This window comes from Dermacentor andersoni, chromosome 8 (genome assembly GCF_023375885.2).
Source record: "Dermacentor andersoni chromosome 8, qqDerAnde1_hic_scaffold, whole genome shotgun sequence".
Lineage (NCBI taxonomy): Eukaryota > Metazoa > Arthropoda > Arachnida > Ixodida > Ixodidae > Dermacentor > Dermacentor andersoni.
The window spans coordinates 137525901-137799016 of NC_092821.1; the positions used below are offsets into that span (position 1 = coordinate 137525901).

At 46.3% G+C, this 273116-nt stretch overlaps 2 protein-coding genes and 5 long non-coding RNA genes across 54 annotated transcripts; 3 read left to right on the forward strand and 4 right to left on the reverse strand.

Annotated features, from left to right (window-relative positions):
- Positions 1 to 29581: 29581 nt before the first annotated feature.
- LOC126525802 (uncharacterized) lies at positions 29582 to 36867 on the reverse strand. The gene is made up of 6 exons (XM_050173737.2): positions 36778 to 36867; positions 35439 to 35480; positions 34870 to 34911; positions 34764 to 34779; positions 32878 to 32978; positions 29582 to 30487 (listed from the first exon to the last, which is right to left on the reverse strand). Exons 1-6 carry the CDS (start codon positions 36779 to 36781, stop codon positions 29757 to 29759), a joined length of 936 nt encoding a protein of 311 aa, XP_050029694.2. The 5' UTR covers positions 36782 to 36867; the 3' UTR covers positions 29582 to 29756.
- A 2378-nt stretch (positions 36868 to 39245) lies between these two features.
- On the forward strand, positions 39246 to 48215 carry LOC129383361 (uncharacterized). Its single transcript, XR_008611271.2, has 3 exons — positions 39246 to 39405; positions 45672 to 45760; positions 46966 to 48215. It is a non-coding gene; the product is annotated as an uncharacterized lncRNA (long non-coding RNA).
- Positions 48216 to 57500: 9285 nt separating this feature from the next.
- Positions 57501 to 60715, forward strand: LOC129383362 (uncharacterized). The gene is made up of 3 exons (XR_008611272.2): positions 57501 to 58224; positions 59713 to 59823; positions 60384 to 60715. It is a non-coding gene; the product is annotated as an uncharacterized lncRNA (long non-coding RNA).
- A 1839-nt stretch (positions 60716 to 62554) lies between these two features.
- LOC126525796 (uncharacterized) lies at positions 62555 to 191850 on the reverse strand. 48 transcript variants are annotated; one of them, XM_072289953.1, is made up of 41 exons: positions 191718 to 191850; positions 179523 to 179667; positions 170901 to 171026; positions 170321 to 170440; positions 170103 to 170246; positions 164956 to 165052; positions 164319 to 164460; positions 162208 to 162393; positions 161149 to 161184; positions 159674 to 159886; positions 155459 to 155522; positions 150477 to 150575; positions 148140 to 148200; positions 146170 to 146241; positions 142019 to 142138; positions 134636 to 134712; positions 132992 to 133116; positions 130002 to 130099; positions 127822 to 127965; positions 122765 to 122796; positions 121422 to 121573; positions 111215 to 111323; positions 107702 to 107861; positions 104371 to 104462; positions 101058 to 101183; positions 97294 to 97370; positions 94369 to 94488; positions 91198 to 91322; positions 90627 to 90718; positions 82241 to 82296; positions 80879 to 81031; positions 77986 to 78060; positions 74423 to 74522; positions 73431 to 73486; positions 73262 to 73318; positions 72100 to 73121; positions 70065 to 70204; positions 69403 to 69500; positions 68070 to 68210; positions 66903 to 67026; positions 62555 to 62795 (listed from the first exon to the last, which is right to left on the reverse strand). In XM_072289953.1, the coding sequence occupies exons 1-7, from the start codon at positions 191840 to 191842 to the stop codon at positions 164321 to 164323; spliced, it is 897 nt and encodes a 298-aa protein (XP_072146054.1). In that variant the 5' UTR covers positions 191843 to 191850; the 3' UTR covers positions 62555 to 62795; positions 66903 to 67026; positions 68070 to 68210; positions 69403 to 69500; positions 70065 to 70204; positions 72100 to 73121; positions 73262 to 73318; positions 73431 to 73486; positions 74423 to 74522; positions 77986 to 78060; positions 80879 to 81031; positions 82241 to 82296; positions 90627 to 90718; positions 91198 to 91322; positions 94369 to 94488; positions 97294 to 97370; positions 101058 to 101183; positions 104371 to 104462; positions 107702 to 107861; positions 111215 to 111323; positions 121422 to 121573; positions 122765 to 122796; positions 127822 to 127965; positions 130002 to 130099; positions 132992 to 133116; positions 134636 to 134712; positions 142019 to 142138; positions 146170 to 146241; positions 148140 to 148200; positions 150477 to 150575; positions 155459 to 155522; positions 159674 to 159886; positions 161149 to 161184; positions 162208 to 162393; positions 164319 to 164320. The 48 variants fall into 48 exon arrangements, with proteins under 48 accessions (XP_072146054.1, XP_072146052.1, XP_072146031.1 ...); XM_072289951.1 differs by having other exon boundaries at positions 72100 to 73124; XM_072289930.1 differs by lacking the exon at positions 73262 to 73318 and adding an exon at positions 140039 to 140296 and having other exon boundaries at positions 72100 to 72253.
- On the forward strand, positions 121550 to 157431 carry LOC129383364 (uncharacterized). The gene is made up of 3 exons (XR_008611273.1): positions 121550 to 121637; positions 149701 to 149864; positions 157168 to 157431. It is a non-coding gene; the product is annotated as an uncharacterized lncRNA (long non-coding RNA).
- Positions 191851 to 201495: 9645 nt separating the features above from the next.
- LOC126525805 (uncharacterized) lies at positions 201496 to 205439 on the reverse strand. The gene is made up of 2 exons (XR_007598337.2): positions 205370 to 205439; positions 201496 to 201922 (listed from the first exon to the last, which is right to left on the reverse strand). It is a non-coding gene; the product is annotated as an uncharacterized lncRNA (long non-coding RNA).
- Positions 205440 to 211067: 5628 nt separating this feature from the next.
- On the reverse strand, positions 211068 to 216721 carry LOC140213020 (uncharacterized). Its single transcript, XR_011889958.1, has 2 exons — positions 216340 to 216721; positions 211068 to 211459 (listed from the first exon to the last, which is right to left on the reverse strand). It is a non-coding gene; the product is annotated as an uncharacterized lncRNA (long non-coding RNA).
- Positions 216722 to 273116: the final 56395 nt, after the last annotated feature.

Below are 273116 nucleotides of genomic sequence, written 5' to 3' on the forward strand. Positions count from 1 at the left end.
CATGTCGCGCGGCCAGTTCGCCCGTCCAGCTGAGCTATCGTTGCTGCCGCTGTGTTTCCGGCTATCACTCGACGACCCTAATAAACCTCGGCACGTCTGGTAAAGATGGCTCTCCGTCGACAAATGTTAGTATGCGGCGGTGCACACTTTACAGAGGTCAGCTCGAGGAAACTTTGCGGATGTGTTTGCTGCTGCTGTAAGGAAGAAGAACGGTACTAGACAGTTCCATCACCGTCACGTGTCTCGAAGCCGGAAGAAGATCGGCATACTACAGAGAGCCATCGCCATCACATGTCGCGCGGCCAGCTCGCCCGTTCAGGTGACCTATCGGTGCTGCCGCTGTGTTTCCGGCTATCACTCGACGACCCTAATAAACCTCAGCACGCCTAGTAAAGATGGCTCTGCTTCGGCAAATGTTAGTATGCGGTGGTGCACGCTTTACAGAGGTCAGCTCGAGGAAACTTTGCGGAGGTGTTTGCTGCAGCTGTAAGGAAGAAGAACGGTACTAGACAGTTCCATCACCGTCGCATGTCTCGAAGCCACAAGAAGATCGGCATACTACAGAGAGCCCTTGCCATCGCATGTCGCACGGCCAGTTCGACCGTCCAGCTGAGCTATCGGTGCTGCTGCTGTGTTTCCGGCTGTCACTCGACGACGCTAATAAACCTCGGCACGTCTGGTAAAGATGGCTCTGCCTCGACAAATGTTAGTATGCGGTGGTGCACGCTTTACAGAGGTCTGCACGAGGAAACGTTGCGGAGGTGTTTGCAGCAGCTGCAAGGAGGAAGAACGGTACTAGACAGTTCCATTGTCATCGCGTGTCTCGATTCCAGAAGAAGATCGGCATGCTACAGAAAGCTGTCGCCATCGCATGTCGTGCGGCCAGTTCGCCCGTCCAGCTGAGCTATTGGTGCTGCCGCTGTGTTTCCGGCTATCACTCGACAACCCTAATAAACTTCGGCACGTCTGGTAAAGATGGCTCTGCCTCGACAAATGTTAGTATGCGGCGGTGCACGCTTTACAGAGGTCAGCTCGAGGAAACGTTGCGGATGTGTTTGCAGCAGCTGTAAGGAAGAAGACGGTACTAGACGATTCCATCTTCATCGCGTGTCTCGGAGCCAGAAGCAAATAGGCATGCTACAAAGAGCCGTTGCCATCGCATGTCACGCGGCCAGTTCGCCCGTCCAGCTGAGCTATTGGTGCTGCCGCTGTGTTTCCGGCTATCACTCGACGGCCCTAATAAACTTCGGCACGTCTGGTAAAGATGGCTCTGCCTCGACAAATGTTAGTATGCGGTGGTGCACGCTTTACAGAGGTCTGCTCGAGGAAACTTAGCGGAGGTGTTTGCAGCAGCTGCAAGGAGGAAGAACGGTACTAGACAGTTCCATTGTCATCGCGTGTCTCGATTCCAGAAGAAGATCGGCATGCTACAGAAAGCTGTCGCCATCGCATGTCGTGCGGCCAGTTCGCCCATCCAGCTGAGCTACAGTTGATGCCGCTGTGTTTCTGGCTATCACTTGACGACCCTAATAAACCACGGCACGTCTATGCAACTAACGGAGCGATGTGTCTCGTCATGGCTCTGCCTCAGAAAACGTTAGTATGAGGTGGTACACGCTTAACAGTTGCCCGCTTGAGGAACCTTTTTGGGGAGGTGTTTGCAGCAGCTGCAAGGAAGAACGGTACTAGACGGTTCCATCGTCATCGCGTGTCTAGGAGACAGAAGAAGATCGGCATGCTACAAAGAGCCGTCGCCATCGCATGTCGCACGGCCAGTTCGCCCGTCCAGCTGAGCTATCGGTGCTGCCGCTGTGTTTCCGGCTATCACTCGACGACCCTAATAAACCTCGGCACGTCTGGTAAAGATGGCTCTCCCTCGACAAATGTTAGTATGCGGCGGTGCACGCTATACAGAGGTCAGCTCGAGGAAACTTTGCGGATGTGTTTGCTGCAGCTGTAAGGAAGAAGAACGGTACTAGACAGTTCCATCACCGTCGCATGTCTCGAAGCCACAAGAAGATCGGCATACTACAGAGAGCCCTCGCCATCGCATGTCGCACGGCCAGTTCGACCGTCCAGCTGAGCTATCGGTGCTGCTGCTGTGTTTCCGGCTGTCACTCGACGACGCTAATAAACCTCGGCACGTCTAGTGAAGACGCCTCTGCCTCGACAAATGTTAGTATACGGCGGTGCACGCTTTACAGAGGTCAGCTCGAGGAAACTTTGCGGAGGTGTTTGCAGCAGCTGCAAGGAGGAAGAACGGTACTAGACAGTTCCATTGTCATCGCGTGTCTCGATTCCAGAAGAAGATCGGCATGCTACAGAAAGCTGTCGCCATCGCATGTCGTGCGGCCAGTTCGCCCGTCCAGCTGAGCTATTGGTGCTGCCGCTGTGTTTCCGGCTATCACTCGACAACCCTAATAAACTTCGGCACGTCTGGTAAAGATGGCTCTGCCTCGACAAATGTTAGTATGCGGTGGTGCACGCTTTACAGAGGCCAGCTCGAGGAAACTTGTTTGCGTGGTGTTTGCAGCAGCTGTAAGGAAGAAGAACGGCTCTAGACGATTCCATCTTCATCGCGTGTCTCGGAGCCAGAAGTAAATAGGCATGCTACAAAGAGCCGTCGCCATCGCATGTCGCGCGGCCAGTTCGCCCGTCCAGCTGAGCTATTGGTGCTGCCGCTGTGTTTCCGGCTATCACTCGACAACCCTAATAAACTTCGGCACGTCTGGTAAAGATGGCTCTGCCTCGACAAATGTTAGTATGCGGCGGTGCACGCTTTACAGAGGTCAGCTCGAGGAAACGTTGCGGATGTGTTTGCAGCAGCTGTAAGGAAGAAGACGGTACTAGACGATTCCATCTTCATCGCGTGTCTCGGAGCCAGAAGTAAATAGGCATGCTACAAAGAGCCGTCGCCATCGAATGTCGTGCGGCCAGTTCGCCCGTCCAGTTGATCTATCGGTGCTGCCACTGTGTTTCCGGCTATGACTCGACGACCCTAATAAACCTCGGCACGTCTAGTAAAGATGGCTCTGCCTCGGCAAATGGTAGTATGCGGCGGTGCACGCTTTACAGAGGTCAGCTCGAGGAAACTTTGCGGAGGCGATCTGGCTCCAGCAGCTGTAAGGAGGAAGAACGCTACTAGACAGTTGCACTGTCATCGCGCGTCTCGAATCCAGAAGAAGATCGGCATGCTACATAGCGCCGCCGCCATCGCATGTCGCGCGGCCAGTTAGCCCGTCCAGTTGATCTATCGGTGCTGCCGCTCTGTTTCCGGCTATCACTCGACGACCCTAATAAACCTCGGCACGTCTAGTAAAGATGGCTCTGCCTCGGCAAATGTCAGTATGCGGTGGTGCACGCTTCACAGAGGTCAGCTCGAGGAAACATTGCGGAGGTGTTTGCAGCAGCTGTAAGGAGGAAGAACGGTACTAGACAGTTCCATTGTCATCGCGTGTCTCGATTCCAGAAGTAGATCGGCATGCTACAGAGAGCTGTCGCCATCGCATGTCGTGCGGCCAGTTCGCCCGTCCAGCTGAGCTATCGGTGCTGCCAATGTCTTTCCGGCTATCACTCGACGACCCTAATAAACATCGGCACGTCTAGTAAAGATGGCTCTGCCTAGACAAATGTTAGTATGCGACGGTGCACGCTTTACAGAAGTCAGCTCGAGGAAACTTTGCGATGTGTTTGCAGTAGCTATAAGAAAGAAGAACGGTACTAGATAGTTCCATCACCGTGGCGTGTCTCGAAGCCGGAAGAAGATCGGCATACTACAAAGAGCCCTCGCCATCGCATGTCGCGCGGCCAGCTCGCCCGTCCAGGTGAGCTATCGGTGCGGCCGCTGTGTTTCCGGCTATTACTCGATGACCCTAACAAACCTCGGCACGTCTAGTAAAGATGGCTCTCCCTCGACAAATGTTAGTATGCGGCGGTGCACGCTTTACAGAGGTCAGTTCGAGGAAACTGCGGATGTGTTTGCTGCAGCCGTAAGGAAGAAGAACGGCTCTAGACGATTCCATCTCCATCGCATGTCTCGAAGCCGGAAGAAGATCGGCATACTACAGAGAGCCCTCACCATTGCATGTCGCGCGGCCTGCTCGCCCGTCCAGGTGAGCTATCGGTGCTCCCGCTGTGTTTCCGGCTATTACTCGCCGACCCTAATAAACCTCGTCACGTCTAGTAAAGATGGCTCTGCTTCGGCAAATGTTAGTATGCGGTGGCGCACGCTTTACAGAGGTCAGCTCGAGGAAACCTTGCGGAGGTGTTTGCAGCAGCTGTAAAGGAGAAGAACAGAACTAGACAGTTCCATCACCGTAGCGTGTCTCGAAGCCACAGCAAGATCGCCATACTACAGAGAGCCCTCGCCATCGCATGTCGCGCGGCCAACTCGCCCGTCCAGGTGAGCTATCGGTGCTGCCGCTGTGTTTCCGGCTATCACTCGACGACCCTAATAAACCTCGGCGCGTTTAGTAAAGATGGCTCTCCCTCGACAAATGTTAGTATGCGGCGGTGCACGCTTTACAGAAGTCAGCTCGAGGAAACTTTGCGGAGGTGTTTGCAGCAGCTGTAAGGAAGAAGAACGGTACTAGACAGTTCCATCACCGTCGCGTGTCTCGAAGCCACAGGAAGATCGGCATACTACAGAGAGCCCTCGCCATCGCATGTCGCGCGGCCAGTTCCCCCGTCCAGCTGAGCTATCGGCGCTGCCGCTGTATTTCTGGCTATCACTTGACGACCCTAATAAACCTCGGCACGTCTATGCAACTAACGGAGCGATGTGTCTCGTCATGGCTCTGCCTCAGAAAACGTTAGTATGCGGTGGTGCACGCTTTACAGAGGTTCGCTCGAGGAACCTTTTTGGGGAGGTGTTTGCAGCAGCTGTAAGGAAGAAGAACGGTACTAGACAGTTCCATCAGCGTCGCGTGTCTCGAAGCCACAGGAAGATCGGCATACTACAGAGAGCCCTCGCCATCACATGTCGCGCGGCCAGTTCGCCCGTCCAGCTGAGCTATCGGTGCTGCCGCTGTGTTTCCGGCTGTCACTCGACGACCCTAATAAACCTTGGCACGTCTAGTAAAGATGGCTCTGCCTCGGCAAATGTTAGTATGCGGTGGTGCACGCTTTACAGAGGCCAGCTCGAGGAATCTTGTTTGCGTGGTGTTTGCAGCAGCTGTAAGGAAGAAGAACGGTACTAGACAATTCCATCATCATCGCGTGTCTCGAAGCCAGGATAAGATCGGCATGCTACAAAGAGCCGTCGCTATCGCATGTCGCGCGGCCAGTTCGCCCGTCCAGCTGAAGCATCGGTGCTGCCACTGTGTTTCCGGCTATCACTCGACGACCCTAATAAACCTCGGCACGTATATTAAAGATGGCTCTGCCTCGACAAATGTTAGTATGCGGCGGTGCACGCTTTACAGAGGTCAGCTCGAGGAAACTTTGCGGATGTGTTTGCTGCAGCTGTAAGGAAGAAGAACGGTACTAGACAGCTCCATCACCGTCGCATGTCTCGAAGCCGGAAGAAGGTCGGCATACTACAGAGCCGTCGCCATCGCATGTCGCGCGGCCAGCTCGCCCGTCCAGGTGAGCTATCGGTGCTGCTGCTGCGTTTCCGACTATCACTCGACGACCCTAATAAACCTCGGCACGTCTATGCAAATAACGGAGCGATGTGTCTTTGTCATGGCTCTGCCTCAGAAAATGTTAGTATGAGGTGGTACACGCTTAACAGTTGTCCGCTTGAGGAACCTTTTTGGGAAGTGTTTGCAGCAGCTGTAAGGAGGAAGAACGGTACTAGACAGTTCCACTGCCATCGCGTGTCTCGAAGCCACGATAAAATCGGCATGCTACAAAGTGCCGACGCCATCGCATGTCGCGCGGCCAGCTCGCCCGTCCAGGTGACCTATCGGTGCTGCCGCTGTGTTTCCGGCTATCACTCGACGACCCTAATAAACCTCAGCACGCCTAGTAAAGATGGCTCTGCTTCGGCAAATGTTAGTATGCGGTGGTGCACGCTTTACAGAGGTCAGCTCGAGGAAACTTTGCGGAGGTGTTTGCTGCAGCTGTAAGGAAGAAGAACGGTACTAGACAGTTCCATCACCGTCGCATGTCGGGAAGCCACAAGAAGATCGGCATACTACAGAGAGCCCTCGCCATCGCATGTCGCACGGCCAGTTCGACCGTCCAGCTGAGCTATCGGTGCTGCTGCTGTGTTTCCGGCTGTCACTCGACGACGCTAATAAACCTCGGCACGTCTGGTAAAGATGGCTCTGCCTCGACAAATGTTAGTATGCGGTGGTGCACGCTTTACAGAGGTCTGCTCGAGGAAACTTTGCGGAGGTGTTTGCAGCAGCTGCAAGGAGGAAGAACGGTACTAGACAGTTCCATTGTCATCGCGTGTCTCGATTCCAGAAGAAGATCGGCATGCTACAGAAAGCTGTCGCCATCGCATGTCAAGCGGCCAGTTCGCCCGTCCAGCTGAGCTATTGGTGCTGCCGCTGTGTTTCCGGCTATCACTCGACAACCCTAATAAACTTCGGCACGTCTGGTAAAGATGGCTCTGCCTCGACAAATGTTAGTATGCGGTGGTGCACGCTTTACAGAGGCCAGCTCGAGGAAACTTGTTTGCGTGGTGTTTGCAGCAGCTGTAAGGAAGAAGAACGGCTCTAGACGATTCCATCTTCATCGCGTGTCTCGGAGCCAGAAGTAAATAGGCATGCTACAAAGAGCCGTCGCCATCGCATGTCGCGCGGCCAGTTCGCCCGTCCAGCTGAGCTATTGGTGCTGCCGCTGTGTTTCCGGCTATCACTCGACAACCCTAATAAACTTCGGCACGTCTGGTAAAGATGGCTCTGCCTCGACAAATGTTAGTATGCGGCGGTGCACGCTTTACAGAGGTCAGCTCGAGGAAACGTTGCGGATGTGTTTGCAGCAGCTGTAAGGAAGAAGACGGTACTAGACGATTCCATCTTCATCGCGTGTCTCGGAGCCAGAAGTAAATAGGCATGCTACAAAGAGCCGTTGCCATCGCATGTCACGCGGCCAGTTCGCCCGTCCAGCTGAGCTATTGGTGCTGCCGCTGTGTTTCCGGCTATCACTCGACGGCCCTAATAAACTTCGGCACGTCTGGTAAAGATGGCTCTGCCTCGACAAATGTTAGTATGCGGTGGTGCACGCTTTACAGAGGTCTGCTCGAGGAAACTTAGCGGAGGTGTTTGCAGCAGCTGCAAGGAGGAAGAACGGTACTAGACAGTTCCATTGTCATCGCGTGTCTCGATTCCAGAAGAAGATCGGCATGCTACAGAAAGCTGTCGCCATCGCATGTCGTGCGGCCAGTTCGCCCATCCAGCTGAGCTACAGTTGATGCCGCTGTGTTTCTGGCTATCACTTGACGACCCTAATAAACCACGGCACGTCTATGCAACTAGCGGAGCGATGTGTCTCGTCATGGCTCTGCCTCAGAAAACGTTAGTATGAGGTGGTACACGCTTAACAGTTGCCCGCTTGAGGAACCTTTTTGGGGAGGTGTTTGCAGCAGCTGCAAGGAAGAACGGTACTAGACGGTTCCATCGTCATCGCGTGTCTAGGAGACAGAAGAAGATCGGCATGCTACAAAGAGCCGTCGCCATCGCATGTCGCACGGCCAGTTCGCCCGTCCAGCTGAGCTATCGGTGCTGCCGCTGTGTTTCCGGCTATCACTCGACGACCCTAATAAACCTCGGCACGTCTGGTAAAGATGGCTCTCCCTCGACAAATGTTAGTATGCGGCGGTGCACGCTATACAGAGGTCAGCTCGAGGAAACTTTGCGGATGTGTTTGCTGCAGCTGTAAGGAAGAAGAACGGTACTAGACAGTTCCATCACCGTCGCATGTCTCGAAGCCACAAGAAGATCGGCATACTACAGAGAGCCCTCGCCATCGCATGTCGCACGGCCAGTTCGACCGTCCAGCTGAGCTATCGGTGCTGCTGCTGTGTTTCCGGCTGTCACTCGACGACGCTAATAAACCTCGGCACGTCTAGTAAAGACGCCTCTGCCTCGACAAATGTTAGTATACGGCGGTGCACGCTTTACAGAAGTCAGCTCGAGGAAACTGCGGAGGTGTTTGCAGCAGCTGTAAAGAGGAAGAAAGGTACTAGACAGTTCCATTGTCATCGCGTGTCTCGATTCCAGAAGATCGGCATGCTACAGAGAGCTGTCGCCATCGCATGTCGTGCGGCCAGTTCGCCCATCCAGCTGAGCTACAATTGATGTCGCTGTGTTTCAGGCTATAGCTCGACGAACCTAATAAACCTCGGCGGTCTAGTAAAGATGGCTCTGCCTCGGCAAACGTTAGTATGCGGTGGTGCACGCATTAAAGAGGTCAGCTCGAGGAAACCTTGCGGAGGTGTTTGCAGCAGCTGTAAGGAGGAAGAACGGTACTAGACAGTTCCAATGTCATCGCGTGTCTCGATTCCAGAAGAAGATCGGCATGCTACAGAGAGCTGTCGCCATCGCATGTCGTGCGGCCAGTTCGCCCATCCAGCTGAGCTACAATTGATGTCGCTGTGTTTCTGGCTATCATTCGACGAAGCTAATAAACCTCGGCGCGTCCAGTAAAGATGGCTCTGCCTCGGCAAATGTTATTATGCGGTGGTGCACGCTTTAGAGAGGCCAGCTCGAGGAATCTTGTTTGCGTGGTGTTTGCAGCAGCTGTAAGGAAGAAGAACGGCTCTAGATGATTCAATCTCCATCGCGTGTCTCGGAGCCAGAAGTAAATCGGCATGCTACAAAGAGCCGTCGCCATCGCATGTCGCACGGCCAGTTCGCCCGTCCAGCTGAGCTATTGGCGCTGCGGCTGTGTTTCCGGCTATCACTCGACAACCCTAATAAACTTCGGCACGTCTGGTAAAGATGGCTCTGCCTCGACAAATGTTAGTATGCGGCGGTGCACGCTTTACAGAGGTCAGCTCGAGGAAACGTTGCGGATGTGTTTGCAGCAGCTGTAAGGAAGAAGAACGGTATTAGACGATTCCATCTTCATCGCGTGTCTCGGAGCCAGAAGTAAATAGGCATGCTACAAAGAGCCGTCGCCATCGCATGTCGCGCGGCCAGTTCGCCCGTCCAGCTGAGCTATTGGTGCTGCCGCTGTGTTTCCGGCTATCACTTGACGACCCTAATAAACTTCGGCACGTCTGGTAAAGATGGCTCTGCCTCGACAAATGTTAGTATGCGGTGGTGCACGCTTTACAGAGGTCAGCTCGAGGAAACTTTGCGGAGGTGTTTGCAGCAGCTGCAAGGAGGAAGAACGGTACTAGACAGTTCCATTGTCATCGCGTGTCTCGATTCCAGAAGAAGATCGGCATGCTACAGAAAGCTGTCGCCATCTCATGTCGTGCGGCCAGTTCGCCCATCCAGCTGAGCTACAGTTGATGCCGCTGTGTTTCTGGCTATCACTTGACGACCCTAATAAACCTCGGCACGTCTATGCAACTAACGGAGCGATGTGTCTCGTCATGGCTCTGCCTCAGAAAACGTTATTATGAGGTGGTACACGCTTAACAGTTGCCCGCTTGAGGCACCTTTTTGGGGAGGTGTTTGCAGCAGCTGCAAGGAAGAACGGTACTAGACGGTTCCATCGTCATCGCGTGTCTAGGAGCCAGAAGAAGATCGGCATGCTACAAAGAGCCGTCGCCATCGCATGTCGCGCGGCCAGTTCGCCCGTCCAGCTGAGCTATCGGTGCTGCCGCTGTGTTTCCGGCTATCACTCGACGACCCTAATAAACCTCGGCACGTCTGGTAAAGATGGCTCTGCCTCGACAAATGTTAGTATGCGGCGGTGCACGCTTTATAGAGGTCAGCTCGAGGAAACTTTGCGGATGTGTTTGCTGCAGCTGTAAGGAAGAAGAACGGTAGTAGACAGTTCCATCACCGTCGCGTGTCTCGAAGCCGGAAGAAGATCGGCATATTACAGAGAGCCATCGCCATCACATGTCGCGCGGCCAGCTCGCCCGTCCAGGTGAGCTATCGGTGCTGCCGCTGTGTTTCCGGCTATCACTCGACGACCCTAATAAACCTCGGCACGTCTAGTAAAGATGGCTCTGCTTCGGCAAATGTTAGTATGCGGTGGTGCACGCTTTACAGAGGTCAGCTCGAGGAAACTTTGCGGAGGTGTTTGCAGCCGCTGTAAGGAATAAGAACGGTACTTGACAGTTCCATCACCGTCGCATGTCTCGAAGCCACAAGAAGATCGGCATACTACAGAGAGCCCTCGCCATCGCATGTCGCACGGCCAGTTCGACCGTCCAGCTGAGCTATCGGTGCTGCCGCTGTGTTTCCGGCTGTCACTCGACGACGCTAATAAACCTCGGCGCGTTTAGTAAAGATGGCTCTCCCTCGACAAATGTTAGTATGCGGCGGTGCACGCTTTACAGAAGTCAGCTCGAGGAAACTTTGCGGAGGTGTTTGCAGCAGCTGTAAGGAAGAAGAACGGTACTAGACAGTTCCATCACCGTCGCGTGTCTCGAAGCCACAGGAAGATCGGCATACTACAGAGAGCCCTCGCCATCGCATGTCGCGCGGCCAGTTCCCCCGTCCAGCTGAGCGATCGGCGCTGCCGCTGTGTTTCTGGCTATCACTTGACGACCCTAATAAACCTCGGCACGTCTATGCAACTAACGGAGCGATGTGTCTCGTCATGGCTCTGCCTCAGAAAACGTTAGTATGCGGTGGTGCACGCTTTACAGAGATTCGCTCGAGGAACCTTTTTGGGGAGGTGTTTGCAGCAGCTGTAAGGAAGAAGAACGGTACTAGACAGTTCCATCACCGTCGCGTGTCTCGAAGCCACAGGAAGATCGGCATACTACAGAGAGCCCTCGCCATCACATGTCGCGCGGCCAGTTCGCCCGTCCAGCTGAGCTATCGGTGCTGCCGCTGTGTTTCCGGCTGTCACTCGACGACCCTAATAAACCTTGGCACGTCTAGTAAAGATGGCTCTGCCTCGGCAAATGTTAGTATGCGGTGGTGCACGCTTTACAGAGGCCAGCTCGAGGAATCTTGTTTGCGTGGTGTTTGCAGCAGCTGTAAGGAAGAAGAACGGTACTAGACAATTCCATCATCATCGCGTGTCTCGAAGCCAGGATAAGATCGGCATGCTACAAAGAGCCGTCGCTATCGCATGTCGCGCGGCCAGTTCGCCCGTCCAGCTGAAGCATCGGTGCTGCCACTGTGTTTCCGGCTATCACTCGACGACCCTAATAAACCTCGGCACGTATATTAAAGATGGCTCTGCCTCGACAAATGTTAGTATGCGGCGGTGCACGCTTTACAGAGGTCAGCTCGAGGAAACTTTGCGGATGTGTTTGCTGCAGCTGTAAGGAAGAAGAACGGTACTAGACAGCTCCATCACCGTCGCATGTCTCGAAGCCGGAAGAAGATCGGCATACTACAGAGCCGTCGCCATCGCATGTCGCGCGGCCAGCTCGCCCGTCCAGGTGAGCTATCGGTGCTGCCGCTGCGTTTCCGACTATCACTCGACGACCCTAATAAACCTCGGCACGTCTATGCAAATAACGGAGCGATGTGTCTTTGTCATGGCTCTGCCTCAGAAAATGTTAGTATGAGGTGGTACACGCTTAACAGTTGTCCGCTTGAGGAACCTTTTTGGGAAGTGTTTGCAGCAGCTGTAAGGAGGAAGAACGGTACTAGACAGTTCCACTGCCATCGCGTGTCTCGAAGCCACGATAAAATCGGCATGCTACAAAGCGCCGACGCCATCGCATGTCGCGCGGCCAGCTCGCCCGTCCAGGTGACCTATCGGTGCTGCCGCTGTGTTTCCGGCTATCACTCGACGACCCTAATAAACCTCAGCACGCCTAGTAAAGATGGCTCTGCTTCGGCAAATGTTAGTATGCGGTGGTGCACGCTTTACAGAGGTCAGCTCGAGGAAACTTTGCGGAGGTGTTTGCTGCAGCTGTAAGGAAGAAGAACGGTACTAGACAGTTCCATCACCGTCGCATGTCTCGAAGCCACAAGAAGATCGGCATACTACAGAGAGCCCTCGCCATCGCATGTCGCACGGCCAGTTCGACCGTCCAGCTGAGCTATCGGTGCTGCTGCTGTGTTTCCGGCTGTCACTCGACGACGCTAATAAACCTCGGCACGTCTGGTAAAGATGGCTCTGCCTCGACAAATGTTAGTATGCGGTGGTGCACGCTTTACAGAGGTCTGCTCGAGGAAACTTTGCGGAGGTGTTTGCAGCAGCTCCAAGGAGGAAGAACGGTACTAGACAGTTCCATTGTCATCGCGTGTCTCGATTCCAGAAGAAGATCGGCATGCTACAGAAAGCTGTCGCCATCGCATGTCAAGCGGCCAGTTCGCCCGTCCAGCTGAGCTATTGGTGCTGCCGCTGTGTTTCCGGCTATCACTCGACAACCCTAATAAACTTCGGCACGTCTGGTAAAGATGGCTCTGCCTCGACAAATGTTAGTATGCGGTGGTGCACGCTTTACAGAGGCCAGCTCGAGGAAACTTGTTTGCGTGGTGTTTGCAGCAGCTGTAAGGAAGAAGAACGGCTCTAGACGATTCCATCTTCATCGCGTGTCTCGGAGCCAGAAGTAAATAGGCATGCTACAAAGAGCCGTCGCCATCGCATGTCGCGCGGCCAGTTCGCCCGTCCAGCTGAGCTATTGGTGCTGCCGCTGTGTTTCCGGCTATCACTCGACAACCCTAATAAACTTCGGCACGTCTGGTAAAGATGGCTCTGCCTCGACAAATGTTAGTATGCGGCGGTGCACGCTTTACAGAGGTCAGCTCGAGGAAACGTTGCGGATGTGTTTGCAGCAGCTGTAAGGAAGAAGACGGTACTAGACGATTCCATCTTCATCGCGTGTCTCGGAGCCAGAAGTAAATAGGCATGCTACAAAGAGCCGTTGCCATCGCATGTCACGCGGCCAGTTCGCCCGTCCAGCTGAGCTATTGGTGCTGCCGCTGTGTTTCCGGCTATCACTCGACGGCCCTAATAAACTTCGGCACGTCTGGTAAAGATGGCTCTGCCTCGACAAATGTTAGTATGCGGTGGTGCACGCTTTACAGAGGTCTGCTCGAGGAAACTTAGCGGAGGTGTTTGCAGCAGCTGCAAGGAGGAAGAACGGTACTAGACAGTTCCATTGTCATCGCGTGTCTCGATTCCAGAAGAAGATCGGCATGCTACAGAAAGCTGTCGCCATCGCATGTCGTGCGGCCAGTTCGCCCATCCAGCTGAGCTACAGTTGATGCCGCTGTGTTTCTGGCTATCACTTGACGACCCTAATAAACCACGGCACGTCTATGCAACTAACGGAGCGATGTGTCTCGTCATGGCTCTGCCTCAGAAAACGTTAGTATGAGGTGGTACACGCTTAACAGTTGCCCGCTTGAGGAACCTTTTTGGGGAGGTGTTTGCAGCAGCTGCAAGGAAGAACGGTACTAGACGGTTCCATCGTCATCGCGTGTCTAGGAGACAGAAGAAGATCGGCATGCTACAAAGAGCCGTCGCCATCGCATGTCGCACGGCCAGTTCGCCCGTCCAGCTGAGCTATCGGTGCTGCCGCTGTGTTTCCGGCTATCACTCGACGACCCTAATAAACCTCGGCACGTCTGGTAAAGATGGCTCTCCCTCGACAAATGTTAGTATGCGGCGGTGCACGCTATACAGAGGTCAGCTCGAGGAAACTTTGCGGATGTGTTTGCTGCAGCTGTAAGGAAGAAGAACGGTACTAGACAGTTCCATCACCGTCGCATGTCTCGAAGCCACAAGAAGATCGGCATACTACAGAGAGCCCTCGCCATCGCATGTCGCACGGCCAGTTCGACCGTCCAACTGAGCTATCGGTGCTGCTGCTGTGTTTCCGGCTGTCACTCGACGACGCTAATAAACCTCGGCACGTCTAGTAAAGACGCCTCTGCCTCGACAAATGTTAGTATACGGCGGTGCACGCTTTACAGAAGTCAGCTCGAGGAAACTGCGGAGGTGTTTGCAGCAGCTGTAAAGAGGAAGAAAGGTACTAGACAGTTCCATTGTCATCGCGTGTCTCGATTCCAGAAGATCGGCATGCTACAGAGAGCTGTCGCCATCGCATGTCGTGCGGCCAGTTCGCCCATCCAGCTGAGCTACAATTGATGTCGCTGTGTTTCAGGCTATAGCTCGACGAACCTAATAAACCTCGGCGGTCTAGTAAAGATGGCTCTGCCTCGGCAAACGTTAGTATGCGGTGGTGCACGCATTAAAGAGGTCAGCTCGAGGAAACCTTGCGGAGGTGTTTGCAGCAGCTGTAAGGAGGAAGAACGGTACTAGACAGTTCCAATGTCATCGCGTGTCTCGATTCCAGAAGAAGATCGGCATGCTACAGAGAGCTGTCGCCATCGCATGTCGTGCGGCCAGTTCGCCCATCCAGCTGAGCTACAATTGATGTCGCTGTGTTTCTGGCTATCATTCGACGAACCTAATAAACCTCGGCGCGTCCAGTAAAGATGGCTCTGCCTCGGCAAATGTTATTATGCGGTGGTGCACGCTTTAGAGAGGCCAGCTCGAGGAATCTTGTTTGCGTGGTGTTTGCAGCAGCTGTAAGGAAGAAGAACGGCTCTAGATGATTCAATCTCCATCGCGTGTCTCGGAGCCAGAAGTAAATCGGCATGCTACAAAGAGCCGTCGCCATCGCATGTCGCACGGCCAGTTCGCCCGTCCAGCTGAGCTATTGGCGCTGCGGCTGTGTTTCCGGCTATCACTCGACAACCCTAATAAACTTCGGCACGTCTGGTAAAGATGGCTCTGCCTCGACAAATGTTAGTATGCGGCGGTGCACGCTTTACAGAGGTCAGCTCGAGGAAACGTTGCGGATGTGTTTGCAGCAGCTGTAAGGAAGAAGAACGGTATTAGACGATTCCATCTTCATCGCGTGTCTCGGAGCCAGACGTAAATAGGCATGCTACAAAGAGCCGTCGCCATCGCATGTCGCGCGGCCAGTTCGCCCGTCCAGCTGAGCTATTGGTGCTGCCGCTGTGTTTCCGGCTATCACTTGACGACCCTAATAAACTTCGGCACGTCTGGTAAAGATGGCTCTGCCTCGACAAATGTTAGTATGCGGTGGTGCACGCTTTACAGAGGTCAGCTCGAGGAAACTTTGCGGAGGTGTTTGCAGCAGCTGCAAGGAGGAAGAACGGTACTAGACAGTTCCATTGTCATCGCGTGTCTCGATTCCAGAAGAAGATCGGCATGCTACAGAAAGCTGTCGCCATCGCATGTCGTGCGGCCAGTTCGCCCATCCAGCTGAGCTACAGTTGATGCCGCTGTGTTTCTGGCTATCACTTGACGACCCTAATAAACCTCGGCACGTCTATGCAACTAACGGAGCGATGTGTCTCGTCATGGCTCTGCCTCAGAAAACGTTATTATGAGGTGGTACACGCTTAACAGTTGCCCGCTTGAGGCACCTTTTTGGGGAGGTGTTTGCAGCAGCTGCAAGGAAGAACGGTACTAGACGGTTCCATCGTCATCGCGTGTCTAGGAGCCAGAAGAAGATCGGCATGCTACAAAGAGCCGTCGCCATCGCATGTCGCGCGGCCAGTTCGCCCGTCCAGCTGAGCTATCGGTGCTGCCGCTGTGTTTCCGGCTATCACTCGACGACCCTAATAAACCTCGGCACGTCTGGTAAAGATGGCTCTGCCTCGACAAATGTTAGTATGCGGCGGTGCACGCTTTATAGAGGTCAGCTCGAGGAAACTTTGCGGATGTGTTTGCTGCAGCTATAAGGAAGAAGAACGGTAGTAGACAGTTCCATCACCGTCGCGTGTCTCGAAGCCGGAAGAAGATCGGCATATTACAGAGAGCCATCGCCATCACATGTCGCGCGGCCAGCTCGCCCGTCCAGGTGAGCTATCGGTGCTGCCGCTGTGTTTCCGGCTATCACTCGACGACCCTAATAAACCTCGGCACGTCTAGTAAAGATGGCTCTGCTTCGGCAAATGTTAGTATGCGGTGGTGCACGCTTTACAGAGGTCAGCTCGAGGAAACTTTGCGGAGGTGTTTGCAGCAGCTGTAAGGAAGAAGAACGGTACTTGACAGTTCCATCACCGTCGCATGTCTCGAAGCCACAAGAAGATCGGCATACTACAGAGAGCCCTCGCCATCGCATTTCGCACGGCCAGTCCGACCGTCCACCTGAGCTATCGGTGCGGCCGCTGTGTTTCCGGCTGTCACTCGACGACGCTAATAAACCTCGGCACGTCTAGTAAAGACGGCTCTGCCTCGACAAATGTTAGTATGCGGTGGTGCACGCTTTACAGAGGTCAGCTCGAGGAAACCTTGCGGAGGTGTTTGCAGCAGCTGTAATGAGGAAGAACGGTACTAGACAGTTCCATTGTCATCGCGTGTCTCGATTCCAGAAGAAGATCGGCATGCTACAGAGAGCTGTCGCCATCGCATGTTGTGCGGCCAGTTCGCCCATCCAGCTGAGCTACAATTGATGTCGCTGTGTTTCTGGCTATAACTGGACGAACCTAATAAACCTCGGTGCGTCTAGTAAAGATGGCTCTGCCGCGGCAAACGTTAGTATGCGGTTGTGCACGCTTTACAGAAGTCAGCTCGAGGAAACTTTGCGGAGGTGTTTGCAGCAGCTGTAAGGCAGAAGAACGGTACTAGACAGTTCCATCACCGTCGCGTGTCTCGAAGCAACAGGAAGATCGGCATACTACAGAGAGCCCTCGCCATCGCACGTCGCGCGGCCAGTTCGCCCGTCCAGCTGAGCTATCGGTGCTGCCGCTGTGTTTCCGGCTGTCACTCGACGACCCTAATAAACCTTGGCACGTCTAGTAAAGATGGCTCTGCCTCGGCAAATGTTAGTATGCGGTGGTGCACGCTTTACAGAGGCCAGCTCGAGGAATCTTGTTTGCGTGGTGTTTGCAGCAGCTGTAAGGAAGAAGAACGGTACTAGACAATTCCATCATCATCGCGTGTCTCCAAGCCAGGATAAGATTGGCATGCTACAAAGAGCCGTCGCTATCGCATGTCGCGCGGCCAGTTCGCCTGTCCAGGTGAGCTATCGGTGCTGCCGCTGCGTTTCCGACTATCACTCGACGACCCTAAGAAACCTCGGCACGTCTATGCAAATAACGGAGCGATGTGTCTCGTCATGCCTCTGCCTCAGAAAATTTTAGTATGAGGTGGTACACGCTTAACAGTTGTCCGCTTGAGGAAACTTTTTGGGAAGTGTTTGCAGCAGCTGTAAGGAAGAAGAACGGTACTAGACAGTTCCACTGTCTTCGCGTGTCTCGAAGCCACGAAAAAATCGGCATACTACAAAGCGCCGACGCCATCGCATGTCGCGCGGCCAGTTCGCCCGTCCAGCTGAGCTATCGGTGCTGCCGCTGTGTTTCCGGCTATCACTCGACGACCCTAATAAACCTCGGCACGGTAAAGATGGCTCTGCCTCGACAAGTGTTAGTATGCGGCGGTGCACGCTTTACAGAGGTCAGCTCGAGGAAACTTTGCGGATGTGTTTGCTGCAGCTGTAAGGAAGAAGAACGGTACTAGACAGTTCCATCACCGTCGCGTGTCTCGAAGCCGGAAGAAGATCGGCATACTACAGAGAGCCATCGCCATCACATGTCGCGCGGCCAGCTCGCCGGTCCAGGTGAGCTATCGGTGCTGCCGCTGTGTTTCCGGCTATCACTCGACGACCCTAATAAACCTCAGCACGTCTAGTAAAGATGGCTCTGCTTCGGCAAATGTTAGTATGCGGTGGTGCACGCTTTACAGAGGTCAGCTCGAGGAAACTTTGCGGAGGTGTTTGCAGCCGCTGTAAGGAATAAGAACGGTACTTGACAGTTCCATCACCGTCGCATGTCTCGAAGCCACAAGAAGATCGGCATACTACAGAGAGCCCTCGCCATCGCATGTCGCACGGCCAGTTCGACCGTCCAGCTGAGCTATCGGTGCTGCCGCTGTGTTTCCGGCTGTCACTCGACGACGCTAATAAACCTCGGCACGTCTAGTAAAGACGGCTCTGCCTCGACAAATGTTAGTAAGCGGCGGTGCACGCTTTACAGAAGTCAGCTCGAGGAAACTGCGGAGGTGTTTGCAGCAGCTGTAAGGAGGAATAACGGTAGTAGACAGTTCCATTGTCATCGCGTGTCTCGATTCCAAAAGAAGATCGGCATGCTACAGAGAGCTGTCGCCATCGCATGTCGTGCGGCCGGTTCGCCCATCCAGCTGAGCTACAATTGATGTCGTTGTGTTTCAGGCTATCACTCGACGAACCTAATAAACCTCGGCGCGTCTAGTAGAGATGGCTCTGCCTCGGCAAACGTTAGTATGCGGTGGTGCACGCATTAAAGAGGTCAGCTCGAGGAAACCTTGCGGAGGTGTTTGCAGCAGCTGTAAGGAGGAAGAACGGTACTAGACAGTTCCATTGTCATCGCGTGTCTCGATTCCAGAAGAAGATCGGCCTACTACAGAGAGCCCTCACCATCGCATGTCGCGCGGCCAGTTCGCCCGTCCAGCTGAGCTATCGGTGCTGCCGCTGTGTTTCCGGCTGTTACTCGACGACCCTAATAAACCTTGGCACGTCTAGTAAAGATGGCTCTGCCTTGGCAAATGTTAGTATGCGGTGGTGCACGCTTTACAGAGGCCAGCTCGAGGAATCTTGTTTGCGTGGTGTTTGCAGCAGCTGTAAGGAAGAAGAACGGTACTAGACAATTCCATCATCATCGCGTGTCTCGAAGCCAGGATAAGATCGGCATGCTACAAAGAGCCGTCGCTATCGCATGTCGCGCGGCCAGTTCGCCCGTCCAGCTGAAGTATCGGTGCTGCCACTGTGTTTCCGGCTATCACTCGACGACCCTAATAAACCTCGGCACGTCTATAAAAGATGGCTCTGCCTCGACAAATGTTAGTATGCGGCGGTGCACGCTTTACAGAAGTCAGCTCGAGGAAACTTTGCGGATGTGTTTGCTGCAGCTGTAAGGAAGAAGAACGGTACTAGAAAGTTCCATCACCGTCGCGTGTCTCGAAGCCGGAAGAAGTTCGGCATACTACAGAGCCGTCGCCATCGCATGTCGCGCGGCCAGCTCGCCCGTCCAGGTGAGCTATCGGTGTTGCCGCTGCGTTTCAGACTATCACTCGCCGACCCTAATAAACCTCGGCACGTCTATGCAAATAACGGAGCGATGTGTCTCGTCATGGCTCTGCCTCAGAAAATGTTAGTATGAGGTGGTACACGCTTAACAGTTGTCCGCTTGAGGAACCTTTTTGGGAAGTGTTTGCAGCAGCTGTAAGGAGGAAGAACGGTACTAGACAGTTCCACTGTCATCGCGTGTCTCGAAGCCACGATAAAATCGGCATGCTACAAAGCGCCGACGCCATCGCATGTCGTGTGGCCAGTTCGCCCGTCCAGTTGATCTATCGGTGCTGCCGCTGTGTTTCCGGCTATTACTCGACGACCCTAATAAACCTCGGCACGTCTAGTAAAGATGGCTCTGCTTCGTCAAATGTTAGTATGCAGTGGTGCACGCTTTACAGAAGTCAGCTCGAAGAAACTTTGCGGAGGTGTTTGCAGCAGCTGTAAGGAAGAACGGTACTAGACAGTTCCATCACCGTCGCGTGTCTCGAAGCCACAGGAAGATCGGCATACTACAGAGAGCCCTCGCCATCGCATGTCGCGCGGCCAGTTCGCCCGTCCAGCTGAGCTATCGGTGCTGCCGCTGTGTTTCCGGCTGTCACTCGACGACCCTAATAAACCTTGGCACGTCTAGTAAAGATGGCTCTGCCTCGGCAAATGTTACTATGCGGTGGTGCACGCATTACAGAGGCCAGCTGGAGGGATCTTGTTTGCGTGGTGTTTGCAGCAGCTGTAAGAAATGAGAACGGCTCTAGATAATTCCATCTCCATCGCGTGTCTTGGAGCCAAAAGTAAATCGGCATGCTACAAAGAGCCGTCGCCATCGCATGTCGCGCGGCCAGTTCGCCCGTCCAGCTGAGCTATCGGTGCTGCCGCTGTGTTTCCGGCTATCACTCGGCGAACCTAATAAACCTCGGCACGTCTAGTAAAGATGGCTCTGGCTAGGTAAACGTTAGTCTGCGGTGGTGCACGCTTTACAGAGGTTCGCTCGAGGAACCTTTTTGGGGAGGTGTTAGCAGCAGCTGTAAGGAAGAAGAACGGTACTTCACAGTTCCATCATTATCGCGTGTCTCGAAGCCAGGATAAGATCGGCATGCTACAAAGAGCCGTCGCCATCGCATGTCATGCGGCCAGTTCGCCCGTCCAGTTGATCTATCGGTGCTGCCGCTGTGTTTCCGGCTAACACTCGACGACCCTAATAAACCTCGGCACGTCTAGTAAAGATGGCTCTGCCTCGGCAAATGTTAGTATGCGGTGGTGCACGCTTTACAGAGGCCAGCTCGAGGAATCTTGTTTGCGTGGTGTTTGCAGCAGCTGTAAGGAAGAAGAACCGTACTAGACAATTCCATCATCATCGCGTGTCTCGAAGCCAGGATAAGATCGGCATGCTACAAAGAGCCGTCGCTATCGCATGTCGCGCGGCCAGCTCGCCCGTCCGGGTGAGCTATCGGTGCTGCCGCTGTGTTTCCGGCTGTCACTCGACGACCCTAATAAACCTTGGCACGTCTAGTAAAGATGGCTCTGCCTCAGCAAATGTTAGTATGCGGTGGTGCACGCTTTACAGAGGCCAGCTCGAGGAATCTTGTTTGCGTGGTGTTTGCAGCAGCTGTAAGGAAGAAGAACGGCTCTAGATGATTCCATCTCCATCGCGTGTCTCGGAGCCAGAAGTAAATCGGCATGCTACAAAGAGCCGTCGCCATCGCATGTCGCGCGGCCAGTTCGCCCGTCCAGCTGAGCTATCGGTGCTGCCGCTATGTTTCCGGCTATCACTCGGCGAACCTAATAAACCTCGGCACGTCTAGTAAAGATGGCTCTGGCTAGGTGAACGTTAGTCTGCGGTGGTGCACGCTTTACAGAGGTTCGCTGGAGGAACCTTTTTGGGGAGGTGTTAGCAGCAGCTGTAAGGAAGAAGAACGGTACTACACAGTTCCATCATCATCGCGTGTCTCGAAGCCAGGATAAGATCGGCATGCTACAAAGAGCCGTCGCCATCGCATGTCATGCGGCCAGTTCGCCCGTCCAGTTGATCTATCGGTGCTGCCGCTGTGTTTCCGGCTAACACTCGACGACCCTAATAAACCTCGGCACGTCTAGTAAAGATGGCTCTGCCTCGGCAAATGCTAGTATGCGGTGGTGCACGCTTTACAGAGGCCAGCTCGAGGAAACTTGTTTGCGTGGTGTTTGCAGCAGCTGTAAGGAAGAAGAACGGCTCTAGACGATTCCATCTTTATCGCGTGTCTCGGAGGCAGAAGTAAATCGGCAGGCTAGAAAGCGTCGTCACTGTCAGGAATTGTACAACGAGTTCGCCCGTATAGGTGAGCTATCGTTGCTTCCGCGGTGTTTTTGGCTATCGCTCGACGACTACAATAAACCTCGTCACAATATTGCTATAGCAATAGTCTAAGAAATATTGCTGCTTGTTACACGTAATTGAAAAGAGAAATAGGAGATCGCTCTGAACTGAAGCTTCCCTTTAAGTTTAGCAATAATGAAGAAAACGAATTTAGTGATGAGTGGTGACAAAAACAGATCTTCGATCGTAGAACGTGCCGAAGTTCAACCAGGTTATTTCGCGTTGAAAAGCGGAACCACCTTGGTGGCGCAGTGGATATGGCATTACGCTGTAAAGCCCGAGAGCGCGGGATTTTATTTCGGCAGTGGGGGCCGCATTATAAGCAGGCGAAATGCAAGAACACCCGTGTACCATGCATTGGGTGCATTTTAAGGAAACCCAGGCGATCGAAGTTAAACCAGAGTCCCCCATTATGGCGTGCCTCATGATCACATCGTGGTTTTGGTACACAAAACCACAGAATTTCATCCATTCATATATACCCTTAGGACTCGAAAACATTACGGATAGCAGTGGATTGAGCAGGAGAAACAGGCGAAATACAATGAGTAAAAGAAAGCTTGCTAATTATGCAATCCAGTTTGCGGTAGCAGCAAAAGCTGCAGACAGAACAGCGTAATAGATGAGCACCTGTCTAGTTTGCACTATTAGCCAATAGTAAAAAAATCAATGTGATCAGTATTTAGCGAATTTTGGCTACACAGTGTTAGTTAATATTGTACAAAAATAACGATTATGAGTAATAGTTACGATCTCAGTGGGTGGGCGGTTCCATTCAGTGGGTGTGCGAGGGAAAAAGGAGTCTAAAAACTAATTAACTGAAAAGCGGTTCGTAGGAATACACTCGGGGACTTCAGTTAGGTCAAAATGGTGCCGGCGTGGCCGATGGCTCCTGCACATTCCGGATTCGCCACTGCATCAGGGGTAAACACTCAGATCTCGCCATCTAGTAGCGGCACGCGGAAGTACGCAGCACGCGAAAATTCGCCGCCGGGTGTGCGTGGCATCGGGGCACCCAGCGCGATTGCTTCTCCGATAGACTTTTCCCCCCAAATTTTGTGCAGCTAATTTTGGGGAGCGGCCCTTGCATAGGTGCGGCCCTTACACGAATCTATACATTAATTGTTCCCCTTTGACGCTATTGAAGCACCGACGTGGTACATTTAGCTGTATATTTTTTGCGTTAAATGAAAGTCCTAGACCTCCAAACCCCTTAAAGAATACTGGCTAGCCTCATAACACCCCCATACTTTATTGCTATAGTTTTCTACAAGCAGTTTCGATTTTATTTTCCCAGCCAGTGACTGTGTCGTGACGTCGCGATGGCGAAGGTGGTCACGTGGGACTAGTACATGGCCACGTTTTGGTAATCGCTCCTGCTCCCTCGGTCGCTCCCCATGCGGCCACTCGTCGTGAATTTCGATGTAGCAGCACACAAGACGATCGAGCGGGCGGCATAAACGTAAAAACGTCGTGGTGGTCCTGCTCCCGTGGCACGTGACTGCCTTCTTCGGCATGCCGTCAGGAAACAGTCACCGCTAAGACAACGAAATCGAAACTACCCTTAGAAAACCATAATTTTTTTTGGGGGGGGGAGAGGTTCTGAGTTTTGATCGTATGTTTTGGGGTTTATAGGCACACATTATTATCACAAAACTTGAACAGTCGCGAAAAGCAGTACACTAAAAAATTCGCATAGCGCCAGTTATAGGAGATAGCTAAGAGGTTATATCTGAAGTAGTTATATCGATTAACAAGTAAACAAGTCATCTACAGATAATATAGGTATCTCCTGCAAAAAAAACAAAACTAATGCAAATTGAATTATGAAAAATTACTTCACCAGAATAAACTATCTTGGAGTTTATCCTGAGCGGCCAATTTGGAGGAAACTGCCATTGAGGGAGAGAAGGAAATGGCGATGCACTATATGTTTCATTGCCTGTAAAGCCCTCGTGTACGCTGCGACAAGGTTCCTGTCCAAACTGGAACTCTCCCTGATGCTGAGAATTCCAAAGTGGCAGATCCCGCGGTCCCACATTTCGTCGATGCCGAGTATGGCATCGGCCTCAAGGACGTCTGGGGAGCGTTGTAGAACATCCACAAAGCAGCCATCTTGCACGCTGCATAAAGGCATAAGATATGATTATCAGGAAACCGGCGCCCTCTTCTTGCTGGATGCTTTAGCGTGGAGAATAAAATTTTTCTACTTATTTGTTTTATTTGTTTTTCTTGCGATATCAAGTTATAAATGTTTCAATTTGTTTGTAAAGCCTGTTGTCTGAGTTGTCTTGTGAGCCATACGTGTCTCGAAATTACGTATTTTTTGCGCTATATAGCAAGCTTTTTTGATTTTGCACTTTGTGGTTTGGGTAATCTTGTCTGAAGCGTCTTGTGCGTCATATGTATGGGCATGAGAAACAGATAAAAGAGCGCGAAAAAGACTTAAACGTGTTCTCCGGAACTGATGTCATAACAGGGACGCCTCTTTATAACGGCAATACCAGTGCTTTTGGGACACGATGACCCCTGGACAAATTTGACTAGTTTATTTTATATTCGGAGATTCGCTGTTGTATTTAAGACGAAGGCTGTTACGGCGAGTTACCCCCACTTTTCCATATGGTGTATATGTGTTTCCAACTTTTTTTCGAGGGCCAATCCTGGACATATGCAGTTTAAATATTAGTGCTACTGGGGCCACCTGGTGACTATGATGACGACGACGAGGATTATGATAATGGTAATGATAATAACAAGGACAACAATAATAATAACAGCTGATGAAAAAAATTTGGAAGGCTACTTAACCTGTTGTTGAGGTCCATCATACGTGCCTCCAGCGTGACTCTTACATTACATTATACAGTTCATAGACCCCTCCCTCGCCCCCTCGCTCAGGAAGACTGTCTTTCCTTGACCTCAACTAGAAGTTGAAATGATTTCCAAATTTTCAATTTGCGTTCCTGCCATGTTATGTTGAATTCTGTTCGGTTTCATTTTTATAGGAACATATAGCAGTACAGTACCCTAGTTCAAGTAGGCCCAACGTGCGAACACATTAATTAGCTCGCATTGAGCAACGTTGGCACATCACAGGGCCATCATTGTTACAGTCAACACTGCTCATACCTAAACGCGTCCCTCGTTTTCTTACTGAATCAGCTTTTTCTATATGCCAGGGAAGTCGCAAAGTGATGGCGCTCGCAGCAGACGATAGTGTCAGCACCCTCGAAAAGCTAGATTTAATGTTCTTACATTGTAACGCTATATTCAGCTTCAATCTGCATTCTTCCTATTGACAAGAAAAAGTAGCATAATGTGTGCGCAATCACATAAGCCGCATGTTATCGTTCCCGTCCGGCGCTAGTTGCTTCCGTGACGAATGCAGGTGCGACCGCAGAGTTTTCTATACAATGATTGTATGAAACTGTACGGGTGCGACCCATATCTCGGAGGCAGAGGCACGTGATTTAGACTGCGAATTTCACCACAAGCGGTGCTCGATGCAGACTGTGGTGTAGAGGAGGACAGTGGATTGGCAGAAAGTTTGCAGCTCGCGCACCTGGAGGCGCCGTTTCAAAAGACGAGACCGCGCCGAGTTTTCTCCGCCGACGACAGCGCTCGCCATTCCCCTGCCGGACCAAGGCGAACTTTCACGGGTGTGCATGCCCGTCTGCTCGGCCTGTCGCTTCGCTAACTGCGCCCCGCTCTCGCGTTGCACGGGGCCGCTTCTTTATTTTCGATTCTCGTGAAAAGACCAACATTCGGTTGAAGAAGGGCGTGTCGTCACGATTATTTAGTTGCTTAATTGCCATATGAAAATATATTTTGCCTTAGAGACATTTAAAATCTGTTGCAGGAAGAAAAGAAAACGTGACAGAGACGGCGCAGTTCCTTCGCACAAGCATTTTTTTTTCATGGCTTGCTCCGTGCCGTAAGTGTAACGAAGTAGGGCTAAATGTGATATCACGACGTTTCAACGCCCACAATAACTGTTTCAGCTTGATCCAGATCAGATGGTGTACATGTCGTTCGATATGTACACCATGTAGCGGGCTGAAAATTTTGCTTTGACAGTGCAGCGAAATGGAGGAGGACCACGCGCTTTACACCCGGCCGTTGTAAATTTTCTGCTGTAGGTGGCGCCCGCAACTGGCGCCGCAGCGCCCCCGCGAGGCGCTGTGGCTGTCTGTCAGTGTCGTAGGGAGCCTGTACGCTAATCAGCGCTTGCACGTAGGCTTCTTAGAGCATTGCAGTGTTGCTGCATATGGAAGCCTACCGAACATTCTCGTGCAAGGTCCGCTCCCCCACTCTGGAGGGCAATATTTAAAGAAAGGTGAAAACGTGCCACAGGAAAGCGAAGTTAGGTCCTTTGCCGCTAGATGACACTGCTTTTCAGTCGACGCCACTCAGGCCACGCCATTATTTAATTTTGTGGTGCGTCGTCTCCGCTGTTTCCAGTCAGATCGGTGGCATTTCGTGCATAGAGAAGGGAGCCCTGTTTGGGTCAGCGCTGGTCAGGGACGATGGGCCGGCATCTGAGGTCGTTTACTGCAGCGTTACGTGATTTGCGCCCATCTTACCCTCCGCTACAGTTGTGGAAACAGTACGAACCTTTAAGCGGGCCGTCATCGGCCTGATTCGTGTCAGAGCCTCACCCAGCCAAGATTCTAGAAAACAAAAACAAAAAACAAAGTGAGGCCCTTACACGAGTATATATGGTACTCAGTGGGTCAAGAGTGTCGGCGCTTATAGTCGACCTTCTCATGTCCCGTCTGGTATTCTGCGACATTTTTCATGCGTAATGGAGTAACACCCACTCGAGGGACACGCCGATGCCGGTGGTGTTCATCATTCGGGGAAGAGCCAGGAATCGCTCAAAGCCTTCGTCGTAGGGACTACCCAGTTGGTTCCGGCCATCTCGGTAGAGGGAGTCATAGAAGAGTAAGTCGCACAGGCCGTCCGGCGGCACCTTACTCTGGCTGCCGAATTTGTTGCTCAGCGTGCAGAGGAAGGGGTAAGCATTGGTGGGCGGTGAGCCTGCGTGTATATATTTGTGAGCTTCAGCTCTAAACATAGCTGTATTCGGGGACCAGGTCAAGCAACCCTGAGAGCCGTTGACATTTTCGGAAGAGCGGAGAGCCGGGGTTTTCAGCCTTGTACAATGTGACAGTGCTTTGTAAATCTGCCAAATTAAACGTTTTCCACCCTTTCCACCCGATTCCCCGCTCACATATTAGCGCGTTGGAGAGGCGGCCGGAATTTTACCAGTCTAGATTAGTAGATTACCCCGCTATACAAACTCCGCGGAGCGTTTGCATTACGCCAACGAATAACATTATTTTCCTTCTCTTTACACCCGGCGGTCATTACTGCCCCTGTCAAATACGCTATGCGACGCTGATATGCGCATGCCGTTAACGATGAGGATGTACAGAGAACAGAAGGTATAAAAAAACATAAAAAAGGAAATACATTCAAAATATCGGCCGATTATTGCTGATGCACACGTGAAATCCTCAAGTGTGCATTTTTTTAAATGTTTACTTTAGAAAGGCTGTTCTTCAATGGGTCGGAGAGGCGAATGGGGAGATTAAACGATGATTTATTTTTCACTATTTTGAGCATTCCTTGTCTCTAAATTTAAAAAAAAATGGCAGTTTCACACGAAAAGGGAAGCATTGTAAGCCACAGCAAGGTAGTTTGCACTCGAATTACTCGCACGGTGTTTTGACAGTATGCTGGGGTTGATCTAGCTTAACGGATCGCACAACTGCTGCTGTGCAGCAGGAAGAAAATAAGCGTGCCACAACGCTAGCGCAAATGAGTGACTGGCGCCTGCAGCGATGCTAGAGAGAGAGACAGAGGAAAGGGGAGAGGCGGGGAGGTTAACCAGAGGGGAAGACCCGGTTTGCTACCCGACGCTGGGAAGAGAGGGGAGGGGAGGTAAAGTGATAACAATTGATAAAGCGATGCTACAGGCGTCGTACCTCGACGTATAAGGCGAAACAGACGGAAAAAGAAAAACTGTTGACGTTCGTCAGCGCCCATTAAAAGGGTTAGAAAGATTTCGCTTGACATCTACAATCCATTCAGCGCAGACCACTGTATGCATCAGCTTGCGGTAATGCACAGATTTACTCAGCAGGAATGCTAAAGTGGGGGCAGGGGGGCAGCAGAAGCTTAATTTGCCAAAGAAGGATTTTTAGAGTGCCGGAGGCAGCGTTTTTAAGCAGCCATGAGCTCGCGCACCTTTGCGGCTTTCTCAGCTCGGGAAATGACCTTGTCTTAGACAACAGGGCCGGTGCTGAGCAACATGCTCTCGCACTGTCCGTTGGCAGTCACTTCTCTTCTGTCCTCCTTGGGGCTTGCCCGGACGACATGGAACAGGTTTGTTGGTTTTTAGCAGATAACGTACAGTTTATAGCATATTCGCCTGGATAAATGTTGCGTAATATTGACGGATTAGGAAAAGTGCCAGCTTGCAGCCTCACCCAAGGTACTTCTAGTCATTTGCTTACGAATTTCCTTCCTACTGGTTACAGTGGACCGCGACAGTTTGTATGTTTGTAGGACGTAGTAGTAAAGCGAACGAGACCGTCCGTCCTTAACTCCTCCGGCAGCTGTCCTGTCGCTCGGCTAGTGAATCCTCAAGCTATGTATGTAGGCAGCTTCGTTGCCGGGCAGAGAGAGGTGAGTGGGCTGGTGTCCAGGTGAGTTGTGCCAGTTTAGGATTTTTCGGTCTCGCATATCGCGAGGTTACACAGAACTACACACGCCAGCGTCGGCTGTGCCAACCTTCGCCGGAGACTTTCACTTGAGAGGAGGCGGTCGCACATCGCCGAATGTAGACCCACACATTTCCCAATCTCCCCTTCCTGCACATCCTGTAACCCCCGCGCTACCGACGCTTGAGTAGGATGTGGCGTGTCACCCACCACCTTGCACGTTACGGTACAATGCACCGCTCCCTGCTTCCCATCCCTTCTCCGCATCCTTCTTGCAACCCGAACTACAGAGCAGTGGGAAGGCGCCCTTCGCGACGGCTGCTTCCGAGGTCCACTGGGCACTGATCCGACGGGCACGGGTCATCGCTGAAGACGTCACAGGAGCACCGGACTAGGGGCGCCTTCACAATTTCCATTACCTGTCAATAAAAGAATATTTCCATCATCGGTGTTGCTTAGGATATTGTTCGCTTGAAGGACGACTAAGCCTTGTGCAAAATTTCTGTTAGCCGCTTTAAAAGTGCGTGCGCACACCGATCGTATAGACCCGGCAGCAGGAGCTAAAACGCTTCCTTGGCTCCGGCTTGCACAGCGGCCGAACAAATCGAGCGGAGTGAAACGGCACGTCCACTTGGATTCGGCGTTTTGATTTGCCGTAGAGCTAGTATGCTTACTGCGGACAAGCGGCGAAAGCAATGCGCGTCTCTGGAGGTCGTTTAACCTTTCACGCATGTATCTCGCACGCGGCGTCGAATGCCGGGGAAGCGCGATGCGTGGTGTCGGTGCCGACGCAGCGAACGGGCCTTCGAGAGGTCAGAATTACAACCGCGATTCTTCCTGGGTGCCTTTCGTTAACGTTGCGGCATTTGCAGGTCACGAACCGCTTATACGCTTCAGTGAACGTGACATAACGTACTCGGCAGGAAAGTTGCGCATGCGCAGTGCGTTGACGAAGGGAATGCCCGCCTTGGCCCACAGCGTGATGACGACGTTCCGCAAGTTAATAGACTAACAAAATTACCTTTCGAAAGCTTGCGTTCACAAATGCTACCCTCCGACGGGATTCGAAGCAGCCTCATTTGAGTTTAGTGAGTGATGATCGTCTTTGCACTGAGGGTCGTAAGTATAGCGTGCATTACCAGTGCTCACGACGCCGCATAAGGTTGCGTTTATATTTGCGAACAACTTTCCGTGGCAATGAAGGCAAAAGTACGGAGGCAATGAGCGCGGAAGTAACAGCGCTCCTGGATATAGTTCCAAAGTGTAATTGCCGTTAGCTTAAGCTGGGCAACATAAAACCTAAACGTGTTATTTACTACAGTGTATATATAGAAAAAAATAAAGAAATATATGAAACACATTACGTAATTTTAATAGCGACTCATTTCGCTTTTATTTTCCAAGTTTGGGCAAATTCGAGACCACTGCACGTGGGAGCCACGCCGATCTCAGCATCTTCTCCAAGAAACCGAAAGCACTGTCCAAACTCCGGCGGACTACTTGGCGGAGTGACACAGGTGCAGGAGATCGGCCCTTGCAGTCACTGCCACGGGAAGTTGCCCTCGAGTGCAGTCAAATGTTTAGAGTGGAGAACGTGAGAACGATTACTTTTGGGGGGCATCGTCGAGGCAGTTGACGAAGGCTCTTCGAACGAGACCTTCCCAGCCATTGTCATGGCATGCGGCGGAGTTCCCGTTGCAGTCCCCTTTTCCTCTTCCGAAGCAGTTGCACTCATGGTTTCCTCTTCCGAAACCGATGCAGTGCGCACTTCCTCTTCCGAGACCGTTGCAGTCGCAGTTTTCTCTTTCGAAACCATTGAACTCATGGTTCCCTCTTCCGAAACCGATGCAGTACCCATTTCCTCTTCCGAGACCGTTGCATTCACAGTTTCCTTTTTCGAAGCCATTCTTCTCATGGTTGCCTCTTTCGAATCCGATGCAGTACCCATTTCCTCTCCCGAGACCATTGTAGTCACAGTTTCCTCTTTCGAAACCATTGCGCTCATGGTTTCCTCTTCCGAAACCGATGCAGTACCCATTCTCCTTTTGAAAACCGTTGCAGTCGTGGTTTCCTCTTCCGGAACCGATGCCGTCCACGTTTCGTCTTCCGAAACCGCTACAGTCATGGCTTTTTCTTCCGGAACCGATGCAGTAACAGGTTCTATTTCCGGCATTGGCGCTTTCGATGTTTTGCGCGGATTCTTTGTTGCGTGAAGCTTTATGTGCCTAGAGGGCGCCTCTTTTTTCTTAGCCGCAACTCTCTCCTGGCCACCTGAAGGGGAAAAAAAAGAAAAAAGAAAGACAAGCAATTTAGATTAGAGTTTATCTTTTCTGTGCTTTTTGTGGTCGCGTAGCATTTAAGGCAGGGACACATAGAGCGCTTCTTATGGCGGCAAGTCTGGGATTTTCGGCCGATGGCGCGCATTCGACGTCCAGCGTCGAGAAAAATGCCCGCTGCCGCGGCCGATCAGGACCCGCCAGATATTTGTCGCACGTCGTCGGACGCTGCCGGAAGCGGCCAGCAAGGGCAGCCAATCATGGCTCACTGGCCGACATCTCCGTCACTTCCGTCTCCATCGCTAGCACCTGCTTTTCGCGCGCGCGCTTCTCTGTTCGCGGGCTTGCCACTTTGTGTTGGCGATATGGCCATGACTTCGAAGGCAGCTCGCGTGGACATACACCTAGACAACCTATGGCGGCGAGGCATAGTGTGGAAATGTGTGGAGTTAGCATCCTAAAAGCCCTCCGCGACACTCAGTCTATAAGCCTGTCAGCAGACCTACAGAGCTGAGCCGCTTCCGCACAGGCTCGTCATTCCGCGGCCGCAAGGTCTTCCTGTGCCCGCAATTTCACCGGTGTAAAGATTTCACAGAGACGACCTATATAGCTCGAGTGGAATGTAACGATAAGCTTATCTGCGCGGTGCAGAAGCGTCACATATTGTGGGATAGTGGAAGGGTCGATTACAAAGATTATAAAGATTACAAAGACGGAGACACGTCTGTACGTCAATATTTACGGATTACGCACCAGCGTGGCCATACCGCTTATTTCAAACGCAATCTCTCCGCTAAACAGGCACAAAATGTACTGATACATTGGTAAAAGCAGCTAAATGAAGTTTAGACAAAGGCTTAAGGTTTTTCTTTTGCGGTTTGTTCTTGCAAAGAAAGAGCAAAGGTCTATAAACTTTATTTGTGCATTCCATGTTGACTAAAGCAGTTTCGCCTTGTCTGTCCACACTGAGGCGACATCCGCCGCTTTTTCGCTCCATGTATCCCCAGCCAGCGGAAGTTGGGCGTCACGCCGCCGCGGAGTTTTCTGCTGGGCGAGATTCGCCGAGAAAAACGCTCCACGTATCCCGGCTTTATAGCTAATATAGTAATTTATCTTTATTTGCGCTTACTGCGGCCAGCGAACTCCGCTGCCATTATGGAACCGCACATAAAAACCGAGTCAGTACATTACCTTCACGGTGGTTTGTGTGTCTTCAACAGCCGTTATTAAAATTAAATTATGGGGTTTAACGTGCCAAAATCACTTTCTGATTATGAGGTACGCCGTAGTGGAGGACTCCGGAAATTTCGACCACCTGGGGTTCTTTAACGTGCACCTAAATCTAAGTTACACGGGTGTTTTCGCATTTCGCCCCCATCGAAACCTGGCCACGGCGGCCGCATACCGATGGGGGCGAACGCTCTGAACGTTATCATCTCCCTTCTATGTATAATGTGCGTTACCATTTCCGCGCGATGTTATCAGTCGCGGCGGTCGCTCTGGTTATCATATTATGGACCATATTATGACGCGTGACCTTCATGGCCATATATAGAACGTGGGCTGGCGGCACTCGTTCGCTCCCATTGGAGGGTCGAAAAGCATAATAAAAAGCAATAGTGCACCCACCAATCGTCGACCTTAACGTCGACCTAATATAGCGCGCCCCGACGGCAAGTGGACCGTATCCTGCCTGTGGGAACGGTTTGGAACTGAGTGCTACACGGACGTCAATGTGCCAACCACGCGTCACCGGTCGTGTATAGCTTTAACCTCTGCCAGGAACGTGTCCAGCACAGCTGTACAACCGATCGCGGTGTACCACAGTGACCACAAGGGTATGATCACTGTGGTAACGAATGAGACAAAGGCGATAAAATCTACGAAGTTACGTCTGTGTGTCCTTATTCAATCTGTAAGGCAATAACCACGTAAATCAATATAGTTGTCAATATAGTCATCCCAATACAGCTTTGGTGGTTATCCTTCTTGACATAGTGTAAGGGCAACAAATTTTTTCTTCCGCTTTTTTTTTTTTTACAGCATGCTGCTTATATCGGCTGCGCAGCGACGTTTATATTCTCACTTGTACATCACGTGGTTTCAAGGCCCAACCAAGCTCAGCATAACGCCAGCGGCGTTCCGTCGTGCAACTTGCCACCACCGGCATCGCTCTAGAGCGACACGATTCCCCCCCCCCCCCAAATTTACTTGCTTTGTACGTGTACATTCCGCCATCGTTTATTGCAGCTTACTCGCACTGCATTTTGACCCCAGTGCGGCGGCGAGCTGTCACCAACGAATACTTCAAGCCGCGAAGCAAAAAAAAACAAAAAAAAAGAGCAGCGACTGCATTGTAATCGCGTGCAGTTGTGAATATCTTACTCGTTTTTAGGAGGCCCAGGCCGAACACTATGCCGGCGAGGAGGAGTAAGGCGATGATGGCGCAGCCCCCGTAGAACAACCACTTCCTCTGGCTCGGCTCTCTGTAACAGATTTAAGTGAGCTTCCCGTGGCTGGCACAGAAGGCAGGTTTCGCTTGGTGCATGTGCACATACAAAGAGAGTGACTACCGGCGACTCCTCTTGTCGGAGCAACCGACTGACTCATTTCTTTTTTCAGAGAGTCCCAGTACGAACAGCCCTTGTTGCACCCCATCCCCTACGTCTTCTTACAGGCACACTTCGGAGTACGTTGACCTCTGCATGGGCCACAGAGGTAAGGCAGTTATACAGAGACCACGGCATTTCCCTCTATGCTTTCTTTTCCCGACAAAAGTACTAAAATTAGGAAGGAACAGCGCCAACTAAGACGATCACAAGTGGGGAGAACGACACAGGACAAGCGGGCTTCTTCACAGGACTTCTTTCAAGTATGCACCATCTAGCCCAAATGAATGTTGTCCTGAAAAGTACTAAAACTACCGACAGTACTTACTGCTGTTAACTATACTGCTATAACTACTTATTCCTGCTACCGCTGCCACCAGCAACTACTACTACAACTAGCACTTTTGTATACTACATCTACAATTAATGGTGTTGCTGCTACTCCACTAGAGCTACTTCTACAACAATTACCACTTTTGTACACTACATCTACAATTAATGGTGTTGCTGCTACTACACTAGAGCTACTTCTACAACTTCTGCCAGCTAAGACTCCCTTTTTGTTCCACTGCTGGTGCTGCGGCTGCTACAACTACCCCTACCATTTTCGCTAACTACTATTACTATTACTACTACTACTACTACTACGATTATTGCGACTACAGGCCGTTGTTTCTGCTGCTAACTGCTGCTACTTCTTCCGCTACTGACGCTGCTGCTACTACTACAACTACGTTTACCACTTCCGTTGGCCTACACTGTACTATTCGCTTTATTTCCTCACTTATTTCATACTGCATTTAGCCTTCCCCAGTACAGAGTAGCAAACCGGTGGCATTCTCTAGTTAACCTCGCTGTCTTTCCTCTGCTGACTAGCATTATTACTACTATTTGCAACTACTGCTGCTCCCACTACTACCACAGCTACTACGACTGTACTACGTCTATTACGGCTGCAGGCTGCTGCTACTAGTATGCACCTTGTGGGAGAACGTGTATAGACGAGCTGGAGCGCCGAACAGGCGCACAAACGACGCTGCCAGCGGGGACCAGCTATGACCAGCTAGCCAAGGTTAGGACGCCGCAACTTCTCCATGAGTTTCAACTGCTACTGCTGCTGCTAATATTACCAACAGTACTGCGCTGACTGCGGGAATTCAAGTTCAAGCTCGGGTAAAATCCGTCAAATATTTACATAACAGCATTTGATGTAAAACTGTCTCTTGATATGTTCCCAATTTCCCAGATTTTTTTTTTCTTTTCTTCAACTGCTGCTTATTGATGCATCTTCTGCATTCAATTTTCGATAAAGACAGTGAATGTAACAATACTCTTGGCTTTGCTCTTTATATTTTACAGCCTCGAATATAATGCATTTGACGCCAAACAGATTCACACAACACGTAATATTCGAACGAAAACAAACGTGTACGAGGTAAACGCGCCGACTTGGCGCTTTAAAAATACTTGAGTTTATTCATACATGTATACAGTGCGCATAAAGGTGAATTTGAAGAGAATAACCATCTCTCCTTCCAGCTCTATTTCCGAAATGAACTTCTGATATTTATTTTATTTTCTCTATGTACTTGTATTATACAATCCGGAAATAACGCGAAGTTTTCGGACGCATTCTAATTACAGACGTATTTGTGTACTCACAATCTCGCTTGACCCCCTGAAAAAGATAATCGGAATAAAGAAAATTATTTCTTCAATGTTCAGCGAGAATTAAAGGAACAGCCCAATGGCAGTCGGCAATGCTTACTCTCGGAGTCAGACGAGCGCCGAGCTCCTTTCTCGGCCTGTTCTGTGGAGGTAAGCAGGTAGGGTAAGATTGAATTCTGCGCCTACTCCACTAGAGCTACTTCTACAACAACTACCACTTCTGTACACTACATCTACAATTAATGGTGTTGCTGCTACTACACTAGAGCTACTTCTACAACTTCTGCCAGCTAATACTCCCTTTTTGTTCCACTGCTGGTGCTGCGGCTGCTACAACTACCCCTACCAATTTCGCTAACTACTCCTACTACTATTACTACTACTACTACTACTACAACTACTACGATTATTGCGACTACAGGCCGTTGTTTCTGCTGCGAACTGCTGCTACTTCTTCCGCTACTGACGCTGCTGCTACTACTACAACTACGTTTACCACTTCTGTTGGCCTACACTGTACTATTCGCTTTATTTCCTCACGCGCGGACTTGGCGCTTTAAAAATACTTGAGTTTAGTCATACATGTATATAATCGGAATAAAGAAAATTATTTCTTCAATGTTCAGCGAGAATTAAAGGAACAGCCCAATGGCAGTCGGCAATGCTTACTCTCGGAGACAGACGAGTGTCGAGCTCCTTTCTCGGCCTGTTCTGTGGAGGTAAGCACGTAGGGCAAGATTGAATTGTGCGCCTCACAACTTCAAATCCTTAAAGGCAACTTTATCCAGAAACTATGCTATGGTGTCCCTCTTCATGTACACGGGCAATGAAGGAAAAAGCTCGTATCAGGCGACCGTGCAAACAAATGCAATGCTCTTATCCAACTATCTTACATAAAAACTAGGAAATTCTTATTTTTTTATTTACCTTCTGTACTTTACAATCTGCTTTCCTACGTTTTTCAGCTCTGGTTTGTGTCAAGTTCATGGCAATAAATAACACTAACGACAAACAAAGATGTCAACGTTATTCACCCGGTGGTTTGCATCGTAATCTAAAGCGTTAGCTTCAGTGACAGTTGCTGATGTCGAAATTCGTAGGACTCTTAGGGATGGAATGCGTCAGCCACAATATCAATAAAGAAAGAAAAAAAATCGCGCGCACAAGAATTTCTGAAAGACAAAATTGAAAGTGGTACCGTTAGAACCTACGCACAGACAGTAAGCTTGCGACAAAGTAGCTGTCGGATTTGGCTAAATAATTATAAGGCTGTTAACGTCTCCAACTAAAAAAAAAAACTTGTGCATAATATACGCGTAACTAGGGGCTAAGCAGCCTACTTGAAACACTGGCGCCTTTTCTTATATTATCAATATTTGCAGTAAACCTGTAGCACGCCGTCACCCGTCGTTTAAGCCTGGGGTGAGAGCCGTTCCCAATTCTTGACCAATGCCTCAGCCCGGGTATGTGCGACGTCTACATCAAAATGAAAGGCCGTGGTTGCGCAGTGGTCATTGCGCGCTGCTGAGCAGAATGCTATCCAAGCCGAACAACAAGAAAAACAACAACAAAAATGTTAAATACACGGTGCAAAATACAATTATTAATTAAAATTAAATTATGGGCTTTAACGTGCCAAAACGACTTTCTGATTATGAGGCACGCCGTAGTGGGGGACTCCGGACATTCCGACCACCTGGGGTTCCTTAATGTGCCCCTAAACCTAAGTACACGGGTGCTTTCGCATTTCGCCCCCATCGAAATGCGGCCGCCGTGACCGGGATTCGATCCCGCGACCTCGTGCTCAGCAGCCCAACACCATAGCCAAAAATACAATTACAAGACCTACGGTGCTTGTCTTCAGAGGTCTGACGACCGAACAATTACGCATGTCTTAGAATCGTGTCCTGCACCGCATTTAAAAATAAAATACATTTTGTCGTTGAACAGCTTGGCTAACGTTAGACCTGACGCCCAATAATATATGACCGTGAAAGCACAGGCTCACCCATGTCGAGAAGTTGTGTTGTTGACCCGGTAGCGAGACAACAACCGTTGCCAGTGACAAAACGGCTCGCCTAGGCCGTGCACGGCTGACCAGGATGAACGTGACGCGGTAATGATGATGATGATGACGACGATGACCTCAAATTATGGCACATACCCATTACGAACCAATTGGCCAAGAAGCGCGGGAATTGGACAGGAGGAGGAGGGAAAGAGATAAGCAGAAGGCAGGGAGGTTAACCAGCATAACGTCCGGTTGGCTACCCTACACCGGGGGAATGGAAAAGGGGGAAGACAAAGATAACAGGGAGAGAGAGGAGGGAAGGAAAGAAGGAAATTGCGGTGAGTTCACTGACGTATGTGGCCTTACAGAAATTGCATTAATAGTCACAGATGGTCGCACAAGCCCGTCGTCCTTAAGAAGCACAAAAGTGCATTCACCGCTTTATGGGCCGACCGGCGATAGGGGCGGTGTTCCAGCAGAACCTGCACAGAAAGCGGCCGATTGTCCAGTTTATGAAAAGCTTTGGCAAGTTCTTGTCTCTCAGGGGTGTATCGTGGACAGTGGCACAGCAGGTGGTCGATGTTTTCTTCCGTGCCACAGACCTCGCATGCTCCACTATCAGTCACTCCAATTAATGTAGAGTATGCCTTTGTGAAGGCAACTCCTAACCAAAGGCGACAGAGAAGCGTAGCTTCACGTCGAGGAAGTCCGAGTGGAGGTCGGAGTTGCAGGGAGGGGTTTAGTCGATGCAGGGAATTGGACAAAAAACAGTAGAACTAAAGGGCCGGAGTCGCCCTTTAGTTCTACTGGGAATAGGAGAAAAAAGAGTAGAACTAAAGGGCAACTCCGGCGATTTTTCGATGTCCACTGACATTTATAAAGTTTTCAATATATGTTCTCTTTTGCACTCTGATTATCGGTGCCAAACTATATGGCTGCAGGTCATTTAGTTTTCCTGAAAATTAATTTTAAAGATTGGTTGCGTTCTCGACTGACGACTTTCTACTGGCCACCATGTGTTTGTGACGTCAGAGACTACACCGCCACTGCCGCTGAAATCCTCGCTTACATCGCCGCTGTCTAGTTCGGAAACTCTGTGAAAGCTCATTGAGTCGTCAGCAGACATCATCAGCTTCGCTTATTCGGCGTTAGAGCCAAGTGTACTGCGTGCTTAGCACGCGTTCTGCGTGTTTACATTATCGTAATGTAGGGTATGACGTCATCGACTCATCGTGCCGTCACACGTATCAGCTAACCGTTTCGGTTTCGGTATCTCGCTTATTGGTTATTTTAAATTACTGATGCATTTCTAAGCAAAGTGAATCATCCTAACGGTGACAGGACCGGGAATGCCATTTGAAAGTGACAATATCCTGATATGGTTAAAAGAAAACGCCAGAGTTGCCCTTTAAGTAGACGTGTGGACCTCAGTAAATGAAAATGAAGAGCAGAAAGTTAGGACGTTTGTTGGCTCGTTCGTTTGTTCGCGCTGTTCGTTTACATTCATAATCGTCGTCAATGGATTCTCAATATCTTCAGTCTACGTAAGTCGTTCAGTTTGCGTACCGAAATGAAGGCTTATATCAGCTGATCAATGGAAGAAATTACAATGCACGGGTCTTCTTAATCAAAAAATTTTTTTTTTCAAAAACTGAAGTGAGAGGTCGCTCGCGTCAGTCCTGGAGGCTTCGAGAAAACAGTTTGAGGCAAGGAAAGATAAAACTGCTTCGATAAACCCTAGGATGCAATTCGCATTAAAATTCTGTACACACCTACAGACGGAGGCAAGGAACACGAGCCTACTATGTCGCGTTTCACAACTACATTTCTACACGCACAGATGTAGGGCGATGGTATCTTAACTACGTCTATTTTATTACAGAATTTATAAAAATAAAGATCACGGTAATATTTCCTGCGCTTCTCCTCCCTAAGGAAGACTGCGTTAAATATTACACTCCACCAGGTCGATAACCGCCCGCGAAGAATATAAAGCTGTTTAGTAAGACAAAAATTGCGAAGAAAACTTCTGTAGTGAACAAGTAATGCAAATTTACAATAGAATAAAAATAGGAGTAATATAACATAGTACAATAGCCAAGTGAATTATTATTACAATCACAAAAGTAAGTTGTTAGGATGAAGAGAGTTGCTGCATAAAATATTTCTTGACTTGGTATTAGGCATTTTAATGCTGATTAGGCATTTGTAATGTTGAGTTCTTGTTGCTCTCTCTTCTCTCACTACCTTGTTAGACACTATTTCTACTAACATATTTTCGGCTTATTTCACATCTTCGATTACTTTTTCCCCTTGTGTTTAAATATCGTACTACCACCCGGTTCGTGGCCTCTCCACCGGAGTGTTGTTGCCCCTAAATAAGGGATCATCATCATCACAAACTTTCTGCGGGTTATCGCCACGATTTTCTTCGGCTAATCCCAGTAGTGGGTAAGTGTCACAGGTTTGGAACAAGAAGACCACGTCTCCTCGCCGATGCAGCCGATTCATCACACGTCTCGGTCAGCGACCCACCTCTACGCGACGACATTCAAGAGGGATCCCGACACTGCAGCAACCGTTGGCGTCTCTGCGCTGGAGCAACAGCGCAACCTCTCAACATGGGTAAGCCTGCGCTTTTTCACGTTTGGAAACTAACCCCCGTATTCAGAAATGCGCCTCGAGAGGAAGCTTTAGCTCGGGCCCAACTCCGACGCGGCCTATTCAAATACATGTAAAAACGCAAAAACGTTTTTCTGAAATAACCCCTGGACCGATTTTAATGAACTTTGTTGCGTTTGAGAGAGAAAGTTAAATTCTAGTGACTGTTTGATTTAGGGCTTGAATTTTGTTAAAAGGATTTTCAAAAATTCAGACGTTTGAAAAAATAGAAGCACGAAGTTTACAAGCTAATAGCTCTGCATCAAGAACAGATATCGCGATTCTGTAAACAGCATCCATTAGACCATTCAAAGCGGACAAATTTGATATGTCAGTTTACATCTTACGTGAATTTGTTACGTTGTTTACGAAGGTTCTGCAAAAGTTGTAATTACCCATTACTCCATTTTTTGAGGTACATGTGTACCATATCAATTTTGTCCTCTTTAGATGTGCTATCAGGTACAATTCACAGAATTGCGACATCATTTTTTCTTGCTAAATTACGGAGTTGTAAACTTGATAGTTTCGTTTTCTGAAAATTTGCGATTTTTGCAAAATTTTTATAAAAATTTGACGACCTAAATCGAAAATTCGAAACCAACAGTGAGTAGATTTTAAGCTTTTCTTTTAAATGCAGCAAACCCCGTCAAATTTGGTGCAGTGGTTGCCGAGAAAAACGAATGCTCCTTTTACATGTATTTAGATAGGAGCACCCGAGCTAAAGCTTCCTCTTAATGAAGCTCATGCTTGACATTATATAGATGACGCCTTATGCGAACTCGCCCAAGACGCTCATTGCGTTTCTTTTGGTGCGTTCACGACAGGCGTCATTTCAGTCGAGTCAAGCCTGGGCTTCAACTTAAAGTGCATTTCTGAATAAGTGTCCACGGTGCAAGGACAGCTTGAATTTGGTCCTGCTGCCATTCCGACTGCCTTGGAGAGAACGTGAGAGAAGTCACGCGGTTGAACTTCGCAACGCGCACACTTGAAATAATTGAGCTTTCTGTGGTGAAGTAGCGCCGAGTTCGTGGCTGTTAGCGAACTGCGATTGGCTGAGGGCGTGCGTACATATACTGAATCCGAAGAGCGCATTTACTATCTAGATATGGTATCACGTGATTGCACGCTCTCCATCGTTCTGATTACTGCACTGTACTTTTCACGCAAGGGACAAAAAAAGTGAAACAGACAAACACGTGTCCCACATGTTTGTTCGTTTCGTTTATTTTTGTCCTTCGCGTTAAATGTACCGCGCAATTGGCAGAACGTTGCCGTACCAACTAGCTCAATTTAAGGCATCATTTAAAATTTCCACGCATTCCATTTGCCGCCTTCATACATGAGCCTCGAGAATGCTTTGTTTCCGTTATGGCCACTTTTATTCGAGTTTGGAATGGCATTGGATAAAATCGTACCCTGGCTTACAATTAAATGTAACCGAGGGTAGCCCGCAATGCATCCACAGTATTTGTTCTCATCTCTCTTGTCCTCCTCGTCGTCCTTGAACTTACTTGGGCTTCCAAAAGCTGCATCGTTGCAAATCAGCGAGACTTTAGTTGGGCCGAATGGCAATGCATGTGGCCACAGCAATCGCTGTTGGGTAGCCTAATCGCTTCGTTGAGGAAAACACGCACTTATTTTTGCCGTTCCGCGACCATCGTCGTGTTTGTGCGTGCATCTAGCATGGAACAGACCGTGTCATGGATCTCCGCGTAGCTCAGACAAAAGCACAACGAGCGCGCTAAATTTTTTCTTGATCGTCGCTTCTCACAGTGCCTTTAGCTCAGCCGTACCGGAATCTCGAACTTCTTCAGCAGGGCGTGACAGCGTTCCGGAGGTGAAGTAAATCGGTGTGCCAAAGCAGCGATGGGCCTAAACAAAAAAGAGCTACGTAAAAAGAAGTAACTACGATAATATATGTCTGTCTCTTTCAATTGCCCTGCCGAAGGTGTCGAGTATCCCTTGGTTGGAGCTCTAACTACCACTTTGGCAAAAGCACCGACGAAGCTCTCATACGTTCAGTTTTAAGAAACTGACGTCACTGCGTCTCCAAAGTTCGTTTCTTTCTTTTTCATGTCTTTACAAATCATTAGCTTGTGCACGCGTCCGTTCATATGCTATTCTGACGACCTTCGCCGCCATGTCACCATGAGGACTACGTCATAATAATTTTTCAGTGAACTGTAAAGATTGCACTATGAGCAAGGCACCACGCAAGACCAGAGAAGCCGTGCCGTTATTTGAACAATAAAGTCGTGCGCATGGTAAAATACCCATAACGTTAACTACCATCTCTGGGAATTTCACCATACGCTCGACTTTATTGGTTAAATGAAATTCCCGTAGAATTAGCAACTATTCCCGCAAATTCTTAACAACCCAGACCAGCGTATACGATACAGTAACGAGGTGGAATTACGATTTCAGCAAGATGGTAAAACGGGCTACAATTGGTTGGCGTTCATCTTGCGAACTTTTTTGAAGGGCAACGCAAAGACAAAATAAAGAGAAACGACAGGCATGCGCTGCTCCACATGTGCGATCACTTTTTTGCGTAATGTGTGAAGCCTGTTCCATAAGTGTCTCAATTGCGAACAAGCGCCTTGTCCTGTCGTTTCGCTTCAAAAAGTTCTCCAGATGAGCGATGATTTCGTCCCATCATAAGAGGACGACAGAGTGTCTCGAAATACGACAGAAATATTGGTTCCGAACTTGTCGTCTTTACACGGCAACAGTTCCCGTCTTCACGACAGCAATCGCGTCGTTGTGAGCAAAATACAGTATAAATTTTGTTAGACTTTACGCCAAGGACAGCAATATAGCCTATCTTGACAAAATTTTCAAGCGCTTCCTCATTTTATGTATGTATGTATGTATGTATGTATGTATGTATGTATGTATGTATGTATGTATGTATGTATGTATGTATGTATGTATGTATGTATGTATGTATGTATGTATGTATGTATGTATGTATGTATGTATGTATGTATGTATGTATAGTTAAGGCATTGGAGCGCAAACAAATCCACATATAACAGGACAAGAAAGGAAAAAATTGGCATCCACCCCAATTGTAACACGAAGCTACAAAGGAAACCCATACGGGCTTCTCAGAGAGAATACCTCGCAGTTGAAGAAAAATTCATCCTGCCCAGTACCCATACAGGTTGCTCAGAAACAAAACCTCGCCGCTGAAGAAAATTGGTCCTGGTCGGGACCAGGACGAATTTTCCTTCAACTGCAAGGTTTTCGTTCTGAGAAACCTGTACGGGTTTCATTCGTAGCTTCGTGCTACAATTCGGGTGGATGACAATCTTTCCCTTTCACGTGCTTTTCCCCACCTTGTGGGCTTCCGCAGAACGGATTTGCAAAGACAGCACAAGCGTTCATCCTGCACTGGTCTCTTCGTGTTCTTGTGCGCTCTTCAGTACCATGATTAAACACGACCAATGTAATCATTGTAACGTCTCAACTTTCTTTTGCAGACGAGGAGTCAAGTTTAACTCCCCAAGGTGATTCTGATCTTTCCTTTTTTTAAGACGCTGAAGCACATCGTGCTCAACTGCAATGCATTTGAAATCCCAGTTACGCCCAGTCCCTTTGAGCAATAATGCTTGTTAGATAAAGTACTAGAATACAAAAGTCGACCGACCGAAGCCAAACGAAGGCTCGATAGGCAGCCGCCGCCAGCTCGAAGCATGAAAACGCAGTCAATAAAAAGCTGACAAAATTGTGGTGCTAAACACAGTAAACGTCAAAATGTTGCTTTTCTTTCTCAGCTTACAGCCCATTTGAAAAGAACAACTCTGCAGGAAAATTAAAAAAGGACTGGAATGTAATAATCGCGAATATGACTCCAGTACATGGAAATGTTACCGTACACTTCCGCACCTGGTATTCCTTTCCCTGTTGAAATTTCAAACCTAATTCACACACTTTTATTCAATGCGCAAACCACGGACGTGCTAATATGCGCTTATTCCGATATAAAGATGTCTGACGGACATTTTTATCCGAGGTATCTGCTCGTTCGTGTTTATAAGGACACGACAGCGTCATTTCCATTTCGGTTCAACATTTGTTGTAAATAAAGCTCTGGATAGTTTTCCAATAACCGCTCAATTAAAACAAAAAAGGCATTCACGACATTTGAACTCACTCATAATAACATCACGATTCTGAAAACAGCACCAACACGTCTGTTGCAATATATATGACAGCCAAAATTCGTACATGTACTACACAAAATCTGAAACGCAAAGCTAATTTGTTACCGGGACTTTCGCGAGGCTCTCGAAAATAGTGTATCCTTTGTGCGCAAGCTCTAGAAACTAATGTACCACAGTTCTCCATTTTAAAACAATCTTCACAGCTATGTGTTTAAGAACTGCCGCATTTGTTGTGAGCATAGGTGGTTGATATGGAGCGCTACAGTTCGTGCTTCAATTTCTTTTTTCCTTCATTTATTATTTTACACAATTACTGTAAAAATATCGAGCATCTAACAAGCTGCACTCGCAACACTATGCGTATTTCAGCTTTCCCACTTGAGAGGAAGCATCATTTCAGGGTTAACTCGGGGTTCAGTATTGAAGTGCGTTTAGAACGCAGGAATAGTCACATGAGACAACCACTCAACTGGTCGTCAACATATGGGCAGTTTAAAGGCAGGGGTGAAAAAAGACTTGACAGGTGAGACGCTCACTTAGAACCGGTGTTTATTGGAAAGTTGTTAACGAAGGCAGTTGACAACTATTATGAACCACTCAACAGATTTGAATAAAGTTTGTTGCGTGTATGCGTTTACGAGACAAAATTGATTTCTATTGACCACGAAACCTTTCATTTAGGGCATCGAGTTTTTATGAAAATTGTCAAACATTGGCAATATAAACAAAATTTAACCACGAAGTTTAAAAATGCAGAACTCTGCACCAAGAACAGATACCACAGTTCTGTAAACTGCATCTGTTCGAATATCTGAAGTGGAAAAATGTAATACATAAGACAACAACTCCCGTGACATTGTTACAATGTTTACGAGAGTTAGCAAATTTCAACTCGCGCGTTACATAATGATACTCTTCAAGGTGGCTTGCATTACACCAACTTCGTCCGCTTTGAATGCACGAGTAGTTGGCGGTTGCAGAATTGTGACATTTGTCATCTACTGCTGAGTTGTGAACTTGATACTAGAGATTTTTTAATGTTTTCTAATTTTACAACATTTTCGTAAGTCAATCGACGGCGTCGATTAAATATTTACTTGGCACAGTCGGCAGGCCCTAACAATCTTTAATGCCATATATTTTATCGTATTTGGTGCACTGGAAGCCAAGCGAAACGGTTTCTTCAATGCCATGGGTTTAGATAGTCCGCGCGAGGAAGGGCTTCCTCTCAAATTCAACAAATTCCATTCAGATAGCTTCGACAGCTGACGCGGGAGAGCACTCATACCTTTGGCATGCATCTTAATGAAGAAATCGAAATCAATACCTGAAGTAGAAATCCATTTAAAAGGAATGTGGTAAAGCTTTTTTTTTTATATTCTGTACGTTATACCCACAGGAGTCCATCGTGGACCGCCGGACGTTGACTGTAAGGCAGGGCTGACCACGACTTCATTGTAACATTAGTCGGCGCTGCATTTCTTTAACTAATGCTATTTCTTTTCTTTTTTTTTTTTTCAGTGGTTAGGCCCAGGCGGTAAGGACACGTTGCCACTTGGGCGTTTCGAAAATAACCTCGATGGCTGCCCTTGTTACCTATGGGCTGTCTAATAAGTGCGCAATCTAAAAAAACAGAGAGAAGTAGCATATATTGAAGCATAACAATTTGAGAGCTTAAGCGGGAAATCTAAACAAAATAATTGACCACAACCGGGAAGCAGGCACGTTGGTGGTGAATCGTGCACGTTTGGCTTAGGGGGACAAGGCTAGACGTCGTACATACTCATATAGAACGGTAACGGCGATTGTTCGAGAATACACTGTAGGCATAACGACCAGTGAAGGTAACGCAACTCGCTCTTCTAAACTTAAAGCAAGACCGCGCGTTAGTGGTTTAAAGAAAACAAACTAAAGCAAACAGATTGTGCGGCGCTACGAAACGAAGAAAGTTAAAATAAACGCTAGAGGTGCGCACGCTAGAGAGATTGGGTTTTGTTCTAGGAAGTGCGAGAAGCAACTCTTTAAAACACGAACGCGCATTTCGAATTCGTGCAGTCACAGGGGCGGGCACCGCCTGCTGTACTACGCCGTCGTCGCTGTGGTTCTCCTGTGCTGCATAGTACTCACCTTGGCCCTGTTAACAGGTGAAAAACTCGGAGCGTTTTGCCGCGGAATGCCGAAGTAAACTAGGAGATGGAGACACGCCACGCGGGCAGCCTTTGGAGGCCATGCCTACGCGTGCAACCATAGCCCTTCGCGTTTTCTCTCGAAATACTCGGTACAACACGTGACCTTACGCTATACGCAGCATCGGCGCGGTGCGTTTGGTTGGCGGTAGGGTTTAATCGACGGGCACTTGTTCGGGCGCTTTGCTAAGCACTCGATGCACTTTTCGAGAGGTAAACTTGCGAAATTTCAGTATTTTCTTTCAATGCAGAGATACCGATTTTTTTTTTTTAAACGTATGTGACTGCGGCAGCCGCAAGTTGCTGTCGCACTCGTCTTTTCCGAAGAACGCGTGCCGAGATGGCTCAGACTGGCGGGAAACCCTAAAGCCTACGGTGACAAGATCACGCGTGGCGCTATTTTTCCTTTTTTGTCTTCAATGGCACCGCCGTCACGCCTCATATTAATTTCATTATGGGGTTTTACGTGCCAAAACCACTTTCTGATTATGAGGCACGCTGTAGTGCAGGACTCCGGAAATTTCTATCACCTCGGGTTCTTTAACGTGCACCTAAATCTAAGTAACGGGTGTTTTCGCATTTTGCCCCCATCGAAATGCGGCCGCCGTGGCCGGGATTCGATCCCGCGACCTCGTGCTCAGTAGCCCAACACCATAGCCACTGAGCAACCACGGCGGGTGCGCACGCCTCCTTCCAAGCTTTTCATCCTTCCATACATTCTCAGCGCATAAGGTCACGTGGTCCATTCTTTCCTCTTAACCAAAGCGTGCGCACGAGCGCGCATTTCTACATATAAGGTAGCGGAAGTGATCCCTAAAGTGGTGTAGAGAAACTTGGCCAAATTGGTGTACATTCACGCTCGAACAAACAACAGCGCTAACGCAGACTAGTACGAAGGAAACAAGGCAGGCTCGCAACACGGGAGCGCTCGTACTTGTTGTGAACCCTCCTACCTCGTGTCTTCGTCCTTGTCTCTGTTAGCGCTGGTGCTTGTCTAGTGGGAAGCAGTCACGTGACTTCATTCGTAGGGCATCCGCTGGGAACGCGACAGCTGCGCTGTTGTTCTTCCTTTCCCAGCACTATGTATATACTCTTAACAAGTACCAGTGATTTGTGTATTCGTGCGGAGAACCAATGGCTGAGCAGGCTGATCTTTAATTCAGGTGACAAGAAAGTAGCCCTGGCTAGACCAAAGCGTCAGAGCACACCGGACGACCACCAACCCCCTAATATCCCTGGCCATGCACCGACGTCCACGGACGGCTCAGGAGCGACAAATTCCGATACTTCGACAGCGACCACTGCCGACTCGGACTCTACAAGTGTTTAGACAAATCCTCACAAGTTCTAGCGTTCTTTAGTGCACGCCAGCACGCCGTTGTTAGTTGAGGAAGTATACGAGTGGCTTTCTACGCCACCCTTTATAAAAAAATAAGCATAAAATGAACATATTCTCTATAAAATTGGCGTAAAGTGTGCTCCTTGTAAAATCGGTGTATATGCCTCATAAAATCAGCATAAGTGTGCAAATCGGTGTAAGTGTGCAAAGTGCCTCATTATGCACTTCTTTTCGTGATATGTTGTCTGGAAAGGAAAATTGTCGTCCATCTGACTGTACCACAAAGTTAATAAAAAAACAAAAAAAAACACCGATACGGGTCTTCAAGAAACGAAGCTTTCCAGTTCAAAAAAAAAAAAAAAAATTCGAAACGGCAATTAATACACATGATCAACATCTCTTCCGAAGGGGTCTTTCTCACATCTGAGCTGGCAAAGAGGCAAACAGTTTACGGAACGAGCCGAAACAATCGGCAACTCTAAGCACAGGGACACTGGACATTACAAGTAAGTTCAAATGAGTTTTTCTCCAAATGCGAAACCTTCTGTGGAAGCGGCGTGGGTTTCCTGTGTAGCTTCCTGCTATAGTCGTGTGGGTGACCATTTTCCCTTTGATGAACCTTCGTCTAACTTGCGGGATTTCACAAAACTGATGTACTGTCCACGCGTATATGATGTGTATTGATGAAAAGCATGCAAATTTCATTATTTCGATTGACCTATTGCAACCTCCAGACTTGCAAGAAGGTTGAGAGTAGGTAGTTCGAAGAGAGAGAGAGAGAGAGTAAACTTTAATGAACACCAGCAGTTCTGTCGGCTGGGCCTAGGCCTCCCACGATGGGACGTCGAGGTCTTGCCTCTTCGCCGCTTCGTAGGCCTGCTGGGTCGCCCAGAGTTGGTCGTCGAGATGGGAGCTGCGCAGGGCGGCGTGCCATCTCGACGAGAGGGTCACGGGATTAAGCTCTTGGTATTGATCTTTGCACTCCCATAGCATGTGGGGGAGTGTTGCCGATTCAGTTTTACAGACCTTGCACGTCTGGCTCGGGTAGATGTCGGGGTATATAGTGTGATAGCGTGTGAGTAAATAATCATTAAAGCATGCAAGTCCATCGCTGATCGTGCTGTCTAGAGACATTATCTGAAATTCAAGAGAAAGAAAAAAAGCCCTGTGTTGACATTACTACGTGCAGTGCCTAAATAAGGTTTTGTGGAGGACCTTCGCAGCTGCTTGGGATTGGGCTCCGCCCACTTCGCGTAGTGTTGGCATTATAACGGATATTCCAATAGATTTGGTGGATTGTTGATTAGTGTCAGGAAGAAATATGTATACATATGTTTGACGCATGACATGCTTCTAGCTTAATTCGGCTGAAGTTTTCTTAGCTGATCTTTGGCGAAAAAAATATCTAAAAGAGCCATGGTGGCGAGCCTTCAAGGTCGCACGTATTTTGTCTCCACCCATTACCCCTTCTCTCGTCCTTTAATTGTGTTAACTATTTTTTTAGCTTAACAAACCTCCTCTAATATAGGTTTAAGGGTTAACCCGTTGGTTTTAAAGGAGTTTGGCTGTATTAGTAAGTTACGGTTCCGTACTAATAAAACAAGCCACCTTTACCGTTTAGAACAGAGCTTATCAGCCAAAAAACACGGCAATAACGCCGGGTGGATAACAACGCGACCACTATATTCCCCCACCGTCTCAACTTGACGTCCGGGATTTGGAAGGTGCTTAATCAGACTTCGTTAAACATGTCTAAAATGTGAACTACATTGTATTGTAAAGAAGCCCAATGACAGAACTTAGCAAGCTAATAAATAAATAAAAATAATAATAAACAAACTGATAAAATGAAAATGTTAGCTTTCTATTCAGTATATAAGGGCACGACCACCTTTTAAATGAATAAATACGAGAGCTTTATGAAGGAATTTCGTATCAGAGAGAATAAAATTTTGCGCTGAAATTGCCGCACTTCTATGGGCGCTGAAGTAACAGGAAGTACGGTGGAGGACGAGGCGGAGGAGGAAAAAAGAACTTTATTTAGGTCCCGTACAAGGTGTTCCCACTTGCCCGGCTAGTCCCACGTTGGGACCGGGAGGTCAAGCCTCCTAGCCCTATCACGGGCATACTGGACAGCCAGGACTTGAGAGATATGATCGTTGGGATTTATTCATTCCTTAAAGCCCATTCCGGGAAATGCCAGGGCCGAACGAGCCTAGGTACAAAGTACGTAGCGGTTGCGTTCCATTCCTTTGCATAGGGAATCTCCTGCGGCTTACGCTGCTCGCAATATAGACTTTTCTGAAACTGAGACGCGTTGCGGAACACTCGGGGTGCTTTCTGTCACAATGCACCTCAACGTTCACATAAGCATCGACGTCGTGACGTGGACGATAACGCTGGAAAAAAAAAAGCGCGCCTTGAGTAGTGCATATTCGAGACGGCGACTTGAAGCACTTCGCAGCATGGCCTGAGAGATGCGCGATATCGTGCGCGAAATAATTAACTAACGCTAGCAGTTTATGTTGCTGTACTTTGGAGAGCCGTCGAGCCGTCGAGATGCGATGCAGTCGCAGCGCATGACGGCCACCAAGGAACATTGGGAAGCCTTATGACATCCTTAAATAAACGTGAACGAAATTGCAGATGCCAACCAGCCGCGGTGGCTCAGAGGCTATTGTGTGGCGCTGCTATGCACGATAGCTCTATTCGATTCAGCCAAGTTTCTCTGCACCTTCTGCACCTATTCACGGTGCACTGCACCTAGACCCTCGATTCCCCAAGGTGCAGCAGTGCACCCTGCACCCCAGTGCTCGATTGAACGGGGTGCAATGCAAGGTGCCGCCGCGGTGCACTGCACCCTTGAACCTTGCAGCGGGTGGGTGCAGCCCGGCACCCCCTGCACTTTTTCGTTTGAGGTGCCGTGCACCTTTTTCTGAATCGAACAAACCTGATGTTGCCGGGATGAAATTCCGGTCGCGGCGCTCCCGCATTTCGACGGGGGTTGAAATGCAAAAACGCCGCATGTCCCGTGCCTTGGGGGCTCAGTAAAGATCCAAACTACTTCACAATTCGTAGATGAAATATGTGGCGTAAAGCGACTATAGAAAAAGTTAATTAGCCTAGTTACTTATGCTAATCATTCAATTAGGGATTTGGATTTCTCGCAGAAGTAATGGCTACCTTATCGATGTTTTTTTAGAACATGGGTTAGAATTGTGCTATCTACCATATGCAGTTCTTGAAGAAATCGGTGAAGCCAAAAAAAGAAAGTCACCTTGCATAATTCTGTACTGCCTGAAATAGAGATCAGTGGTTGGAACACATGATGCTCCGCATACAGGTACCACCACTGCGAGCAAAAAAAACGATTCGGCGGTGACATACGTTCCTCCTCGCCACAAAAGAGGCCAAGTTAATGAGTTTATCAACCGAGAAATACAATGAGTATCTATAAATAACGAAATAACTGGTCGAAGGTTGTATCATCGACTTGTCCAAAAGTCACTGAAGTGGGTATAGCCTGAGCCGTATACATTGGAGTTCGATAATCGTAGACGACGCATTTTCAGAAGCGATTGTTGTGGTTGTTGCCTCAAATCGCGGCCCGTACCCAGGAGGGGGATTGGCTACCTTGTTACCGCTTGGCTACGCTGATTCTCTATTTCTCTTTAATTATCCTCTACCTTAGCTCCACAACTATTTTATCCATTATAAAATATACAAAAATTAATATTTCACTACCAAATTTTAAAATTTTAGTTCAAAAAAGGCAGAGAGACAAGGGAAAGACTTACGCAAATTTCTGAGGTCCATTTTACCGTACTTCTTTCCTATCCGTCAATTTTTTTTTTACATTTCGTTTCATTTCTTCCTTGGCAAGACTGACTACTCTATTATGCATTCCTTCATCTCAATTGAGGACGAGTTATTTATTTTTATTTAACTTGTCCTTATCCTAATACTGCCCCATTCTAGGCCTATACCCCACAGTGGGTCTGTTCCACTTTCCTAGGCAATCATCGTCACCGTCACCAACATTAGGATCATCAAGAACAAGCAAGGCAGCAACCAACAACGCTTCCAAAACGATACATCGTGTTGATCCCAGTCAGTCATCCTCCTCCAACACGGCGACCGATTAAGAAAGGATCCATCCCAACACTGGCATGGATTAGTGGCTCGCCTCTGAGAAACGGGGTAACCTCTCAGTATGGGTAAGCCGGCGCTTTTAGTGTTGTAGTTATCATAGGCTCATTCCATTGTCAACATTCCGGGTTCATGGTACCAAGTTAACCAAATCAAGTTATTAATAGAGGTTTACGAAAAAGTGTCGCATAAAGCAAGGCACCACTGAAACCCAAACAAGTGCCTACTTTACTAAATTAGCATAAAGTGTAGCACTGCAATAAATGACCGGGAACACTAACGTGGACTGTATTAAGAAGACACTAAATAGTAGCAATATATCAGCTTATAGTGATAAAGTACTCTTTCAAAAAAGTATTTTCTATAAGTTTGCCTTAATATGTGGTCTACCGGAAGATAAAACAAAGGAGAGAATCTTCTCTTTAAAAAAAAATTCGCACGGGAACCACAGAGCCAGTGTGCCACTGTGACGAACGTCATGGATTTCAAACAAGATATGTATATATTTTCCGTATATGGGGGCCACAGCGGCCCAGTAAGAGTTCTCGGAACTTGCTACGTTCAGTCATTAATTTTTTTTTTTTTTTTTAGAATGCAATGTAGTCCATTTGTACCGACAAGACATTTACTAGGCCGGAGCCGTCACTAACATTACAGTATGCGGCCATCGAAATTAATTACGTTACGGTCAGCAGTTACGGGAACTTCAATGCGGTGCAGTCACCTGTCTCTCGATTTTTTTTTTTTTGCGTCCTTTTCTTTTCGTTCACCGTGCCTTTTTTCACAGTAAGAGTGGCTTCTTTGGTATTGCAGAAAGTTTACTTGCCAATACAGCTCAAACACTTTTTCCCTTTAGTACATCTAGACAAGCATCTGGATTGCGCAGGGAGCTATACAGCTGAGTACCTATAGTGCTGCAGAGACCGACACTCCATACGACAACTGCCATGCGAAGCTCACTCAGCAAGAAACTTTAGAGAATGTTTTTTTTTATATTTCTATCGGCCATCCACAACAAAATTCTGCTGTCGTATCGATGACGTCGCTCGTTAACCTGACTTGGTTTTGTTGGTGCTGTCCGTGATGACTGAAGCCTTCCAGTGAAAATTCACTGTGACAGCTACTAAAAAAGAAAGAGGCAAGACACTCCACTGTTGAGAACTCAAGACACTGTCCCAACAGAGGCGCTCGAGAAAGGATTGCCCCAGAGTTTGTACCGATGAAGCAAACGTAATGTACGGGCAAGATAACTTGCTTTTCAGTCGGGTCCTTGAAGATAACACATACATATTGAATGTTCACGCCGCAGCCTTGATCTCGTGGTATGTCGGTGGGTAATAATATTCCTTCTTCCATCAGCAATACAAGCCACACTCTGTGGCACCACCAAATCGTCGTATCGCTGATGAAAGAAGTAATAGCGTCAACTGACGTGAATGCCATGAGAACGAGGCTATGGCCCGAACATCTAGCCATTATGTGTTATGTTTTTAAATTTAAATATAAAAACATTGTGTGAGGTTTACTGCTTGGAGAGCTGGTTGAATACTAGGGACGTATGCTTCCTTCTTCTTAAATACTTTTTTCCTCGTCAGACTAATAGGCATACCAAAGAAATTCCTGCCACTATGAAAGTGACGTTAACCAAAAGATGCGACAGACGTCGTTTTCTTTAATAGGCCTCACGATAAGGAAAGGCTCCTCTGGCTGGCAGGCAACTTCGCGAGCCGTAGACAATACCGTTAAGGGTTTATTGTTACGGGCGTGATATGCAGGAGTTCGTAATATCAGACACAAGCGAACACGTGCCAATTAACCCTTTGTTCACCCGCTGCATCAAGAAGCACGTGTAAGCGTTCATTCGGCCGTCGTCGATGGAGTGTATTTATCCTGAATACTCCCCACGCCCATTCTGGCATTATACACGGTGGAGTGGGCTTTGGGATGAAATGACATTATTGTCACATTCACTGCCACAGAAGAGTTACACATTCACGCAATTCAAATAAACACACACTGGCCGATTACAGCCAGCACGTCTATACAAAACAAGACGGGATGACAAAACATTCGTCCCTATCAAAGACTGAAAAATGTAATGAATAAACGCAAGCACGCGTTTATTCTCACGGTAACGTATTTTTATTTTATTCTGCAGGCGAGCAGCCGAGCTCCGGACAGCCCGAAGGTAATTTGTTTTATTTCTTACTTTTGATTTGAAACGTCTTTAAAGAATGGACTAAGGGTGGTTCCTTGCTGAAACTAACGTAACAAAAGCTTCTTATATTATTATCGCTTATACCTTTGCAACCGTGCTACCTGCGCACCCTGCTTTGGAGCTGTTGTGTAGAGGAAAGAAGCCATATTGGCTGATCGTGAATGTGTCACGTGCGCAGAATGAGTCTTTGTGACGCCACGCATGACGTCCTTAGAGCTAAATCTAGCCTCGCGCGCCACGTTCCCATAGAGGCGTAGCTCGGCAGCACGCTTGTTCATCCGCGCAGGAATCACTGACTTTGAGAGAGCTCGCTATGCCATAGATACAGGTATGATTTATCAAATTGAAATTGGTGCTCATCAGGAGTTCTAAGGCTTACAACTGTGCAATATATTGCAAGAATTGCACGCTTTTGCACTATTTAAAAAAAGTGAAATCGGTTTTAACGATTGTTATGTACCAGAAACAAAAGTTCGGGAGATTTGGCGCTCCCGACGGGGTCGAGTCGAGCCTCCAAAGATTTGCTCAGAAGTAGCGACTGTTTGGCTAGATTTGGGGCTGTCGGCAACCCGTTACAGACCTCCGCCGCCGTGACTCCCATCTATATCGCCCCCTTTTCGACTTCCGTTCGCGCTGCGCGGCGCACTTACATGGAGAAGCTGTTCAGTCTTGAGCGCTGTGCGTTTCGTGGAAATCCCCGAGTTGATCGCGCTTCTTGCTGGCTACTTGCCCCCTGTGGGGCGTCATGCGTGGGACACGAAGGTTTCACGCTTGTGACTTCGTCTGTCTGTTTGGCTGAGTGACTCCTTCGAGAAAAATGCATGTTTTCTTATTTGTAATGCCTTAGCAGTAGGAGTGTTAAAGTGGGAAAAAAATGTGTACGTATGTGAAGTGTGTCATGTGATAGAGGTAGAAGGGGCTGCTGAGCTTAGAAGAGCATAAATATATTGGAACTGACGGTCGGCTGCTACGAACCGCCGTCTAATTGAACTTCTCTCCTCAAAAGAAGCAGGACGGATGTCGAATGATCTGCTGAACAACGCAGTGCAATATGTTAACCATATTGCACTGCGTTGTTCAGCAGATTCAGCGGCGGTTTAATCCGTGGATCCGGGACCTCAAAGAGGAGGGACACAATGAACTTCAAAAAGGGGGCACCAGCGAAACACAAAGGACGCGCACACAAGTAAAAGGCGTTAGACGTGGACGGACGCTGGACTTTCAACTTCACCGTGTCTAACACCTTCAACCTTTGGTATAAAGTTTGTAAACAGGGATAAGGTGCCTCAGAAAGGCTGGCCAACATTTCGATAGGAGGACCTATCTTCGTCAAGATAGGTCCTCCTATCGAAATGTAGGCCAACCTTTGTCAAGACAGGTCCTCCTATCGAAATGTTGGCCAGCCTTTCTGAGGCACCTTATCCCTGTTTACAAACTTTATGCCACAGTGTGCTATTCCATCTGTCAGCCCCTTTCTTGATTTTGGACCTTCAACCTTTAAACCTTTGTGTTTCGATGGTACCCCCTTTTTCAAGTTCATCATGCACCAACTGGCCCTAGGGCTTGCGCTATTGCGACATAATGCCCTCGCATTTTTCTCACATTTACCGCTAAATCGTACCAGAATTAAATTTTTTTTATTATTGTCAGCAGGATTCTCGCGACGCCGGAATCTAGTGAGGGCTTATCTGAAGTACGCACCACATTTCATAGAGAGCGTGCAAGCGCCTCTCTCATCTCCTGTAATTTTTGTTTCTCCGCAGAAGGCACCGAACGTAAGCAGGCTGACGGCCATTCTATTGTGCTTTTTTGTGCATTTTGTATGCATTTTGCATACGCCGAGCTAATATTTTCCTGTTTTCTTTTTTTCAGCGTATAGACCTGCGCGGTGAGTGGGCAGCGGCCAGTGAGACAGTTTATTTAATTTTTTTATTTGAAAAATACTGTCAGCCTTACACAGGCCGTTACAGGGAGTAGACGTGTAGGTACACACAGGAGTACAATTTACAATGAATCCAACTATACATCAGTAATGACAACCGATACAACAGCATCCGACACAACAGACAACAGTTGAACAGCAAACAGTTGAAGATAAATTCCTGTTACGTTCCGGCTGTCTTCGTGAAGCAACTGCCGCAACCACGTGTAGAAAACAGACAAGGAAGCCCGCAAAAGCACGGAGGAAATTAACTGTTACGCTTAAGTTAAATGTAGAAATAATAAGGCAGCGGGAAATGAAAGGGGACGAAAAGGCAACTTGCCGAGTGCGGAAGCCGAACCCACTACTTGGGCATTGTGTGCGAGGCGCTTAACCAATTCAGTTTCCGGAATTAACTTCCTCGAGTATCTTTGTATGTGCGCGAGGTTTGCGACGGGAGTGTTAGCCGCCGCTATTCGCAGGCTATGCCGGCGGAAACGTGACGCCGAAGTTGCCTTTCCGTCCCACTTCATTTCCCATTTCTTTTTCCTTGTGAATTCCTGGTGTAAATTAATTGTGGCAAATAATTTCCCCCTACGTTTCCTCTGGTTTCACTGTCTGTTTAATTCATGTGGTTGACAACCAACAAAAAATCGAGTCTCTCGGATATTCTAATTCTTCTTCATCTTGTAGGAATGGCGGTTACAATAGATATAGCCAACAATTGTTATATAGGCTAGTGCCAATATTCGAAACTTTCGAATAACGAACCGAACAGCGCCCTCTACGGCTTGGAGTACGAGTAGAATAGTCACTATTCGCAATTACGAACATATTTTCAGCGGTTCTCGAATATCTTAGAACGTCAACCGTATGTATATATGCGCAAACAAACGTAAAAAATTGTGGCAAAAATGCCCTACATTTTATCATCGCGGGCGTAAGTGCAGAGGCACAAAACACGTGCTTTACGTAGTGGAGCAGGCTGTACGTCGCTCAGGGAGCCACCCAACTATGCCGACTGTTTGCGCTCTCCGAAGAGTACTGTGTATGCGGACAAACTGCCTATTTGTCGCTAATGCTCAGTTTGTGCCTTTAAACAACGCCTCACAACGTACAATGTAATGAAAGAAACTTGTCAGCGTATGAATACTATAGGAGGTGACCATCTCTTTATAGCGATCGTGAAAACGACTGTTCACTATTCAAAAGCTATTGGAAAATGTATTCAAGATTAGATTTCGGTTTGATTCGCATATGGACAGCAGACACATAACATGTGAACGTGTGCGTGTGGCCATCTGTAATGTGGCCCTGGAGATGTGCAGATTGCCGGCTGTTTTCTCTACGCAATTACGCAACTAAACAACGAACGCTACTTAAATTTAATCAACTGAAACAAACGTATACATTCAAGCGGATCATATATTTAAACAGAATTTTTTTTTCTGCCATTTTAAAGCAAATTGCTTTATTTTGTTCTGTCGGCCGTTTTCGCACTCGAACGGGGCATGTTTGCCGCTGAAAGCCAACGAGTTAAACGAGCTCCTTGAGGCCCAAGTGCTTTGGTGCGGGAGCTTTGGTACATCGGACCGTTTAGGGTTGAGTTGATTAGACTTTGATTTTATTTGTTAAAACAAAAACAATGAGGCGCGGTTAGCTTACCAGCAGAGGGGTAGCATTGTTGCACATTTCAAAATAAAGAGAGATAAAGAGAGAGAGAGAGAGATTAAGAAGCACAGATAGGCGATATAAAAAATGGAGGGGATAGAAGGTAAGAGAAACGAGGCGTCAATCTTCATGGTTTGGTACCGTCACGTGACAGCCACCAAAAAAAATCGCAGCACTTGGCGAACTCCTGCTGAATTTAGAAACTCCAGGAGTACGCACTGTATACTGCAGCGTTGAGAAGGTTGAAACGCTGTGGTCGGTTGTGGGGCTGTGCGGCGTTATACATAACTCATAAATCGCACGTTATAATAAATTATAAGGGATGCTAACAAACAATAATAATCATAATCTTCATCAGGCGGTAAATATGACCTTGCCGTTTTATTCACGTCCTCGAAATGAACGGCCGCTTTCCTTAGTAATCCACATTTCAGTGCAATATACTTCCAAAACTATTTGTAACTTCTTTCACCGTTCTCATGGCAGGACACTCGTGCGGCTATAGCTCCTCCGGCAACTTATAGTTTCAGAAGTAAATTTTCCCTTAAATTTTTGCGTTCTGCCTTGGAATGGGGCCGCCGCTGCAGGGATTCGAACACGCGACCTCGTGCTCAGTCTATCCGCTAGTATATCGGCTGTGAAGCAATTAATTGAAAAGTTATTTAGCTAATTTTCTATAGTTTATTACGCCGTTCGATTTCTCGCTCAAGTATAATGTCCGCCTCTTCGACTATTCCAACTCAAGGACTATAATTGCGCTATCTGCCAAAGGCGTTTTAAAACCATTCTGCAAGATTTGAAGAAAACAAAAGAAAGAAAACGGCACCCCGCATTTACGCTTATATTTGCAATTCTCTGGATAACAGGTTACGTAGCCGGAGAAAGAAGGGGCAGATAAACCTAGGATGAATTATGCACTACATGCTGAAAATAACGTCAGAGCTGCGCTTAGAGCGTTACAAGTGCCCGCTCATACGAACTGCCGCTTGCACCTCCTTGAAACACACAAGCGCGCGTCTCAACTCCGTGCAGTCAAAGTAAATGGCGCCGTCTGCTGTACTACCTCGCCGTCGCTGCGGTTCTCGTGTACTGCGCAGTACTCATCGTGGCCAGAATCAGCACACGTAAGAAATTTGAATAGTTATTTCTCGGTGCGTGAACGAAAGAAAAAGACCCCTCTTGAGACATTGTGGTCTTGCATAAGACGTCGCACAATACACCCTTTCAACTGTATATCCGTCTGCTGCTTAGGTGGCGTTCCACATTTAACGCCACGGACGCGAGTGGCCTTGCCTAACACTACTCTTCGGTTCTCCATATTCTTTTCGTTCATGTCGTACGGTGCGTTCCGGTACTCGCCGTATAGATGAGAAAACAGACAGCAAAGTGGGGAGCAGCAATTTTGTAGTCTGCTTCCAATTCTGAGCAAACCGGCAGGTAAGAGAACTTCGTAAATATAGTGTCGAAGTCAAGTAAAAATCCAGTAACCTACACAAGTACCACGCCGGATAATGTGCAGCACAAACAAGGTTACGACTGATCAAGCTACCTTAAAAGCCTGCAGGGTGGTCGCTTGCACACCAGAAAAGACAGTAACAGTTTACTACGACTTGGCGTACAAGCCGCGTGTTTTTTCATAGGTACACGCCACGTGTTGAAATATGGTGACAATATCGTGAAACTTTTTTTATCGATACACATTGGCGTGATGTCCCAAAGGCGTCGTCCGAGTTTGTCGAAGTAGCTTCAATGCTAGGAAGAATCGGAAGACAACTGAAGTCAGCGACAAACCGAAGAAGACAGTGAAAAATAGACACCGCTGCCTAACTCCGAATCTGTGTGCATGCGCCAGCCAATAACGATTGCTCGATTCCGTGACTAGATCAAGGAGTCGAACCTCATTATGTACCCATGGCCGTTTCTCGATTTTTTTTTTTTTTTTTTTTTTTGCGCGGATTTTCGGGTGGGACCTGCGCTGAATCCTAAGGTTTCACATCATGCCCAGTCTTCCTGCGGAAAAAAAAAAAAGTTTTGTGCAACTATTTCGGCATAGCAAAGTCCCGACTATCTGTCGCAGGAGTGGGAAGTACAATATACTGACGTTGCGAAGATCAGAATAACATATAATGAAAAAAAAATTTACGACGAATGCAAGGAATTCAGCAGGCGATGAAGACTGGACATGGCCCGTTAAAGCGTTACGAGAAATTCCCGTCTATGATTGTAGTACAGGGTGTGAAATGCATATTTGTAACGTGGTTAACTAAACGCAGTCCAAAATGGCGTTGTCGGAGTGGGCAGACATTTCGGCTTACACACGGAAGGCTTCCGTGAAGAAGTCGAAGCGTGTATACCTTTTTCTGGCGACGCCATTTTGGTCAGCCTTCTGTTCCTCGTGTTCCTAATATGAATCTACTTCCCTACCAAAGAAGACGTCGTCTAATAATTTTATTCGATGCGAAGTGCGTTTTACCAGCGCTTTCCATTCGACGAGATTAACGGTACCTTCCCTTCCGCGCCTTGGTAACATTATTTTTTAGTTTTCTTTTTTCGCTGCGCTGCTCCCAACAAGCAAATAGAGGCAATGGCTGATTGGACTAATTTGAATGCAGGTGAAAGGAACGTAGCCACGGCCAGAAGAGAAACTACAATAACCATGGTTTCAACGGCTGCTCCTGCAGACACAGACTCGGCGACAAATGTTTCCACGAGAATCTTAACAAGTAACGTTCCATCGTTCTGTTGTGCACGTCAGCAGGGCGTTGTAAGCGGGGGAAAATACATGCGACTTCGGCCAATTCAGAGCAAGAGGATTGAGAGAACTTGAAAGAAAAAGAAAACAGTTTCGAATTTGATCAGCCAACTAAATGCACTTTGCATTGTGCTGAAGTAACTCGCGTGTAATATCATCACGACCACCATCATAATCGCAATAATCAAAATTTACCATAACCTCCGCCTTGCGACAGCTCACATCCTATGCCCGCAAATGTGCCGATTTCATTGCAGGCCTATCGTTTGCCGTCCATCAGCTCAACTACACGTTTTCTAGAGAAGGCGTGGGAGTCACGTAGAAAGGAACTTAATATTGCCGCTTACTGGCGGTGATTACATCTATCAAATGTGGGTCCAGGTTGCATCTGGTTACGTGGTATTCATCGCGATAATTCAAGCACTGCGAATGGTGACGCGTTCCTAGCTTGTATAGTTTCACTGTCCAGTGATGTAGGCTAAGCTCACAAAGGCCAACAATCGGTTTCCCTTCGCTTCTACCTCTGTCCAGGTTTGCAAAGCGATGATTCGACATTATCTTCGGCATCAGCGTCAAGACTTCGACAAGGACGAGGCGGAAAACGCGCCATTCAAGCTGCGTCTACTTCAACAGCTTCAAGACGCCGAAGTAGCAGCGCTACATCGAGCTTAACAAATTTATGAGTTCTCACCGTATATATATGGCGGCTGCTTGCGAGTGTCACAACAGGGAACTCGCGTGTGCCAATGCGGGACAGCCACTCAGGACGATTGACGGCGTCTCGCTCTCGTACATAAGTATAAAGAAACAGCAGCTGCTGATCTCTGCAATTAACGGCAGCCGTCTTGGACATCATACTTAATATCGCGCTTTAAATAAATTTTTATTGCAGTAGCAATTATTAAGGACTCAAATTTCTGCAGTCGTCGCCGTTATGTTCCGTGCGAAGTCCGAGGGCGATAACATCGTCACCACGTGCCATATGCTGCACGTGCGAGTGAGACCTTGCGAGGGTGAACAGACGATGGCGGCTCACCCTCGCACACGTTGTGCCGACCAACATGGGGACTTCGTTACAGTGTACTAGAATAGGTATGTAACTTCGTTACAATTAAGCTGCATGCGATCGTGTCGCAAGCCATGGCCTCCGAGATCCACCGCGACGCGCGCGGGGGTAAATCTCGGAGGCCATTAGCGCAACCGGGCTCGGGATTCGACGGCAGAGCGAGCTATGCCTGCCGACTCCTAGCCATCGGCGGCTGCCAACGGAACCGACACTACGAAGGCGACCTTGCGGAAACTAGCATATTGTCGTCGTTTGTTCAAAAGGAGATAGCCGAGCCTACATGCAGGGGCACCGGTTGCGGGCGGAGCTACGCGTCGCTCGCTCATTCGTACCGTGTCCCGAATAGTCGCATGCGGCAATACGGACCAGACATGCCGTACGACGAATGACATGCCAAATCTCACCATGGGCCCTATAACGCAAAATTATTCCAACACGTTTTTATTCCAATTTCGTGACGTCAATTTCCTGACGGCGGCATGCAACGGAAGCTTAAGAATGACGCTGAAACGGATCCTCAGCAAAAAAAAAAAAAAAGTTCGCAGAACGAGGTCGTAAACGTGTCGAAAGTGCACGAAAGCGTTACATGGCCACGCAAAAAAAATGTATTACACGCAAATAAACCCATGCTATCAAGCAGGTGCCACTAGCCAGTGCCTGAGCGATCGGCGGCAGCCATATTTTATTCCTTTCGGAGCGGGGCAGCCTGCGGGTATTCAGAAGAAAAGTCAGTTTTGTTCGGCATATTAATGTATCTTGATGTCACTTTGACGCGTTGAGTTTTCGCTGTTTGTGACGTCGCGTGAGGCAGGTGAAGTGGGTGCAGCCCGAAAACTTTTCACCAACAGCCGAGGGCCAATGGCGAAAAGGCGTCGAATCTATTTTTATTTTGTTCAGTCAAATCATGCATAATCAGTGTGTACACGTCAATATAAAATTTTGTAATAGTTTTACGTTATAACGCCCCATGTGTCTCTCGCTCTATGGCTGGTGGTTAAGGCCGAGAACGTCCGCAGCGAAACCACGCCGAGCGATGACATCGCGCGCACCGGCACTGCTTCGCCGTAGCCTTGCCTCACCGCGCCGTACCGGGGCCGCGCATGCGCATATGAGGATCCGAGCCGTGACGTAATAGGAATGCGTTGTCGATCAGTTTAGCTAGGTTAACATTTGTCCACTCAATAAAGCGGTCCGTATAACATCAAGCTTTACTAGTTTTTGCAAGCAATATAAAGAAAAGGACGACCTTTGCTAGGTGCGCGAAATACAGTGGTGCATGGCCTGAACGTATGCGAACAGCACCTTTCGGGTGTCGCCGTATACGTTACGAAGCGGTGACTGTACGCAGGCGAACAGGTGCGCTGATGGCATTCCGATCATTATAAGCCATTATCACTCTTCAGCGCTTTTTTCTTCCGCGTCGACCAGTTATGAACCGTGACCAAGTTTACTCGGGTGGCGGTACCGCCGCACGGACCGTACCTTGAAAGCGATCTGCGATGCCGACAAGAGTGCCGACTGCTGATAGCTTCGTGCGCTGCGTTCTCGCAGCTTACGGAGTCAACGGAGAGCGTCTGCTAGTTCAGCACCGTGTAGGGGGACCCAAGGTCGACAGAAAAGAGAGCGAACGCCGGCGAAGGAGAAGGAGATGGCGCTACTTTTATTTCATTTACAGATTTTACAGGCGTCCCCTTCTGGTTGGCTTGCAAAATATTGATGAGCTCAGCGGCGTCGATTCCAATCCTGATGAGTCACCGGGGTCATCAGCTCAACGGGGAATTTACCTACGATGAAGAATATCACAGTTCTTGCGGCAATCCTTTAATCCGTCTATGTGCTTGCCTAACTGTACGCCGAAGACGCTGTATCTCGGTTGCCTGTTAATAAAAGAGCGGAGGCATACTGTCAGTATTTTTTTCTTTTTTTAAGATTGGACTGGAACTAGCGCCTGCGGTTCTACCTTGAGTACACTGGCTGTAGGATAGCACATCTTCCTAAAGTTGCCCATTGGCTTGACACAAATGCCCATTTTTGCTTCTGCAGTACCCTGTCACTCTCTTCTTGCATGCTTCGTACAAAGACTCCCCTCTCACTAATTACACTTGTGCAGAAAGAACGTCCCTCAGCGTCGGCTCTACTTGAGGTGGTCATTCTTGCCACTGCTATACTCTAAACACTCACTTCATTCCTGTTACGTGAAACACCTTAATCGAACACTTTAATCTTGTCTCAAGTTCCACTAATTGCTAAATTTCAGTAGAAATGTTCCCATTAGTGGAAGTTCCGTGGAAAAGAGAATAAGCATGCAAATATTTTCGAATCTTCCTGCACTGCAGGGGCCGTAAACGCAGAATTGGCTAAGTTTATTGCTCCTATGTGAATTACCGCTGGTCGGTTATAGTGCGAGAAATAATAAACGAGGCTTTCTTTGCGAACACGTGACTGCTGGTGGGATGCCGCTGCTGTCTTACCGAACAGATGGCACAATTATTGAACAACATTGCCGCCACTTTGCTACCTTTATTCAACCAACCAAGGTGCAACCTGCTGGCCTCGTTCGATACGAAATTAGCAAAAAAAATTGTACCTGAATATCATCACTGCAAACAATATCACCTACAGCCAATTTCCCTCAGTAAAGCTAACCATTCTAACTTTTCTATGCCTAATTGCTTAACCAGTAGGCCACAATCGCGCGTGTACTGCCGTGTCAACGTCAGCTTCCCGTTTGCAATTACCGCGTATTGATGAGTGACGATTTCAACACTATTTGGGGTAGACTATTCGCAGTTTCGAAGGCGAATCACACTTTAGACACCAAAATCAGACACCGTATTTGGAAACACGCTATTCTGTAGTCTCGAATATTCGAAAACACTATTCTGTAGTCTCGAGTAAGGTTTTTCGTCATATTATCCTTGCAGCGGGCTCTTTTACGCGTCGCAAGGACGTACATTTCAGCACATTGCTTTCCCCCACCGCTTAATATTTTTTTTTTTCTGCAACCATTCTTGGAAGGCTTGTTCGCAGGCAGGCACTAAAGGTGTTGAGCGGCTATTATTGCAGGTTTGTGAATGACAGTTATTGAGTTATTTGCAAACTGAAGCATTAACCTTGATAATCAGCTGTCTTTCTTGCACCAGTCAGTGAAGGCGCAGTGCCTGAATACACCAAAATAAGTATTCCCGCTAAAATTATATGGCCTGCGTTTTACTATTCCATATTTCATAACTTTCCATTTGTATTCGAGTAGTGTTTCGAAAAAGTTGATATTCGTTGAAATTATGTGTGCCTGTGTCAGTTTACGCCAGAGAGGTAAGAATGAAACAGGAAAGCTTATAGCATTTAATTAACCGGCCCCTTCACGAAAGGTATGCTTCCCGTTGATTCCAAGATGTGCGTTCGATCTATGGCTCAGCTAAGACCCTCATCCTAATACGGCGCATGTCGCAATTGGAACAGTTTGCGATGGAAATAGTTTCTCGAGGAATAGGAGGTGGAGCATTAAACGGACGCGCTTGACCGGCAGACGAGATTTTTGACGTTCGCCGATTGTGTTCACCGCTGTCGTAAAATACCAATGGCGCAAATTAGCATTCCACCAATTCCGCAGGCATATTGAAACAGCACGGAGCACACCGATAGCAGCCTTCCATGACGGCATCGCTGACGAGCAGCAGATGACGTCCCTATCATGCGACACGTGGCAAGCGACTGAGAATCAATAAGTACTACTCGGCTACTTCACTATCTGACAGGATAGTGTTGGATTGTAATTTGACTATTCGAGAAAACAATTCTGATATGCGAAAACTCAAAAGAAACCCCTTTTCCAGCATTTCCACCACTCATAGACAAGCCACGGCATCCACCGTTTGCACGCGTTGGCACGTATCTCGGGGGCCCTGGAGCGGTACGCCCGGTTCCATGCAATACATCTAGATGGCGCTCGCCTCCACAGCATCGCGGCTCACGCAAGAGGCCGCGTTTCTATCAGAGAGCCTAGCGTTCGCGATGCATAGCGGCTCTTCTATTATAGAATTGCTAAAGTAACTAACAGGCACTACTTAAACATTCTCAATATAACAAACAGTATACACCTTCGATGTTGACAATGACATTTACATTGACAGTCATCGTCAATGGTCTCTGAACAATTTCGCTCACACCAAGTTTTAAATGAATCCAAGAATAATGCTGCTTTTTCATTTTGTGTGTGAATATTAATTGGACCACATGCACCGTGTCTTAACTCGGAACATCACAAGCAAGTAGTCTAAGTGACCCTATTAGAGAGACGAGTAAAACTATGACCGTGACGTTGCTTTTATTTAATTTCCCCGTTACTTCAGATGTCTTACCTACACGTACACTAGCTGCTGCCTGACAGGCGCTGTTGCCTAGTGAATCAACAGTGCGCATAATTTCCATATAGATTCTCTGCTTTTTGGGCTTATGTTAGGAATCACAATTACTGGACCGTTTCTCACATTTTCCTTGATGTTCACGAATTAGAACACGATGTCGGAAAGACGAGCAAAGCCACTTGGATTAAATGCTGTGTATAGCCACAATACGTGCTTTAATCTCTGAAAAATAAAAGCCACCCAGGCTGGAATTTGTCGTGTAGCCGTGCACCTTATTCAGCATTCCTTACCTGCTTATTAGCACTTTTTTTCGTTGACTAATCCATACAAAACTGTGTCGTCACTGTGATATAATCAGGCTGCTGGTACTAATGTTTGAAAACGAAAATACGACACTTGTTTGGGCAGCAATAATTTTGGGAGAGGACCTAAAGCTACCTAATGCGCTTGCGAGACTTCCGATAATACTGATGCATTATTTTTACCAGCCTGCAAAGTACTACATAGCGCTCGCTGAAATGTCAGAGCTGGTAAATGTGTTATGCAAGAGTAAATGTTTGTTCCCCTATTTGACTGGAGTTCTGACTCCTATCTTCGAGACAAAGGCCTTTCACGAGGACCACCTAACAAAACATAGGCCAGCCTTTCCGTGGCACCTTATCCCTGTTTATAGCCTTGATACCACAATGTGCTATTCCATCTGACGAGGACCACCTAACAAAACATAGGCCAGCCTTTCCGTGGCACCTTATCCCTGTTTATAGCCTTGATACCACAATGTGCTATTCCATCTGACGGCCCCTTCTTTATTTTGGACTATCATTTTCAACAGACATCTGAAACTTTGAAGCTGGCGAAGCTAAAAGAAACTGTCACCAGATGGACAATTTACGTTGTGCAGAAGTGCTGGTACGAATGTTTCCGAGCACGTTTTAACTGTTGACATTCCGCAACCACGGGTATTGATCTCCCTAGTCTGGTTTCCGGAGTTATCTCTGCCTTTGTGAAGCTCCTGTCACTGGCAGCCAGAAATTAAAGCGTTCGTCGCGACACTAGATGCCGCAGTATGAAGCGTTGTGATGTAGACACAGTGCGTAAAGACAACAGCACTAGTACAACACAACAGCATCAGAGCACTGGTACCGATGTTCAAGAACTGCACTCCGCTGAGCCTGTGAGAATTCTCGTATTGATATCTTAAAGATTGCGTAGATCCAGAACCTTGCACGCTATTTTACAGTCCTCTCTTCGTTCGGCAAATTTCTTTTAAATGCTGGCAACTTCTTTTGTTTGCGTGTGTGTGGACGCAATAGATAGTTCTCTGTGATCATTTCTCACGGTCTAGATAGGAGCACATTTACTTTTCTTTTGCTAGCCAGATTAGTAGAAGGAAGAGTGACGTATACACTTTTATTGATGCAAAACGCATCGGTTTTTCAAAAACACACAATGGCTGTCAAATGGGTCGTTGTGGGAAAAAAAATGGGATGTTAGTTTTACACCAACCACCACAAGAACAATTTCGGAAGGTACTCTGTAAAAGAAGCTGTTCCTGTGGTGGTTGGTGTCAAATATTGTTTTCATTCTTTGGGTGCCGATAAGTGTATGTTAGCTTACCTTTGCAAACTGAACGCAGGCCGCACACCGCTGAGCAAAAACCATCACATCTGGATGCAGGGAAGATACCATCTCTTCATCAAATTCAGAACAGCGCACACTCCTCAAGAACGTTGGTATCAGCCTGAAATGAAACCCAAGTGCAATAGAGTGCAATTGTTCAGTCTTAGATTTTAAATTAATTTTGTCATTCACCACGTAAAAACAGTGATGCATGCAACAGTCCTCGATTACAGGGTGTTTCAGCTAACTTTTGTATGTAGTGTGTGATGCTATCTTTTGTTTTTTGCTTAATAAGATAATTAATAACGATTAGTTAATCAACTTCTGAAGCAACGAAGCTAGGAAAAAAATTCCAAATAGAAAGTTGCATAGCAGTTTGCAAGACGTCTGAATAAACAGTTTGTCTTTCTGTCTATTAGGTGTTTTTCTGCTTACTGCACATGCCCGCAAAATAAGATACCACGTGACATGCCCAATTAAGTGTCGTGAATATTTGGAGGCGCTGCAAACAAACATAGCACGTAGCAGGGTGTGCTGCTGCTTAACAGGTGACAGGGCAGTGACGCAGGCATTGGCTGTGTGATTTACGCCACCCATGTGCTTCACTCGCCGCTATTAATGACGGCGATGAACAGATGCAGTGGCAGAACACCCAGGTAAAGGCTATGTTCGTTTGTGCGCTGAACGTCTGGCAACACACCCTTTTAGTGGAATGATAGTACAATGGAATGTAGTGCAGTGCAAACAATACTCAACGAGTTGTAACCACTGAAGATCGAGTTAGTCGATTTGCCATCTTCGAATACGAGAATATCGCAACCCATAAGCCACAAAGAGCGCTTTCATAATTAGGTCGTGTTGAAAAGGACACAATATGAGCTATGTAAGGCTCGCGGTATAAAATTGTTTCTGGGCCAGCCGATATTACACTAGTGTAGTAAAAACTCAAAGACAATAGATGTTAGGCTTCTTGCTGTGGCTTCTTGTAGCCGTTTCATTTGAGGCATAACATCGCCGTATTTGTTCATGGACTCCTGTGTGCTCCTTCGCGCGTTTCAACTAAAAATATTTTTTTTTGAAGTGCAGCATCTCTACTTGCCCCATCCCTGACAGTTCTGTCATTTTCTTCTCAACCACGCTCGCATCTCAGGGAATTATTTTTACCTCTATTTCATGGTAAGAGCCTGTGTGGACCCTCCTGGTTGATGTCCTCTAAAATGTCGATGAGCTCAAGGGCGCATTTCCAGTTTTGACGCGTGACTAGTGCGACTGCTTCGCCGCAGCATCCCGCTCGCCCAGTGCTTTCTACAATACACACAGACAAGTTTGTAAGGTCCAAGCAGTAATTCAGAAGACTTGCTTAAGCATTGCAAAATAGTTTTTGAGTTAGAAGACGCAGACAAAAAACAAAGGATACAGGACAGAAGAAGCGCCACTTACAACTCCTTTGTTTCGAAACACAACATGTGCGCTGTGTACAAGACATTGTATGGTATGCGCGCATTCAGAGTGCACTGTTCTGCAGTAAGCGATTTCTTTGTACGAAAACGAGAGGAAAGGCATGCTTGCATAATCGATATGGGTGGGTATACGAAATAATTTGCTGGCTATCAGGATCAATGGTTTGTCGACCCATGATATCACCATGTTTGTCCATCGACAGTTCTTCATATGTTGGCCTTCCTGGGTTCCTTAGCTAACTCTACAGTAGTTCATAAAAGCGGTTCCTATGGCGTGTTGTTGAAAACTTGTGTAGTTCAAATAAAAAATAAAGATTCAACTGAATAGTCCGAATGCCCAAATATGAATCAGCATTTTAACGCGAGAGCATTAAGGGCCCCCATGTCGCAGAAAATCCTGCGTCTGCGTTCATCGTAAGATACGTAGAAAAATCGTAAAGTAGGATTTATTGTATTGTAAATTAATTTATTTTATTATTGCAGGATTATATAGTATCGTATTGTACACAACGTATAGATAACATAGCGTCGGAATGTAGCTGGCACAAAAAAAACACAAGCCCCTTTTCTAGCATTTCTACCATTTATAGAGCGGCCATGGCCTCCCAGATTTCTCAAAGGCTATAAAGCAGCATCTCCACATGGCGCTCGCCTCCCCCGCATCGCGGCCCATGCGAGGGCCGCATTTCCACCAGCAAGGTCGCCTTCATGCAGAGCCTTCGCCGCCAGCGTTTCCCGGTAAACATTACGGTTGCATAGGCCGCCTTTGCCAGGAAGCGTGAGAAGCACTCAGTGATCTTTGAATGCTTTCGCGTTCCCTTTTTAAAGGTATAGCTTTAGCGTCATCCAAATTCTATTTCTTTATTTTGAACAAATGTCCAATTATTGGACCTTATGTCATGTTCCTACAAGAAAAGGAATTCCTTCCATTAAAAACACCCTCAACATAAAGACAGTGTTTCGACGAGGCTAGAATGCCCTCTAAAAGAGGGGTGTCGCGTTGTGCAAAATAGATGTTTGCTGTAGCAGACACTAACCGATGGTGACGACAGGGAAACAGCAATGAGTGCACAACCGATGCAGGTGAATAACTGCCACTGCTCTGGGAGTATGCCTGCTTCCACTGGTGTAGTGGCTGCACAAACAAATTTGGCGCTGGTTGTCTTTTTGCGATATGAGAGTTCAGATATGTGGCCCATATGTAATCACGAAATCTTAGTGTAGAAAAAACAAGAGAAAAAAAGACAGGAAAAGATACAAGCTAAGTTCGATAGGTTAGGCTGGTTTGCATTAGGCTAGCGGATTAAGCGGTTCGTAGGGAAGTTGTAAAGGCTTTTACTGCATTACAACGCGGCAGCGCAACACGTGTAATAAAAGAAGTTTGTCAGAAACTGACCTGAATATACAGGGCGCTTCAGGCACAGCGCGCCACCTATCGCACTGGCCATGCTTTTCTTCACATGACGGCACAACACGCAACTTTTCTGATCAATACATTCCATGCAATGTTGAATTACGTGACGCATAATCTTATACTTCTTTAATATCTGACGCACTAATTTTCGGTAGTGAATGCGAACAGCGAGAAAACCTATGTTCTCCAGAGTAAATACTTTTGCCCGAATTGTAAGCAATTTGAACGTCCTATATAAATTCCCATAGCCAGTCGAGCCAGTTAACATGCAGGAGGCCAACTTGCCGATAGTCGTCCGATGACAGGCAAAGCCGTGGTTGTAGAAGGCTCACCAATCTCCTTGACAGGTTTACAAGAAGCCTTAAAATTGCTGGTGGCAATGAACTTTCTGAAAATTTGCCTGCTTGACTTTTTACAGACGGTACCTGTAATGGATGTATAAAAACCATAGGTTTCCATAATAACAATTAAGCGAACCTACAACTGACACGAAGGCACTTAACCCCCCCCCCCCGAGTACTCCTGACAGCTTGATTGCAGTCAGCTTGCAAGATCAAAATGTACCACTGTGCCAGACTATGCATACGGCCCTATGTTTGACAGTAAGCATCATATTTCGAAGCTTTTACAATTTCAGCGCTTTTAATACAATCCCGTTAAACCATGGCCTATGTGCACGTCCCTCCACTACGACTGGACCACATTTTCCCTTCGCTTGTTCCCCCTCCCTCAACACACCGCACAAGGAGCAATCTTCTGCTGGAAGGTGTAGAAGAAGCAATTGTATGTTACAATATAAATTTTGGCAATCTGTTTCAGCCATTCCTGGTACTGAAGAAAGCCACACGAGGCAGCAGCTATCTTGTTGCTCTGGAAATTCATGAAACGAGCCTCAAGCACTTCCAGTCACCAAAAATCTACTGAACATTCTTTTGATAAACACTGTTGTACATCCATGAATAACTGCACTGCGTTCAGTGGTCGTGCTTCCAGTATACTTTCATAGGAACGTAATTATGATCAGATACTTCTCTCACACAGTTTAGTATTATTTTATCGAATTTTCCATTGCATTTTGTCAGTTAACAGGTGCCCTAGCTCATTTCCGAGTGCGGATGTGATGTTCAACTAAACAATTGTCACTGTCACTAAAAAAAGTGCACCTGACACCGTAATGCAAAGGGCTCTTCGTGGAGGACATCAGCAAACGGGTTTAGAGGCATCCAACCAATTGGAATGCATTGCGTATGTACGTTAGGACACGTAGAGTTACCGGCCTATACGTAAAGACTTTCCATGCAGACTAGCATGTCAGCGGTCGTACGGACGCCAGCGAAAACCTTTGGTTTGAAACTAAAGGGACACTAAAGCGAAATGATAAATCAGTTTAGACTAATAAAGCATTGTTTGAGAACCCTGCAGGCAGTCATTAGAAGTAATAGTTTCATTATCAGATGAGAAAATGAAGGTCGACGTACCAGTATTTGAATTTCACGCCAAAACCCCGACGCCAGTGCGTCCGCGTGCCGTCAGGGATTCCAAAGTATCTTTTTTTTTTTCTTTTTTTTGCAATGGGGCCGTGTTGGCCGAGTAAAGGTTCCCGGAACTTGTTATGTTTAATATTTGGTTCCTTTAGCAGCAGCATGCCAAATCATGCGGCGGCGCCTCCGACCAGCATTGTAGTCCATCTGTGGCACTATATATTGAGGTAGGCCCTAGAACATGCAATCAAAATCCATGACATCACAGTGACCAGGTGCCGAAAATTCAGGCAGGCGTCGCCACCTGTATTTTGTTCTAAAGCTTTTCCTGATTTACCACTTGTCTTATCGTGGAAAGTGGCGTTTTTGGTTTTGCAGAAAGGTAATAATTTACCGATGTAGAAATCATTTTTCTCTTTAGTGTCCCTTTAAGAAATCTCTCGTTTGAACGATTGAACATTTGAACGATTACTGGTGCAACGTCTCAAAACTATCAGCTTAAAGACGTCAATATTACCATTATCGTCAACATCAACAGTGTATATAGTTATGCTTAATGCAGAACCAATGTATCTCTCAGCCATCTCAGTTACTCTTGGCTTGGGCCACCTGACCTCACCTTACGCCTTCTGATCTCCCAGCTTCTCCGCACCAACCAGCTCACTGCCCTTCTCTTCACACATTCCTAATACCCCACCGCTCATACCACCAGCCCGCCCAACTTCTCCCTGTGTGTTCCTTGCATCTTCGACATTGCAGTGCATTACTAGTGAGAAGATTTTCTCCCAATGTTTCAGTATGACATTACTTGTATCATGCTTAGTGTGCTGTATACTAACCGTTGGTTGTCGCCAATAATGCGGAGACGACTGCAACCCTCGCTGACAAGCAGATGACTGCGCACCTTCGCAGCATGCGACTGACTGGACCACTTCCACCAACGTATACAATCCGTACAAGGACAGCAATGTCGGTGTTACCGAGAAACGCTGTCTGTGCACAGAATTCAGCGAAAAAAAGGGAAACATTGTCATCCACGCAAGTGTAGCACCAAGCTGTAATGCTTGGTGCTTTCAATGCTTATAAGAAAGAATGCAGCAGTTTCACAGCATGAGCAGTACTGAGAAATCGGGTGCTGGTTGCCTCGGTTCAGCTTAAAGCATGTCTGTTCAAGGAACATCGAAACAATGAGCACAGCAGATTATTTTTATAAACATTGTACTTATTGGCGATTTTGTCATATCGCCAAAAATGAACATCATGGAACGCATAAAAACCAAAAAGAAGGCCAAAAGAAGGTTTGGATGTCACAGAGCACTGCTTGTTGTTGTTCAAAAGCCACCAAAAGATAACTGAGACTGCAAATGACTCAGTGCAAAGTTGAGAAGCATGGAATTTCATGCTGTTTTTCTTGAAGTAAATTATCGAGATGGGGGTCTCATTCTTAAAAGAAAGACATCAACAAAAACCTGCAGCTTATAAAAAAGTTCTCTCCAGTTTAGAGGTGTTTCCTTTACGTACGAAATGAGAAGTACCAACAGTGCCGGGTGCCAGTTTTTTTCTGTGTAACTGCCCGGCTAATTCAATGGAGGCTGAGCACGAATAGGATTATGCCGACGGAGTGAATCAATTTTTATTTATTTAGCGAGAAGATTATTGTTGTACAAATGCATAAGGAAAATTAAATGAAACCTAGACATTCTTGAGCAACGGCTAGAATTTTATGCAGAGGTCACAACATTTTAAGGTATTTTCAAATGAACACGCCATTTTTATGCGACGAAACGACCAAGCTTTTCAGCTTGGTCCCTCCACTCCGACTGGACCGCCGGCCAAGAGTGACGGTATTGTAATACTGGTACTTCTGAAACAAAAGGATTTTTGCCGATTTAGGATTATCATGCATTAAGGCATCATGCATTTGCTTATCATGCATTAAGGCAAAAAAAAAGCGCATCAATGCACGCTGCTTTTGCTGCTTGCATTCTGAGCAACACCAACCCGAAAAAGATGTTCACATCCGTGCTTTTCCGACGGAACACACTGCGAGCTTGTCACCTATGTTGTAGCAACACAGTGTGCAAAGCAGAATTTCTGACTGAACCACATTTTGTGACGTGCAGCTTATATTCACAAACAAAAAAACTGTGTAAACTTGTTGCTACTTTACCGCCGAAGTCCCCAGAATAAAATACCGCCGGACATCCAAAGCTGCACAGTGACATCCTGCGAAGACGAGAGAAGTACGTTAGATGGCATGGAGAGTACAGGCAATAAGAATTTTGGCATACCACAGCATAGGAGATATCATTGAACGTTTTCGCAGATACCGTGGTTAGCCGGCATTAGACGCCTTTCGACAACGCAGCCATTCTCGCTGAAGCGGTACTGGTTTGAACCAAGAAACACTGTCAACGGGGGTGGTATTTCCTTTAATAAATCTGGCTTTAATTGAAAAAGGGTCACTGATAAGTTACGAGGTAGCGAAGCCAACGTAACACTCCATCAGACTGGCGAAGATTAAGCCCAGGAAAAGTCAGGACAAGGTCCGGCCTGCCTCCCAAACAATCCTATCTTCCTTCTTTGTTTGCCTGTCACTACGATCAAAACAAGCAGCTCGGTGGGGGAATATTCATAGCGGTCTGAGAACCATTTGACGTATTTGTAGTTTTTGTGCTTCCAGAGGCATGGACGAAGAATTAGGTAAAAAAAATTGCAGTTGTGGTCCAAAATTCTACGAAATACAAGAAGGGACATCATTTTTGGGAAACAAGCAGGTCGCTGACGTCAAGCTGCACCAGTTCTTCCTGCACGATATGTTGCGGGAACGTGTGGGTGCAGGTCAGCCAGAACATGGGGGTGCAGGTTCCTTGTCATGTCCGACCACTCCATCAGAATCGTCAGCCCACTGTGTTCGTGATTTTTCTGGCCAAATCTGCGCAGCGATCACGCGGACAGTCGTGCTTTCGGCCCCGTACGCTAAACACAAGTGCTGAGTCACGCACTTTTGAAATCCGTGCACTATAAAATGCCGTACTCCTCGTACAACAATGCACGCACGGGCACTTTGGTATTCTGATGAAAAGATTAATCCAATGTGTGTGCCCGGCTATTGGCGTCCAGCCTTCGCACTGCAGCATCGGTGACGAATGAAATACGCACCTTCCCACTAGCTCGCTGTCTAGGTCGTCTAGCGCTCTTTTTCTGTCCTCTTGTTCCAAGACGAGTTCACACGTCAGGTGGTCGACTATAGCCTTTGTGCCTAGAAAGACAATACGTGTATATTCAGGTTACATAAAGCAGGTCAATGAATACAAATTGATCAACCGGTAATAGCACAACCGGTAATAGTAGATCGCACTGCAGAATCTTTGGGCCACGATAAGAGCAAAAGAAAAAATGCATGAAATATTTAATGGCATGTTGGTGCGTGTGTACCAACATGCCATAAAGCTAAAGAAAATAAAATTTCGGGGTTTTACGTGATAAAACCACTTTCTGATTATGAGGCACGCCATAGTAGGAGATTTCGGAAATTCAGAACACCTGGGGATCTTTAACTTGCCCCTAAATCTAAGTACATGGGTGTTTTCGCATTTCATTCCCATCGAGATGTGGCCACCTTGGTGGGGGATTCGATCCCGCTACCTTGTGCTTAGCAGCTCAACACCATAGCCACAAAGCAACCACAGCGGGCGAAAGCAAAGATATCCCTTCTGAAACTCTGAATCACATTCTTAGGAATCGAGATATATGGGAACTGAATACTGGTATCAGATGATGTAATCTTGGAATTATAAGGAGACGTCGAAGAGGCAAGGAAGTATTAGAAGCCCCTGTTGTATCAGCAGTCATACCAAAAGAGTCTTTGCACAGTGTCAACAGCCGGATATTAATGAAATTCTCAACGCTAGGAGAAAGCAGTAGGAGGTGTAGTCAGGATGAAAACATTTGCCGATTCTAGGATTTTACCCTAACATGCAGCACCCTAATTACACATGCAGGTAGGATATGACAATGTCTTTCGGTGGTCTACAAAAACGTGCACAGCTAGTATGCCGAGCTGTTGATGCTTTTTGAAGTTACACGAAAGAAATCTCAAATGCTGTGCTGTCAACTTTATCATGCAGGAACAAATTTTACCCTAACATTTAGCTCACTTACAAAATCTGGCCAAATTTTCCATTTTCCCGTCTGAATGATTCTACATTTTTAAGGTTTATGCTCTTTCACCTGCCACTGCGATATTCATGCTAGTTTGGTTAGCCTGAGCTCGCTGAACAATGCTGCTCATATGCCATTGCGAAATCAGAGTCACATGTAAGCAAGACAAAGGAATAAGGCCAACTCAGCTTAGACAGTGGAATAAAGTGATCCGTAAACCATATTTATTTCTATTTATCTAATTTACCTCTATTTCATGCTGAAGAGCCTGTGTCTAGCCCCCTCCTCGGCTTCGTCTAAAATGTTGAACTCTATGATTGTTCAGTCTTGACAAGTCACTAGTGCGACTGCTTCGCCGTAGCATCTTACTCGGCCATTGCTTCCAAAAAAAACGCAAAAACAAATTTGTCAGGTGAAAGTGATGATTCGGGAGAGTTGGTTAAGCATTCCTATATAGATTTTCTTGCGCTAGAAAACACGGACAAAAAAAGGGCGGGGACACAGGACAAACGAAGCGCTACTTGTCACTTATTTTGAAAGAGAACATGTGCATTGTATATGACATAGAATGGTATGCGTATTTTAAGAGCGCACTATCGTCAGGTAAGAGATTTCTTTGTTGGAAAGCGAGAGGAAAGGCATGCTTGCCTAATTGAAACAGGGTGGTGCACCAAGTTAAACATCGTTCTCCCTTGCCGGCGATGATTATCGGAAGCCTGTTGTTCACTGATATGGTCATGTTTGTTCATCGACAGCTCCAAATAAGTAGGCCTTCCTGCGTTTCCTAACGTTACTTAGTTGATGAAAGCGGTACCTATGGGGTGTTTAGGAAATATGAAGTCAACTGATAGTCCCAATGCCCAAATATGAATCAACATTTTTTTTTTCTTTGAATTGTATCGCGTTCCACTCTTTAAAGACAAAGCTAACATTTAATTATGGGAAATTATGCCATGTTCCTACCAGAAAGAGGTTTCCAAGGTTCTAATGTCTAGTGCTAAAAACACCCTCGACACACAAACACACTGTCTCGACGAGGCTACAATAAAGAGTGTCGCGACGTGCAAATCTACTTTTGCTGTAGCAGATACTAACCTATAGTGAAAGCAAGGAAGTAGACCTAATCTCAGGTTTATTGGATTATTTGCCGAGAGAAGCAACAGCTAGGTTATGTTATACGGTAGCGGACGATTATGGTCCGTATGTTGTCATGGAACAAAGGTGTAGCACAAGTAGGACAAGAATATGGGACAAGTTCAGATGTGTGGCCCATATGTCATTACGAAATTTCAGTATCGTGCAAAAAGACAAAAATAGGAAAACAGTTCAAAAAAGCTTCGATCCAGAAGCTAAAGCGAGAAACGAGCTTACTTCAATAGCTTAGGTTAGTTTCTGTTATGCTTGCAAATGAAGTAGTTCATACGGGATTTCATAAAGGCTGCAACACACTAGCGGTAAGCAAACCGCAACTGCAATCTTGCCTTCGCGCTGGCCGCACGCTTTCTGCAGATGAGGGCACAAGACGCGACTCATGGCTACAGCAGGTGTACTAAGTGCGCTTCCGTCGTCTGCTCAAAGGCAAGTTAAGGCGAGCAGCTTGTGTACAGTAAGTAAGCACAACTTGCCAGTTGGTGCAGCATCGCATAGTTAAACAGCATTGACACGATAGTCGAACCTCGTTATGACGAAATGGTATAGAACAAACTAGTGGATATACCGAAGTAGCTGGTATTCCCTTGGAAGTTACCACCAATTACACCCACCTATTTTATGCCACCTTTCAATAAAGCAATAGTTTTGTAATAATGAACTTTCAGCAATTCCGCAAGCTTTCCTTGCCGAATGAAAGTGCAAAAGCGGGCCCGCTGCCGAACAGCCGACCAAGCCGGCACTCTCCAGATTCTGCTTCAATGCCATTGAATCTTGCACTAGCATAGAAATAAAGGAGAATGTTACCCTGAAAAAAAAAAAAAAAAACGGTACGGGAGATGTTTTTCGTTCGTGTAAAGCCTACTTCTTGTAAGCCTAGATACCATACAAGTGAAGCAAAATAAATAGACAATATGTCGACTACCAGCATTCTTTAAGTGAAGCAAAATAAATAGACAATATGTCGACTATCAGCTTTCACAGCTTACACAAAATGCAAGAACAGCAGATACTCATGCTGACAACGAATGCTGGAAGAAATTTGAGAAATGTTTAGAGAATGAAGAACGAATTCTTTTGCTGGAAGAAATTTGAGAAATGTTTAGAGAATGAAGAACGAATTCTTTTGCAAGAATTCAGTCGTCAGCTGCATGAACACCTGAGAGAGAGCTTGCCATTCAGCTCACAATGTGCAGATTCAGGCAAATCCGGAAACCAAGCAAATGGGTTGGGGCTGTGTGGGGGGGCAAGCTGGCAGCAGTAACCATGAGTTTGTTTTCGGGTGCAAATATGGCAACGTAGCACTGAAGCCACATCGCTATTGCCAACGTCTGCTCAAAGGCAAGTTAAGGTGAGCAGACTGCAAAACGAAGAAAAGTTCTTTAGATTTACGAATGATAGCGTGCCTTTACCTTCCTGTAAAAGCACTGGTGTTGCGCCTTGAAGCAAGGGTCATAGAAAAGCTCTGGTAAGGGCCACATCGTCTGCTTCAATATCCACGTATCACAGGTTTTCATGCGGAAAAAAAAAGTAATTCAGTGGAGATGTGCAGATGCTTTTGTAGTGTGTCAAGCACTTCATTTTCAAAGACGACTTATCTATGGTTGGTTTTTTTTTGTATTTTTGATATTTGCCCCTGCACAGTAAGCAGTCACTGTGTATAAACACATTATATGCCCCAATTTCTCGAAATCGCAGCTTTTGGGTGACATAAGGTACCAAGGGGGTCGTACACTGCAATCCGAAAATATTAATTTCCATATTTGGATATTAGGTCATATGTGCCTTGCTACACAAACATCAATTCCAATGCCAAGGACAAATATATCTAGCTGCTATTATAGAAGCACATCTTGCTCATGTGGAATTTTGTCGCGATGGGACCATGTGCTGTCGCTGTAGGCTGCTTGATTCTGGTAATGTGGAGTGCAGGTGTGTTGTACCAATGTTTTACCCAAAAATTCGACGGGGCAGCCAGATGCGGGACCTACGGCATGAGGCCTAATCAGCGCGGGCGCGGAGTACCGCAAAAAAAGAGCCAGACTGCTAAAGTCGGGTATAACTTTATTCCAGCGAGGGGAAACACAGCAGAGGCGCCCTGACGTAACAGATTTGAAATGGAAACTGAAAGCCGACACAGGATATTACAGTACCCACAAACATATCGGGGCATCTGCCCCTGGTGTGGCGACATACGCCCTACACTCTTTCAGATATCGTGGGGATGCGAGGACAAACCTCAACACTTATGTCATTTGAGCAGTGGGAGGTACACCTGACCCGATACCCAGGCGGGGCAAGAAGCTCTCCTCCAGCAAGTACGTCGAGCAGCCATGGCGAGTAGAGTCCTGGAATGAGGACACCACCCACTCGACTTCAAGAGCAACTACCTCGATGGTCCAAATAAATGTTTCTCCCCTTTCCCCCTTCCCTCATCGCCCCAACACAAGAAGCAATCATCCAGGTTGTACGTATAAAATGGCCCTGCTTCACCTCACTAATGCAGAAGGGTCAATTTTATAAATTTGAGGAATCTCCTACTGCCTGTATACACTTCCTGTATGCTTTCATAGCAACATATTTATGATCGTATACTTCTCTCATACAGCTGACTATTATCGTATCAAATTTCCCATTGCATTTCGTCGAGAAAGAGGTGCCGTAGTTCGTTCTGAAAGCATAATGCAAATAAAATGATCACTTGACTGTGCATACAGGGGAGCAAGAAGAGTAGGCGGTGAAAAAGTAGGAAAATACAAGGGCTCTTTGTGCAGGACTTCAGCAAATGGGTTAAGAGGCATCCGACCGATTGCAATACATTGCATATGTAAATTAGGCAACTCACTATCTCATAGTTTCCCTAATTTGCTTTCAGAATAGCATATAAGCGGTCGTATGGACGCTGTGAAAAAACTCTGCTTTGAAAAGGAAACACATATTTAACTCTCACAACAAACACCATGTCTCCTTGAGCTATAATTAGAGCAGAACACATAAATACACCGATGTGCCAAAAAAGAAACAATCGAAATTGGGCGAAAACACGCTCTTTGAACGATAATTGGTGCAACGTCACAAAATGATCAGCTCAATGTCGTCATTATCATCAACATTGTGTTTATGCCTAATGCATCTCTAATGCCTAATGACCAACGCATATCTCAGCCATCTTAGTTAGCCTTGGCTTGTGGCGGCCTCTGACCTCGCCTTATGCATGCTTTCCTAGGTTCCTATGCATACATTCCTATGCATTTCCAAGCTGCCCCAGGCTCCGATTCTGTTTGCACACATTCTGTAACTTCATTACACCACCGGTTATCCCCCAACACATCTTCTGGCCAACATTTTTACTCTTATTTTGGACGATATCTTACTAGTTACTCTTACACTCGGTAATTGGCAGGACTAGAAAAGCCGAATGCCCCTCGCGATGGTTAGAGCACACCGTGTCATCTTTTCAGCATCTGCTTGCCATCACGTCGATGCATGGTCCAAGGTAGCTGCATCGTCATAGCTAAGGCTCATTGTAAACCCTGAGCTGTGTTTACACGAATGCTACAACGGGGCTTCGCCTCATCTACATGCTTTGTTTTGCAGTTTCTTGCAGCCTTTCTAGTCGATAGTAAAGAGGAACATGCTTATATATGGTCATCCATGCCGCAGTGTCGGCTCTGTGCTTAATTGGCATTAGCTAGCCACCGTCATCACACATCGCAATAGAGAGGAGCAAGAAATTATTGCCGTAGCGAATTAGGCATTTATAGCGATCCGCGCTGTCGGCGTATCAATACTGCTAAAGCAGTGGCGCCATAATAAAACCACACCGACTCAGCAGCACCTCTGCAGTCCTACAGCAGCGTGAAAAAGAACAGCTGATAACAAAGACAAAATGCACGTGATTATTTGCCCTGTGGATGATAAGAGGCTAAGAGATTACGGATATTGCCAAGTATTTCTTGCGATCAAGTTGGAAAGTCGCTAAAAGGGGCGAATCGGGGTAAAAGCAGGTATACCAAGCTGTATTGGCACTGCCACATTGCTACGCACTTACAATTAGGCTGGCTCTTACGGTTGCTCACGGTAAGCGTCACAGTACTTTGCGGTATCCTGGCAATAATCAGACAGTGACACCCGTAGCTATGAGCAAGGATATTGCCCATGTGCGCCTAGTATCTTCGAAAGTGCTGCATGTTTCGTGTGGCATATTCGCTACCCCACTTGGCTTTCAAATCCACTACCATTATTTTCTCCAAATGATAAGGGTATGACATTACTCGTATCATGCTCAGTGTGCTTTATACTAACCATTGTTGTTTCCAGTGATGCAGCGACGACTGCAATCCTCGCTCACGTGCAAATGACTGCACACTTTTGCAGCACGCGACTGATTGGCCAGCTTCCACCGACGTATACAATCCGTACAAGGACGGCAACGTCGGTGTTACCGAGAAACGCTGTCTGCGCACAGAATTCAGTGAACAAAAGGAGAACATTGTCATCCACCCAAGTGTAGCACCAAGCTGTAAAGGTAAAGCAATCGAGTGCTAGTTGCCTTGGTTAAGCTTAAAAGTATGTCTGTTCAAGGAACATCGAAACAATGAGCACTGCGGGTTATTTTCGTAAACATTGTATTTATTTGCTATTACATCATATCACCAAAAACAAACACGATGAAACGCAGAAAAGCACAAGGACTGCTCGCAATTAAAAACCATGAGAAAATGTTACTGCATAAGCGATCTGAATGTGCCTTTAAGATTTTCTACATATTTGAGAAGCGCACAGTGAATGGAGCAGAAAATGCAAGGTAGGTGGGGGCAAAAGAAGGTTTTTATGTCAGAGAACACTGCTTGGTTTTGTTCAAGAGCCACAAAAAGATAACTGAGACTGCAACTAACTCAGTGCAAAGTTGAGGAGCATGCAATGCCATGCTGTCTTCGCTTGAAGTAAATTATCGAGACGTGGATCTCCATCTTCAAACGAAAACAAAAAATGTGCAGCTATCAAGATATCAAGAAGTTCTTTCCTGTTTAGAGGTGTTTCCTTTACATAAGAAATGAGAAGTACCCCCAGTGGCAACAAGTATTATTTCCTTTCTTTATAACTGCCCGGTTAATTCAATGGAGGCTGAGCACAAATGTCATTATGAGATTGCCCACATTGCTCACAGAGTAAATCAATTATAATTTATTTAGCAGGAAGATCAATTATTTGTAAGTAAAATTCAATGAAACCTCGACATCCTAGAGCAACACCTAGAACGTTATGCTGAGGTCAACATTTTAAGGTATTTTTAAATGAACACGCCACTTTTGTGCGCCGAAATGATCTGGAAATGTGAAGCCACGGGCACTTGTCAGTCTCGTGATGTTATGCACAGCTAACACCGAAACGTCTGACCAAGCTTTTCAGCTTGCATTTCTTCTTGCCTGCGAAGACTGATGTTATTGTAGTACTGGTGCATCTGAAACAAGTCTTTAAGATTATCACGCATTAAGGTATCTCCAGTACGACGCAAGGAAACCAAATCAATGCACGCTGCTTTTGCATTCTCACCAATGGCAACATGAAAAAGATGTTCACATCTGCGCTTTTTCGAGGGAACACACTGAGAGCTGAAGCTTATATTCACAAACAAAAAACTGCGTAAACGTGTTGCTACTTTACCACCGAAGTCCCCGGAATAAAATACCGTCGGACATCCAAGGCCGCACAGTGACTTCCTGCGAAGACAAGAGAAGTATGTTAGATGGCATAAAGTATGGCACAATGTTTTTGCAGATACCGTGATTCTGCATACATTAGACGTCATTCAACAACACTTATAAAGTAGTACTGGTTAGAACCATGAAACGGCGCCAGAGGGGGCCGTATTACTTTTAGAAAAAGGGTAACTGATAAGTTACAGGTGGACTCTTACAGAATACACCCCCAGGTCTGATCAAGTTTCATAACATTTCTGCGACCAGGTAGCAAAGCCAGTGCAACGTGCCGTCAGACTGGTGAAGATCAAGCCCAGGAAAATTAAGGACAAAGTCCGGCCTGCCTCGCAAAGAATCCTTTCCTCCTCCTTTCTTTGCGTGTCACTGCCGATCAAAACAAGCAGCTTGGTGGGACAATATAGCGGTCGGGGAACCATTTGACGTACCATATTTAGTCGCATAATGATCGCACTTCTTTGTCAAAAAAAAAAAAAATTGAAGCAAATTCAGGAGTGCGATCATCACGTGGGTTAAATTTCTCACAAAAAGAAACATTTTCTTTTTTCATCCCGCATTTGCTGCTGGATGACAAGCAGGCGGCTGCCACTGTCAGTGTGGGACACCAAAACAACAATGGCGGCTGGTGAAGCAGGCCGAATGCACCGAACGCGATTATTTTGCTTCTCGTGAGTACATTACGCGCATTGAAACAGTTTCTTCCGTATCAGTAATGAAAATATTATCAGCAAGTTCGTGACAATAACATAGCCACGTCCATATTGAGGGGACAGAAACAGATGGGCGCGCTTAGCTGCCAGTGACATAGAAACACATGGTGGGCATGCTGCGGAAACTGCGGCATTTGTCTTCACTGCTATCCTAGTAGTACGGCACATTTCTGCTAAGGGTGGGCGAGTATCTTAGCTGCGTTACAGGCGTTGGAGTACGAATAGGATACACCTCTAACATAGTGTAAACGTGGCCACTATCGTTGCCGATCGCAATTTGTTTGTGCCCATGAGTGCAGATGACAAGAATCCAAATGCGCCCTTTATGTTGTTGACCAAAACCATTATGAAGCCTACAAATAAAGCCGAGGCAAGTTTAGTGGTAGCTTTTTTTTTTTTTTGTAGGAATGAAATGGGGCATCTGTTCAAGAATGTTGGGTTTGCGTGCTGACCGCTTGATATGTTTTCAAGACGACAAAATTCAGGGGTGCGATCATTACGCGAGTGCGATCATTAGGGGAGTAAATACAGTATTTCAAAACAATCAGCTCGCTACAAATAACAAAGCCGAGGCAAGTATAGTGGTAGCTTTTTTTTTTTGTAGGAATGAAATGGGGCATCTGTTCAAGAATGTTGGGTGTGCGTGCTGACCGCTTGATATTGTCACGTGGTGGTGACGTTGAATAACACAGTAGCAATACTGTGAACGACAAAACAAACTTTTATTGGGCGAACCTGTGCCCACAAAACAGGCTACACTTATAGCACAACGATAGCGGCGAACACGCTCGGCGATCGTCGAAAATCTCATTAGCGGGTCAAGCGCGTCGGCTTTTATAGATCAGTCGTCGAATGTTCCAGATTAACTGATGGGACCCGCGTGTCTTCCACAAAGTTCGACACCATTCGTGTCACGCGATGAAATCTGATAACACAAGGTTCGGCGACAACAGACACGCGGATAGAAGTGTCGATAACTTTCCAGAAACGTCGGATACATGCAGGCGCGTCCCTCGCTGTGTGATTACAGTTAAGCGGCGAAACGTAGTTGCCCGATAAAGATAAGTACACGTGTCATTACCCCCCTCTTAAAAAGCATCGACCCGATGCTGCTAACAAACGAAAGTAACAAAGAAAAGCACTCGTAGCAAAGAAAACAAACTAAGGAAGTTCATCAGCGTCCGTAAAATGGCTTAAGGCGCACCACGTGGACCACTTCTGATCGTGCGCGGCGCCGCTGCGAGTGCGAAATGCCGTCTGGCACGACCTCATAGTCTAGTGCGCCAATACGTCGGATGACCTTGTAGGGTCCGAAATAGCGTCGCAGCAGCTTCTCACTGAGTCCTCGCCGGCGTATCGGGGTCCATACCCAAACACGGTCGCCGGGCTGGTACTCGACGAAGCGTCGTCGGAGGTTGTAGTGTCGGCTGTCGGTACGCTGCTGGGTCTTGATCCGTAGGCGGGCGAGCTGTCGGGCTTCTTCGGCGCGCTGGAGATAGGTAGCGATGTCAAGATTCTCCTCGTCAGTGACGTGCGGCAGCATGGCGTCGAGCGTCGTCGTCGGGTTCCTGCCGTAAACCAACTTGAATGGCGTGATCTGTGTTGTTTCTTGCACCGCCGTGTTGTAGGCGAAGGTGACATACGGCAGGACCGCGTCCCACGTCTTGTGCTCGACGTCGACGTACATTGCTAGCATGTCGGCGAGGGTCTTGTTCAGGCGCTCCGTGAGACCATTCGTTTGCGGATGGCAGGCAGTTGTCCTCCTGTGGCTCATCTGGCTGTACTGCAGAATGGCTTGGGTGAGCTCTGCTGTAAAAGCAGTTCCTCTGTCGGTGATGAGGACTTCTGGGGCACCATGTCGTAGCAGGATGTTCTCGACGAAAAATTTCGCCATTTCGGCTGCGCTGCCTTTTGGTAGAGCTTTAGTTTCAGCAAAGCGGGTGAGATAGTCCGTCGCCACGACGATCCACTTATTCCCGGATGTTGATATCGGAAACGGCCCCAACAAATCCATCCCAATCTGCTGGAATGGTCGGCGAGGAGGTTCGATCGGCTGTAGTAATCCTGCTGGCCTTGTCGGTGGTGTCTTGCGTCGTTGACAGTCTCGGCATGTCTTGACGTAACGGGCGACGTCGGCGGTCAGACGCGGCCAGTAATACCTTTCCTGTATTCTCGACAGCGTCCGGGAGAATCCGAGGTGCCCAGCGGTTGGATCGTCGTGTAGGGCGTGCAGTATTTCTGGACGCAGCGCTGACGGTACAACAAGAAGGTAGCTGGCGCGGACTGGTGAGAAGTTCTTCACGAGCAGGTTGTTTCGTAGCGTGAACGACGACAACCCGCGCTTAAATGCCCTAGGGACAACGTCGGTGTTTCCTTCCAAATACTCGACGAGGCCTTTTAGCTCCGGGTCTGCTCGTTGCTGTTTAGTGAAGTCTTCCGCGCTTATTATCCCAAGGAAGGCATCGTCGTCCTCGTCGTTTTGCGGCGGGGGATCGATGGGGGCGCGCGATAAGCAGTCGGCGTCGGAGTGTTTTCTTCCGGACTTGTATATTACCGTGACGTCATATTCTTGCAGTCTGAGGCTCCACCGCGCCAGCCGTCCTGAAGGGTCCTTTAATTTAGCTAGCCAACACAATGCATGATGGTCACTGACGACTTTGAATGGCCTGCCATAGAGGTAAGGGCGGAATTTAGCTATAGCCCAAATGATGGCGAGGCATTCCTTTTCCGTCGTAGAATAGTTGCTTTCCGCTTTTGACAGCGACCGGCTAGCATACGATATCACCCTTTCAAGTCCTTTCCTCTGGACTAGGACGGCACCGAGGCCTAGGCTACTGGCGTCAGTGTGGATTTCGGTATCGGCGTCCTCGTCGAAGTGTGCAAGTACCGGCGGCGACTGCATGCGTCGTTTGAGTTCTTGAAATGCCTTGGCCTGCGGCGTTTCCCATTTGAACGCGACATCACATTTGGTTAGATGTGTTAGCGGCTCCGCGATGCGTGAGAAGTCCTTGACAAAGCGCCTATAGTAGGCACACATGCCAAGGAACCTGCGCACTGCCTTCTTGTCGGTTGGCTGCGGGAACTTTGCGATGGCAGCTGTCTTCTGTGGGTCGGGGCGTACTCCTGATTTGCTGATCACGTGGCCTAGGAACAAAAGCTCATCGTAAGCGAAGCGGCACTTTTCCGGCTTCAGAGTGAGCCCTGATGACTTGATGGCTTCTAACACTGTCGCAAGCCGCCTAAGGTGATCGTCGAAATTTCCGGCGAAGACAACGACGTCATCCAGGTAAACAAGGCACGTCTGCCACTTCAGTCCGGCTAACACCGTGTCCATGACGCGCTGAAACGTTGCAGGCGCCGAGCACAGTCCGAATGGCATGACCTTGAACTCGTAGAGGCCGTCTGGCGTGATGAAGGCAGTCTTTTCGCGATCTCTCTCGTCGACTTCTATTTGCCAGTAGCCAGACTTGAGGTCCATCGACGAGAAGTATTTAGCGTTGCAGAGCCGATCCAATGCGTCGTCTATCCGTGGAAGGGGGTACACATCCTTCTTCGTGATCTTGTTCAGTCGACGATAATCGACGCAGAAACGTAGGGTTCCGTCCTTTTTCTTTACCAGGACTACAGGAGAGGCCCACGGGCTTTTCGACGGCTGGATGATGTCGTCGCGCAGCATTTTGTCGACTTGTTGCCTAATAGCTTCACGTTCTCGTGTCGAAACTCGGTAAGGGCTCTGGCGGAGTGGTCGAGCGCTCTCTTCGGTTATTATGCGATGCTTTGCAACTGGTGTTTGTCGAATCCTCGATGACGTCGAAAAGCAGTCTTTGTATCGTCGGAGAAGACTTCTGATCTGTTGCTGCTTACTCATAGGAAGACTTGGATTCACGTCGAAGTCTGGTTCGGGGACAATGCTCATCGGGGTAGATGCGGCTGAATCCGAGAGGACAAAGGCATTGCTGGTTTCCACAATTTCCTCGATGTATGCGATTGTCGTGCCCTTGTTGATGTGCTTGAACTCTTGGCTGAAGTTGGTTAGCATAACTTCCACTTGCCCTCCGTGGAGTCGAGCGATCCCTCTTGCGACGCAAATTTCACGGTCGAGCAGTAGATGCTGGTCGCCCTCGATGACGCCTTCTACGTCAGCGGGTGTTTCAGTGCCGACGGAAATAATAATGCTGGCGCGCGGCGGGATGCTCACTTGATCTTCGAGCACATTCAAGGCGTGGTGACTACGACAGCTCTCCGGCGGTATCGCTTGATCTTGTGACAGCGTTATCGATTTCGACTTCAGGTCGATGACTGCGCCATGTTGATTCAGGATGTCCATGCCGAGAATGACGTCTCGTGAACACTGTTGGAGGACAACGAAGGTGGCAGGGTAAGTCCGGTCGTGAACGGTAATTCTTGCCGTGCAGATCCCAGTCTGCGTAATCAGGTGTCCTCCAGCGGTGCGAATTTGAGGGCCTTCCCATGCAGTCTTAACTTTCCTCAACTGGGCGGCGATGGGTCCACTCATGACGGAGTAATCGGCTCCTGTGTCTACTAAGGCGGTGACTGCGTGGCCGTCGAGAAGCACGTCGAGGTCGGTGGTTCTCTTTCTTGCGTTACAGTTAGGTCTCTGCGTCGGATCACGGCTGCGTCGTGTTGAACTGAAGCTGGAACGTCGTGTCGTCAAGTAGTCTTTCGTCGGTGTAGTCTTGGCTTCCTGGCTTCGTCGGGACGGCGGCGTGTCGTCATTAGGTCGTCGAGATGGTTTGTTGGTCGTCTTCGTCGGCGGCGGAGGATCTTCGTCAGTTCGACGAACAGCAACCGCACCTCCATCGGTTGCTGCTTTTAGTTTTCCGGATACGGGCTCGCTGACCGGCCTCGGGCTGGGCCAGTGTATGGTCGGCGCTGCGGCGACACGTAGCGGCCTGGTGATGGCGAACGCGACGGTCGTCGAGAGCTCCACTGAGTAGCGGCGAGGTAGTCGGCGATATCGCGAGGGCGTTCACCTCGCTGCGGGCGCGGAGCATTGACGGCGAAACCTCGCAGTCCCATCTCCCGGTATGGGCATCGGCGATACACATGGCCGGCTTCTCCGCAGTGATAGAGCGGACGGTGGTCGGGGGCTCGCCAAATGTCAGTCTTCCTCGCGTAGGTGCGCTGGGCGACGAGTGGGCGTGCTGGCGGCGGCGGCGGCAGACGACGGAATTGCATCGTTGCAGGGCCCTGGCGTGGTCGCGGAGGGGGACCTTGACGGCGTGCGACGGCGGCGTAGGTCATCGCTTCTGGCTGGGGCTGCGGTAATTGAGGTTGCACCTCAGGAACCCCAAGCGATCGCTGAACCTCATCTTTCACGATGTCAGCGATCGAAGCTACTTGAGGCTGCGACGAAGGCAGGACCTTGCGCAGTTCTTCGCGCACAATGGCCCTGATGGTCTCTTGAAGGTCGTCCGAACCCAGTCCTTGGATGGCATACTGTGGCGTGTGCCCCTGGCGGTTATATTGCCGGGTGCGCATCTCCAGAGTTTTCTCGATCGTCGATGCCTCTGCAGAAAACTCAGCCACAGTCTTCGGTGGGTTGCGAATAAGTCCGGCGAAAAGGTCTTGCTTGACGCCGCGCATCAGGAAGCGAACTTTTTTCTCCTCCGACATTTCCGGGTCGGCGTGCCGGAAAAGACGGGCCATCTCCTCCGTGAAGATCGCGATCGTCTCGTTTGGCAGCTGCACTCTGGTTTCTAGTAGAGCTTGGGCTCGCTATTTTCGCACGACGCTTGTAAACGTGTGCAAGAAGCCGCTTCGGAAAAGGTCCCACGTCGTTAAGGTGGCTTCCCGATTCTCGAACCACGTCCTGGCGGCGTCTTCCAATGCGAAATAGACATGCCGCAGCTTGTCGTCGCTGTCCCAACTGTTAAACTTAGCGACCCTCTCATAAGTTTCGAGCCAGGTTTCCGGGTCCTCGAATGTTGATCCGCGGAACGTCGGAGGTTCCCTGGGCTGCTGCAGCACGATGGGGGACGCTGGCGCTTCCACAATCTTCTTGGTCTTCTCAGGTAGAAGTCCGTGCTCCGGGGGCAGCTGTTGAAGACGGCGGCTGGCTCGATGCTCCGGGACTACGTTGGTGTTCTCTTTGCGGTCCGGGCGTGGATCACGGCTTGTCGGGGGCGTCCGGTACATGAACGAAAAGCACCTCCACCAGATGTCACGTGGTGGTGACGTTGAATAACACAGTAGCAATACTGTGAACGACAAAACAAACTTTTATTGGGCGAACCTGTGCCCACAAAACAGGCTACACTTATAGCACAACGATAGCGGCGAACACGCTCGGCGATCGGCGAAAATCTCATTAGCGGGTCAAGCGCATCGGCTTTTATAGATCAGTCGTCGAATGTTCCAGATTAACTGATGGGACCCGCGTGTCTTCCACAAAGTTCGACACCATTCGTGTCACGCGATGAAATCTGATAACACAAGGTTCGGCGACAACAGACACGCGGATAGAAGCGTCGATAACTTTCCAGAAACGTTGGATACATGCAGGCGCGTCCCTCGCTGTGTGATTACAGTTAAGCGGCGAAACGTAGTTGCCCGATAAAGATAAGTACACGTGTCAATATGTCTTCAAGACGACAAAATTCAGGGGTGCGATCATTACACGAGTTCAATCATTAGGGGAGTAAATACAGTATTTCAAAACAATCAGCTCGGTGGGGGAATTTCATAGTGGTCGGGGAACCATTGGACGTATTCGTTTTTATGCATACAGAAGCGTGGTCCAAGAATTAGGTAAAATTGCAGTTGTGGTTTAAAATACAACGAAATACAATGAAGACAGGTGGGACATCCTTTTTAGGAAAAAAGCATGTGATTGACATCAAGCAAGCTCCACCGGTTCTTCCTGCATGATTGTGCGGGAACGAGTGGGTGCAGGTCAGCCAGACGTATTGAGGAAGGCGCAGAAACAAAATAAACATAAACGTGGCATCTGCCAGGCGGCTATATAAATATGTAGTGCCCTCGTGTCTTTAGCTTCAGTCGGCATTGCCTTGGACTCACATAGACGTGGTAACCTCAGGTACGGTGTACAGGTCAGGGCGAAGCGCAGTCCCAGCACTATTATAGCTCTATAGCATATGGCAATGGTAGCCGAGACACAGCCTGTGCTCAACAGCCGCAAGTCCAGCGACGACCGGAAGTGAACCGGTTCTTCTGCAGCAATTGCCAACACGAACAGGGATGCGAGATCAGAGGAAAGAACAAGCAAGGTTCATCAGCAGGACGGCAAGGATGAAGGAGAGTTCACCAGGATCGGGGCCGGTGAGGTCAGGGCGTGGCCCACCACTCGGACCCCGGCATTTCTTGCCCTGTCCAGCCGCTGTATCAGAGTCGTCAGCCCCGTCGCGTTCGTGATTTTGCAGGCCAAATCCGTGCAGCGACCATGCGGACAGTCGCGCTTTCGGTCCCGTACGATGAACACAAGCGCTGAGTCGCGCACTTTTGAAATCCGCGCACTATGAAATGCCGTACTTCTCATACAACAATGCACGCACGTGCGCTTTGTTATTCCGATGAAAAGATTAATCGAATGTGTGTGTCCCGCCATGGGCGTCCAGCAGCGGTGACGAATGAAATACGTACTTTCCCACTCTCCAGGTCGTCTATTGCTCTTTCTCTGTCCTCTTGTTCGAAGACGAGTTCACATGTCAGGCGGTCGACTATAGCCTTTGTGCCTAGAAAGACAATATATTCAGGTTACATAAAGCAGATCAATGAATACGATACAATGATACAATGAAAACCGATGACCGGAAGTGGTCCTGTTCTTGGGCATGAAATACCAGCACGAACAGGAGCGGCGAAATCGGCTGCGTGACCGGACATACGATAAAGAATACGAAGCCCAGTTATCCAGTATCAAGGCCAGTGATGTCAGGGGCGTGTCTCGCAGCTTCATCATAGTAGTCCGCCCCTTTCACTCGTGATTTTGCAGGCGAAACCCGCGCAGCAACCACCCGCACAAAGTGCCCCATACGCTCAACAGCGCCGAGTCGCGCACTTCTTAAATCCGTGCACTATGAAATGCCTTATTCCTGGTAGAACGATGCACACACGTACCGGTATTCCTATCAAAATACTAATCGAATGTGTGTGCCACACCCATGATGACCATGCTCCGCACTGTGGCATCGGTGACGAATAAGATACGCACCTTCCCGCTTGCTAGATCATTGAGCGCTCTCTCGCTGTCGCTTTGCTCCCGGTCGCCATGTATCGAGCGCCAGTTCATGCCAGAAAAAACGAGTCCACACATCAGGCAGTCTATGGCTTTCGTGCCTAGAAAGACAATATATTCAGGTTGCATAAAGTATATAAATGAATACGAAATGATCAGTTAGGAATACGAATTGACCGGTAATAGGTCATAAAGACAAATGTTTAAGGACATGTTTCTGCCTACCGAAAACGAAGCTATAGATGACTTTATCTTTGAATTATAAGGTGACATCGAAGACAAGGAAGAACTAGAAGCGGCACTCGTAGCCACAGTGATACCAAAGGGGTCTTTCTACAGTGTCAATGGCCGGATGTTAACATAAGCTCAACCCAGTGCAAAGGCAACATTGGATGCGTCATCTTTGTGGAGTGCTTTTCTGACGATGCAGAGTGCAACACAGCTGAATCGCCGCTACCAGAATCCTCATTATCATCATCAGCCTGGGGAGGAATTCTGTAAGAGTCCACCTAGTGGACTGTCCCATTTCGGCCGTTCCTGATTGGCTAGGGCCGCTCGTATACTGCTCGCTCGTACAACTGCATCCAATCAGAAGCGGTCGAAATGGACAGTCCACTAGGTGGACTCTTACAGAATACCCTCCCTGGTTACGCCCACTGCAGGGCAAAGGCCTCTCCCATACTTTTCCAACTACCCCAGTAATGCACTAATTGTGGCCATGTTGTCCCTGCAAACTATCCGCCCACGTAACATTCAGCTGCCCCCTGCTACGCTTCCCTTCCCTTGGAATCCAGTCCATAACCCTTAATGACCATTGGTTATCTTCCCTCCTCATTACATGTCCTGCCCATGCCCATTTCTTTTTCTTGATTTCAACTAAGATGTCATTAACTTGCGTTTGTTCCCTCACCCAATCTGCTCTTTTCTCTTAACGTTATACCCATCATTCTTCTTTCCAGAGCTCTTGTCGTCCTCAATTTAAGTAGTACCCTTTTCGTAAGCCTCCAGGTTTCTGCCCCATACGCGAGTATTGGTAAGACACAGCTATGCCTGCCAAATGCACTCCAGCCCATTCTTATTCTTCTGATTACTTAAAGTCTCATGATCCGGATTCTCCATTAACTCTAATCCCCAATCCTTCCCAATCCAGATCTCTGATTACCTCCTGTAAATACGCTGTGAATAGCATTGGAAAGATCTCCCTGCTTGACGCCTTTCTTTATTGGGATTTTGTTGCTTTCCTTATGGAGGACTACGGTGGCTGTGGAGCCGCTCGTGTACATCCAGATTCCGTAAAGGCTTTCTCGTAATCAATGAAAGCTATATATAAGGGTTGGTTATAATACGCACATTTCTCCGTGACCCAATTGATAGTGGGAATATGGTCTATTGTTGAGTAGCCTTTACGGAATCCTGCTCCTGCCTGGTCCTTTGGTTGACAGAAGTCTTAAGGTGTTCCTGATTCTATTAGCGATTACCTTAGTTAATAGAATCAGGGACACTTTATAGACTTCTGTCAACCAAGACAGTGCCTGGTGCTCACAGTTGAGCAATGTCAGTTGAGTTCTTTCCGCATGCAGACTACCGTTGGCCTTACTGAAAATATGGCACCACTGTTTTAAAAAAGACCAGGACGAAGGGCGCAGATTTCGGCACCCGGATACCAAGAGTCACCTCGTACATTTGAGCAACACTACCTGGTGTCGCCGGACTGTTTCCTCAGTGAATACAAAAGTAATTTTCAGCTTCGCACAACACGGACCTATTGAAGGATCCTATTGAAACAGCTAAGTTGACGTATCTGCGGTGCCTATAGTAACGCGACTTCAGAGAAGCCTGGAAAGCAGTGAGATGAGCGAAGGCAAACTTACGGGCCAAATTACTGCCATGGTAATTACTTCTCGGACATATGCGGCAAGAGAATGTCTACTATACGCGGAAGTACGGTGTCCGGGGGCAGGACAGAATCCTGGCAAAATAGTAAATAAAACAAAGAGCAGCTACCACTTCTCATGGTGGAATGGATTATAAGTAGGGTCCTTCGTTTCCGGGTTTTATGTATATTTTTTATTTGAGGGTATCTCAAAGAGAAATCGCGGCTTTCTTATCCAGTAGTTTTAAGCATTTACCAAAGGCTGTGCTTCGCTTTTGGACGCATCTGCAAATCCTCATTGCCGGGTATTAAAAAAAATTCATAGGAACCTCTTCAACAAAAAGAAATTTATAGAGTTTGGCGATCTATCATTTCTCTGCGCTTTTTTTTAAAGCCATGCTTCGCTGGTGATGTGATATCCTTGTTAGCGTACATTGAACACAGCAAGCATTTCTGTATCCATCCTAGACCTGTCGGGCTTTTCATGCTTGCCTGTTGTCCTGTTCTACTGAGTGCTAACTAGACAATTAAGTCCCTTTTTCCCCCCTAGACTAGTTAGGTACAACAAGGTACAAGCTTGTCCTTACATTCATTCTACATTTTGTTTATGCATTACATAAAATATTGAGTTCAGTACTTCAATCAGAAAAAAAAAAAAAATTGGAGTCACCTACAAAAAAGACCCAGTTTCCTCACGGTAGGGGAAGCGTTAACTCCGGCTGTGGCAGTAGCCGTCATCGAGGCGAGGGCAAAGTAGGCAAATGAATACAGGCAAGAGCGAGGCCCAGTCAAAACACTTTTACAGCTGTACTAAGTACATAGCAATGGTGGCCAGGGCGGAGCCCGTGCCCCGCAAGTCCACTGATGACCGGATGTGGTCCTGTTCTCGGGGATGAAATAGCAGCACGAACAGGAGTGGAGAGATCGGCTGCCTGACCGGACATACGATCAAGGATCACCGGCAGGAACGAAGCCCAGTTATCCAGGATCAAGACCAGTGATGTCGGGGGTGTGTCCCGCCGCTTCATCATAGTAGGCCGCCCCTTTGCACTCGTTTTGCAGGCGAAACCCGCGCAGCAACCACCCGCACAAAGGGCCCTATACGGCGCTGAGTCGCGCACTCTTTAAATCCGTGCACTATGAAATGCCGTATTCCTGGTACAACGATGTACACACGTACCGGTATTCCTATCAAAATACCAATCGAATGTGTGTGCCACACCCGTGATGACCATGCTCCGCACTGCGGCATCGGTGACGAATGAAATATGCACCTTCCTGCTTTCTAGATCATTGAGTGCTCTCTCGCTGTCCCTTTGCTCCCGGTCGCCATGTATCGAGTGCCAGTCCATGCCAGAAAAAACGAGTCCGCACGTCAGGCAGTGCCTTTGTGCCTAGAAAGACAATATATTCAGGTTGCATAAAGCATATAAATGAATGCGAAATGATCAGTTACGGACATGAATTGACCGGTAATAGGTCATAAAGAGAGAAATGTGTAACTGCACATTTGTGCCTACTGAAAACGAAGCTATCCCGTCTGAAAACCTGTAGGAACATTCTTAGAAATCAAGATATAGAACTGAATACTGCTAACAGGTGATGTAATCTTGAAATTATAAGGCGGCATCAAGACGAGAGAGAACTAGAAGCTGAGCTTGCAGCCATAGTGATGCTGAAAAAGTCTACAGCGTCAATGGCCAGATATTAACATGAGCTCAACACAGTGTGAAGGCAACATAGATGCGTCATCTATGTGGGGTGCTTTTCTGACGATGCAGAGTGTAACAGTGGAATCACCACTACCAGAATGACCTCGCATTGACCACGCTACACCAAGAGACAGTGTCTGGTGCTTAAAGTTGAGCAACGTCAGTTGACTGCTTTCCGCATGAAGACTACCATTGGCATTACTGAAAATATGGCAATGCTGCTTTAAAAAAGACCAGGACGAAGGGCGCAGATTTCCGCACCCGGATACCGAGAATCGCCTCGTACATTTGAGCAACACTACCTGTGAAAAGTTCCGTCCAAGTCAACTCGACCTCCTTGTTTGTGTGTGGTGTAACCAGACTGTCTTTCCTGAGTAGATAAAATAATTTTCAGCTTCGCACAACACGGACCTATTAAATAATCCTATTTAACCAGTTGACGTATCTGCGGTGCCTATAGTAATGCGACTTCAGAGAAGGCTGGAAAGCATTGAGGTGAGCGAAGGCACACTGATGGGCCTAATTACTGCCATGGTAATTACTTCTCGGGGGTAAGCGGCGAGGGAATGTGTACTAGACGGAAGTATGGTGTCCGGGGGCAGGACAGAATCCTGGCGAAATAGTAATAAAACAGCAGCCACCACTTCTCATGGTGGGATTCGTTTCCGGGTTTTATGTATACTCTTTATTCGAGGGTAAACGTTTGAGGCCATTTTGAAATAGAAATCACGGCTTTCCTTCCGGTAGTTTTAGGTTCCGAGTCTTAAAAGCAATTATTTATTAATTTATTCAAATTAATTAAAAGTAAAAGCAGTTAACAAAGGCTATGCTCTTCTTTTGGACACAGACATTCTATTTCAACAAGCTGAATTACAATCTTGTTATAATGGCAAAGTGAGCTCCTCGCAAATTATGTGACAAACGCATCTCTACAAACCCTCATTGCTGGGTATTAAAAAAATTGATAGGAACCCTTCAACAAAAAGAACAAATTGAGACAAGTTTGGCAATCTATTACATAGTCTTTGCACTTCTTTTTTTAAGCCATGCTTTGCAGGTGGTGCGATGAGTCTTTTTTTACTTAGAATATCCTTGTTCGTGTACACTGAACACAGCAAGCATTTCTGTATCCATCCTAGACCTGTCAGGCTTTTCATCCTTGCCTGTTGTCCTGTTCTACTGGGTGCTAACTAGGCAATCTGGACCTTTTCCACCTAGACTAGTTACCATGGTTTACATAATTGGAGGTAGGGTAAATGCGATTTAATGCGGGACTGTCGTATTGCATTCAAAAGCAGCTATTAAAAATCAACAAGATTTCTTTCATTTAGGCCCTGCTTGTGCTGAATATACTATATTCTCATATACACCAGTTTTTGCTCCAGTGTTAAGCACGAACGAGGTAGGCACCATTTACCATTTAAGTACAATTTAATATTATTTATTATATTTCTTTATTTTATTTTTTATTTTAGGCACCATTTAATATTGTTTACATAATACAATATGTTCAGGTTTTACAGGAAAACGCAGGGCCCTAATAGGTGAAGGTGCATCATAATGTCTCCAGTTTCTGTGTCTACAGAAATGTGCACAGCTAGCATGCTGAACTGCTGACATTCCGCGAGGTACCTCCCAGGGTTACATGAAAGCAATTTCAAATAAATGCTGTGCTGTCAACTTCATGCAGGAATAAATATTTCCAAGATAATGAACTTCCGATCTCACAATCTGGAATGTGTGCACACTTCCTAAATCAGGCCAAGTTTTCAACTTTCATTGTACATTTAAAGCTTTCCAATCCTAATGGTCTTTCACCTGCCCCTGCTATGTTCTGGCTAGTTAGGTTAGCATCAGTTCTCTGAACAATGCAGTCCATACGCCATCACGGAATGCGACTCATGTGTCAACAAGTCAAAGGCCATTTCAGCTTGGACAGTGGAATAAAGTGGCTCCTAATCCACCTTCGCATACTAACTTAAAAAGAGTGACAGCTGGCCAGAATGTGTTCTGAGACGATGGAAATGAAACGACTATGATTTATAGTGAGAAGAATCCAGCCTGCAGTTTGCAATTTCGGTGGCGAAACCTGGCGGTGCAATCTTGGTACTTCAGATGTATTCTACGAGATCACTGTATGTAAGTAATTATTGCCTAAAATTGCAGTTGGTATATTATTTGAGACACGAGTTATGTAAGGTTGTCGGAATAAAATGGACTATATGCCATCTGATATTATACTAGTGTAGTGCAAAGGCAAAGACAATAGATGTTAGACTTCTTGCTGTGGCTTCTTGTAACCATTAAGATTCATTTGTGGCATAACATAGCATTGTTGATGCAGTGGTGTTCCTGTGTGGCTCTTCAAGCTTCCCTATACAATGTTATAAAACATTGTTCGCGCTGAGGCATCTCAGCTACCACCACCCCTGACAGTTCAATCATTTTTATCTCAGCTATGTCGGCATCTCGGAGAATTATTTTTACCTCTGTTTCATGGTGAAGAGCCTGTGCGGACCCTCCTGGTTGGTATCCTCTAAAACGTCCTGCACGGCCAGTGCTTCCTACAAGACGCACAAACGAATTTGTCAGGTCAAAGTGGTGATTCAGGTGACTTGCAAAGCATTCAGAAATAGTTTTTGCGCTAGAAGACACCTAACGGATATATAAAAACCATAGGTTTCAAGAAATAACAATCAGGCAAACCTACAACTGACACGAAGGCACTTTGTACCGCTGTCCCTGAGTATGCATACGGCCCCGTGTGTTTGACAGTAAGCATGACCCATTCCCATTAAACCATAACCTATATGCACGTCCCTGCACTCCGAGTAGACCCCATTTTCCCTTCACTTGTTCCCCCTCCATCAACGCACTACAGAAGACATGCGTGTTGTATATAAGACATACTATGGTATGCACACTTTCCCAGCTCGCTGTTCACAGGTAGGCGATTGCTTCGTTGAAAAGCGAGAGGAAAGGCATGCTTGCATGATGGATAGGAGTGGCCACATGAAGGTAAACAATGTTCTCGCTTGCCGGCTATCATTATCAATAGTTTGTTGTTCCACGATAGAGCTATGTTTATTTATGAACAGCTCGTCATACGTGGGCTTTCCTGGGCGTCTTAGCTAACCTTACATTAGTTGATGAAAGTGGTTCCCGTGGCAAACACAGTGTCTGCAAGAGTCTAGAACACCCTCTAAAAGAGGGCCTGTCGCGACGTGCAAATCATGTTTGGTGTAGCAGATACCAACCGACGGTGACAGCAGGGATCTAGTGATGAGCGCGCAGCCGATACAGGTGAATAACTGCCACTGCTCAGGGAGTATGCCAACTTCTGATGGTATAGTACGATCATGTGGGTGGACTATGCGCAGTAAACAGCAGAGTTTCATAGCAAAAACGTGATGACTGTTGATGCAGCATGGACCGATAGGCACTGCTTCCACTTGCGTGATCTTCATGCGACTTACTTGAGGCCATGTGTAGGGCTATTATTGACACGTTAAGCTCATACCAAATCTCAATTTTGTTGTATTATTTGCTGTGAAAAGCAAAAGCTAGGTTTTGTTATGGTAGCGGACAATTATGGTCCGTATGTTGACACGGAAAAATGGTGTAGCACAAGTAAGACAAGAACATGGTACCGCGAATCAGACAAAAACAAGAGAAGAGTTAGAATACCTTCGATCCATGGGCCATCTTAGATTACAAGCATACCGCAAACACGATGGCTAGAAACGAGGTTAGGCTAGTTTCCGTTGGACTAGCGGATGAAGTGGTTCATACGGGATTTCCTAAAGGCTGTGGGACATACTAGTGGTAATCTTTCCGCAACAGAAATCTTATCTAACGCGCTGGCCACACCTTTCTTCACATGATCTGCACAAAGGCACAGGATGATGAGGTGATCGGCTCGCATATAGAATTGGTGTCCACAGTAATGGAAAAGAAGAAAATTTGCTAGTTGCCGCAGCATCGCAGAGTTAACAGCGATGACGACATAGTCAAACCTCCTTTGAGGGAACAGTATAAAACAAACTAGTGGATATAAAGAAATAACTCGTGCGGTGGTGCATGAATTCTAATGGTGCAGCATTTCCGCAGGCTTTGTATACCAAAACAATGCGTGAAAGCGGGCCTGCTGCCGAAACAGCCGGCCAAAGCCACACTCTCCATATACTGCTTCAATGCCACCGAATCTTGCACTATCGTAGGTGGAAACTGCTGTTTTATGCAGCACACGACACATTTAACCTTGGCATATCGTCGTGCACTCCTATACCGGAATGTAACGCGAATGGCTGAGTAGCATTCGGGCGAAAACTAGCACCTGGCTACAAATGCGATACACTGATGCGCGCACTGGTAAGACATTTTTACGCCTAAAAAAAGCATTTGTTTAAGGATTGATTTTAGGAGGAAGCTTTAGCTCGGGCCCAACTCTGATGCCGGCTTATTCAAATACATGTAAAAACGCAAAAACGTTTTTCTGAGATAACCCCTGGACCGATTTTAATGAAATTTGTTGCATTTGAGAGAGAAAGTTAAATTATAGTGACTGTTGGAAGCGGAATTTTGATTTAGGGCTTGAATTTTGTTAAAAGGATTTTCAAAAATTCAGACGTTCGAAAAAAATAGAAGCACGAAGTTTACAAGCTATTAGCTCTGCATCAAGAACAGATATCGCGATTCTGTAAACGGCATCCATTAGACCATTCAAAGCGGACAAATTTGATATGTCAGTTTACATCTTACGTGAATTTGTTACGTTGTTTACGAAGGTTCTGCAAAAGTTGTAATTACACATTACTCCATTTTTTGAGGTTCATGTGTAACATATTGCCACGGCCTCGACACAGCTGACAGCCACTCGGTGCGATTCGGTGCCACATGCTAGGCATGTTGGGTGGCTCGTGGTTAGCGAACCATGTTCGGGCAGAGTCCTCTAGGGCGAAGTAAACGTTCCTTAGCTTTTTCTGCTCGTCCCAATAATCGACGTCTGCCACACGATCGAAGTCATCGAGCCAGTCTTCCACGTCCTCAAAAGGCTCACCATAGAACGGCCGCGGCCAGCGTGGGGTGTGGAGAACCAGTGACGCAGGAGGCTGTCCCATACCATATGTCTCCTGTGTCTGGCTTGCGGTTGTGGTGGACATCCTCGGCAGATCTTGCGGGCCGTATTCCGGAGGCAGTTTTTGAAGCCGTTGGCTTTTGCGTAGGTTGTCCGCTTCCAGTTCCTGGGGGTCAGAGTACATAGACGCGTACCCCGCACCTCCACCAGTTTGGCACAGACAAAGCCACAAGAGACTTCGGTCGACGCTATAGATCTTTTTATATATCGCTGTCCTGGCACCTTCGTCGTTTTCTTCTGGGAGCCACCCAACATGCCTAGCATGTGGCACCGAATCACCGAGTGGCTGTCGGCTGTGTCGAGGCCGTGGCAATATCAATTTTGTCCGCTTTAGATGTGCTATCAGGTACAATTCACAGAATTGGGATATCATTTTTTCTTGCCAAGTTACAGAGTTGTTAACTTGATAGTTTCGTTTTCTGAAAATTTGTGATTTTTGCCAAATTTTTATAAAAATTTGACAACCTAAATCGAAAATTCGAAACCAACAGTCAGTAGATTTTAAGCTTTTCTTTTGAATGCAGCAAACCCCGTCAAATTTGGTGCAGTGGTTGCCGAGAAAAACGAATTCTCCTTTTACATGTATTTAGATAGGAGCACCCGAGCTAAAGCTTCCTCTTAACCCGCCTTGCTTGCTTAGTGGCTATGGTGTTGGGCTGCTAAGCACGAGGTCGCGGGATCAATCCCGGCAACGGCGGCCGCATTTCGATGGGCGCAAAATGGCAAAACACCACCTTTGGAAACTGAACTTGGGCAGGGGAAATGAGCAAGACAAAAAAAAAAGAAATTATGTTTCTGGTGTCCTTAATGTCCTGTACGTTTGCACTACACGAAAAGAGGTCCGAAAACAATGTATCAACTAGACCTTGATAAAATTACTTTCGATCACGTCATTCCGCTCATTTGGTGATTATTAGGTTATGATCTGCTATGATTTCTGAGATTCCTTAGTAATTCATTCCATGTAATGTTCAATTACATGATGCATACTCTTGCATTTCTTTCATATGTGATGCACAAATTTTGGGTAACAGCTAGGAAACCTACATTCTCCTGATTCCATGCTTTTGCCTGCGTATATAAATGCGCAATCAAAAAATTGTGAAAGAAGTACCATGCGGGAGGCCAACTTGCCGATAGTCGTCCTATGACAGCGAAAGCCGTGGTTGTAGAAGGCTCAGCAATCTCCTTGCCAGGTTTACAAGAAGCATTTCCCTGCTTGACTCTTGGCAGAGAGTACCTATAACGGTTTCCAGAAATAATCTGGCCAACCTACAACTGACACGAAGGCACTTTGTACTGCTGTCTCAGACTATGCATAAGGCCCTGTGTTTGACAGTAAGCATCACATGTCGAAACAAATTCCCATTAAACCATAACCTATGCGCACGTCCCTGCCGACTAGACCCTACTTTTCCTTCACTAGTTCCTCTCCGTCCACACACCACAAAAGAAGCAATCATCCACTGGCAGGTTGTAAACATGAGAAGGCCCTCCATCACATCAGTAATGTAGAAGCAATTGTATGTTATAAATTTTAGGAATCTGTTTCAGGCATTCCTAGTACTGAAGAATTGTATGTATTGTGTGTTGTAAATTCATGAATAACTGCACTGCGTTCAGTGGTCATGCTTCAAATATTCTTTCATAGAACGTAATTATGATCACATACGTCTCTCACATAGCTTAGCATTCTTTTATCGAATTTTCCATTCCATTCTGTCAATAAACGGGTGCCGTAGTTCATTTCCGAGTGCGGATGTGATGTTCAACTAAAGAATTGTCGCTGTCACTAAAGAATGTGCGCCTGACACCGTAATGCAAAGGGCTCTTCATGTAGATTAGGACACGTAAAGCTACCAGTTTGCACGGAAAGGCATCCAAAGCTTATCGTTTCCCCTTCCCTTGCAGAATAGATTGTCAGTGGTCGTATGGCTTTGAAGTAAGACTCATTTTCTCTCGCAACAAATGTATCTCCATGAGTCATTTATAGCAGGACCTGTAAATACACCGATCTACAAGTACGAACTCTATCCAGATTGGCGGAGACTACGCTCATTGAACGATTACTGGCGCAACGTCACCAGCTTGAAACCATCTCTCTGCCATCGCAGTTACCCTTCACTGAGCCGCGATGAGCAGCACTGAGCAGCCCACCTTGAAATCCTGGCACTATAATAACTAAATCCGGGCACTACAGTAATGCCACTTCAGCGAAGCCTGGAAAGCAGTGAGGTGAGCGAAGGCAATCTGACGGGCCTAATTACTGCCATGGTAATTTTCTCGGGTGCACGTAGCGAGGGAATGTGTACTACATGCAAGTATGGTAGAACAGAATCCTGGCGAAATAGTAAATAAAACAAGAACAGCCACCACTTCTCATGGTGAGATGGATTATAAGTAGGGTCCTTTGTTTCCGGGTTTTATGTATATTTTTCTATTAGAGGGTTAACATTTGAGGGCATTTTCCAAGTGAAATCATAAGAAAGCCACGATTTAAGTTCGGAGACTTCATAGTTAACTACTAAAATCATTTAACAAAGGCCATGCTCTTCTTTTGCACACAGACATTCCATTTCAACAAGCTAAATCACAATCTTGTAATAATCGCAAAGTGAGCTCCTCTCAAGTTATGTGACAAACGCATCTCTAAAAATCCTCATTGCCGAGTATTAAAAAAAATTGATAGGAACCTCTTTAACAAAAAGAAAAAATTGAGACTTGGCCATCTATTATTTACAGCCTTTGCGCTTTTTTAAGCCATGCTTCGCAGGTAGCATGATGCTACATTGAACAGAGCAAGCATTTCTGTATCCATCCTAGACGTGTCGGGCTTTTCATGCTTGCCTGTTGTCCTGTTCAACCTAGACTAGGTACCGCAGGTTTACGTGATGGGATATGCGGTAAATGCGATTTAATGCGCGATTGTCGTATCGCATTCGAAAGCGGCTGTTAAAAAGCGACGTTTATTTAGGCTCTGCTTGCGAATATACTATATCCTTATATACTTCAGTTTTCTATCCAGTCTTAAGCAAAAACAAGGTAGGCACCATTTTACTAGTTGTGTGACACCACTTAAATCGCGTTAAAACCCGAAAATGATGAATCGGGCTGGCGCCTATAGCCTTTGCACCTAGAAAGACAATATATTCAGGTTTTACCTGAAAACGCAGGGCCTTAATTATAGGTGAAGGTGATGTAATGTCTCCAGTTCCTGTTGTCTACATAAACAGCTAGCATGGCAAACTGCTTGATGTTCCGTGAGGTACGTCCCACGTTACATGAAAGCAATCTCAAATAAATGCTGTGCTGTCAACTTCACCATGCAGGAATAAACATTTCCGAGATAATGAACTGCAGATCTCACGATCTGGAATGTGCGCTCATTTACTAAATCAGGCCAAGTTTTCAATTTCCACGTCAGAATATTTGTACATTTAAAGCTTTCCAATCCTAATGGTCTTTCACCTGCCCATGCAACGCTCTGGCTAGTTAGGTTAGCATCGGTTCTCTGAACAATGTAGTCCATACGCCATCACGGAATGCAATTCAGCTTGGAACTGTCAGTGGATAAAGTGGTTGCTAATCCATATTCGTATACTAGTTGAAACGGACAGACAGCTGGCCAGAATGTGTTCTAAGACGATGGAAATGGAATTACTGTGATTTATGCAGTTAAAATCCAGCACGCAGTTTGCGATTTAAGTAGAAATTATGATTTTACAGTGGCAAAGAAAGTCTAAAAAAAAACAGTAAGTGGCAAGACCTGGCGGTGCAATCTTGATACTTCGGATGTATTCTACGAGATTACTGTGCGTAAGTAACTATTGCTTCAAAGGAGTCGTTTCAATTTTGACCCGATTTGTTTCCTTTTCACTGGTTCAATATCAAAGTAGTTCGACACGAAAACACGGAGTTGTTGCAGAAATCATTTTAACAATTCGGAAAAAATGAATCGCAGGAACGTCAACTTGATAAAAAAAAAATAATCTGCCTCTCAATAATTTCAGCGTATAATCGCTATCGCGCTCACCTATCACTATCTTGAGCACGCTTCTAGTGAACGATGACATCCTCACATGCAGATCGAAAAGCTGATAAATGTTCCACGGCGCTTTCGACAGCTCTAAAAAAATTTTTAAAAATGGGCACAATGAAAATTGGTTGACAGTCCCTTTCAAAGGTCAACCGCTGCAAAATCAGACTTTGGCTAAATGCGTTACGAGTAGTGTATATACCATTTGCAAGCCGCAGAGCTGGTAATTATTTTTTAACAGCTTTTACCTAACCTAAGCTCAAGATGCATGCACCTGTTGGTTTCCTTAGGACGTTAAGTTCCAACACGCCGCATTCAAGATTCTTTAGCATGCAGAAGGCAGCTGCGCTGAAAAAGCGTAGACTTGGCTATATGAAACTAGACTTCTTACACGGTAAGGGAAGTTGCGATCAGAGCACAGCCAATGCACATGAATAACTGCCACTGCAGAGGAAGTATGCCCGCTTCCGCCAACGCAGGAGTCTGCAGAGACAAGTGAGCGTTCATGTGAGTAGACTATATGCAGTAAGCAGCATAGCGAAAACGCGGTGATTGTACAGCCAGCATAGACCGATTGATAGACTGCTTCCATTTGCATGATCTTCATGCTATGTAAGTAGCATGTGTAGACCATGTGTGAAGACCATGTGTAGAGCTATTATTGACATGTTAAGCTCATACCCAATCTCAGGTTTGTTGGATTATTTGCTCAGATAAGCAACAGCTGGGTTATGTTATGGTACCAGATGATTATCGTCCATATCTTGATGTGGAAAAATGAAAATGGTGTACCACAAGCAAGTCAAGAACATGGGACGAGTTCAGATGTGTGGCCAATATGTAATTACAAAATCTAAGTGCAACGTGAATAAGACAAAAGCAAGAGAAGAGCTCAAATAGCGTCGATCCCTAAGCCATTTTCGATTACAAGCATACCTCAAACACGACGACTGGAAACAAGGTTAGGCTAGTTTCCGTTAGGTGAACGGATGAAGTGGTTATTACATGATTTCGTAAAGGCTGCGGGACACACTAGTGCTAATATTTTCGCAACAGCAATCTTGCCTAACGCGCTGGCTACACACTTCTTCGCATGACGGCGCAACATGTGACTGATGGCCAGAACAGATGCACTAAGTGCACTTCTGTCATCTGCACAAAGGCAGAGGATGATGAAGTGATCGGCTTGAGTGCAATATTGATGTGCACAGCATCGCATAGTTAACAGCGTTGGCGAGATAGTCGAACCTCGTTATGAATGAACAGTGTAGAACAAACTAGTGGATATAACGAAGTAACTGTTATTCCCTTAAAAATTACTAATTAAACTAACTTTACTTATGCCACTTTTCACATAAGCAATTTCAATTTTCACGTAAGCTGGCAATGAAGGTTCTCCAATCATTTCGCTGCACTTAAGAGAAAATTCGCCCGCTGCCGAACAGCCTTGGTGTATGGTCATGCACTCTTATAACGGAATGCAATGCGAATGGCCGAGTGGCATTAGGGCAAAAACTAGCGCCTGGCCACAACTGCGACACACTGACGCACGCGCACTGGTAAGACAGTCTACCAAAAAACATTAGTTTAAGGATTGATTTTAACCCGCCATGCTTGCTTAGTGGCTATGGTGTTGGGCTGCTAAGCATGAGATCGCGGGATCGAATGCCGGCAACGCCGGCTGCATTTCAATGGGCGCAAAATGCGAAAAGACACGTGTACTTAGATTTAGATGCACTATAAATCACCCCAGGTGGCCCAAATCCCCGGAGTCCCCCACTATGGTGTGCCTCATAATCAGAAAGTGGTTTTGGCACGTAAATTTTTGAGGATTGATTTTCCATTTATTTCCTTTAACCCTAAGTCATTCTTTTATGGGAAGCAGGCTTGCCACCTTTCGCATGGCAAAAGAGAACATTACCTCATCTGGTCACTTGCACCAAAGCAATGCCATTCATCACTATTCACTGTAGAAGTTGCTGTGGCAGAGGCAGTGATGTGATTCAACGCAGGCAACAGAAGAACATTACCTCGCAAAAAAAAAAGTGTCGCACATTTTTTTTATGTCCTTGTAAGGCTACTGCATGACACACCATACAATTCGAGCAAAATAAATTGGCAATACATTGGCTACCACCTTTCACAGCTTGCGAAAAACTCAACAACACCCAAGACTCATGCTGACAATTCTCTTGCAACAATTTAGTCCTCTGCTACATGAACACCCGAGAGACAGCTTGTGATTCAGCTAATAATGTGCAGGTTCAGGTAAATCCGGAAACCCAGCAGATGGGTTAGGGCTGTGTGGGGGCAAACCGGCAGCAGGAACCATGAGTTTTTTCGGGCGCAAATCGAGCCACGCACCAATGAAGCCACGCACTATTATCGACGAATGTTAAAACATCGAAAACAAAGTGCTTATACGACCTCTGCTCTTATTCAAGAAGTTCATCGGTAATTTGCGAAGGTGCAAGTGAATTGCTGCAAGCCTTTCATTTCGTGCAAGGCTCGTTTCAATTAGAAGCGTGCGCTCGTACATTGCGAATATTGCGACGAACATTGTTTGAAATCAGAAACTTGCTGCACTACTCCGGCATGCAGTGTGGCAGTGTGGCATTGTAGCAATGACAAAAATATATATTTTAGCTGCATTAGCGAAGACATGTATTAACTCTCGCAGTCAATAGGCAGTGGGATGCCATTATGGCTTGAGCTTCCGTTACCCAGTGGTAAGCGATTGCCACAGCCCTGTGCATATCTTCGGGAAATATTCGCCATGAAAGCCGACGATGTAACTGATATAACAAACTAGTCGCATATCATAACGAATAAACAGCCTTGTTTCTACAAGTAACCTTTTTTTTAATTATGGGGTTTAACGTGCCAAAACCACTTTCCGATTATGAGGCACACCGTAGTCGAGGACTCCTAGCCTGGGGTTCTTTAACGTTCACCTAAATCTAAGTACACGGGTCTACAAGTAATTGACTAGGTCAAAGCCTGACTTATTAACGGACAGTATCACTTTCTGCCTTGCCCTCTTGCGTCCAAAATGGCCCAGTGAATTGCTGCAAAATGAATAGAAGATCTGTGTGTCAACTGTTCACGCTAGAAAAGCGATTCAGTGGAGATGTGCCGATGCTTTTTGTTGTGTGTAAAACGTAAAGGTGACGTACGGAAGCAACGTGGTCCCCCGTACACTGTAATCCAAAAACAATTTTCATATATTGAGTTAGGGGTAAACATGGGTTCGATTAGCATGTATGAATATGTCTTGCCGCATTAATGGAAGCCCAAATTGCTCGTGCAGGATTTTATCCCGAATGGACCGTGTGCTGTCATGGATTTCGGCTGCTTGATTCGGGTAATGAGTGCAGGTGTGTCGTACCAGTGTTTTACACAAGCATGCCACCTCTGAGAGGAGTGCAGATGCTATCAAAATTGCCAAAAGGTGCGTGTCACCTTTGGAAACTCAACTTGGGCAGTGGAAATGAGCAAGACACAGAAAAAAAAACTTAAATTATGTTTCTGGTTCCTTTAATGTCCTGTAAATTTGCACTACTTGAAAAGAGGCCCAATAACAATGTATCAACTAGACCTTGAAAGAATTATTTTCGAACGCATCACTCCACTCATTTGATGATTACATGCTTTTGCTTGCGTTGTAATAAGGTTGAGTATCCTATATAAATTCACTATCAACAAATTTATGAAAGAAGTACCATGCAGGATACCAACTTGCCGATAGTCGTCCGATAACACGCAAAGCCGTGGTTGTAGAAGGCTCAGCAATCTCCTTGCCAGGTTTACAAGAAGCCTTAAAATTGCTGGTGGCAATAAACTTTCTGAAAATTTCCCTGCTTGACTTTTGGCAGACAGTACCTGTAACGGATATAAAGAAACCAGACTATGCATGCGGCCCTGTGTTTGACAGTAAGCACTTCAGCAATTTTAATAATATTCCCATTAAACCATAACCTATGCGCACCTATGTTTCAGGCATTCCTAGTACTGAAGAAAGGCACATGAGGCAGCAGCCATCTGGTTGCTCTGGAAATTTATGACTAGGCTCAAGCACTCACAAAAAATCTACTGAACGTTCTTTCGATAAACATTGTATGATGTACATTCGTGAATAACTGCACTGCGTTCAGTGGTCATGCTTTCAATATTTTTTCATAGGAACGTAATTTTGATCACATACTTCTCTCACACAGCCTAGTATTATTGTATCGCATTTTCCATTGCATTTTGTGAAGAAACAGGTGCTGTAGCTCATTTCAGAGTGCGGATGTGATGTTCAACTAAACAATTGTCACTGTCACTAAAGAAAGTGCACCTGACACCGTAATGCAAAGGGCTCTTTGTGGAGAACATCAGCAAATGGGTTTAGAGGCATCCGACCGATTGCAGTAGAACGGGTATGTAGATTAGGACACTTAAAGCTACCGCTACCCGTTTGCACAGAAAGGCATTCAAAGCTTATCCGTTTCCCCTTCTCTTGCAGAATAGCATGTCAGCGGTCGTACGGACGCCATGAAAAAACCTCCACTTTGAAGTAAGGAGACTCGTTTTCTCTCGCAAGGAACGTATCTCCACGAGTCATATTTAGAGCAGGACACGTAAATACAGCGATCTACAAGTACAAACACCATCCAGATTGGGGGAGAGTACGCTCGTCGAACGATTACAGGTGCAACGTCACCAAATTACCAGCTTAAAATGGTCATTTATTACCATTATCGTCAATGTATTTATGATTAATGCAGGACCAACGCATCTCAGCCATTGCAGCTACGCTTCGCTTGTGCCAGTGACCTTACCTTATGCCTTCCGATTTCCTAGCTTCACCGCACCACCTAATTCACTGCGGTCCCAGACTACACTTCTCTTCACACCCATTCTCTAACTGTAATGAATCGCGGGTTATCCCCCCGACGCATCTTCTGCACTTCATTTACTCTTTATTTTTTACAATACCGTGTTTTACCAGTTACTTGCTGCACTGAGCCGCAATGTGCAGGCACTAGGCAGCGCACCTTGAAATCCGGGCACAATCAAGTGCTGTCCTCTCACTACATATGCCACGCCATTCAATCTTTACACTGTTTTCTGCACTTTTGTGACAGAGGAAGAAATTACGAAAAGTACTGCGCAAGCCCTGCTTCGCAGGAGGTGCGATGCTTTTCTCGAACTTAATATACCCATGTTAGTGTACATCATGGACTGCGAGCATTTCTGTATCCATCCTGGAGCTGTCGCTCTCTTTGTCCTTGCCTACTTCTTTCTACAGGGTCCTGCTGCACTTTCTCGCAAAGAAATCAATAGAGCACTAACTCCACAACTTAGTTCAACTGGAGTAGTCTGATAAACCTAGTCTCAACGCCACAGATACCGTTCACAATGCATACCACCGCCAGTGCAGCAGTAATTTGTTTCCTTGTCGTATTAATTTGAACGTGGCTATTAATAAGCAAGGTTTCTTTCAATGACCGCCTGCTGGCACCCTATTATCGTCAAAACAAACACACAGAAAGGTTCGCTTACATTTGCACAGTGCGTGGCATCCTCATAACTTTTTCAAAGTGATACTGCTTGTGGCTAGGGTTTCGTGAATTTTCATGTGTACGAGCAAAAATTATCATCATCAGCAATGGCTATTGCCACTGCTCGCACATTCGTCTTCCACGGGTGGCTTCGTCGCCGCTCATGCCAACGTTCCCATACTGGCCTTCGCGCTTGTTTGACTGCTCGCAACTTTGTCTTCTTCCCCAACCGACTCCGATGGTGCTCATAATGCCAGTGTTGCCATACTTCCTCTCCTCTGCGATTTCATTGGCCCACTGCCAGTCGGTGCAGTGATTTCGGTCTCATTCTTTTCCTCAATATATTGATCGCGCCTTTGTCATAACCATCTTCTACAACTGGCTTCGATGCCACTCATCATGCTTGCATTCTCATACTGCCCCTCGATCCAGAAATGTGCTGACGGCATTGGCCCAATGCCAGTTAGTGCCGTTGCGGTGATTTTCACCTGAAGTGTTTTGACTTAGTATATCAGGAAAGGAAAACACGAATGCATGCAACGAATCTGTAACGAATGCATAATGTGAATGGACGTGAATGTATAAAAATAAATGTGTGCGCGTACTTTGACACGATGACCACCGATACAGACGTGTTGTACCTTTGTTCGAAGTACTGCACCACCTCTTTGTCGGGTGCTACAGAGCTTCGCTGGTGGCTCATTTTTTTCTCCTTCGGCACTGCCGTGTAGGTCACTCACTGGCGGAGCGCTTCATGCTTTCACTGTCACGCCTCGTGCCACCGTCGTGATGCTCGTGCAACCCCTTCAGCAATGAAATGGCGAGGGCCTGGTTCTGGATAATTGTACTCCCCCTGGGTGACAATGATTGTGGTATCTGGGAAATGTTGGCGAGGAGTGGCCGGGAGCACGGGATCTCGTGCTAAATTACCTGCGTTTTTCTGACCAGACAAGTTCCAGGTACGTGGTCTTCCCACGTAGGTGTCGCAGCCGTATTTGGTAGCCTCCAGAAATGCTGCGTAGTATGAAGGCTGTTCCACATTCAGACAGTTTTTGATGCTTGCTTCGACTGAGTCAGATTTTCCAGATCAGCAGGTTAAAGTAAACTCCATTGCCCTTCAGGTTGTGGTCAACCTTGTATACCTCGTTCATGTCAGAAATTACAGGAAGAGCGCGAACCCATCTTGAATATACGCCAGTAAGCGTATTATTTATCAACCCTGTAAACATTCCATGCCTGCTCCAAAGCAAGTGGGCCCACAATATGTCTCAACAGGTCACGAGGCTTCTTTCAAGCGTCCGAACTCTTGAGTCTCGTGCCAGACTTGTCTTGTACTTCGGAGGCAAAATGTGACATTCTCTAACCTCGCGTCCTAAGGCTGTCAAAACAGTACCCTTTTATTGGCATGAATATTTCCGGTGAAAGGACGTGAAGGGTTGCAGGCTTTAGCGCTCAGAACAGAAAATGTTTTCAATGTCACTCCTTAATTGTTGTTTGAGTTCGTAGCAGTCAGAGACTTGAAAATAGGCAAGTCAAAAGCGGTTCGACTCAAATGGCATCGTTACTGATCTTCCAGAGACAATTAGCCCCTGCAATAGCGCTCGTGGTAATATAGTGTTGTGCAGGACAAGAAACCTGCATATAGGGTGAGGTCAGTACTTTACGACGCTCCACTCATGGCCTACTCACCTTCTGCTGGCAGGAGGGAGGCTCTGAAGAATGGAACCATCGCTGACGAGGACGTAACGGCACCGCACGTGAACGATTCTCACAGAATTTTGGAAGTGGTCCTCCGCTGCTGTGCAAATGAAACTACAACATTCAAGTAGCTGCACACAGCTTTCAACAAATGTTGAGAGAGCAGTTTGGCACTGGTTGTCATTTTGAAAATGGGTGTCCTAACAGATGGTGTCTACAGCACTGTGGTATCAAAATGTGGTTGTTTTTCAAGACTATGAATATAGCAGTACTTACTTGAAAGTTGGCTCAACGCAAGAGTGGAATCAGGTTTCCCTCGTATGCAACAAACATTATGCCAATCGGTCTGTGGTGAGCTAGAAAGGCGGGATACTGGGGAAACGTATTTGGGCGGTCCTGACTGACCCCAACATCCAGAAAAGGGCTGACCTGCCTGACCACGGCATCCAGAAGGGGGCAGAAAGTTAGAAAACCCTACCAGCCTCATCGGACACGGATTGTATAAGCGACATCATATCCTGGAAATGTTGGCGAGGAGTGGCCGGGACCATAGGTTTGAGCTCGCGATAAGTTATGGTCCATCCTATCGGATGGACCAGAATCTGTTATGGCTATCAGGGCGCTGATGATACCCAATCTCAGTTTTGTTGCATTATTTCATTGTATTTATTGTGTTTTGTAACATGTTCTGTCATCATCGCCTAGTTTGTCTAATGTCTATTCCAAACAGCTGTTGAAAATATTTTATGTTTGCGGTATAATTTGGTCATTATGCCAGTTCCAAGCACCAATATAGTGGACCAAAAAGAAAAGCAGCATGCCGTCAAAAACGACAGCTAGGTTATGTTACGGAGGGGATGACTGATCCGTACGTTAAGGAACAATGGTGTAGCACAAGGCAAGAGCGCGAAGAAGACAAACACAGGAACAGAGTTGAAATAGCTTCGATTCATAAGGCACTTGACAAGTTAACCTAGTTAGGCTGGGACGCACTAGTGGTAAGCTACTCACAACAGCAATCTTGACTATCACGCTGGCCACACCCTTCTTCACATGACAGCGCAACACGCGATTGACAACTTACTTATTTTATGTCACTTTTCAATCAAGCAATAGTTTTGTAAAAATCTCTTTTCTAAGCTTGTAATGGGCTGTCTCCATTTCCCACCGATTATGGCAGAATTCTGGGCACACGATGGTGCACCAGTTCAACATATCCGTAAGCATTCTGTAACGAAAACTGGCAAAAGCGGTCCAGCTGCCAAATAGCCGGCCAAGCCCGCAATCTGCAGCTACTGCTTCAATGCCACTAAATCTTGCACTATCGCGGCCTGAGTTTTATGTAGCACATGGCGTGTTGCAACTTGGTGTATGCTCGTGCACTGTTATACCAGTGTGTAACACTAACGACAGAGCCACACTTGGGCGAAGCGCAGCACCTGGCCACAATTGCCATGAAGCGACAGCGTTAAAGACTCCGTGTCGCTCCGGCGTCACTGGAGCGTCGCTTTTGCAAAAAGAATTTCGAACCACGCATACCCAACCACACAGGCTCTCAGTATGGCGTAAGGAAGTTACTGAGCTGATTGAGTTTCTCAATGTAAAATACGTGTAAATATCGTAAACTATGACTTACGCACAACCTATAGACATGATGCATAGACCAGATACGGCGTCCGCAGAGCACTAGGGGATACAATAGGTACGAGATGCTCCGGGGTATGTGGAAAGTGTAATGGTTCCAGGACTTAGTTTTGTAAATGCGGTTGTTTGCTTGAAATCAAGGGTACAATCAAGACTCCAGAAGAGTAGGCATTTGGGCTGGTTGGTCCACGATTACAAGCAGTAAACAGCGTCAAACACACACCACAGTGCTGTGGTCCGTGTCCCTCTCCTCGTACTGTTGTTTAGTGCTGAAAGGTCAGTGGGACGCCTCGCATTGGGCACTCACGGGAAGGCTACAAATGAAGTTGTGCAGGGTGATATGGGCTGGACAAGCTTTTAAGTGAGCGAATTGACTATGAAGAACGATTGAAGAATATGGAAAAAAGTAAACGGGCCGGGAGACTAGGTACTTGTACAGGAAAAACTGATTCACAGTGGAGGAAAGGAACTAGGAACCTTACCAGCAAGTATGCAGCCTGTAGGGTGGGTAACACAGCAACAAAGAACATCTCATGGGTGCTGGCAATGGAAGAGAAACCTTCCATAAGTAACGAAATCAGGAAAGAAACTGATACCTCAAAGGGCAGCTCATTACTTCTTGAAGCGAGATCAGGATGCCTTAGAACATGCACTTATAAAGCGAGATATAAGGAAGAAGTACGTGCTTGCTGCAGTAAAAGTAGGGAAACGATGGAGCACATTGTATTAGAATGTGAAGATATAAGGAAGAAGTACGTGCTTGCTGCAGTAAAAGTAGGGAAACGATGGAGCACATTGTATTAGAATGTGAAGATATTTGGCAAGCGGTTGATTTGGAATTCAATCACTGGCCTCTTTGAAGCCCTTGGATTTAGTGAGAGCAAGGGGAAAGTAAACATGTCAACAAAAGAGATTATTAAGAGGCGATTGGAAGATTCGTGCAAGTAGGCAAACGACAAACAACGGAGGCGTACAAAAACAGAAACGTTGTGGGAATTAATCATGTTTTTTTTCCTGTTTTTACTATAGGTTGGGCATTAGGCAATAAAGTAAGAGCTTGGTGGTGAACCCCACCACCCCATTCAAAAGGGGATGCTCATAACATCCATCGATACATGCATCCATACATTCATCCATCCATCCATCTATCGCGGCCCATGCAAGAGGTCACGTTTCTACCAGAAAGCACACCTTCGTGCATAGCGTTTGCTACCTTTGTTTTCAGGTAAACATTACGGTTACGTACGCTGGAGTAAGCTTGGCACCTTTTGCATGGACAAAGAGAACATTCCCAAGAAATGCGCGAAATGCTTTTTATTCTTGTAAATCCTATTGTACGAGACGCCATAACACTGAAGCAAAATAAATTGGCAATACATAGAAGAACAACTTTCAGAGCTTGAGAAGAATACAACAACACCCAATACTCGTGCTGACAACGAACTACACGATGCTGCCTGAACACCGAAAAGACCGCTTGCGATTCAACTGATCCGTTTTTTTCTGGCTGAAGTACGGCCACGTACCGATGACACGCCACCATTACCGACAAAACACAGAAAACAACGTACGACATACGACCTCTGCTCTCGTGCTCTCGGCATTTAAGAAGTTCAGCCGGTGATTTGCGAACGTGCAGGTGATGCGCTGCAAGCCTTTGATTTCATGCACCACTCTTTGCCCAAGTGTAGCGTGAATAATTTTTTTACATGTTGGTTTGTTGTGTGCTACAATGTGCGGGCATCATAGCTGTTCACGCTCTAAAAGGAGGTCAATGCAATTCGTTTTTGAGCGTGAACAGCTATGATGCCCCCATATTGTAGCACACACCAAACCAATATGTAAAAAAATTATTCACGCATGAAATGAGAGGCTTGAAGCACATCACCTGCACGTTCGCAAATCACCGGCTTTTGAATGCCGTGAGCAGGAGAACAGAGGTCGTATGTCGTAGTACTTTGTTTTCTGTATTTTGTCGGTAATGGTAGCGTGGCTTCATTCAGGGTGTCTACCAAGTTTACATTTCCAAATTCCCTGAGTTTTCCAGGTTTTCCCCAAGTGCCATTGCGAAATTCCCTGAGTGATGCAGAACTACCGTATTTACTCGCATAATGATCGCACTTTTTTGTCAGAAAAATTGACGCAAATTCAGGGGTGCGATCATTACGCGGGTTAAATTTCCCGCGAGAAAAAAAAAATTTTTTTTCGTCCCGCGTTTGCTGCGGGATGCGGGTGCGGGGCACCAAAACAAAAATGGCGGCCGGCGGAGCAAGCCGAACGCGATCTTTTTTTTTTTTTCTCGTGAGTACATTACGTGCATTGAAACAGTTTCTTCCGTATCAGTGATGAATAATATCGTTAATATCGGCAAGTTTGCGGCAATAACGTAGCCATGTCCACTTTGAGGGGACAGAAACAGAGATGGGCATGCTTAGCTGCCAGTGACATAGAAACACATGGTCGGCGTGCTGCGGAAACTGCGGCATCTGTCTTCACTACTATCCTAACACGGCACGTTTCCGCTAAGGGTAGGCGAATATCTTAGCTGTGTTAAAAGCGTCGGCGTAAGAATAGGGTACACTTTTAACGTATCAGTGTAAACGTGGCTACTATCATTGCCGCGCGCGATTTGTTGCGTGCTCACGAGTGCAGATGAAAAGAATCGAGAGGCGCCTTTTTTGTTTTTGTTGACCACAACCATTATAAAGCCTACCCATAATAAAGGCAAGTTTGGTTGTACGTTTTTTTGCCATGGAAGTGCGGAAAGTGATGAAAGTAATGAAATGACGCATCTACTTAAGAATGTTTGGTGCGTGCAGACGAGTCGTTCGCGTAGCATTCGACAGATGGTAAGCACGATCATTATTAGCTAAACTTTGCACACGACATATCGCTGCGGCAAGTTCAGGGTGCGATCATTACACGGGAAATAAAAAAAATCGAATTTTGACGACAAAATTCAGGGGTGCGATCATTACGCGAGTGCGATCATTATGCGAGTAAATACGGTATGTTTTATGCCAAGACGGGCTGGAACCATATCGCCCGATGCTGTCACTCTTTAATAAGCACATGAAAATTTTCTTATTAAAAAGAACCAACTTAATCCAATTTGAATACTAAGGAGTAGTGTTTATGTTATTCAAGAAAGAAATAGAAGGGAGGGGTTAGTAAAATGCACAGCAAATAAAATGTCTTCGAAAGAAATTGCAAATCGAGTCAGACATTCTCAAATATGTACAAATAGAAAGGAGATGCATACAGAAGCAAATATATTTTAATTTGAGCTATCTATACCAACTGATAGCAAGCTCAGTGGTATGAGGCCCGAATTTGGTCACAGTTGAGAGCATCTCTCAACAGCTCGTAAGTCAACCTCAACTGTGCTGACATACTCTCAGCCCGCGCACGACGCCTCAGTGTTGCGTTTCACTGCTTTAAAGAGTTTATTTTGATTTTTATGAGGGACACCTGCATCTCGGCTTCAGCCAAGAGTTTTTTGAGCTCTAGCTCCTTCAAAGAAGCGCTCGCATACTTTCATTCCCTGTTCGTTCCTCAATGCGTTGGTCCTTTCTGTTCTCGTGCTCCTTTTGTCGCACGCTCGCACTACGGACCATTTGAAGCATACTCTTGGTCAGTTTACAGTCAACGTCCAATTTTTCGGACCCCCTAGGGGCCGCGAAAACTCAAATCGACACAGGCACGTCTGGAAAAGCTCTTAATGCCTGTTAGGCATAGCGGTGCTCCTACTGTGAAAGGAGAGGGCGGGTGCACGCGTGTAAAATTAAGGAATGCATACTGCGTCCCGTGACAATTGCCCCTTCCTACGCTTGTTAAGCTTCACTGCAATACTTTTGCTAGTGCTTTACCGCGTCACACATCTGTACTGACTTTCTCAAGAACCAGCATTATGGAATGCGCCGTGCTTTCCGAGCTTCTAAGCCAAAATTATTGCAGTCGTCGCTACGGCTGCCAGCGGATCTGCATGAGATAGCGCCGGTTCGAGGAGGCGAGGTAATCAAAATGGCAGCAGTGGTGGCTTTGATTATTGCCGTTACGGACCTGCGGTCATGCAGATCGTCCGGAAAGTTGGACGGCAAAGAGTTCTTGCGTCTGAAATTTCAGACGTTCTGATACATTGACTCTATGGGGTACGTGGTGGTGCCGCAAAGCCGTCCAAATTATTGGGCATCCGGAAATTCGGTCGTTGACTGTACACTGGCAACTCCTCCAGCCGACGACAGGGCGTCAAAGACGATTCGTTACGATTCCTGTCTGTTACTCGAGCCAGTATTACTGCGACTTTCGACCTTTTCAACAAAATTATTTTCAGACTACTAAATATCCCTGAGAATTCCCGGTTTTCCCGGTTGGTAGGCACCCTGTTGATTGCTACATGGCCGTACTACAGCCCGAAAAAACCGGATTCGCACTCGTGGTGCCTACTGCTGGTTCATGCTGCTACTTGGTGACTTGCTTTATCATGCAGAGGCAAATACCCTTCACTGCATGTCACCGTGCGTTAAGATTGAATACCAGCCAACCAAAAATAGCTATTTCTTCAATCTTCAAAGCTTAGCTAAGTGTATTTGAAGATAAGATAAGCACTTAATCTTCAAATACACTTAGCTATTTTTGGTTGGCCGGTATTCAATCTTAACGCACATTGACATGCAGTGAAGGTTATTCGCTCCTGCATGATAAAGCAAGTCACTGAGTCATCATCATCATCATCATCAGCCTAGTTACGCCCACTGCAGGGCAAAGGCCTCTCCTATACTTTAAAAACCCCGGTGAACTGATTCACTGAGTAGCAGCCCATTATATACCCCAATTTCTCGCAATCCCGCCTTTTAGGTGACATAACAAAACAACATGATCGTATGGTGCCGCCGATTAAGGCACAATTTTAGGAATGGCGATGGTGCATGAATTCTACTGGGGAGGTATTCTGCAAGAGTTCACATATAGTGGACATGTCCCTTTCGTCTCTTGAAGTGCAGATTGGCTGCGGCACCTGGTCGCTGCGGACGCAAAGCCGAGCCCAGCGAATCACAACTTCTTGCAGAATACCTTCTAAGGTGCGGCAGTTCAACATTTCCGCAAGTTTTGTACGCCCAAGCAATGCGAAAAAGCATAAACATCTACATACAAACATCGCTTGGATTGCCACGGACAAATAAGTCTTGCTGCAATAATACAAGCATAAATTGCTCTTGTAGAATTCTGTCACCAAGGGACCGTGTGCTCTCATGGAATTCAGCTAGTGAGGGTTCTGCCTGTGCGTACGCTGCTTGATGCGGGTAATGAGGAGTGCAGGAGTGTTGCACCGATGCTCTACACACTAATGCAACTTCTGAAGGGAATTCAGATGCTATTCAAATTACCAAAAGTTATCAATATGGGTGTCAGCTTTGAAAACTGAAGTATAAATGAGCAAGACATGGAAAAAATATGATATTTTTGGCTACTTTAATATTGTGTTCTTTTAAAATGCGTCAACGGTAAAGAATTTATAGAAGCATAACCAGTCGAGATAAGTACCATGCAGGATGTCACCTTGCCGATAGTCATCCGATGACAGGCAGATAGATCCATGGCTGTATCTGCTAAGCCTTAAAATTGCTGGGAGCAATGAACTTTGTGCAAATTTCCCTGCTTGACTTTGTGAAGATGGTACCTGTAACGGATATATAAAAACCATGGGTTTTGAGAAATAATCTGGTAAACCTACAGCTGACACGAAGGCACTTGAAAAAACCCGAGTTAGGTTGCAGTCAGCTTGCAATGTCAAAATGGAATGCTGTCCCGAACTATGCATACGGCCCTGTTTTTTACTGTAAAGCATCATGTTTCGAGAAACTTTTTACAACTTCAGCGCTTTTAATAAATATCTTGTTAAACCATAACCCTATGCGCACACCCCTCTACGCAGACTACACCCTATTGCAAGGAAGCGAGGAAAGTAGCAGGTGGAAGAGGGGGAAATGGCAAGCGCTTTGTGAAGGCCACCAGCGAAGGGGCTTAGAGACACCCGACCCTCGTCTTCCCTATTTAGAGCAGGACACGTAAATACATCGACCTGTCAAAATATTATGGGGACTAGGCAAGAACACTCTCCTTGAACGATTCCTGGTGCATAGTTATGCCTAACGCCGAACCAATGCATCTCTCAGCCATGTCGGCCACCCTTGGCTTGGGCCATCTGACCTCGCCTTACGCTTTCTAAGCTTCTCCGCACTGCCTAGCTCAATGCCGTCCTAACTATAGTACGCAACTGGATATCCCACCAACGCATCTTCTGGCTGACATCATTTACTTTTAACTAATTACCTTCTGCACTTTCTAATTTGCAGGATTCAATAGTAAATAGAAAAGCCGAATGCTCCTCGAGATGTTCACGCACGCCGTGTCGTCTCATGTCGATAGAAGGGCCATGGTTGGTAGATGACAGAACTAATGTTCAGGCCTTGTAGCCCTGAGCTGTGTTTACACGAATGCAACAACGGGGCTTCGCCACATCTACAATTTTTTTTTAGCAGTTCCTAGAACCCTTTCTGTTCAGTAGTAAAAGGGGGACGTGCTGATATATGTTGATCCGTGCCGCACTGTCGGCTCAGTGCCTAACTGGCATTAGCTAGAGCGGAGCAAGCAATTATTGACACAGTGAACAAAAAACTCAGTGCCCTTCCACTGCCTGAATAAAGATGCCCAGTGAAGCTGTGTATGTGGGCCCCTTAACGCCTGGTTCACCTCTGCCGCGGGTTGGCCCGGTATTGCACTATCTTCGGGATCAACCCACGTATTCGGGATCGGACCATGTATGGGGAGTGCTTAACGCCTGCTTCACCCCGCTGCGGGTCGGCTCGGTATTGCACTATCCTCGGGATCGGCCCACGTATTTGGGATCGGACGACGTATGGGGAGTGCTTAACGCCTGCTTCACATCTGCCGGGGGCCGGCCCAATGTTGCGCTATCTTCGGGATCGGCCAACGTATTCAGGATCGGACCATGTACGGGGAGTGCTTAACTCCGGCTTCACCTCCGCCGTGGGTTGGCCCGGTATTGCACTACCTTCAGGATTGGCCCATGTATTCAAGATCGGACCAGGAGTGCTTAACTCCTGTTTCCCCGCACTATCTTCGGTATCGGCCCATGTATTCGGGATCGGAGCATGTATGGGGAGCGCTTAACGCCTGCTTTTTCTTCAACTCTGAGGCTTTTGTTTCGAAGAACCCATATGGGTTTCCTTTGTAGCAAACGCTACGAACGTGTGGATGTCTGATTTTTCCTTTATTAATTCTTCGAGATCGCTCCACGTATGGGGAGTACTTAACGCCTGCTTCACCTCTGCCGTGGGTCGGCCAGGTACTTCGCATTTTTCGGGATCGGCCCACGTGCTTAACGCCTGCTTTACCTTCGCCGCAGGTGGGCCCGGCATTGCCCTATCTTTGGGAACAACAACAATGCGAAAATTTCCTATGGGTGGCAGAGGTACGCACGTTCGCTGTAATAGGCATTGATAGCGTTCCCTGCTGACACCACATGAACAGTGTTATGCTGTGGCGCCATCTGCTAACTGAAAATAAAGCCCCGTCTACAACTCAGTAGCACCTCTTTAGTCTTACTGCACGTCATTTCATTTGACCTGTGCATGAGATAGACTAAGTGATTACAGATTTTACCTGTTATTTCTTGCTGTCAAGGCATCTAAGTGGACAGTCTAAGCGGTATTGACACTGCCACATTACTACATAATCATGGTTAGGGTGGCACTTACGGAGGCTCGCGGTAATCACCACAGTAATTCACACTATACGATCTGCATGCACAAAGCCGTAAAGTATAAAGTATTGCCGTAAAGTGCATGCGCAAAGCCGTAAGTATGAAGTATCGCCGTAAAGTATAAACCCCATGCAAGCAATCTTGCATGCGACAGAGAGAAGCGACGCGATGGATATGGCTGTCGCGTTTGCTCGTCGCCTACAACTTGTACGCCATGCAAGCGACGACAAGTTGTACCCCATGCGAGCGACGACTTCATGCAGCAGCGCTGCTATGAGCGACGTCTCCACAGTGTTGCCAGTATGAGGGCACCAATATAGCCGCCGAAACTAGGGCGACGTGTGCTTTTAACTTGATGTATTAAGTTTATGTGCTTTACTGTAAAAAGCAAAATATAAAAATTAATTTGCTCGTTTCATGCGACAATCGGAAGCACTTCAGTTATGTACACCCAGTTCCATCTTCACGCTATTGGCTAGTCGCTCATAGCACTTCCGGGCAACGACCGGCGAAGCCGTCGCTCGTTGCTGTCGCGCACAAAATCGCGCTCATTGGGTTTAGCCTTAATCCGGCCAATAATGAAGTTAGTGATGTAACTACATAATGATACGCAAGGATATTGCCTGTATGCGGCTCATTTTCCACAGTGCTGCATGTTATTTGTGTTACTGGCTACCCCGCTTGGCTTTAAAATCCACACCCATTATTTTCTCCTATTCTTATAGGGTTTACATTACTCTTAGCATGCGCAGTTTGCAATATACTAACCAATAGTGTCATCAATGATGGGGCGATGATTGCAATCCTCGCTGACGTGCAAATGACTGCGCACTTTCGCAGCACGCGACTGACTGGCCCGCTTCCACCGATGTATACAATCCATAAAGGACGGCAACGTCGGTGTTACCGAGAAACGCTGTCTGCACACACAATTCAGCGAACAAAAGGAGAACATTGTCATCCACCAAAATGTAGCACCAAGCTGTAAGTAATTTACAATGCTTATAAGAAAGAATGCAGCAGAGTTTCACAGCATGAGCAGCACTGCGAAATCTGGTGCTAGTTGCCTCGGTTAAGCTTAAAAAGTCTGCTCAAGGAACACTGAAACAATGAGCATTGCGGGTTATTTTCGTAAACATTGTATTTATTTGCGATTTCGTCATGTCGCCAAAAACGAACATGATGAAACGCAGAAAAACACAAGGACTGCTTGTAATTAAGCGATCCAAACGTGCCATTAAAATTTTCTAAATATTTGAGAAGCGTACAGTGAATGGAGCAGAAAATGCAAGGTAGGTGGGGGCAAAAGGTTTTCATGTCAGAGAACACTACTTCGTGTTGTTCAAGAGCCACAAAAAGGTGACTGAAACTGCAACTCAGCGCAAAGTTGAGGAGCATGAAATTCCATGCTGTCATCGCTTGAAGTAAATTATCGAGATGCCGGTCTCCATTTTAAAACGAAAACTACAACAAAAAGTGTGCAGCAAACAGATATCAGAAGTTCTTTTCTGTTTAGATGTGTTTCCTTTACATAAGAAATGAGAAGTACCACCAGTGGCAACAAGCATTATTTCGTTTTTTTTTTATAACTGCCCGGTTAATTCAATCGAGGCTGAGCACGAATGGCATGTGGGCAATTTTAATTTATATGGCAGGAAGATCAATTATTAGTGCAGAAACGTCTAAGTAAAATTCAATGAAACCTCGACATCCTAGAGCAACACCTAGAACGTTATGCTGAGGTCATTTTAACGTATCTTCAAATGACCACGCCATTTTTGTGCACCGAAATGATCCGGAAATGTGAAGCCATGCGCACTAGTCAGTCTCGTGATGTTATGCACAGCTAACACCGAAACGTCTGACCAAGCTTTTCAGCTTGCATTTCTTCTTGTCTGCCAAGACTGACGTTATTGTAGTAACGATTTAAGATTATCACGTATCCAGTGCAACGCAAGGAAAGCGAATCAATGCACGCTGCTTTTGCTGCTTGCATTCTCACCAATGCCAACACGAAAAAAATGTTCACATCCGCGCTTTTTCGACAGAACACACTGAGCTAGCTGAAGCTTATATTCAAACAAAACTTCGTAAACTTGTCGCTACTTTACCTCGTAGACATCCAAAGCCGCACAGTGGCTTCCTGCAAAGACAAGAGAAGTATGTTAGATGGCATGGAGTACAGGCAATAAGAATTTCGGCATATCACAGCAGGTAGCTAAGCCAGTGCAACATCCTATCAGATTGGCGAAGATCAAGCCCAGGAAAGTTCAGGACAAGGTGCGGCCTGCCTCCCAAAGAATCCTTTCTTCTTTCTTAGCGCGTCACTGCCGATCAAAACAAGCAGCTTGGTGGGGCAATATTCATAGCTGTCGGGGAACCATTTGACGTACCGTATTTACTCGCATAATGATCGCACTTCTTTGTCAAAAAAAAAACTGAAGCAAATTCAGGGGTGTGATCATTACGCAAGTTAAATTTCCCACGAAAAGAAACATCCCGCATTTGCTGCGGGATGACAAGCAGGTGGCTGCCGCTGTCAGTGTGGGACACCAAAACAAAAATAGTGGCCAGTGAAGCAGGCAGAACGCTATTTTGCTTCTTGAGAGTACATTACGCGCATTGAAACAGTTTCTTCCATAGCAGTAATGAATAATATTGTTCTTATCGGCAAGTTTGCGACAATAACGTAGCCATGTCCATATTGAGGGGACAGAAACTGATGGGCGCGCTTAGCTGCCAGTGACATAGAAACACATGGCGGGCATGCTGCGGAAACTACGGCATTTGTCTTGACTGCTATCCTAATACAGCACGTTTCCGCTAAGGGTGGGTGAATATCTTAGCTGCGTTACCAGCGTCGGCGTATGAATAGGGTACACTTCTAACATATCAGTGTAAACGTGGCCACTATCGTTGCCGCTCACAATTTGTTGCGTGCCCATGAGTGCAGACGAGAAGAATCCAAAGGTGCCCTTTAAGTTGTTGACCAAAACCATTATGAAGACTACAAATAATAAAGCCAAGGCAAGTTTGGTTGTAGCTTTTTCTTCATGGAAGTACGGAAAGTGATGAAAGGAATGAAATGGTGCATCTGTTTAAGAATGTTGGGTGCGTGCAGACCACTTGGTATGTCTTCAAAGAGTCGTTCGCGTAGCATTCGACAGATGGTAAGCATAAACTTTTGGGAACTAAACTTGGGAATTTCATAGCGGTCGGGGATCCATTGGGCGTTATTTGTAGTTTTTGCGCTTCCAGAAGCATGGTCGAAGAATTGGCTAAAATTGCAGTTGTGGTTTAAAATTCAACGAAATACAATGGAGACAGGTGGGACATGATTTTTAGGAAAAAAGCAGGTGATTGACGTCGAGCAAGCTCCACTGGTTCTTCCCGCAAGATTGTGCGGGAACGTGTGGGTGCAGGTCAGCCAGACGTCTTGAGGAAGGCACAGAAACAAAATAAACATAAACGTGGCATCTGCCAAGAGAGTATATAATTAAGCAGTGCCCTCGTGTTTTTAGCTTCATTCGGCATCGCCTTCAACTCACAAAGACGTGGTAACCTCTGGTACGGCGAATAGGTCAGGCCGAAGCACACTAACAGGTATGCGAGATCAGAGGCATGAACCAACATACGAGTAAGGTTCATCGGCAGGAAGGCAAGGGCGAAGGCCAGTTCACCAGGATCGGGGCCGGTGAGGTCAGGGCGTGGCCCACCACTCGGACCCCGGCATTTCTTGCCCTGTCCGGCCGCTCTATCAGTCGTCAGCCCCATTGCGTTGAGATTTTGCAGGCCAAATCCGTGCAGCGAACGCGGACAGTCACGCTTTCGGTCCCGTATGCTGAACACAAGCTCCGAGTCACGCACTTTTGAAATCCGCGCACTATGAAATGCTGTACTCTTCGTGCAAGAAAGCACACACATGCACTTCGGTATTCTAATGAAAAGATTAATCGAATGTGTGTGTCCCGCTATTGGCGTCCAGCCTTCGCGCTGCAGCATCGATGACGAATGAAATATGCACCTTCCCACTCTCCAGGTCACCTAGCGCCCTTTCTCTATCCTCTTGTTCCAAGACGTCATGCGGTAGACTATAGCCTTTGTGCCTAGAAGGACAGTATATTCAGGTTATATAAAGCAGATAAGTGAATACAAATTGACCAGTTTAATAGTCAAGCGCTTTGAACGGCTGGATAAAGCATAACCGATAATAGTAGATCGTATTGCAGAATCTTTGGGCCACGAAAACAACCACAGAAAAAATGCCGTGGTTGCTTAGTGGCTATGGCATTTTACATGCCAAAACCACTTTGTGATTATGAGGCACGCCATAGCCACGCCATAGCCATGGCCACTAAGCAACCACGGCAGGTGAAAACAAAGCTATCCAGTCTGAAACCTGGAGTAACATTCTTAGGTATCAAGACAAAGGGGAACTAAATACTGCTATCAGACGATGTAATCTTGGAATGAAAAGGCGCCGCCGCATACAAGGAAGAATTGGAAGCACCTGTTGTATCCACAGTCATACGGAAGGACTTTGGACAGTGTGAAGACCCGCATAATTAACATAAGCTCAATGCAACGCGAAGGCAGCAGATATTTTTTCTAGGGTGCTATTTATACGTTCTGGTCGGATTGAAACATTTGGCGATTCTCTGGTTTTGCCCTAAAATGCATTGCCGTAACTATGTCTTCCGGTGGTCTACAAAAACATGCGCAGCTAGTATGCCGAGCTATTGATGCCCTTCTATTTGAATGGTTCTACATTTTAAGCTTTAATTCCAATCGCAATGCTCTTTCACCTGCCACTGCGATATTCATGCTAGTTAGGTTAGCCCGAGTTCTCTGAACAATGCAGTTCATGAGCCACTGCAAAATACGAGTCACATGTAAGCACGACAAAGCAACAAGGCCAACTCAGCTTGGACACTGGAAAAAATTGGTTCATATGCCATAATTTTATACTAGCTTAAAGGTGAACTCCTGCAAAATTTCACTTTGGCGAAATGTATCATGAGTAGTTTATACACCACGCAGCTAATCTTTGCAAAGGCGCAGGGCTGGTCATTCTTCTTTTAAATAGCACTAGAGCTGAAGACGCGTGCCCCGGTTGGTGCCCTCAGGACGTAAATCCCAGCCTACTGCATTTGATTTTTATCAGTATGCCGGAGTCAGCTACGCTGAAAAAGCCTTAAAGGGACACAAAGGTTACTAGGAAGTCAGGTTAAAGTGATAAAGCAATGCTTTAGAACGTCTAAGGCATCAATATAATCGTGAACAGAGCTTTAGTAACAGAAATTGAGGTAAATGCACGACACGATTTGAGACCCCCCAGCGACATTCCGGCACTAGCCCGATGACGAAAGCACTCCTCATCATAATTTGTCACTAGTACTCAACTACTCATATAAAAAGTTCATTTCATTAGATTATAAGACGGAAGAAAATGCTACTTGTCTACTTCTGTTCGATTCACTTTGACGTTACCTTTCAGTAGTACGAGATTCAGACGAGTGGGTGGTCGAAAGGTTTCGTTTTCGCTCGACTCTGCGCCGCGTGCACTTTGGAGTTTCAGTTGTTTCGTTATCACGTAGTATTGCGCTGGTTCTGCTGGCTTGTGAAACTTGCATTTGGAACAAGCAGCGAGAATGTCACGTCCATGTGATGTCGTGGGATGTGCAAACGGTCCGCGGAACTTGACCAAGGGCAATTGCAGCGGCGAATCCAACGTTATCACTGTGTGCCAACGAGTGAACCTCTCCGTTCGAAGTGGTTAAGTGCCGTACCTCTGCCACAGCACGTTGGCAAAGAGCCGAAAAATCGCATAGTGCGCTCGCTGCACTTTCGTGCAGAGGATTACGAGTTCAACGCGGACTTACTGAAGTCGTGTGCAGTGCTTTTCAAAGCAATGCTTTCCCGTAGCGTTGTTCTGTCGGTCTTGCCTGCATTTTCTGAAGTGCAAGAACTGTAGGTCGAAGACAGGGCGGTGAGTGCGACAGTTGATTTCCACGAAGGAAAAGCTAAAATGTGCGAATATGTACAGCCATGACATACAGTTGCCGTCGTAGTAGTATGCAACGACGCCGGCAGCGAGAGCCCTCAGCAGCAGCTCACGTTCATCAGTGCTTGAATCGCTGAAGTCGAGCCCAGCATCGCGAGCCAATGTGTCGTCAGGGTCATCCATTGGAACGAGCGTCAGGTGGCGTCGTAAAATAAACCAGCTTATCGTCACGCGCTTTCCCTTCCGATAGCCATCATAGTTCCGCTTTCGCGCTGCTGTCGGCTCTGTCTTGGCTTTGTTTCTGGCCGCGGTTTTGTGCAGAAAAAGCCGTAGCGCCGTCTGCGGCCGCCATTTTACTCACCGACGGCGCAACGTCACTATCAGGCCATGATGTCAGCACTCCTCGATTGGAAAGCGGGCGATTTGAACTGCGCTAGAGGTACGCGGGCGCTTCATAACGAATATTCTCTTAAAATAAGTATCTTCTTCGCATGAAACAAGTGTTTCGAGGTTTCTGGGATGGTATTTCAACAGTCCACGTAGACAAAATTAACCTTTAGTGTCCCTTTAACGTAAGCTTTCTTTATGACACTGGACTTCCAATGCGGTCCAAATTTTCGTAGCAGTTGGCCTTTAGGGTGAGCACGACGACAGACTACCTAACCTCGTTAGGATAGGTTAGCGATTGAATGCGGTTCGCATACACTTCTAGAGGAATATAGAATGGAATGTAGTGCAGTGCAAACAATACCGGACGAGTTGCAACCGTTGAAGATAGAGTTAGTCTATTTGCATTCTTAAAATATGAACCCACAAAGAGTGCCTTCCTAATCAGGTCATGTCAATTTAGCAATTTAAATGAACTGCAGATACGTCAAGGTCACGACACGAGCTATGTAAGGTTGGCGGAATAAACTATCCGTCGTTATTCTAGTTTATTGCTAACGCAATAGACAACATATGTCAGGCTTCTTGCTGTGGTTTAGCTGCTAAGCTTCCTTTATGGCATCACACTCTTCTGCATTAGTTTCGGGTCCAGTAAACACACATGCAGGCATATGCCTTGCTTGTTCACGGTCTGCGCTGCAACATCGCAGCTTCCGCCACTCGTGACAGGTTCAGTCACATTCTCAGCCAGCAGGCATCTTGCAGAATTGCTTTTACCTCTATTTCATGCTGAAGAGCCTGTGCGGATCCTTTTTCTCGGGTTCCTCTAAAGTGTTGCTGAACTCAATGGATTGTCCAGAGCCTCTTGCCGCGTCACTAGTGTGAATGCTTCGCTGCAGCATCTTGCTTGGCCGTTGCTTCCTACAAGACGCAAAAACAAATTTGTCAGGTAAAAGTGGTGATTCAGGCGAGTTGGTTAAGCATTCCTATATTCCTATATAAGCCGCGTCTACATGAATGCGACAGTGTTGCATCGTATCGCATTTCTAGCGCATCACATTCATGTAAACAGCAGTAATGCTCGAGGAAGGCGCATCGCATTAATGCGCCAGGCGAGGGTAGATTTACGAGTGCGAGTAGATTTACGGGTACGCGGAGCATGTAAACGCAGGATTGTCGCATTAAGAATTATGGGAAGGAATTAGCCACCAACATGGCGAGGGTCCCGGCTGCCCGCTTCGAATTGAATTTGGCGTTGCTTTTGTAAAATGCAGCACTTCGTTCGCAGCAAATGATTGTGTAAACGGCTTTCGCTTAGTCGAGATCGCTTCTCATTTCAAACGAGTCAAAGCCCAACGAAAGAAATGTTCGAGATGTCAGCGCTACCTATCGCTAGAGTCTGGTATTAGCCACAATGACGGCATATGGCCTCTGAGATCCGAAGATCTCGCTGGCCAACGAAAAAAAGTAAAAAAATGTGCGGTGCTTCGCATACGCCACACTATAGCGTATAGCATATGCTATAAGTTGGTTACACTAAACTAAAACTGTCTATTCCTCGGCACTCTGCCACCAACGTGCACTCGACCCACTACCGGAAACAAGTTACACCGGAAGTCGGCTGCACTTCCCTTATACGACACCATGTGGTGCTACGTTCTCGCGAGAGTTGGTGCGCTACATGTAAACGCGTCACATCGCCTTTCCCAAATGCGCTTGTAAATGCGATGCGCCACTGTCGCATTCATGTAAACGGGGCTATAGTTTCTCTCTTGCGCTAGAAAATGCGGACAAAACGGGGGGGGGGGGGGGGGTGCTAAGGACAAACGAAGCACTACTTTCAACTCGTTTATTTCGGAACAGAACTTGCGCATTGTTTACATCACATAGAATCGTATGCATATTTTTAGAGTGCACCATTCTTCACATAAGCAATTTCTTTGCTGGAAAGCAAGAGGAAAGGCATGCTTGCATAATCGATACAAGGGGTCGCACGCAGTTAAACGTTCTCTCTTGCCGGCTTTATCATTTAAAGTGTGTTGTTCCATGATACAGTCATGTTTATTCATCGACAGCTTTTCACATGTAGGCCTTCCTGGGATTCTTAACGTTACATTAGTTGATGAAAGCGGTTCCTATGATGTGTTGAAAAGCTTGTGCAGTACAAATAAGGAACTCTAATTCAACTGAATAGTCTGAATGCCCAAGTATGAATCGTCATTTTAACGCAACAGCATCAGCGGCCCAGTGTTACAGAAAATCTGGCACCGTCCATCGTCCCGCGTTGGACATCGCTTCGGCAAAAAATTCGAACCACGCACACCCAACAACGCCGGCCCTTCATGTGGCGCAAGGAAATAACTGGATTGATTAAATTTCTCAAAGTAACATACCTAGAAAAATCGTGAAGACTTGCACACAATCTACAGATGTGATAGCGTCTCATTGTAATTTGAATATGCGAGAAAACGATTATGTCACGCGAAAATTTTTTTAAATACCACGAACTACCATTCATAGAGCGGACATGACCTCGCAAATCTCCAGATGCTGCTCGCCTCCGCCACATCGCGGCCCATGCAAGATGCCGAGTTTCTACCAGAAAACTCGCTTTCGTGCATAGCGTTCGCCACCAGCATTTCCTTGTAAACATTACGGTTACATAAACTGCAGTTGCCGGGAAGCATGAGAAGCACTCGGGGATCTTTGAATATTATCGCGTACCACTTCTAAAAGCGAAGCTCAAGCATCCTCCATTTTTTTTTTTTTTTATTTTGAACAAACAACCATATTGGCACTTGCGCCGTGCTCCTGCAAGAAAAACATTTGCAATGTTCCGAGTCCTCGGGTTAAAAACCCCTCGACACGCAACACACCGTCTCGATGAGGCTAGAACGTCCTCCGACAAGACTGGTGCCGCGACGTGCACGTCGTCGTTCGCTGTAGCAGATACTAACCGATGGTGACAGCAGGGAGGTAGCAATCAGAGCGCAACCAATGCATGTGAATAACTGCCACTGCTCAGGGAGTAGGCCTGCTTCTGCCAATGTAGAATCTGCACAGACACGCCAGCGTTCATGTGGGTAGACTGTACACAGTAAATACCAAATTTTCATAACAAAAATGCGATGATTGTTGAGCCAGCATAGGCACTGCGTAAGGACGGATAGGCACTGCTTTCATTTGCATGATCTTCATGCTACTTACGTCGGACCACGTGTACTCATACCCAACCTCAGGTTTGCTGTATTTGCTGAGAAGCAACATCAAGGTTATGTTACGGTATCGGACGTGCCAGAATCACTTTCTGATTACGAGGCATGCCGTAGTGGGGGACTCCTGAAGTTTGCACCACCATTTTGCCCCCATCGAAATGCGACCGCCGTAGCCGGGACTCGATCCCGTGACCTCTGGCTTAGCAGCTTAACACCATAGACACTAAGCAACCACGGCGGGTCAAGGCAAGAACATGAGACGAGTTCAGATATGTGGCCCATATGGCGAATTACACAATCGCAGTGTTCCACGAAGAAGACAAAAACAGGAAAACAGTTGAAAAAGCTTCGATCCGGAAGCCATATTCGACTACAGGTAAACCACAAACGTTAAGGCTAGAAACGAGGTAACTTTGATAGCTTAGGCTAGTTTCCGTTAGGCTGCGAATGAAGTGGTTCATACGGGATTTCGTAAAGGCTGGAACACACTAGTGGTAAGCATCCCGCAACGGCAATCTTGCCTATCGCGCTGGCCACACCCCTTCAGATGAGGGCACAACATGCTACTCATGGCTACAGCAGATGCAATAGGTGCACTTCCGTCGTCTGCCCAAAGGCAACACTCAGGGGAGCGACTTGTGTACAATAAGCACAACTTACTAGTTGGTGCAGCATCGCATAGTTAACAGTGTTGACAGGATAGCCGAACTGCATTTAGAACAAACTAGTGGACATACCGAAGTAGCTGGCATTCCCTTGGAAATTACTAATTACACCCACCTATTTTATGCCACTTTTGAATGAAACAATAGTTTTGTAAGTAAGCAATTCCTAAAGCTTTCCATGCCGAATGAACACGCAAAAGCGCACTCTCCAAATTCTGCAGCAGCTTGGTGTATGGTCGTGCACTGTAATACAGGAATGTAACCCGAACGGCAGAGCGGCATTGGGGCAAGAACTAGCGCCTGGCCACAAGTGCGATAAACTGCTGCACGTGCACTAGTAAGACATTCCTTCCACTAATTTTGCGTTTCATTCCTTTCAGCTGAACCAAAGTCTACACAGCATTTAAATGGGTTGCGGGTGTGTGGGGGCAAGCCGGCAGCAGGAACCATGAGTTTTCTTGGGCGCAAATCCGGCCAGGCAGCAATGAACCTACGGCACCATTACTGACGAATGATAAACACTGAAAACTTGCTCTCGACATTCCATAAGTTCATCAGGGATTTACGAACATGCAGGTGATGTGCAGCACTCTTTGCCCAAGTCTCGCGTGAATATTTTTTATTACAGTTTTGTTGCTGTAGTTAGAAGAGGCCACTTGCAGTGAACATGGTTTTAAAATCAGAAACTTGTGCTGTGGCATTGCAGCGACAGCAAAATTTCGGCTGAATTAGCCAAGACATGTAATATCCTTCACAGTCAATCTGCATTACGATGCTATTTTTGCTTGAGCTTTGGCTACCCATGGTAAGTGATGGCCACAGCCCTGTGCGTCTTGGGGAAATATAGCCATGAAGGCTGACGATAGAACCAATATCACGAACTTGTTGCATATTATATAACGAATAAACAGCCTTCTTTCTATGCGTAACTGACCAGTTCGAAGTCTGAGCAGTTCTTTAGAATTACGAATAAGGGCCACTTGGTCTGTTTCAATATTCGCCTATCAGAGGTTTTCAAGCTCAATAAAAAGAAGCAATTCAGTGGAGATGTGCAATCTATTGCTTTTGTTTAATTTTTGGTATTCGCCCTTGCAGATTAAAGTGAAGTCACCACACATTATATGCACCAATTTCTCGTAATCATGGCTTTTACGTGTCGTGAGGAAACAACAGGGTCGTACACTGCAGTCCGAAAGTACACCTTTCCACATTTGGATATTAGGGCGTATGGACCTTCCCGTACAAAGATCAGTTCCAACACCAAGGACGAATACATCTTGCACCGCTAAAGTAAAAGCCCATATTGCCCATGTGGAATTTTGCCATGATGGGACCGTGTGCTGTCATGGAATTCGGCTATCCAGGGCTGTTCTTGTAGGCTGCTTGATTTTGGTAATATGGAGTGCAGGTGTCTTGTAAGAAAGTTTTACAAATAAATGCAACCTCTGAGAGGAATGCAGATGCCATCAAAAGGGCCAGAAGTTACCGAAGATGCCTGTTACTCTATATACTATACTTTGACATTTCTGGATAATACATTCCATGTAATGTTAAATTACATAACTTACATAACTACATACTTCCACCAGAAAAAAAAAATTGGCGTCACCTACAAAAAAGACCCAGTTTCCTCACGGTTTCCTCACACTTTCCTCACGATGACTGGAAGTGGCCCTGTTCACGGGCATGAAATACCAGCATGAACAGGAGCAGCGAGGTCGGCTGCATGACTGGACATACGATCAAGGATCACCAGCAGGAACGAAGGCCAGTTACCCAGAATCAGGGCCAGTCATGTCGGAGGCGTGACCCGCCGCTCCATCATAGTAGCCCGCCCCTTTGCACTCGGCGATTTCACAGGCAAAACCCACGCAGCAACCACCAGCACAAAGCGCTTCATACGCTGAACGGCACTTTTGAAATCTGCGCACTATGAAATGCCATATTCCTGGTACAACGATGCACACACGTACCGGTATCCCTATCAAAATACCAATCGAATGTGTGCGCCACACCCGTCATGACCGTGCTCCGCGCTGCGGCATCGGTGATGAATGAAATACGCACCATCCCGCTTTCTAGATCATTGAGTGCTCTCTCGCTGTCGCTTTGTCCCCAGTCACCATGTATCGAGTGCCAGTCCATGCCAGAAAAAACGAGTCCACACGTCAGGCAGTCTATGGCCTTTGTGCCTAGAAAGACAATACATTCAGGCTGCAAAAAGCATATAAATGAATACGAAATGATCAGTTACGAATACGAATGGACCGGTAATAGGTCAAAGACAGAAATGTTTAACTGCACGTTTGTGCCTACCGAAAACGAAACTATCCAGTCTGAAAACCTGGAGAAACATTCTTAGGAATCAAGATATAGGAGAACTGAATACTGCTATCAGATGACGTTATCTTGGAATTGTAGGGCGACGTCGAAGACAAGGAAGAACTAGAAGTGGCTCTTGTAGCCACAGTCATGCAGAAAGAGTCTACAGTGTCAATGCCCGGATGTAACATTAAGCTCAATGCAGTGCAAAGGCAACATAGGATGCGTCATCATTGTGGGGTGCTTTTCTGACGATGCAGAGTGTAACATAGCTGAATCACCACTACCAGAATGACCTCGCATTGACCACACTACACCAAGAGACAGTGCCTGGTGCGTAAAGTTGAGCAACATCAGTTGATTTCTTTCCGCATGAAGACTACTATTGGCCTTACTGGAAGTATGGCAACGCTGCTTTAAAAAAGACCAGGACAAAGGGCGCAGATTTCGGCACCCGGATACCGAGAATCAAATGCAAGGCCATTGTGGCAGAAATTTAACGTGAATCGCAGGAACGTCGACTTGATAAAAAAGACCATGTGCCTCTCAATAATGCCGGCGTATAAGCGTTATCACGCTCACCTATCACCGTCTTAAGTATGCTTCTAGTTTATGATTAAAAAATTTTCCACGCGCCATTTTCCGCTCTAGCATTTCACGATTACTCTCCAACAAGTAATCTGTCCATTGCACAAAAAAAAAAATGTGTTGTCAGTCTCTTTAAAGGCAAAGCTGGGAAGTGCTTTTTTAACAGGTTTTACGTAGCACCTAAGCTGAAGATACGTCCACCTGTCGGCATACCTAGGACATTAAAACATGCCACATTCAAGATATAGATTTTTTTTAGTGCACAGGAGGCATCTGCACTGAAAAAGGGTAAACAATGCTCGAGTTATATGAAACTAGACTTCTTACGCGGTAACAAATTGCCGATAACGATAGAATGAAAGCCGTGTAGCGCAAACAATAAGAAATTAGTATTAACTTTTGCAGGCAGGTCAAATTAGTCTACATGCCATCTTAGAATACTGGTATATCGCACACTCAGCCACAAAAAGCACAACCTTAATCAGGTTATGTTAATTTTGTAGATCAAGTGCACCGCAAATATGACAAGGGCATGACATAAGTTATGTAAGGTTGTCAGAATAAAACGGATTATATGCCATCTGCTATTCTACAAGTGTAGTACAAAGGCAACGACAATAGACGTTAGGCTTATTGCTTGCTGTGGCTTCTTGTAACCATTAACATTCATTTGTTGCATAACATAGCATTGTTTGTTGATGGAATGGTGTTCCTGTGTGGCTCTTCAAGCCTCTCTATACAATGTTATAATTTGACCATCTTTATCTCAGCTACGCCGGCATCTCGGAGGATTATTTTTACCTCTGTTTCATGGTGAAGAGCCTGTGCGGATCCTCCTGGGTGGTGTCCTCTAAAACGTCCTGCATGGCCAGTCCTTCCTACAAGACGCACAAACGAATTTGTCAGGTCAAAGTGGCGATTCAGGTGACTTGCAAAGCATTCAGAAATAGTTTTTGCGCTAGAAGACACCTAACGGATATATAGAAACCATAGGTTTCGAGAAATAACAATCGGGCAAACCTACAACTGACACGAAGGCACTTGTATATATATCCACGTCCCTGCACTCCGACAAGACCCTATTTTTCCTTCGCTTGTTCCCCCTCCATCAGCACACTACAGAAGAAGCAACACATGCGCGCTGTATAAAGATGTTATGGTATGCGCAGTTTCCCAGCTCGCTGTTCACAGGTGGCTCTTCATACGTGGGCTTTCCTGGGTGTCTGAGCTAACCTTACATTAGTTGATGAAAGTGGTTCCTAAGGCAAAACACCTCAGGAACCACTTTCATCAACTAATGTAAGGTTAGCTCAGACACTCAGGAAAGCCCACGTATGAAGAGCCACCTGTGAACAGCGAGCTGGGAAACTACGCATACCATAATATCTTATATACAGCGCGCATGTGTTGCTAGAATGCCCTCTAAAAGAGGGCGTGTCGCGAAGTGCAAATCAACATTTGCTGTAGCAGATACCGATGGTGACAGCAAGGGAACTAGTGATGAGCGCACAGCCTGTACAGGTGAATAACTGCCACTGCTCAGGGAGTATGCCAACTTTCGATGGTATAGTAGCTGCAAAAACGTTCATGTGGGTGGACTATACGCAGTAAACAGCAGTTTCATAGCAAAAACGCGATGACTGTAGATGCAGCTTGGACCGATAGGCACTGCTTCCACTTGCATGATCTTCGTGCGACTTACTTCAGGCCATGTGTAGGGCTATTATTGACACGTTAAGCTATTACCTAATCTCAATTTTGTTGTATTATTTGCTGTGAAAAGCGAAAGCTAGGTTCTGTTATGGTAGCGGACGATTATGGTCCGTATGCGGATTTGGAAAAATGGTGTAGCACAAGTAAGACAAGAACATGGTACCACGAATAAGACAAAAACAAGAGAGTTCAAGTATCTTCGATCCATGGGCCATTTAAATTACAAGCATACCGCAAACACGATGGCTAGAAACGAGGTTAGGCTAGTTTCCATTGGGCTAGCAGATGAAGTGGTTCATACGGGATTTCGTAAAGGTGATGAGGTGATCGGCTTGCATATACAATTGGTGTCCACAGCAATGGAAAAGAAGAAAACTTGCTAGTTGCCGAAGCATCGCATAGTTAACAGCGATGACGACATAGTCGAACCTCTTTCGAGGGAACAGTAAAAAAAACTAGTGGATATAGAGAAGTAACTGTTATTCCCTTAAAAATTACTAATTAAACCCACTTTATGCCACTTTTCAAGTAAGCGCTCCAATTTTTTTCGCTGCAATAAAGAGCAATTCTGTCGTGTGATGGTGCATGAATTTGGTGCTGCATTTCCGCAGGCTTTGTATACCGAAACAACGCGTGAAAGTGGGCCTGCTGCCGGAACAGCCGGCCAAGGCTGCACTCTCCATGTACTGCTTCAATGCCACCGAATCTTGCACTATCGCAGGCGGAAACTCCTGTGTTTTATGCAGCACACGACACGTTCAACCTTGGCATATCGTCGTGCACTCTTTTACCGGAATGTAACGCGAATGGCAGAGTGGCATTCGGGTGAAAACTAGCACCTGGCCACAAATGCGATGCACTGATGCACGCACTGGTAAAACATTTTTACGCCTACAAAACCGCCTTGCTTGCTTAGTCGCTGTGGTGTTGGGCTGCTAAGCACGAGGTCGTGGGATCAATCCCGGCCAACGGCAGCCGCATTTCGATGGGCGCAAAATGCGAAAACACCACCTTTGGAAACTGAACTTGGGCAGTGGAAATGAGCAAGACAAAAAAAAACTGAAATTATGTTTCTGATGTCCTTAATGTCCTGTAAATTTGCACTACACGAAAAGAGGTCCAATAACAATGTATCTACTATACCTTGAAAGAATTACTTTCAATCACGTCCTTCCGCTCATTTGGTGATTACTAGGTTATGATCTGCTATCATTTTTGAGATTCCTTAGTAATTCATTCCATGTATAGTTATTACATGATGCTTACTCTTGCATTTCTTTCATATGTGACGCACAAATTTTGGGTAGCAAACAAATTATGAAAAGTACCGTATAGTGTGGAATATACAAGGTTTTTTCAAAGAAGTATTACTAAAAGTTCACCCCTCGACTTATATACCGGCCCTTGGCACAACATGAATAGTCGTCTGGCAACATGTAGGAGCGCAGACCTTTCGGCATCCGCATCGTTATCGCCCCCTTTGTGACCGACACGGCCCAACTCGCGGGCGCCTCGCGGTTCTTTATTCTATGGCGCGGTGCACCCGGAACTCGAAGACAGGGTGGCGGATTTCGTCCGCGAGCATCGTGCCAGATCTTTGCCAGTGACAGCAGAACTCATCCGCATCAAAGCTATTGAGATCGCCCGAGAATCCGGACTGCCCAAGGAACAACACAAGGGCTCCATTTATTGGGTTCGCCGCTTCATGCGACGCAAGGGATTCGCACTTCGATGGCGCACATCAATCTGCCAGAAGCTGCCAGAGGCATAAGAGGACAAACTGGTCGAATTCCAGCGCTATGTTATCAGTCTCCGGCAGCAGCACGGCTAAATGTTGGGACAGATTGGCAACGCTGATGAAACGCCGGTGTGGTTCGACATGCCGAAGTCTTCTACGGGGAACAAGCATTCGCGCTTCACGGTGATGCTTGCGTGTACTGCAGACGGCAGAAAGCTGCCCCCATACATAATATTCAAGAGGAAGACGCTGCCGAAAGAGGCTTTCCTGCGGGATGTCGTTCGCGTGAATGAGAAGGGCTATATGGATGAGGCCCTCATGCTCAATTGGATTAAGACCGTCTGGAATCTGCGACCCGGCGCACTCCTGCGGTGTCCGAGCATGCTCGTCTTGGATGCTATTCGCGGGCACTTGACCGCAGGTATGAAGCAGGCACTCCGCGACGGGAGGACGGAACTCGCGTCATTCCGGGAGGCATGATGTCAACACTTCAGCCACTGGACGTCGTGCTCAACAAGCCCTTTAAAGACCATGTCAGTGAACAATATAATCAGTGGATGGCCGGCGACAACCCGACGACCCCAACCAGCCAGCTGCGCAGGCCGCCTCTCGCCACTGTGGCCACATGGGTGTCGCAGGCTTGGCGCTCGCTGCCCGACTCCTTGGACGGCACCGAGGATGACATGTGGGACGCAGCCAGTGAAAAGCAGTCGTCTTCGGACGAGAGTTCAGACAGCTGAAACGAATGCTTCAATGTAAGGGGGTCGACCTATATTCTGCCTCTACCTATATTCCGCATTATAAGGTACCATGCAGGAGGCCAACTTGCCGATAGTCATCCGATGACAGCAAAAGCCGTGGTTGTAGAAGGCTCAGCAATCTCCTTGCCAGGTTTACAAGAAGCCTTATAATTCCTGGTGGCAATAAACTTTCTGAAAATTTCCCTGCTTGACTTTTGGCAGACAGTACCTATAACGGATATATACAAACCATAGGTTTCCAGAAATAACAATCTGGCAAACCTACAACTGACACTAAGGCACTTTGTACCACTGTCCCAGACTATGCATATGGCCCTGTGTTTGACAGTAAGCATCACGTGTCGAAATTTTTATTAAAACTTCGGCGCTTTTAATAAAATTCTTATTAAACCATTACCTATGTGTCCCTGCACTCCAACTAAACCCTATACCCTATTTTTCCTTCGCTAGTTCCCCCTCCGTCAACACACCACAAAAGAAGCAATCCATTGGAAGGTTGTAAACATGAGAAGGCCCTCCGTCACATCACTAATGTAGAAGAAGCAATTGTATGTTATAATATAAATTTTAGGAATCTGTATCAGGCATTCCTAGTACTTAAGAATTGTATGTATTGTATGTTGTACATTCATGAATAACTGCACTGCGTTCAGTGGTCATGCTTCGAATATTCTTTCTTAGGAACGTAATTACGATCACATACTTCTCTCACATAGCTTAGCATTATTTTATCGAATTTTCCATTGCATTCTGTCAAGAAACGGGTGCCGTAGTTCATTTCCGAGTGCGGATGTGATGTTCAACTAAATTGTCACTGTCACTAAAGAAAGTGCACCTGATACCGTAATGCAAAGGGCTCTTCGTGGAGGACATCAGTAATTGGGTTTAGAGGCATCCGACTGATTGCAGTAGAACGCAGGACCAACGCATCTCGGCCATCGTGGCTACCCTTCACTGAGCTGCGATGAGCAGCACTGAGCAGCGCACCTTGAAATCCGGGCACTATCAAATGCAGTCCTCTCACTACAACAATGAACTCACGTACCGTTCAGTACTCCTGGGAAAATAATTGAATATATGTGTTACGCCCGCGACGTCCATCCTGAGCGCTGCGAACGTGGTGACGAATGAACTACGCACCTTCCCGCTCTGGAGGTGCACTATCGCTCTCTCGTGGTCACTTTGCTCCCGGCATAAAGGCAGAAATGTTTACTGACACGGTTCCTCTCAATGAAAACGAAACTATCCAGTCTGAAATCTGCAATAACGTTGCTAGGAATGAAGATACAGGGTAATTGAACACTGCTATCAGCTCTTGTAGCCACAGCGAGACCGAAAGAGTGTCACTGTGGTGACCAAGCTCAATGCATTGCAAAGGCAGTAGGAGGTGGTTTTAATTTGGTTCTTTTCTGGCGATGCAAATGAAGAGCGCAACATAGTTTTATTGCCACTACCAGAAGAATCCTGCATCGACCACAATTAATCAAGAAACAGTGCCTGGTACTGTCAGATGTCAGCAACGTCAGATGATTTCCTTTCACATGAAGAGTGCAATTGCGGTTACTGAAGAACGGCCACTCTCTTGACCAGCATGACGATTTCGGCACAATCAGATTCAGAGATAATTGTACCACACAGAGTTCTGTCTTATGTGTGGTGTCGCCAGACTGAGTTTTTAAGGTGTAATGGTGGTCTTTTACCCTGTTGTGCTAAGTTCGGGGTCTTTATGGTGAAGTTTTAAAAACAGTGACACAGGCTACGGTGTTCTCTGGGACACACACTCCAGGACACACACACCCCTCGATCCAGAAATGCACTGGCGGCATTGGCCCAATGGCAGTCAGTGCCGGTGCGGTTATTTTGACCTTGTTTTTTGCCTTAGTATATCATGAAAGGAAAGCACAAACGTACGAACGGATCGTAACGAATACATAACGTGAATGGACGCGAATGTATAAAAATAAATGTGTGTGCATCAAGACGTGTTCGTACCTTTGTTCGAAATACTGCACCACCTCTTTGTCACGTGCTACAGAGTTTCGCTGGTCATCCACCTTCACAGAGATGAATGGCTCACCATTTTTTTCTCCTTTGGCATTGCCGTGTAGGTCACACTCTGGCGGAGCGCTTCATGCTTCCCTGTCACGCCTTGCGCCACCGTAGCGGTGCTCGTGCACCCCCTTCACCCTTGAAATGGCAAGGGCCTGGTTCTGGACAATTGTACTCCCTCTGGGTGACAATGACGAGGGGCTGAGGCCATGAAAAGGAACAGATTGTCCTGTCGTCAGGTTAACTCCAGTCGGCCTGGTTACGACGTCTGTTTATTAAGGCAGGAAACTGGGGAAAAGTATTTGGGCAGTCCCGACTGACCACAGCATCCAAAATGGGGCAGAGAGTTGGATAGCCCAAGTTTGCCACTCCTCATCGGCCACGGATTGTATAAGTGACATGTATATGTGTTACGCCCGTGACGTCCATCCTGCGCGCTGCGAACCCGCTCTGGAGGTGCACTATCGTTCTCTCGTGGTCACTTTGCTCCCGGGCAGAAATGTTTACTGACAGTTCCTCTCAATGAAAATGAAACTATCCGGTCTGAAACCTGCAATAACGTTGCTAGGAATGAAGATACAGGGTAATTGAATACTGCTATCAGACAAGGAGTGGCCGGAAGCATGGCTTCCCGCTCGCGACGAATTACCCACATCAAATTTCGCTGACCAGACAGGCAAGTTCCAGGTGCCTTGTTCTCACACGAAGGTGTCGCGGCCGTATTTGGTAGCCTCCTGAAATGCTGTGTAGTATGAGGGCTGTTCCACATTCAGACAGTTTTCAGATATAGTTATATCTGTCAACATTCGATGCCCAGTCGAAAGTTCCTTTCGTGCAAGCTGACGCACAATTGTTCCAACAGGTCACGAGGTTACTTCCTGTGCTTCGGAGGTAAAATGTGACATTTCTAAAATTTGCATTGCATCCCGAGGATGTCAAAACAGTACCGTTTTGTAGGCATGAATGTTTCCAATGAAGGGTCATGAAGAATTGCCCCTTTGCGCTCATAACTGAAAATGCAGTCTTCACCACCACAGAAAAATTATTCAATAAGCAGTGCATTCCTTTCCATTTCTCACCGTTACTTTGAATGAGCACTGTTCACGCCAGCCGTTTCCCAGCAGGACATACTGACAATGCCTATCTGGAGACTGCAGAATTCCTGCCATATTGGCGGTTTGAGCCTATCAGGGAGGGCATGGCAGTTCTCCGAGCCAGTGTTCCGAAGATGGCGAATGTGGTGATTTATACCCTGTATCCCTATATAACCCTATATCTTTAGATGCTCTTCGATGACTCTGGCGACTATGAGCACAGCGGAAGGCCGAGTGGCAGAGTTAATTATTCCACGATATAGTTACCGCTTGTGAACTAACAAATAACCTGCCCCCTTACACTCCTTGCAGTCAACCTCAGCTCTACTTCCTCTCCAAATTCATCAACCCTGTCTGTCAACATTCGATGCCCAGTCGAAAGTTCCTTTCGTGCAAGCTGACGCACAATTGTTCCAACAGGTCACGAGGTTACTTCCTGTGCTTCGGAGGTAAAATGTGACATTCTTCTAAAATTTGCATTGCATCCTGAGGATGTCAAAACAGTACCGTTTTGTAGGCATGAATGTTTCCAATGAAGGGTCATGAAGAATTGCCCTCTTTGCGCTCATAACCGAAAATGCAGTCTTCAACGTCACTCGTTAATTGTATGCATTCGTAGCAGATTTATCGATGAGATTTGAAAATAGACAGACGCACAAAGAGGTAGTTGCAGATTGCATAGTTACTGCTCTTTCAGGGACAATTACTCCGTGCAAAAAAAGATTGTATAGCATCAAGCACTCTCATTTCGTGACTCGCAGGATGAGAATCCTTTACATAGGGTAAGGTTAGTATTTTACAATCGACACTCCACTCATGGCCTGCTCACCTTCCGCTTGCAGGAGGGAGGCTCTGAAGAATGGAACCATCGCTGGCGAGGATGTAACGGCACCGCACGAGAACGATTCTCGCAGTGAATTCTGAAAGTGGTCCTCCACTGCTGTGCAGTCTGCAGAGAAACGACAACATTCAAGTAGCTGTACACCGCTTTAAACAAATGTTTCATATAACCGGCACTAGAGGGCAGTTTGGCACTGGTTGTCTTTCTGCGAAATCAGTACTTCTGATCAGCCACCATTTAAATGTTTGGTCTCTTGATGGATCTGCATGACATTCATCCAACTAACCTAATTTATTAAATTTATTGCCCCCAAAATTCTATTTAGTTCGTTATGAGGAACGACGTATCGGATGGACCAGTATCTATTATGGCCATCGGGGCTTTATTTAACATGCACCTCAGGACTAAGTTGCTAGCTCCGAAAGACTGTGCGAATCACTATAAAAATTAGGACATTTCTACAACCAATTTTCTTCTATTGTGAAAAATCAGACGCACAATTAGTCGATACATTCCCGAAATCTTTCAACAAGAACAGTCCAACCCTGCGTGTCAAACGCATGCTTATGTTCATCGTTTGTTCAGTGCCGCCTGTGCATCTAAGAGTGAACTTTCTCATTCTGTAAATTGTACAACACTATGTAAGGATTGGAAAGTTCTTTCACTGATCGTCTTCATCAAAATGTTTCTTATAATACACACAAAGTCCTCCACACATACTGTCACCACCACAGAAAAATTATTCAATAAGCAGTGCATTCCTTTCCACTTCTCACCGTTACTTTGAATGAGCACTGTTCACGCCAGCCGTTTCCCAGCAGGACATACTGACAATGCCTATCTGGAGACTGCAGAATTCCTGCCATATTGGCGGTTTGAGCCTATCAGGGAGGGCATGGCCGTTCTCCGAGCCAGTGTTCCGAAGATGGCGAATGTGGTGATTTATACCCTGTATCCCTATATAACCCTATATCTTTAGATGCTCTTCGATGACTCTGGCGACTATGAGCACAGCGGAAGGCAGAGTGGCCGAGTTACAAATAACCTGCCCCCTTACACTCCTTGCAGTCACCCTCAGCTCTACTTCCTCTCCAAATTGTTGTACGAAGATTGAATTCAATGTCACACCCTCACTCACTCAGTTCTCACTGCTGTGTTGAGCAAACTTTCAAGTAAGTACTGCTAAAATTCGTTATCTTGAAAAACGACAACCACATTTTGACGCAATGTTTAGAAAACAGAACTCTACACCAAGGGAGCATACCACAGTGCTGTAAACATTTATCTGTTAGGGCACCCTTTAAGACGTCAACTAAGTCTGCTGATCGAAAACTAACTTTCACCACATTTAACCAATATTCAGAATCAAAAAGCGTACAGCTGCAGAATAGCTTAATTTTACATGCTTTAGTGAGTAGTTATACCATGAGGTGTAAGAGTATCAACTATTTCATGTCTATAGCAGGTTGAAAAGCACCTATTCGGCCACTTCAAAACCATGCTCGGTGCAACACAATGTGAAACAATGAAAGAAGCGAACCCTCCACTTGTGACATATTAGCACTAAGCAAAAACACACAACCGTCTACCATCGCGCTTTAAAATATTTTGCAAACGTTATTCAAACATGCGGAGTTATTCCAATCAGAAGTGCCTCAAAACTTATGTGCAATATTTTAAGCGTCACTGCGCTCATCAATGCTTTTGGTGCTAGTGCATTCACCTTGGCGTACACAATGACGTACATAGCTCGGAGCACTGCACAAGCGTTTGCATTTCTCCCCTTTGGAGATGTGTCAATTGTAGTAAGCATTATTTTGTTCCCATTGAAGTTGTAAATTTGATGCTTCGATTCGTTGAACCTTCTCTTTTAACATTTCGTAAAATACACAATTGTAAAATTGGCATACTACAACAATTTTTCTCTTTTAAACGGAACAAATCTTGATTTCTCCGTAGCCACATCACATAGCCACATCACATAGTGACACTAAGACAAAACGGTTCATCAGTAGGTTTTTGCCTCAATCGCGATGCACGCAATGTGCATGCTGTAGAATGGCGCCACGAAGACACCGTGTACACAGCAATGGTCCTCATGCAAGCTATCACGGCACGCCGTTGGAAGCCGATCCCTCCATGGTCTATGTCTGTTCTGGCATTTCCACAGTGGGTGATCGCAGGGCCCTGCCCTTCTCTTTTAACATTTCGTAAAATTGGCGTATCATAACAATTTTTCTCTTTTAAACGGAACAAATCTTGAAGTTGATGACATAGGTGGAGAAAAACAATTTCTCCATAGCCACGTCACACAGCGGCTCCTGAGCGCGATTATCGCCTTAATTAACTTACTTATTACTATTATAATTATTATTCTTAACTTACTGGCTTCCCATAGACAAACTGCTGTGACACTATGACAAAACGGTTCATAAGTAGGTTTTTGCCTCGATCGCGATGCACGCAATGCGCATGCTGTAGAATGGCGCCACGAAGACACCGTGTACACTGCAATGGTCCTCATGCAAGCTATCACGGCACGCCGTTGGAAGCTGATCCCTCCGAGGTTGATGTCTGTTCTGGCATTTCCACAGTGGGTGATTGCAGGGCCTGCCCATGAGTGCTTTTGTTATAAATTAATGACCTGTCCACATCACTCCTGAAATGTATGCCGACGATTGCGTGTTGTATGAACCCATCAGGTCTCTTGTTGGTTGTCACCGCCTTTGTGATTTATTTGCAAATTTGGGCGCGTGGTGCGATTATTAGCATGTGGGGTGGTGTCACTTAACGCGAATAACATTCTGGGTAATCTAAAGCTGCAAGCAAATATAGTGTACTTAGTGGTTGTGGCGAGGCTGTTACCTGTGGCTATAATCTGTGCCACGACCGGGTGCCACGAACACGGTGGCTCATGTTTACGTTTTTGGCAAGCTAAAATGTCGGCAAACTCCAATGAGTCTATGGCACACACTGCTACGCCAATAAGGGAGACGTATGCCAGTTTCTTTTGCCGTTAACAAATTCACAATAACATTAGTACACTGTTGGTATGTCAAAACATTTTAATAAATAAGTGTCCCGACATCTACGTCAACACCATGTAAAGTGTGCAATGGGCACTGACCACAGATTACAGCAGCAATTACTGCGATGCGTTCGTCACTAGCAATAGGTGAGACAGGATACCAACCACTGGCAACTGCAGGGAAGCAGTGATGAATAGGCAACGGCCTCTTATCAGTTTGTGGCACACAACTGAGTGCCACGGCACATGGTGCATTGGAATGATGGACACGTAATGCATCAGCATGCTTTTGGTACTACTAGGACCGTATCGATTGCTATCGCTAACATTTGTAAAGCGCATACACAAATCCCATATTTGTTGCACCGCATTCTACTACAGCATAACGTGAGCTACATCATACCTTTAGATACTATGGTATATCGCATGCAAAGGGGCCAAGACAATGACCTGATCAGGTTAGATTTTTATTCTACTGGATAAATGTGCTTCATGTGATTACGTGAAATAATGGTGCACTGAATTTATGAAAACTTGTTCAGCTGTGCTGGTTCAAAGCTGTCTGTATGACATCTGTGAATAGTACTACGGTGCAAACACACAAAGAGAGACGAGGTAACTTTTTTAGGTTAGGTAATGTAAGGTTAGCGTATGGAGTACAGGGTTAGTGAAACTCGAATGAAGGCCCGAGACGAGGGCCTTCAAGCTGGCTGATAAAACTCGCTCTTTACAGCCTTGTTGCTGCTGCCATTCACGTATTTTCGCATTGACAACTCATTGCCTCTCGCATAGGGCTCTTTGGTCATGCCTGATCCTTTTGTCAATGAAATTGATAAATCACCATCATAAAACTGATGAACAGGCCACCTTCAGGCATTAGTTTTACTAAAGAATTCAAGTGCACGCGACCAGCTTAGTTTGTTAACACTCGACAAGAAAGGACGGGTTACGTACAGCACTTATTAACGCAACAGTTTGCACATGTACATTTCTGTGTTTACACACGCGCCTTGAAATTTGTCCCAGATAACTTTCTTGCCATTCAGATTCTGGCAAGAGCCCTATATTGGGCTGCAGTTTATGTAAATAAATTAAGATCACGTATACTCACCTTTCTATATTGAACGCAATCTGGGAACCGCTGAGTAAAAAACGATCCTAATGGTTGCAGGATGGTATTGATCTAAAAAAGGAAAAGGAGTGCATGTCTTGCTTTAGTTTCCACATATGTCTTGCCCATCTCCATGCAAGAACAGCGATACATGCAACAGTAGAATGGGTAAGTATCAGATTAATCACGCTATGTCACTGTTAGTTACTGGTGTGCACTCACAAGTAAGGCTATAATTCCATCCGATGATGCTACCTTGTCTCGTGTGAATCAATTTTGGAATTAGACGATATGGACATGCATCCGATCAGGACCCACCATTGACAACTATGTATGAATATTACGATAGGTACGCACACACATTTTCCTATCACCTCTGTTATTAAATGTGTCCGTCACGTAAGAATGGATGGCTCATACCCCCTTAACCCTTTCAGACGCTGTCTACACAATTGTATATAGCAAGATAATGCATCAACAGCAAGAGCACTGATGAAAGTAATGATATCTAAAGTGCTGAATGTTTTAGCAAAATGAGTGGGAAGGTAGACGGTTGGGCATTTTTACTGTGTCAGTTATGTAGCGGGCTCACTTTAAAAAAGACATGCCGCAACTTACGGCACACACAAAAGGCGACATCATGTCCTTTAGCAAGCACCAACTAGGTCAACAAAGCAGTTCTGTTGCTCACTTCTTTCACTATTTTACAATGTCACGCACCACGAATAATTTTTTCAAGTGGGTGGATAAGTGCTTTTCAAGCTTTTAATGTTCTTGCATTTGATATTTGATCTCCTTGTAGAGAGCTTTACATGGAGTCTAAATTCTGTAAACTTGACAAAACTGACTATTTCTGTGATTCTGAAGATGCAAGAGATGTGGTGAAAGCAAGTTTTCAATTAACGGTATAAAAGTGTGTTGGAAAGGGTTAAGCAGTGGTTCCTACTACCGCCTCCCCATTACGACACTGGAATGATCAGCAGCAACGGAGCTAGCTGTAGAAGACTACGATGCTTGAGCCATTGCTGATGATGATAGATGATGATGACGGCTATTGTGATGACAACGATAGTTTTCTCTTGCTAATGAATGGCTTATACCCCCTTAAGCAATGAGTGGCAAGGAAGCAAGCTGTAGAAGGAGACGACGACGAAGCATAGAAACAAAGCAAACAAGCGCAAAAAACAAACTACCGCAGCGAAAACAGTTGTAATGCCTGCACTTCAATCCGTTAGATTACAACTCATGCCGTATTTTGTGACAATACCCACCCCAGTTCCAGGGACTAAACGGCAGGCTAAAAGGAGCTATGCTATCTGGTAAACAAAACAGTAAGAGTTATCGTAGACACCCGTCCAGCTTCTCTTTGAAGCTCAATCTTCTCCCGTTTCTGTTTCGTCTCCATTTTGTATATTCGAGTCTGTGAGCTATGTATATCGAGTTACCAATACAGCGTAACGGATTTTACCTATGTACTGTGAAGCCTTAGTGTGCGCAATTTTCCTTTTCTACTCACAGTGCATGTCCAAATGGTGACAAATAAAAATCCACGCTTATTTATCTATTGACTTCAATGTGCCATGTGATTGCTACACTCGACTATGCCACTATGCGGCTTGACGTGCGATGTTTGATATTACGCCACGGAACCTCTGCTTTTTCAGAGCATCGAAATAAAGCCGACTTGTGCAGGTTTTATTGAGTGTCCCTCACAACATACGACTACTGGGTTAATACCAATTTCGTTTTCAAAAAACAGTTTATTGACACAAGAACATTAATAAATATTGGTACAGCAATATATACTCCACAGTGTTTCTACCTTCTGCGTTCTCAGCGTTATTGAAACCTAACTCTGCTGACATAACCAGTCACCAGGAAAACTATAGTGTGGCCAGCTGAAGCTGCACTGGGTATAATTTGGATATTTACTAATTAAAATAAATTATTGCGCTACTTATCTTACCTACCATGTTCGCTATGTAGAATACCATGCCAGAACACCGACATCCCAAACGGCACAGCGTATTCCTGAAAGAACAAGCAAATTTTTATGACTGCGTGCTTGAAGCCCAAACAGACAGTAAAGTAAATTAGACAGTAAAGTAGACGAAAAAACTTGCCGGAGGTGGCGGAACAATCCCACGTCTTCTCATTAGGTGTGCGATTTTCTACCAATTGAACTACCGTGGCGCCGTCTTCCCATCCATTTTCAGGGTATTTATGTGTTACTACTACAACTAAGCTTGGGAGTGTTAGCCAGCGCGACCATTCACGAATCTCATCCTTTCTGCCGCAGGCGTCACGAGTACGCGACCTATTTGGGTGACGACAACTGGTCAATAAACCCACACGTGCTACCTGAAGGCGCCGATGTTGCCGGATTTGAGACCCTAGTTATGTAATGAATGAGAAGAAAGGGGGTTTTAACCGAGGGGCCCGATTTTTATTAATCACATCATAAGAACCAAACAAAGACACCAATTACTTGCACTTAACAATCGAAATAAAAAATGAATGAACTGAAAGTCGATGAAAAAACAACTTGCCGCTTTCCAACTGCCCGCTTCCCTTCGTCGGAACAACGGTCAGGGCAAGGTGGGATCACGTGATCCAAGTCAAAACGAATGCAGCACCCGCATCTCCCCTGGTGGGCCTCACGCCTAATAACTCTCTAATGGCCGGCTAATCCGTCTAATGGCCGGCTAATCCGTCGGCTTGTGCAGCCGAGCTCGCTCATGAAGCGGAGATAAAGTGGAAGTAAAGCGGCCTCGTTAGGCCTGAGACAGCCAGCGCCTAAGTCGGGTGGTTCGAACCCGCAAGGCACAGCAGCGACAACGTAGACGTGAACACCGGCGCCGCACATTTCGGCTTCGCTGGTTTACCATCTGTAATGGTCGGGCACGCTGAAAGAAAGCTTAAACTATGCTTTAATTTATATGAGTTTTTTTACGCGGTCAAAAAATCTTGTTGCAGTTGGCCTTTGAGGCGGACAAGACAGAAAACTGCAGCCCATGAACGAACAAGGCTATGTTTTGCCACAACGGAGGCTTAACAGTTGCAAGAAGCCACACCGAGAAGCCTAATAGTATACTTTTTATTACCATATTACTGCCAAGACCATTTCATTCCGCCAACGGTGTACATAACTGGTGTCGTACACTTGTCATATTTGTGGTACACTTGATGCACTAAATACAGTTTTGAGATATACCAGCATTCTAAGATGGCATAATCTCAAAATTATGTTTAGTGAATCAAGTGTACCATAGATGTGACAAGTGCACGACACTAGCCATGTATACCGTTGGCAGAATTAAATGGTTTTGGCAGTAAAATGATAATAAAAAGTATACTATTAGGCTTCTCTGTGTGGCTTCTTTTAGGCAAAACATCGCCTTGTTCGTGGGCTGCCATTCCTGTGTGTTGATACAAGGTTAAATAGAAGCTTCATGCTGCTGCATCGCAGCTTCCGCCCAACTGTGACACTTAACAAACCATTTTACCTCTCTTTTGTGGGGTATATTTCAGCCGGCACAGCCTGATTGGCCTCCTCTAAAATGTTGATGAGCTCAATGGGCCATTTCCAACCATGAAGCATCACTATTGTGACTGCTTCGCTGGAGCATCCTTCGCTGGAGCTGCTTAAGCATTCCTATACAGTTCTTTGCTCTAGAAGACGCAGACAGAGAAAGGTGGGTACAATACAAACGAAGCGCTACTTGCAACGCACATATTTGGAAAGAAAACATGTGCATTATATAGAAGACATTGTACGGTATGCGCACTAAGAGCGCACTATTCGTCAGCTATGCGATTCCTTAGCAGGAAAGAGAGAGGGAATTCGCATGCTTGCATAATCGATATGGGTGGCTGCACGAAGTTAAAACATGGTAGCGTGCCGGCTATCATCATAGTTTGTTGTTCCACAATATTGTCGTATTTGTCACATCGACAGCTCTTGAGATGTATGCCTTCCTGGGTTTCTTGACTAAACTCAGATTAGTTGATGAAGGTGGTCCCTATGGCGCGTTTAAGCAATACTTCCATGGCAGAAATAAAAGAAATACGAATTCGATGTAATAGCACAAATGCCCAAATATATAGCAACGACAGTTTTTTTTTTAACTTTGAATAAACGTCAGATCATAGGCACTGACACTATATTTCTGTTAGGAAGGTTTGCAAGATTATTCTTCACATTAAAAACACCCTCGACGTGCAAAGACAGTGTCTCGAATGTAGAAAACGCTCAAAAAGAGAGTGTCGCGTTCTGCAAATCTACGTTTGCTGTAGCATATACTAACCGATGGTGACAGCAGGGAAGTAGTGACAAGTCCGCAGCCAATACATGTGAATAACTGCCACTGCTCAGGGAGTATTCCTGCTTCCCCCGACGCAGGAGTCTGCACAGAAATGTCAGCATTCATGTAGGTGGACTGTACACAGTGAATACCAGTTTCATGGCAAAAATGCTAGAGGAACAAATTTGACGCTGGTTGTCATTTCATGTGTAGCGCTATTATTGACAAGTTAAGCTGATGATACCCAATCTCAGTTTTGTTGCTATATTTTGTTGTATTTGTGTTTTGTAAAAACGTTCTGTAATCAGTGCCTAGTTTTGTCTATTCCAAACAGCTGTTAAATATATTTTATGTTCGCAGTATGATTTGGCCGTTATGCCAGTTTCAAGCACCACTATAGCGGACCAAAAAGAAAAGCAGCATGCTGTCAAAAACGACAGCTAGGTTATGTTACGTTAGTTGATGACTGGTCCATATGTTGTTACGGAACAATGGTATAGCACAAGAAAGGCAAGAACGTGCGACGAGTTCAGATATGTGGCCCGTATGCATTATCAAATTTTAATGTAGCGCGAAGAAGACAAATACAGGAGAAGAGTTGAAATAGCTTCGATTCATAAGGCATTAGCGATTACAAGCGTACCGCAAACGCTAAGGCTAGTAACAAGCTGACCTCGATAGGTTAGGCTAGTTAGGCTGGGACACACTAGCGGTAAGCTACCCACAACGGCAATCTTGACTATCACGCTGGCCACACCCTTCTTCACATGACGGCGCAACACGCCATTGACAACTCACTTATTTTATGTCACTTTTCAATCAAGCAATAGTTTTGTAAACATCTCTTTTTTAAGCTCGTAATGGACCATCTCCAGTTATTTCCCACCGATTACGGCAGAATTCTGGGCACGCGATGGTGCACCAGTTCAACATTTCCGTAAGCATTCTGTAACCAATAACTGGCGAAAGCGGTTCCGCTGCCAATAGCAGGCCAAGCCCGCAATCTACAGCTACTGCTTCAATGCCACTGAATCTTGCACTATCCCAGCCTGTATTTCATGTAGCACATGACGTGTTGCAACTTGGTGTATGCTCGTGCACTGTTATACCAGTGTGTAACACGAACGACAGAGCCACACTTGGGCGAAGCGCAGCACCTGGCCACAATTGCCTTGAAGCGTCAACGTTAAAGACCCCGTGTCGCAGAAAATCCAGCGTCGGCATTGCTGGACATCGCTTTTGCAAAAATAATTTCGAACCACGCATACCCAACCATACAGGCTCTCAGTATGGCGTAAGGAATTTACTGAGCTAATTGGATTTCTCAATGTAAATTACGTGTGTAAATATCGTAAACGACGACTTATGCACAATTTATAAACATGATGCATAGAGTAGAATGAGTCCGCCATGTGCGCAAGCCAGCACGTAAGTATAGCAGACTCCACGGAGCAGTGCGCCCGTGGAGTCTAATACTGGTGCCAGAAAAGATAAAAGGTGAAAGCGAACGTTGATTGTCAAAAATATGCGAGAAAAAGAAGGCCGCGCCTAGAATATTTTGGAACCACATAAACCTATTAGGCAGGAAGTCTGAAATAATACAACATATCCTAGTCGAAGATGGAAACAAAGTGGAAGGGGACATGGCATTAAATTACATCCAAAAAATAACAGCCGAATCTTTCCAAGGCAATCACGAGGTTGTAGTGGAGGAGAAAACTAGAAATGCACAGCCACAGGGCTAGACGAGGTTTGCAGTTCCACCCAAAAGGCGAAGCACCGATTGCGATAGAAAATTAGTAGATGGTTGTACGAAGTAAGGATGGTAGTTTTATCATTCGGTCTTAGCGTGACTCAACGAGGATGGAGAAAGAAAAGACACAGAGGCAGCGCTGTCATTGTGTGTGTGCTTTCTACATCATTGTTCAGTCACAATTACACATTCTATCATGGATTCAAACCAACGAGCCCGTCAACTCGTTTTAAGTAACTTAACTAGCACGGTATCACGCGTGCACAGGTAATAATGGACACAAATCGCTCAATGACAGCGGAAATGGTATGTGAAAACGTTGCAGTTAGGAATTGCGGCAGCAGCCCTGAAGCAATTCTCGGTGCATCTGTCGCTTGAACGCGCACAAAACGTCGAAAGCACAGCGCATACGAAGCTACCGGCAGAGAATGGCATTTTGGGAGAATTTCAGAATGGCTTCAGAATAGGTAGGCATTTTGAGGATACCGTATTTGTCCTTACTCGGTGTATTGAAATATCAAGAGTAGAAAGGAGACCGTTATATGTGACAGTCTTAAACATTACAGGAGCGTATGACGAGGACCACAAGATTTTATGCGTGGAAAGGGAAGGCGTAGGCGACGATTGTCTACAGCTTTTGAGATAGCTTTACATAGAAAATACCGTTTGCGTTAAATGGGAAGGGATGAGGAGCGAGGAGAAAGTTCATATCAACAAAGGGTGCCCTTTATCCCCGCTGCTGTTTATGATGTACATGGTGAGGATGGAGAGGGTGCTAGAAAGGAGTAATATCAGGTTTAATCTCTCATACAAATAGGCAGGCACAGTAAAGGGTTTATGTTATGCGAACGACATTGTGTTGCTAGCTAACAAGCAAAGTGATTTGCAATGTCTGGCTAATACACGTGGAGAGGAAGGGGAGGATTTAGGTTTGAAATTTAGCGTTAGAAAATCAGGTGTTATGATATTCAATGCAAACAGTGAATAGACAGTGGCAATACAGGGCCAGAAAATACTTCGGGTAAAAAATAAATGCCTTGGTATATGGATAAACGAAGACAATAGATATAAGGAAACCCAGTAAAAAACAACAGTAAAGGGGAAGAGAGATGCAGCCATAATTAAGCACGATAGGTTAGGGGATACAATAGGTAAGAGGTGCTCCGGGGTATGTGGAAAGGTGTAATGGTTCTAAGACTTACTTTTGTAAATGCGGTTGTTTGCTTGAGATCAGGGGCACAATCAGGACTTCAGAAGAGTAGGCATTTGGGCTGGTTGGTCCACGATTACGAGCAGTAAACAGCGCCAAACACACACCACAGCGCTGTGGTCTGTGTGCCTCTCCTCGTACTGTTTAGTGCTGTTTACTGCTCATAATCGGGACTCTGTTGCAAGGTCAGTGGGACGCCTCGCATTGGGCACTCACTGGAAGACTACAAACGAAGCTGTGCAGGGCGATATGGGCTGGACAAGCTTTTAAGTGAGGGAATTGACATGAAGAACGACTGAGGAATCTTCCTTAGTAAATGGGCCGGGAGATTAGGTACTTGTACAGGAAGAACTTTGCTTCACAGTGGAGGAGAAAACTAGGAATCTTACCAGCAAGTATGCGGCCAGTAGTGTGAGCCACACAGCAACAAAGAACCTTTTATGTGCGCTGGCAATGGAAAAGAAACCTGCCATGGGTAACTACTTACGAGGAAAAAACGTAATCAGGAAAGAAACAATTTGTGAATACTGAAAGGGCAGCTCATTACTTTTCGAAGCGAGATCAGGATGCCTTAGAACGCTCCTAACATCCATCCATACATTCATCCATGCATTCATCCATCGCGGCCCATGCAAGAGGCCTCGTTTCTACCAGAAAGCCCACCTTCGTGCATAGCGTTCGCCGCCTTTGTTTTCAGGTAAACATTACGGTTACTACGCTGGAGTTGCTGAGAATCCTGAGAAGCATTCAGGAATCTTGAATGCTATCGCATTCTACTCTTACCAAAGCTTAAGCATCCTACCAATTTTTATATCTTCACAAAGTACTTGATTAGGCATTCATTTTGTTTTTCGCTCCTTTCACCCTTCATCATTCAGTTACGTGAAGTAAGCTTGCCACCTTTCACATGGAAAAATAGAATGTTGCCAAGAAAGAAACGAAGTGCACGAAATGCTATTTATTTATTCTTGTAGAGCCTACTGTATAGGACACTATACCACTGAAGCAAAATGAATTGGCAATACATAGAAAAACAACTTTCAGAGCTTGAAAAAAATGCAAGTGCTGACAAAGAACTACGTGATGCTTCAAGAAATTTGACAAAAGTTTGGAGAATTAAGAAATAATTATTTTGTACCAATTCAGTCGTCTGCTGCCTGAACGCTTGACAGACCGTTTGTGATTCAACTGATAATGTGCACATTCAGAAAATTCCACAAACCCAGAAAACTGCTTGTGGCTGTGTTGGAGACAAACCAGCAGTAGGCACCACGAGTGCGAAACCATTTTTTTTCTGGCTGAAATACAGCCACGTAGCAATGAAGGCATGCAACCACTACCAACAAAGCACAGAACAAAGTGCTACAACATACGACCTCTGCTCTCCTGCTCTCGGCATTCAAGTTCAGCCGGCGATTTGCAAATGTGCAGGTGTTGTGCTGCAAGCCTTTGATTTCGTGCCCCACTCTTTGCCTAAGTGTCATGTGAATTATCTTTTTCTTTTTGTTGTTTTGCTGCTGTAGTCAAGCGTCCGCTTGTGGCGAACATCGTTTAAAATCAGAAACTTGCTGCAGTACTCCAGCACACACTTCAAACACTTCCACTGTGGCATTGAAGCGACGTTGAAAATATGCACTTTTCGAAGCGAGATCAGGATGCCTTAGAACACGCACTTATAAAGCGAGATAGAAGGAAGTAGTATGTGCTTGCTGCGGTAAAGCAGTACCATCATGCGATGATGTACCATCATACCATCATGCTGCGGTAAGGCAGTACCATCATGCAATGATGCATGATGGTGCTGCATTAGCCAATACATGTAATGGTGTTGCAATGCCATTTTGACTTAAGCCTCAGTTACCCAGTGGTAAGTGACAGTCATGGCCATGCGCATATCTCCAGGAAATATTCGCCATGAAGGCCGACTATATAACAGATATAACGAACTAGTTGTATAACGAACGGTATCACTTTCCTCGTGTGGTGTAGATTCTATATCGGCGGAAGGGAATCGCAGCTTACCCTTGAATTTCCTGAATGGAATACCATGTTCAAACTGGGACATCCAAAACCGCACAGCGAATTCCTGCAAAACGCAAGAGAAGTTCTTTAGGATTAGGAATGGGAGCTGCCGCATGGCATGCTTCAATATGCGAGTATCACAGCTGTTCACGCTCGTAAGGTATTCAATGTAGATGTACCGATGCTTTCTTTTTGTAGTGTGTTAAGCCCTTAATTTTGAAATACACTTAGCTATTCTTGGTTGGCCGGTATTCAATCTTAACCCACAGTGACATACAGTGAAGGCTATTCACCTCTGCATCACGCAACGAAACAATCGTACGCTGCCGCCAATTCAGGCACAATTCTAGGCACGGCGATGGTGCATGAATTCTACTGGGGAGGCATTACGTAAGAGTCTACATAAAGTTTACATGTCCATTTCGTCTGTTGCTAAGCACAGATTGGCTGCGGCACCTGGTCATTGTGGAGGCCAGCCAATCAGAACTTGTTATGGAATACCTTCCCGGGTGCAGCAGTTCAACAATTCTGCAAGCTTTGTATGTCCAAGCAACGCACAAAAGCATGCCCAAGATCTACATACAAAGATCGGTTGGATCGCCAATTGGTATTGTAGAATTCTGTCACCAAGGGACCGTGTGCACTCATGGAATTCGGCTAACGAGGGTTCTGCCTGTGCGTACGCTGCTTGATGCGGGCAATGAGGAGTGTTGTACCGTGCTTTACACACAAGTGCAACTTCTGAGGGGAATGGAGATGCTATCTAAATTACCAAAAGTTATCAATATGGGTGTCACCCTTGAAAACTGAACTGAGCAAGACATGCAAAAAACAGAATGATGTTTTTGGTTACTTAATATCGTGTCCTTTCAAAACGCGCCACTCCACTCATTCAGTATAGTTGAATTACATGATGTGAACCCTTGCATTTCTTGCATATCTGACGCACTAATTTTTGGTAGCAAAATCGAACAGCGAGGAAACTTTCTATGTTCTCCCATGTCCATATGGTATTTGCGTATATATAAATTTGCGCTAAAGAATTTATAGAAGCACAGCCACCCGAGATAAGTACCATGCAGGAGGCCAATTTGCAGATAGTCGTCCGACGACAGGCAAATCCATGGCTGTGTATCTGCTTGACAGGGTTAAATAAAGCCTTAAAATTGCTGGGAGCAATTAACTTTGTGCAAATGTTCCTGCTTGAAGTTTACAGAATTAACAATCAGGCAACCCTAAAACTGAGACCAAGGCAATCAAAACCCCTTGAGTACCTCCGGCAGCTAGGTCGCAGTCAGCTTGCAAGACAAAAATGCGATGCTGTCCAAAACTATGCATACGGCCCTGTATTTTGACTGTAAAACATCACATTTCGAAACTTTTACAACTTCAGCATGAAATAGCCCTCCTTCAGATCACTAAAGCAGAAGCAATTGCATCTCAATATAAAATTTAGGAATCTGCCTCAGCCATTAATTGTAGCTACAAGTCTGCTCCTGAACATTTGTAAAGATAATCTTTTTCCGGCAACAGCCATCTTGTTGCTCTGGAAATTAATTACAGGAGGCTACTAAATCTACTAAACGTTTCGATAAAACTTCTATGTTGTACACACTATGAAGTTTTGCATTCATTAATAACTGTACTGCGTTCAATGGTCATGCTTCCAGCTCTTTATGAAATTTTCCATTGCATTTTGTCAAAAACAGGTGCGCGGATGTGTTGAAGTAAACAAGTGTCGCTGTCACAACCCGACACCACAATGGATCACTTTACTGAGCATACAAAGGAGCGAGGAAAGTAGGAGGTGAAAGAGTGGGAAATGACAAGCACTGTGAAAGCCACCAGCGAAGGGGCTTAGAGGTACCTGACTGAGTGCAATACATTGCATTTGTAGATTAGGACACGTAGCACGTCAGCGGTCATAGGGACGCTATCGAAAACCTCTGCTTTGAAATAATAAGGTTCATTTTCCCGAACGCTGAACCAACGCATCTCTCAGCCATGTCAGCCACCCTTAGCTTGGGCCATCTGACATCACCTTATGCCTTCTAAGCTTCTCCGCACCACCTAACTCAATGTCGTTCTAGACTGCAGTAGGCCACTCGATACCAACGCATCTGGCCGACATCATTTACTCTTATTTTCAACTACACCAAATTTAACTAGTTACCTGATGCACTTTCTAATTTGCAGGAATCAATAGCCAATAGAGAAAGCCGAGTGCTCCTCAAGATGTTCATGCGCGCTGTGTCGTCTCAGCGTCTGCTTACCATCATGTCGATAGATGGGCCATAATTGGTAGATTGACCCAACTAATGTTCAGCCGTTGTAGCCGTGAGCTGTGTTTACACGAATGCGACAACGGGGCTTTGCGTCATCTACACGATTTTTTTTTTCAGCAGTTCCTAGAACCCTTTCTATTTAGTAGTAAAGGGGAACGTACTGATATATGTTGATCCGTGCCGCACTGTCGCCCCGGTGGCTAACTGGCATTACCTAGCCCCCGTCATCACGTATCACACTAGAGCGGAGCAAGCAATTATTGACACAGTGAACAAAAAGTCAGTGCCTTTCCACTCTCTGAAGAAGGATTGTCAAGCGAAGCTGTGTATGTGGGACCCTTAACGACTGCTTCACCTCCGCCGCGGGTCGGCCCGGTATTGCACTATCTTTAGGATCGGGCCATGTATGGGGAGGGCTTAACGCCAGCTTCACCTCCACCGCAGGTTGGGCCGGCAACTAGCCCTCAACTGCTTCGCTTACAAGATGGATTATCCTACGTATTAATTTAGACGAGTTTCCAGAGTCCGGTTGTGAAACTGCCAAAATTTGTTTATTCAACTAACGTCCAACCGAGCATTTCAAAGTAATTATCTCAATTTTTGATCATTTTTCTAATTGTCACAGTGCCAATTGCATAGTATTATATTATTGTAAAAAAATTCAAAATGATATGTCATAAGTGCACACATCGCGTGCTTATTTTTGTCTGGCGAAGCGAGTAATACCGGGTATTATTAAAAACGCGCGAATACGCAGCCACTCACACGGTATAGCGCCACAGACAAACAATCTCTGTGGGAATGCGAGCTGTTCATATGATTCTAGCAGCCCAGGGCAGCGCGGTTTCATGATATTAGTATGCATTAATCGCAGGGATCTGTTGACGCGTCGTGGAAAGAACACGTGCCCGCTGTTGTCGCCGCTAGGCCCAGTAACAAATGATCAGCTCGATTTCACGTAGAGGCTTTGATGACGCTGCTATATCGTATGTAGTGACATGCGTATTCAACATATTTTTTCATATATCGCCAATTTTCTCGCAAAGGCAAAGTATGAGCCATTGGGTTACTATGCGTGTAGTACCTGATAGCCATTTTTAAGGGGAAACCTTAAATCTCTATATTTCATGGTCGCATTGTGTTGTAAAGAAAATCACTAGTGACACTGCTTGCACGTTCGTCCTCGCCTTCTTCCACGTCGCTGCCACATCGATGCGCTAATCATGCTAAAAAGGCCACAGTTTATATTTAAATCACTCGGAAGCACAACCTTTGGAGGTTGTGTAATTCACAACCTTTGGTGCTGGTTAGGGCGAAGTTGATTAAGGTACAGTTAATTGAGGTAGATTTAATTAAGGCACTCGAACCCACGACCTCTAGAGAAAACGTGTAAAAAGAAGTAACAACGCATTCGAATGAGAATGGAACATAGTGGCAAAACAGCCATTTATGATGATCGCGGAGTTTTTATTCAACTTCAAGTAACTGCCTTCCGAGCACGGTTTTCCTCTTGCACTCCTAGAGATGTACACCGAGCCTACAGATCAAATGTCCGCATAGACGTCCTTGCATAATCGATCCAAAACCTACAGACATCCTCCCGTCTTGCGACCAATATGAAACAATATGAAACAACAAGACCAATATGAAACACTGGATAACTGGCGCACCAAAAGTAGCATCTACCGTTGTCAGTAGGCGACGTTTCGTATCGATTAAATATATCTCCAGAGAGGCAAAATAGTCCATGAAGCTACCTACAGTTAGCTTAAAGAGCCTATACTCCACTTTCACAACGTAATGACCGAGCAAACTATTTTTCTACAAAACTATCACGCCAATTTCAGTGAAACTTCATTACAGAGGCTCGACAATGCGCCCTCTTAAAATATGAATCACGTGCTGCTCGCATTGTGCTTGTCTCCCTCACCTAGCAGGTAGAGTGCCCCTATGATCGTGGTGACGCCAGCAATGACCGTTACGACAGCCTTGTTGATTTCCAGGCCCCGCAATACTTCGTCCGGCGTGCGGTCCAAGCTGACGATGGCCTTCTGGACCTCCTCCACCGAATGCTTCACCGAATCGTTAAGCTCACCGATGCTTTGTTGAAGGTGTCAGCACAGCGGTGCAGCACCCGCTTGTTCTGCACGTTAGATGTCAATGGAGAGCTTTTAAGAGTGTCCGGCATTCCGGTAAATGCAAGCGGGCTGGGCGTTCTACCGGTTGAGCGGAGGCGCAAACATGAGTGGCCTGCATGGTGCAGCCATTACGTGGTGCAGAGCTCAACCAGACAAACAGAGCTAATATACTGCCATAAACAAGTGTTCTACTTTGCTGCTGGTATAAGCGTTGGACAGTGACGTAATTGTGTCCACAATTACACCGCTGCCGAAAATTTACAGCATCAACGAAGTAGAATACACTTGGTAACTGCAGTAACACCTCTGTGTAGTCTAGTTCTGACCAGGTGGCTGCACCGTGCAAGCCACTCATGTATGCGCCTCCGCTCTACCGGTAAAACGCCCAGTCTGCTTGCCTTAACCGGCATACCAGGCACGCTAAACTACTTAATAAAGCGAACTTGTATTTCTTGTATATCTGACGCACTAATTTTCGTTAGCAAAATCGAACAGAAACTTTAGTCGGCCATCATACAGATTGCAGACTCGTCAAAAGCACAATGTTGTTCCTAATTCTAGCGACCGCAATACTGACTACGGGTTGTTTGCGCTGTTCCTGTAACATATAAGTTCCAGTTTCCTGGATAACAAGAGCTCTGGTGTTCACCTTTCAAGGACCGTATACCAGTTCTAAGAAATAAACTGCCTGTGGCAGGTAGCCCAAGTCTATTCCTTGAACTGCATCGATAGAAGAAGCAAACCTTACCACCACGTCAAACCGAAATGAAGATTTGAATATCTACAAAATTTCATGCATAATGTTCTTAACTAATCGAGTTTTGCGATAGTAATTAGGATCTCGAATTGGAAGGCACTCAAGTAATGACCGATCATCGCGGAAGTTTCCTCTTGTAGCCAGTATTGAAATCATGTCTAATTTTTTCTGCGCGTAATTATATGTCCTACAATGCATCTGGGAAACTTCAGTAGTTTCAGTAGAGCTGTTGTCATCCGCAGTAATTGGAATGCTAATCAATCAGAACAAATCGACTTACTTCTGAGATTTTTCAACTTCTATATTCCGTACAATACTGAATACGTGATCTGAAAGTATTCTTTGAAGGTTTAAAGGTTTAAAGTTAAAAAAAAATGTTAAGCGATATATGCACTGGGCAGTCTATGAACAATGCGGCTAGCATGCAAAGCAGAATTTGACTGGACCCCTTTTCATGATGTTAAGCTTGTATTCATAAACAAAAACACTGTAAACTTGTTGCTACTCTACCATCAAAGTCAACATCCAAAACCGCCCAGTGACTTCCTGCAAAGAACAGAGAAGTATGTTAGATTGCATGGAGAGTACAGGCAATAAGAATTTAGCATATAACAGCATAGCACATATCGTTCAATATTTTCACAGGTACCGTGGTTCGCACACCTTCGACGTCTTTCGACAACGTAGTTATTCTCTCTGAAGCGGTACTGGTTTGAACCACGAAACATTGCCAATGTGGGCGTATTTCTTTTGGGAAGTTTGGTTGTAATCGAAAAAGGGTCACCGATAAATTACCAGGTAGCTGGCTGAACATGCCGTCAGACTGGCGAAGTCAACATCAAGCACAGGAAAGGAAGGTCCGACCTGCCTCCCAAACAACCCTTTCTTTCTTTGCCCGTCACTATGATCAAAACAAGCAGCTGGGTGGAAGAATAATCATAGCGGTCAGGGAAACTATCTGGGGTCATTGTAATCTTTGCTTCGATTAGCGCCGTCGAAGAATTTGGAGCGTTTGCAGTTGTGGTTTAAAATCCAACGAATACCATCGAAGCAGGTGGGACATCATTGTTAGGAAAGAAGCAGGTCACTGACGTCAAGTTCAACCGGTTTTTCCTGCATGATTGTGCATGTGGGTGCAGGTCAGCCAAACATATTGAGAAAAAATTAAAAATTAAATTGTGGGGTTTTACGTGCCAAAACCACTTTCTGATTATGAGGCACGCCGTAGTGGGGGACTCCGGAATTCGACCACCTGGGGTTCTTTAACGTGCACCTAAATCTAAGTACACGGGTGTTTTCGCATTTCGCCCCCATCGAAATGTGGCCGCCGTGGCCGGGATTCGATCCTGCGACCTCGTGCTCAGCAGTCCAACACCATAGCCACTGAGCAACCACGGCGGGTCATATTGAGAAAGGCATAGATACAAACATTATAAACAAGGCATCAGCGAGGAGACTAGACATCAGCATACGCGAAATACATTATATAATTTGTGTCCTCGTGTGTTTAAGCTTTAGTCAGGATCGCAATACATTCACAAAGCTTAACTGCTGCTGGCGTGGCCGTACCCGTCGCCGAGGCGAGGTCGATGTATGCCGGAGAAGCCCGGACGCTCAGGTATGACGACATAGGCCGGGGGTGAAGCCTAGTCACAGCATCATTCTAGCTCTAGTATATAGCAATCGTAGCCCAGATGCAGCCTGCGCTCAGCAGCCGCCGCAAGTCCAGCAATGACAGGAAGTGGGCTGGTTCTCCTGCAGCAATTGCCAGCATGAACAGGTATGAGAGATCAGAGGCGTGAACCGACATACGAGCAAGGTTCACCAGGAGGACTGCAAGGACGAAGCCCAGATCACCAGGATCAGGACCAGTGATGTCGGGGCGTGGCCCACCACTCTGACACCGACGTTGCTCGCCGTGTCCTGCCACTCCATCAAAGGTGAGAGCCCTGTTGCTCGTGATTTTGGAGCCATGTTCAGCCATGGAGCTTATGTTCAGCCCCATACGCTGAACACAATTGCCGAGCCATGCACTTTGAAATCCGCGCTCTATGAAATGCCGTCCTCTTGTTAATGCATGCACGTACCGCTATTCCGATGAAAATAGTAATAGAATGTGTGTGCCATGCCCGTCACGACCATTCTTTAAGCTGCAACATTGGTGAGGAATGAAATACGCAACTTCCCACTATGGAGGTCCTCGATCGCTCTCTCACGGTTGCTTTGTTCCCACTCCCAATGTATGGAGTCACAGTCTGTTCCAGACAAGACCACACCTCAGGCGGTAGACTATAGCCTTTGTGCCTAGAAATACAATATATTCAGGTTACATAAAGCAGATAAATGAATATGATTCGACCTGTTTACCTCGACGAGCTCAAGAAAGCATAACAGAGAAGAAAGCATAGAAAGCATAGGACTGACTAGAAGCAGCTCTTGTATCCACAGTGATACCAAAGGAGTCTTTGCACAGTGTGAACACCCGGGTATCAACATAAGCTCACAGTGCGAAGGCCGTAGGAGGTGTTTATTGTTGGGTGCTTTTGTAAATTCTGGTCGGGTTGCGACACTGGGGATTCTCAGGTTTTAGCCTAAATTCAGCGCCGTAATTAATGCGCAGGTGGAATATGACATTGCCTTCCGGTAGTCAAGAAACGTGCACAGCTAGAATAACGAGCTTCTGACGTGGGTGGTGCCTCGCAGCGTTACATAAAAGCAATCTCAAACTAATGCAGGGCTGTGAACTTCATGCAGGAATAAATATTGTCGAGATAGCTGGAGTGTTTCCACGTCTGAATGATTCTACATTTTAATTTTTAATTCCAATCGCAATGCTCTTTCACCAGCCACTGTGATGTGAACAATGCTGTCCACACACTATCACGGAATACGAATCATGTAACAAGACGAACGCACAAGGCCAATTCAGCTTGGAGAGTGGGATAAATTGTTTGGCAAGAACTACTGCGAAAATGCGCTTTGAGTATATACCACTCAGCCAATATTTACAAAGCCGCATAGCTGGTGATTGTTTTCTAAGTGCTTTTAAATAACACTTAAGCTGAAGACCTGTGCCCCAGTTGGTTTCCCTAGGACATAAATCCCAGCACGCCGCGTTTGAGATTTATTAGTTGGCCGGAGGCAGCTGCGCTGAAGAAGCCTAGACTAATTTTAATCATATGAAACTAAGACTTCCAAAATGGTCAAAAGTTTCATAGCAGTTGGCATTTAAGGCGAACACGACGACGGACAGCAAGATAACCTCGTTAGGATACGTTAGCGAATGAGTTAGCGAATACCGGAAAGCACTCTTTGCGACTTATTGTTTGCGATATGCTCATATTCTAGGATTTGCTATCTCGTCATGTTAGTTTAGCAAATTTATGTCGCTGTTGTGCTTCATGGAACACTAGTATTCCAGAAATTTTGAAAGGATGGGATAAAGTTCGCGGTATAAAATTGTTTTTATGCCATTTGATATCATACTAGTGTAGTAAAAGCGCAAAGACAACAGATGTTAGGCTTCTTGGTGTGGCTTCATGGACTTCTGATAATGCATGGCCCTTCGAGCCTTTCTATACATATACATTGTTTGCACTGAGGCATCCCAGATACCGCCACCCTTGACAGTTTGATCATTTTCTACACAGCCACACTGGCATCTCTGATAATTATTTTACCTCTATTTCATGGTGAAGAGCCTGTGCGGACCCTCCTGGTTGGTGTCCTCTAAAATGTTGATGAGCTCATAGGCGCGTTTCCAATCTTGACACGTCACTAGTGTTACTTCTTCGCCGCACCATCCTGCTTGGCCGATGCTTCCTACAAGACACACATGCGCGAGTTGGCAAAGCATTCGTATATAGTTTTTTTTTCACTAGAAAACACAAACAGGACCACTGAAGTGCAACTTGCAACTCTATTTCGAATTTCGAAACGGAACATGCGTGTTGTATAGAAGACATACTACGGTATGCGTACTTTCAGAGCAGACTACGCTTCAGGTAAGCGATTTCTTTGTTGGAAAGCGGGAGGGAACGCAGCTCTTCAGATTTAGGCCTTCAGATGTAGCCTTTACTAACATTACATTAGTTGATGAAAGCAGTTCCTATGGCATGTTTTTGAAAGCTTGTGTAGTACAAATAAGAAATACGAATCTAATTGAATAATCCAGACGCCAAAACATGAATAATTGACATTAGCATTACATGTTCCCGATAAAAAAATTCCAATTCCTCGTGTTAAAAACACCCTCGAAACGACCTCTAAAAGAGGTTCGCAACATGCAAATCGACGTACACTGTAGCAGATACTAACCGATGGTGACAGCCGAGAAGTAGCGATGAGTCCGCAGCCAATGCATGGAACAACTGCCACAGCTCAAAGAATATGACTGCTTCATTTGGTGTACAGTCTGCACAGACACATCATCGTTCACGTGGGTGGACAAATTATACAGTAAACAGCAAAGTTTCAAAGTAAAAACGCGAGAGAAAAATTTGGCGCTGGCTGTCTCTGCGACTCCCGTATGATTGTAGAGCCAGCATGGATCGATAGGCACAGCTTGCATTTGCATGATCTTGGTGCTACTGAATTAGGACCATGTGTAGTGCTATTATTGACCTATTAAACCCATACCTGATCTCAGTTTTGTTTTATTTTTATTTGTTGTATTTGTATTTTATTGTGTATTTCAGAAGTGGTCTTTCATCACCATCTCGTTTTGTCTATATAGAAGAGTGGTTTATGTTCGCGGATTAATGTGGTCCATTAATGTGGAATGATCTGAGAAAAGCAACAGCTACATTATGTTACGGTAGCCATGATTGTGGTCTGTATGTCGTCACGGAACAATGGTGTAGCACAAGCAAGATAAGTGCATGGAACAAGTTTAGATATGGGGGTGGCCCGTTGTCATTGGGGAATCTTACTTCCGTATTCAGAAATGCAGCTTAACTTGAAGCTCATGCTGACTCATTTAAATGATGCCTGTCGTCAACGCACCGAAGTAAACGCAATTAGGGTCCTAGGCACATCCATGCCAGGTGTCAGCAAGCATGGGCTTCAAGGTGTGTCTTTGGATACGGGGGTTAAAGTAGCGCGAACAAGACAAAAACGAAGGGTTCAACTAGCTTTGATGCTTTAAGTCATTTTCGATTACAAGCCCACCGCAAATGCCAAGGCTTGAAACAAGCCAACTTCTATATACTTTAGGACAGCGAATGAAGTGGTTCATACGGGATTTCGCAAATGCTGGCAAACACTAGCGGTAAACTTCCGGCAACGGCGCCCCGCGTATCGCACTGGCCACGCTGGCCCACATACTACGTGCGCTTCCATCACCTGCACAAAAGAAATGTGAAGGTGAGCGGCTTGGGCACAGTATTGGTGTCCAGGGTAACCGTAAATAACCAGTAACTAGCACACCATCGTATAGTTCCCAGCGTTGATGGGACAGCCGAACCTCGTTTAATGAAATGGTATGCAACAAACGAATGGATATAACGAAGCACCTTTGCCTTCGAAATTACCAACTAAAATTAGGCCGACGATATACCCGATATAATGAACTAGATATTCAGGGTGTCTACCAAGTGGACATTTTCAGATTCCCCGAGTTTTCCAGGTTTTCCCTGAGCACCTTTGCAAGATTCCCTGAATGAGCCTGAATTGATGAATAGTAAGGAGTAATATCTATTTTATTTAAAAAGAAAACAGAGGGCACAGTGAAAAAAATGGTAATACCCATTCCAAATTGAGTTTAACATTGTCACACACGAATGAAAAGGAAATGCATACATAAGTAAATATTTTTGAATATGAGGTATTTCTATGAACTGATAGCAAGCTCATCGGCACGAGGCCTTAACTTTCTCCAGCTGGAAAGTCAACCTCAACTGTCCTGACATACTATCAGCCCGTACACAACATCTCAGTGTTGGGTTTCACTGCTTTAAAATTTTGGTTTGAATGAGGGACCCCTGCATCTCGGCATCAGCCAATACTGTTTTTTGGGCACAAGCTCCTTCAAAGAGGCGGCAGTATGCTTCCTTTCCCGTTAATTCCTCAGTGCGTCGGTCCTTTCTGTTCTCATCCTTCTGCCACGCGTTCACCCCATGGATAATTTGAAGCATCCTCTTGGTCAGTTGTACAGTCAATGTCCGATTTTTCGGACTCCCTAGGGGCCGCAAGAACATCCGAAAAATCAAGCAGTCCAAAAAAAATGAATGCATGTCTTTAACTGCCTAACGTTGCCGCGGTGGTTCAGCGGATCTGCGTGCGAGAGTGCCAGTTCAAGGCGGTGAGATTAATCAAAATGGCGGCGGAGGTGGCTTTGATTTATGCCATATAAGACCTGCAGTCGAGGTAATATACATTGACTATATGGAGTATGTGGTGGTGCCGCAAAGCCGTGCAAATTATCGGGCATGTTCGAAAAATCGGGTGTCTGGAAAAAATCGGTCGGTAACTACTCTGGCAATACTTCGTGCCGATGACACGGTGTCAGTGATGATTCGTTGCAACTGCTCTGTTACTGGAGCCAGCATTAACATGACTTTCGTTCCCTTTCGATAAAGCTACAGCTAATTTTCCCTGATAAAAGCACAAATTCCTGAGTTTTCCCTGAGTATTTCCAGAATATTCACATTCCCTGAGAATTCCCAGTTTTCTCGGTTGGTAGACACCCCGATATTATGTTTCTGTAACTGACGTGTAACAAAGCGCCATGCATAACCGCACAGTATCACTATCCTTGTGTGGATTCTATATCGGCGAAAGGGGACTTAAACATATACCAATTGCTGCCTTACCCTCTGACATCCAAAACCGAGCAGCAGATTCCTGCTAATCTACTGTTGGTTTGCCAATATTAATCTTAACACACGATGGTACACAGTGAACAGTATTCGCCCTTGCATAATAAAGCAGTCACCGAGTAGCAGCAATTATATGCCCCACTTTATTGCAATCATGGCTTTTAGAAAACTTCAGTTTGACCTAGTTGGTGTTTACTACATATATTAACCACAAATACAGACGGAGCGTGGAAGAGAAATAAAAAACATGGGTGGTGTCATTTTTGTGTTCTCTTCCATTGTCCCCCTCTTTATTTACGGTCAATATGATATGCATGGCTTTTAGGTTACGTACATAAACAACGCGATCGTACACGGTAATCCAAAAACATTGGTAAGATTGCCAAGGATGAATAGGTCTTGCAGCATTAATGGAAGCCTAAATTGCTAATGTAGGATTTTGTCACAAAGGGGTACATGTGCTGTCATGGAGTTCGGCTGCTTCGTCCAGGTAATAAGGAGTGCAGGTGTGCCGTACCAATGTTTTGCACACACATGCCACCTCTGAGAAGAATGCAGATGCTATCAGAATTGCTAAAAGTTATCGAAGATGCATGTCACCTTTGGAAACTGAACTTGAGGAATGGAAATGAGCAAGAGTGGAATTACATTTCTGGTTTCGTTATGTCTTGTTAATTTGCACTACACGAAAAGAGGTCCAATCACAATGTTATGAACTAGACCTTGAAAGAATTGTTTTGGAATGCGTCACTCCGCTCATTTGGTGATTAAGAGATTAAGATCTGCTATTCTTTGAGATTCCTAAGTAATCCATTCCATGTAATGATGAATTACATAATGCATACTCTTACATTTATTTCATATGTGACGCACTAGTTTTGGGTAGCAAATGCAAACAGCGAGGAAACCCATGTTCTCCAGAGTCCATACTTTTTGCCTGCGTTCTAAGAAATTTCAGGGTCCTATATAAATTATACAGCCATAGCCAGGCGAAACAAGTACCATGCAGGAGGCCAACTTGCCTATAATTGTCCAATGACAGGAAATCCATGGCTGTACATGATGCAGCGATATCCATGAAGCCTTAAAATTGCTGGTGGCAATGAACTTTCACAATATTTCCCTGCTTGACTTTTTGTACGGTACCTGTAAGGTATATATATATATATATATATATATATATATATATATATATATATATATATATATATATATATATATATATATATTATAACACCATATGTTTCTGGAGTTAAACCACCAGGTAAGCCTACAACTGACACTAAGACAATTAAAGAACCCCTTGAGTACCTTCGACAGCTAGGTTGCAGTCAGCTTGCGAGAAAAAATGTTATGCTGTTCCACCAGACTATGCATACGGCCCGGCGTTCGACAAATGTTTTGAAACACACAATTTCAGCGCTTTTAATAAACATCCTGTTAAACCATAACCATATGCGCACGTCCTACTCCAACAAGACCCCATTTTCCCTTCGCTTGTTCCCTCCACACATCACACAAGAAACAGTCTTCCGAGGTTCCAAATACGAACAGCCCTGCTTCACTACAATTGTATCTTCTAATATAAATTTTAGGAATCTGCTTCAGCCAATTCCTGGTAGTGAAGAAAGCCCATGATAGACGACCTCTGCTCTCCTGCTCACAGCATTCACAGAGTTCATCAGTGATCCGTGAATGTGCAACTGTATTGCTGCAAGCCTTGCACGAAATGCAAGGCTTGCAGCAATACAATTGCACGTTCACAGATCACTGATGAACTTCGGCGTAAACTAGCTCATGGTTTTTCTTTTCTCTGTTAGGCACTGCCGTGTAGGTAACTCGTTGACTGAGCACTCCATACTCACACCTCGTGCCACCATCGTCGCACTCATGCAACCCCTTGAGCCTCTCGTCGTAACAGGGCTGACCCATGCGCTCATGGTATTCGCGCATACATTGAAATGACGAGGACCGGGTTCTAGTCAATTGTATTCCCGCTGGGTGACAAGAAACAGATCGGCCTGTCGTCAGGTTAACTCCTGTCAGGCTGGTTACGACGTAGAGCTAGATAAGTGGCAAAACTGGGGAAGAAAGTGTGTGGGTGGTCCTGACTGACCACAGCCTCCCGCACGGGGCAGAGAGATGGGACGGCCAAATTCATCTCTCATTGGACACGCATTGTGTAAGCGAGATTGAAAATGGCTTCGAGCTCCTGATGAATTACATGCGTCAAATTTTTTTGACTAGACAGATAAGTTCCAGGTACCTTGTGTTCAAACGAAGGTGTCGCGGCCATATTTGGTAACGTCATAGAATGCTGCGTAGTATGAGGGCTGTACCACATCCAGACAGTTTTTGAGGATTGCTTGCACCAAGTCAACTTTTCCAGATCAGCAGGTTAAAGGCATCTCCAGTGCCCTTCAGAAAGCGGTCGATGTTTTATACCTTATTCATGTCAGATTTTACAACAAGAGCGGGAGCACATCTTGAATATATGCCAGTAAGCATATATTTATCAACCTTGCAACATTCGACGGCTAGTCGAAAGCACTTTCAGGGAAAATTACTCCCTCAAAAAAAAATATAGTATGAAGCACTCAATATTTTCTCGTTTCACAATCAACACTCCATTCATGGCATCCTAACCTTCTGGTGGCAGGAGGAAGGTTCTGAAGAATGCAACAATGACTGACGAGGACATAGCGGCACTGTACGTGACCAATTACCCTGGCGAATCCTGAAGGTGCTCCTCTGCCGGTGCACTGTCTGCACAGAAACGACAGCATCGAACTAAGAGAACACCTCATGAGCCTATTCTGTGATCAAGGTAATAGATACTAACTATCAGTGTCACCATCGCTTACAAGCAGACAGTGGCACATCTTCAGAGCACGCCGCTCCCGGCCACAACGGATGGACAGAGGGCGCTCCAATCGGCATGCATGGCTACGCCGCAACATTGTCGTCATTCGTGTACTTTGCCTCTGCACAGGATCCAGGCAAAGGAAACATTGTCATCCAGCAGACTGTAGCCCGAAGCCATGAATTATAAGTACAAAGAATTCAGTCCAAGGAATTTGGCGAAGTTTCGCACAAAGAACACCGTGGAGAAATATAACTTTGGTAAGCCAATGCCATTCAGGCCGCATCGAAATACTGTGTGCTGTGTGCACTGTTACTCTCTCCATTCTCCAATCAAAATTCTTCACTCACGTTGTAAATAAATCCCTCAAGCTTAATTGTTTTACGATAAGCAACACCTCGTCCCCGCCCAAGTCTGCTGAAGCCCATGGCTTCAGCAGACTTGGGCGGGGACTTGGAAAATTGACAAGCTTTTCCGAGTCGTTGCCATCCTTCAGGGCATCAGAACATAACAATGTTAGTGGGCGTACCGTCAGTGGCCATGCGCTTAGGGTATGTCGGAGATGTGTTTTGTGAACTTACCGATACGGTTTGAAAAACACATTGCCCACCGCCGAGAAAAAGCCATTTGTAGAAGATGCAGGAAAGATGCCGTTTGGGCGTCCAATACAGAACAGTGCATAAACCCTGAGAACGAGTGGCGATGACCTGAAAAGAAAACAAAGTATGTTTCCTTATTATGCATCAAGTTCCAAATCTGTCTAGTCATACGCTAGGTAGTAATTACTCTTACGTAATCCAGTGACCGCGAAGCAGGGTTTTCAATTTCATGAAGTCGCAAGCAGCTAGCGACTGTATAAGCTCCCCTTCCTGCATACCTTTAGGGGTACGAGGGCACCATCAACAATAATCCTCAGGTTTCTGGCTTCTTTCTGATTTCTGGCATTAAGATCACACAGCAGCAGTGCAGGCAGCCACAACGATCGAACGGCCTTTAACGAGGTACTTATTCTGTGCAGAGCACCCGCCGCCGTTTTACATCAAGCACCTACGCCTAGTCACTCTGCCAGGTCACGCAGTGACAGGGGGACCATCCAACTGACCATTGGAAAGAACCCACTGGACCAACATGTGCTTCTGCGCATCCTCATGAGCCCTGACGTCACCACCCGGGTACTTAAGTGGTTCCTTGACTGAGGGCGGCATCACACAGGAGCAGTCCAGGCAGCCACAACAATCAAATGGCCTTTAATGAAGTACTTATTTTGTGCAGGTACGTTCTATTTATATCGTTAAGTAATCATTACTTAGGCTGCCGGACTGCTCCCTACTGTGTGCGCAATATAAGTGACAAGGCTCTTACAACCGTTAAAGAACTTGCTAAGGCTTTGATAGATTTGACTAGTAGACTTGATGAGAAATATGAAATGAAACATGACCTAATGAGCTTGATAAGAACTGAGCTGGACCCTGTAAAACAAGCAATGAACTTCATCAATGAAAGCTTTGAGGCATTTAGAGCAGAAATGCAAACACTAAAGAGCGAAATAACCAAAGTTAAGGACGACAATAGGGAAATAACTTGACTCTTTGTCGAAGGACAAAGAAACCCATCATCATAGTAAGATTTCACTCTCGCAAAGTGAGGGACCGGGTTCTGAGAGCGGCAGAAAAGCAGAGGCTGGCTGAACACGTCCCACCTTGGGATTCAAGGATAGTTCACCAGTGTTCTTGAATGAACACCTTTGTCCAGCAAAAAGATACTTTTGGCAAAAGCATTGCCTGGGTGTCAGACGGCAAAGTGTTAATGCGCAAGACAGAAAATTAGAGAGTTATGCACATGACATGCGCAGAGGACCTCGATAGAGAACAGTAACCGATCAAGACGATTAATAACTCAGAGGTTGAAAGGGCGTGGCACAAACAAAAACATCAATGTTCCATTGCAATATCCACAGCAGAGAGCTGTTTCCAGCATCTAAATGATATCTCGAGCACTCAACAATCTGCAGTAACGGTATTGGCGACAATTGAATGGGGTGTCATAGCTGGTGTAGTATATCGGTGTCATAGCTGGTGTAGTATATTGGCCCCCAAGCTGAAGCTTAGACTTCAGATCAGTCATGGAAAGTGTGCCGATTCAATGTGTAACCTCGCATTCCCAGATAATCAGTGGAGACTTCAATATAGATCTGCTAAAGGATCAGTGCCATGACTACTTGTTCCTCCTACAATCATTTTATCTTAGAAATGTTATAACTGAACAAACACGTTTCTCTGAAAATTCTGCCACACTTAATTGATCACATGCTGTGTACGTAGAAGCTGGTGTTTATGATTTTGCAATTGCTGATCACCACTCTGGCTTTTCTTTTCATGCCACCATCATATTTACATCATACTCTTAAAACAGAAAAGTTGCTCCCGAGATATCACACACGCATTAATTATTCGCAAGTACGCACCCTCTTGCAACACACCATGTTCGAAACGCTGTATAACGATGACGTGCAAGTAGAATGTGATAACATTATTTGCAGTATCATGAATGCAATAAAGCAGTCATCGTATATGTGCACACGACGTAGGTATGATCACGCCATATGTCCTTGGATAACACAACCTATTCTAGCACTACTGTGAAGAAAAAAGATTACAATAATATGAAGTTAACAAAACAAATGATTATTACAAGGCTGAATTGAGCAACGCATAAATCTAAAAGGGGCATATATGCACATACTATGCATATATATACAAGCTAGGGTACTAAAAGACAATCCAGTTTGTTTTGACTGCTCCACTTTGTCATCTATTTAACCATTCATTAAATGCGAATTCCTATCCAGATGTATTCGAAATGGCCAAAGTTGTACCAATATACAAAGCGGGCAACCATAATATTCCCAGTAGCTACAGACTGCTATCTGTATTACAATATCTTTGAAAAATTAATCCCTCTACAGCTGAAGGACTTCCTTAGCAAGAATAACAATTTGCCCGGAACAGCATGGCTTCGTCCCAGGGAAGTTCACATCAACAGTGGTGCTTACTTTATCTCAAATACTGAAGTCTGCCCTCAACCATGAAAAGATTGTTATTGGAATCTTTATCGACATAAAAAAGGCGTTTATGCCATTTGTCACTCCGCACCTGAAAAAACTGAAGTGCTATGGTATTATCGATGGCACATCGCGAAAGCAGAAAGTACTGAACATGTGGTATACCGCAAGGATCCGTATTGGGTCCGATTTTATTCGCTCTATACGTTAATGATTTCCCGTGAATTCTACAATCATCTAAAGCATTAATGTATGCGGACGATACTATAATTTTATTCACAGGTAGTTCACTTGAAACCTTACAATATACTGCATCCCATGAACTAATAGCTATGGTTTCGTGAAAATCAACTAAAATATTAAATGCTCATAAAGCAAAATACGTTATTTTCCATTCAAGAAAGAAAATTCTGAATTACGTTTCAATTAGCATATCATTAAACAATCCAACCACTGAATCAGTATTGCGTATCTAGCAACCATTGTGTATCTAGGCACTATATTTGGCAGTAACGTTAACTGGAGAGACCAAATCAATACCATTTGCAAAAAGTTGTCATTAAACTGTTACACTCTCATACTAGCACATCAATACTTTGATTTGACATTGCTACGAACATTATATTTAGCCTACTTCACTGCCGCCTTAGCTATTGCGAGTCGTGGGGCCAAACGTACATAAGTTATTCCGATTACAAAAACGAGCTATTCATGCGAATACGTTCTCCTCGGTGCGTCATCCTTCAAATCCTCTATTTCAGACGCTGAGTATACTGCCTTCAGAGGCTGCGTATACCGCCGCTTACTGACATACACAACACTACAAGATTTCCTGCTTAGTAAATAAAATAATAAACAAAAACACACCTATGTATCGTGCCATTTTCACGTTTCAGTCGTTAAATACACTGCATGCACGCAACGGTAATCATAATTTCCCTTTACGTTTGAATGCGTGCGGCGAAAGAATTATTCGATTCTCTGGTGCTAAGCTGTGGAACAATTTGCCTCTTGAAATAAAACTCGCAAATCTTGACATTTCATGCAAACGCCATTTCTTATCTTACCAAGCACGTTCATGAGTTTTGTTTTTGTTTTGTTTGTTTTTAGTGCAGTTCTGTGATTATTTATAGTATTTACCGCTTATGTATGATACTTTTGCTATTTTGTTTGTATAAGACTGCTAATTATTGCAATACATTTTTTTGGACCGATCACTCGCCGCTTTATGCTATGAGACCAAATATTTTTGTACGCACTTTTCATATTATTGTGTAAAAAAATTCCCTTTTGATTTGATTTGACCTCAGCAATCTCGACACAAAAGCCACTCGTGCTGGTTCGAGTCCTTTCGGGGTACATGTATTTGAAATAAGTGAAGCGTATCGTGCACTATGTGGGCCCCCTGAGAACGCAATGTTCTTTTTTTGCACTCGCACAGTGGGTGGCTCGATTTTTCTCATTAGAACATACGTAAAGCACCACATTTAATGTACTGAACCTTATGCACACATTGCGAGAAATCCGGTAAAGGATTCAGGTCATCGGAACAAGTTTTTAATAATTGTCTACCCATATAGCAAATCAATTTCCTTCTACACGGAATACTCGAGCTGTCAAAGACTATTCTGGAGGCACTGATTTGCAAACAAGGATTATTAGGTACCACCTCAAACGGCACTGCTGCTTATCTTGCATTTTAGATAAGAGCGCCTCAATGAGGTTTTACATGACGAGGTATCTGAGCATATTATTATGCACGCAATTGAACCTGCCTACAAGATGAGGAGCACCAGCTGGATTCTTAGTGTGTCCACAGAGACCCGCAATGCGTCTGCTGGACGACACGAATGTAGGCTTAGCACAGCGTCGGCCGAGGAATCGCCGACTAGAATGTCCTACAACTTGTTGATAAGCATCGGAAGTGCGATGTAAATTAAGTTTGCATAATCAAGATACAAGAGGACAAAGCTAATGCCTGTGCACATGTGAGAATAAGCACAAGCCAGGTAGGCAATGTGACAAAAAAAAAGACACGAAAGGAGGCAGCATAATTCATGAAAGTATGCACAAATATGACAGTAATTAAACAAGCGATATATTCAGAGTGACTGAAGGAGTGCATAAACCTGAAGTAAGTGTCACTAATGCAGTGCAGCTTCAGAAGTCTATGGCTGGCTTATAGTCGTCAACAAGTATTTTGATTAATTTATTTCCCTTAAAGGCCCCTGAAACAGTTCGTACAAATTTTGTAGATGTGTAGGGTAATGCAGTGCAGCTTCAGAAGTCTATGGCTGGCTTATAGTCGTCAACAAATATTTTGATTAATTTATTTCCCTTAAGGGCCCCTGAAACAGTTCGTACAAATTTTGTAGATGTGTAGATTTGTGCGAAACGTCTCATATTAAGCATATTAAGAGCTACAGACGATTACAAGTTACCCTCCTCCATAGCCATGCATTCCGGTAACCACAGGCTAGCTGGGCATTTCGACAGAACGGTGGAGGCATAAACTCAAGCTGATGAAGGAACTTTAGCATAGACATACATGAGCTGCCTGATGGGTCTCCACGGTCCAGCCACCCGTTGGCGCAGAGCTTCACCAAGAGCTAATATTGCTCTAACCAAGTATAAAACATTTTAAACATCTATAAAGACAATGTGTTAACGATTACACTCCTGCAAAAATTTACACCCGCAGCAAAGAATACATTTTGTTACTGCTACTGTCTGTGGTCATGCAGACCATTCACATTTGCGCTTGGGACACGATGTCGCACCTTGACATATTGCCAGTTGCTACGTTTGCAGTCCACAACGCAACAAAGTCGAATCATAGTGCTTGTGAAAAGACAGACCGACTGACCGCAGAGCTCTCGTCAAAATGAAGCATGCTGTAACACAAGCAGACGATGCTTGCTGAAGTGGAAAAATTATGAATGACGCACTCTGGGCAGTCAATGATCAGAAGGACCTACTCTAACGGCTCAGTCCATTTATAGAAAATCATCGAAATCGTTTCAAGGTCCCTTTAAGAAATTGTTTCAAAAAGTTCAACCAGTATCCCAAAGACAGCATCACTACTTTTCTAACAGTTTACGTTAGACAACACAAGTCAGCACATTGGATATTAAAAAAAACTTGCTATTTGAACTTACTTAAGGTATTAGGAGAAAGGGGGGGGCCAACAGGGGAACATACAATCGTGCTGCACGCACGCAACCGATCGCCACAGCCGGTGTTGTGCTTTGTGCATCTCAGTCACTGCAATAATCTGCGTAAAAAAGAACAATGAAGTGTGTGACCTATTTACACCATGCAGCATTGTTTAGTGCCATTAACGCCACCAGTAGATATACTGCTGCTCGTTTGGACACAATAACTCTTATCGCTATTTAAGTCGCCATGGGAAAGAGACGCCGCGCGAGTTTGAGCAAACTTGAATAAATACTAGTGCATTCAAAAGCTCGTGTACTGCATGCACTATCGTATGCTAATGCATTCACATGAACTAGCATGAGTTTGCACAGCTACTAGAGCACTTGTCATTTCCGTACTAGGCCCCCTACTAGGGCCCCTAGCTGAACAGCAATGGTTAATAGCGGCAGCCGCCTCAAAGTGCGGGCTTGAGTACAACGCAGGGTGTCAACACGGTGCAGCTGTTCGAAGTGAAAATGTGCAATTTCATAAAGCTTTCCTTGCTGAGAAGACACTGACTTTCGCCCTATACATACACGTCCATTCACATGCAGCAAAGAGTCCACCGAAGGCCATAGTGAGTTGGCAGAAAGTGAGTCTTCATGGAGCATTCAAATGATGAGACTATTTGTAATGTTCGTAATAGCCTATGCCTCTAAACCTTACAAAAAAAGATGGCAAGCCTCACAGTTACATGAATAAGTTTATATGTTAGCTTTTAAGAGCAACTATTCGTTTTGTTTCTCAGAAGATAACGTTGCCTAATGGCACATAAGGTAGTCATGTGGGAGCAGGAGTTTTAATGCGAAAAGCGTCAAGGGTCCTGTGTAGCATAAAATGCGGTGTCTGCATTCTGTGTCTGACATCGTATAGCGAACAATCATTCCGAACCACAACCACACAGGCCTTCCGCGTGGCGCAGACGTGTTACTGAAGTAATTGAATTGCTCAAAGTAAGATGCGCCAGAAAATAGTGACGTGCAACCTAAACACAACTTGGAGACAAGATAGCGTCAAATTGTAATTTGAATATACCAGAAAACATAATTCTGTTATGCGGAAACTCACAATATAAACCTCCTTTCCAGTCCTTCTACCATTCATAGAGCGGCACGCTGTGCTCGGTTCCTTGCAACACTATCCAGATGGCGCTAGCCTACATGCCTCCGCAGCCCACACAAGAGGTCGAGCTTCTACCAGAAAGCTTGCTCGCTCACCTTCGTGCATAGTGTATGCCGCCATCGTTTCACGGTAAACATTATGGTTGCATAAGCTGCTATTGCCGGGAAACGTGAGAATTAATCAGTGAGGGTTCTTTGAATGATACAGCGTTCCACTCCTAAAGGTGAAGCTTAGTCCTTCAACATTTTAGTTAAAGCATGTTAGTTCGAGGTATAAATACTTAAAAGGACAATAACGAAATCTTTATTACTAGGAAAACAATAGTCTAATAATAATATAGTTGTTGCTAATAGCTACTTGCTATTTGCCAATACGCGAGCGTCGCCGCGAATTTCGAAGTATGTTCTTGCATGGGGGTTTTCATGGGTGCAATATGAGTCCAGTCCTTGGCTCCTTTATAAATCCCTGCCATCAATATCGACCAATGGACAAATAACCGGACATGAGCAGAGGCTGTCGAAATCGCTGACGTCGCGGCAAGTTGTACTGAATCTTCTAAGTAAGCGTTGCCGCCGGTGTTTCGTATTTTGCGACTGTTTATCATGCTTTATCATGTTTATCAAACTGGCTCTTGTTTTTATAGAAAGATATTTCACCAATACAGCTCAAATTAATTTGTTCTTTAGCATTCATTTTAAAATATACAAGGCTGGCCTTTCACCAGCATTTCCCATTGCACACCAGCGCCACCATATTATTACCATCATGTCGTACGAGTCAATGACCTCATGCCATGCAGCGTACTAAGTGCAGTTGAGCTTGTTAACAGATGTAACAAAGATGTAACACATACACCCTAGTAGTTAATACAATATTCTATAAAATGTTCAATATTTATACAATATTCTATAAATAGTTCAGGGACCCATAGAGCTTTGCGGGTGTTAGCGTTGGGGCACACAGAAGTGAAATTTTTAGAATAGGGCATTGCGTTTGCGGATAGCGTCTTGCGCTGACAGCGCCACTACAGCGTCAAAGAAAAGCTATTATAAATAATAAAATATACCATTTTATGATAGGGATAGTGATCTTGACTTGCGTGTATTCACATTTAATTAAAATTTAGAGGTTATTCTGTAAGCAGCAAACAGTTGTGCTTAGTTTTGATCGAATTCAGAATCAGCGGCGTCTAATGAATCAATCTTCGGAACATACGCTAGTTGGGAGAAAGCGATAATAGCAGTCACTTCTAGCTTGCAAACGTCATGCGTTACCACGAATCGAACCCAGTTTGGTGCTAGGTTAGAGCAGTCGCTTCGATGGGTGCCGCCATGTTTGCCGACGCAAAGCTTTTGGGGCTGCTATTTGGGATCCCACTAAATCGGTGAACTAGCGTTCCCAACGCAAAACCCAAACGCAGTTTGCGTCTCGCACATGTGCAGTGAGTGGTTTCGACGCTATTTTTTTTTCGGGCCCCTATTCTAAACTCTATTGTTTATTTTTTTCTTTGCTGCTAAACAATGTTTAGTATTTTTAGTACCTGATAGGCTCCCTTACAGCGTTGTGCTCTGGGACCTCCTCCTGTATTTTCGTTTATGTATTACACTTAACTCCTATTCTGATTAATAACGTAAACTGCGCCGTCACTAATTCTGAGGGTGGCGTTCCCGCCTACAAAGCTTCTCTGCAATTCAAAGTCCATGCATAATTACTTCACTGTGATCACGTAAAAAAATGTCTCGAAGCGAGAACACAACACTTCATGAAAGATGAGCGTCGAAATGTCACGATCCAAGCTTACTGTAGCAAGAAGCCCACTCACCACTGGTGACAGCGGGCAGAGTCCAATGACTGCGTTCGCCTTGAGGTCGTGACCTAGAAGCACGCGACTGATTTCCACTGCGAATGGATAGTGTCCGTTGCCGTTGCCTTGAAGTTTTGAACCTGGCAACGTCGAGGAAGGCCACCTGCACACAGTATTCAGCAAAATATAATGCTAAGCGCACTAAAGCGAAACCTAGCTAGTTGACACACCATTAGAGATAGAAAGGAGTGATCATAAAGATAAGAAAACGTCACCCTGTCATTGCTTGAATGTGTCATTGGAATTCACCACTCATTAAATAACACTGCGTGCGGATGAAGATACATCCTAATTCATTGTACACGACGTAGACATAACTGCTGTCAAATATACTTCGTAATACTGATTAGTATTTAATGAACTTCAAAACACAGATTTGTCTATGTTGAACTGATGGATGCCAGAAGCACCATCCTCATGCCATCTTGCACATGGACAAAGTAAGAGTATCTTCGGGATCTTTATATGGTAAAAAATAGATGTTCGATGAATCAACACAGAGACGAAGTTGCAGTATTGAATTTATGTTTCTCTGTTTACGCTGCAACCCGCATTTTTGTATTTTGGTGTGTTTGAAACTCACTTTATGGTTCCTTTTTGTCATTTGTTGCGATACAGCAGTCAATACGAAATTGGTGTCAATATTCCGGAACTTGCCAAGACGAATAAGCTACTGACAGTTCGTCATGTAGCAGAGCGAATGCATTAGGTAGGGTTTGCATCCACGTCAAGCGTACTATATTCATCCGCCCAATTGTAATAAGAGGCATTGTCGCAAAACCCACATCTAGCATGACACGTAAAGATACCAGCCTGCACGTGAGAATACACTATGTGAAAGACTTTTTGCAGCGTCAAAACGCATCAAACCATTATCCTTAAGAACGGTTATCATTATCATTAAGAACGGCTTATTTATAACCACAGCAGGATGAAGGCCTGCCAGATCCAATTACCCTTTCTTTGCACAAGCTGGCGTATCCTTATGCGCGCAGGCTTTCATAATTGCGTTCATTCCCCAATTGTAAAACATTACCGTTCATTACCTCTAATTGAATACTACACTGGCTATGCTCGTTTTGTGAAATCCACATCGAAGATTCTCGTAAGGTTCAGAGGAAGCTTTAGCTCTGGGCTTCCGGAAAGTGAAATAATTCGGAAAGCGAAATTCGGAAAAACAAAATAATTTTCCTCAACAACTATCAATGCGAAATTTATTTCAGTTTCAAATTTTTTTCTAATTGCAATTAGTTGCATCGTTTAGAAAACCTTAATAAAAAACTATGGCAACTGCAAACTACATTTAGCAAGTCTAAATCAGAATAAACTGACTTATGCACTTCTGTGAAATATGTTAGAATTGGTGAATACAAATTTTGATTACCTTCTAACAAAACTAACTATTACAGCAAATTTGCCTACTGTAGATGCTCTATTGGATGCAGGTCACAGAACTGCAAGATCTGCATATGGTGCAGTATGGCGGTGATCTTAGATGGTGTATACGTTAACTTCCTGCATCTAGTTCTTTCAATATTAGAATTTTCGGCAATATATATAAAAACTGCAAATCGCAAATAAAGATTCCGCTACATGCGATTAACGAGCGTCGGAACGACAGGTATTCACCCTAAAAAAATTGCAAGGCATTCGTAACTGCCCACTTGGCCTGCAAACAATCATAAAGCAATGTGTAGTGCATGTGTAGTGCATATACATGTGTTGTATATATCTAGTTCTATAAATATGCAAAGGGGTTAGCGAAGACATCAGGGGATTTTTTAAAGGAGTTCTGCAATAGAGATTTCACGCGAAATGCTAAATACATTTCAAGAAATACAAGTATTTTGATGTCCCTTCCCACTTCGTCGATTTCCATATTAACAAAGGAAGGAGACGTCCATACATGTTTTCTGACAGCACAAAGGCACTCAGGCAGAGCATTCACAGAGCAAGGTAGGACAGAAATTCTTTCGCATTTAAGTTTCTCTCTGGTAACGACGAGACGCCTTTCCAGAGAGCAGCAGCCCACAGCCTTATCCTCAGCTGCGCTCCGCGTACGGCGCGCGTCAGATCGCGCCAACGCGCGTCATGCATACGCAGATGCTACAAGACGTATCGTACGCGTCGGAGCTCAGCGCGAGCATAGACATCTACAGACAAATATCGGTGCGCTGGCTGCCTGAAAAAAAAAATCCGACAGGATGTTTGCCAAGGCGGAAATGCCAGCCAAGTGGACGCGCGCGAGGGCGAGGTTTCGCCGCCAAGCGTACGTGTAGTTGGCATTTACACAGATACGGAGACAGATACCAAACGTAGGAATGGGCCTTACAGCGCAAACATAGAGGGAGGACAAAAAGGACGACGTAGACAGCGCTTGTCTACGTCGTCCTTTTTGTCCTCCCTCTATGTTTGCGCTGTAAGTGACGATTTATACCATGGAATTCCAACTAGCCCGTAGTCAAACCTTGCTTAAGTAGGAATGGGCACCCAACAGCGGCGCTCTAAAAATCGAGAGCGTCGTATGCCGTTGCAACGCGGGCGGCCTCATAACATAACCGCGCGGTTGTCGCAAAACGCGTTTAGCGCAGTTACACAGCAGGCGGAACGCCCGTTTGACCGCTAACCCATGCTGACTGCCTTGGTAATATCAAAATAAACCGACGTTTCGCAAGCGCTCAAGATGGCGGAAAGTACATGAACTGATTGCAGTGTGCGTCCTTCGTGGTTCCTTGAAATGCGTGCCGACTGTCTTTTACGGATGCCGTGATAACCATTTGGGAAGACGATCTAGCTCCTCTGCTCTCATACTCAGAATGTGCGCCTCTGCCCAGAGATGACGCAAGCGCGACGGCCCTCTTCCAGCTAACGAAGGGTCACACAATAGGAATCAAGGGTGGCTACCTGCACTACGAATTACGCGTGAAAAAACATGTAGTCGTTAGTTGACGCCGCATGCGTCTGCTTCAGCGTTCTGAGAAACGCGAGCCGCGTCGATATGGCTTGGCAAGCACTCGGAAGCTTCTGACGAGTTTTCAGGCGTTCCGTGCCTGCTCTTCACGCCATGCTCATTTCGTACCAAACTAGGTTGAAATTTTTGCGACCGTGAATGGGTATGCACGTGCGGCTAGTTGTGCAAGACTGCGGATGACGTTAAACTGCGTGTAAAAGAGACACCGCCATTCAGTTTAACAACCGTAAGCGGCGCCCGTGCAAAAAAAAGGTGTTCAGTCGCGCGCCGAGGACTTCTATAGAGAGTTTTTAAATGTAATGTATGTATACATTGGCGCGCAAAACTGGAATCAGTATGCACGGCAATAAATTTAGACGGAACGGGTATTGGAGGCGCTACATACTCCATATGCCCATTTGCGGAATCGAAAATATGTCTTTGCCGCACTTTCTAATCATGCCAAAACCAATATTCTACGCAATTTCACTTCGCCTTCCCTGTCTTTAGAAACCAGCACTGAACTTCTGTTGCTTGACTAGGGCTGCCTACCCAGGTAGCACAAAAGAAATACATAACGTTTTTATATCGTTTATCCGAGACGAAAGAAACGGTTTAAAGAGATGAGTAAGACAACTTCGCTGGTAAAACGTCGTATATGCCTGCTAATGTCCGGCTTACTTTTTTCAGACGATCTAGAACAGCTCTTCAAAACGTATTCAAAAAGCTGGTCATGACATGGGGTTGGGAAAAACAAATACTTCCTTTGCCAGGGCTTTTCTAAACGATTTCTAAACGCTTTTAAGACGTTATCTAAAAGCTGATCTAGAAGTAGTCTTGAAAGGTTTACGATAATCAAGCTCGTTTTCGCGGCTTCCAAATGAATCGAAGCGTCTAGTGCTACTGAGCTCCTGGCGAAGTGCCAAGCACTGTTGCCTGCAGAGGCCGACACATCCTCGACCAAGTCACCTGACGCATGTCCACGAAAATGAATTCGCAATGCCGCTTTGGTGTGCAGCAACAAGGTTTGCAAACAAAATGGGAATGACATCCCGCTGAGAAATGGGCGCGTGTTGACAATCGGTCAGGCCAGGATTTTTGTGCCAAGAGCACATGAAACCAGCAAATCACAAGCCAACACTTTATTGCAAAAATAGTACTTATGCAAGGTTTGTGCAAAATATATGAGAAATGCAAGGTACATCTAATTAAAAGCACATCAAGAATCCCTAAGGCTACCAGAAACAAGGAACTAGAAATTGATCAACAATGGCTAGAACATGCATAAACGAAATTGGTAAGTGCGCATACAATCACGAACAGCAAGAACGCGAAGTGTGCTATGAGATGAACAGACTAGTTAGAATTTTACCAATAATCTAGGAGCTTGAAAAGAACACAAAAATGAATAAAGACAAATACGATCAAAAATCAATACTGTGACAAAAACGACAGAAGGTGGCATCGTGTACCCACCACGCACGCCCGAGTCCTTCCACGGCGATACGTTCGAATATGTGGAAGACTGGTTAGAACACTTCGAGCGAGTCGCGGTTTCAGCGGCTGGGACAAGGCAAGGAAGCTTCGCAACGTGTACTTCGCGTTAGAAGAGTCAGCGAGCCCATGGTACGTGAATCATGAAGCGGCGCTACCTTCATGGGAAGAATTTCTGACAGTTGCTTGCCACTAAGCCAGCACCAATCGGCGAGAGAAGGCAGAGCACGCTCTCCAAGCTAGAACCCAGCGCACTAACGAGAGTGCGCGTAACTGGCATGTGGAGAGCAAGTGGAGAGCAGCAAGGAGAGCATGGAGAGCAGCAAGTGCTATGTATTTTTACCTATCAACTTAATGAACCGACATCCCTAAATGCCTAAGGGGCTCCTCCGTTTGACGTCCGCTTGGAAAATTTGTTGCACAAGGACCAAGAACAGAGGGTGCCCTATTGCACGAAGTGCACGAAGAGCGCACAAATCGAAAAAACCGCGCGAGCGCTTCCGTAACTCCGTGCGTACACACGGCACACGCACGAAACTCGGTCGAGGCCGCGCAGCGCGGAGACCGGCACCAGTCACAAACAGCAAAAAATAGTGGCTACCTGGAGTAACAGGATATTTTACGCCAAGGGGATCGAAGAACATCGAATTCGGCCGTCTCATATTGGACACAAAGTTCCTCGTAAGACCATGAAATACCAGTCACGTGGGATAAAATGAGCCAAAATGCAATCGAAGCTGAATCGCACAATATTCTACTAGTGCACTGTAGGCCAGGGCACGGAGGGCACGGAAATACGACGGGCACTTCACCTCACGTCTTACGCTACCGTACTCGTGATGAACATTAATTAAGAGCCCGTTTGTCAGTTCTCTTGTCTGCAACATTCTTGCTAAACGGAATAGTGAAATACAACAGTGACTGGTGTCTACAGGATATTGGCAATGTGCGCAGAATTCGCATTCCCACCTTTCTTCACATCCTGCAAAACTTGCTACTAGTTTCACGCATGACGATCGATCCCGATGCAAGGCACACAAAAGCAACATTTCGTCTCGAACTTTCATCTTAATACTGCTCTTAACGCCTTAATTACAACGTCACTGAAAAGGCCGTCACATGGCCATAGCGACATGACAATGAGCTTGAAGAGCGAATTAGTGCCCTCCACTCGGCGCTCTCGAATGAAAAACTCCAGCTGCTCTTCAAATTAAGATTATACAAACAAATCGCTGCACATGCAGTGCCAAGGAAGACAACAAAGCAGAATACTTACTTGACAAAGGACAGCGCGACCAAAAACTTAGAAACACGACTGCTCACACGAGTAGAACTATGCACAGACCGCTTTCACACGGCAGCCTTGGCCACAGCTCAGCTGCTCTCCAAATTAAACTCACACAAATAAATCGCTGCACACGTAGTGCGAAGTAAGACAACAACAAAGCACGATACTTGCTTCACAAGGGACAGCGCAACCGAAAACAGCGAGAAATACACGACTGCCCCAACAAACACAATAGCGGAACTATACAAGACTGTACACAGACAGTTTTCACGCGGCAGCCAAAGCGGCCTTCGCATAGAATGGCCTTCGACACACGCTTGGTCAGGTGACCGATGTGATGACTGATGACGGTATCGTATCGCCACCTTGCGTAAGGTTGGATGGTTGGATTGTGTTCACGGCATGGTTGACGGCCTGTCTGTTGAAGCGCAGCTGGCGCCGCCATATAGGCGCCGCGGTGTGAGCGCTTGGTGTGCGCGTCGTGCGCGTTGTGCGTTTATGTGTATCGACTGTGAATCATGTCGCGCAGAGCCAGACGCCGCCCCCTCTTCCGTTGCTCTTTCGCGCGCTGGCTCGGTTGCTAGATTTGCCGCTCCGACTCAAACTAGAGCAGTGAGCTGGCCGTTCCCGTTGTGCATTTCGCAGGCCTTTCATTTCGGACGCCGTCAGTGCCGCATCATTGTGGTTAGACGATCGGCGCGTCTGACATTGCGTTATCACACCAAGCTATGCGCCCAAGCGTGCCGAGACCATACCGTTGAGTCCCATGAATATTAAAGCGAATAGCTTACTTTCTCCGGCTGTTTTTATGCTTGTTAAGAAGCCAGTGGTCGGCAGTAAGTACTGTTGATGTGCAAGGAACACGTTCGTTCGTTCTTTTTATCTCTCGCCAATTATATTTCGCCCGCTTTCTTTCGTTCCCTCGCTCGTTCGGGCTATTCGCTGGTACTGACATTCATCGACGGTGGTTTCTCCACATATGTTTTTGTATACATTGTGCTCACAGTAGAATTCACCGCAACACTTTCTGCAGAGCACCGTTCCTATACAGTAACGGATGTACCGATGCATTCCTTCGGTGCATCGAAAGTGATGTTCGCTCTTTAACTTGATCCCTTTATTCGTCCGTAAGCCTCATAAATACACCGCATGAGAATGCTTACAAAATAGGTCAGGGGAAAGATTAACATGCCGTCGGTAAAATATATCTCATTAAATATATCTAAAATATATCTCAGTAAAAACACGCGTAAAAAGTAAACAAATCAATTAGGTCGGGCACTGCGCTCAGTGCGTAGCAGCACTTGAAATTTTGCTGTGTATCCTTCAGTGCATACGTGCGATGGCAAGTTGTTCCATTCTACGATAGGGCGCGGCATGAATACATATGCAAAACGATGAGATTGACATATCCATCGTTTCACATTTGCAGTAGTGGTCATGACAAAAAAAAATTACTGCAGGGCACTGAAAGGAATCGTCAGAAAGAATTGCACGATGATAAAGTTTATGAAAAAATCGAAAGCACGGTCTACTGACTGGCAGCGTTCCGCCGAAGTCGATGTGGAGCCGTTGTACGTGTCACAAAGAGCGGCTTCAATGTTACTGCACTCGCGCACCATTCCTTCGTGGCCTGTTGCGGTGTCAACTTGCAATCGTTCGTCTCTTCTGACGTGAGGTCAACACCACAAAAGGCTTCTCTTTCCTATACGAACTCTTGGTCATGTAGGGCGAATATAGCAGCAATGGACACGAGTGCCGCTTGATAAGTGGAGAATTCTCCCGCCAAGAACGGCACCGTCGGAAACCCACCACGCCATAACTGAACAGACACGGCCAGACTTATGAAAACGTTTTCGAAACGTATTCACCCCTCGTTTTTAAGCTAGCCTGCTTGCGACGTTTTTAATGCGTCGAGTTTGGTCAAAAACCTGTTTGAGACGTTGAATCCATTAATACGACGTTTTGAAGACTGCGTGCTACCTGGGTACACATACGTGTCGGAATTTTTCACCAGCATGCAGAAACACCTCCAAGTCCATTATCGTCTCAATTATTCAACATAGACAAAGCCTCACAGTCGCATAACTACCAACCGGGTTATGAAGACGACGCCACGTGTGCTAACTCAAGCGTTAACTGCGTCATGCGTTAGCTCAAGCGTCAACTATCAAACGACTCCGGTCAAGTCGCAAGTACATCTCTCCCTGACGAGGCGGCAGTCACAGCGGCTGCGTTTAGGACACCTAATTTCCTTCGCTCTTAGAAAACAATATACCGACCACCTTCATAGTCACACAAGAGGCATATATGCGAAGATAAATCCTCACCATGTGTACGTTGCGCTGTCGGGCCTTGACGCCCTCAGTACCCGTCGAAGTGATCGAAGCAGCGTCTCTTGCTTGTCCCCGTTCTCATAACCGAAGTGTTCATCGGTGGTCTGATCTCCGTACCCTCGTCGGATTTCGCCTGCAACCCGGAACAGCCGACGCAGCCACTGTGAGGGCCCTTAATCAAGAGGACGCGTCCATGCTCGTTCGCTGGCAGGTCGGGCTCTCGAAGCGAGCGCGAGCCCCGCAGACCCCTCGACGCGCATGCTCATCCCGCGGTCTCCAGATACGCGCAAAAAGACGACGAGGCCAAATGGACGCGCGAAGCGCGCACACCATCATCATGCTCCCTTCTATCGGCTTTGCCGGAGCACGGCTTTTCACAGCATCTGGAATAAGCGTTGAACTCATAGTTGAACTCGCACACGAGAGCAGCTGTGCGCATACGACACCGCGTGCGGGATAAGAATCAGCTTAATCCTACGCTCACCGCGTTTCGTGACGCCTTCAGCGCGTTGCTAAACTTTCATTACTCGCCTTTGGGCGAAACTGCCTTTTACAGCGAAGCTGTTTATGCGGACCCTGTGCCGTCGTGGTCGGACTTCGCTTAAAGGGGCCACGTGAACTAGCGGGAGAGGAAAAGAGCTCAGCAAGGGGAAGGGGTTGGAGGTACCACTTTCCGGCACTTCTTGCCGAAGAAGTGCCGGCAGCCACGTTAATCGTCAAAATCCAACCAATCGTCAAAATGATTGCAGCGCCCGCATCTCCAGTGGGCGGCCTTGCGCCCAATACACGGAGGTTTGGATTAGTGGTTCCGCACATTCCATCCCAGCTACAACTATGGGAAGACCAAGAGTAGTGTGCGTACTCCTGAGGAAGCGTCAGTGAGAGTTGCCTCGTGAACGGTTTCGTCGTAGGCCAACCCCGGCCTGCGTGCGCCGAGTTTCTATGGCAGCGCTTCTAAAGCATGCTCAACACGCAAAGCATGCATAAGCGAAAATGAGGTGAACCAATGTGAAACAAAAAGTTTTCAATATACTATGGGCGCTATAACGTAAACCTATTCCAGACTTCTATTCCATTTCTGCAATTGGCCCTCCGCGATCGGTCAAAAGCTTTTTGGACCACCCCTACATCCCCTATCACGCGACGACACGAAGACCGCGATCGCTCCCCATCTGATATGACGTGTACACGCTGATTTTCGACCAGCCACCTCAAGCTAGGTTAGGGAAAGCGGACCAATCGCAAACGCCAGCACCACCCTCTTCATCCGGTTATCGATTTTCAGTGCAGTGGCTCGGCCCCATCGAATCCCTCTACACTTGAGCGTGCTCCTCGCCTCTTGTCAGCCAATTAGATAAGACAAGCCGCTCAGTGTAGGCAATGTTATTTCAAGCAAACAAAAGTGACCTATGAACGAGGAGCGCGTTTGATTTGTCTGTTAAGACAACCCTGAGGATCACCACCCGGTGCTTGCGTTGGCGGTTACGCAAATTTGACGTCAGGAGATTGGAATAAAAACATGCTGGAATAGTTTTAAGTTATAGGGCCCATAGACTGCTTGCGAAGTTTGACTTGCATGGTGTAACACTCGGTGTAATAACACAGTCTCGCTGCTCGGCCACCTTCACGGACTGGAAGGTGGCGGTGGTTTCTAGTTTCTTCTTCGCTTCTACTCTTCCTGAAACGCTCATGCTATGGTGGGTTCGATGGCTCATAAGACGAACTAGGCGCTGGCCTCAGCCCACTCAATATTCCAGCGAGCTGGAAAGCAGAACTGTCGCGCTGCGCACATCCTTGAAACAGCGTTTCTCTGTGCAACACGACGCGCTATACAGTCGAGCACCGGCACGTGAACGCAGGATACAAAAACGTTCTGCAACGCGGCATAAGCATCACTAGACACAGGCAACACATTTCTAAATAATTACGCGCACAGTTCACACCGCGTTACCACCGGTGGTACTAAACATCGACCGAGTGACCAAAGGTGGAACGAGCCATAATACAGCTGGAAAATATAAAGGTGAAACATAACTCTTGAGCAGAGTATACATCACCATAAAATTTTGCGCAATGACGCTGCTGTGCATCTACTCCGATATTCTCGACCTATCTGTGTGGAACATACTTTACAATTCGCGATTATGATGATGAAAAGATTTTACTAACAGGGAAAGGGGAGGGGAGTTAGGGAAAAGGATGGTCGAATTCTAATTCGAGAATTCCGTTGGCTGAAGTCGCCGCCTCGGCCCTTTCCACGAGGGCTTGCTGCGCGATATTCAACGACGCTAGAACCGGACGCGCATACGGCGTCTCGGGTCACGCCGTTCTGGCATTGCGGCAACTGTAGTAAAACAGTGCTATGAACGCTGTGGCTAAGTTAAGAGTCCTAGAATATCGCCGTTGGTTATCTGTTCCTTCCATGCGAAGTCGCGTTCTCTTCGGCTACCTCAACTTCAATTAAAAATATTTAGCGTAGGCGGACTGGCTAAGCGTCCCAATCTCCTGCAAACTAAAATTTGGCAGGCCTGTTCTAGCTCAGTAAGTACAAAATTGCCAACCGCCTTTTCTTACTCGAAATTCTTCGATTATGCTTCGCCGGCAGCCCCGGACTGCGCGAGACGCTGCTTACGTAACGCTTATTGGCTGAAAGGGACGTCTCGGGCTGTCCGGGACTGTCAGAGAAGGATAATCGAAGAGGTACACTGTCCCGTCTCCTGCACCTGTCAGAAAATTCATTTCCACCTTGGTTTTCTCTCAGAATCGGGACGCTGGCGTTGTCAAAGCAGTTCACCCATCAAAATCTCGGGTGGCCATTTTTCACTGTTTTATTACACAGCATTTAGGGGACCACAATGATGACCGGCTTAAGTACGATCGTGTACGCAATGATGAAGAATCACTCAATTTCTACGCCCGCAGGGTGAATAACCTTTTGAGCGACGTAAATGTTAAGCGCACTACGTCGCTGAGGCCCCGTGAACTAACAAAGCGTTCACGATAGCAACCTGGCGCGTCATGGAGGATGGAAAAATACAGGACGACGCGTAAGTCACGCAGCGAGCCTTAGCTAACGCTCCGTGAAGCCACGGTGGTGGTCCAACACGTGACCTCTTGCGTCGAGATCACGGAGTGAGAGAATTTAGATTCTGCTGAGACGTTTGGTACCCAGTAGCTACGCCAGTAGCTTTTATTCGGTGCGCGTTTGTTCGGCTGCCCTGCCGCCTGCTGAGCGGGAACGCTAAAACCAAAACGCATTTTAATGCGCGAGGACGTGTTGGGCCACCAGGTTGGCTTCAAACGCCTTTCGGTATGTCCGCTCCCTCCTATATATATTTTTTTTTCTTCCGTGCGACTCGTCGTCGTCTCAATTTTACACTTGCGCCCATGCTTATCGACGCCGCGAACTAGATAGGTGGAAAACGCGCACTTGCGTCTACCAGCCGTGCTTTGGTAAAATCACGTGTAGCCGCTCTGGAAATGCGTCTCATCAGCGTCTCCATCAGGGTCTTTAACGCCAGACTATTTTGCTCTCAGCAATGAAGTTTCTATTATGGCTATCGCGAAGAATCCGGTGAAGAGAGCCGCGTTTCATTTCTGCTCGAGAAAAATTGAAATATACGATTTCACACGTCTGCTTTGAATCATAGTTCGTGAAAGCTTTCCCCGTTGCCAAGCAAAGCTTATTATAAAGACAATTCACTCTAAATCTGGTGTCTAGGCACCTTTAAAAGCACTAGGCAACGTGGCCGGGTGGCCGGCGTCGAGTGTCCTCCCATCCGCTCTCGCCGGACACCTTCAGTTGTACCTGGAAATTTACTTTCCATAGCATCCACGAAACCGGAAGCCCACTCGGTAAATTGAGGAAGGGAGGCAGGCATGCGAAGAGAGATTTCACGCTTCAGCTTATAAGCAGAAGTAGGGTTAAAGAAGCCGCGGGAAGAAGGCAACATGGCGTCGCCGAAGATGGCCGTAAACAAAGAAAGAAGGCTTATAGGCCGACGCCAGCCTAAACGTACGAAGAGACCTCGTAGACATGCGTAGAAGCAGTAAATAAAGTGACGGAAATATGTAATGTCACTTACGACAGTTGAGGCACGGCAGGTTCTTCTACAGAGTCCTCGTCGCCATTCTGTAGCGTCGCAACCGAAGCCGGCCGACGGAGAGGCCTAGCGTCCGAGAGGATGGCGTCAGGTTGGCGGAGCCGCATCTACGGGGTGAGAGGGTCTGTGGGGTCTGGCCAACATGGCGTTTATTCGACTTATATAACATTTCAAGGACAGGTGCCATCATGCCATTCGCTATCACACAGGTGGCGTGATCAGACCTGATTGGTAGTAGCAATGCCTTTGGTAGTGCGCAGGTGGCGCGAACACACCTCATTGGCCAATTGAATTCATACAAACGCACAGACGTTGAGGTCGTGACTCCATCATGCGGACATCGCAGATAACAATGGTAGCGAGTGCTACTTATGACACCACTACAGTCGCCCTGAAACGTGGAACCATAAGAGTTTCACACCTAGGTGGAAATCTGGCGCCACCGTCTACGGGAGATTCCTAAGGGGCGCTGTGCTGTCATTGGAATGATGGTATGCGTGTATAAATGCGTGTTTGTGAGGCTTGTGTTGGCTGGTGTTGTAAGAGGCTTTGTCTAGCACGTGGATACGACTACACAAATGACGCGTTCTTAAAGTCTTCATAAAAGGTTTTCATTCAGGCATATTACATGTTCCAGTGACGTTTACTCACCTACGATGCATAAGCAAGCGAAGAAAAGCAAGAACAGATGACAAACCGTTTCAATGCGAACGCGAATCTTGTCGTCTGTCCTCCAACTTTAGCAGCCCGCTGATACTTTTTACATTTCATATAATTGTACATGCAAGAACAAGCTGTCATAATAAGACAAAACATGTTTTTGTGTTATAATAAGGTTAAAACAGCTTTGTACGTGCTGTTTTAGTAGAAAATGAATCATTATGATAGACGGAACGGTGCTTGCCAGGCGCGTTTTCAAGGCGTCCTGGCTCTCCGAGATTAATGTCAATACGAATTCACAATGTACCGGCATTCCCATGCATACCACATGCATACCACAGCGCAGCAGCGCCAGAGTTCTTCCTAGGTAATATAGTGAGAAACTCAATGCGTGGAACAGCACTGTACTTGACTGTGGTCAAGTGGAGCGAATGGCGCTCTCTCTCTGAAGCGCTGCGTGTGGAAAAATTGCGCGAGGGCGCTGCGAGCGAACTGTGATTGGGGCGGAGACGCGTTTCGCGGCATATTCAACAAAATTTCGCACGCGGACGCTGAGACCGATTGCGCGCGTACGCTCTTATTATGCTGCTTTATTTCACCTGAAATTTTACATTGACACTCTTTTGATACGTACAGATATTTAAAGCACGGGTTATGCAACATGAAGTCTTCAATTTCTCTGTCGTCGTCAAGTGCGTCATCTGCTAGCGAACGCGCGTTCGTCAAAGTTGTTCTTTATTCTATGCGTTCGTTGCGCGGATGCTAGCGGAAATCCAGTTTTTCTCGCAGAAAGTCTGTGCAGCAAAATTTTTTTATGGGTTTACTTGCTTTGGTGCGCCGGAGATTCCTGTCGGCCGGTGCCAGTTGTAGTTTTATCCAGGTGAACGGTTATTTTTAACGCTGTTTTCTGAAAGTAACCCGTGATTTTTACCACAGAATCCACCTATCTGCAACATGAAGCTACGTAAGAAAATGTTATTGATGTGGTGTCATTTTACGTGCGCTTCTTGTTGCTGGAATATTGATCAAGGACGATGATCAAAGCAAACAATATTATAGTAAAATAAAGCAGTCACTGCGTGGCGCGAAGAGATGCAGATGACCAGTGTACTTCTGGGTAAATCTAAGGGTATATAGACATATATATCCCCGACACATATGTAACAGAAAAATTATCAATTAATATAAATGCACTGATTGAAAAAGTGAAAACTCCCGACCAGAATAAGCGTGTCTTTCTTTTTTTTTTTTTTTTAAGCTGCGCCAGCCCCAGGTGAACCAGTCGACTTTGCGAGAAAATGAATCAAGGCAATTATTGGTCGTTCACATGAATAACAGTGTTAAGGAAAATAGACTGCCTATGCACTCAGGCTGAATCGGGGAGACCGGAAAGTCTTCGCCAATGTAATCTCCGTGGCTTGCCTAGCTATCTCCTTCAACTTGCCAACGTGCCAGCAACGTGCCAATGGAGTAGAAGCATACGTATATAGCCTAATCGAACATTACAGCCTAGTGTTTTCAATTTGTTATATCGCACGCTTAAGCTCGACGAAGAAAACTTTCAGTAGAACATTTTGCTGTAGATTGAGTAGACGAGTGATTTTAACAGAACGTTACTAATTTGTCATATTTTGTAGTACTAGCTCACGAATGAAGACAACCGTTCTTGGAGTCCCTATGTACTGTTCTCTACCTGCTCGAAAATAAATGCATAGTTTACAAGACCACATGGTGACATAAAATTGTTATGCATCTTACCCTGTCTGAAAGTGTTGTGCAGGAAAATATCAACGCAATTTGCCAACAACCAAGGTCTCAGGTTCCCATTTTTTTTTATATTTCTTCATCAGCATTTACTACGGCTTATCACACAAGAATGTAAACAGCGTCGGCGATGCGCCTGAGACGAAGCTTACTTTAAAAAAGGGAGCGGTGCCAGGTGCGACCTTACGTACAGTTGAGAAGCTGAAATTCACTGTAAAATCTGTGTTCCCGTAGATAGAGGTTTCACCTCCTTCATTTGGTAGAGTTATTTCCTTCATAAATAAAGAAAGTCACTCGAAATTCAAAAAAATAACTCAATATACAAGCTTTGCGTGTATTCAGCTCTGTATGAGAATCCAAGGAAATTTCAGCTTGACTCAGCAGATTTCTCTGTTTACAATTAAATAGGCGCTAATGAGGTAAATCTCTACATCGAGACTTCCTATAAATGTCGAAATTATTTTTCACGGCGTTAACCACGCCGATCTTTATAAACTTCGTTGATATAGCAGTATGTTTTTTTTTTTTAAGTGGGAACACTTGTGATCACGGTTTGAAGCCGCCATCTTTAAAGATCTGGCAGAACCAATCTGACAATGACAGTCGACGGTATTGCGTTAGCATTAAGAAAATATAGGCACACGACGTATTTCCACCGTGGGAACAAGTTATGTGTGAGGCGCGTATTGCAGCTGGACTCATCTTTCGCGCTTCTCTACGAACACGCGGCGCCCTCTAGCGCCGCCACCGCAAACCTTACGGTGGCCTCCGAAATGCGTGGCGCACCGGTGCATGCGAACGCTGCGTGTCGCGTCATGCGGCCACCGGGCTCCTCTCCCGCGCTTCCTTATGGACACGCTGCGCCATCAAAAGGCGTTACCGAGAAGTCCATGCAAGGCCTCCGAGACCAGAAGCGTGGCGCGCCGGTTCCTGCTACCACTGAGAATTGTTGCCTCGATTGTCACGCACTCAGTGGCTCGTAATCAGTGGCCTAAGTTCGCGAAAGGTTCATGCCCAGGGTGTTCATGGCGCAGCTGGCTAAAGCGTTAGTGTGAAAGGCGTTCGTTGAAAAGTGGCACCTACCCACTGCAATTCTGGCACAGCCTGCTAAGGCATCCAGTTGCAGCCATTGAGGAACCCATGTGACCTGGATACTCAGCTTCGCATAAATTTAAGGGACCTTTTCTGCCATTTTAGAGTGGTACATTGCAAGTGGCGCATACTTAGTTCGCCAAGATGGCGTCACAGACGTTCTTTGAAGAGCGGCATTCAACTAGTGGCACATGCCCAGTGACTCAAGTTGGCATCAAGCATGTTGATTGAAGACCAGCACAGATCAAGATTAGAGGTACATACACAGTGCTCCAAGAGTTTACTCGAACTGGGGTACCTACCCAGTACTGCATCTACAGCGCATCACGAAGGAGTAAGATAGCTTTGTTGAAGATAAACACGTATGGAAACATTGGCACATGTTCTGTGACCAAAGTTAATCCAATGGTTGGTTTTGTACAGTTACTTCCGCCCAGCAGCCTGATGCACTACCCATTCCACCACAGACTATTCAGGTACTCAGTAGGCGGGAAAGCGGTTAGATACACACATAGATATATACATATGCAGGGTGTCCCATGTAACTTGAGCCAAGATTTCAAAAATGAGAGGAGCGTCGGAAGCGAATTGAACCGAAAGCATATTATTCGCACTGGCCTATAGTAACTCAGTTTTTTTTTCGTAACATTCTAATTAATTAGGTTTAATTACCCAACTTTTTAATTATTGGCTGATGACCCCAAGTTTGACATGCAGATTTGTAGAGCACCTTCAGAAACCACCGATCGAGTTATTTCCTATACGATATGTCTGACGTAGTTCTTTTTTTGCGAGTTGCAAAGAAAGCCCGCGAAATATGAAAAAAAAATGCCACGTGACGGAGCGGTTGCGCAGTGGTATTGTGCATTCGGTGAAAAAGGTCAGCTCACGTCGGTTGACAGCGCCAATGCAGGCTGCTGGTCGAGAGATTCCGAGGAGAAAAAGAACGTCCTGCCGCTTCCCCGTCGACAGTCACGATGCAGCCGACCTTGTTCACCGAACGCACGCACGCACGAACGGCACCACCACGCAACCGCTCCGTCACGTGTATTTTTTTTTCATATTTCGCGGGTTTTCGTTGGAACCCGGAAAAAAGGACTACGTGAGACGTATTATACAGGAAATAACCCGATCGGTGGTTTCTGCAAGTGTTCTATAATTCTGCGTATCATACTTGCGGTACTCAGCCAATATCTGAAAAGTTTGGTAAACTTTTCATTATATTCTTTTATTATTTCAATTAAACTTAATTATTTAGTGTGTTACGGGGAAAACAAAAAAATCCCTGAGTTGCGATAGGCTTCTGACGTTGCCTTTCATTTTTAAAATCTTGACCCAAGTTACGTGGAACACCCTGTACACAAACATATATAAACAGATAGATAGCCCCCGGAAAGTGCGTGAAGTTCCCTAGGAATGATAAGGCAAAATATAGGTTATTTGTCGATAGCCTTACGAGTTTTGAGATTTTCGTCGGTTATCATGGAATGGCGTCTTGATAGCGTAGCAAAACAAGTACACAAGAAGAAACGAAGGCGAATACAAGCGCTTGTCTTCGTCTTTTCTTGTGTCCTTGTTTTGCTGCGCTATCCAGACACCATTCTCCGATAACCGCCCAACAAGCACATATCGCCACTCTCGTCTCGTCGGTTCTTCTTCGTCCTCATCTCTGCCCGTCATTCGTCTCAGTGTGACGACGCAGACACGTGATTATGAATGCACAAAACCATGATGCAACCTCTCCTAAATCACCACCTATGTAGACGAGCAACGAGTGTGGGTGTCTAAGCGAGCCCCACATTGGTTTACAGGGGGGAAGGCGGGCGGATTCGATTCCGACTGCCGGTAAGCATCGTGGTCCAGGTTGAATCCGGGTGTCCTCCCAATCCTCCCTACCGATTCCCTAATCGGTAGGGTGGGAGGACCACCCGGTAGGGGTGGCTTGATGCCACTATATAAGCAACAGTATGGCTGCTTGAATCCGTCAGGACGAGTGTTCGCACGCAGATGAAAAAATAGGCATTCTCCTATGATAGTGTGGACGCGAACGGTGGTACAGACGCATGGTGTAGACCTCTAAAAAATGACATAAAGGATTTTTTTTTCCTAGAGAAATTGGAAGGCATTTACTGTTATTAATGTTTAATTAACCTTCGTAAAAAGCTGACAATTAAGAAATCCCATTTGTATGTTTGATACGCCACAGCAGCCATACTTTACAAAACTTCGACAAGCATTTTTTATGAAGAGTCATTATTATTGTAAACCTCGTGCTTCCATTAAATTAAAGCTTACAGAAAATTGAGGCTTTAAGTCAATACTCTGCGTCTATAGAACGTAAAATTCAGCTTTCTCGCTCATATACAACAAACTTTATTGATATCGTTTCAGCGGATGTTTATTTAGAGCATCTTTTCTGGGTTTTACATGCATTTGAACATAGGAATTGGGGTTGTCCCCACGGTAACGTCTTGAGCTCCCAGCCTTCCGTTTATTCCTTGTCGTCATTTCTGTCAATCATTTGCCGCAAGGTGGCAATGCAGAGACGTGATCCCAAACACACCAAACCATGAGTTAATCTATTTCAAATCATCCCTACTGTATACGGAAGAAGAACGAGCGCGGATGTCTAAACGAACTCAACTCCCGTTTACACAGGGGAAGACGAAAAAGTTTAAAACTCCGCTGCCGGATCGCGATTGGTCCATTTTGGCACGTGTGATCCCCAGTGTACGGCAGGCTGGATCAGTCAGGATGAGTGTCCACACAGAGATGATAAAATAGGCATTCTCCTCATTCAATGTGGACGCAATCAGTGCTACTACAAACACAAATACGATTGATCAAAATGTTTTTCTAAGAAAACCGCTTCTAATGGATTATCATACTATGGGTACTTCCCCCCTTCTCCGGGAGCTATCTGTCTCAATTTGTAAGCTTGTTTTATGTTTGCTTTTATGCTTGTATCAAACTGTTTTGCAGCCTACCTGGGCCACTGGTTTGTTCGCGGTAGATTGGGTGACGCATCGCTCTGCTGTGCTGAAGGAACAGGGTTCCAAACCAATTACCGGACCAACTTGGCTCTCTGAGTATGCGCCGATGTGTAAATAGCTGCCGCTCTTCAACGAACCTCTTTCACGCCGACATGAATCGCTCTAGCCGCGGGATTTGGTAGGTCTTGTCCTGCCCCGATGATGACTTGTTTCTGTTCCATAAGGACAAGAAAGTCGGCTCTCGTTTGGAAGGACTAGGAGTAGCAAGAATATTCCGACATGTAGACGACTGCTTAGTTTTATTAGACTCTCTACAAAGGGGAAACAACACTGCAGACATCACAACACTCACAAACGTAAAACAAAAACAAAACGAGTACCCTTAGCGCAGAAAAAAAAAAAAAGCTTCAGTAAACTACAATTCCTTTAATATAAACGGTAGCCCCCAAAATTATGCAGACCCCACGCACTGTTTGAATCGATGTAAGCGAAGCTTTCCGTGCTGGATACTTTGATTGACGATAGTTAGCGGTGATGTTGACGGCTAAAGCTTAATTTCTTCAACGTTTAGGCTAACACGAGAGGGGTGAGTTGATGTTAAACGTTACCTTGCGTGCACCACTGCTGTTTTTTCTGCGTAGTACACAGAACACACAGGGAGAGGTGTTTGCTTGAGGCGTTGTTGTGCGCCACATTTTATAACCTCTGAGAGGGCTGAGCGTTGCAATTTCCTCATATGGCAAATCGAATTGTGGCAGAAATATTAAAATTGAATTGAATTATGGGGCTGTACGTGCCAAAAGCACACTTGGATTATGAGGCAAGCCGTAGGGGCGGACTCCGGATTAATTTTGACACCGTGATGTTCTTTAACGTGTCCCTAAATCTAAGTGCACGCGCGTTTTCTATTTCGCCGCCGTTGAAATGCGGCTGCCGTGATTGGGATCACATCCACCACCTCTAGCGATGCCATAGCCGTAAGGCTAACGTGGCAGCCACAGAAGTGTTGATTTGACGATCGACCACTTCCGTAGCGTAATTAGTAATTTCAGCGGTGCGCTTTAATTAATGCGGCTCTGCTTCTGCACGCCCTGCGTAAGTTGCCCACTTGACATATTTGCATGGCGTTTATTTTTCAGAAATAGCAGCAGGGTACTGTACCGTACAATAAACTTAAGCTTATACTGTTTCCTCGCAACCGCTGTCGTATAGTAGTGGGATTTCCTTGCCTTCTCACGTCACCTCCTCCTCCCTTTCTTATATGGGAACAGCCACTTCTCCTCCTTCTCCCTCTTCTTCCCCTCTTTACCGATTTATCTGCGTCCCCTCTGGCTTCACACGGTAGCAGAAAGGGAAGCGCTGCAGTTTCTGCAATGCTTCTGATGGGAGTCACGGATAATTACAGCTGTCAAGCGGCTAATGTGGCTCCAGAGGGCATTGTGCACATTCGGGCACGGTGGGGTGAAAACGAGTTTCTCCTGTCGCCTTTCCTCTCTTATTCGCGCTGCCATCTATACACACGCTCTGAACCACCCCCCGTGGCGGTGTGCGCGACAGAAGCCCACAGCAGCCGCAGCAGTGGGAAAGTCGAAAGAAGAGGCTAAGAATGCTTCGCTTTAAAATTGAATACTACAAGCAGCTGTCGATCATCAAGAAGAGAATGGCCTTGCATTTCCCCATTTACATCCGCAGAGCAGGTCGCCATCCGTCTGCTATAGGGGCACGGTGCGTGTATGTTGCTGGCATACATTAAGACGTATACCCTATTGGCACTTGCTTATAGTGGGCTTGCACAAAGTTCACAAATTGTTAACACGTGGAATATCAAAATCAATGAATAAAACCAGGCGAAGGAAAAAAAACTGGCGCCGTTTTTTCGGGTTTAAGACGGCGCACCGGTGAGTGCCAATCGGTTCAAGTGCTTCTTGAGCATGCAGGAGTTCCTTCGAGTCCATATGCGCTTTGCTGCCATAGTGCCGGGTCATCCGCTTGCTTCAGACAGCGAGCCTGTGGTGCGGAGCTTGTTCCCGGCGAATTATCAAAGCCCTTCTACGCTGACGGAGCCACCGTGAAATTTCATTCGTGGTCACTTGTCACTTTCGTGGCTGGATTCTAGACCGGGAGAAACACTCCCGGTCCAGCACTGACATATTTTGGTCCAGAACATATTAAGGCCAGCTACATGGCTTACCGTCATATTTACACTGATGGCTGCGTTATGTCTACGTTATCTGCCATTGGTGTGGGGATCCGGTCTGCGAGTTTTACCATTTCTGCCACTCTCAGTCACCGCAATTCAGCTACAGCTACGGAAATAGCAGCACTGTGCGCCCTTTTGATTTACATCATAGACCATACAGCTGAATCTTGGGCCATCTTCACAGACTCAAGAGTGGCCCTGGAGTGCCTGAAGTCGCCACGTACGCAGGGTCAACTCATCATGGACATCAGCCGACTATGCAATAAAGCCTGCGAACTGCATCATAGCGTTGTGCTGCAGTGGTTACCAGTCCACCACAGAATACGCGGCAACATCCGAGCTGACCATGCTGCAAAAGTTGGACACGGGACTTCGAGAGAAATGGTTCACATACCTTTCTCGAGAAAAGAAGCGGCGACACTGTTACGCGCACAGGCTTGCCGTTTCCAGCGATCCCTCTCGACAGATGCTAGCCGTCAGTACGGACCCCTGTACAAAATTGATCTATCGGGGCTTTTTACATCTCGCGGGGCCTCAATAGACAAGATCAAACATGCCTACACCGTATCAGACTCAATGTGGCCTACACGAAATACTTCAAGAGCAAGATTCAACTGACAGACTCTTCAATGCGCTTTGAATCCACGAAGACCTGCAACATGTTCTGTCTGACTGCTGCTGCTATGAGATTTGAAGGCGGCACTGCATCATCAACGGGACTCGAGCGTGGAACTGCGCCACATTCTCGGTCCGTGGTACAGCGCCACCTGCTTCTTACGCGCCACGAGAGCGCTGCTAACATTACGGTGCCTCGATGTCCTCCTCGCCCGCCGCTCAGCGGCGGGCGAGGAGAACATTGAGGCACCCTAGCTGACATTCTTTCGGAACGCCACCCTTGGATACAGAAACTAAGCAACAGATGGCGATCGATACGCATGCACCATTAATAATCACCTGGCATATAGAGGTCCCACGTAGACCCAACGACACGAGCAACAATAAAAAGAACACATTTGCGTGCGTTGATGCTGTTTTTGATAACACTCAAATATTTACTCCTGTGGGAGTTCATTCATTTATTACATTACCGTTAACAAAGCAGAAACAAAAATGTTACACGCACAAGTTGCTACGGATAGCTATCACAAATTCCATATTAATGATTTCTCTCGTTGAACAATCATAGCCTGTCAAAGCAGTGCAAAGGTTGAGCGATTATTTATATTTGATACGTCACGTAAAAAAGCTGGACTGGCATGCAGTAACTCATAGTTAGGCAGGACTAAGCAAGCACTTATGCGCAGTTTTTCTTAGAGTGGGTGCCAAGGCGTGTGAACCATTCCTCATATAATCTGTAGCGTGTTTCTTCAGGTCTGATGATCTTCAGCACCTGCACGATCGAGTTCGTTGCACGAAGATTCTCGTTGAATTCTTCCTAATGTTGCTGTCCTTGTCCACGTGTTATCCGCCAGTCCAAGCTGCGGTAAAAGAGCACATAGTTGTCTGTAGAGTTCCGAGAGTTCTGAAGACAGAGACATCAGATGCCCTGAGCGTGCTTACAAAATGAAACTGCGAATTGACGGAGGTGATATTTCTTGCACCACCACTTTTGCACTAGTATAGTTGAAGTATTTCTTGAATGCGACGCACGTTATCTTTTTTTTTCGTTCCAATAAGGAAGGGCTATAGATCGTCGTATAATAGAACTGACCTAATGAATTGTTCAGAAAAGAATGTTCCTGAAAAGAAGTGACAGAATATAATCTTCTAAAATATAGCTGTACCATGTATATATGTTACCCACCTACAATTAATAAAATTACGTTAGTTTGAAGACACTGCAATCTTTAAACTGCATTACATTAAGTTAAGAGCATTGACTTTGTATTTACGCAGACTTTACCTACCTGCTTACTTCCACATATTCATACTAATACCAGCTTGTTTCTTTGATTGGCTGAATTAACATTTAAGAAACCACAGTACCAGTGTCCATCCTCCGCATATTGTGTTATATGTTTCGTGTTTTTTATTGCTTGAAAATATTTCGCTTGACTAAAAGAAACAATTTAGCTAGTTAACTTGCAAAGTTGTTTCCTTTTCTAAGTGATTCACATTATAATTAATTGTTATCAGCTTGTATTCTGAATAGAATATGTTCCCGGACTTTCACAAAACTGAACTTCAAACTGTGCAATGCCGTGCTCAAATACGTAGTTTATAGTTAATGAAATATGTGCGTATTCAGTGCTCATTAGATAAACCCAGTCATTTCAACAGTGCCACGTCTGTTCAGCTCATTTACACTACTCATTGAATAAGGGAAAACGTATTGTGTACTGAAGCCAAGGAATGTCAAGGACGCAAATAATTAGAAAATATTTAAACGAGGAAATTAGATGGCTTGTGAAGACAGAAATTTGCCGTATGCCATATATAATAAATTATTAGCTTTATATCACACAAAGCGAAAGTCACCAGCGCTGCATGATTATCAACAACCCATTGATTTACTTGCAGTGATGAATCTACAATTTTTTAACAGACATAGTTAGCTTTTTGCACGAAGTTTGTAAGCTTTTTTCCCGCAACTACACTAAATCGTTAGGCTTAGGGCGGATGAAGGTGGCACCTACTGAGTTGAAGGAAATCGTCGGGTTGAAGGTTTTGAGGAGCCCTACCTTCATGATTAGCGCGAGTAATTACAATGCGAATGGAAGGAAAAGACAATACACACGGACACAAATATAAACATTATAGGGGCATCGCGTTGCGTCTATATTCTTGGGCTGTTTTCTTTTCTCAAATTCCAGCAGAAACTTTCTATATTAAACGGCGTGTGACTCTTGTGATTAGATAGTTTGTACAGGGGTTTCCTTTATATTCTAATATTTCTTGTAGCAAACACTGTCGTAAAGCAAATTGCAGGCAGCTACTACAAGTATGAAATTCATGTATGAAAGTATGAAATTATGAAATTATGAAAGTAAGTATGAAATTCAAAATTGGCCACGGGTAAACAACGCAAACTCGAAAAAAAAGACGTTTACTTTGATTACGGTGTCTATTACATAATTTATTGCGAGAAATTCGGGGACAAATAAAGGAAACTGCCGACATATGAGCTGGACAGGCTTTGCGACTATCGGAAGCACGGCAGCCTCATTCAGTGCCCTTGGTGAATGACTTGACGAAAGGCAGCACCTTTCATGAAATCGCTGCAATTTCGGGATAATTTACAAGCCTAACAACCAAACTTTTGTGTTCTTATTCTCATGCTGTAGAATTGGTCATGAACACAGTGCAACAAACGACGCATTCCTTTACTAATGCAACGTTGATACTAAGGTGGCTATATTTGTTCCGGTTCGGTTAGGTTAGGTTGAAATGGATACTTTATATGGGGGACGTGCGATTACGTTTGAACATACCTTTCTTAAGCTAGTTCGCCCACTTTGTATGAATGTCGGCCGATCTTGCTCAGTGAAAAGGGAGAGGAGAGCGAAGAACGGAGAAACAAATTGCAGGTGCGGAGGAGGAGGACAACAAGGCCCTTGTTTGGTTGACTACGGGTGCGCTGCTGACATCACGCTGAATTACGAGCGAGAACTGACGTCGATGAATAGTCCAAAGTGGTATAACGACAACGGCATCACGACAATGATCGAGAATTGCGCCTATTTTTTCCACAAAAGAATATTGGGGGAAGGACCGCAGACTAACAACTACGAACCTGTAACTGGAGGGCGCCTGAGCCTCAACATAAGTAAATGCGTGGCACAGGAGCAAAAACGAAAACCAACAATCATGATACATACATACATACATACATACATACATACATACATACATACATACATACATACATACATACATACATACATACATACATACATACATACATACATACATACATACATACATACATACATACATACATACATACATACATAGGAAGCTACGAAAGTTTACACTCTAACGGCAGTAGCTTCAAAGCTTTATATTTACTGAAGGCATGAACTTATAAAGGACACAAAGAAATTGATTCGGCATCCCGGCCTTGCGAAAAAGGATGTCTGGCGAAGCTGTTGAAAACCACCACAACAATTGCTGAGGGTGTTATGCAATGCTTTATTGCTTTAGAGTAATTGTAAGGAATGCAAATTTAAAGAACTAGTAGTAATGCAAGTAATACTAATTTTGACAGCACGCCACAACGGATATACGGATATAGGAGCTGTCACAACATTCAAATCAATTACTAGGCATATTCTTTTACATACGAAAGGCTAGGGACGTCACACCCGACGTCGAAAGTTTCCGTCGGCGCGGCATATTGCGCAACAGCATTCTTTACCGGCAAACATATACGGGTAGTGCTACGTGCCCCGCACTGTTATGACAAGCGCCTTCTTATAAATCATGTGGCTCGATTGATTGTTTTGTGCTTGGTCTTTTTTGAAACGTATGTTGTTTTTTATGTTCTATGCATGATTACAAAGAATGTAGGCTCTGTGCGCTTCACCTCGCTGACTGCTTGAAGTGAGGGCCTTACAGGGGGATGAACCACCGCTCCTGTCGCTGCACGGCCACTGGGATCGGCCCACATGTTAGCTGACGGACGGGGACACGGAAAGTGCCGACAAATGAGTGGTTAGCAGCTTCGCTGTTACATAAATACATCTAAGTGCTTAAGCTAGAAGCATCAACACAAAATTGCGTTCCGGTGCATTCCAGGAGACGTATAACCATAATCACCTCCTGAATCTTCCATACGCGAAGTCAGGATGACCACGTGGCGAGTTCGTTGATTTGCAAGAAAGAAATTATCGCTTTCACTTTATGAAACAAGTTTACAAGTCAACGTATCAGCAGCGTGTTTCGGAAAGATTATTTCGGTAATTAGGAGCACAAGGAATACGTACGCCTAAGGGTCTTTGTGGGAGGAGTACGAGGAGTTTTGTGCCGCCCAAGTCCCCTTCCACACGATCCCCCAGTTGAACGTCGAGGCTTCAATGCATCGACTCCTTGTCGAGCAGCACACAGAATGGCCAATACGGTCAAAATTACCAAGATGTTCCACGCGTAAATCTTCGCCATAGCTTTCGTACACACAAGAACAAGTGTCGGATCCTGCAGGAAGGTTACCTTAAATATTCTGTTAGACAATGCTGGCCAATAGATAATAAAAGAAAAATCCTACGTCTTTTACTTTCCTCCTCGTTTCGAAGCATGATTTCGCATGCATAGTCCAGCACCGAATGCCTCTTATTTTAATATTCATTTTCTAGAATGGAGATAGTTTTGAATTCCTGGCCTGGACCACTTAGGCTATTGTACTTAGAATATTTCATGAAAGAGAACAATGCTGTAAAGAAAGGATTCCCAAATGCACAGCTTTCCAGAGATGAAGGCACAAAAAGAAACTATACGATGGCTTTAGTGATCATGACGTGTGAGTGCATTGTTCTGTACGTATAGATCCCGAAAATTCATACAAACTCGAGACAATTCTCCTTTGTGGCTTTGCAATACGTATTTTCGACAAGAACATTTTCCTTTGCATCGTACCTTGTTTGCCTTCAGCAACTTTCTTTTTTCACATGTGAGAAATCTACACTTCGCATATGCTCAGGTGGCAGTGATGGCCTCTAAGTATTTAGCTTTGATGGTGTGCCAGTAACCCTTTTGAGGGGTTTCGATACAAATATATCACCGCAGAAAAAGAACGAAAACGTCTTTAATAGTGCTTCACCAGAGCGGGAAAGACCAGTGAGAGCATTAAATTGGTCGTGGTCAATTCTAAACTACCTTTTGCATACCGAACTTTACGTGAACTTAGCTTCACCGGGCGGGCGGTCGCAGGCGTATAGCCGCTTTAAACCGCGGTATTTTTTGGCAAGCACTCCCCGGTTGAAAGTTTCCACAAACCAACGTTTATATCGTGCGGATAAAACACAGATATAACACAGAAAGTGGCATTCGTTAACGCGCATGCCTTTTGTGCAAGAAAACACGAAATCTCGGCTTAAAACTTGCAAATATTTTGTGGCTGGTAAAAATCTATAGAACGCGCACACCTTCTAATAAAAGAAACGCTATATATTTGATGACTCCGTCGATTTCCTGAGATATTAAATTGAATAGCTCTCATTGGCTCTGTCGCGCCGTTTTCGTGGTAGGCCATTGGGACGACGATCGTGTAGCTTGAAGGATGGAACGCAAGGGAACGCGCTGAGGGAAATGGCTTATGCTCGGGGGAACCTAGTTGTGAAGAGAGGAGGCGGGAAAGTGGAAGGGGCGTTGTTCCTCCGCTTTCACGTACGCGAAGGCCAGATATGGGTGGCAATTAGGAGTGGGTGCCATGTCACTGTAACGCAATGTCACTTATAGACGAAAGTGGAGAGAGTGTCGATGTTGGCGGTGACGCTCGCCTGCAGAAATCATGGGTTAGGGGCAAGGTAAATGTTTCTATTTCGGCTAATACTCAACCGATCTGAAAAAAAAAAAATATTCTTGCTGCAGAACGCTCCCCAGAGGGCACGTAATAACTTGCGGCGTATAACCAAAATTTGCTACGTGTCCTGGTGAGGGTCCCTTTATAGAGCACTTTAAAGAGCAAAAGTTTATTGTATCCACGTTTCGGCAGGAGACCAACCTGTCATTAGAAAGTATATCAACTTTTTAAATATAACCTCGCGGCAACCATCCATAGATCTACATCGAAGTTTGAATTATTGGCACACAAAGTCTCAAAAATCAGTAAGTGGCGAGTGGCGAGGATTGGCGGCGAAAACCTTTCCATTTGGAATGTAGTATATATATATATATATATCATAAGAAGGGGGGGGGGCAACAAACAATGACACCAAGGACAACATAGGGGGAATTACTTGTGCTTAATAAATGAAATAAAGAGATGATAAATTAATGGAAATTAAAGTGGATGAAAAAACAACTTGCCGCAGGTGGGAACCGAACCCACAACCTTCGCATTTCGTGTGTGAGCGTTGTGGGTTCGGTTTCCATCTGCGGCAAGTTGTTTTTTCATCCACTTTAATTTCCATTAATTTATCATTTTTTTATTTTATTTATTAAGCACAAGTAATTTCCCCTGTGTTGTCCTTGGTGTCATTGTTTGTTGGCTTCTTATGATATGACTAATAAAAATCGGAACCCTCGGTTAACCCCTTCTCGTTTATATATATATATATATATATATATATATATAATTTCTCCTTAACTGGCGAACAGCGTGGTGCATTCTATACCTATACATCATGGTTATTTGATTTCCATCAACGTCACAAATCACATTCCGACAAGTTGTCAGTTCTCTCTACCTGTGCGTTTCATTCGTGCTAGGCTGTTAGCGAGAATCATGCTCTCTGCGTAGAATTTCGCCGTCCCCTCTAATAAAAGATATATTGGTTAAAGAATGCCGAGCACTATTTAGAAGCTCCAGAAATCAAAATCGCTAAAATTATTCGCTTCCATGTCGTGCTACGCCCGCAGCGCGAAGCAGAAGACACTTATTGATCTCCCTGCATGCGGTATAGCTCAGACTCGTTCAGTAGTTATAGTTATCCGCGTAGTACGTGCCACGGCAATACAGGACATATATATTCTACATCTGAATAAAAACGAAAGAGATGTAACAATAGTTCCTTGCTTCTTTTCCTTAACACACGTTTGGGTCCTGCGCCTATAAGTTCTTTCGACGATAGCTTTCATTCGAGCTTTATTGTCTATTCAACGTGTTATTTGAGGTATGGCCTACGCACTTACGTTATAGCCGATGTGACGTTAGTGGAGAATACTGGTTACTCTCGATGCAATTGTGGACACTTTGAATTTGCATGAGCCATATTGTCACATTCGCCGAATACTATTTCGTTAGTTTTGCACCGCCGTAACCAGACTTTATTTTTTTTTCATAATGACGGCTGCCGGAATCCCGCAAAACTGCTGTCGAGAATATGGAGCAATATGCTCGGCCTGAAAACACCGCAGACTCAATTGCATCCCTTAAGTCCTGTTGCGTTATCCCATAACAGCAGCGAGTTGGACGTGGCGGATACTTTCTGCCTTAAGATCACTGATGCAGCGGCCCTCGCAACTTTGTCCGAAACAGCAAAGGAGGTTTCAGCGATGGTGACACTATCGCAGCAGAGGAACCTTGTTCTATCGTGATGCTGTTTATTGCCTTCGCATTCTTGATCTTGGCGACATCTCCTGACCCTGACTGCGGCAGCTACGCCGAGTTATCACATTTAGGCGACAAGACAAATACGTGCCTTGTTAACACATTTATCGCAAGCTGGGAGCCTTTAAGCCATCAAGCCTTTAACCTTGATGGAAATGAACTAGTGCTATCCCTATCCTCAAGCCTGGCAAATCTCCAACCGATATAAACTCCAGTCGTCCGATAGCTCTTCTCATTTGCATCGGAAAGCTTATATGGAGACGATGGCATTGACGCGCCTCGACTGGTTGCTGATGAACATGAATGTCTCCCCTCCGCAAATGCCATGGTTGAGAAAGGGGCACAGCAGCATAGATAACTTAATTAGCCTTGTCAACTGCGTAAAACTCAACAAAGCTGTATGCAAACTAACTATCGGCGTATTTCTCGACATCAAGGGAGCGTTCGATAACGTGACTCACAAATAGAGGTTATCTCATAAGATCAAAGTCCGTTCGGGTTAGTGGTCTTATGTACCGCTGTATATCAGACTACCTCCCTGACCTCTCAGTCTACATGTCCGCAAAAGAAGGCGACACAGCTACTCACACAGTGCATCGAGAAGTTCCCCAGGCCCGTGCTTTAGGTCCGACCTTATTTAGCATCTCTCTTAATGGACGGGAGAAGTGCATTCCCACATCGGTTAATATCTCTTGATATGTGGATGACATGTACATGTGGAGCAGTGCTCACAACAGACGTGTCCTACTACCAAGATTGCAGAAAACCATCAATTCTATTGAAAATTTTCTATTCGCTCGAGTTCTAACGATGTCAAAAGAAAGTGTGCCACCACTCTTTTCGCTAGACGTGATGTCTCGCGCTACTCGTTAAAGATTGCGCAATTTTGCATGTGGTATGCCTCAAGCCACACATTTCTAGGCATAACAGTCGACAGACTAATGATGTGGACACACCATTTCGCAATATTAAAAGAGAAATCGGGTCATACGCGAGCATTTTCCGTATGCTATCAAGCAACACAGGGGGCTGCTTCGTAAATGTACTGCTAGGCATGTATGCGACTCTCTGTGAAAGTGTTCTACGATTCAGACTTCTTATGCTAGAGGGAATTTCCCCACCCATCATAAAAGCCCTCACTGGTACACAAGCAAAAGCTTTGAAGGTGTGCCTCGGCCTACCGAAAAACACATCAAGTGAAGGAAACCTTGTGGAAAGCAGACGATTATCGGTTCCAGTGCTTCTGCAGCAGGAATTTCTTCGAATCCGTGTGTGCTTTGCTGCCACAGTGCCCGGTCATTCGCTTGCGTCATACAGCGCTCCTGTGGTGCGGAGCTTGCTCTTTGAGAGTTTTCAAAGTCGTTCTATGCCAAGGGAGCCACCATGGAAATTCTCTTCGTGGTTAAGTCTGGTCAATTGGCGGGGTTCTATAGCAAGTGAAACACTCCAGGTCTGGCGCTGACATATTTTGCTGTGGAGAATATCCCCTTCAGTCAAGGCGTACACGCTCGAGGACGCGACCTCCTTTTGCCATTACTGTGCAGTGATTGCAAGGAATAGGCAACTGACATCGAGTTTTCAGTAAATTGAACCTTGTGACTTCCTAAACTACATCCATTTGACTTCTGTGAGTATGGTGAGCATGGTAGGAGCAACTCGTCATGGACATCAGACGCCTATGCAACACAGCCTGCGATCTGTATCACAGAGTTGTGCTGAAGTGGTTACCAGTCCACTGCGGAATACGTGGCAACGTCCACGCTAACCATGCTGACGAAGTTGTACACGCCTCTTCGACAGAAATGGTCCAGATACCTTTATCGAGAAAAGATGCGCCGACACTGGTATCTGCACACGCTTGGCGTTTCTCGCGATCGCTGTGGAGAGATGCTGGCCATCAGTACGGACACTCACACAAAATTGATCCGTCGTGTGCGTTTTACCTGCCGCGACGCCTCTATATAAACAAGACCGAAATTGCCTACACAGTATCAGACACAGCGTGACCTACGCGAACTGCAAGCGCAAGATTCAACTGAGGGACTGGCCCATGTGCTATGAATGTAATGCCCCTGATTAACTGCAACATGTTCGCTGTGACTGCTGTCGCTATGCGTCAGAGCGATAGACATTGAAGGCGGCAATTCGCCCTAAATGGGTCTCAAGCTTTAAACGGCGGCGCATTCTAGGCTCATGGTGAAGCACCCCCTGCGCGTTTCAGCCGCGAAAGAGCTGGTGACGTTCTTGCGGACCACAAGCCTTGGACACAAAAACTAGAAAACAAATGGCAACCGATACGCACGCACCCTTAATATTTACCGGGCATATCGTAGTTCCACGTAGATCCAATGGCACCAGCAACAATAAAAAGGACACATTTGCGTGCGCTGACGCTGTTTTCACAACACTCCTGTATCTTCTGAGCGGCCCTGTGGATGCTCATTGGTTTATTTCATATCCGTAAAGAAAATAGAAACAAAAATTTACAACAAGCACAAGTTGCTACCGATGGCAATCGCATTTTGCGTAATAACAATTTCTCTGGTTAAACAATCTTGAACGAATACTTGCATTTTATACAACATCATGTAAACAAACTGAACTGGCAGGCAATAACTCATAACTAGGCAGTATTAGGTGAGCTCTTCTGCGTAGTATTCCCTGGACTGGGTGCCAAGACGTGTGAAACATTCTTCTTAAAATCTGTAGCGTGTTTCTTCAGCTCCAGTGGGAGTTCGCTGCACGAAGATTCTCGTTGAATTCTTCTCAAAGCTGTTGTCCGTGTCCAGGTGTTATTTTGGGGCTCTAACTGCGATGAGAGAGCACATAGTTGTTTGTATTGCTCCGAAAGTTCTGAAGATAAACACATCAGATAGTCCGAACACGCATACAGAATAAAACAACGCATTGGCCAAGGTAAATATTACTTTTGCAGCCCTTTGAGACCATTGAAGGGTAAGCGAGAAGTCGAATTATTTTTTGAGTGTAAAGCAGGTTCTTATTTCTTGCTGTTATTCTGATAAAGAGTGGCTATGGATGCTAGTACAAGAAAAAATACCAAATGAAACGTTCATAAAAGAGCGTTATTGAAAATCAAAATAGTTTAATGCTGCAAAATTTAGCTATTTCAGTTTATATGTGGGATCTACGTACTATGCATAGAATTACTTTAGTTTGAAGAGACTGCAATCTATAGACTACATTATAGTTAGTTAACAGTGTCACTTTCAGTATGGCGCAGACACCACCTACTTACTTAAAGGTCTTCATAATGATACCTGCTTGTTTCTTTGAGTGGCATAATTAATCTTTAAGAAACTACAGTAGCACTGTTCATACTCTGCACTTTGTCGTGTTTGTATAATATGCTTTACTGATGTAAATATTTCGCTGTGCTAAGAAAAACAATGTGGCCAGTTTACTTGTAAAGTTGTTTTCTTTTCAATGTGATTGGCAGAATATTTCACTCTTATTCAGCTTGTATTCTAAATAGCTAGAAAATGTCCCTGTACTTTCACAAAACTTACCTTCAAGTTATGCAGTGCCGTGCTCAAATATGTAGTTTGTAAACAATTAAATATGCGCACATTCTTGACAAGTTAAATAAAACCAGTCATTTCAAGAGTACGATGTCTCTTTAGAGCTTTTACACTAGTCATTGAATAAGGGAAAACATTTTGTGTATGGAAGCCAAGGTATGTCAAGGATGCAAATAATTAGAAAATATTTAAACCAGGCAATTGGGCTGCTTCAGAACATTGCTTGGTGCCATGCACCATAAATTATTAGCTTAACTTTACGAAAGGCGAAAGTCACCAGCACTGCATGATCAATAAAACAACCCATTGATTTATTCGGAGTGCTGAATCTACCATTTCTTAACAGATATTGTTAGTTTCTTCCCCCAAGTTTGTTTTGTTTCCCGCAACTACACTTGATCGTTAAGCTTAGGGTCAATGAAGGCGCAACCTGTTGAGTTGAAATTAAGGAAATTGTCGGGTTGAAGGTTTTGAGAAGCTGTAACTTCATGATTACCGCATGTAGTTACAATGCGAATGGAAGAAAAAGGCAATACACACGACTACAGATATAATTATTATAGGTGCAGCACGTTGCGCCTATTGCGTTTCTATGCGTATTCTTGGGTTGTGTTCCGTTCTGGTATTCCAGCTCAAACTTTCTGAAATAAGCAGCGTGTTCCAGTTGTAATTATAAGATATATTGTGCAGGGATTTCCTTTATATTTCAACATTTGTTCTAGCAAACACTGCCGCAGAGCACATTGCACGCCCCGTCTACAAGCATGAACTTCCCGTTAGGCAAATATTGGCCACTGGTCCTTAAAAAGCACGTACATAAAAACATTTAGTGTCATTACGGGTGCCTGCGTACTACAGAATTTATTCTAAGACTTTCTAGGACTAATAAAGGAAGTTTCCTAGATGTGTGCTGGACGCGGTCTGTGATCATCGGCAGCTCGTGTGCCTCATTCAGCACTCTTGGTGAATAACCTGACAAATGGAAGCCCCATTCACGAAATCACTGCTATTTAGGGAAAAGTAAAAAATCCTTACAATCGCACTGTTGGGTACTTATTGTAGTGCTGACAGACAGACAGACAGACAGACAGACAGACAGACAGACAGACAGACAGACAGACAGACAGACAGACAGACAGACAGACAGACAGACAGACAGACAGACAGACAGACAGGCAGGCAGGCAGACAGACAGACAGACAGACAGACAGACAGACAGACAGACAGACAGACGGACGGACGGACGGACGGACGGACGGACGGACGGACGGACGGACGGACAGACAGACAGACAGACAGACAGACAGACAGTGTCCCCTGCGCACCCGGGTCATCTTTTAACGACAGTGTGAATTAAACACATAAAGAACGACCTAGAAGAAATGAAACATGTAAGCAACGTCCTCTGAAATCCTTATGAAAGAAGCTTATGAAACACATAAGCAACGTCCTAGAAGTTAGAGGATCGGGAACCTTCGATGGGGTGATCATTACTGCGAAAGCAAAAATCAATAAAGCCCAGTGGTCATTGACGGAGCGGTAATGTCTCAGCGCCCAAGGGTAGTGGTCGTCGAAGCTTCTCTAAACGCACGAATTTATTCAAGGATCCTCTCCAGAAACGAAGCCTCGCAACATCTCTGTCCAAGGATATATTTCTTCAGTCTTGATTACCACGCATGATAGGCATTATATCGTTAAGTATTTTTTTTGTGCCTAGACTCCTTCAAACGTATATTACGGTATATGCATCGAACGAAAAGCTGAAAATTGTTTTATCCATGTTCATTCCCTGCGAGCACATTATCTTAATAACGAACGGTGAAGGTCAATGCCATTTGAGAAAAACGGGTTTATTTCCAAAATACTTTCAAAGAACAGGTTTGGAAGTGCTGACAAACAAGGAATGCGTGAATAATCTAGCCATAACTATACGTATGCGCCAGGCATTACGATAGATATGATGTGGAAAAGTTACAGATACAAAAAAAATGTCTTCATTTGATTTATTTATTTCATTTTACAATACTGCCGCTCTCAGCCGAGAGCACAGCAGACGATTTCTAACGTATGAAACATCCGTCGCGGCTCGGCGATGTAAAATTTGATACAGACGCTTCCGACGGCTAAATCTCGCGTTATATTTAACGCGAACCGGATGGAAGCTGGTATAGCGTTAAGAAACTGGAATGCGTGCACAGCATAGAAAGTTACAAAAAAAGATAATAAGTGTTTCCATAACGTAAGTGATAAAATAAACGGAATACAGGAGATCTATCTACAAATTGAGCATTACGGTAGTGCGTCAAGATCACCTTTCTATTACTTATACAGAAACCAAAAACGAGTGGGTGAAGGAACGGCCCAACAATGCACTTTCGATCGCAGCTTTATTACCAAACCTGCTGGTGTTACGCTTGAGAATGTAGTATTATATTTCTAAACAATAAAAGAATGCTACTTTCCTTCATGTATCCTGTGCCTGTCTAGATGTATTTTGCAATCGTAAACCACCTGTGATGAAAATTCCTACTTTTCTGAGCGAAATATCAAGGTGGTAAGCTAAAGAACTGGGAGGGGGGGGGGGGGTATTCTGTAAGAGGTCACCTAGTGGACTGTCCATTTCGGCCGCTGCTGAATGGATGCAGCTGTACGAGCGAGGAGGAGACGAGCGGCCCCAGCCAATCAGCAGCGGCGGAACTGGACAGTCGACTAGGTGGACTCCTACACAATACCTCCCCTGATGTGCGATTTATTGAGGGTATTGGTTTTTGCACAGTAGCCAATTCTTTTACTTTCTATACAAGCAAAAACAGTGCAGTTACGCTGCGTATGGTTCAATTTATATCACAAAATTACCCTTCAACAATTTTCTCCAAGTCTAAAAATTGCTCGCACTCGTCTCCATGGTGTCACAGGGTGGTGAGCAGGCTCCCAGAGTTATTTTCATTGTTCGATATGCCTTTCAGGCGCCCTGCGCAAATCTCGGAAGTTCCCGTTTAAAATGAGGCACCACGTGTAGTTGCTTCTGTTAATTTGTTTCGAGTCCTTCACATACGGACGCAACTGAAAATGGCTATGAAACATTTCAAAAATCTTGTTTAAAAGAGTTATAAACTACGGCTCAAGTTCATTTAAGGAGAATTATCGTGGTGCACACTATCTTATAGTGGCTCCATGTTTGCTTGTTCACGAGCTAAATGATCGCGCTTCTCATCTTGCGTTACGTAAGGGCTAGTGCGGCGCATCCCTAGCTATTCTACTCTGGAGATCCGTAGCTATCCCGACCCTGCGAAAGCGGATGTACATCGACGCTTTTGAAAACCACCACTACAACTGCTTAGCCCCCCCCCCCCCTATATGCACTCCTTTATTGTTTAAGAGTAATGCTAGTAATGGCAATGGATAGTAATGGCTGTAATTGAATAATGGTAATTTTTAAGCACGCTTCCGCACATGGCGGTGCTGCCACAACATTGAAGCCAGTTGTTAGGCTTGTTCTTTTACGTGCGAAAGGCTAGTGACGTCACTCACCACGTCGCAACCTTCCGTCGGCGCAGCAGCTTGCGCATCAGCAATCGTTACCGGAAAACATACGCGAGGAGCAATACGTGCCCCGCATTGTTATCCGGAGCGCCTTATCACAAACTACGTGGCTCGGTTGATTGTTTCGTGCTTGTTTTTCGGCGAATCGTATGGCTGTTTTGTATGTTGTGTGCGTGATTCCAAAGAATGCATGCACCGTTCGCTTCACCTCGCTGAGTGCATGAAGCCTGGGAATTACGGGGCGAACCAACCACCGTTCCTGTCCCAGCACTGCCGCTGAGATCGGCCCTCACCTTTGCTGACCGACGCGGACTCGAAAAATGTCGACCAATTAGAGGCTAGCAGCTTCACTGCTAAATATATACAGTTGACTGCTTAGGTTAGAAGCAGCAACGCAAATCAGCGTTCCGGCGCATGCCGTTTTGCGATTGACCATAATCGCCTCCTCAATCCGCCTTACGTGAAATAGAGGACGGCCACTTGGCGAGTTCACGGATTTGCAATAAAGAAAGTGTCTCGACTTTATGAAACAAGATTACAAGTCAAGCTATGGGCAGCGTGTTTCGCAATGGTTATGTCGGTAAATACGAGAACAAAAAATACGTACGCCATATGCGCCTAGTGCTAGCTCCTCGAGGTTTCCGTTGCCCGCCGGCAGGTGCTACTCCTCGCTGTCCCCCACGGGAACATTCAAGCTTAACTGCATCGACTCCTTGTTGAGCTGTGGACAGAAGGGTCAATACGGTCAAAATGACCAAGATGTTCCACGCGTGAATCTTTGCCATAGCTTTCGTACACACAAGAACTAGTGTCAGAGCCTGCAGGAAGATTACCTTGAATACTTCGCTAGACAATGCTACGCAATCGATAATAAAAAAAAAATCTTACGTTTTTGTCCTTCCTCCTCTTTCGAAGCATGCTTTTGCTTGCATCGCCCGCGATTGAACCCTCATTTTAATATTCATTTTGTGGATTGGAGATAGTTTTGAATTCCTGGGCTGGACCGCTTAGGCTATTGTACTTAGAATAGTTCGTGAAGGATAATGCCTGTAAAGAAAGGATTCCCAAATGCATAGCTTTTCGAGAACTGAAGGCACAAAGAGAGACTATACGAGGGTTTTAATGATCATGAAGTGTGAGTGCATTGTTCTCTACGTATAGATAGCGAATATTCATGCGAACTCGAGACAATTCTCTTTGGCGGCTTTGCAATGCGTATTTTCGGCAAGAACATTTTCCTTCGCATCGTACCGTGTCTGCCTTCACCGACTTTTTTTTTACGTGTGAGATATCTACAGTTCGCATATGCACAGGTGGCAGTGATGGCTACTAAGTACTTAGCCTTGATGGTGTGCCAGTAACCCTTGCGAGGGGTTTTTGTACAAATATAGCACCGCAAGAATAATGAAAGAAAACGTCTTTAAGGATGCTTCACCACAGCTGGAAAGACCGGCGAGAGCATTAAACTGATCGTGGTCAATCCTAAGCCACCTTTTGCCTACCAAACTTTACGTGAACTTAGCTTCACCGGGCGGGTGGTCGCAGGCGTAGAGCCCCTTTAAACCGCTGTATTTTTTGGCAAGCACTCTACGGTTGAAAGTTTCCGCAAACCAACGTTTATAGTGTGGATATAACACAGAAAGTGGCATTTGTTAACGCGCTTGCCTTTTGTGCAAGAAAACACAAAGTCTGGGCTTAAAACTTGCCAATATTTTGTGGCTGGTAAAAATCTATAGCACGCACAAACATTCTAATAAAAATAAACGCTATATATTTGATGACTCCTTTGATTTCCTGATATATTAAACTGAATAGCTGCCATTGGCTCTGTCGGCCGTTTTCGTGGCACGCCAGTGGGACGACTTTGGTGTAGCTTGAAGGATGGGAGGCAAGGGAACGCGATGAGGGAAATGGCTCGTGCTCTATAGGGCAACCTAGTTGTGAAGAGAGGAGGCGGGAAAGTGGAAGGGGCGGCGTGCGTCCACTTTCACGCACGCGAATGCCACATATGGGTGGCAATGAGGGGAGGATGCAATGTCACTGTAATGCAATGTCACTTATAGAAAAAAGTGGTGAGAGTGTCAATGTTGGCGGTGACGCTCGCCTACAGGAATCATGGGTTAGGGGAAAGTTAAATGTTTCTATTTCGCCTAATACTCAACCGAGCTGAAAAAAAATTCTTGCGGCAGAACGCTCCCCAGAGGGCACGTACTAACTTGCAGCGTATAACCAAAATTTGCTATGGGGCCTGGTGAGTGTCCCTTTCAAGAGCAACAGTTTATTGTATCCACCTTTTGGCAGGAGACTAACCTGTCTTTAGAAAGTGCGTCAAGTTTTTAATTATAACCTTGCGGCAAACATTGATACATCTACATTTAAGATTTAATTGAAGTAGGAATGAGAATTTGAAATTGATACACAAAGCAAAAACCAGTAAGTGGCGAGGCCTGGCAGTGAGTCTTGGCAATACAAATGTAGTATATATATATATATATATATATATATATATATATATATATATATATATATATATATTTCTACTTATACAGCGAACAGCGTGGTGCATTCCATAAATATAAATCATGTTAATTTGATTTCCATCAACGTGACCCCGCACATTCTCTCAAGCTGTTGGTCCTGTTACCCTTTGCCTTTCATGCTGTTAGCGAGAACCATGCTCTTTGCGTACAATTTCGCCGTCCTCTTTAATAAAAGATATATTGGTTAAAAAATGTCGTGCACTGTTGGAAGCTCCAGAAATCAAAATCGTTAAAATTATTAGCGCCCATGTCATGCTACGCCCGCAGCGCGAAGCAGACGACATTTCATGATGTCCCTGCATGCGCCATAACTCAGACTTGTTCAGTAGTTATAGTTAGCTATCCGCGTAGTGCGAGCCACGCCAATACAGGACATATAAATTCTACATCTGAATGAAAAAGAAAAAGATGTAACAATAGTTCTTTGCTTCTTTTCCTTAACCCACGTTTGGGTCCTGCCCCTAAGTTCTTTCGAGCTTTATTGTCTCTTCAACGTGTTGCGTTATGGCCTACGCACTTACGTTACAGCTGGTGTGACGTTAATGGAGAGTACCGGATGCCTCGAAGCAATTGTGGACACTTTCCATTTGATCCATATTGTCACTTTCGCCGGTTACTACTTCGTCAGTTTTACACCGCCGTAACCATTTTTTTTATTTTTTCATAATGACAGCTGCCGAAATCCCGCAGAACCGCTGTCAAGAATGTGGAGCAATGTTCGCGGCCTGGAAACACCGCCGACTCAATTGCATCCTTTAGGTCCCGTTGCGCTACCCTATAACAGCAGCGAGTTGGACGTGGCGGATACTTTCTGCTCTAAGATCAACGATGCAGCGGCCCTCGCAACTTTGACCCAAACCGCACAGGAGGTTTCAGCTATAGTGACCACTATAGTAGCAGAGGAACCTTTTTCGATCTTGATGCTGCTTGGCGCCTTCGCATTCTTGATCAAGGCGCCATCCCCTGGCCCTGACTCCGTCAGCTACGCCGAGTTATCACATTTAGGCGACAAGACAAAGATGTGCCTTGTTACTACATTCAATGCTAGCTGGGAGAGGAGCCGCCTTAAACCTTGATGGAAATGAACTCGTGCTATCCCTATCCTCACGCCTAGCAAATCTCCAACCGACATAAACTCCTGTCGTACAATAGCTCTTCTCATTTGCGTCGGAAAGCTTATGGGGACGATAGTATTGGCGTGCCTCGACTGGTTTTGGTGAACCTGAATGTCTACCCTCCGCAAATGCCATGGTTGAGAAAGGGGTCAGGCAGCATAGACAACTTAATTAGCCTTGTCAACTGCGTAAAATTCAACAAATCTGTATGCAACATAACTATCGGCGTATTTCTCGACATAAGGCGAGTCAGAAATACAGGTTATCTCGTAAGATCTCAAGTCCGTTCGGGTTAGTGGTCTTATCTACCGCTGTATATGAGACAACCTCACTGGCCTCTCAATCTACATGTCTGCAAAAGAAGGTGACACAGCTACTAGCACGGTGCATCGAGAAGTTGCCCAGGCCCGTTCTTTAGGTCGGACCTTATTTAGCACCTCTCTCGCTGGACAGGAGAAGTGCATTCCCACATCGGTTAATATCTTTTGATATATAGATGACATGTGCATATGGAGCAGTGGTCGCAACAGAAGTGTGCTACGAGCAAGATTGCAGAAAACTATCAATTCTATTGAAAATTTTCTATTCGCTTGAAGTCTAACGATGTCAAGAGAAACTGTGCCGCTATGGTTTTCGCTAGACGTGATGTCTCGCGCTACAGGTTAAAGATTGGCACTCTTGCCTGCGGTATGCCTCAAGTTACAAATTTCTGGGCGTGACAGTCGACAGAATAAAGATGTGGACACACCATCTCGGTATATTAAAAAAAAATCGGGTCATACGCGAGCATTTTCTGTATGCCATCAAGCAACACAGGGGCTGCTCGGCAAATGCGCTGCTACGCATGTATGCGACTCTCTGTGAAAGTATTCTACGATACAGAATTATTATGCTACATGGAATTTCCCGAACCATCATAAAAGCCCTCACTCGTACAGAAGCAAAAGCTTTGAAGGTGTGTCTCGGCCTACCGAAAAACACATCAAGTGAAGGAAACCTTCTGGAAAGCAGACGACTATCGATTCCAGTGCTTCTGCAGCAGGAGTTTCTTCGAATTCGTGTGTGCTTTGCTGCCATAGTGCCCGGTCATCCGCTTGCGTTATAAAGCGGTCCTGTGGTGCTGAGCTTTCTCTTAGAGAGTTATGTTATCAAAGTCGTTCTATGCCAAGGGAGCCATCATGGAAATATTCTTTGTGGTTAATTCTGGTCAATTGGCGGGTTTCTATAGCAAGAGAAACACTCCAGGCCTGGCACTGAGATATTTTGCTGTAGAGAATATCCCCTTCAGTCAAGGCGTACGCGCTCGAGGACGCGACCTACTTTTGCCATTACTGTGCAGTGATTGCAAGGAATAGACAATGAACATCGAGATTTTAGTAAATTGAACATTCTGTTTTCCTAAAGTACATTCATTTCACTTCTGAGAGAATGGTAGGAGCAACTCATCATGGACATCAGACGCTTATGCAATACAGCCTGCGATCTGTATCAGAGAGTTGCGCTGAAGTGGTTACCAGTCCCCTGCAGAATACGTGGCAACGTCCACGCTAACCATGCTGACGAAGTTGGACACGCCACTTCGACAGAAATGGTCCAGATACCTTTATCGAGAAAAGATGCGCCGACACTGGTATCTGCACACGCTTGGCGTTTCTCGCGATCGCTGTGGAGAGATGCTGGCCATCAGTACGGACACTCACACAAAATTGATCCGTCGTGTGCGTTTTACCTGCCGCGACGCCTCTATATAAACAAGACCGAAATTGCCTACACAGTATCAGACACAGCGTGACCTACGCGAACTGCAAGCGCAAGATTCAACTGAGGGACTGGCCCATGTGCTATGAATGTAATGCCCCTGATGAACTGCAACATGTTCGCTGTGACTGCTGTCGCTATGCGTCAGAGCGATAGACATTGAAGGCGGCAATTCGCCCTAAATGGGTCTCAAGCTTTGATCGGCGGCACATTCTCGGCTCATGGTGAAGCACCCCCTGCGCGTTTCAGCCGCGAAAGAGATGGTGACGTTTTTGCGGACCACGAGCCTCGGAAACGTAAACTAGAAAACAAATGGCAACCAATACGCATGCACCCTTAATAATTACCAGGCATATGGTAGTTCCACGTAGATCCAGCGGCACCAGCAACAATAAAAAGGACACATTTGCGTGCGCTGACGCTGTTTTCACAACACTCCTGTATTTTCTTAGCAGCCCAGCGGATGTTCATTCATTTATTTCCTATCCGTGAAGAAAACAAAAACAAGAATTTACTACAAGCACAAGTTGCTACCGATGGCAATCGCATTTTGCGTAATAACGATCTCTCTGGTTAATCAATCTTGAGCGAATACTTGCATTTTATACAACATCACGTAATCAAACTGAACTGGCACGCAGTAACTCATAACCAGGCCGTATTAGGTGAGTGCTTGTGCGCAGTTTGCCCTGGATTTGGTGCCAAGACGTGTTAAGCATTTTTCTTAAAATCTGTAGCGTGTTTCTTCAGCTCCAGTGGGAGTTCGCTGCATGAAGATTCTCGTTGAATTCTTAAAGCAGTTGCCCGTGTCCAGGTGTTACTTTGGGGCTCTCACTGCGATGAAAGAGCACATAGTTGTGTGTATTGCTCCTAGAGTTCTGGAGATAAACACATCAGATGGTCTGAACACTCATACAGAATAAAACAACGCATTGGCCTAGGTAAATATTACTGTTGCAGCACTTTGGGACTATTGAATGGTAAGCGAGAAGTCGAATTATTTTTTTGTGTATGAAGCAGGTTCATTATTCTTGGTGTCATTCTGATAAAGAGTGGCTATGGATGCTAGTACAAGAAAAAATACCAAATGAAACGTTCATAAAAGAGCGTTATTGAAAATCAAAATAGTTTAATGCTGCAAAATTTAGCTATTTCAGTTTATATGTGGGATCTACGTACTATGCATAGAATTACTTTAGTTTGAAGAGACTGCAATCTATAGACTACATTATAGTTAGTTAACAGTGTCACTTTCAGTATGGCGCAGACACCACCTACTTACTTAAAGGTCTTCATAATGATACCTGCTTGTTTCTTTGAGTGGCATAATTATAAAATTTAAGAAACTACAATAGCGCTGTTCCTCCTCTGCACTTTGTGGTATTTGTTTAATGTGCTTCACTGATATAAATATTTCGCTGTGCTAAGAAAAACAATGTGGCCAGTTAACTTGTAAAGTTGTTTTCTTTTCAATGTGATTGGCAGAATATTTCACTCTTATTCAGCTTGTATTCTAAATAGATAGAAAACGTCCCGGTACTTTCACAAAACTTACCTTCAAACTCTGCAATGTCGTGCTCAGATATTTAGTTTGTAGTCATTGAAACATGCGCACATTCTGTACAAGTTTTATAAAACTAGTCATTTCAAAAGTACCATATCTCTTCAGCGCTTTTACACTAGTCATTGAATAAGGGAAAACATATTGCTTATGGAAGCGAAGGGAAGTAAAAGATGGAAATTATTAGAAAATATTCGAACCAGGAAATTGGACTGGTTGTGAACACCGAACATTGCTTGGTGCCATGCACCATAAATTATTAGCTTAATTTTACGAAAGGCGAAAGTCACCAGCACTGCATGATCATTAAAACAACCCGTTGATTTATTCTGAGTGCTGAATCTACTATTTCTTAACAGATATGGATTATTTGCATTTACAAAAGCTTCTTTGCTCTCCATTGCGGAAACAGACATGATTTATTGATTGACTCATAGACTGAATCTTTTATTGACTTCTTGATTCAGCCGTAAGTCGACGTCATAGGGACATGCCCTGTCTTCTATTCCAACGCTTGAAAGCTCTGCTCTGCAGACGGTGACTTCCAGCCTGCAAGAAAATATTCAGAAAATGTACGGAGGCATTATTACCAAGACATGTGGGGGAGCAATATTTATGCAAACTGGTCATGCGTACTCTAATGTACAAAATAGAAATGCTGTCTATATCGCCAGCATTAATTTATTTATTTTACTAATTTACAGGAACTCATGGGGCTTGCCAGTATGGGTTATATCATTTAGGTCGATGACTTTCGTTAAATATTAAAGATGAAAACTAACATTTGTCATGTGACTTCTCTGCTCACGCACAAACACACACAACACACATTTGTACATAGACATGCATTCATTAGTCAATTATTTATTTAGATATTTATGCACAGACCGTTGCAAGCGCTATGTTTAAAACCCATGTCACAATGTTCTCAAAACGTCACAATATTCTCAAGCCATGTGACCACCTTCTTTACCATGACATCACGTTATACATATCTCCCGTGGATCGAAACCTTAACGGAATTATGGAAAACTAATCATAGCAACATGTTCGGAACGCTATGGGGCTTGCCACTATGGGTTATATCGTTTAGGTCGATGACTTTCGTTAAAGATTAAAGATGAAAACCACAAATTGTCATGTGACTTCTCCTCTGCTCACACACACACACACACACAACGCATTATTTGCAAAGGCTACACTAGACTCAAGCATCAAGTTAGTTTGCTCAATTTTATCGTTTACTTCTCTTGTTTTTTATTTCCGTTCATATGGTCTGAATCATCCCAATAAAAGAGCAAGTCCTGCATAACTTGGCTGGCACCTTCGCCTTTTGTTAAAGTCTTTCTCTTTCATCCACATGCAAATAGGCTTAAAAAGCAACATTATGCAAGCTATGTAATTCAGTGACAATCCAAAACAGCAGCTTAATTAATATAATTGAAAAAGCAGTGAAACACTAAAAAGAAAAAAGTACTGCTTGCTTTGTCCTCCCAGGTGTTATTGAAAGACAGGCTAAAGTAGTACAGACGCTTTACGATGCACAAACTTTGTCAGGTTTGTTGGATTCGCAATAATTGAAGCGAGGGATAGACTTTGTAACTTGTTCTGTTTGTTAGTGCGGACTATGTAGACTTAAGAGTTTTGCTTTCGCACTTGGGCCGCCCGTGGCATTCACTATCTTGGGAAATAAAAATGTTGTATCTAGAAAAACTAATCTTAGGTTCATAAATAGCTAGCCGTTGGGAAGCTGACGATTCATGGCCGCAATACCTAAAGAAATTTATAACAAATCTTCCTGCTGTTCATGTTGCAGCCGAATGACCCTTTTTTGTAATCCACCATTTTTTGCTGACAGTTATTCATATCCGCATTCCTCCTAATGCAGTAGACGAGCTGACCACTCATCCCCCACCAGCAAACTAAAATAATGATAAAAAGCCCCTCGTACATTTTTCACACAGATCGGCTCGAGGCTGCAGAACGTCCGCTATCTTCAGGAAGCGGCGGATGTGTAGCCAGCAATCGAGGTTCAAGTCAGAGAGCTGACGCCTGGCACCAGGATCAGCAAGGCACTCCACCGTCTCCTGGACGACGCCGGTCATTCTCATAAACTCGTCGAGGCTCAAGAGGCGAACACGAAGCAGGGCGCTGCTGATCATCTCCTTGGCGTCGGCCTTGGTGACGTCAGCGCCTTCGCTCACCATTTCGAGCAGACGAGGGTGGTCGTGCATCAGCTCGATAGAACTATAGCCTTCGAGGCCATCTTCCTGGCCTAACATGAACTGAGCTGCGGCGAGGACGGCGGAGGCATTCCGTCTGGTCGTTTCCTGCACGTAGAAGAATGACCCGTCGTGGGGTTTAAAGAAGAAGCGTCAACGAGGCTGCAAAGGCTCAAAAGTTCGAAGCGCTTTACACTCCAGCCGCGACTGCTATCAGACAATGGGCGCGAAAATGTAAGCAAATCTATATGAGCTCCGCTTGAAAAGCGGTATCGCAGAGCCGGAATCAGAGCATCTTGAAAATTGCGAAGAAATCTCAGCAACGTGTTATAAGGGTTCTAATGTAAAACGCCATCGACTGCAACAGTAAGATTACAGTAATCTGTTACGCAAGCATCACAGGCAACCTCTATTGTTGGACCCACGAGGATATTGGCTTAAAGATATGAACGAGTGAGCATGAAAAAAAAACTTGTTCGCTGTTTTTTTTTCTTTTTTTTGCGAGTTTGCGAATGCGCAGGCGTATCGATTCACATGTGCGATGCTACATCTGGAGGCCACAGCGACTCCAATATGCCTTGTTGTAAGTGGAATGGACTGCGATAGACAGCATCTGCCGGTTCGATAGTTTATAGGGAAGTACACAAAAAGAATAGTGCGCGCATCACACTGGAGGACCTCTCACCCAGCCCCTGAAAGGTGGGATCTTGCTATGAGAAATTCGGACACTCATTCCGATCATCGTAAAACCTATGAGGCAGGGAACAAAAAAAAAAGCGATAATAACTTATCCGCCTGTGCCGCTTCTAAATTATTTGGTTAAAGGAGTACTGGCACAAAATTTCGAAGTCGAGTTAACCTGTGACATCGATTTATTTGGGCACACACACACATCGTCTGCGATATATGAACGGCGAATTTGGCTTAGCCCATATTTAAAAACGAATTTTAATGTGCGTGCAGGCAGCCAACCGGGAAAGGCAGCACCTCGCGACATCGACATCAAGGCAGAATTGTAAACAGCCGACAATACACTACGTCACGTGTTTGCGCTGCCGTCGGGACGGGTGCGGCGAGCAAGTTTCTCTCCGTTCCGATCGCTCCAGTGTTTTTCTTTTTTCGCCGATGACGGCAGCACAAAAATAAGCTAACATTTGTTTCTTACACGAAATGACTCATATAGTGAGGTGAAGTCGAGCGAGTGCCTGTTAAAAGACGTAGCTCGAAATAATGAATGGTCGGCGTGATTTTGACTTGCAAACGGACAGCGCCGCCGCCGCCGCAATCGTTTCTGCGAAGAGGCTCGCATTGCTAACTTGCTTTCTCAGCGCTACCAACGGCGCCCGGAAAACTAATTGTACCGTCAATTATGAGCGACATGAATGTGCAGACGTTGATTGTGTTGACGAATATAGGTGTTTCGTTACGAGTTGCGGACGGATCACAAGGGCGGTCGGCCTCGGATCTGACGCCCAGCGAGCCAGGGATCGCCAGCGAGCCTGGCTTGCTCGTTCGCTACCGTCGGCGTCGATAAGCGGTAGAAGTGGTCCGAGTTCGTGCACGCCTCTGGACGTTTATAATGAGCGCTTGCTGAAGAGCAACCAGATGTGCTCGTTTCATTTCGAGCGTGCCTGGTATAAACAAAACGCGCGGATCTTCGGCCGGTCCTATGATCTTCCACGAAGACTACGTACTCCAAGCCTGACGCTGTGCTAACTTTTACCCCGCCTTGTGTTCTGCTCCGCAATACGCTTCATTCCAAAAGCGTTCTCGACGAATGGTCCATAATACTTCAAGCGGGGCTTACGCATATTTCGGTCACTCGCCGTACCTTCCGAGTCACTGCATTGAAGTAAATCCAATGAAAAGTGATTGGCCACGGCTTATAGGGCGGCGGCTCCCGCCTGCAGGAAATAGTCGCCGCTTGAGGACGACAGCGAGATCAACGATGATGATGAGGACGTCGCAAAGCACGTGCAGACGTAGCAGACGAACTTGCAACACGAAGCTCCCACACCGGCGATCACGCGTGCTTGTTTACGTCACAGTTTTATGCGGTCACGTGCCCAGCTTTGTTTACATTCTTTGGCCCATCTCGTTGCTCTCTGAAACCTAAACTTGTCCTCGTCGCTACATACAAGACTCCAAATAATTACTGTGATGCTCTGAATCAAATGATGTTTCGTGCAGTGGTTATGAGGTAATTAGCTACTTATTGCAGCATAAAAAACAAAATGGAAAATTGTTCTGTCAGTACTCCTTTAAAGCGTACACAGCTAATAAACTTTTAAATTAGCGAAATTCCACACAGATTTCAAAAAATATTACTGCAGAAAGCTAAGGGGCTACCACGGAAACGATGTTAATTACACGCATTTGCCTACTTTTGTTCCCTTCTGGCTTCTAGCGACCTTGTGGCGTCATATGTGATGCTATTTCCTAAGTTTCTCAGCACTCACTGTATCCAGCCCAGCTAAGCAATTAGTCGCTGCAGGTGAGCGTAATCATTGGAAATTCTCGCACCCATGGCGCATTGTGCTGATGGATATGGTTTACGAAATCATAAAACTGTCCGAAGCCACAAGTAGGAAGCTTATAGCTCACATCTGTGCAAACTGTCTGTCATTCCCATACTGCTGGAGCCGCCACGTTAGCAGCATGACTAGATACGCGTAGGGCACTACTGGTGCACTAGTAGTGCACTACTACTGCTGCACAACTATACTACTGCACTAGTAGTGCACTAGTGCACGTGTAGCACCAGAGTTCTGTCTATTGATTGGCGCAGAAAAACACTACACGGCGCCTTCCACGCGTGCACTGTCCACATTAGCTCATCACTTACGCTCTGAAACGATCCAAAAAAAGATTGCACTGAGTCATACCAAGATGTCGGCCAATGCGATGTTCTTCTTGATGGATACTCCCGTCCAGGCCTCAGTCCAGTGCACCGAGCAGCTGCGCATTGGTCCGTGCACTTCACCATGCCCGGCAGTGAAGATACAGGCGGGGGTCATGGCGAATTCCGTGAGGCGGAGACTCTTGCTAACACCATGCGCGAGCCACTTGAAGTCGTCGTCGGACAGGAGTACTCCCTTGACGTTGACTCTGACTAGTTTGACGTTGGAGGCCAACGCTCTCAACAGTTCAGCCTGCACATCAAGATCCTCTTGTTTTATCGGACGGGTACAAACGTAACCGAGGTTTATGTTTACATGAGTTAGCGCGGACGGAGCTCTTATACATGCCGCCAAGGCAGAGAACACACTGCGATCGAAATGGTCGCAGTTAACCCGGAGCGACGTTATGTGAGAGCAGCCACCAACCGCTCCTAGAGCTGCGATAACTGGCTGCAAACTGAACTCGCCATTGCTCTGAAGATGGGTCGCTCTGATGGTTGCGCTGCTCATTTGCGGGCATTGCTGCAGACATGTTGCGTTGCGTATGTAAGGCCCGTGGATGACCACTCGGTCGTTCAGTCCTCGCTCCTTGATGGTGGCGCAGACCCTGTCCGGCCGCTCGATTGCGGGCAAGGAGAGAACGACCACCGACTTCAGAGCGTCCGTTTCCGCAACTGCGCCGAGGAAGGCGTCGCACTCAGCTTCGCCGAAGCCCCGCAAGTCGATGCACAGCTTGCTGAGCGGCAGGTTCGGTCTCCGCAGGGCTGCGAGCCAAGCCTTCATGCATTGCGCGGCTTTGGGATCTGGAAGCCGGACAGTAGGGTTCCAGAATGTGGCGCGGCATTCGCAGAACGTCGAAGGTAACCGCAGGCTGCGCAGTGTGGCGCTCCTGAACACCAATTCTGCGAAGAGGCTGACCGCACCCACGCTGGCCAATACATGTAAAAAAACACTTGTTAGCTGAAGAACAATTGAACTCAAGGGAGAAAACAAACCGAGATAATCAATAAACACTAGTACTACTATAAAAACTCACATTACATACTGAAATCGGCGTTCCATAACGCGTAGAAGAATCGCAGCCAACGTCATTCGCAGAGGACGTTCAGGGCGTCCACCATGCTTTAGGTCTGCGAACTCGTATGTTACAGCAAGTGCCGATTGACAGCGAGCACTAGATCTACAAGCCCTTCATACAGGACATGCCGGTCATACAAGCCTCGCAGCGAGTCATGGGGCGTTATTAACCGTGCACTGCCCAAAGATTGTTCGAGAAGGAAAGCTATATCAATTTCTACATTTTTTCTTCGCCACGAAGAGAACACATGTTAAGAAAAAGGTGATTCAACGTGTAATTGAAGTCTATGAAAGACGATGTTTTCATGTGTGAGTTGGGGCTGAGGAAGGGGGGTAGGTACGGCGTGGTTTATTTTGACCGCGCTGGAGCGATTGTTACCACGCTGGAGCGATAATATTCGATCGACGTCAGGTAGAAGTTGAATCGCATGCCAAACTTTGGTCATTAGTTACTATCATTATCGGCATCATCGCCACCGCATTCCCAGTGGCACTTAGGCTTGCGCTGTATTAAGTTCTGGATGGGCCTGCAAAAGGACTAGCTCGCCAAGAAAAAACATTGTCCGGATATATATATATATATATATAAATATAATCGCACGTGCAGCGTGCCGCAGTGCTCAAACCGTGCCGTAGTGAGTGTTCACTTGAAACGCATCTTTAAAATGTACTTCAAGACAGGCGTAATGACGAGGCACTGGAACCAGTTACGAAGCTCGTACTACATTTCCGTGACACTGAATCGCGTACAGAGGGGATCCCACTTGTCTACAGCGAAGCTCTGCGCAAGGAAGAAACAAATATTAAGGGAGGTAGCGAGTTAAGAAGAAACAACTCGAAACGCAAGTGGAAAAACGTGAAACCCTTTCAGGCACAAGCACTTTGTCGTTAGACAAACGGCTACGCTAAATTTCAGTTCATTTGCTCCGCCGTACGCTGCTCGAGGCTCTAGACGAGCGTGATCACCCCTGTACGTTACAAGTTTCTTAAATTGTTGTACTTTACACCCGTTTTCTTCTTTTGTTAGTTTACAATTCGAAATGGTCTGAAGTTTTTTTCTTACTGCACATGATTAAATTGTTAAAAGCAGGAGCGCTTGAAAAACAACTAACGTCTGTTACCGGTATGCGCTTGCGTTCATTAAGTGCTTGCGAAAACACATATACATGGCTTCATGCCCATGAGCATTTTCAAGGCTTGCGACGGCATACTGACATTTACAGAGCCTGTACTTTCACGTACTGTGGCGTTACCGCAGGGCTGCGGGCCCTGAATTGCACTCGTCTGCATGCAGAGCGATTTGACGCTGACTTCGGTGTCTCTAACGGAATAGTAAGCTGTTGGGCTAGTTGGTTTGACATGATTTTTGCGAAGGGAAGCGCAGAAGCGTTGCGGAGAAAGGAGACGTGGACAGGAAAGACGCTCGCTCGCAACTAAGTATATACTCTGAGACAAAACGATTTCACCCAACCTAAAAAGCATCGGGAAAAAAAACACAGCGCTGACCTCGTCTTCACGGCTCCTCTCAAGCTTTCTTGGTTGTGCGCCCTTGCAAAACGACCTTAAGAAGAACAAGACCTGTGAAAAACACACGAACCCGCTCGCTTGCTGTGCTACCGAAGCTATACATACAAGATACCACTGCACTGTGGGATAGTTTACATTGGGCACGCTGAGCAACTCCGCGCACCTGCCTGCGCAGTGCAGCGATTGTGGCTGTAAACCCCTTTTCGACAAAACAGAGATTATAAGCAGATCCAAAGGAAAACTCCAAAGGGAAATCCTTGTTGCAGGTCAGATTCCCGCTGATGCTAACCATTGTGTTAGTGCCCCATCGGTGCATCTCATGGATAAGGAAGTTACGTTCCCCGCCCTTGGCTGAAGTTTCTACGCCACCTCATCTGTCACGCTCCCCCCGAAGGTGTTTTTGGAATGACTTCTGTCAGGCCACTTGCACGTGCCGTTGTTGCTATCACTTACACTACAGCTGTCATTATTGATGCAGCGATGCATGTCCGGTTGTTAGGCGAATCTTATACATATAAAAAATGTTAACATTTTTTTTTACAATTAGCGATCACAGCGCATGCGCAATAACGTTCCTGGTGGTTTCTCTCTTAAGGTATACTTAGTCACAAGTGAGCGTCTTTCCTGTCCCCGCCTCCTTTCTCCGCAAAGCTTCTGCGCTCTACTTTGCAAAAATCGTCTCTAATGGGCCTGATGCCGAAGCATAAGAGGTTTGAACGTAGCTTCGCCTTCATTTACACACCCTTGCGTCTTTTTAGGGAGAGAGAATGAACGGTCTCCAGTGAGACTAGGGGGCCTGACGTGCTTTGCTGCTCGCTATGCACAAGCTTATGAGATCGCCTTATCACCGCCTCGGCACCCGTTCTGACCTACCGTCGCCCCGCCAATAGCCGCTGCAATGACCGAATAGGCTATGAGTTAGGTGTTTTACGGTAAAATGAAAATTCACAGTATCACAGTCACAGTAATGCGAAGGTATTATACGAAACATTGGGTATTAAGGGGTTAAGATGTAGCGACCATCCGTCGGTTCGCTGTGCCTCGCCGTGGGGGTGATTGTCCCCCTGCTATTTCCTGGAACCGAGGTGGCTGCCCGACTGGGGCGCCACCAGTGCGCCTCGAACCTGCTTTTACTTTTGCATAAAGACAGTCAACTCTCCGTTCTCAACCTGTCAAAACGCGTGATCCTTTCCTCCGCTGACAACTAAAGTCACGGAAGGAGTTTTGCGAAATGTCTGAACGCTATAGCGTAGGTACATAATACAATGTCAGCTGTACTTACAATTCCGGGTGCCTCACAGTGATGTCCGCATTGAGTTCCTCCAAAGTGTTCATCTTGCAGAACGCAGTGACGAGTTCTATCAAGAGAAACCGCCTGTCGGAATAGGCATTCGACTTGAGCGTCAATTTTCGCAGCGCTGAGTTTTCTTTCGTAAGGTAGCTGGCGAAGAGTGCGTTGGAGGCTTCGTCGCGGTAGCCGAACACGTTTTTTCCGACGCGAAGGTCAGTGATAGTATTGTTTCCCATGAGAGTCTGGATGAGCGATCTCGCCTCACTAGCGGACATCGAAAGTTCTGCCACGTCGAGAGTCGTCAGGTGATGCCTTCCTAGATCAAGTGATGCCCCACACAAAGATGTCTTGATTCCCCATTCCTTCTCGAAATCACGAACCTTGAAAGCAAGACTCTCGAGATGCGGCAAAGACTTGATCACCTCGCACATGAAAGCTGCGTCGTCAGCTCCAGTGAATTTGCCACAGACGGCAACGCTTTTCAGAGAACGATTACGTCTTACTACTGAAAGCAACGAACGGCGATGCGTCGAGCCCGCGTTGAACTCAATCGCTGTGATGCAGCGATGCTCGGCCAGTAGACGTTTAACAAGTTCCAGAGGCTTCGATCTGCGCAGGTCTTCGTCTGAGCCATACGGGAGATGCCCGCAGGTGCTTGCCTCGACGACGGCAATAATGGCATCGCCCCTGGTCTTTCCTCGCCTGTTTTCCCGAATCTCTAGGCAGGCGTCTAGAAGGACTTGGTTTAAGCCACGACGGTGCTCCAGTAAGCGACAGCTTTCCCCATCCCTCTTTGTGCATGGGATGTTCTGGACGTGCCGTTCCATGCAGCTTTTGGTGGTTGCAGGTCTGGCTCTGATGGTATCTTTTACATGCTGCAATGCTTTAGACATGATTCAGCAGCCCCCTGACTAGGGGAGTACAGGGCTGCCACTTGAATTTATATCCTCCAGTCGTCTGGCGCAAGACCTGCACATAGAAAGAAACGGGGTGCAACAGTGTCAGAGAATAAAGTATAAACCCCACGCAAGCGATCTTGCGCGTGACAGCGACAAGCGACGCGATGGAGATAGCTGTCGCGTTCGCCCGTCGCCCACAAGTCGTACCCCATGCGTGCGGTGACTTCGAGCGACGTCTCCCCGGTGTTGCCGGTATGAGGGCAGTAATATGGGCGCCGAAACTAGCGGGACGCGTGCTTTATTAATTTAAGTTGATGTATTTTACTGTAAAAAGCACGATAAAATATTTCTGATGGTCTTGCAGCAAATTCTTATCCTCGCACGTATAAAAATTGAATTGTTTTCTCCTTCAAGGCCACAATCGGTAGTATTTGAGGAAGGTACATCCAGTTCCGGCTTCACGCTATTGGCTAGTAGCTCATAGCACTTCCGGGCAACAAGCGCTGAATTCAGAGCGGCGAACAGACCGAGCGATCTGTTCAAATGACGGCCCGATCCGTCGCTCGTCGATGTCGTGCACAAAATCGCTCGCATGGGGTTTAGCCTGAAACAAGCGCTTCTGAGTAAAAAACTGTGAACGCGCTTCGGTGTAGGACTTTCCCTTCATTGGAGAGGTAGGTTGCTTGCGAAAAAGCTTATAATGACGTCAATTCTCTCGTATATATGAAAGACGAAAAGCACTACGAAGATACTCGACTAAGAATACATTTTTCATAGTTTTGCCGAGTGAGACCGAGCTGCTGCCTTTTATACAGCGGATACTTCAAAAAGTGTGCGTTACTAGTCCTACCGTGGTGCTGACACTGCGCCCTAAAACCGAAGAAAGTTGAGCATGTTGATAATGTTACCTTGGTACTTATTTATCTATTTTATTTATAGAATACTGTCAATCCCCCATGGGGATTTTTACAGGGGTGAGCAACAAGTCACATCAACGAACACTACTAAATCATTCAATAGATGAGTACATAATGATTGGAGACTATTCAAGAATAGCAGTAGTACATTCATACATAATAATACACACAACGAAACCAATGTACATCAACCAGCAGGAAAATCAGAAAAAAAAATGCAGGGTAGAAGGCATCATTCAAATACAAAATGCACAGAACAAAAAGTGTAGGCAAGTGCTTTCCTATCACAAACTGAATCGGGATGGATTGCATGGCGAAAGCAATTTGGTTACTTATATCGACAACTTTTAGGCTCATGCAGCATGCTCAATTAAATCCATAAACTTTGCTAGTGTTGGCTGCTGTTTTGTGACTACATCCAGTGCATTCCATTCACGAATTGAGCGTGGGAAGAAAGAATAACGAAACGTATTATTAATAAACGGATATTCTACAAGTTCCCATGCGTGCCGTCTTCTGGTCGGTCTGGTATCACGAAATTTAAAGTAAGAGTCGGGGTTTGTACGGAATGATCTATGCACGAGTTGGTATACAAATTCGAAAAGTCGAAAAAGCTTTGCGCCACTTTCAAGGGTAGCTAGATCAGCACGCTGTAACAGAGTAGTAGGTGAATCAAGGCGTCCGTATCTGTTAAAGATAAATCGCACCGCTTTCCGCTGCACCCTTTCCAAAATGGCGATATCATTCGCAGTGTGAGGGAACCAGACAATACTGGCGTATTCTAAGACTGGGTGGACAAAAGTGACGTTTGCAAGAAGCTTTGTTTCATGCGTAGAATATGACAACGCCCGTTTAATGAAGAACAGTTTGTTTAATGCTTTATTTGACACTTGACGCACGTGCTCTGTCCAGCTGAGATTAGACGATATTATGAGACCTAGATATTTACACTGGTTTACACTTCGAAGTGGCACATCGTTAAAGTGGTATGGAAAATCAAGCTTAGACGCTTTATTTGTAATGGACATGAATACGGTTTTATCAATGTTTATTGTCATTTGCCAATCTACGCACCATTGAGCTATTTCGTTCAAGGCATTATTTAATTTCACCTGGCCATCGCGGTGTCGTACTTCATTATAGAGCATGCAGTCATCAGCAATGAGCCTGAGTTTCACGTCAGCATAGTTAGTTATGTCATTTATAAATATTAAAAACAAAACTGGAGCTAATAAAGATCCCTGGGGAACACCTGATAACACTGGAGCAAGGTCGGAGGAGTGAGAGCTGTACTGTACAAATTGGTAGCGGCCAGTTAAGTAATTAGTCATCCATTGGTAAATTGGGCCATCACCTAATATGTAATTAAGTTTAAGGGGTAGTTTAGTGTGCGAGACGCGGTCAAAAGCCTTCGAGAAGTCGAGAAAAATGACGTCAGTTTGAATGCGCTCGTTAATGCCGAGGGCCAGGTCATGCAGTGTTTCGACAAGCTGTGTAACAGTGGATAATCCAGATCTAAAGCCATTCTGATTCACGTGAAGGATATTGTTCGACTCAATAAAACTTATTAAATATTTTAATACAATGTGCTCTAGAATTTTGCTGCAAGTGTAAGTGATAGAAGTAGGCCGGTAATTAGAAGGAGACGCTGCATTGCCCGATTTGAGTATGGGAGTAATTTTTGCGATTTTCCATTCAGCAGGAAGGCAACAGTCTTTCAAAGATTTGGAATATATGAGATAAAGATATTTGCTGACTGGCTCCGCGTACCGTTTCAAAAAGCTGTTGGGAATTGCGTCTGGACCGCTACTTTTCTTTTCATCGATGCCTAGTGGAAGAATACCGGCCTCCGATAAAGTAGGCGTGCCTAGCAATCGATTATCCCGATTGTAAAAGGAAGGATTTATTTTCGCAGCACCATTATCAGTTGTGAAAAACAAACAAAAATAGTCGTGAAATTCATGAGCTCTAGCCTGATCTAGCGCATCTGGTGAAACTGGACCAGTCTGCTTTGCATTCATATACTGCGAGAATTTGTGAGGCGCGTTCTTAATAAACTCGTGCAATGTAGAGGCACAGAATTTCTGTTTAGCGTTGCGTACTTGTTCCTTAAGTAATCTAGTAAGGGAATTTACTCGAGAACGGTAGCCTGCAACATTCCATTGCTTGCTAGTTTTTCGTAACCTCTTGATTTTACGTTTAGTATGAATTATTTCACGCGTGATACGCGGATTGCGTTTGTGAGTTGATTTGTACACAGATTGTAACGTGCTAGTTCAAAGAACGCGTTTGTCTTGTGATGTTTAAGACTGGTTAAACGCGCATTGACAACGAGGTTGAGCGAGTGGAAACACAAGCTCTGCCTAAGCACAGGCGTAAGTACGTATTCAATGTTTATGCTTTCGTTCGCGTCGTTTCCTTCCATATTTTACCCAAGCGCCCTTTCCCACGACAAATACAATGTCAGCGTCGCTCGATTAGAAACTGTCACTGGACGAGGCAACCGAGTTGTTCCCGGACAACGTCGACTCGTCGGACGACGATTTCACGCTTGTCATGAGCCGAAATACAAAAAGAGAACTGCTACGGAGTTCATCGTCGCCAAGTGTCTCCACCGTGAAGATAACACCAAAGCGCTGACCGTACACTATGCTCTTCATGTCCTGTGGACCCAGTGTCCAATCTGCGACTCCTAAACAGGCAAGCCCTTTCTGCGTTTCTTGAGGGAATCGCGCCAAACGAGATAAAAGACGTGAGAATAAATGCACGGAAGAATGTCCTCGCAGTAGATGTTCTACACCGTAGTGCACTGCAAAGCCTGCGGCACGTTAACAGAGATCGACAAAGTGAAAGTGCTATTCATGATTCCTACAGGCTGCAATGGCACTGTCGGCGTCATTTATGATGTCGATAATTCTATACCAACAGACAACTTACCAATAATAATGAAGCCAACTACACACGGCACTCTTATCACGCACATCACAAGTCTTGGCAACCATTCTTCCTTTTTCTATTCCCTTTTTCCCCCACCCCCAGTGTAGAGTAGCAAACCGGATGCTGTTCTGGTTGACCTCCCTGTCTTTCCTATCCCTGTTTTCTCTCTCTCTCACAAGTCTTGGCAACACACGTTGCCTGAAACTTGGGTTTGAGGGAGAACCCTTTCCCTCACACGTCAAAGTTGGTCACGTCCGCCTTCCAGTCCGGCCATACGTACCGAAGCTCCTGCAATGCTACAAATGCTGCAAGATGGGACACGTAAGAGGTGTCAGTAGGAATAACCTCGTGTGCCCACGGTGCGCTGACTCTCATTCAGCAGATGCCTACCGCGCAACTGTGTTAAAGTGCGCTAACTGCCATGGTACTCATAAGGCATCATCTAATGATTGCCCGCGGGTGAGGAACCAGCGAGCAGTACTCAAACGCATGATACGGGACCATTGAACACACAGAGAGGCTGCCGCTACTCTCAGCCGACGAAATCGCCACCGAAGAGCATCACGAAGAGTTGCATGTACCGAAAGATATACAGTATCTTCCGGCAAAGCGGCTACCATATCAACGCCGAATTCCACAAAGACGGACACTGCGAAAACGAAGAATGTGGAAAGGCTCGAACCTCCTGAAGAGTGACCTATACTTCCACGAGCACAACCTCCCTCGGAGTCACATCAAATTGCGCCGTCCTCAATCATCTCACAAACCGCGCATACGACGACGACTAAGGATCGCCAAGTCATATTGATGTTGAATTCACTTATGGACGCCAGGCGCAATCTACTGAGCCACGTGAAAACCCCGTCGGCACAGAGCGCACTGCAGGCGCTGGACACCTTGAGTCCGGTGCTTGCGGCTCTAGGCTAAAACCACGGCCCGAGAGATGCCGTTGTTTCAAGAGGAGATCAAAAATGCGTCTGTCTTTCAGTGGAACGCCAGAGGGCTTAAGTCACGCATGTCCGCCTTTAGACAGTTTGTGTTTATGCACCAGTTACCCATTATCGTGATCTGCGAGCGCAACCTGTCAGCTCCCATCCGACTGTCCGGGTATTGGTGCTTTATGTCCTCTACCCACGGAGAGTGCAGCAAGGTTGTTGTGTTTATACGCCGTGACTTGACTTATGTGCACCACCCGTTGCCTCCTGACGAAGTAAATCAATACGTTTGCTTAACAGTATTTGGAGATCGAAGGTTTGACTAGCTCCAAGTACTCCAGACCCATCCAGTGCGCCGATGGGGCTAAATACAATATAACCATGGAATACTGTTCTCGTGATGGCACTTCCTATAACCTACAGGGCGCGATAGGTGATACCATACAAACAAGGACGCATTCGTTTTTGTCGAGTTTTTCTCACACCGATTTCAACATCGAAAGCGCGAAACTCCGAGCAATTCGTCGTCGTGCGTAACGAAGATATAGACGCACGAAGTCAGAGCATGATTTCAGACGAACACAAAAGAAAATACAGCGTAACATGAAGAAGCTGGCTTCGCGACAATGGGTATCCTTTTGCGAGTCCCTGGATCCGCGAAAACCTTTGTTGCTAATATGGAGGACTGTTCGTGGCCTTCGCACAACCTTTCGTCAGCGCCACCCGTTTAAATCTCGGGCACTCCATCTACAATGTAGAGATATCGACGTCGCTGAATCATTCCGCAGAAAGATTGCTGGCGAAGCAAATTCCGATGGAACAGGTACGGGAACGCTCAACCACACACAGTTCTCACGCGATCCCCGCATGGAATGCCCTTTCCATGCCCTAGTGCATTCCATGCACTAGAAGCTGCGCTGGCTTGGTGCAGGCGATCTTCAGCGCCAGGACGTGACGGCATTACATACCGTGCCCTATGTAAGCTAGGAGACCAAGCTCGGAAGGCACTCTTGCTCCTGTACAACGACTCCTAGCAGACGGCCACGGTCCCGCAAGAATGGAAGTCAACTAGCCTCATTGCCCTTCTCAAAGCTGGCAAGTCGCCTTTGGACATTTCCTCATACTATCCGATGCACTTGCCAGCTGTGTAGGAAAAACAACGGAACGAATGATTTTAACACGTCTGGAATGGTACTTAGAGTACTATGAAATCTACCCAGATGCTATGGCCGGATTCAGGCGTGGCCGTTCGTCAACAGACAACGTTGTTGACTTCGTAACATTTGTGCAACACCAAAGGCCTGTAAACGACTTTCTGCTTATGGACGTTAAAGGGGCTTATGATAATGCCACCCATGAAGCCATCCTTAGCGCGTTAGAAGCCGTCGGACTTGGTGGTAAGATATGTATGTCGGTGTGCAACTACTTGCAGAAGAGATCATTCTATATGCACACAGAAAATGGCCCGACATGCGAGTATTACGGTAGCCGAGGAGTCTCTCAAGGGACAGTGCTTAGCCCGACGCTTTTCAATCTGACCCTCATTGGAGTAGTTGACAACCTGCCAAGCACCGTACGACTTCCCATCTATGCGGACGACATCTGCATTTTGGCATCAGGTGTAACACGACTTCAGCTTCGCGGTCGACTTCAGAAGGCCGCCACAATGTAATCTTGCTACCTTCGTCAACAAGGACTTGAAATTACATGCGGAAAGTGCGCAATGGTGGCATACACGAGGAAGCCAATGTCTGCTTACGGCATATCTATTAACGGACAACTTATAGCATACAGCAAAAGTCACAGATTCTTTGGAGTCGTAATTGGTAGAGACCTATCTTGGACTCCGCGCGTGAATTACGTGAAAAAGCGGCTGACTGCTATCTGTCACCTGTTCAGGTTCCTTCCAGGAAAAAGGTGGGGGGTATCTACACACGCTATGTTACAGGTGTACATGGCGTTGTTTGTTGGGTTCCTGTGGTACAGCCTGCCTGCAATATCAAACATCTGCAAGACTAGCCTGCGTAATATTTAGAGCATTCAAGCCAAGCCCTTAATATATGTTTTGGCTTACTACGCAGTGCATCGACGGCTGACACCATTGCCACTGCGCAGGGTTACCCAATCACGACGCACATTACCGTTGAGACAATGCGCATGCATCTCAGACATTATGCTAGGACCCCTTCCCACCACCCGGCATACCTCACTGCTGCAAGGCCCTCCTCGAGATTTAGCGCTTTTGTCAGTGCACATAGTGCGTCGTTTACTTCAGGGTACGCACCTGCGCCCAAGATAGTGTTTCCTCCGTGGTGTTTGAGCTGTCCACAAGTATATATGATGATTCCAGGACTACAGAAGAAGACAGATCTACCGGCACCTGTTCTAAAACAGCTGAGCTTACTTCCTCTGCATTAAAATTACAGCAACCACGTGCACATCTATACCGATGGATTGACTAGGTCGTCCAGTTCTGGGGGGGCGGTGGTTATACCAACGCGAGCAATAACACCGCGGTACAAGACATCGCATGTCACGACCTCAACGGTGACAGAAATAACGGCTCTGCGTCATGCACTGCAATTCATTGATTATGAAAAACCTAGAAAATGGGCTGTGTTCTGTGATTCAAAACCGGCATTACAGTGCACGCAGTCAGTCGCCCTACGCGGATGTCATGAACAATTGACATACGAAATCATGAAACTTCACCATCACGTCCAACAAAAAGGTCACGAGGTTGTTTTTCAATTGGTACCTGGCCATTGCGGAATCAGTGGCAATGATTCCGCCGATAGCGCTGCTCGCACAGCACATCAAGAAGAGCCCAGCGTTCCAAATCCGCTTTCGAGGACAGACGCCGCAAGGCAGCTTCGACACCTGGCACACAGTCTCTCACTGACAGAGCGGAACTCGCCATACTTACGACTTACACGACTGCATCTATTAAAAACCCCTCACTGCAACTCCGACCCCCACTCGGACTTCCTCGACGTGAAGCTACGCTTCTCTGTCGCCTCTGGTTAGGAGTTGCCTTCACAAAGGCATACTCTACATTAATTGGAGTGACCGACAGTGCAGCATGCGAGACCACTTGCTGTGCCACTGTCCAAGATATGCCCAAGAAAGACAAGAACTTGCTAACGCTCTCCAAAAACTGGACCATCGGCCGCTTTCTGTGAATGGTGCTGCTGAAACACCGCCCCCATCGCTCGTCCGCCCATAAAACGGTGGAAGGCGCTTTTCTGCTTCATGAGGACGACGGGCTTGTGCGAACGTCTGCGACTATAAATGCAATTTTTATTAGATCAGCCGCATCAGGCAAACTCACCGTTAATTTCCTTATTTCATTTCCTCCTCTCTCTCGCTGTAACCTTTGTTTCCCCTTTCCCATTCCCCCGGTGTAGCACCCCCGGTCTGACGCCTTCACTGTGCGAGAATCCTATGATTTCGTGGCCGCGGTCTACTTTACGCTATTGAAACGCCTGATGCCCAATGCAAACGGCCTGAACTTACACTCGCCTCATGAGTGCTTTAAAGTGGGCCCTATCGACAGTGAGGCACTATGCACGAAGGTATCAAAAAAGACGAGGTAATGAGAACTTTCCAAAATGCCGAGGGAATGCGTTTAATTCAATCGGCTACTCAGGCGGGGCAAACGTCTTCTAGTCCGAAAAAGTTTTCATAATCCCGCCGTGGGTTTACTTAAAGAACTTCAACGCCAAACCTTGTTCCTTAGTGGAGAACTGCGATCAATGTATTTAAAATATTGTAATGCTAGGCACACGCCCTCTCCGAAGAGAACATTTGTAGTCGAAATTACTGCTTGTGGACTTTTCTAAACGAACGATGAGGGAATCGCCAGCATACTGCAATAAAACCAGGAACAACGCTAGACAGCACTAAGAGATGTCAGTTTATATCTTTTGTTTTCATCGCACTCAGAAACAGATTCAAAATGTATACCTAAAATCATAGCGCGAAGGCTCTCGCCTTTGAATGTATACGATAAAATTGTAATAGGAAATTTCGGTGATAAGGACAATTTTTGCAGTATGATGCGCTGCGTGGAAGCCGGGCAGTTTTGCAAAGGCGAGCGCATTTACTCGCAAGAAGCGCCGAGACCCGGCGGCCACAAGAGGACCTCGCAGCTGGAAGAACGAACGTCGCACTAGTTTTTCACGAGCACTGCTATCAAAGGACGCTTGAGCTTAAGAGACATGCTACCCTCGCCCTCTTTATCCTGGGTGCAGCCGCTCCCCGGCCGTTCTTAGCGAGTTCGAGTTTTTTGACCAGGACTGTCTCCCAACCATTTCCATTTCTCAGCGCAAAATTTCACCTGAGACCTACGCGCATTCCCTCCGGTAGCCAAGATGTTAAACAAAGCACTCAAAACAAACCAAAATTTGTTTACTGACAACCTACAATCTTCGTCTTTTAATGCCTGCAGCCGTGTTTTTATGGCAACGGGGCGGTTAACGCCCAACAAGTGGACATCGCGGCTTAGGTATACAAACACTGTGACGTCATTGAATCGCGACTGTCAAAACTGTGCGCGCCTCTCTCGCCCTGTTCGTGCGTAACAGAATGTGGTTGTTATCTCAAATGTTATTAATTCAATGCTGCTACTGCCCAAATAGCCGCATTTTAATAACTTTTATGACCTGCTTATCACTTGACGCCCGGAGATGTGCACGGGATGACATCGTATACAGGGGTGAAAGTCCTCAACGCATCCGCTTGAGTGCGCTCAACGTGAAGCTGCGTTGCAACTTATTTCGCAGCTGCTTAAGGAAGAATATTGCCCCATCTTAACCATCCTGCATCCACTACGAAGCGCAAGCACTCACACACTCGACTGTGAGGCAGAGAAAATTGTTAGTGCCCCACGGCTTTGTTGTGGTAGTTTGGATCAAATTTTTCGCCTACTTCGTTCAAGAATCAGGACACTCGTCTGGAAACAAAACATTTTGACTAATCTGTCTATACAACCTCAAATGCTTCTACGTAAACAAATCAGTAGTCCCGCTGACCAACCGCTAATGTACACCTCGTGGTGGTGTAGCGCAGGGCAAATGAAAAATCAACGCGAACAAAAAAACTGTTGCCATGACCGTGACGTAGAAACGACGTCCGTTAAACAATCCCTATTTAATCGATGGACAAATTAGAGACAGTGACAAACTATAAACACTTGAGGGTAGTCATCACTTTGGACTTGAAGTGGAATGACCACGTGTAATTTATAGAAAAGAAAGCCCCGCACAACCTTGCTTACATTGAGGCGCTTCTTGAGAAATTCACCCAGCGAGACAAAACTACTAGCTCACAAAGCTTCCGTCGGCCCGGCACCCTAGTATAGGCCCATCGTCTGGGATCCACGTAGCGAAGTTAACATAAAAAATCGGAGAGAAAAACTCAGAGAAAGGCAATAAAATTTGTATTCAATTCATTTAGCCGGTATGCATCCCCGAGTGCAATGCTCGAAACTGGAGAATTAGTTACCCTAGAAGAACGACGATATACCGCAAAAAAAAAAAGTACGTGTATCATCTTAATCACGGAAAACTAGGCGTAGACAAGGGCACGTATACTGAGCCTCTCACTAGTCGATTCACTCGGCCTAGCCGCGCTAAGAAGCTGAATGATCTCTACTGCAAAACTGAAGCGTTTAGAAATAGATATTTTCCCGAACCATCAGGGAATGGAGTGCACTTTCTGACAATATTGATTCATGCTTAAAACTGCTTATAGAAAATGTATAATTTTCTTTCTGTAGTTACAGCCTGCCCTTCCACGTGATTGCACTCGTGTGTTTTCTCATGCGTCTGCCACGGCTAAGAATTTTTACACACCTAATTTTATTATGTTCTTCTGACAGGATGTATGTTTTCAAACCGCTTGCCCCACGTCATATACATATTAAATTATTCTGTTTCTCTGCCTCTTAATGTTCGTAAACTTTGCGCGGAGAGCAGTTCGCATTTGTTTAGACATTTTTCAAACTGCTAACGTTAATTAGCATGTTTTCCCACATGGCACGCTGTTCATGTTTTTCATCGTTTCGTGCCCACTGAGTGCTATTTCATTCTGCTCAAGCTTCGCACCTTGTATTCAATGCATTGTTCCTCATGTCTATAACCACTCCTACTTAAGGACTCTCATCAGGGGCGGACAGTACTCTTCAAATAAAGAAAATAAGGAAAAAAAAAACTAAACGTATGGAAAGAAAGCTTTGCGCACGATTTGTTCTTAAAAGCAGGGTAATCTTTGAATGGGTACTGTGGGACTAGCGCCGTCACCATCAAGTTTTCGCCAATGCTAATTTCGGAGTGGTTAAGAACATCGTTGTAATTTTTGTTGGAATATCATACTCCAAAAAACTGTTTTCTTCACTCACCTTCTGGAGCCTGGCTGCTTAAACGAGGTCTCGTACTCCTGCACGTGGTGCCTTGATGCGTCGACAACTGATGCGCCCGTCGAAATGAGCCCGCGTATTTGTATCTGGAGAGGCATGGCCGAGAGGACCCTTTCCTCTGGCTCTCCCTGTCAGAAGTTGCCCCCTTCCAAGAAAATGCTTGACGTTGCACCGAGAACTTCTGGTGACCAGTACACAGGTGGCCAGTTAGACTCGCCTGACTGCCCCCTGCCTCATTTCTTGGGATTTTTTTTTATTCTTAATATTTTGCAGAACTAAATACCTCGGCGGGGGGGCGGGGGGTGTGATTCGGCTGTGCTTGGAATCACGTTCCCCATAGAATCAGAAAGGATATGCCAATCCGGAATTTTTTTTTTCACGGTGCCACAGGACGGGGTCATTGCCCCAGCTGATTAGTCACGAATCATTTAGGAAGGAACGCGCGCATCGGCCACGCGGCCCGATCTCGGGAAAATGTTTTCCCGGTAAAAAAAAAAAAGAAAGAGCGCGCGAAGGCGTTGAAACTCTGGAGACACCAGACCAGCTTCTATCTATCTTCTATCACGCTTCGCAGCTGTTAGCGTAAGACTGCAACCCGCCTTCAAAGCTTAAAGCATCCAGGGCTTCGACCGGACTACTGAGTGGTCCGGACAGCACCGTGAGCCGCGTAGTTTCCGCATTTAATTCATGGCTTGCAAATTTTACGAAAGATGCTCCTGTGTTACACTTGGGCGACATTTCAAAGACGCCACGTTGCTGACTTAGTCGTCTTGCATCGTCGGCCCTCACTTTCTGGGGGTGGCAGCGCGTGCCCGACTTGGCGAGCGCGATAACACAGGGTCGATACGACCACCGACAGGACGCTCAGCTCAGGCCAACGATTTCCCGATGATTCGGCACATGCCGTGTCTCGCTGAAACCATTTTATAACACCAGGATGAATTATCGTACAGCGTCGGACTCTCTTCTCGGGGGCACCGACAAAACCAGCGTGCCGACGATCGTTCGAGCGAATCCCGCGCGATCGGTTGTCAAACCGACTTCCCTTGCACGTACAGGTTGTCGCACGTGACTTTAGTCAAACTTTATAAATATGCAAATGACACGTAGCTGGACATAACCGAGGTAACGCTGTTTGCCGTCTCTTGGAAATACTCAGATTACTCTTTGCATTCTGCCTAATTGCTTGATTAAATGTAACTATTCAAATAAATTCTGAAACCTTGTAAATAAAGTGATTAATAAAATATATTATATAATTATGATTACACGTCAGATTTTCCCTCTCTCGCCCTCTACCCCTGTGTAGAAACTGCGAGAGTGGCAAGGCTGGTATGCAGTCGATTCGCGGCTGCGTCAGTTCTAGCCATTCTCTGCCTTCTCTCCCCCTCCTCTCTACCATTGAATCTAGCTCCCTTTTGGACATGCATGTTAGCAGAAAGGTAAGCCCTGCGATTTCTTAAATGCTTTTGCGGGGGGTCACGGCTAATTACAGCCGCCAAGAGGCTAATGTGGTGACTTCCAGGGAGCTCCTTAGGCAACGTGCACATGTGACGTGTGAAAAATTCCAAACGAGTTTCTTGCACCGCCTTTCCTCTTTTCCACCCTCCTTCCATGAAGTGTGCACGCCTTCAACCTCCCTCCGATACGGCGTGCGAGAAAGCAACAGCATCAGTGGAAAAGTCGTAGGAATAAACACAGGAAGCTTCACTTTAAAAAGTATTTATTTGTCGGCGTGCAATGGCGTGTCATGGTGAAATCGCCGCGTACTTTACGGGATTTCTAATCTGCGAGAGCCAACCAACCGACTTGCCCACTAGACTCTCTGCCTTCAGGAGCGACCTTATCCTGTTGCCAAGGCACGAATATTCTATCCAAATCCCTACAGACATAAAAGAGTGGTTTTCTTCAGCCTGTTCATTATTTGCGCCCTCCACAACCATACTGTGGAGGTACTTCATTTTTAGTGCATTAATAAGTGATTTCATTTTCGAATTATATTCTCCATTAGTGTCGTATTCTTGCTATCAATGTCGTACGTAAACAACACAGAGTACTAAGGCACCCTCTAATGAAATGCTTTCAATTTTCGCTTGATTTCACCCGTCATTGTGATGCAAATGAGCGTAACTTGAACACATTTATTCAAAATCAAACGCTGACGTCATCCTGAACAATATCAATAAGCGCCGTAGTACTCTACCTTCTGATGTCATTATTTACCAGCTTACTTCTCTTCTGGGGGCGGGGGGGGGATTTGATTTTATACCGGCGAAATGTGCCTTTAAAGTATCAGATGTGCTCTTATTTATTCTCAAGCACACAATATAAACTGTCATCGCCGCAACTCCATGATGTCCTGGTGGGAGGCCACAATGGCGTGTCGCGCAATTAGGACCACAGTGATTAATTTAGTTTGGAACATACTATTTCGTGCGTTACACTTCGCCACATTCATTTTTTTCAAACTGTGCCAGAGCGCTAAAAGGCCGTGCAACTCACTCGGCTCTGTTCCTCTGTTTATTTCCGCAAAGCGCGTGTCTATCCCTGTGGTTACCGAATACGGCCAACGGTATGCTATCACTCAAACCTTTCTGGCTACCCGAGGAACAGAAGTCGCAGGCCTTCTACAACACAGCGTTGACGTTCAATATGGCTATCATCAAGTATTTTTCGACGACTTCGCTCACCTCTTTCTCCCCAGGGTCATCGCTTAATCTACTCGCTCGTGCTATACACAACACAAACACGCAACGACATTAATCAACTATCAATTACACGTTATCTAACATGCTATCGATGTATATTTCCGCTGATCAGCGGGATAGGAAAGTGGCCCTGCCATTGGTGACATTCTCGGTCCACAGCCTCGCTCAGCAACAGCGCTCATTATTCATCCCTTTATTTCGTCGTCAGGAGCATACTGTATTTGCTCTGAATATACTTTCGGCTTTAGGCGCGACCTTGCACGCCCGCTTACACTGTTACGCTGACGCGACCGTTGCCGTCAGGCCGCAGTCTCATTCTGAGCTTCACCGTCACCAGAGAACACAGTAAGCTGTCTTCACAAACAAGCCATCGGGATTCGAGCCGAAGTATTTACAGCATTCTGCATTTGGGAGCTGGGCGCGCTAACCATTACCCTACCACCGCCCCCCACCCCTTTCGGTTTATCTGCCTTCTCACTACTCGTTTTCGTCGCAGACACAGGCAGAACGGACGCAGAAAGTAACAAAAAAGTAAGGATTGCTCGGGCCGCTAACCTTAACTTTGGCAGGCTACTCTCATTGGAGCGCATGTGGGCTTGCGGCTGCGTGCAGATCGTGGGTCGCCTTATCTTTATTGTAAAGTTGCGTTCACTGACTCTTTTCGGTTAAAACTGAAACGCTGGACAAAAATGAGACCTACCATTGTAAGTTTTCTTGTTTTCCAGGTTTCAACCAAAAACACTCATTCCTAGCTTAAAAGCAGCAACAGCTTCATCATCAGCGACTTGAACGGTCATTTACACAAACAGGGATTTTTTAAAGAAATCTATATTTTGGATACTATATTTTGAGGTCATGTCGCTGCCAATACGGACAGGCACCACGTATCGACGAAAGGGCAGCACATTGCCGACGCAAGCCGCAGGTTACTCAATTATGAAAATAGAAAATACGACTGCTTTTCAATTTTAGCAAATTACTATACGCAGAGCACAAGGCAACCGCCACCGTGACCCATTTTTTTTCGACAATAGCGACACACAAAGGCGGACTGATATACTTCTTAAAGGGGTTTGATTTTACTTTTCATCGCGGAACCGCAAGTGAAGGTAGCTCCGCGTACATACCGCACCCACGTGCTGTAGCCGCGCTCTTTTTCCTCTGGCAATATGGCGCCGCCGGTTTCACTCAGCTCCCCTATGCAGTGGCTCGGACTGTCACTGAAGAAGTCTAAGTATATAACCTCCTTGCATAGAAACGACAGAACGGTTGCTAATAGATTGTTGGCCTGGATATGTTTGGTACGAGGCCCAAGACGGCCCATAACGCGCTCTTATGTTTGCGTTCGCGTCTCTGTCTTGAAGGGACGCGCACCGTAACATGCTGCAAAGGGCCTTGCGGTGAGCGTATGTAAGGTCATAAACGCTGTTCTAAACTGTCTGCGTTTTCTAACTTTGCCAGTAAATCATCGTTTGTAGTATTCTCGTAATCGCAATTGTCAGAACTATGGCAACCATAACCGCAAGTGTCATGGTATGAGCGTGACTTGTCGCGACACTACAGTTGTAATCCACAGAGCCTGCCATGCCACTAGGGAATACGCAGCGAGGTATGGCAGATGAATAAGTAATTGCCAAGATTGGTATTCAGTAAACGTTTATTACACAGAATGGCGGGTGATTATATACTACCGCCAAGAACGGATGCATGGGAGGTGGCTCGAATCATTTACTCGCCACGTCAAATATCTACACTGGAATTCAACCGGTTTCGCCAACTGTCGCTTATGCTCTCTCGACCCTAAACTGCGACTTCGCCTGCCGCAAGAAGTCACGCTTTTCCTCTTTTTGTCCTCCACTCCTTTCCCAATGCGCTGGGATGTGCTTCCACAGATGTTTGCTGCTCGTTTTTCTCAGTAAATGAAGGCATTCATTTATTCATTCCTAGATTGCTGCAGGAACTAGCGTGTCTTCATCTTCAGAACCACCCTGTCTCTCACCTTGACTCTCCCATCGCAAAGCAATGTTGCTGTGTTGCAAATGGCTAGGCGTCGCATATACAATTTTCTAGGGATGGCTAACAGCGCGGCGTGTATTTTTCGGTGGGTGACGACACAGCATGTAGCGCCTTCTCAGCCACTTCCACACCCAGCGCTCTGCTCCGTGAGCTATTAGCCTCTATAGGAAGAAATACGAAACGAAAGAAACCTAGCAGTGGCTAGTCGCGGGCAGCCCTTTTCGGATTCGCGATGCGTCGATTTTAAATGTACATTTCTTATCTAAGCTAAAACGACCGCGATATAGGCGAGGTGAGTTACGGTAGCTCGTAGGTTTGGAGTAATGATGCTCTTCACGCAGCACTTTCGTCGTATGCTTGTTCGCGAACCGGAGTGAAGGGCAGGAGAGTAACATAAGAACCCTTTTTTTTTATGGTTGGACATATGTCAAAGGCCCTCGATACGAACCCACTTCAGGTCGGTATCAGCTTGCAAAGGGGGAAGTCACATGAAGCGTTTTCAAGCGGATAGGCTCTTATCTAAAAGGATTTTTTTTTTCTGTAATTTCCTTCCTTGCCATGAGGTGAAAGCTGACTAAAAAGCATTTAAATTTTCTCTATTCTTAAGACCGCCTGTTAATATAATGTTGCTGTCTTTTACAACATCCGAAATTAAAAAGTTATGAATAATCCATTGTTGCGTTAAATGTGTAAGCGCACACGCAACAAAAGTCCGAGTCCATTTCCCCAGTATGTATTCAGTAAAAATGTAGCACGTCTATACTGCCACGTTGTAGTTATGTGAAGAACAAGGTGGTTGGAAAAGAGTGAATCATGAATCTAACTCATTGTTATCATGAATCATGAATTTAACTAAGAACACGCGCCCACCTATGCACACACGCGCAAAAATGTCCGCACGCGCACGGAACTGCACGCACGCACACACAAACACACGTATGCTCGCACACGCATACACGCATCGTGTCCGCGCATATGCAAATACAATGACGTCAACACGTGCGCACACGCAAATCCAAGTACACACACACGCACGCTCAAAGCGTGCACACCAATATACGCTTCCTCTCCATCCCTGTTACCTTACAAAAACATACGCGTGCAAATAAACTGAATTGCACTCGCTCTTCAATTTCCATTCAAGCTGCAGCTGTAATAAATCGTTTTACGGTTTAAATTTGGCGCTTCTTCAAGTCAATAGGCCATCTGTTTAGAGAGGTCAAAACCATTTGCTGCTGTCGTGTGACATAACCGCCCATCCCCGAACATAACACTGCTTTAACTAACCACCAATCTTCCGACTAAGTGCCATAAATGCATATGTTGTTACAAGAGACTACCCTCTTGGCAGCTGGAACTTGTTGATTCTCGGCTATTATATAAAAATAAAATTGTTTAAATGTTTGCCCATTAAGTTACGCAGGTGCATTGCCGTGAAGTTCAGCAGAATGGTGAAGGTGTAAAATCCAGAACTCCTTAGTTGTCATGCTACAAGGCATGATAGCATTTTCTTGATGTAACACAAAGACATACGCATGCTTGCTGGAATGTTGTCCAAGGAATAACCTCTGATAACAAAAGCGATTAGTTAAGAAATAAGCAACCCATTGCTACGTTTTAGGAAGTGAAAGTAGAAAATATGATGTTTGAAGAGCACTCCTGAAAAAACCAAGACTGAAACCTAATCTTGAGTATTGTGTTTCGGTCATATGGTGGGAGACTGTCGAACTCAGTCCTCCGAGGCGTTAAAAAATGTATGTAGCGCGGTATCGAGCAGCCAAAACAATGACGCTGAACCATGGGTGCGAGCGACGAAACGACTCGGCCACGGCTTAAAACGCTTGCGCAAGTGGTACGCTCGGGTTTTTATACATACCACGTGAACATGTACGATTGGGTTTCAGAAATCGCTTTTTGGAAGAGAGTTGTGCCACGTGTAGAAAGCCGACACCGGCCTCAATCAAAAGCCAAGTCTCCGGACTACATACTCTGTAGCGGCTATAACGATAGCAGACGTGGCTTTATCACCGCTACTGCTTTTGTCTCGAAAATTGAGTACACATTTTTGCAGTTTCCATACGCTTCAATTGCTGAATCTTTAACCACTCTCGGAAAAAATCTCTTGTTTGCCATAGCGTGATCACTGCATTTCACTCGTGTGGCTTGTATTCAAGAACATGTCTGTCATCTAACTTTTTTCAATAATTGACCTGCAGCTTTAGCTATTCACGAAAAACGCGCTCGTTCCATTGAAAACCCCGTAGCTTCGCGCAGGGGCCGCTTGGGGCGCTAATTGGTACGTGTGCACAGTGTTTGGATTTTGTGGCGGATGGACGTGCTTTTCGGGGCTCCGTGGCGACGACGAAATCATAAGTTTTTGTGCATGCTTTGAGCTTGCTTCTGTGTTTTATTTGCTGGTTTTTTGCATTTAAATAGTGATTGGGGGGTTTTCCTTTTCTTTCCCTTTTTTTTGTGTCTAGTATTTCGGGTGCGCGGGTGTGCTTCGTGTAAATTTGTTTTGCAGGATGATTAGAGCGTCCTTTCGTGCCACGTGTTCCAACACGTGCAGCCGGGTGGGACGTTGAGTGTTTGTAGTCTTTAACTAGTAGCTTGGAAGTGGCAAGACAAATAGCTATTAGTGGTTTTACTGTGCGTGTTTGGTAGAAAAGTGAGAGCGTGGCCGCGTGGTTGAGCGCGTGCGAGAGCGTGTCATACCTTCGGTCTCCGCGACATTGTTTATTTTTGAAACAGTGGTGACAGTTGCTTTGCGGCATTTTGAGGATTTGGATCCTGTGCGTATCGTTTTTTTCTAAAAGGCACGTGCTCTGCATCGATATAGTATTGTAGTATTTGCAAAAAGCCGTGCAATACATGGCGAGAAAGCCGGTAAAGCAGGCAGTACGGGGGGGGGGGGGGGGGGTCCCTCAAGGCAGATGAGGAGCGAGTGAGAATGGACGGGCGTCGAAACAACCGGCACACAATGTGATGTCGATACTAGGCTGCAGAAAATGGAGGCTTTCCAGGAAGAGCTTCTCAAACAGGTGCAAGAGCTCAAAAATGAGCTAAACAGTGAGCGTGAGGCACGGAAGGTAGTTGAAAAAAGGCTTGAAGCAGCCGAGGAAAAGCTGAACAGGGCCGCCATTGTGAACGACAATGTGCGTGACAATGGAACGCAGACCCCCGACGCGACACGCGAGGCAGGGTGAGAGAAATACGTCGAACGCAGGCAGGGTGATGAAGGGTTAGCTGGAAAGAGCAGCACCTACCTTGAGGCCGCTACGCGGAAAGAGCAGGAGCCCAGGGGACAATCCCCCTTGTCGAGTCCGAATCACGCGGAAAATGACAAAGGGAAGCAGGGAGAGGTAAGAGAAAGTGAAATGGTCATTATCGCTGGCGGTTCAAACCTGGCTGGGTGCTCAAAAGCAATTGTGGAGAGGGTGAAAGGCGACAGAAGAGTGGCGGTAGGGACATTTCCAGGGCGCACACTTGGTTCTATCATGGAGCGAGCAAAAGGAAAGCTCGCGGAAAATGCCCACGTGCGCAACCTCGTCATAGTAGCAGGTGGGCTAAATGACGTCCTAAACAGGAAAGGGCCAGGACTAGCCCAGCGCTTGGCGAATGGGGTGGACGACTTGCGTGAGCTATCCCCTCAGGTGCAGATCGTGGTGTGCACGGTACCGGAGGTGTCTGTGCGTGACAGTCACGTACAAAGAGCCGTAGTGGCTGCTAATGAGGCAATCTGGAAAATGAGTCGAGAGAAAGGCTTCGAGGTTGTCGAAGTAAACAGGGAAGTGAGAAGTTGTGGTGGTTTTAAACGAGACGGGATCCACTTCAATTACAGGTTAGCACGAGAAGTGGGCTGGTGACTTGGTGGTCGCGCTGTTGCTTTTTTAGGGGGCCCGCAGGCACTCAGGAGGTCAGAGTAGATAGTAATGAAGAAGGTCCCCTAGGGGAACATCAGAAGAACATCGCCGTCGATAATAGAAAGAGGAGGAAAACAAGAAAAAGAGCTCGCCATGCAATAGGCTACATAAACATGCAGGGCGGCAGAAGAAAGGAAAAGTGGGCAGAGATTGAGGAGCAGTTATACAGAGAACAAATAGGGGTGTATGCGGTTACACAAACGCACCTTAGAGACTCAGAAGAGCCGCCAGTTATTGAGACAACAACAGAACTAAGTTGGAAAGAAAGGGAGGGGGAGTCGGAACGCTCATCCATCAGGGAGCCAAATGGAAAAGAGTAAATTCTCAATGTCAAGAGCACCTTTGGTTATCAGGTACAATGAGTGGGAAAGAAACTTGGCTGGGTGTTACGTATTTGTGGACCGGAAAAAATTGCACAGAGAAGAATAAAGAGTTAGTGGAATGCATAAGCGCTGATATTAAGGGTTTCGGGAGTGGTGCTGAAATTGTCCTATTCGGTGACATGAATGCCCACATACAGGATTTAGATGGCTATACCGACAATAACGGGAAGTCAATGCTGGACCTTTGTGAGCAACATAACCTCGTGATCGTGAATACAGGGCCTAAGTGTGAAGGACAGGTCACGTGGGCAGTGGGAAACCGGCAATCAACCATTGATTACTGTCTGATGACAGAAGGAATTCATGATAAGTTGAGAGAAATGGTCATCGATGAGGAAGGGTTTAACAGCATAGGGAGTGACCATAAACGCATCATATTGAAAATGGGATATGTAGTTGGGAAAGAGAGCAAGGAGAGCAAAATGGCCAGTCCAAATTTGAACGCTGAACAAGTAATAAATATAGTCCTTAGGGTTGAGGAAGAACTTGGCAAATGGCCAAGTAAAGAGTGGGAATATGGTGAGCTTCTAAGTGTAATAACGACAGAAATACGGAAAGAGAAACAACATGTTCGTTGGAAAGGAAAAAGGAAACCAAAAAGCTGGTGGAACAAGGAGATTCGAGAAGCGATCGCCGAACGACAGAAAGCATCTCGAGAGCACAGGCAGGCAAAGAAGGCGCAGTTGTCACAGGATGAAGTAACTAGTAAATGGGAAATATACCGGGAGAAAAAGTCTATGGTTCAAATACTGGTGCAAGCAAAATTAAAAGGTGAAAGTGAACGTTGGTTGTCAGAAATACGTGAGAGAAAGAAGGCCGCACCTAGAATATTTTGGAACCACATAAAATTATTAGGCAGGAAGTCAACAACAATACAACAACATATCCTAGACGAAGATGAAAGCAGACTGGAAGGAGAAGCGGCAATAAATTACATCCGAAAAATAACAAAAATAACAGCCGAATCTTTCCAAGGCAATGACGAGGTTGTATTTGAGGAAAAAAAGAGCATGAAAGAGACCCAGGAAAAGGAGCTGGTTCTGACAAATTTAAACTGGAAGAAAGCGGAAGAGAAAATTCCTAAGCGCACAGCCACAGGGCTGGACGAGGTTCCCGTTAAGCTGATAAATGAACTAGGGCCAAAAAGTAAGGAAGCTCTGGTGAAAGCAGTGGAAAAAACTTTAAAAGATAGACGGATACCAGACAGTTGGCGACAAAGTAGAATGAATTTAATTTATAAAGGTAAGGGGGAGAAAGACAGAATTCACTCGTATAGACCGTTGACCATTACATCGGTAATATACAGGCTAGCAATACAGGCAATCAAATTAAAGCTTCAAGCATGTACAGAGAATAATGGCATTTCGGGAGAGCTTCAGAATGGCTTCAGAATAGGTAGGCGTTTGGACGATAACTTGTTTGTTCTTACTCAGTGTATTGAAATATCAAAAGTAGAAAGCAGACCGTTGTATGTGGCCTTTTTAGACATTACAGGAGCCTACGACAACGTAGACCGCAACATTTTGTGGGATATTCTGGAAGGGGAAGGCTTAATTAACGATTGTATACAGCTTTTGAGAGAGATTTACCTAGAAAATACCGTTTGCGTTGAATGGGAAGGGATGAGGAGCGCGGAGAAAGTTCATATCAACAAGGGACTGAGGCAAGGGTGCCCTTTATCCCCGCTGCTGTTTATGATGTACATGGTGAGGATGGAGAGGGCGCTGGAAGGAAGTAATATCGGGTTTAATCTCTCATACAAACAGGCAGGTACAGTAATAGAGCAGCAACTCCCAGGTTTATTTTATGCGGACGACATTGTGTTGCTCGCTAACAAGCAAAGCGATTTGCAACGTCTGGCTAATATCTGTGGACAGGAAGGCAACAATTTAGGTTTGAAATTTAGTGTTAGAAAATCAGGTGTTATGGTATTCAATGAAAACAGTGAACAGACAGTGGAGATACAGGGCCAAGAAATACCTCGGGTAACAGAATATAAATACTGACACGTGTACTTATCTTTATCGGGCGACCACGTTTCGCCGCTTAACAATCTGTAATCGCACAGCGCGGGACGCGCCTGCATGTATCCGACGTTTCTGGAAAGTTATCGATGCTTCTACTCGGCTGTCTGTTGTCGCCGAACCTCGCGTTATCTGATTTCATCGCTTGACGCGAATTGTGTAGAACTTTGTAGAAGGCATGCGGGTCCCAACGATTAGTCGGGAACATTCGATGACTGCTGTATAAAAGCCGACGCGCTTGACCCGCTGATCAGATTTACGACGATCGCCGACTGTGTTCGCCGCTCTCGTTGTGCTTTAAGTGTAGCCTGTTTTGTGGGCACAGGTTCGCCCAATAAAAGCTAGTTTTTGCCTTTCACAGTTTTGCTACTGTGTTCTTTGACGTCACGACCACGTGACATCTGGTGGAGGTGCTTTGCGTTCATGTACCGGACGCCCCCACAAAGCCGTGACCCAAGCCCTCACTCGGAAGACACCAACGTCGCCAAGAACCAGCGAGGTAGCCGCAGGCTGCAAGGACTGCCCCCGGAGCACGGACTTTTGCCTGAGACGATTAGGAAGATGGCCACCACGTCCACCCCAATGGCAGCCCCAGCGTCACCCGTCGTGCTGCAGCAGCCCAGGGAGCCTCCGACGTTCCGCGGTTCAACTTTCGAGGACCCGGAAAGCTGGCTTGAGACGTACGAGAGAGTCGCTACCTTTAACAACTGGAACAGCGACGACAAACTGCGATATGTCTTCTTCGCTTTGGAAGAGGCGGCCAGGACGTGGTTCGAGAACCGAGAAGCCACCTTAACGACCTGGGAACTTTTCCGAAGCGGCTTCCTGCAGACGTTCGCAAGCGTCGTACGCCGAGAACGAGCCCAAGCGCTATTAGAAACCCGGGTGCAGCAACCTAATGAGACGACCGCGATCTACACGGAAGAAATGAGCCGTCTCTTCCGCCACGCCGACCCTGAAATGCCCGAGGAGAAGAAAGTCCGCCTGCTGATGCGTGGTGTGAAGGAGGAACTTTTTGCCGGAATGGTACGAAGCCCACCGAAGACCGTCGACGAGTTTCTTCGCGAGGCCACCAGCATCGAGAAGACACTCGAGATCCGAAACCGGCAATTCGACCGCCGCACAAACTCGACGAACTACGCTGGAGTTCAATCACTGGCCACCGACGACCTGCGCGAGGCTATCCGAGCGGTCGTGCGGGAGGAGCTACAAAAGCTGTTCCCACCATCACAGCCTCAAGTGGCTTCGATTGCCGACGCCGTGCGAGAGGAGCTCCAACAACAACTTGGAGTAGCCCCTGTATCGCCCCAGCCTGAGCCGCAAGCGATGACTTACGCCGCCGTCGCACGTCGTCAAGGTCCCCCTCCGCGACGGCGCCAGGGCCCTGCAACGCCCCAATTCCGTCGTCCGCCGCCGCCGCCAGTACGACCACCCGTCGCCCAGCGCACCTACGCGAGGAAGACGGACATTTGGCGCGCCCCCGACCACCGCCCACTCTGCTACCACTGCGGCGAAGCCGGCCATGTTTACCGCCGATGCCCATACCGCGAGCTGGGATTGCGAGGCTTCGCCGTCAACGCACAGCGCCCGAGGGAAGGTGAACGCCCTCGTGACATCGCCGACTACCTCGCCGCTACTCAGTGGAGCCCTCGACGACCGTCCCGTTCGCCGTCACCAGGCCGCTACCTGTCGCCACAGCGCCGACCATACACTGGCCCAGCCCGGGGCCGGTCCGTCAGCCCATATCCGGAAAACTAAAAGCAGCAACCGATGGAGGTGCGGTTGCTGTTCGTCGAACTGACGAAGATCCTCCGCCGCCGACGAAGACGCCGAAAAGCTTATCTCGACGACATAACAACGACGACACACCGCCGTCCCGACGAAGTCTGGCAGGAAAGAACACGCTGACGAATGACCACCTGACGACGCCACGTACCAACCACAGGTCAACGCGACGCAGCCGTGATCCGACGCGGAGGCGTAACTGTAACGCAAGACAAAGAACCACCGACGTCGACGTGCTTCTCGACGGCCACGCAGTCACCGCCTTAGTAGACACAGGAGCCGATTACTCTGTCATGAGTGGACCCATCGCAGCCCAATTGAAGAAAGTTAAGACTGCATGGGAAGGCCCGTTAATTCGGACCGCTGGAGGACACCTCATCACGCCGAGTGGAATCTGCACGGCAAGAATTACCATTCATGACCGGACTTACCCTGCCACCTTCGTTATCCTGCAACAGTGTTCACGAGATGTCATTCTCGGCATGGACTTCCTGAATCAACATGGCGCAGTCATCGACCTGAAGTCGAAATCGATAACGCTGTCACAAGATCAAGCGATACCGCCGGAGAGCTGTCGTAGTCACCACGCCTTGAGTGTGCTCGAAGATCAAGTGAGCATCCCGCCGCGCTCCAGCATTATTATTTCCGTCGGCACTGAAACACCCGCTGACGTAGAAGGCGTCATCGAAGGCGACCAACGTCTACTGCTCGACCGTGAAATTTGCGTCGCAAGAGGGATCGCTCGACTGCACGGAGGAAACACGAAAGTGTTGCTGACAAACTTCAGCCAACAGTTCAAGCACATCAACAAGGGCACGACAATCGCATACATCGAGGAAATTGTGCAAACCAGCAATGCCTTTGTCCTCTCGGATTCAGCCGCATCTACCCCGATGAGCACTGTCCCCGAACCAGACTTCGACGTGAATCCAAGTCTTCCTATGAGTAAGCAGCAACAGATCAGAAGTCTTCTCCGACGATACAAAGACTGCTTTTCGACGTCATCGAGGATTCGACAAACACCAGTTGCAAAGCATCGCATAATAACCGAAGAGAGCGCTCGACCACTCCGCCAGAGCCCTTACCGAGTTTCGACGCGAGAACGTGAAGCTATTAGGCAACAAGTCGACGAAATGCTGCGCGACGACATCATCCAGCCGTCGAAAAGCCCGTGGGCCTCTCCTGTAGTCCTGGTGAAGAAAAAGGACGGAACCCTACGCTTCTGCGTCGATTATCGTCGATTGAACAAGATCACGAAGAAGGATGTGTACCCCCTTCCACGGATAGACGACGCATTGGATCGGCTCTGCAACGCTAAATACTTCTCGTCGATGGACCTCAAGTCTGGCTACTGGCAAATAGAAGTCGACGAGAGAGATCGCGAAAAGACTGCCTTCATCACGCCAGACGGCCTCTACGAGTTCAAGGTCATGCCATTCGGACTGTGCTCGGCGCCTGCAACGTTTCAGCGCGTCATGGACACGGTGTTAGCCGGACTGAAGTGGCAGACGTGCCTTGTTTACCTGGATGACGTCGTTGTCTTCGCCGGAAATTTCGACGATCACCTTAGGCGGCTTGCGACAGTGTTAGAAGCCATCAAGTCATCAGGGCTCACTCTGAAGCCGGAAAAGTGCCGCTTCGCTTACGATGAGCTTTTGTTCCTAGGCCACGTGATCAGCAAATCAGGAGTACGCCCCGACCCACAGAAGACAGCTGCCATCGCAAAGTTCCCGCAGCCAACCGACAAGAAGGCAGTGCGCAGATTCCTTGGCATGTGTGCCTACTATAGGCGCTTTGTCAAGGACTTTTCACGCATCGCGGAGCCGCTAACACATCTAACCAAATGTGATGTCGTGTTCAAGTGGGAAACGCCGCAGGCCAAGGCATTTCAAGAACTCAAACGACGCATGCAGTCGCCGCCGGTACTTGCACACTTCGACGAGGACGCCGATACCGAAATCCACACTGACGCCAGTAGCCTAGGCCTCGGTGCCGTCCTAGTCCAGAGGAAAGAAGGACTTGAAAGGGTGATATCGTATGCTAGCCGGTCACTGTCAAAAGCGGAAAGCAACTATTCTACGACTGAAAAGGAATGCCTCGCCATCATTTGGGCTACAGCTAAATTCCGCCCTTACCTCTATGGCAGGCCATTCAAAGTCGTCAGTGACCATCACGCATTGTGTTGGCTAGCTAACTTAAAGGACCCTTCAGGACGGCTGGCGCGGTGGAGCCTCAGATTGCAAGAATATGACGTCACCGTAATATACAAGTCCGGAAGAAAACACTCTGACGCCGACTGCTTATCACGCGCCCCCATCGATCCCCCACCGCAAGACGACGAGGACGACGACGCCTTCCTTGGAGTAATAAGCGCGGAAGACTTCACTAAACAGCAGCGAGCAGACCCGGAGCTAAAAGGCCTCGTCGAGTACTTGGAAGGGAACACCGACGTTGTCCCTAAAGCATTTAAGCGCGGGTTGTCTTCGTTCACGCTACAAAACAACCTGCTCGTGAAGAAGAACTTCTCACCAATCCGCGCCAGCTACCTTCTTGTTGTGCCGTCAGCGCTGCGTCCGGAAATACTGCACGCCCTACACGACGATCCAACCGCTGGGCACCTCGGATTCTCCCGGACGCTGTCAAGAATACAGGAAAGGTATTACTGGCCGCGTCTGACCGCCGACGTCGCCCGTTACGTCAAGACATGCCGAGACTGCCAACGACGCAAGACACCACCGACAAGGCCAGCAGGATTGCTACAGCCGATCGAACCTCCTCGCCGACCATTCCAGCAGATTGGGATGGATTTGTTGGGGCCGTTTCCGATATCAACATCCGGGAATAAGTGGATCGTCGTGGCGACGGACTATCTCACCCGCTTTGCTGAAACTAAAGCTCTACCAAAAGGCAGCGCAGCCGAAGTGGCGAAATTTTTCGTCGAGAACATCCTGCTGCGACATGGTGCCCCAGAAGTCCTCATCACCGACAGAGGAACGGCTTTTACAGCAGAGCTCACCCAAGCCATTCTGCAGTACAGCCAGACAAGCCACAGGAGGACAACTGCCTACCATCCGCAGACGAATGGTCTCACGGAGCGCCTGAACAAGACCCTCGCCGACATGCTAGCAATGTACGTCGACGTCGAGCACAAGACGTGGGACGCGGTCCTGCCGTACGTAACCTTTGCGTACAACACGGCGGTGCAAGAAACAACACAGATCACGCCGTTTAAGCTGGTTTACGGCAGGAACCCGACGACGACGCTTGACGCCATGCTGCCGCACGTAACTGACGAAGAGAATGTTGACGTCGCTAGCTATCTCCAGCGCGCCGAAGAAGCCCGACAGCTCGCCCGCCTGCGAATCAAGAGCCAGCAGAGGACCGACAGCCGACACTACAACCTCCGACGACGCTTCGTCGAGTACCAGCCCGGCGACCGTGTTTGGGTCTGGACCCCGATACGCCGACGAGGACTCAGTGAGAAACTACTCCGACGCTATTTCGGACCCTACAAGGTCATCCGACGTATTGGCGCTCTGGACTATGAGGTCGTGCCAGACGGCATTTCGCATTCACAGCGGCGCCGCGCACGATCTGAAGTGGTCCACGTGGTGCGCCTTAAACCCTTTTACGGACGCTGACGAACTTCATTTTTGTTCTTTTCTTTGCTACGAGTGCTTTTGTTTAATACTTTCGTTTGTTTGCAGCATCGGGTCGATGCTTTTTAAGAGGGGGGTATTGACACGTGTACTTATCTTTATCGGGCGACCACGTTTCGCCGCTTAACAATCTGTAATCGCACAGCGCGGGACGCGCCTGCATGTATCCGACGTTTCTGGAAAGTTATCGATGCTTCTACTCGGCTGTCTGTTGTCGCCGAACCTCGCGTTATCTGATTTCATCGCTTGACGCGAATTGTGTAGAACTTTGTAGAAGGCATGCGGGTCCCAACGATTAGTCGGGAACATTCGATGACTGCTGTATAAAAGCCGACGCGCTTGACCCGCTGATCAGATTTACGACGATCGCCGACTGTGTTCGCCGCTCTCGTTGTGCTTTAAGTGTAGCCTGTTTTGTGGGCACAGGTTCGCCCAATAAAAGCTAGTTTTTGCCTTTCACAGTTTTGCTACTGTGTTCTTTGACGTCACGACCACGTGACAATACCTTGGTGTATGGATAAACGAAGGCAATGGATATATGGAAACAGGAAAAAACCATAACAGTCAAGGGGAAGAGAAATGCAGCCATAATGAAGCCCAGAGCGCTATGGGGATACAATAGGTACGAGGTCCTCCGAGGTATGTGGAAAGGGGTAATGGTTCCAGGACTTACTTTTGGAAATGCGGTTGTTTGCTTTAAATCAGGGGTACAATCAGGACTCGACGGGAACCTAAGGTCAGTGGGTCGCCTCGCATTGGGCGCTCACGGGAAGACTACAAATGAAGCTGTGCAGGGGGATATGGGCTGGACTAGTTTTGAAGTGAGGGAAGCTCGCAGTAAAATTGAGTATGAAGAACGGCTGAGGAATATGGAAGAAAGTAAATGGGCTGGGAGAGTGTTCAGGTATCTGTACAGGCAAAACATTGATTCACAGTGGAGGAAAAGAACTAGGAAGCTTACCAGCAAGTATGCGGCCTGTGGGGTGGGCAACACAACAACAAGGAAGGTCAAGCGGAAAGTCAGAGAGGCTGAATTAATCTCATGGCTGGCGGCAATGGAAAAGAAACCTGCCATGAGTAACTACTTAAGAGGAAAAAACGAAATCAGGAAGGAAACCATTTATGATAACTCAAAGGGAAGCTCATTACTTTTCGAAGCGAGATCGGGATGCCTTAGAACACGCACCTATAAAGCGAGATATAAGAAGGAAGAAGAAGCATGTGCTTGCTGCGGTAAAGCTAGGGAAACGACGGAGCATATTTTATTAGAATGTGAAGACGTCTACCCAGCGGTCGATTTAGGCACCACTGGCCTCCTTGAAGCCCTTGGGTTCAGCGGGAGCAGTGGTAAAGCAAACAGGTCCGCAATAGGCATTAGTAAGAGGCGATTGGAGGGTTGGTGGAAGAAAAGTAGGGGAACGACAAAAGACGGAGACGTACAAAAGCACAATTCGCAATAGGGGATCAGAAAGTTTGGACGCGGTAGTTCATAGTGTTTTTTTTTCTTTTTTTATTGGTTAACCTAGGTAGGATATTAGGCAGCATAGTAGCAAGAGCTTGGTGGCGCAACCCACCGCCCCGTTCCAAAGGGGACGCTCATAACATCCATCCATCCATCCATTAGAAAAGCTGGATATGAACTTGGAAACAAAATTCATTCCAGTGCTTGCGAATACTGCCCGCATTTGCATGAAAAACAGTGAAAGCCATACCGCCAACTTTTCAAAAGATATTAGAGAGAGAAGGAAAATCACGGAATTGTTCGCACGCATGGTTGGAACAAAGACACAACTACGAAAGACAAAACGTAAAAATGAAAATGAGAAAAAGAAGCGGTCAGGCTAGCTGACTCAAATCAGAAACACCCATTATATGCGCAATCGGGTCACCTTCTGTCTTCGGAGCATAAATTTGCCGTGTTTCGCCCGCAAGAACTTCAAACTCACTTCCTGAGACTTGGTCGCCCAGAGCAATTCTCTGCTATTTTGTCAGGTTTTCGACAACGAAATTCGAGGGTTCATTTTGCTGCGCCAAAGCATGCAATGTTTTCCGCTTTGTGAGCCAATTGTCCCTTATGTCTGCCGAAAGAAAGCGCACCAAAATAGGCGCTGGTTTCTTGCCCTGCCCAGGCAAACGGTGCACGGATACGACGTGGCCTGGAAGCATTGAGTCAATGCCCAGCGGAGCGACCAGCCCGAAGACAGTAGCAGTCAAGTTCTCCCTGGGAATTCGGGATCATCCACAAATTTCAAGGTTCCAGCGCCTGCTATACTCCTCAGAGGCGTTTATTTTACTTGGAAGGCTTTGAATGATAGCTGGTTGTGAAGTGACCTCATCGTCAATTACCACCACTCTCCACAGTGCAGATATGTTTTAGTCAGGAGTTGCTGATTGTTGCAGCAACAAATCATATTTATTTGACAGGAATTCAACTGAGTCGTGTATTTCTTGAATTTTTGTATTCACTGGTACGATCTCAGACTTCAGGCACAGCAAGCCGTCTATCTTAGAGAGAATTAAGGAGAGAGACTCGACTTGCTCTCAAATGGAATGCAGTAATGATAGCTTTTTAGCAATGGCTGATAACTCATTAGAACTACCTTCGGACCAATCCACTGATCTGCATGTTTTGCATCGCCACTTTGCTCTCCTTTTCGCACCCGTGGCCGTAAAAAGGCCCTTAGTCACACCCGAGCACTCCTGTGAGAGCTGATGTGACGATACACAGCTACAGCACTGCATATATCAGACCTCATCAGAAAAACCCTCTCCACATTGCGTACACTTCATTTCCTCTATCACACAAGCGTACAAAAATGCACGCACATGTTCGCTCAATGAACGGGCAGTTTTGCAGTTACCGGCACAAGAGAGGCACAGAATTGCGGCGATAGTGAAACCAGCTCACCGGCATAAAAAAAATGAATCGTAAGTTTAGTGCCGGCTCTGGATGTGCCGGCAAATGCACTTGCTGCTTGAAAGCGAAGCCCTTTTAGAGGGAACATGATGGTGTACGCAGATCGGAGCACCACCTTGCGCTGCGAACCAAAGTCACGAATAACCGGAAAGGATCCCCGTATTTCTAGCAGAGCTGTCCCACCCACGAACCATCTTGTTCCGAAGAACATTCGTCGTCCGTAGCACCACCGGAATATGGCATGACGAAAGGAAGCACCTGCAGTAACAAAATTATTCTTTAGCGCCGGCTCTGGACGGGTGCCCACAGCTGCCAAGTACAACCGACGTTAGAAAAGCAGCACCACCACAAGCCACGTACGTCACGCGCGCACGCACGTGCGCAGAAGTCCAGCACTCATCCTCATTCTTATGGACCCTCCCCCAAGTGCATGTGTTTTAGTCAAATAAGTGAACTTTTCGTAAGTGAATTCCGCCAGAACATTCGTTAAGTACGACTTACACACACGCTGTAGATAGGATAAATTCGGAATGTAATTCGAATGCACGAGAAAACATAATTCGGTTACGTGGAAACTCAGACAAAACCTTTTTCCAGCTGCCATTTGAGGTCTGCCCGAGTGGCTGCCCGAGGTAGGTGCCATTTTTGGATGAGCGCGATGGTGGTGGTGGTAACAACTTTATTGAGATTCTGCTCAGTTGTCTGGCAGGCGCGAGTCCTAGGATGGCCCCTCACGAGGAGCGACCCTTTCGGCCCAGGCAACGAGGGCTTTTTGTAGTCTTTGATCCGGCGTTCTGAGCAGCTCCGCCCACGTCTGTTGTGAGGGAGCTGGCAGGAGCGACCTGGGAGGGGGTAAGCCCTCGCACCCCTAAAGAACGTGATTTTGGGTAGCCAATGTTTGATTTGTGCAGTTTTGACATATTGGGTTCCATTGCCCGTTGGTAATTATGGCCAGCCAATGTGGGCTGGGGAACGACTTAGCTTGGATTCGACGCAGGATTGAGGCTTGCGTTTGGAGGCGGGTAGATTGGCCTTTTTTGCTTGTAGTAGTTTGTTATCTCGTGATATGTTATCGGTGCATCATCCATGGGATCCGAGTCTGACGGGCACACCTCCCGGTTGATTAGACCTCGGGCTACCCAGTGCGCCTCCTCATTCCCTTGATTCCCCGAATGGGCAGGGACCCATACGAGTTCAGCAGTATTTTCATTTGTAAAGTCCCGTAGGACTCGCGCTGCACAGACGCCTATGCTGCCTCTCGAAAAGTTGACTATCGCCCTTTTTGAGTCGCTTATGATAGTTTGCACGGAGGGATTTATGATGGCCAAAGCAATGGCAGTCTCTTTCGCTTCCACGGCGGACACTGTTCTTATGGTCGCGGCGTTGAGGAGACTTCCCTCTCCGGTCACGACGCTCACTACATAAGTTTGGTGATTTTGCTTTGCTGCATCGACATCAGCGGTGTGCTGGTTGCTTTGGTACCTTTCTTGAAGGGCCTTGGCTCTGGCAGACCGCCTCTTGTCGTGTCTCCCAGGGAGCATGTTCTTGGGTAACAGTTTTATAACCAAACGGCGTTTGACCGCACCGAGTAATGTTGTTCTTCCTGCTGATTTCATAACGGGATTCAGCCCGAGTTTACTTAGAATGACCCTGCCAGTTGCGGTGCTGGAGAGTCGTTCACGTTGGGCTATATTATGGGCCTCCACGAGTTCGTCTAGGGTATTGTATATACCTAGCTCAAGTAATCGTTCAGTGTTCGCGTACCTCGGGAGACCAAGGGCAGCTTTATAAGCTGTGCGAATGACGCTGTTAAGCTTTTCCTTGTCAGAAAGGCGTAGGTGGTAGTAAGGGAAGAAATACACGATTCGACTGATGAGGAAAGCCTGCATGCGTCCCATGACAGATATCAGCCTCCTTCATACCGCGGTGTCGTGTGGCTACTCGTCTGATTAGGCCACATATTTGGCGGGCTGTCGTCTGTAATCGGACAATCGCCTCAGAATTATGTGTCTTATGTTGAATTAGCATGCCCAGGACTCTTATAGTCAGTACGGGCGGAACTGGGCCGTCTTCCATACTGACTCGTATAGGTGAGATGGCGTCCCTTTCGGTGGCGTGCTTGGTTGATTTATCTCGGATGACGAGAAGCTCCGATTTTGTCGGCGAGCACGCTAGACCGTTCTGTCGCACAAAATTTCGTACGGTATCCGCGGCCGCTTGTAATGCTTTCGTGATTTCTCCATCGGAACCGCTATTGGTCCACATGGTGATATCATCGGCATAAATGGAGTGTTTGATATGCGGGATCCTTTCCAGTAATGGAGGCAGGTTTCGCATAGTCACATTAAAAAGTAAGGGGGAGAGGACCGCACCCTGAGGGGTGCCCCTTGTACCTAATCGAAATTGTCCGCTTTTAATGTCCCCAAAATGTATTTCTGCAGTGCAATCCTTGAGAAATCTTGTAATATAGCTATAAGTGCGCTTCCCGACATTCATTTCGGCTAGATCTGTGAGTATTGAAGCATGTGACACATTGTCAAGCGCTTTACTCACGTCCAGCCCTAGAATTGTACGGGTGGCTCTTATAGGGCCCGGGTGTAGGATATCTTGCTGAATTTGCCACATAATGTCTTGAGTTGACAGATTTGATCTGAAGCCTATCAACGTATGGGGCAACAGCCCATTGCTTTCAGTATACTCGTTTAGCCTGTTAAGAATTACGTGTTCCATAACCTTCCCCAGGCAAGAGGTTAAGGAGATAGGGCGGAGATTCTCTAGCTCCAGCTTCTTGCCTGGTTTGGGTATGAAAATTACCTTTGCATGTTTCCCGCTGGTGGGTATAGTTCCCTCTTTCTATTGGATGTTGAAAAGATTGGTGATTTCGGTAACCGACTGATCGTCTAGCTTCCGTAGCATTTTATTGGTGATGCTGTCCTCGCCATCCGCCGCTGTAGTGTTGAGGTTGTTTAGGACAGCGCGTAATTCAGATTCCATAATATCGCTGTCTAATTCCCTGTTTTCTTTTCCGGTATAAGCTACGGGTAGAGGAATATTGGTGCTTGTATTAAAGTAGCGGTTTTTAAGAGCTTCAGAAAGGGCATCATTATCTACCGGGAAAGAGTGTATGATCCTCTGAAGGTTCTTTTTTGATGCTGTTTTAGTCTGGCTGGGGTCAAGTAGGTGTTTAAGCAGACACCAGCTGTTTTTGCGCCCTAGCTGACCGTTAAGGCGGTCGCAGAGCTGGTGCCAGTGTTCCTGACTGAGCTGTTGTGAGTATTTCTCGATATCCCGTTCGAGTTGCGCGATGCGTCTGCGTAGGCCACGGTTGTGTGTCTGCACGAGCCAGCGCTTCTGCAAGCTCTGCTGCGCAGACCACAGGTGGATGAGCGCGAACCCATGAAAAATCTCGACCAACCAGAGGCTAGCCGCTTCGCTGTAAAATTATTGCCACCGCTCAACTAGTCCGCCTCACTGCGCACCTTCTCCCATGCGGTGGGCGAGGTTTCTCCTTTCGTGTTCAGCTGCATAATTAAGACAATACACCCCCTTTTAGTGGTCAGGTGGGAAAAAACTATGAAGACATGAATCGTGCGGACAGCTTTTCTGATTGCGCTTCGTTACTGGCTGTGGAGGGGGAGGAAAGAGAAAAGTAGAAGGCAGGGAGGTTAACCAGAATAACGTCCGGTTGGCTACCCTACACCGGGGGAATGGGAAAGGGGAAAACAAAGATCACAGGGAGAGAGAGGAGGGAAGGAAAGAAGAAAATTGCGGCGAGTTTGCTGACGCGCGTGGTCTTACAGAAATCGCGTTAATAGTCACAGATGGTCGCACAAACCCGTCGTCCTTAAGAAACACAAAAGCGCCTTCACCGCTTTATGGGCCGACGGGCGATGGGGGCGGTGTTCTAGCAGCACCTGCACAGAAAGCGGCCGATTGTCCAGTTTTTGGAAAGCTTTGGCAAGTTCTTGTCTCTCTGGGGCATATCTTGGACAGTGGCGCATGGCAAGATAACTCAGGGAAGAATTTTAGTCTGTAAACGAGAGTCAACGATATTGGTCGCGGGGTCGACGATCTCGTAAGTATCGGAAATGGCAAGCTTCGGGTTCCACTGATTGCGAATACGGCTAGACGGAGAGAGCAACAGTGCCCCCAATTGTTCACCTAACAAATTTACGTCGATTCACTGTGTCGTGATCAACGCGGTGCGAATGCTAATACAAAATCAGGTAATGCGTGATACCCGCGCATTGGGTGAAACCGCGACGTTGCCCTGGTACAGGCACGGCACCTTGCTTTCTTGGAAGGCCTGGGTGACGGAAGCATTCGGCAAAATGCAACTAACATAGCAGCTAAACAGGACACCATCCGTGCCAAAAACAGGAAGTGAATGCGGGCGGTGGCGATGAAAGAAGAGGCTGTGATAAGCGTCAGCAATCCACCCCAGTATTCCTCGGTCATCGGCGCCATGAGTGGTTTGTGTGCCTAAGCTGGGGCTGACAAGACTTCACAGAACATTCCCTTAAATTCGTTCTTGCGGGCCGAGATGCACTTGTACACCTATTCTCCGAAAGCGACGCGCTCATTCGTTCGTACAGCGAATCGGCGACATGACACAACCGATAACAATTCGGCGGGGTAGCGAACGCCTCCAGTGCCCCTCGACGGAAGTGAAATGCAACAGCATTCGTGTATTTAGAATTAGGTATACGTTGAAGAAGCCGGTGATCAAAATTGACCCCGAGTCCCCCAGACCGGCGTGCTTCATGGCCAGATAGTCCTATTGGTAGGGAAAGCCCCAAGGTTTACTTAAAGTTTAACACTTCGATGTACTAGTTTAGTGCTGGTAAAAAAAAATTATCTTCGTCAAAGTATCACAAAACACCAGATTATTGCGTGTATAGTCGATATTTAATTTCTCGATATCATGAAATAGCATAGAGATGCCTGCGTAATTAAAACATGGAGTTCGTTGTCTCTAGTGCATACGCGAGTGGATTATTTGTATTTCCAAAAGCTTCTTTGCTCTCCATTGTGGAAATAGACATGAATTACTGATGGACACATTGACTGAATGTTTTATTTACTTCTTGATTCAGCCGTACGTCGACGTCATAGGGACATGCCGTGTCTTCTATGCCGATGCTTGAAAGCTCAGCTCTGCTGATGGTGACTGCCGGCCTGCAAGAAAATATTCAGAAAATGTAAGGAAAATGTAAGGAAGGAAGGAAAGAAGTTACGTTTATTTTTTTCAAATACCATATAACTGGCTCACCATCAACTATCGTGCACGATCATGGTATACAGACCTTACAACCATGGCAGAAAATTCTAAGGATTAAATTTCCTTTTGTACTCAAAAATGACAAAATCTCCATCCGTCCTGCTCCATATGCCCGACCATTAACCACAAGACAAAGCAGACATCACCACTCTTAATCATTAATTCCCTATCAAACAAAAACGAATGTCTTCAACTTTTCCTTTTTCCCCCGTACTATTGAAGAATGAGACGCACTACCATTATTATTCTTAAACAGCACTGACCCAATTGATCCAATTAATTTTTTGATTTCTTAAGTCAACAACAGATATGTCAGCGTTTTGTTTGTTCTGAATGCATGTATAATTGTATATTTTTTAATTTTACCCCTCCTGCTTGGGCCCGCATGGGCCAGCAGTATTTTTTAAATAAAATGAATGAAAATCAATACCATGAAAATGTTGGCTCCTTTGTAATTCAGCACGCTTAGTGGAACACTCGTGAACAGACACATAGGAAAGGCATGTAAGCGATAAATAGCGTTCAATGAAATTGTTTACAGGAGAAGTGTATCTTTATAGGGTCCTTCGAGTCAGATACCTCTTGCAGCAAATTTGAAAGTTAATTTCAAACGTTCCTTTTTGAAAACACAATCTGGCATTCGACGTGCGATAACTATGATTTTATTTAAGAAACTAAGCCGCCATAGCCTACTCTTTCAAATACAATATTGTGCAAGACTTGTGGACGGACTTGGCCAGTGTTAATTTTGTGTTAAAGCTATCGTCGTTATCGCAATAATGAATAAAGAAATTTTATGGATTGGTTTTTATATCACTGTTCTTCTTTTCATTTTTTTTTTCATTTTAGGGTTAAGGACCGGAACGCGCGCGTAGAACTTCAAAATTTATTAAAAGTGCACATGAGTTACATTTTTTTCGCTGTGTATACTCTGATGCTACATCAATAAAAGGAGAGAAGACTGCATACAAAAAATAACACTTTTAAACGGACACACACCAAAAGCTTCAGAACTAAATGGAGATTATTCCGAGTCGCTGATACAGACGTTCAGGAAAACTGAATTACGGTCAGTGGTAGTGTTGCTCTTCGCACAACTGAGGCAAGTGGAGCTGAGCTTTGGCAGTGGGAAGAATTTCTCATCGAAGCATTTATGTTTTTTTTTTTTACCTCTCTCCATAATGGGCTGTCTTCAGGGTCGGAACGATTTTTCGCGGCGCCCCACACGCACTTTTCGCGCCAGGCTATAACAAAACTGGGCGCCTTCTTGCTCGTGCCGCACAGAACGCAAAAGCAATAACCGCCGAATTGTTTTCACTCACCCGGATGGACTTAAACTTGGAGCACGTCCACGATCTTCAGGAACTTCCGGATGTGCAGCCAACAATCCTCGCCGATGTCCACGAGCCTGACGCCCGGTTGGTCCAGGCACTCCACACTGTCTTGGACGACGCCGACCTGTCTCATGAACTCGTCCAAGCTCCAGAGGAGGACGCGGGATGCGGCGTCTCTGATCAACTGGGTGGCTTCCCTTTTAGTGAAAGGGCCCTCTTCCCTCACCATTTGCAGAAGATGTGGGTGGGAGTGCATCACTTCAATCGCACGTGCGCCGTCGAGGCCCTCTTGCTTGCCCAGCACGAACTTGCCTGCCGCCACGAGAAGGGAGGCGTTCCTCTTCACTATTTTCTGCAACTAGAGACATCGTTAATTCTTGATTAAAAACGAAAGGTTGAGCATACCAAGAAAATGCTTTCGAGCCTGTTTACACTTTCCGAGCGGATCTGTTTTGCTGTGAGCAAACGGGAAAGGTTTATTGAAAAAAAAAATTGTAGATCCCAGGCACTGTGGGAATCCATATATAAGCGAAGCTTTCTATGCCCTTTGCTTTGATTGACGATAATTAGCGGTGATTCTGACAGCGAATGTTTAATTTATTCAACGTCTTGTCGAACACAAGAGTGGTGAGTTGATGTTAGACGTTACCTTGCGTGCACCACTGCTATTTTTCTGAGTGGCATACAAAACTCAAAATGACACGGGCTTGCTTGAGGCGTTGTCGTGCGCCATACTTCATAACTTCTGAGAGGGTCGAGCATTGTCATTGCCTCACATGGCACATCGCATCGGGGCAGAAGCATTAAACTTGAATTATCGGGCTGTATGTGCCAAAACCACAACCGGATTATGAGACAGGCTGTAGTCGCACAGTCCGGATTAATTCTGGCATCGTGGTGTTCTTTAACGTGTCCCTAAATGAAAGTGCATGAGCGATTGTTATTTCGCCCCGTCTAAATGGGGCTGCATCGGTCAAATCCGCGGCCTCTAGCAATGCCATAGGCGCAAAGCAATCGTAGTGCTCATAGAAGTGTTGATTTGACGTGCGACCGCTTCCGTTGTGTCGCCTAGACTCTGCGGTGAGCTTTAGTTAATGCGGCTCTGCTTCTGCACGCCCTGCGTAACTTGTGCGCGAGACATATTTGCATGGTTTTATTTTTTAGAAATAGCAGAAACCCACCGTACACTATAGCTTGAACCAGTGTTTCCTTGCCTTCTCATCTCACCTTTTCCCTGCCCTCCGCCCCCCCTTGTATTTGTATGGGAACTGCCAGCGAAGAGTGGCAAGACTGTTATTCATTCGTTTCACGACTGCCTCGGTTCTACTCATATTCTACCCCATCTCCTCCCTACTCTCTTCCATTCTATCTTCCGTCTCGACTTGCGTGTTGGTAGTATGGTAGTAAGGTAAGCGTTTGCGTGCGGTCGCGGATAATTACAGCTGTCAAGAGGCGAATGTGGGGAAGACACGGCAGCTCCAGAGGAAATTGTGCACATTAGACGTGGTGCGGTCCAGGCGAGTTCCTCGCGTCTCTTTTGTTCTCTGCCAGGCTCCTTCCATATATCTACACGCTCTGAACCACCCCTCGACGCGGTGTGCCGGACAGCAGCAGCAGCAGTAGTGGGAAAGTCGAAGGAAAAGGCAAAGAAAGCTTTGCTTTGAAATGGATGACTCTCTGGTATGTGATCTTGTACGGGAGAATGGGTAGGGGTAGGGAATATGGGCAGTGGTGCAGCCCACCGCCGCTGTCGAAGAAGACATGCTCCTAAAGACGTCATTCACATGACGTCGACGAAAACTCACACCGAAGCCCTGAAGACCTTGATGCGGCCGGCCACGCTAGTCTCCAGGGCGAAGTCCCACAGGGATTGCGCAGCTTACCTTCCTCCGCCGCGAGTGGAAAGATCCATTGCCACAAAGCTTTGATGGTAGATCAAATGTGTCAATGAGAAAATTGTAGAGCAACGTAAAAGCTCCCGTTCAAGCTTTCGGTTCCTCAATACGCGGTATTAAAAAGTGTTCTACTGAGCGTGAAAAAGAAAACCCATACATGCAAAACTGCCGCGCAACTGGCCGTTCGAGACACTTTGCGTGTATTTGCGGGCTTCTTCCGTGGTCGGAAAAACACTTTTATGTAGCACGTACTGAGCAACGGAAAGGTGTTGTTCGGTTGTGTTCGTTCTGTTCTCTACTAAGCACTCACACGTATTATGGAAATTTTGTCCTCAAAGATAGCCATCGCATTCTTGTTATGCGATCCCTCTCATATATTATGGCCTTGCACGACAAAAGGACGATGCGGAATCACATAGCTTATATGTGTATCGTGCTGCTTCACCAACCGCAGGGATCGCTGTGTTGAGCAGCGCCATCGGCCTCATGCAGGAAGGCTAGCGTTGCCATATAGTGATTTCAGGCCTACGTGACTTGAAATGCGTGAGAACGATGCCGGTGTATCACAAATACTTGATAGCGCGCCTGCCGCTTAATGCTTCATAGTTGCCTTAGGTTGGCCGTACATGAGCATGCGCTCCTATGTTTCGTGTTTTTAGTCCCTACGCCAAGCGATCAGATATTGAGCAGATTTACCATTTCATCCTTGTAATACAGATACACCAGTTCTTTTATTTGAATTAAAACCGATATATGCAAAATGGTTCACAACACATACACAAACCACGGCTGATAATGCACGCCACATGTTTGCGCCTCCAAGAGATATTTATTTATTTATTTCTAAGTACCTTACGGACTCAAGGGGAGCACTGAGTAAGGGGGGGGGGGGGCGCCATTGAAAAAATGCCAAGAGAAAACCGATATATGAGCGCTAAAAAATGCGAGAGCTAAAAATGTTTATAATGATCATGTGCTTGCAAAACAGTGTTACAAATAAAAACGCTAAATTAATACAAAGAGTTGTCTGGAAAGGAATGAAAAGTACAGTTAATGTTAACACAAAAAGCGACGTATCACTCGCGCAAAATAACGCACATAGCGCGAGCACATAAAACAAACAAAATTGCAACAACAACCGAAAAAGAAGACGGTACATATGCGACACGTATTATATGACATGGCATATGTACAGATGAATATATTTATTATGATGAAAACTGCGGGTTCAGTAGTTGTCTAAATTTACCATTGCTCATTTGCGCGACAGTGCTGCTAGGAAGCGAATTCCATAACCGAATCGCTCGTTGTATAGAGCCGAGAAGTTAAATGCATTAGTGTTATCATAAATGCGAGTGAGGC

What these genes read in the sequence shown, in the direction of transcription:
- LOC126525796 (XM_072289959.1), bottom strand. Translation starts at nt 191,842, where the DNA reads ATGCGGCTCCGCCAACCTGACGCCATCCTCTCGGACGCTAGGCCTCTC. An exon ending in TCTGCCCGCTGTCACCAGTG is followed by an intron (nt 171,027 to 179,522) that starts GTGAGTGGGCTT and finishes TTTTCTTTTCAG; the next exon opens with GTCATCGCCACTCGTTCTCA. An exon ending in CTTCTCGGCTGTCACCATCG is followed by an intron (nt 164,461 to 164,955) that starts GTTAGTATCTGC and finishes TGTGTCTTGTAG; the next exon opens with GAAGCATCGGCCAAGCAGGA.
- LOC126525802 (XM_050173737.2), bottom strand. An exon ending in ACACTCGTCTGTCTCCGAGA is followed by an intron (nt 34,912 to 35,438) that starts GTAAGCATTGCC and finishes TTACCTCCACAG; the next exon opens with AACAGGCCGAGAAAGGAGCT. An exon ending in CCTGGGCCTCCTAAAAACGA is followed by an intron (nt 30,488 to 32,877) that starts GTAAGATATTCA and finishes TTTCCCCTTCAG; the next exon opens with GTGGCCAGGAGAGAGTTGCG.